Source organism: Manis pentadactyla, chromosome 4 (genome assembly GCF_030020395.1).
Source record: "Manis pentadactyla isolate mManPen7 chromosome 4, mManPen7.hap1, whole genome shotgun sequence".
NCBI lineage: Eukaryota > Metazoa > Chordata > Mammalia > Pholidota > Manidae > Manis > Manis pentadactyla.
Window position 1 is genome coordinate 53,376,646 of NC_080022.1, and position 288,358 is coordinate 53,665,003.

Below are 288,358 nucleotides of genomic sequence, written 5' to 3' on the forward strand. Positions count from 1 at the left end.
AGATTCTTTATGTGTCTTTCATGAGAGATGTTTTCACTAATTTCACTGAGGGAAGACCTGTAATATCCATGTTGTGAAGTTGTGTATGAAATTCAGCTGTACTATGAATAAATATGAATCATGAGAAAAACAGTTTAAAAAGCCACAAAGAAGCACATATTGGTGACCGTCATTGATAAATTCCTGAACTTTATTCTGTGTAATTGTGTTACTAATAAATCCTAATAAATTTCAATTTTTAAAATAAAAAAAAAAAACGGCTGTCATCCAAACGGAGGCTCCCATGGAAGGAACGAAACTTAGGCATTGTGGGCCTTTTCACAAAAACTCTGGGTATTATTATTTGTATGGATGAAGAAACTGAGGTTAAGAGAAGTTAAGTTTACAGAGAAAACACGTAATAAGTATAGTCCTTGGGATCCAAACCCAGGTTTTCTGATCCCAAGATCTATGCTCTTAGCTACTGGACTATACGGCTGTATGCTTACACATATGCACATATGGAGATACATATAGATATATAACTATAGATATAGATCAGGGAATATATAGCCATATGTACATGTCTTTGCGTATGTGCGTGTGTGCATAATAGCTACACAATATATATAACTATATATAAAAATATATATTGTATATTATAGCTATGTATTCTTGAGATATGTATTATGGGACTCATGGTTCTCAGGACTCTACATCCTTTTAGTTTCAACTACCAGTTATGTTTTTTTTCTCTTAGTACTTATTTCCTGCCTAAGATTTCTGAGAATGAAAATTTGCTTGTCCTAGATAATCTTTTTGCCATTCCTTAGGTGCTACTGACTGGCTACCTTCACATCACATGCCTACCCTGGTCCAGTCAGTTGCCCCTCTGGAAAACAATCAACTAGTGCTAAGCAGGGGTTGATGGTGGGAAAATTTCACTTACATGGAATGGGGACATCAAGGATTAGTAGTTTATCAGGCAACAAACTTGTGGGTCTATTGCATACAAGTGTAAACATTCTCTCTGACACCAGACTCGTAGCTCAGAGCTTGCCACTTAGTGTTTAAAGACCCAGGTTTGCATTCTTGCACCACCATCTGAAAATTACCTTTATATGACTTTATTTCTCTGAGACTTTTCCTCATTGGCCATGTCCTGTGGCCGTTCCTGGATGTTGAGAGCCTATTGGATGAAGGCCCTGGGCTCAGTGCTAGTGCTCCAAGATGAATGAACTGTCATCCTGGGGAGTTTGTTTGCAGTATAACAGTGATTCATAAGACTCACTGGGGAGAGTGGAGTTGTCTATAAATTGCATATTCCAGGACCCAGCCCACCTCTAGAGGTTCTGCTTTAGTAAATGTGGGGTAGAGCCCAGAATTTGCTGTTTATTAAGAGTACCCTAAGGCTACATACAGGTTGTTGTTGAACCTAATGAGAAAACAAGACTTTTGAATGAATGACCACAGTGCTGCATGTTAAATGCTGGAGAACACTAAGTGATGAGAGAAGAACCAAGAGCTTTGGAGCAGGAAAGAAGGAACAGTAACTTCTGTGGTGTGAAAGAAGGCTTCACAGGGGTGTCATCTCAGCTTAATAGGAGCTTGCCAAGTGGAGAGATGGGGAAGGCTTTCAAGATTTCAAACAGCAAAAGTGTTTTCTGGAGGTGGTGAGGCATTTGGGGGCCAGAGTGGCTTCACTCAGCCTACATGGGCAGATAGACCAGAGCACAAAGAGCCTTGTTAAGTTTATTTCTCTGCGATGGGGCATCAGAAATGTGTAGGTTACTGAGAGACAAATTCAGGTCTGACTTCTAGAAAGATGACTTTGATGGGGGTAAAACAGACTAGTTGGAGACCTGAGATGGGACTTGGTCATAATGCAGGTGAGCTGTGATGAGGAGCTGAAGTCAGTCAATGGGATACAGGAAAGCAGGGGGCATATACTAGAGATACAGAGTGCGAGTGGACGTAGAGTGCAAGGTACCTAGCTTGGAGAGTGGGTGACATCCACCCAGATTTGTAATCAGGTACAGATTTAAGTGGAGAATGAGAGAAAGCAATACTGAGTTTTAGTTCACGTATATCTAGTACAGAAGCCAGCAAACAGTTGGAAAAAAGGAAATACAGCTCAAAAGGGAGACAGCTTTGTTGAGAAGTTTGCAAAACTCTGATGTCTTAGTGATCATTGAAATACTGTTCAACAGAAGGCATGAGTGTTCTCAAAAAGAACCTTGGAAGTGAAAAGAGGGCACATAGGATTGGAATCCTGAGAAACAGTACCCCAACAAATGCCAATGTACAAAGGATGGGCAAACAATAATAAGCCATTTTGAAGGAGTTTCAGAAGGATAGCTTAGAGGTGTGCAGCAACTTTGATAACAGTTACCTTGAAGAATACAAAAAGTTAATAATCTTATCTGCCACTATTATTTTTTTTTCTCTTCCACTCACCATATAGACTAATATGCTTTGTCTCACTGATTAACTATCATGCATGATGGCATAACAATAAAAAAACAGAAGTTAGGGTTATCTTTCTACCAAATGTCAATTCAACCCTGGGGACAAAAGATAACATGTAGAACTGTAAAAATCCTATTACTAATTCAAGATTTATTTTCACAGCACCTACTTTGTGCTTGGTAATAAGCTAAGTGTGGATGATGGAGAGGTGGGTGGACTTACCTTAGTCCCAGTATGAGGGAGTTAATGCAAAACAAACACTGCAGATCCTAAGCTGTGGTGCTGCGTGTCTCCACTGAGACAGGCTGCAGAGTGTCACATAGTGAAAACATGCACAGGAGACAACACCAGTTGGGAAACTGAGAATAGATAAAATCACAAAGAGGTAAAAATGGCCAGGGAAAGCTTATAGGTGAGTTTTTAATACAATATAGTCAAGAAGTAATAGGTTTTGCTATAAAGGGGAAAGAGCACTAAATCCAGGGTCTAGTCCTGCTACCACCTCTGCTAGGCAGCCCTTCATCCTTGGAGGCATGGCTCTGTTCTCTAGGACCCCACAAGCAGCAACCTCACAATACTTGGAAGGAAGAATGGCAGCCTCACCATATCTCCTCCCCCACTGCAACCATCATCCTGTTCCAGGTGCTTCCAACAGGTGATTTCTCTTGAGTGCCTGAGCCAGGAGGCAGGAGCAAATAAGACGGTTAACCTTGCCTCCTCATGCTTCAGAGAACAGATGTGGGGCCGACTCCAGTTCACGAATTTTGTGGGCTTGTTTTTTGTTTGTTTTTGCTTTTGATGGGATCAGAGGTTTCACCTCCAAAGAGAGACAGAAAGAACTGTGTCGGATTTAAAAGCAAGAGCCTTGGAGTCAGACTTATGCTTAAATTCTGGATCTGCCTCTTAACCCCCGAGTGACCTCCAGCCATTTATTCTACCTCTCTAAGCCTGTCTTTGTTACCTAAAAATTTGGGATAAAGACACATACCTCATAGGGATGTGGTGGGGATTAAAGGATAATGTATACAAACCCCGGAGCACCGTGCAGGGCACACAGTAGCTGGTTAAAAAAGAAATCTCTTGATCCAGCGAGTGCTAGCTATTGTTGCTAGTAACATGGAAGAAAAATCAGTGGCCGTATAAACGGCCGCTCTCTCCCTCCCAAATCTCTGCCAGGCAGAAAGCCAGCGTCCTAGAACTTAAAGGGACTTTCGGTGGGTGGAACGTTCATCGAGTGGGATCCCGGAGTCCCTCGCGTTGGCGGAGGCGGTGAGAGCCGGGGTGCGTCGCTGTCCCCGGCAGCGCGAAGGTCCAAGTGACCCCACCCCGGCAGGGCTGGCACCCCAGCAGAGAGCCCGCTCTCCTGCCCCCGGCGCCTCGGGGGGCCGGCTCTGAGGCGGGAGCGAGGGGAAGGGAGGAGGGGAGGCTGGGGGACTTTCCCCGCCTCTCTCCTCGTTCCATAAATCACCGCAGCCGCGGCGGCGGCCGAGCCGGGAAGTGCGCGGAGCCGGAGCGCAGTGTGGTGGCACCAGACACCTCCCTTTCCCCACCGCTGGCGTGCTTGCTTTCACATTTTTTTTTAAGCCTCCCTCTCTCCCTCCTCGCTCGGGCGGCTGCCCCAGCCTCGCAGCCGGGTGGCCGCTCCTCCCCGTGGGTGCCGCCGCCCGCCCGCGCCGCCTCCGCCTCGCAGCGCTGGGACTCTAGGGAAGCGAAAGCTCGGCCGCGCGCGGCTCCGACTGTCAGTGCCGCGGCCCGCGCCCCCCGGTGCGGCGCCTCCGCCCTCCGAGACGCCCGCCGCGCCGCGGGGGCCGCGCCGGCGCCGGGGTCCCGGGGACCGTTCGGGTGGCCGCTTCCTCTCCCGCCCGCCGCCGGAGCCCGGCGATGGTGGCCGCCAGCGCTCCCGCGCTGTAGCGGGCGCCCCCTAAGTTTGGGAGCCGCCGCCGCCGCGGCGCGGACAGGCGTCTGCAGAAGGGCAAGAAAGTTTTGCGGGGTGCGCCGAGCCGGCCCTGGGCGCACCTCCCGCGGCTCCCTCCCCGCTACCCGGCGCCTGGAGCCCGTCGGCGGGGAGTGGGGGGCGGCAGCATGGCCCGCGAGCCGGAGGACGAGGAGACGGCTGGGGCGGCCGCCCTGGCCCGCGGCTACTGGGGCTCGCCGGCCCGGGCCGGGGCGCGGCGGCCGCCCCTCTGGCTGCTCTGCCTGGTGGCGTGCTGGCTGCTGGGTGATGTGGCTGACGCCGACTTCTCCATCCTGGAAGAGGCGCAAGTGCTGGCGAGCCAGATGAGGAGGCTGGCAGCCGAGGAGCTGGGGGTCGTCACCATGCAGGTAAGTGGCCCCCCTTGCGCCCCCTAACTTGCCGGGCACCCTTTCTTTTCTGCACAGAGCCCCGTCCCATTTCCCAGTACGGGTTCCCTCGACCATGCACAGACCTCTTTGGCATGTACAGCGCCTCCTTTTCCCCCGGGCGGACACCTTTGTCCTTTGCACAGACCCTCACCCCGCACCCCCGTCCCCCGATAACACACCAGTTCCTCTTCCATGCACTCAGGTACCGCTCTCTTTCTCCTCTGCAGAAACCCCTGCCCTTTGCACGGAACCCACTCTCCCCTCGACCCCCACTCAGAGCTCCTTTATCTCGGCAAGGATTCTCCAGTTCCCTCTCATCTCCTTTCTTAAATTGCACGAATTACCTTCGAGTCTTGTTTTCAGCCCGCCACCCCTGCAAACTCCCCTTCCCTCTTTGTGTACCCATCCCGGGACCTACGGCGCCGCCTGGTCCGCATGATTTTTTGAGGCCCCCCTACCCCCTTGACCACCTCCTGGTGTTCCCCAGACCCAGGAGCGTGGATGGGATTGGAGAGGGACGGCACCACGGCGCGCACAGCTGCTCCAGGGCCACCCGGGGCCCGGCGTAGTGTCCTCGGAGTGGATTCTGCGTTCCCTTTCCCCGCCCGGTGCATTGGGGGAGGGGTGGCCTCGTAGATTCCTAGTAGATTCCCGACTCTTGTCCTGTGCCGAGGACTTGATTGTTGCATCTGCTGTTGGCTGTTGTCGTTCTGCGAGCTGCCCACTGCATGATTTTTGTTTTGTATATGCCTTTGGTGGGAGGAAAAAGGGAACACAGTGAATAAGGTTCCATTTTTCCAGATTATTACCAGGTCGGCCCTCCCCAGTGGAGGAAGGTGGCTTACAGAAAAGATTGCCCGCCGCTGATAAGGAACCCTGAAGATGTTACTAATGACCAATAGTAGTGAACATTTCTAAACAGCAACCTCCTGGAGAGTCTACCCATCGTTATTTTAATCTAGTTGGCCGAAAAGGCCCATTCAATTAGGAGAGATTGAGGTGACATTTCGAGTCTGAATCCTTTACTATAACATTCTTCTGTAAAATGACCTCATTCTTTTATGCATTCTAACAACAATACTGGTGATGAATGTGGTCTTCGAAAGAGTGAAGTTTCTAGGAATGTGCTCTTGGAATAGGATTCTGACTTCAATTCTACTTAGGACCACCTTCCATCTCCCACCGGGAGAGTGTTTTGAATCACTTCAGGATTCAGGTTTCTGACGTGTTTTTTTTTTAAACCTTACTCCCTACCCCCTTCGCTTTGCCTCCCAGTCACCTCCTAGGATGATGATAATTTTACTAAAGCTATTTGCGCAGACCTTTTCCTCTGTAGTGAAAAATTAGACTTTTTTTTTTTCAAAGAGTGAGGTGAGGTTGAAGAAAGGGTAGTTTGCCTGAAAGGTAATTCTATATTTGCAGACACCCCGCCCTGAAGTGCAATAGAGTCGGATTTTCTTCATTTGCATAATAATAGACAAGCTTTTAAATACGTCATGTAACTGTCCTTTTCTGTGCAAGATCTTTCAGGTTCAGATTCAGTTATAATTTTTTCCATATGCATTTTCTGATTTCTAATGATTGCTGACAGAGTTCTTAGGAATGAAGTGACTTAGAGGAAAAGGAACTAAAATGTTAGGAAAAGACTAAATTTTTTGTCCATTGATGAGTGTTTCAATTTAGAGCACAAACAATTGTATTTTTACGTAGAGATAACTTTTTTAATAAAGGAAACTATGTTTTAACATGTTGCAGTTTGGGGCTGTGCTTGTAAGATTAGTAGGTATTTGTCACTTTCACCCCATCACTAGGGCCGGCAAGGGATCTTACGGTTTTTTTTCCCCCTTCCCATATAAGCTAAGGACTTGCTTTTCCTAAGATGCTGACAGCAGGTTTACTATTTCTCACCCGATCCTTGACAAAAGGTGAAATTGGATCCCAACACATTGTCATTCAGGTAGAGATCCAAAGCAAATGTTTTAAAAGACTTCCCTGTTGAAAAGGAGACACTTCAGGAAAAAAAAAGCTCTGATCGGTGGGGGGTTTGTGCCCAAATGGCCCTTTATCTCCTCCCAACTGGCCTCTAACACCTTTGCAACCTCATTGTGGAAACTGGCCTCCTGGGGACAGGGTTTTGTCTGGCAAAATGTGAAGTGGCTTCTCTCCTTTTTTGAAAGGAGAAGCACATACTGTATTCAAATTCCTCTTCATGAGCTGTACATTGATCTGCCACTTGGCTCCATCTGGAGAAATTGGGGATAGTCTCTTTTTTAGTTATGTTAGACCGTCAGTCTTCTTAGGACGGGGAGATACTTGCAAAATCTAAGACAGGTTAGATTCTTTGGGCCCATAGAACGAAGATTTCAAGCATCACATTTCCTCTGTAAACCTTTGGGATTTGTACAGTGGGTCTGAAATTATGTGGGTTTAGTTACCTAAAGTGCAGATTATATAGTCCTCCCTTGTGGAATGTTGGATTTTATAGTTGTAGAGCTAACCTGCTGTTCAGAGGTAGGCAGCCTCATGTGGACATTAAGGTGAGCAAGGTCAGATGTCCATACGCAGACCTGAGGGGGTTGGGGGAGAGGTTATGTCTCGTTACAGGAAAATAGTGTCGGACTTCAGTTAAGGGATTGACTCCTTTTATTTGACCTTGGCATTCTGAGCACAGTGCAAACCTTTCAGGACATCTTATTTGACTGGAAACTTTCTGTACATCAGTTTATATGTAAAAAGCCTATTTTCAGACTTTTAAATTGCATCTGCTGCTGCTGAAATTCTCCAAAGATAATTTTTAATTTTGAGAAATTGCGAAGTAGCCCTCCAATGAGGTCTGTTGCAGAATTTCAAGTGGCAGCCCATACTGCTCACAGGAGTTTGCAATGGGTAATTTTATTAAAACAAAAACCAGGACTTCTTTCAGCACTGTATTTTCCTGTTGCATAGTTTTTGTACTTGGTGATAGATAGTTTGAAAAGCAGTTTATCTTAAAGATTTTCTTGGAAAGGTTTTCTCATGGAGGCTGCCTACTTGTGTTTTTTGTTCCTTTTTAGTAATGGAAAATTAAAAAAAAAAACTTTAAATGATTTGCACCAACTAATTTTGCAGTGTCCTGGGAAAGCTGTCACTGAATACTGCCCCCCTGGCAGCAGACATCATACATCATGGGGAAAAGTCAAAAACCTAATCATTGTCTCCTCAGGGGTCTGGTGGAGGGAAGCCATCAGTGTTGAAATCTGGGAGCAGAGAGTGGCTGTGTCCAGGGAGACTTGTTTATGCTTATTCATTCATGCAACAAGTATTTAATCAAGCAGCATTGCAGAGTGGAAAGAACTCCACACTGGGTATTTGAAGGCCTGGGCTCCTGGTCTGCCACTTACAAGGGTGATCTTTATCTGCAAAATTGGGGATAATGATTCTTCCTGGAGATCTGCTCTGTGCACTTAATGAAAATAGTGTGTGAAGGCACCTGTTAATGTGAGGCTGGGGCCAGGAAATGTTGATGGATGTGGTTGTTCATAAATGCAGAAGTACTAATTGAAAGCTCACTGCACAGAGAATGTTTTGCTAGGTCTTTAGGGGATTTCCAAGGAGGTCTTCCAGTATAGCCTCTTAAGGAGTTCATAATCTGGAGGAGGAGGTAAGATTGCACAGGTAAAACAGTTAAGTTACAATGCCTGCTTGTTAGAAGGCCTTTCTGGCTCTGGGAGTCATTTCACCAGGCACTTAGAAGGCCCATTTAACATTATATGACAATATGGGCTTCCTAACAGCAAGGGCTTGGCACACAGCCAGTGTGCCCTCCTTGATGCCAGCTGTAACACAGCTCTGCTGGGCTGGGCATAGTCACTGTGAACTTGGCAGACACACCAGCAGGTTGGTCAGATAGCTGCTGTGTGGGGCCTGCAAGGGGACCTGTCCTTCCCATAGGGGCAAAAGAAATAACCAGAAGTACAAACTATAGCTTCAACTCAGATTGAAGGAAGTGCAGCAGCCAGGACAAAGATGACTTCAGAAACTGAACAGGGCTCAAATGGGGGTGAGATGTTGGCTGTGAATATAGAGCAGTGTTGTAAATAGTGGCTGCATCTGAAAGTAAAGGGGATGCCTCTTTGTATGCACAAGAACAGCACTGTAAGTTCATTGTTGATTCCTGCATACAATAAGCAAACTTTTGATGGGGCTTCTACTCTACAAGGAGCCTTGGATTAGACTTGGGGATATGATGGGGATAAAGCCTGGTCTGTGTCCTTAAGCTCTCAACTGATGATGGAGACAGATCAGAGTATTATGATAGATAGGGGTTAGTGAGAGGCAGAGAAGTGTTAGAATACGGCAGTTTGGCCCAATGGTAGTGCAAGGAACAGGGCATTACAGGGAATACAGGAGGGCTGCCTGAGCCCATCTGGTGAGGTCACATAAGTCAGCCAGTCGTCTCTCCACCTTTTCAGTCAACTGTCCACACACATAGGCCAGTTCTGAAAGCAGTAGCCTCAAACGTGAGGGGTCACCAAATCGTAGTTCATCAGACATTTCTAATTCCCTTTGGTGGCACAGGACAAAGGAGTTGATTTATCTTAAATACCTGGATAGGGGGGTGGCTGTGAGTCTTGTACCTCTTCATGTGGCCCCATGTCTTATTTCTTTGGCCATCGTCGGATCTTCTGTGGTTATTGGACATAAACATCTTGGTGGTTCTAGAACTGCCTGCAAATTTGCAGTTATGATTAGGCAAGGTTTGTATTTTCCCCTAAGTCATTTCCATTATACCAGAAAAGTGTGTTTTAGGATGATTTGAATGTGCTCTTAGGCAATACAGAATGTTTTAGGGAGGAAAATAACTATTTGCAAACAATGTGGTTTGATTCTATGCCCTGTGTACCATATCAACTCTGCTGCCTTGCTCTCTTCTGAAATGGAATATTTGGAGTAGAAAAAAAATTGACCATTGATGAGGACGCTGAGATGGACTTGATAAAATGATCCCAGGGAAGAGCATGTTGAATGACTTCTGATGGACTACCCTGTTGTGCTTAGTAAACTTCCTCTACTTCCTCTCCACAAATACCTGTCTTAGCTGGCCTTGTCGCCTATGTTTATGTTTTTCCTGCCAACCATACTTGAGTCTGGAGGAGTATGGGGGAGGGGAAGGAGATGATGTCACACTTTATAACTTGGTGCTATTTCTGGATGCTGCTTGAGGAGTTCCTTCCTTGAGCTTAAGTGGATGAACAGACAGGAACCTTGCAGAACTCTGGGATTTTAGTATTATGTGCTGTGGGATTTATTTTGGATCTGCTTGGACCTGGTGTAAAAATGCACTGAAATTCAAAATACAGGGGAACAACAGGGACAACAGTTTTGACTCAGCTAGTTGTAACTTCACTCATGTTATTGCTCTGAACTTTAGTGATGTCTTCATGCTTCGTTTGGTTAATGGAGGGAAATATATTTTAAAAGGTAAGTGTCTAGCACAAGGTCTAACATAGGAGCAGTCTGTAAATGGACATAAATACGGAACAGTCTGTTTAGTGCCAGGGCACAAAAACCTGAAAGGCAACAAACATGTAGCTCCGGAGCCTGAATGAAACCAAAGTCTAATCTTTAGAATCTGTGGATTTCAATGTGGTCTGTTCTCTGTCCCAGTGATTACCAGAGTGTGGTGACCAGACCTCAGGGATGTGGTGCAAAATCATCCTTTGGGGTTTGCAAAGAAAATATTAGACTTGCTATTCATAATTAACTCACTTACTTTCTTACAAAGATTTGAAAAAATACCCAGAAGTAAAAAGAATAAGGGAAGCATGTCTATGCCCCTGTTCCCCAACTTGAACAGTGATCAACTTTGCCAAGTAAACAAGGCTGGTTTCATTTCTGCCTCTGCATCCACCTGCTCTTTGCTTTCCCCCAGGTTATTTTGGAGCAAATTCCATGTATCACACAACTTCATCTGATTTTTATTGCATACTTATTTAATGTCTATATTTTAAATGTCTTATACTATATTTGTACACTAGTATTTAGGATTTGCAGCCCACAAATAAATACAACTATTTGAAGGATATTTACTTGCGGTTTATTGTGGTGTGCCTGAGCAAAACCATCACTGTGTCACCGAGAGTCTTAGAAATAGCTAGTATCTTTTGCCCAGCAACCTCCCCACCCTTCTAGATATAATGCCCAAGCTTCTTTTGGGAAGTTCCTCTGAGACTCTTATTTTCCTTCCTTACACATGCCATCTGGCCCTCATTTTCATGCCTGGCTTTCCCCATGAGGCTCTGAGGTTCCTTGTTTTCTTAGTGGCTGGCTTACAGTCTATGCATATGCATTTGACTGATGCAGCAGAGACCATGCCTCCTTATTCATGTCTTCCCATCCAGAGGAGGCAGGACCGAAAGGCACAAAGCAAGATAAGCTGTAAGCAGGAGGGAGAGGAGGGCTAAGGAGGAAAAGCTGGACTGACTTATATACATATTTGTCTTTGGAGGCTAGGGAGGGCAGGAGAAGTATAGCACATCCCAGTGCTTTCCTCTGAGAGCTCATCTTACCAGGGAGGCTAAACCAGTTTGTATGGGTGAAGGCAGTATAGAAAGAAAGGCTAAATAAAATATGGGATCTAGATCACACCCGGGGTTGCTAAATCTAACAAGGGGTCATTTGTATCAAATGAGTGAGGTTGGCAGGTGTGGGCCAATAGGGAATGGTGTGGACTATTGTAAACTAGAGGTGCATGCCAGGGCTGGAGGGAGTAGGTGCTGCTCAGCTCCTTCAATTGTTACCCATCGACAATGTGGGTTTGGTTTTGCCATGTGACTATGTTTTTTGGGATATCTCGTTTTTAGATGAAATGTCTTGATTCTTAAAATGTTGGCAGCTAATTCACATTAAAAGAAAAACACTCTGTGGGCCAAACCAAACATGTCTGCAGGCTTGATCAAGCCAAAGGCCACCAATTTGCAGTGTCTGGATTAGAATTATTCAGTGAACTCCAGGAGGTAAAGTCAGTGCTTGTGTGTAAAGGTTATGGTGAAGCAGTTTCCAGGTCATATAAAGGAAAACTTTCTGATGGAAGAGTTCTAAATTGGATTGCCTTGGGAGACGAGCTCCCTGTCATCATAATTACTTAAACAGATACTGAATGTTTATTTGGTGCCAGGTACTAGGTTAGGTCTGAGATATCAGTCAATTAATTTCCTATGCAGTAGATGTTATGAGAGGAGGTTTCAGATGTTTGGAGAAAGTATGTCAGGGATGTTAACCTGTTTGGGGGTGGAGATGGATTCTGGAAGGCCTGGAAAGATTGGAATGAATAGGAGTTGGTTAGTCGACGAGTGGAGTTTCCAGAAGGCTCCTTTGTGATGGTACCTTTGGGGAATGGAAAGATGGCATTAAGGTTTGGAGTTGAGAGAGAGGGAAGAAAGGCTGCAGGAAGAGGCTAGAGAAGTAGACAGAGGTCAGGTTGTGGGGTCCTTGGATATGACTTGTTATATGGCAGGTAGGAGATCACCCAAGTCACAGTGGCTTGAACAAGAAAGGAACTACCTACTTTAGAAGACTGAACAATCGGGCAGATCTTTGGGCAGGGCTAGATTAGGATACAAACCATGTGGCTGGGACCCTGTTACTTGCTCTTTGCATGCCTACTTTCTGAAATAGGCTCAACCTTTTATTTCAACATGGCTGGTAGTAGCTTACCAGTGTTTGAGTTGGGAACTAGCTCCCTGTGTGTGAGTCTCTTGTGTTTGGAGATGTGCCCTGGGGGAAAGGAACTAGAATCTGGAGAATCTGAGTTGCTGAAGTGACTTAAGATTCAGACACCACAGCAGCCACCTGTTGCCAGGTCCTCCCCACAGCTGGGTTCTGCTGACCCAAGTCCAGTCAGGAAGGGCCTACTTAGTGGTCTCCTTGCTTCTGGCCTGCAGACAGGCTGGCTAGCTTCCCCCTGTGGTCTGTGGTCTGCCCTGAGAGGTGTACAAATCCAGGCCCAGCAGACCTGCCCTTGGCATGCCTTTTCTCCCTGACCTCTCAGATCCACCAGTCTCTGGGTGCCATGAGAATTGGGGGGGACCAGAGAGAGTCAAAGCTACCTCCCTTGCGTTACAGATGAGAAACTGAGGACCAGTAGGGAAGTGGCTCTCTGGAGATCACAGCATTAGCAGACTTAGAATTCAGGTCTTGGTTTTACGACTGAGAACTTAAAACTGATGGTCTAATTGATAGCTGACCGGGTTTTCTTTTCTTTTTAAATGTTATTTAAATACCTAGAAGTCAGTGTGCCACTTGAAGAGATACAAAAATTCTGAGACTTACTACACCGTCATTGTATATTTTTTTAAAAGAGCAAATTTATTTGGTTAATAGCTATTTATAATAGTGAAGCTGTATCAGCAAAGTAATTTTTTATTTAAAAGGTAAAGCGTAAAAGAAAAGAAAACCTAGGGGGAAGAGCACTTTGAGTTATTTGTGTTTGTTTATATAAAAGGAAGGAAATTCCACCTGTAATTTTCAGGCAAAGTTCTATTTTAGAATTGAATTTCAGGACATGCATGTTGTTTCCCCAGTCATTAGGAGTATAAAGTTTGTTCTTTTCCCCCCTCCCGCTTCTTTGGCTAAAACTGCAATAGTATTATTACTTTGGAGAGGCTGTTTAATTTGATAACAACAAAATAAACATCATTTGATGCCTCTTTACCTTGACTTCTTTGTTTTGAGTTCAAAAGAAGTTTTCTTCTACTTCAGACTTATAGTCCAATGATTTCTGAGTTAATTACAGTTAGAAACGTTCCAGTAGCTATATGCCAGTGTGTGCTGACTGAGAAGTAGGTAATACAGTCCATGTTTCCCTGGAAATAGTGTACTTTTTTGGTAATTGGTGAGTAAAAGTCAGTGGGTAAATTCTTATCTGTTACTTGATAATATCTTGGTTCTATTCCAACCATAACAGTTATTTTAAAGACTCAGTCAAAGCCCAAGATGACAATACTTTTTTTCTTGATTCTGCTTGGATATGTCTTTAAAAATTTTTATTTTTGCATGGAGCATTTTAAAAATATACTTCGAGGCCCTGGTGGAAGGGCAGTGAAAATCAGCAAGCCAGTGAGAATGAATCTGAATTTTTAATTAGGCTTTGAGTTGCATCTTCAAAGTGTGGAGACATCGTTAGTGATATAAGTCCTGTTGCATTAGCAGAGACTGACATTTTACTTCAGATGGGGAGAGTGCAGCTGTCCTGTGCAGATAAAAGTTGCCAAGTGCAGAATAGCAAGGTGGATTGGTAGATAATCAGCTGCCCTACATTACTGCAGTGTGGATGAAGCCTGCCAGTCATGGGCAGGAAGGAGGAATTATTAGTGGGAGAAAATCCAAGTGTGTCATAAAGCAATTTAGAGTCACTTCAGCTGTGGCAGAGCTGATAAGGAGTATGTTAAGGAAACGAGACAAACTGAGTGTAATATATGATGGCCAACTTTCTTTTTAAAAAATTAATTCAAAAGAGGAATGGCTAGAAATGAATGATCCATGAATACACTGAAGTAGGGATTCATCAGTCTGCCCCGACTCCATGTGTAAAATAATTAACCAGCTTAAAATAGTCTCTGTGTTTCCATATCTCTTGAAAATAAAGTGAATTCTATCGAGGGAAAAAAAAAATCACAGGGAAAACATAAATCCTTGACAATAATGGTGTGTGTGACCAGGAAAAGACAGGGGAAGAAGAAATGTTGAAGTTTATCACCTCTCAGTTACAATTGTTACAATCTTTACAGATAGTTTGAGGATATTTTTAGGGCCTTAATGGTGGAAAAGGTGTGTACTTAAGTACTCTCAAAGGTTTTTCTGTCTTCTCATTTGTCTCCAGGAAGTAAGAGGTATAGAAAAACCTTTTGGGTTTCTCGTCCATCCTGAATCATCTGCTAATCAAATGAAACTTCATAGGATATTTTTGTCCGCTTGTATTGCTCTGTGTGCCCCTGCCAGGATACTGGCCTCCTTTGCCCTAATTCCATCCACTTCTGTTGACTGGCTTTCTGCAAGGCCGGTGCCTCTCCTGGCAGTCTGGAGACAGGAGGTGCTGATGGGGGCTGGGGTCCTGTGCTGCCTGGAAAGTGTCCTGTGAATGAGAGCTGCCCCTGGCTACAGGAGGGCCCATTTTTGGCTTGACTGCTTGCCCTGTTTTGTTCCTAAGGGACTGTCCCTGGGTTGTTCCTGCCCTGCTCAGTTTTGGAGAAAGCCTACAGAACTGAGGCTTTTGGAAATCTTGGCTGTTGGATCCACAGTTGATTCACTGACCCCCCTGTGAGACCCTCTGTAGTCTTGGTGGGGACTAGATTCTGTGCGGATTGTGAACCTATCACATTTGTTGTAGGTTGAGCTCCCTGGAGATGGTGTAAATTTAAGATTGCATCAAAGAGGCCTGGAAAATTTTTTTCCATACAAGTATACTCAGATAATAATTGTGGGCAAGAACTGCAAATACTAAAGCTTTTTTTAATAGGTCATAGTTATTAGAGTGTGAGCTTCCACAAGAAAATACCTGGATTTATTCATCTGTGTAGTCCTGGTTCAGTGAGCTCTGCGTCTGGAACATGGTGAGACCTCGAATGTCTGGACTTTAGAACTGAGTCGCCTTCAACAGTAGACTTTGTAACTTCATAATATTCATCACTACAAATTTAGGTTTTACTAGTGATTCGTGTGTCAATTTCATTACCTTAGACTTGGTGAAGTGTTCTTGAGGCTTAATTTGCTACCAAAGATATAAAAATGTTTCAGATGAATGAACTACTGGCAGAATATCCAGCACATTAAGACTAAGTATTTGTTGGTTCTGATTTTTAATTTCTTCAAGTTAGAGAAAGTTGTGGTGTGTATATTGAGGACATTGAGGAATATAAAAAATACAAAAAATTGTGTGTACTTGCAAATTATGTACTTAAAGCTACTTTATCCTGGAGGATAGAAGTCAATGGTTAATTTGTTTAACAAATATTTATTGAGCACACATACTGTACACCAGGTATTATGCTTGGATTTGGGTTTATGATTAAAAAAAGACATGAGCCCTACTCTCAAAGAGTGTTCCATCTAGGAGGGGAAATAGACGTTCAAGAAATCATAAATACAAATTGTAAACCTTGAGTAGTATTTTGAAGAAACAAGGGCTATAAATGTATAAACATTCCTACTCTAAGCACATACAAATCTTTGAACCTATGTTTCTTATCTCTAGGGATAGGATCTGTGTCATATGTTCAGTATATGTTAAACTTTGTAACCTGCCAATCCATTTTCTAAAGAGGCTATGTCATTCTGTGTGTCCCCTGGCAGTGTATGAGAGTCCTGGTTGCTCTGTATCCTCACCAGAGCTTGATTGGATTGGTCATTTGAATGTTAACCACTGTAAAATGTGTGAAGTAGTATCTCATTGCGGTTTTAATGACTAGTTCCCTAATGAGTAATGAGTGTGAAGCATTTAATGTACCTATTGTGATTAGTATATCTTTTTTGGTGAAATGTCAAAACCTTTGCCCATTTTTAAATTGGGTTATGTCCTTATTGTTAGTTCTTAGGAAACAGTGTAAAATTTCTGTAGATTTGTACAATGACCACCATCATCCAACTTTATAACATTTTCATTACTTTCAAGGGTTCCTGTGTGCCTCTTTATTGTTGAGTTTGGAGAGGTATGTAGGCTTTTTAAAAATTCAGATGTACTTTTTATTTTCCATATTTTTGCCAAATTCTATACTTTTTTTTTAAGTGACACTGTTCTCAGAAGAAATTTGCTTTCATTATTAAAGAATGATGTCCAGGATTAAAAAGATGAAAGTGTAATCCAGGATACATAAAAATCTTTTAAAAAGAGGTGTGGATTTTGCAGTTCATATTTTCAGCTAAAAACAAAGCATCGTTTAAGAGTTTTGGTTCATGTGGCCTGTGTAAATTCTTAGGTTTGGTTAACTTGTCAATCTGTTAGTAACTATTTATTGAACTGTTCTGCCCTAGCATTGCTCTCAGTGTGGGGGTCTAGTGATGAATGGAAAAAGTCCCTAAGTCCCTGCCTTTAGGGGCTTATATTCTAGAAGAGGGAGATAGATATTTAAATAGGCAAAAATTAAATAAAGATAACTTTGAATCCTTATCAGTTCTGTGAAGAAGATTAAGTACAACAATAAGTGTTCAAAAGAGGCCTCTTGGAGGAGCTGATATGTGAGCTGAGGCATGACTTGTATGGGGGGCCGCCTGGGAGGACCTGGGGGAAGGAGTAGGAAGTGCACAGGGTCTGAGGCTGGGAGAATGAGCTTCGTGTGTCTGGGGAGCTAAAAAGAGGCACTGAAGGTGGGGGGTTGGGGTGGGGGTGGGAGGTGGAGGAGGTTGGGGGGTGGGGGAAGAGGGTGGGATCACTGTGGAGAACAAAGAGTTTGGATCTTACTCTGGCTGTAGGGGAGGATGTTAGGCAGGGAGTGACGTGGTTGACATTTTTTTAGAAATGCCTCTGGCTCTGGGGGTTATGCTGGTTATATATGGGACGAAGTTGGGGATGGCAGAAGTGGAGGCAGCGACCCAGTTAATAATGAAGGTATTTATTCTTCATGGAAAGGTGTTGCCAAATTTAAATACAATGGAATTGTATTATTTAATGATGAACGTCAACAAAGGCACACTCTGGCCAAGGCTATGATTTGAAAAGAAATAGGACAGCTGCAGCTGTGATAGGATAAAGATTCAAGAAAGTAAGAGATTTCAACATAGAAAATACAAGCAACATTGGTCACCTCCAATGTTTTTACAGTATTTACATATATTCTCTGCCATGTGATTGCTCTTATCAAAGCCTGTCAAGATCTTAGTTTACCAGCTATGTAATTTTTGATAAGTCCTTTTTTCTTCATAGCCTCAGTTTTTTCACTTAATAAATAGAAAAATAATATATGCCTCAACCCTGGGTTGCTGTAAAGGTGGTGATGTATGCATGTCATAGACTCCAACTCCTCATTATCCTCATCACCATTGTATTGGATTCTGGTAGGGTGTTTTGAATTGAAGTAATAACCCATTCCAAGAAACTGCCTTAAAAGATAGAGTTCATTGGCTTGACTAACTGAAAGATTTACAGATAGGGTGAGCTTCAGGCACAGTTTGATCAGAGCCCTGGCTCCATTTTTCCCCCCCCTTTTACTCAGACTGGCTTTTACTTGTATAAAATGAGTGCAGTGATCCTAGGCCTTTCAGGAACATGCCACATACCAGAAGAAGACACCTTCCTCTTCCACTCATTTGAAGGGTGCCCTGGGCTCACCCTGATTGGACATTTCTGTGGTTAGCAGAATGCAAGAGGATGGGATTACATTAGTTTCTACCAATGAGGACCTATTTCTAGAGCTGGGTGTGGGGCTGATTCTACCAGCATTTTATGACTGCTACATGATCTGGTGATTTGGATCACAGAGAAGTAACACAAATGTTCACTACAGTTATCTGTCATCATCCTAATGGCAGTAGAATATGGGAATGATTTTGGTAATTTTGGCTAGGTCTTAGTTATGGACTCCCCATTCCCCTCTTTTAAAAATTTTAAGTGTTTAAGGAGCACCTCCATGAAACAGAGGAAGTACTTGGTGGGTTCATGCCAGCATGATAATCTGGGACTGCTTAATCATTTTGTTAGAAGAATCAAATCAGCTAGTTTAGAAGGCAATTCTAATACTTTATATGTTAGAAAATAATTTTCACTTTGTGTGAGGTGGTTGTTTAGGAATTACAATGCTGGTGGGGTTTACATTTTATAAACCTTATTATTGATACATCTTAATAATGTAATATTTTATAGACAGAATCATGTTTCTAAGCATCTGGTATCAGACACTTTATGTGTTTTGCACATTTCAGTTTTTTGACCAGTCTCTGTTTCTGTTTGCCCTGCCCTACTTTCTTGTTTGGCTGTGTCTGTTCCATGATGACATTTTAAAAAGTCATGAAGAAAATTGCCCTTTTAGAATGAATGTGTTAAATAACCTGAATTTAGTTCATTTAGTTGTTGAAACTGATTATTTATGTTCATTTGAAAATATATTCAAATTTTATTGGATTTTAATAAATGATTATTCAGAGATTTATAGTTGCAAGAATATTTACCACCAATTTTGGACAAAGTTACCAAGGATTCATTGTTGAGGGAGTCTCATTATGACATAAAATTATCATGGTGGGGGAAGTATGAAGTATCCTTTTTTAGTTTACCCTCCAAAAATTTGTCTTCTATTTGATCTCATCAAAGAGTTACGGGACTTGAATGTAACCCAGTGAATTTCATGTTAAATTTTCATTTAGCACATTTATAAATTATGAAGTAAAGGTATGCGGTACCATTTCCCAAAATACCTGACATTGAATCAGAAGATGGAAAGCCTGCTAATGTAGCTGCCATTGTTCCTCCATCCATTCTTTCCCAGCACTTTAAATGTGCATACAGTCTACCAAGCAGTATACCTTACTCTGTAATTTTAGGTATCTTCCATTCATTAGAACTTGATTTTTATACATTGATTCTCTTGGTTATGAGACTAAGATCAAAATTCTGTAGACATTGGACTATTTCTTCTTAGTTTTATCATCACATTAGAATTCTATAAATGCTTTTTCTCACAAAACACTTACATCACTATATAACACCTTTAAAACTTTAGAAATGTTCTTATATATTAATAATCTAATGGGGAAAATTAAACGATGAAATAAGTAACCCTTCATTTCACATATATTTAATGTTTACTACCAGCAGGCATTCTTGTAGATGCTGAGGATAGTCAACAAAGCACAATCCTGCTTTCCTGGAGCCGCAGTCCTTCTAGGGGGAGATTAGTTGGCAGGCTGGGAACAGCAAGGGGACAAGGGTCAGCTCAGGGAAATCATGTGAATGTAATGGTCAAGACTTCTGCTTGATGGATGTGAATGGGTCACGTGGCCGGGGGGTGGGCGGGGATTGTCTGAGGGATTAACTCTTTTCAGGCTAGTCTGTATTTCTTATGTCATTTTCGGAAGACTCACTAGTGGCCTGTGAACAATTACTATGTTTTACTTTTCCTCTGTGTGTTTCCTGTAAATCCTTAACTTGGATTTTTTATTTCTTTTTTCTAACTGAGCTGCCTGAGACTTACTCCATTCTCCAAACTCTTAGGACTGTCCTGTCAGGAAACCTACCTTCTTAGAGGTTTTTGTGGATGTACTTTTAACTAAAAGCTATTTTTTAAGTGCTGCAGAGGCCATCCCTGGAGGTGTCAAGAGACATGAAGGCCTGGCGGCTGTCCTGAGTTCACAAGTGGCCTGGTTTCCAAGGCTCATTTCGAAGTCTGTTGTTTGCAACAACATTCACCCAGATGGGTTATAAAAGCAGACCCAGTTCCCAGGCCAACTCACAAAAGCCTGTGTAGAGAAACTGGGATCCAACCTTTTCCCCTGTCCTCCTGAGCCTTGAGTTCCTCACTGTAAATATTGGGAGTACATTCATCATTGTTGTAGGGTTCCAAAGAAGGGATGCAAGAATATCTGGCATAAGGCCTGGTACCAGAGGTCTCAGAATGCTAGCCTTTCTTTCTGAAGGGAGATGTTGCTCTGTCTTCATAATGTAATGCTGCAGCCCCCTGCTCTAGGTTTTGAGCAGCAGTGAGCGCCCTGCATGTGTGTATGTTGGGGGTGGGGGGAGAGGGATGAAAAATGAATATAATGCATCTCCTATGTTCTCAAGAGCAGGGAAAAAGGAAGTGCTATAATACTATTAGCTACTATTTATTGGGCACTTACTATGCACTACATACTCTGTTAAGCACATGTTGAATGTGAGCTATTATTTTTAACCCAGACATAGCCCAGCGGATCAAGCTTGTTGGCCAAGATGTCTGTTCCTAACAACTTTGGCCAAAGCGGGAAGTCTTTCAGGAACAAATGGCTCTATCTCAGCTCCTGACACTTTTTTCTTTTTTCCAATTTAGCCCCGTGTGTAGATAAAGTATAACTATTTGGGTACATTTTTATCTGTCACCAAGCAGTTCCAGCACAAAAGGAAGATGCATTTCAAATTCCCAAAGGGCAGAACAGCGTTCTCTCTGGTACTGCAGGTCTGAATGGGCCCCGTTTCCTCTTGAAATGTCTCCCTGTGATGTTGTAACTTAAAAGATGGAGGGACGTTTGATCCAAGCCCAGGATTTGTTGGCTACAGGGTTTTTGTTGGCTACGGGGTTTTTGTTAATAGAAAACACTCATGCACCTCTAGGGGGAGGAAATTAAAGCACATACTTCTTCCTCTTTGACCTTTGAACCCTTGCCATTCACATCAAACACTCGCTGGAAGAGAAGGCTAAATTAATAATCTGTGATAGCTCCCTCTCTAACAAGCCTCACTTTAAACTTGGCATTTTCTCCTCAAGCTGATGAACTCCCATCTCAGAAGATGTGTGTGCCCTTCAGACATCAGAGGAGAGGGAATGCGCTTTGTGGGAGGGGCCGTGCTTTGCTAACAGTTGCTCTCTGTTCAGCGAGGTTCAGAAATATTTTGCCTTTCAAGAACAATTACAGAGTAGCTGTGCAAGGGCTGAGTGACGTGGCTACCGAGCCTCAATTTCCTTTTCTGTAAAATGGGGAGTACTTGCTACCTCAAAGGACTGGGGAAGACCAAATGAAAACTTGTATATGAAAGTGCTTTGTATCCAGCTTTTCAGTGATAGTCTCTTATTCTCAAGGGGAAGTTGGAGCGTAGTGGTGGGAGTAATAGGGGCAGAACAACATTTTCTCTTGGAAAATGCAGGACTAAAGCGCCTGTCCTTTAATTCCCAATAAATCTTCAACCCTATGGGGTCCTCATGTAAAAATTAGAACATGAAATCTAGACTAACTGTACTTAGGTTTATTTACATGAAGTTATTTATCTTACAGTCTGTATGCACCAGTATGAGACGATTGTAGTATTAATAATGCCTAAATTTGTTCTGCTTTAGGGCTTGGGCGGGAGATGCTTTCACGTAAATGTTCCAAACCCTAAGTGTTCAGTTCACAAATGCCAAGGTCCTTTATATAGTAGTCCAGAGCAATGGGAAATGAGATACTATTTTTTGAGGACGGCACCCTTTTTTAAAAATTATAATAAAAATTAACAGTAAGACACTAGCTGTGTTGTGTTGAAATCATATATTCAATTTCCCTGAAAGATGTTTGAATTCTTTCTTGAGTAAAAATGGTTTGAAACTCTGTAAGTCTCAAATATTTATCCATGAGTATAAAAAATAGGGGCTTTTTTTTTTGAAGAAGAAGAAGTTTGGAATTAAAAAAAGAGGAAAAACTTTTCATCTGGGTAGCATTACTCATTTGGGAGAAAGAGGAAGATTGAAGATACTCTATAGTAGTAGTTAGAAAGAGCCTGTATTGGGGGGAAGTTTTATCCTTAGTGAAAGGACCCTGGAATTTTTCATTGCTGGAGGAATAAAGGCATTTTTATGACTTGAGAAAAATATAGGGAAGAATAGCCTTTATTCTGATGGTGTGGAGTTGGGTTTTCACATTGTTTTCTTAGAACAGGCCTCTTTATCCATGTGTCTATCTAATGCCTTTAGACAACACCCAGTAGATCCTGACTCCAGGTCTCCCCAGGCTCATCTCACGGGAATGAGTTTTACTGCTCATGACAACCCTTCCTGGAGGTACCTTCCCCTGTTGTGAAGTCCTCCATCGTAAGTCATGCAGGAACAATAAGCTACCTTTTACGGAGTACACAGCCCAGCAGTACCGTGCTGGCACTTCACTTGCCTATCTTTAGAGTTAATATAAACTTGAAAGACAGCACTGCCTCTGGAACTTGCTGGTGTACTGTGCAGGAATTTGTCTTCTGGAACAGACGCTATCATCAGGACCACTTTTTTGTTAGCCTAGTTTAATACTGGCGAGGCATGGAAGGCACTGTGGTGTGAAGAGAACACTGGGTTGATCCTTGGGGACTCAGCTCTGGCGTTGCTTTCTCTAGAGAGCTGTTCTCTTACACCCATATTTGGGTTAAGTACTGCTCTTCCTTGACTCCTTAGGACTCTGTACTTGCCCTTCTGAGCTACTTACTGGTAGAATCTGCTTTCCCTGTATCTTCAATACCTTGCGTCCTCATAATCTCCATAAAGAAGTGCTCATGATGAGAGCAGGCATGTGGCAAGTGCAGGTTTATGAATGAATGAGTTTGGAGGCAAAGACCTGGGATTCTACCTTAATCTCTCTGGGTCTCTTTCCTCACCTCTGACATGGTGATAAATAATCCTTACTTCACAGAGCTGTTCACATCATATGAGATGTCTCCAAAATCCCCTGGTGAATTATAAAACAATTGACATATCTTAGTAAGAGAGTTCAGAAATACTTTTTGAGTGAAAGATTTCCAGTTGTATCTTTCATATGTCTAGGTAAGTAAAAGAACATTCTATTTATTACTATGGGTGGATTTGTTTTTTGCATAACTGCTTCATTCTCCAGGAAGAAGTAATCATGAAGAAATAATGAGGTGAAAAACGTAATCATTCATTAAGCCAGTGATGGGCCATGAGTGGTTTAATAACTTTAATATTGGCTACCTCAGTTATAGTGTTATATATATTCTGAGAAAAATGTATCATATGTTTTACTGGAAAATTACATATTACATTTTTCATTTCCTACTTACAAAGATTTGAGGAGCAGTTTGAAAAGTGCATGCTCCTGTTCAGGGAATTGTTCTCCCTGCCTTCTTATAACATGTATAAGGAGGAATTTTCTGAATGTGTTATGGCCCATGGCTGGGCAATATGGGAATGCAAGTGTAGGAAAGGAATTGTGGGATGCCAACTAGCTCAATTACCTGGAGTTGCTGTAGCCTTATTGGACAGTTTTGTCTACACCTTCTTTCCCACCCCTCCCATTACCAAGGAAAGGGGAGACCCCCTGCCACTAATTTTAAGTCTTCCCTCCTCCCTGTAACACATACCTTTTCTTTTCCCTGCAGTGGTTTTAAATGCATTTTTGTGGGGGCTTATTTGGGGAGCCCATGGTCCTCATAATCTCCTCAAAGAAGTGTATGCACATTAAGGGAACGAATTTAATAGACACGGCTGCCTCTGTGAAAAAATGCTTTGTGGAAGAGATCCTTTGTGTATTTCTCCATCTCAGCAGTTCCTGGGGCGCTTCCCAAGTCTCCCTGACACTAAATGGTTGACCTGGGAAGGATCTGCTTCAGAATAATGAGAGGGAGAGAGCCAGGAGGCTGAGCATTGGAATGCTGAGACTCTTGGTCTTGGCACTCCAGAGCTGAGCATCTTAACGTTATTCTCTTCCTCTTACCCACAGCTGGGGACTTTGCATTTTCAATTAGGGCCCTCTACCCTGAGCTCTAGTGAAAGTGGATCACTTTAAGCCTGCAACAATGGTGGCTTCTTATCCTCTTAGTTAATGCTTTAGATAACTTTTCTTTTAGACTAGGTAGGGGTTTGTAAAGTGGTACTGTGGCTCTGGCTTTGCCTGGTAAGACACATGGAATTTTCTCATCTTTTACAATTACCTTTTTTCCCTTAATTTTTTCCCCGTTTCTCTTAATTTCAAGGGAATTTTCACATTCATATTTGTGGACATGGCATGCTGTATTAGTGACATATTATGAGCAGTTGTCACAGGGAGGATTTACTTATATAAAGGATAGCAATTCTTGAGTTCCCAAACACCATCATCCCAAAGCCATATTAGACAAAGGATTTACACTTTCTTTTTCTTTAAATTTATTTCGTAGGCTCAAATCTAGAATTTAACCAAGTGGAAGCTGCTTTTGTTCACTACCTGTTACCTACCAGTAAAACCACAAGGATTATGCCTGATGTGGTTCCTTAAATTGGTAGGAAAAGAAAAAAAGACTTCTAAGTACATTTTATTGGCAAATAGGACTTACACTGGTTTATGTTTTCTGGGCACCTTTTATGTCCCTGGCATTATACTAACGGTTAGTGTTGTATTTCTAAAGCAGGCAGATAGCTGACTTCAGAAAGAGTAAATGACTTGTCCAAGAATTACAAGTTACAAGTGGAAGAGGTTGGATTCAAGTCCATGTCTGCTTTTCTGCCTGAGACTTAGGTTAATTACATTAATTGATCCAGAATTTAATAAGCCCCTTAAATATTTGCTGTCTGTATAAATCTTGTTTCTTTGTGTAGGGGACTCCAGGGAATTATGGGAGTGGGTTATAGGAGAAGTTGGTGTTACTGTGGCTCAGCCCATAGGAAGTATTGAACAGATCCAGTGGTTGAAGACCCATTTGTTTAGTTCCTCTCTTTGTCCCAAGTGCATGTATGCCCCAACCCTCCCCACCCCCTGCTTAGAATAGAACATACCTAGGAGTCATTTGAGGACTGGAAATGGATGCAAATATTAAGTGTTATTGCCGTCATCATTAGGAAGAAAAAAGAGAATAGAAAAAAAAACCCCGAGAATAGAATGCCAAATTTTAGTCTCAGGTACATATATATATAGCATACGGAGTCACATATTATACAGCATCTATCCTATATTCTGTGTTAGGAAAAGCTCTGCTATATAATCTTGTTTCTTTCTTTCTTGGCCTTCTCTGTTAAAACAGATAGTCTCTGCTGTCATTGTTCAGTCTCTTCCTGTACTTGAGAGGCTGTCCTCCACTATCTCCCAGGTTGATCTACCAAACAAAAGGGTGGGTTCCCAATGTACTTGATTTATCTGGATTGAAGTTGGTGGGAGGACTTTGTCTCTCAACTGTTGATTGGGAGAGAGATGGAAAGATACATAAGGACAGAAAGAAAGGCAATAAAGTTTCCTTTTTATTCAACTCAAGTCTAAGAGAATCTTTTTTTTTTTTTTTTTTTTTACCCATTTTGAACCTGAATTGCTTTGAGTTTTCAAAGGGCCCCTAGCACAGAAGTCCTCACATTTCTTCATTTCAGCCTACTTACCCCTCCAAACCCCACCACTTCTTCTCCTACAGGTTTATTGCTGGGTCTCTCCCTTCTGCATTTCTTCAAAGGTTTGTCTTCCACAAGAAAATAGAATGAAAGTTGGAATACCTAAGCAAATTATGAAAAAAAAAACATGCATGGACTTCTCTCCCTCTTTGTTGGCTGAGACCTTTGGTAGCTCTATTTTAGTTTTACTGTAGTACATTTGACTAGCTTTGAGTGTACTGCCAAAAGCAAGAGGGCACTTAATACTTTTGCATTTTATAATGATTTGTTTGCCAACCTGGCTTATGTCCCAGGCAGTGCATCCTAGAACTTGGATGGTTTGAAAGTGACTTGATGTTTGGGGCCTGTTTGAACTACTTTAGACCTATCCTTTGAAACATGTAGAGTATTTCACTCCTGCTAATAGGCTCAAGAGTCTATAAATGACGTTAGGATTTTGCACAATGGCCTCACCTTATTCTTATTGAAAATATGTTGATTGATTTTTTTTTAGCCTATCATTAAATTTGGCCAGCTTGGATTATCTAAGAGATGATGTGCTAGGGAGTCAAGAGAAATCTAGCAATCATTGAGATAGGAAACCATACTGTACATCTGTGGGGTCCCTTGAGTTAATTGCTTATCCTCTTTGTGTGGTATTTCCTCTTATAATCTACTAGATAACCTGCGTGCCAGGTTTAGTTTTCTAGGATTTTGTGCTAACTTGAATTTTCCTGGTCTTTTGTAGCCCAAAGCATCACATTTAGGTGCTTCTTGTATTTGAAAATTACAGCTTGCAAAATTCACTGACTGTGAGTGAAAATGGAGGGGGACATAGTGTAATCCTTGTTCTAACAATCTTAGTGAGGATGGTGCACTGGAAATGAGAACAAGCTGTTAGGTGAAGTGAGTCAGTCTCTTCCAGCTGAACCGAAGTGGGAAAGCTCTATGTCTGGGTCAATGAAGTCACATGGAATGGAGTATGTTCCTCTATAGGACATTGTACGTGGAAACCCAGTTTCCTCCAAACCTAAATTTTCCTTAGAAGTTGCCTCAAAAAAAAAAAAAAAAAGGTGAAAAGAGCCTTGCCTAAGCAGTTCCTGTCCTTAAGGTTTCCATGGAGAGAGCATTTTCAAGATTAAAGGATTTAGCTGTCATTTTTTAACCTGAGGGGTCTTAACATTTTTATTTTAAAGTAGGGTAGCAATTTAGTCTTTTTGTTTTTTTCTTTGAAATCATGTGTTTGATTGTTTTTTGGAGGGGGGCAAGTTTACTTTTCTCCCCAAATGCTGAAATCAAGGAATAACCAGTCCCTTGGCTACTTATTAGTTAGAAAGATAACTAGAAAAATCTGATTTTCTAGTGCCTCTATCCTCAATAGGAAGGCAGAGCTTTTTCCTTTCTGTCACCTAGTAATGCTGCAGAGCTTTGACCAGCAGTGATCCTTTGATCATCCATTGATTCAGCTAATATTTTTTTAGCCCCTACTAAGTGCTTCCATAGTGTCTAGGGAGGCCCTAGAGTAGACATAGAAAAGCACATAGGCTGGGTGAACTCTAAGAATCCTTCCTAGTTTTGAAATTTCACTTCCATAATTATACCCAAGAATGCCTGGCAAGGAGAATAGGGAAGGAGACACTTAGCCAGGAAGAGATTTCAAAGTCTGGCGAAATTAATCTGATGGTTGTGAGAACCAAAACTATTTGGAGTCTTGTAGCTCGGGGGAAAAATACCTGGGAAAGAGCCTGGAAGGGGAGCAGGCATTACACACACCCTGACTTAGTCTCCTGCTCATCTGAGAACCCCTCTGCTCCTAGTAAGTGAGTTAGCTGCTGGGGAGAAAATAATCAATAGGATGCACAGGGAGAGTAAAAAACAGCAGGGGGGATTTACCAGGGCTGAGGGTGGATGTAGACTAGATCTGAAACCCTTTTGCAGGCCTTCAAGCATTCTTTTCTCCAGAAAAACCGTCCCTGGTTCTTCTAAGCCTGGGGGAATATGTGCCTAAATAAGACAATTGTACACCCTCAAGGAGCTAATCAACAATCAAACCAGTGGTTAGGCACAGCAGAGACAGGGCTACTGGAGAGAAAGCATAGTGACTCAAAACAGCATCTAGACATTGACTTCTGCAACTTTTAAAACAGTTTGAGATATAATTGACATATAGCACTGTGTAAGTTTAAGGTAGAAAATGTCATGATCTGACTTAACATATACTGTGAGATGGTTACCGTAATATGTTTAGTCAGTGTCCATGATCTCATGTAGATACAAAAAGAAAAAAGGAAATATGTTTTCCTTGTGATGAGAACTCTTAGAATTTACTTTCTTAACAATTTACCTGTCGTCATATTGTGCATCACACCCCTAGTTCTTATTTGTCTTATAACTGGAAGTTTGTACCTTTTGACCACTTCCTCCAGTTCCCCCTCCCAAACTAGTGCAGCTTTTAAACCCTATATGCACAGGACCAAATACAGTGCCTGGCACAGTTTTGTGGTTCTGTACATGGTAGCTATTCATTTCTCCTCTTTATTGTCTCACCATTTGAAACCGAAATACTCTCTGTTTCACAAAACATTGTTTAATTTGTATTTGATTATATTTTTATAGTAATACTCTATATTGTTATTCTCTTCCTGAGGTTTCAAAAGTTACATAATTTACTTTTGCATGGGAAGGTGACTTTGAGGTTAATTTCCTCATTTTGAAAGGAATCTGAAGCTTGGAGAAATGTGGCTTCTTGCCCATGTTTGCTCAGGTAATTGGGGGTGGTCCCTAGGTTAAAACCCAGTGTCCTAACTTTCCATCCATTGGTGTAACACATTATGCTACCTCTTAGCATTTGAAATATAAAACAAGATGGATTCCCAAGCCTCAACTTCTTGGTTCTTGAGTATTGCCTGCAGAGTTCATTCTTGATTTCTAACACTTTTTTGATTCTCTGATCCCTTGTCTCCCCGTCAGGACTGAGGGGCAGCTCAGTTGTGTACTGTGTCATGTTCTTGAGTGAGGCATTGACTTCCATGCTTGCCTGATTTAAGAAAGTGCAACAGTGGTTTATGTTAATATACATTGATCATTTCTGTCTTGTCACCACCTACTCCTCCTTTTTAAGGAGGAATACTTCAAAAAGTATGAGTTATTTCCGTCTTGTTTTACCCAGCCTTCATAGACTTATTAAATAGACCTGCCTTTCCAATTAGTTTGGGGTACACATTCCTAGAAGTGTAGCTCAGGACTGGATGCCATCCTGATCCAGTGACTCCAGCATTTTGTATTAGCCATCTCCAGGTGTCTGCATATTTCTTCAAATCATGACAAGCCTCTGGACAGTGCCTGGCAAATACAGTGCTGTATTTGCACTTCTCTGTGCTGCACTGTTCTCCCCGTGATCCCCCACACCATGTGTACTAAACATAATACCCCTAAATTCCTTCTTCCTCCCTCCCCACCCACACTCCCACACTGCTCCCTTTTGGTAACCACTAGTTCATTCTTGGAGTCTCTGAGTCTGCTGCCATTTTGTTCCTTCAGTTTTGCTTCATTGTTATACTTCACCAGCTGCCATTTCAACAACTATTGGTGAGTTTTCCCAGACTGGGCAATGTTTATGATGTCAAAAGACTTAACCAATTCCTTATTATAGACAGATTTTTATCAATTTTCTTGACTGTTGCCTTGAAGGCACGTACAGCTTCTATAAAGTACATTTTAACCTGAATGATGCTCTTCTTTAGTTACTTGCCATCATGTCCTAAGCAATTGGTGAGAACAACAGCAACAACAAAAAAAGACAGAAATTCAGTGGCAAACAGAAAGCACAGAGGAATATGGCGTGCATGCTGTAGCGCATGCAGCTCTAGAGAGCCCAGCAAGCTCTTCCTGAGAGTTTGCAGTGTGGTTGTATTAGTCAGGGGAGGATAACATGCAGAGGTTCTTTTTTTTTTCTCGCCTACAATCTATCTTTATTGTCTTAAATGCTGTTTTTTTTTTTTTAATTACAGCTTTATGATTGCTTAGTCAGCCTGCCTTACAGATGAGATTTACTGAGATAATCATAGAATTGCCCCCTGCTTCTTTTATTTTATTTTTCACTTTTTTTATTAAGGTATGATTGATATACACTCTTAGGAAGGTTTCACATGAAAAAACAATGTGGTTACTACATTTACCCATATTATCAAGTCTCTACCCATACATATCCCAATGCAGTCACTGTCCATCAGTGCAGCAAGATTCCACAGATACACTATGTGCCTTCTCTGTGCTGCACTGTTCTCCCCGTGATCCCCCACACCATGTGTACTAAACATAATACCCCTAAATTCCTTCTTCCTCCCTCCCCACCCACACTCCTCCCACACTGCTCCCTTTTGGTAACCACTAGTTCATTCTTGGAGTCTCTGAGTCTGCTGCCATTTTGTTCCTTCAGTTTTGCTTCATTGTTATACTCCACAAATGAGGGAAATCATTTGGCATTTGTCTTTCTCCACCTGGCTTATTTCACTGAGCATAATGTCCTCCAGCTCCATCCATGTTGTTGCAAGTGGTAGGATTTGTTTCTTTCTTATGGCTGAATAGTATTCCATTGTGCATATGTACCACATCTTCTTTATCCATTCATCTACTGATGGACACTTAGGTTGCTTCCGTATCTTGGCTATTGTAAAAAGTGCTGCGATAAACATAGGGGTGCATATGTCTTTTTGAATCTGAGAAGTTGTGTTCTTTGGGTAAATTCCAAGGAGTGGGATTCCAGGGTCAAATGGTATTTCTATTTTTAGCTTTTTTTGAGGAACCTCCATATTGCTTTCCACAATGGTTGGACTAGCTTTCATTCCCACCAGCAGTGTAGGAGGGTTCCCCTTTCTCCGCAAGCTCGCCAGCATTTGTTGTTCTTAGTCTTTTTGATCATGCAGGGGTTCTTAACCTGAGCTCCATAGAATTCAAGGAGTCCAGGAACTTGAAGGAAAAAAAAATTACAATGTAAACCTCTAATGGAAATTTCACATTTCTTTTCTTTACAACGTAGACAACCAATCCTAACAGTATTAGCAGTAACTAGGACTTTGTCACCTAAACAAATGAAAGATTACTCCATATTGTAGGTATCACAAATAACTGATCCTTACTATCTTGAAATATAGTAGTTGTTCTGACACACTGCTGGATCTTGTTGATTAATGTATTAATAAAGAAGCACACATTACCCTATCAAAACTTTAAAGAAAAATTTTAGAATTGGTGTTCTTTACAACCTTTACAGAAATTTTATGCATTTAAACACATGATCCTGGGAAGAGGTTCACACACATCACTCTACTGTCACTGGGCTCTGTGACCCAAAAATAAGAATCCCTGGCTGACGATAGGCTGTAGCTGTGAACAAACCCCTTCATCTCAGTGCACACGTATTTTGTGTCTGTTTTCTAGGGGTTGATGTGGTTTTCCTCTATCTTGACACTTTGGTACTTCAACCTATGATTTCCAGTTTGCCTCAGCAGGGCAAGACAGGCACAGAGAACTCCCCTTCACTCTTGTGGGCTTTGGCTGAGTGGTGACACAGTTACTTTTTTATTTTTAAAACACATACCAGTCATCTTTTTTGGGCTTTAATTCCCAATTAGGATATGGAAGGATTCAGCAATGATGTTCTTCAAGGAGAGGTGCTAAGGGAAAAAAGGTCATGGTCTGGAACCCAGAGTAACCTTCTCCATTTGTTTCCTCCTAGTGGTACTTAAATGAGCATTCACATTTGAGTTCCTTGTAAGAAAGGTACAGTTAAAACATGTAAGCTGTCATTCCCTTTGAAGCCCCAGAGCTGTTCTCCTTCTTTGGGTACTTGTGATACCACCAAAAGTCATGGCTTTGAAATGCTCCAGCAGTGCCTCTGGGGATGAAGTCAGGCAGCAGTATCCAGCTTGCCCCTTCGGTTTCTTCTCCTTCACTGGAATGACAGATGCCCTGTTGAAGTCCTGGGAGACTATCTGCTCTCACAAGTCAGTTGGGATCACAACCCGTCAGCCATACTTGGTCACATGATCCCACCTAATTGCAGAGTAGCTGGGGTGTGTGGGAAAGCATTTGGGATGTCCAGGAAATGGCATATGTGTCCATTTCTCAATGGTATGCTTTTCATTGGCCAAAAGTGTTAAAGCATTGTATCTTTAACACTGAAGGTATCTAATGAATATCTGTGTTTCAAAAAGTACCCTTGACTGGGCATACAAATAAACCAAACAAAACCCATAAGTGAAATTTCATAAAATCTGGTATTCTTACTTATTCCTATGTAGATAGAGTTTACTAGAATTCTATAATTGAGCTGCTTATAAATTTAGATTCTCTATTTCCTTCTTCTCCATTTTAATAAATAAGGTAGAAAGGGCAGTGAGTTATCATTGCATTTTCTAGGGGAAAGAAATTAAAAAGAATGAGTTATGACCAGAATACAAAAATGGTCTGTCTTGATACACAGACTGTATTTCTTTGTCTCTCTTATAGTTCACAACCCCTTGCACCAGCTCCATCTTTATTGTATGTGTTGTTTCTCTTGGGATAAAACCAACTTCACTCATGATGACCAGAGGCCTTCAAGTCTGGTTGGTAGCTATATTCTTAGATTTATTTTTGTCTAGGTTCACTCTTTCTTTGAACTGAATTGTGCCTTTTTGTGTTGATGCATTCAGCAGTTAATTCCATATTTTAACTTGTTTTTCTACAAGAAAATACTATCTGAATAGCTTCTAGAAATTACTTCTCTACTTCTGGCAAAAATTAACCTCTGGTGAAAATACTACTTCTGGTGTTTTGTGCACATAAATACCAAAGCACAGTAAGTATAACATCAATAAACACTCTGAAAGATTGCACACCAGTACCTTTCCTCCTAAATTAGGAACTTTCTTGCTGAAGGGTGTAGAGGTTGGATATTCTTCTTTACTTAAAGGCTGACCAAAAAAAAAAGAAATAATAGAAGTGATTTGCAGTTAGAAATCATCATCTCCACCTTATTTTTGATAAAATGAAGCCATTCTCTTAGGGATGTAAGTGAAGATTTTGAGAGAGGAACTAAAGCAGCATGTGAGGTATAACTGGGAAAGAAATGGTGAACAAGCTTGGCCTAGATGCCTCTTTGCTGGCACTGACAAACAAGTGACTTAATGACAGATAGAAGGTCTAGAATTCAGGGGTCACTGCTAAATGCTGTCTTTTATTTTCTTTCACATTCTTTTCTATAGAATTGTCCAAATTGGCAAGTTGGATATAAGTCATGTAAGCCTTAGATTACTTTAATAATAATTAAAGTTAATTTGTGTTTAGATGATTTCTCAGTTTTTCTTTTTTTTAATTCTAACGAAAAGAAGCAGCACAGATACTTCTTCATTTTGAATGAGAAGCTATAACCTAAAACGGGACAGAAAGCATTGCAAGTAGGTGCTTTTCCCACAATGGAGCTGTGAACTTACCCTGTAATGTATACTTCATAGCTGTCTTATCTGAGCAAATCCTCCTGAGCCCTGAAATTGATTTGTTGTATTGCTTCCACGTTTTTTGCCAACAGTTACTTAGACAGAGCTGAAACATATTAAATACAGGTTGAGTTCCCCATTGTCCCGTCTGGCACTCTGTTTCCATCCACAGTGTACATTGGTGTGCATTAGATCACTAAGGGGCTCAATATTACTGAATTCCAGCCAGGACTTCATTTCCTAAACATATGTGCCTGCCTGGTATTGCTTGTAGGCCTTAAGCTCTCCTTTTTCCTCGTGTGTCTGTGTGTGTGTGTGTGTGCGTGTGTGCTTTTGTTTGCAGAGAATAGGTACAGCAAGAAATCTTTTTAGAATATATTGCCTTATGTTGGAGGAATTTTATGTTAAAGAGAATACCAGCTCTGCCTAGTTAATGTCAAAATTGGGGTGAAGTAGAATAAGTGAGGAGAGATGAAAATTTGTTGGAAGTGGAAGAGAAAGAACAGTTAACAACAGTGAAGACCACTTAACTTGTAGTTAGTTTTCCCAAACCCAAGGGATAGACTTAAAACTGACCATTGAATTAGGGAAACTTAACTCAATCAAATGCTTTTCCCTTCCCATTTTAGGGACACTGATCTCCCTGTATTCCTTGGTGTTGGTGGGAACCCTTGGTCAAAAAAGATAATTACCTTTTTATTTAGTTGGATGCTCTTCAGAACGCAACAGCAAGTATTCATTAATTTCCATCTGATAGAGCTGAACTTTTTTTTTTGTGGCTAAACAATTGAAACAGGAAATGACCCAAGATACAGTTTCCATGACACCCTGTCATTTGGATCCAGTTTTCCCGAAGATGAAAGACCAAACCCGGCTTTTGATAGCGAGTAACTAATTGGACTGGCTGATAGTGGGAGTTTTTTAATGTGAAAAATAAAGGAGAAAAAACTGGAACAGCTGTGTTTTGGTACAGTTGTCTAATCCCCAGATAAAACACTCCAAGGACATTGAAATGAATAGTGCCTTTGGTTAAAGGGGAAAATCTAAAATCTATCAAAGCACTGGTTTACTTTAGAGAAAATAGAGAATATATTCATGTGGAAAAGCAAAAAACAAAACAACAAATTTTACTGGAACCAAGATCCTAAATGATGCCTCTTAGGAATCATGCAAAGTATGATTTCATATTTTTAAGGTGTTCTCATGCAGTCCTGCATGTGAAAAAAGAGTACCTACTGGAATACCTTTTAAGCCCACATTTTCTAAATATGCATTTGTGTAAGCAGAGTGTATAAACAAGAGCTGATGTGTTTTGCTGGGAGGATCAAAAATACAACTTCTGTTAAACAAATTGAGACATTCAGTTAGAAATGTTTTTATTGACCAGTATCCCCTACACTACACACATGAATCTAGGCTTCACTTAACATGCTGCTGTCGAAGAACTTCTCTGGAGAATTACATGTGAATAAGCTCTAGGGGGTTGTTAGATTAAAAGGTAAAATTTCCTGTATTCTCTTGGGAAGATCCTTGTTGGGAGATTTAGGCTTTAATTCCTGGCCTTGCCAGCCATCCCCCAGTGACTTGAACCTCTCTGGGACTCCTTTTCTCTTGTAAATGGGATTGGAGGTAGTCCTTACAGCACTGTTTCTCTGTGTCTCTGAAATACAGGCCAACTCCTATGTAGAGGTAACAGTGATGAGCGTGGTAGAAATGCATATAAAAACATTAAAATAGAAAACATATATTTTATTTAAAAGAAGCTGCATCTTATCACAGGCAACTGACGGTATACATTAGAACTGTTCCCTTACATTTGATTCTTGAGGAACTCGATCTTGGAGTTAATGAATTTTCTAGTAATTCTCAGCCTCTTGTCTGGGTGTTTCAGAATTCCATCTCTGTCATTTTTATAGCTGTTGGATTTTCCATTGGGGCTTAATTCTTTTCTTTTGTGTATAGGTACCTCTCCTTGATTTCATTTGCTTTCCCTAGGTAGAAGGATAAAACCAGATGTTAACACTGAAATCCTATAATTAGGAGGGAGGGTGTGGTAGTGGATAGACTATTTGGGCATAAGGAAGGGCAAATTACCTACTGTAATTTTCCTCCTTTGCAAATTGTACCCCTCTTTGGCCTCTTTCCATGAGGTCCCCTCTCACATTTCTAATCCTAGCCACCTAGCACAGTGCCTGTCCCATGGAAGACACCCATTCAGTATTTGAATGGATTATAAAGACAAAGTGAGATAATATAAACCCGAAGCACACAGTACCTGTTGAATAAGTAGCAGCTTTTACTTATGTTTCATTCCCACGACTTGATATTTTGAGGCTATTGGTCTCAGAAAACAACTGTTGAGACCAAGACTGCTAAATTTTTTCAGAAAAAAAATTTTTTTTGTTCACCCACAAGAGCGTTTTTCTGATTGCAGATCACATTTTTTCTAGACCTACGTCTTGGTGCAAAACTAGAGCTAACTTTTTATTTCAACACCACTCAGTTTTAAGTGCTGGGTGCCCATGCAAGGACTGCCTTTTGACTTCTCAGGATTATCATCCCCGGTGCAGGGGGCAGGGACAAAGTATTTCCGGACCATCAGCCAGGGGTGAGCCCGTGGGCAGCACCTATTCATCGGAATAGTCACGAGCACTATTGCTAGGGCGGCGGCAGCGCTTTTTGAAACACCGTTCTGACACCGTTTCCCAAATCGTAATATCCTCTCCCCGAGAACAGGACTCTGTCTCCTTTTCTCGTGGGTTAGTGGTAAAGTGCAATTCGAGAAATAAAAGCTGTCGTACTGTTGCCCATCTCCCAGCCATGAATATTCGGCAGAATCAGGAGAGGAAGGGAGTCCCCTCCTCTCGCACTCTTGGTGGCGGTCCCAGAACTCTGGCAGTCCCGGACGCTGACAGCCGGGGAAGGCTCGGTTAACTCAGAAGGCTAACCAGGTGCAGACGACCCGGGTCAGCCATGAGTGAACCACCCCCTCTCCCTCGACCTCTTCTTAACTGCGTCTTCAGACTCAGCCCGCAGCCCGCCCATTTAACACCGCCCCGCCCCACCGAGTCGGCCTGCTCGGACCTCGCCCCGCCCCTTCTCACCGCGGCCCCGCCCCACCTCTGAGTCCGCCTGCTCGGGCCCCGCCCCGCCCCTCCTCACCGCGCTCCGCCCGCAGCCCCGCCCCGCCTCGCCCCGCCCCTCCTCTGAGTCGGCCTTCTCAGGCCGCGCCCCGTCTCCGTGGGCCGTGGGTGATGGGTCACCCGCCTCCACCCCGCCGCCCCCTTTTTTCCGATGAGGCTTCCCGGTGTGCAGCCCGGAATCCCCACTCGGCGCTTGGGCTCTTTTTTCTCTGCCTTAGGCGTTGTGCAGCTGCTTGATTGGGTTTCCCCAGACTCCCAGCGCCCCTGCCCCTCTCCCTGGATGCCCTTTGTCTTCCGCTCCGAGACCTCGCCAGCCCCTTCTGAGGGTCCCGAACTTTGCCCAGCCAACCCCTGGGCTGCTCCTCAGGAAGGCGGTGACCTCCCTGCCACCTTCAGTCCCTTCCCGCTTTGGGCTGCGTTTTATTTTCTCAACCAAGGTTATTGAAGTGGTATCAAAAAAGCCGCTTTTAAAGTTCGCGGGGGCGGGTGGCGGGTGGTGGAGGCAAGGATTTTCCAAGCAAAACAGTGAATTGAGGCACTGCCAGGTAATTGCGGCCCTTCACTGGTGTCATTTCATTCGCTCCTTTTGAGTGCCAGGTGGCAGTGATTCCATGGGGACAAGCGAGGCCATGAATCCAGGTGGCAGTGATTCTCTGGCTACAAACAGCCAAGAAGAAATCAATGGTTGGCTTCACCTGTCTGAAATAAACTTCAGCCCTCCACTCATTCATTTAACACTTAATAAGCACTTAACGCTGTGCTTGGCTGTGCTTGGCATTGTACTGGGATCTAGGAATTTAAAAAAGGTACAAAGACCAAAGCTACTCGTTGATGCTGGCAAATAATGTAACTATCATTTATTGAGCACTTACTAAGTGCTGAATACTCTTACCTGCATTATCTTCTGTAATTCTCACTAGTTGCTGTCTGGTGGGTATGACTCACCCTCTATGGCTTATGAATGGAAGAGCCAGCATTTGCACCCAGGTGCTTTACAGCAGTACACAAACAAGACTAATGAAGTGGTGCAATGTATTGAGTGCTTATGATGTGTTGGGCAGGGTTCTAAACAGTTTATGTGTATTAATTAATCTTCGCAACCACCAATAAAGTGTAAGTACTATTATTATTTTAAGACAGAGGATATGTTGAGGCAAAAATTAAATTACACAGGGCCACGGTACTAAGCACAGAGCCTGAGGTCAAAGCCAGGCAGGGTTTAATTGGGTATATGGGAGGAAGTGGTTTTTCTACTTGGAGGGGTGTTATGTGTCAAAAAATTTTAGAAGAAGGTGACCCTTAGGCTGAGTGTCTGGTGTATTTTATGTTACATTATTTTTTCCCTGCACAGTACATGCTGTGCTTGCTTGTAGAAGAAGGTCAAAAGGTACCCAGAAAATGCTTTTAAATGGAGAAAAAGCTATATATAGTATTTTGGCTTGAATTTTTCCGGATAAGTACTTCAAATTGCCTGCTCTTTGTGGGAGAAGGTCCCCCTATGAACTATTCTACTATTAATTGTTGGAGCAATTAAGAAAGTGATAGTTTCAAATTGGTTGAAAGTCATTGGTAGTGTAAAGAAAAGGAAAGTTCCTATGGTCAGGATTCTCACCTGACCCTGGTCCACTTGCTCACTACACACGTGTGGGCCATATGTTATTATTGGCTCTATATAAAGACTTCACCCAGTACTCTGGGCTGCAGGAGAGCAGAGGCTGGAGTGGTGGCAGAAGCCGAGGACAGAGACTGAGACCAGACAGCTGTGGGGCTGGAGAGGCCCAGAGGCAGAAACCTGCTTGCTGCATGCGGACTTGCTCTGAGGCAGATGGGATTCTAGCGCTTGACCTGCCACCATGGGAATGAAGTTGGGTATAAACCCTTTCACCCCAAGAATGTTCCGTTGTCATTTTTTGGTTTCACCAATTCAAGAGTGAACTTGCCCGGGATGAAAACCACTGGTAAGACAGACAGGAACTGAATTTGCTTTTCAGTTCTTTTTATGACCATTGTTACACAAAATAGGGTTACTAATAACTCTACCATCTCTTGTGAGCCGTGAGTACTTTGAGGTCCCAGGCAGGAAGGTGTTAGAAAGTTTTACTTGTTGGAAGCTCACTCATGCATCCTGTTTTGAAGGTTGCTCCTGATGTGCAAGGATGGGACACAAACAGACTTTTAAGGTCAGAGCCTTCTCTAAATTTCTCCAGCCAGAAGCAGTTCCCTTCACCCTACTCTTTGTGCTTCTATTACACCGCTTGTCAGAGTCTTCCTTACAGTTAAGTTGTATCCTGTCCACCATCCCCACCAGAGGATGTCTCCTCGGGCCAGTCACTGCCCTACTCATTTTTGCTTTGAGGATTATGTGAATTAGCACGTCCCGATTGAATCTAACTAATGGGCTGCCTGATTAACGTGGAGATGAAAGGCGATTATTTTAGTTTTTTGTTGCTCTCCTTTTACTCTCTGGGGTGGAAAAAGAACATCTCCATAGGCATTGAAAGCAGAGGCTCGAAGGCCTCTAGGGAAGAGGTGGGATAGGGGGCTGGGGACCTAGAGTAGGAATCTATTGGCAGCGCAAGAGATAGGGAATGTGGAAACTCAGGTTGAATTAGGAAGATGAGCCAGAAATAAGACCAGAATGAGCTTTCAGGAGCTAGGAGTGAGACTGGAACTTGAGCTCCATGGGGAATAGCAGAGAGAAAATAAATTCTTTTTGATATGTCAAAAAATGTGATACTGAGGAAAAGCACACTTTTAAGAGTCAGATGACTTGAGTTCTTACCCTAGTATATGCCTGGCTGAGTCATTCTGATTTCTTTACAATGAGAAAATTCTGTATCCCATCTCCCCTTCCTAACGCATTTTTGTAGGAATTACATAAGAATGCCTTAGCATTCTCGTATTAAGTATAAAGCACAATGCAGTGCTGCTGTGGAGGTGGGCAAGAGAGAGCCTTCTGTAGAAGAAAGAGCACTGGATCTAGACTCAGAGGAGTTAAGAGAGTGTGGTCTTTCTCAGATCAGCAAATTCATCTCTCCATGCCTCATTTGTGAAATGAGGATGATCATGCCTACCTTCTGTGTAATGGAGTGCCAGGCAAAGAACATATTTGAGTTGGGACTATCCTAGAAAACTTGTTTCAGTGATTGATATTAAACTAATTCTTTTATCCTTGAAAAAGGCCCTGGGCTCCCAGCCGCTTGCCTTTCCTTTCTTGTCCCACACCACCTCCTCTCTCCCGTCCTCTTCTTCCTCTTCCTCATCCTCTCTGTTCTTCTCCCTCCATGATTGGCTGCTCCTCCCCCATCTTTGCTTGCCTAGATGACAAGCACAAAGGAAAAATATTTTTTTTTTCTTATAAGTCTTTTGTTGCTAATTATAAGAGAGGAAGCAGTGGGGCATCCGAGACTACTCTGTGACTTACACAGGACTAAAGTAATGACGTTCATATCCTGTTTCTGTGTTACTTCATTTTGAACTTTATTATAGGTGGAAAATGCTCTCTGTTTTTATTCCTGAGGGTTGGGGCACATCACTTCTTTGAACTGTCATTAGCAAAGGCCTTTTATCTTTTTTCACCGTGGCACCTTTCATGCTTTGGAGTTTTTATTTTTAAGAGATTTCCAGACTAGTAATACTAAGTTCACTTGGCCTTGGCTATGTCCAGGAGGGACTGAGTGCAAAGCAAATCCCAAGTCATATTAAGGAATTGTTGAAAGAACATCATTTTTAATCCTTTCTTTGACATCAACCATTTACTATTAAAAAAGTAGACTTCAGTTAACTAAAGATGAACAGCTTTAGTTCATTTATCTTTCTAGGCTTAAAAAAATGGGTTGGAAGGAAAAGGGTCTTAGGGTAAAACACTGAAGTTATTCAGTTATTTTGCAAGGCTTTATTTTTCTTTGGCCATGAAATCGGCCCTAGGGCGCTTTTTAAAGTAGAGAGGTTATTATGTTAAATCTCTAAGGATAAAAGAAAAACACAACAGTAGTATGTATAAATGTAAAGTTAAAACTATTAGGTGGATTTTATGAAAACATCTTTTTTTCAAAGCCTAATTTAATATTTTAACCTAATTTAATATTTAACACCTATTTTAATATTAGTGACATTTGCATCCTTTCTCAGTTTATTAATAATAGAAAAGAATTGAAGTTATAGAGGAGACAATGATTCTCAAAGACTCTTGGATGTATTTTTTTTGTTATCATTAATACACAATTACATGAGCAACACTGTGATTACTAGATTCCCCCATTATCCAGTTCCCACCACATACCCCATTAGTCACTGACCATCAGCGTAGTAAGATGCTATAGAGTCACTACTTGTCTTCTCTGAGCTATACTGCCTTCCCCATGGCCCTCCCGCGCACCCGCTACATTATGTGTGCTAATCGTAATGCCCCTTATTCCCCTTCTCCCTCCCTTTCCAACCCCCACTACCACTCCAGTCCCTTTCCCTTTGGTAACTGTTAGTCCATTCATGGGTTCTGTGAGTCTACTGCTGTTTTGTTTCTTCAGTTTTTCTTTGTTCTTACACTCCACAGATGAGTGAAATCATTTGGTACTTGTCTTTCTCCACCTGGCTTATTTCACTGAGCATAATACCCCCCTCTAGCTTCATCCATGTTGTTGCAAATGGTAGGATTTGTTTTCTTCTCATGGATGAATAATATTCTATTGTGTTTATGTACCACATCTTCTCTATCCATTCATCTACTGATGGACACTTAGGTTGCTTCCATATCTTGGCTATTGTAAATAATGCTGCGATTAACATAGGGGTGCATGTGTCTTTTTCAAACTGGGCTCCTGCATTCTTATGAGGGTAAATTCCTATGAGTGGAATTCCTGGGTCAAATGGTATTTCTATTTTGAGTTTTTTGAGGAACCTTCATACTGCTTTCCACAATGGTTGAACTAGTTTACATTCCCACCAGCAGTGTAAGAGGGTTCCCCTTTCTCCACATCCTCGCCAGCATTTGTTATTCCTATTCTTTTCTATGTTGGCCATCTTAACTGATGTGAGGTGAGATCTCATTGTGGTTTTAGTTTGCATTTCCCTGATAATTAGCAATGTGGAGCATCTTTTCATGTGCCTGTTGGCCATCCGAATTTCTTCTTTGGAGAACTGTCTGTTCATATCCTCCACCCATTTTTTAATAGGGTTATTTGCTTTTTTGGGTCTTGAGGCATATGAGTTCTTTATATATTTTTGATGTTAACCCCTTGTCAGATATGTCATTTACAAATATATTCTCCCATACTGTAGGATGCCTTCTTGTTCTGCTGATAGTGTCCTTTGCTGTACAGAAGCTTTTTAGCATGATGTAGTCCCATTTGTTCATTTCTGATTTTGTTTCCCTTGCCAACTCTTGGATGTATTTTATCATGCACAACTACTGTTAAGATTTTTAAGTTCAGGATTAGGAAGAAATTATAGGTTTCATAAAATTACATTTTTTTGAAATGGGTTGCTAAAAAACTGACAACCCCAATAGTATGTGCTCCACATACACACACAGTCATGTTTATGGCAGAGTAATGAAGAGTAACGTTCATTAAAAATAAATATTTAGGGTTCCTCAAAAAACTAAAAAGAGAAAAACCATTTAGCCTAGGAATTCCACTCCTAGGAATTTACCCAAAGAAAACAAGGTCACACATTCAAAAAGACATATGCACCCCTATGTTTATCGCAACACTATTTATAATAGCCAAGATATGGAAGCAGCCTAAGTGTCCATCAGTAGAAGGATAAAGAAGAGGTGGTACATATATACAGTGGAATATTATTCAGCCATAAGAAGAAAACAAATCCTACCATTTGCAACAACATGGATGGAGCTAAAGGGTATTATTATGTTCAGTGAAATAAGCCAGGCAGAAAAATTCAAGTACCAAATGATTTCACTCATTTGGGGAGTATAACAATGAAGCAAAACTGAAGAAACAAAACAACAGTAGACTCACAAACTTCAAGAAGGGACTAGCTTTTACCAAAGGAAAAGGGGTGAGGAGAGTGGGTGGGAAGGGAGGGAGAAGGGGATTAAGAGGCATTATGATTAGCACACATAATGTAGGAGGTCACAGGGAAGGCAGTGCAGCACAGAGAAGATAAGTAGTGACTCTATAGCATCTTAGTATGATGATGGTCAGTGACTGCAGTGGGGTGGAGGGGGGGACTTGATAATGTGGGTGAATGTAATAACTACAGTGTTGCTCATGTGAAACCTTTATAAGATTGTATATCAATGATACCTTAATAAAAAAAGTTTTGATGATAGCTCTTGTAGGTAGAGCCAGAGATGGAGAAGAGTAAATTAAACTTTAAAGCAGTAAAAATTAAAACAAAAATTCATATTTAGGGTGACTTAGGGTGCTTCTGAAAGCTGCTTTTTAAATACATTTTTACTGAGAATCAAGAACCAGGAGCCTTGGATGGATTCTCAGTGCTGGTTCTTGACCAGCTGCATGAACCTGAGCAAGTCAGTAGTTTCTCTTGTCATAGAGGAGTGGGGAGGTACAGTAGAATCACTCCCACCGGGCTGTGATGAAGATTCAGTGAATCTTCAGAGATTTATTGCTGTTTTGGCTATCCTGCATCTTAGGCATCCTTTGTGAGGATGGACAGATGATCTATCTCTCTGTTCCATAACCCCTATGGACATTGTTACCTATGCTAGGCAACCAGACTCCTGCTTAGAACTTTAAACATTCAAACAACAATAGGCAAGGGACAGTTAACAACTTTAAGATTATGGAGAAGAGATTCCATTGACAGAACAGCCATGTGTCCACAATGGACTTCTAGCAAACCTATGTTGGTGACTTGATCTCTTGGAAAATGTTCTCAGCTATATAACCGTGACAGCTTTCTCTTTCTTGTATTTCTAATATCTTTCTAACAAAATAATTTCCTGATTAAGTTAATTTGTGTCTTGACATGCTGTATTTCTGGTAGTGGTCCTCATCCAGCCCTGCACAGTTTTTAAACTCTAAAATCCAGAAATTGACAGGTTAACCCACCGGGTCTAAGATTCATGTAAATTCAGATAATGCCAAGCACCCTTGTAAGTCTCCTCGCAGGATTGTTCTATGGTATCAGTGAGATATTCCATGTTAAAGTGCTGTGTAATCGTGAAAGTTCAGTGCATTCATAATTGGATTCTGATGAGAGGGACATCTATGGGATTAATGTGGCTGTAGGTACCCTTGGGAATTAGAATATCAGAGAAGGACACAGAATTTGGTAATGATTCTGGCCTTTCAGTGAACAGTCCATAGTGAGCCAGAAAATGCAGCACATTTTCCTTTTGCATATAACTATGTGACTGGTAAAATGCATAGATATTTTGGGACTGTACTTACATTTAGTGTACCTTAGATCTCTACAGGCACTTCAGGATACTAAAGCAGATAGAGTATGACAGTGTAGTGGGTAGGGTTGAGAAAACATTGCCAATGAAGAAGACTAATATTTACTGAGTTTCTACAGAGTAGACACTGTACTTTAATCTGTTTTTTTCTCATCTGATGTTAATTTCCTTTATTACATAGTTGAAATCCTCATTGAAAGGAAGCCTAGTAACTTGCTCGGTATCGATTAGCTGTTATATGGAAGATTGAACATTCATATCCAGGGATTTCATATTTCAAAGCCCAGGCACATTCCATTGCTATTTATGCCAGGATCAAGGTCAAATAAAGAGGAAAGTGGAAGAGAGAAAAACCAGAGAAGAGAATAGAGGTTACCTAGGAAAGCAAACAACGATTAGGTTCCAGAGATAGATTATTGAGAAACCAATGGACAAGGAATCATAAAATTGTAAGATTGGAATGGACCTTAAAGGAATAAAGCTTATCACCTTTTCTGGCCGATCACCTCTCCATCAAAGTGGTCACCCAGTTTCTTCTGGCAGCAATGATGGGGAGCACATTCCTTCATTAGATGGTCTGTCCCATCTGTGGACAGCTCTGGCCATTATAAAATGATTCCTATGTACGCTACAGTTTCCTTAGGCTCCAAGTTTACCTGCCTACCTGTAATAACGTCTTAGTAATCAAAACAATAATTTACACTTTGAATTGATAAAGCTAGGCAGCAAGGTGGTTATTAACCATGGTTTTGGTTTGAATCCCAGCTCCTCTGTTTACTAGCTGTGACCTGGGACAAGTCCCAATACCCTCTCCAAGCTCCGGTTTCCTCATTCATAAATGAGGCCACCTTGTAATGTTATGAGGATCAAATGAGAGAAAGAATTTGGCATTGTCACTGGCACACAGGTTTTGTATAAGGTTTTCTTTTATAAGGTTACTGACTTGTGATTGTTTTCCCTAACTCTCTGAGGTAGAAATTATTACTCCCATTTCCCAGGTGTTGGAAATTGAGGGAGCTGCCTGAGAGTCACAGAAAAAGCAAGTGGAAGCTCTGAGGTTCAAGGACAAATGATTCAACTTTTGCTCTTTCCATGTTAACACTTCAACTTCCACTGCTCCCCTTCTCTGAATGGAGAGACGCCATTGCAGGCCAACTGGAGTAACTGAGACCAAATAGAACAGCCTGCCGAGGGGATGATCTTTGGCTAAATGCAGCGCTTCCACACTTCAAATTACTCTGTTTTCCTCTTTTGTATCTCCTAAAAGACGTATTTCCTTTTGAAACTGTTATTTCAGTCATTTGCATTCTCTACTCATCAGCACATGGATTAGATATAATTTCATGTTTTGAATAGCTTGTATAAAAAGTCTCTTCAGAGTAGAACTTTGTTTTTAACATGAAATTATGGTTTTCTTTTTCTTCTTTTTTCCCCACCAAGTGTCTCCCAGACTCATCATAATTAGGCCACACTGTATATTTTACAAAAGATGAGATACACTTTGTTACTAAAGGTTAATCTCTGGCCTGCGAACATTTTTATACAAGTTCATGCCAAACAAACACCAGATTGCATCCTTAATATGTTTGGTTTTCTATCGTCAGTTGCTGTTATCAGATTCCGAGAGTCTGGCACCTGAGTTCAGCTCTGGCTCCTACTGCAAGCTGATTTACTTTGAGTAAGCCACTTGACTTATATCCTGAGATTCTAGCTGCAAATATGTTGTAATATTTCTTACCAGGGTCATTCTAAGGCAGGTTTTCTCAACCTTGACACTAACGACATGGGGTGGTGGTGTGGGTGGTTGTGGTGGTGGGAGAGGGGTTCTGTCCTGTGCAGTTTAGGGTATGTAACATCTCTGGCCTCTACCCATTCCATGCCAGCAGCTCTTGTGATAACCAAGAACGTCTAATGTCGGGGTGAGAGGGGATGGGGGGGTATGGCTGGGGAGTAAGAGGGTGGTAAAGGAGTGGTAGGGTGGTGGGAGAGGAGAGGGGTAAAGTCATAGCACAGTGAGAAACATTGTTCTAAGGTAGAAAAAATACTGTTCCTGTGTAAAAACCTGTTGCAAGCTGAAGAGCTGTAAGATAACTACTAGACGTTTTACTGACTGTCTACTTAAGTAAAGCACTGTGCTAAGTGCTGTGGAGAAAAACCACATGAAATTGCTGTCCCTGCTTCTGGGCAGCTAGGCTTGGGGGAGATGATGCAAGGTAGAATTTTATAATTCTGCAAGGTTCATTTAATACACTACCTTTTTTTTTTTTGCCAAAGGCAAAATGGCATTTGGCATTGAGTTAAACCCCAAAGGTAACAGTAGAGATGGAAGGGACTCTAAGAAGGAACCAGTGCTTCGTTTCTAGTCTTTTGATAGGCCACCAGTCAGAAAACAAAAGTGAGTGATTTTGGCCTTAAATGCACATGACAAACTGAAGATTGTAGGACCCACCTAAAGGAAATGGTTGTTATTCAGTGGAAGCCAGTTGTTGGCAACAGGAATGTTAGTCTGGTCTTGTGAGATCTTCCAGTTTTGCAAATGACATTGAAAATCCAGATTTTTGTAAAATTTTAAATTTCCTGAATTTTAAACATTGGCTCAATTTAAAGTGACAGTGACATTGTGGTGGTTCAGTTAGGTCGCCATTTTGCAACTTCTGTTCCAGGTCATCTTTTGGGGTTGTAGGGTGCTTAAAATAATACTATTGGAGGTAAAGTTAAACTGGTTTGTTCTTTCTTACTGTATACTATTCATATTCACCTATGTTTTACTTTCTCCACTTGAGCTTTATCAAGATAGAGTTTAGATCTAAAGTTTTGACCTAGCTTAAATAAAATAACATTTTTAGAAAACGTGAACATCCTTAAGAATTCTCCAGGGTTCTCAGCTAAAAGTGAAACCTGGAATGGTTGCCAGTAAATGCCTTTTGTAGCCTTGGAAATTCAAAGTGATTTATCACTTGGTGGTAATAACTGGAGGCCTCTATATGCAGGAAAGAAGTTAAAGGTAAAGAGGCCAAAAATAACAAGTATAACCATATGGCTTTTTTCAAGAGGTGGCCATATGGCTATCTAGCTAAAAAGGACTCTTGCCAGCTTGACTGAGTTTTCTTTTTTGTAGCTTTAATTAAAGTTTGTTAACTATAACACTGTAAAGAAGGCATTCTTCCGTTTATTCCTAGGTTTTGGAAAACTGAACTGTGGGGTGTGGAAAGAATATATTCATCATAGACAGTAGAGTTAGATTCATACTTGACCATATAAGATTCTTGGTATTTACCTCAGCAGCAAAGCTATACGATAACCACAATTTATATTCTTTTAAGGCTTCAGAGATAGTTGAGCTTTTTATGATGATAATCCAACTTCCATGTCTGACAGTCTGGTTCACTGCACCATCTCATTCTTGAGGATGAACCACCAAATACTGTATCAGATGCCTGGAAGAAATCAAGATATATACTAGTTCACACAATTCCTGTTTGTATAGTAAAGCAAATGGTATAATTTGGCTTGATTTATTCTTATAGAATCTTTACTTCTTCTTAGTAATTATAATTAAATATTCTATAGTTAGAAAAGTATTGGATGATTTGGAAGGAAAATGCATGCACATGCACACACAAATAACACAGCACAGCATAGAAGGGTAAAAATAAGGTCTCTAGGTTAATTTTGATAGTATGAATTCTTAGATTCTTTCTTTTTCTAACAAATCCTGAACTCGCATTAATACAAACTTTAACAATTTCTACTCACCTTAATTGAACAGGGTACTTCTAAAATGTAAATTCTTTGGCATATACTTTGGAAAACAGCATTAGGGAGCTGTGGAAGTTACAGACTTTCAGGTTGTAATGAAAACATATAGGAAATAATATATACCCTACCACTTGGCGAGAGAGACTGAATTTAAATTACACTAAAAATCTCCTCAAACCAGATGCATTTCCAGGCTGATTGGTTTGACATTTGTCTAGGACCTTTGGAATATAAGCTCATGCAATTAAAAACGAAAATGAGTTTCTATCTTGCAAGTTCAAAATATCTCAAAGCATTTTTCTCCCTTCTTAAATCATTTTGACTATTAGTATTTGTGGTGATATGGCTTCCTCATATGAAAAATGCTATTATGCAACAGCTGTAGTTGTGTTGCCTGAATGCATGCCAATTCTGTTCAGATGGAGCTGCAGGGACTGCTTGTTAGCTCCCTAGCTGCCTGGGAGAGAGGGTAATGTAAAATTAATGCATGAAGAAAGGCCTGTTATCTGACACTATTTGGAGATGCAGGTGGTCTGAAGTAGTGTACAGAAATTAAACTAATATGGTAGTCTTTCTATGTTTATGGAAAAGTAGCTGGATTCATTGTTCCAGCTCTTGGTTTTAATTTTAAAAATTAAGGAGGGCATTGATTTCATCTTTTCTCTTGCCTTGCCCTACTTCATGAACTTAAAACATGTATAAAGCTTGAAATTTTAAGATCCATGTTTTTGGAATATAAGGCGTGTTTCATAGCATTGGAGAGGAAGTGGTGGAAGAGATTTTTAATAGGGTTCTCACAAACAAGCTACAGGTATCTGAGAAAATAATTGTTTATTCAAGTAATCTTGATAAGCAGCATGTAAACTAGACTGACGCTGAACATTTTAGATTAATTCTAAGCTAACAGGGATCTTTCTTTCAGAATACCATCCCAATTCTTAGTATACCTATCTTTTTCATATTCTCTTTTTCCCCTGGGTGATTCTACCATCAGTTATCAGTATCTGTCCGTTCTCATTTTAGCCAAAGCAGCTCATTTTAGCATTAAGTGTCCCATGATGTCCGGTACCTAACTCTGTGGTGTCATTTCTTGTGCTTCTAAAGTAGCTAGTTTGCTGATCTGCCCCATTTCTGGACTAGGAACCTTACCTGTAAAATAGACCATCTCACTATGTGTGTTAAATACCCAGTAGGGTGCCTGGCACACACTTCGTAGCTTAATAAATGTTCATTTATGACTCAACAGAAGTTTCTTATCAGTGAGGGTGTCAACATCAGAAAGAAGAAAGGACCAAATAAAAAGCCAGATTTTTATTTGTACTTTCATGAACATTATCTCATTTGATCCTGAAAACAGTCTTGCACAACAGGCCTTGTTATTTCCACTTCATAGGTTATTACCCCCATATCAATCTCAGAGCTGAGTGGGAGACGGCATCTGGATTTAACCCAGGTTTTCATTGTCTGGTTCTTGTTCTTACCACTATCCCACAGGAGGACATTCTCTAATACATTTCTAAGGAAACTTTTTCCTGAAGACTTTTCTCTTTGAATTTGGTGGAACAATTCTTTTTCCATATTTCAAACCCTTCCCCCTAGTAAACACTGGTGGAGTTCCACCAAAAACAAAACCACAAGAACAAGGCAAGCAGAGCTGGACTGGGAAATACACATGGGAGTAAAACCAAAGACCTGGGTGTTCATTCTGGTTTCTGTGCTTACCGGCAGGGTGACCTTGGGCAAGTCATTTAAGCCTCAGTTTCGTCGTATCTAAGTTGGGAATACTCTGACTAGCTATCTCAGAGGCTTGTGGAATCACAGGAGGTAATGCATGTAAAGCACTTACTGTATGTCTGAGACATAATAAATGCTTGATAAATGGTACCTGCTGTTTTTAGCACATTAGGTACATTTTGCTCATTCATTTAGCAAATGTTGAGTGCATAGTATGTGCTAGGCATTCATGAGTCCTTCTAATTCATCAGTTATCAAAACAAAATCCCTTTCTACTTGGAATTTACATTTCAATTGCATTCCAGCAGGGAAGAGCTAGACAATAGACATAATATTGGGAAATTATATTGTGTATTGGAGAGTGGCTAGTGCTATTAAAAAAGAAGTCAAGGAGAGCAAGGAGCATCAAGAGAGTGTGTGTAGGGGGGACTGGGTGTCCTTTAAGATTGCCATTGAGTTGAGTGTTCGCTGTGGGCCTCATCGAGAAAGTGATGTTTGAGCCAAGAGTTGAAGGAGAAGGGAGTTGAGCCAAGAGTTGAAGATGGTGAGGGAGTTTGCTGTGTGGATTTCTGGGAAGAACAGAGGCTTAAAGTGGGGGTGCGCAGCAAGGAGGCCAGGGTAGCAGGAGGCCAGAAAGAGAGATCACTGGGGCCTTAGAGGCCATAGTGAGAGTAATGGAGAACGATTGGGGGCTTGAGCAGAAGAGTGATACAATAGTCACTGTCTGCTTCTCATCAGGAGGAGGGACCTGGACAGCATAGCTCTTTACTCCTCTTTCTCCTATTTGCTTAACCTTTTACACTTTAAGTGCGTGCAGAGAAGTGTAATCTGCCACCTGGGCAGCTGCCCTGCCTGCTCCATGTCACTGATTGAACTTGGCCGTCCTGGTCCTGTGGCTTTAAGGGCTGTATTCCTTGAGGAACAAAGGAAATGGTTAGATCTTAAGAGGGAAGGAAAGAAGGGTCCTGTGGTATCACAGCTTGTGATCCTCTTTGAACGTGACTTCGTGTCTTCCAGGCTTTCCGTATGGACCTGGAAACCTCTGCAGAGGATCCTGGTGGGTTTCGTGTTTTTTAAATGTTTGTATCTCCTTACAGTGAGGAAGGTCCATTATGGGGTAAGAGGAAGAGCTTAAGTGTAGTAATTTGTCAGCGCATGACCTATGCTTAACTTCTTTCCTCCAAGATAACAGCAGCAGACATACGCTCAGCACCACAGGGATGGAAAGAAAATGTTTCTGTGCTGTGTCTCCATGAGAATTAATGACTCTTAAACCCAGCTTTCAGCATCCAGAGAGTCTTCCGTGGTTTCATTTCTGACCTGCTATTCTGAACCAAATTAATTTGAAATCTTTTTTTTTAATTCCCACATAGCAGTACAGTGATGTTAGGGAATGATAGATGGGGTAGAAGCAGGCCATGGTGCAAAAATGTAACACAAGATCACATGAGTGGAGTCGGAGGACCTAGGTTCCATGCCTGGCTCTCTCAAGATAGCTGTGTGACCATCACATCTTTGAGCCCAAGTTTCCTCATCGCCGAGATGTGTTAACTCATACATGCCTTTTCTGCCCCATGGCATAGTAATAAAATTAGGCATACAAATGTCACCAACTTAGTAGTATTTTACCCCACATGTTGGGAACCACTTTTCGGGTGAAGTTATTGTGTGGGAACAGAAAGAGGGTGGATGATTCTCATATAACCTTTGAAAGAGAACATCAGCATTTCAAGCGCGGACATTGCTCACTGCCTCATTCTCTGGGGAGTTGAGGTTTTGGGCTTTCTTTCAAGTTATTTACAACCTCATGCACTCTAACACCCCATAGATAAGGGCCTTGACTAGAGCTTTCAGCCTGTGCCTTCCAGCCCACACCATAATAAGACTTGTCCTCTATCTAGTGGTCCTACCAATAACTTTTTGCCCCTCACAATTCCCCCCAGCCCCCATTATATTAATTATTTGAGGTAAGTTTGGAGATAGGCATCACTTAATTGAGTTAAAGCTTGACAATTGAGTTACAATGCATTAGCAGGAAGAGTTTTTTTAATCTTATTAACCCCTTGTTACCCATTTGATAATAGACTTAATGGAAGAATATGCCCCAAAGTCACAAAGTGACAGTAATAGCTTCTTGGGACCAATTGATAAACTTTTTGCCTTCAGCAATGGAATGTGGGAAAATTCCAGATGCTAAATAATCTGCGGCCAGCAGGTTAAGGCACTGGAGCCTCTTGTTTGAGGCACAGCCAGGAATTGCTGCAAGAGATAGTCACATCAGATACCCTAAGGAGGTCTGATTGCAGAACTGGAAACTTGTGGAACACCTTAGAAAAATTATTCATCTGCTCCAGGCCTCTGTATCCTTATCTCTAAACTGAAAGGATTGAGGAGCTCAGTAATGGGAAGGTCATTATTATTTCTAATACTTTAAAAATACCTACCAAACTATTTGTTAAGTCTGAATTAACCTGTTTTTTTCTTCTAGCAGGAAGTTATCTGTGACTGCTCATTAACTGTCAATCAGATGTTCTGAGCAGCTTGTGTTAACCATAGTTAATAATACTAAGTTGGTATCATTTCCAGAGCAAATGGGAAAACTTGGCATTTTAGTATTTAGGATGAGCAAATTTTGACCTTTTTTTGGTATTGCAAACAGTTCTCAATGATTGCCATCTGTTGTAAACTGACCTATGCTGGTATGGTTAAGCACAACTCCTAGGGGACTTTGTGGGGGTGGATTTTGATAGCACCAAATTACTTGAGGTGAGTGAGGTTTAACTACTATCCCACAACCTTGCCACCTTTTTATAACTAAAGCAAGTGTGAGACATGATTCTTCTACGCATACAGACATTGATTCACAGCCACACATCAGCCAGCAGGCACAAAACAGTTCACTCAAAATTACCACTCTGAATGCTTGATAAAGTCCTAGCTCTCTTCTTTCAGTTGCTCTGATCACCGCTTTGCCTGAAAACTGTACTCCTGATGTGACAGCATCCAGAGGAGCGTTCTGTTATCCTCAATAACTGGCATCAAGCAGCTGGCAGTCTTCCAACTGTGGCTGGACTTGGGGTCATTTAGGGAACAAGCTTATCAAGGCTATGCTCTTGTTCATGCAGGGGTGGGGGTATCTTGAAAATATTTGGCCAGTTATTATAACTTGAATATGTTTTTAGTTTCACCAGTGAGAGCCTATTTCTGACATTTGTAATGCCTGTTTATAAGCCACTCGTTTCACACACACACACACACACACACACACACACACACACACACAAATCTACCTCTGGCATCCACTTTGTTAATTGGCAAAGGGTCTGTTGTTGATTCATGGATAACAGTAACATTGCAGTGCCTCTTTTTGGAGTTTGGGCTTCATGATGAGAACACGAGCTGCCTACCCCTGGAGAAGGCCTCCCTGAATATAATGTCAAGCACATTTGAGTTGGGAGTTTAACCTAATTAGCTCACACATGATATCACATTGCCTGTACTGAATTGTTGCTTAGTTAATTAGGCATCTTACCACTGCCTTTGGAACCCCATGGTGGAGACCACTTTTCTACCATGTTACTAATGGCACTAAGTAGGAGTTAGAAATGATTTGTCAGTATTTCTTTGTTCAAAAAGTACCACTTAAACTTGCACATATTCAGAACAATTTCTTGTCACTGGATGCAAAATCGTATTCGTTATCATTAATTACCTACTGTGTGGCAGTACTTTATGTACTTTGCCTTCCTTTACTTACCCTCGCATCTCACCTGTGAAGTAGAGATTCAGCTCCATTTCATAGACGGAAAATTAATGCTAAGGAAGAGATGCCCTGGAACCCTTATCTAAACGTAGGTCTGTCTCTGTAGCTAGGGCTGTCCTAGAGCCTCTGTGTTAGTTTCTTAAGGCTGTGTGACAAATTACCAGCAACTCTGTGGCTTAAAACAACCCCAGTTTTGTATACTGCAGTTTCTTCAGGGCAGAACTCTGGGAATGGCATGGCTGGCTTCTCTGTTCAGAGTCTCACTGGACTGGGATCAAGGTGTGTTGGCTGGGGCTGTAATTATCATGTGGGTCTGACAGTCATCTCCCAAGAGAACTGGTTGTCCACAGAATTGATTTCCATGTGACTGTAGACCACGGTCCCCTTTTTCCCTCAAGCTGTTGGCCATGGACCACTCTCAGTTACTACGGGCTGCTCAGTACTTTGCTGTGAGACCTCTGTATGCAGCCCAAATGTGGGTGTCGACTCCTAGGCCAGCTGGTGTGTCTTTGCGATTCCCTTTCTGGCACTAGCCAGAGAGAAACTCTCTGCTAGTAAAGGAATCATGTGATTAATTTAGGTCTGCTGGCTGATGTCCCTTTTTGAATGTCAACTGTACTATATAACATAACCTAATGATGGGAGTTTAAAACAAAATTTCAATCCCAGAGATGATGCAGGATGTGTAAAAACGGGGGCTGGAAATCTTGGGACCATTTTACATTTATGCCTACCAAGACCTTAGATATTTTTATCTGGGAGGAACAGAGGAGAGAAAGTGCTGGAGCTTCACTCAAGGTTAGTGCCAGAGTGGGAGGTCCTAAGCCATGGAGGATGGAGGGGGCCACCACCCTGACATTGCAGGTGCCTGGACATGAGGACCCAAAGGTAGTAAATTTTTTGTGCTTTACTGTTTTGCCTAGAGCTGACCCTAAAAACCACAATATAGTAACAGACATAAAACTATGGGCTAGATAAGAACCAGAGAAGCCCTAGCTGGAGAAGAGGTCTTGGTTTCCTAGTTATATGAGGTAGGTTTTATTTTGTTGCACAAAGTTAATACTACAGTTAGTAGGGTACCAGCCTAGGCGTGACTGGTGCTGTAAGAGCAGTGGATGGTAGCTTTGTGTTTTTAGTGCTCACACGGTGCTTCTAACACCATCTTTCACAGTAGATGTTACTGAATTGAGGACTGATGGAATATGTATGACTGCTTCTTCTCTATTTAGCATGTGCTCTTCTTTAGAAACCTACTACCTTTTTTATTAACAACCTCTTAGAATGACAGTGTCTTTCAGTTCCATAGCACCTGACAATTTACAAAGTGCTTTTAAGAAACCACTTTTTTCTGATTTTATTATTGAGATACAAGATACAGTCAAGTGCATGAATCTTAAATGTACAGCTAGATGAAATCTTAAATGTGTATATCCTCATGTAACCCACTCACCTAGGTCAGGATAACAGATTTCCAAAGCCCCTGAAGGCTCCCTTGTGCTTCTTCCCAGGTAATTCCTCATTGCAGAGGTACCACTACTCACAGAAAGGAGATAGAGATGATGATCTTGTGACTTACAATCAGTGCAGCCAAGAGAACCCAGATTTCTAATTCCTAGTTGTGTCATCTTGCTTCCAGAAGATCCTGTACCCTTAGACCAGAGACCTTTCTAGTAGACCTTTTTGGTTTTTTTACTTTTTTTAAATTTTGGTATCATTAATATACAATTACATGAGCAACATTGTGGTTACTAGATTCCCCCCATCATCAAGTCCCCACCACATACCCCATTACAGTCACTGTCCATCAGCATAGTAAGATGCTATGGAGTCACTACTTGTCTTCTCTGTGCTATGCTGCCTTCCCCTTGACCCCCCCACATTATGTGTGCTAATCGTAATGTCCCTTATTCCCTTTATCCCTCCCTTCTCACCCATCCTCCCCAGTCCCTTTCCTTTCCCTTTGGCAATTGTTAGTCCATTCTTGGGTTCTGTGAGTCTGCTGCTGTTTTGTTCGTTCAGTTTTTGCTTTGTTCTTATACTCCACAGATGAGTGAAATCATTTGGTACATGTCTTTCTCCACCTGGCTTATTTCACTGAGCATAATATCCTCCAGCTCCATCCATGTTGTTGCAAATGGTAGGATTTGTTTTCTTACGGCTGAATAATATTCCATTGTGTATATGTACTACATCTTCTTTATCCATTCATCTTCTAGTAGACCATTTTTGAAGGCAGCACCGGGTCCAAGACTTCCAGAAGATCCTGTGCAAGACTCTGAAGTATCTGTCAGTGCTTCTTTATCACAATTCATTTTTGTCCCCAAGTCAAGCAAATCAAATACATCGAATGCTTATTGACTACCTCATCGTATTTGTCACTTTTAACAGAGATTTGACTCCAGTAAGGGAAGCATTCTCTACTCCCCTGCAGAGTATTTTCATTATATTTGATGGTACAGTATGTGAGAATACAGTGTCTTGTGTCCAGACACTTGTTTCTTTCAGAGGTAGTGCATGACAAGTTTTGATGTTGCCCTTTGGCTGTCTCCTTAGAACTCACTGATACCTCTAAGAGCCATCTGCACGTCCCTTGTTCTTCTTTGTGGGGAAGTGATGTGTGCCCAACTGCAGCCAGGGAAGACCAGTTAAAACGACAGAATCAAGGACTGAAGGCCAGTAGCGCAGGATCTTCTTTTAAAAACAGATCGGTGGATTTTATTAATTTTGTTTAAGTTTTATTAAGATGTAATTCACATACCACATAATTTAACCACTTAAAGTGTACAATTCATAATTTAACCACTTCAAGTGTACAATTCAATGGTTTGTTTTTAGTATATTGACAACCATCATCACAGTCAATTGTAGAGCTTTCCCATCACCACAAAAATAAACTCTACCATTTAACTATCACCTTCTTAGCCTCCCTGCAACCTCCTCTGCCTGCTCTCTTCTAGCCCTATGCAACCAGTAATCTACTTTCTGTCTCTAGATTTCCCTATTCTGAACATCTCAAATAAATAGAATCCTGTGTGGTCTTTTGTGACTGCGTTTTTCTACTTAGCCTAATATTTCCAAGATTTATCCAGGTTGTGGCATGTATCAGTACTTAGTTCCTTTTATGATTGAATTACCATGTTGTTGTATAGATGTACCACATTTTGTTTATTCGTTCTTCAGTTGTTGGGTATTTGGGTTGTTCCACCTTAGGCCTACTCTGGGTAATGCTGCTGTAAGGATTTGTGTACAAGATTTTGGGTGGACATATGTATTCCTTTCTCTTAGGTTTATACTTATGAGTGGACTCGCTGGGTCATATGGTAACTCTGTTTAATCACTTGAAAAACTGCCTGTTTTCCACAGTGGCTGCAACATTTTATATTCTGGCCAGCAGTGTATGAAGGTTCTGATTTCTTCATCTCACCAACAGCTTCTGATTATCTGGCCCTTTGTGGCTACTATCCTAGTAAATGTGAAGTGTTATCTCATTGTGATTTTTGATTTGCATTTCCGTGATGACTAATGATGTTAAACATCGTTTCATGAGCTTATTGGCCATTTGTATGTCTTCCCTGGAGAAATGTCTATTCAAATTTTTTTGCCTATCTTAAAATTATTTCTTTTATTGAACTGTAAGAATCCTTTATATATTCTAGATACAAGGCCCTTACCACCTAATACAATTTGCAGATATTTTTCTCCCATTCTGTTGTCTGTCTTTTAACTTTTTGATGGTGTCCTTCAAAGCACACAAGTTTTTAATTTTGATGAGGTCCAATATATCTATTTTTTTCTTTTTTTCTTATGCCTTTAGTGTCATATGTAGGAATCTTCTGCTAAACTCAAAGTCATGAACTCTATTTTCTTCTAAAGGTTTTATAGTTTTAGCTCTTAGATTTAGGTTTTTTATCCACTTTTTAGTTTTTGTGTTGGGTTTGAGATATGGGTCTAACTTCATTCTTTTTCATGTGAATGTTTGATTGTCTTAGCCCCATTTCTTGAAAAGACCCATTTCATCATTGAATGATCTTGGCACCCTTTTCTAAAATCAGTTGGCCATAGATGTATGGACTGGTGGAGGTTCTTGAAACTTCTGTTGTGTAAGATGTTATCTTTGGGAGAAGGTGAGTGAATGGCACATGGGAACTCTTGTACTGTATTTGCCATTTGTAAGTCTGGAATTTTTTCAAAATAAAACTTTAAAAAAATGTCCTTGGGCATAGGCAAAAATCAAGAGGTTTGAACTCATTTAATAGTTCCTCCGAATTATGAAAATACCAGTGAGGAGAATGACTTCCTGTATTTTATTCTGGTGTGGCCTCCTTTCCAAGTGAAAGAACGTGCATATTGGCTGCAAAAGAAAGAGAGAACCCTTAGTAAAGTTTGGAGTGATCTGAGTTTAAGAAACTAGACCATGCTATGCCCTAAGAGCGGGTACAGTTTTAAAACAAAAGCATAAATTACTGTCATGTCCTGCCCTTCATTGCTGCTCCTGTTCTTCCCAGTGGAGTATCTGTAGAGTATAGCATTTGAATTTGAATCTGACCTGATAACTGATGATATTCAAGAATTATTATTATTGTGATAACTGTATTATGATTTTTTTAAACAAAAAGTCTTAGTTTTATACAAACTTGGATGATATAGGGTGTTTTTAATTTGCTTCAGAAGTAACTTAAGTTGGAGAAAGTGGGCATATGGATGAATAAGTTTGACTGAGTTGGTAACAGTTGAAGCTAGGTAATGGGTATGTGGAGATTTGATATCCTATTTTTTCACCTTTTATAAGTTTCCCATAATAAAAAATATACTGGGGGGGAGTTTGTTTTTTAATACAGCAGTGGAGGCATTTGAGAGGCATTTCCATTTGGAATTTTGTTTACATAGAAGTGAGTTTTCTGAGTTTAGATACTCTGCTTACTTACACTGGTATGTAGGAGCACTTAGGAGCAATTACTGGAGTACACACTTTTCAGAGGCAAACCTTAGTGCCCAGAGGCCTTCTGGAAGCATCTGAGGTCTGCAGGAGCCTTAATAGGAGTCATCTGCTGTTTACAGTGCCCGTCTTGCTCTGGATGTTAGAGATGCTCATCTGCAATGCATTGTGTTTCAAACTCAAGTTTATTTTTCTGAAGTTTTTAAAATCCATGATTCTGTACATCTTTGCACTTTTTAAAGTGGAAATTTAAATATAAAATGTACATTTATATGTATATTTAGATCTGATAACTAGAAAAAGTCAGAAATACGCTATAGAGAATTTGGCCGCTTGGGGTTTAACTATGTTCTTTTCCAGTCATTGGTCCCACTATTTGTAAAAGAGACTTTCACAAGCTTTATTATTCTCTAATGGCTAGGAACCTCAGTAAATATATTACATGAGTATTAATCCAAAAACAAGATTCTTGCATAGAATTGTTACAGCCTGGTATTCACATGACTAAAGCTTTCAGAAAAACGTTGAATTGAAAAATCTGTACAAAAAAGGACACCATCTGGAAATTATTCTTTGCTTTATTCTTGGTCTTGCTAGTATAATGAAACACGAGCATTCCAACTTTTCATAATTGTTGAACTTTGTGATGTAAATCGTGCCAGGCTTTGAAAAAGCTTGTAAAGGTTTTGCTGACTTTTTGTTTTAGTTTTTACATACTTTGAATGAAACTATCTGTGCTGTTTTAGCTGAAAGGAGGAGCAGCTTTGAGCAATAGCTCAAATATATGAGGAATAGCTCTATTACACTATTTTGAGTAATAATAATATGAGAATGAATATTGACTGCTGTGCGAATAATTTGCATGTAGGAAGACTTCACCTTTTCCAGAAGTGAGCTAGTTGTACCATTTGTCATTATCTGACCCCATAGCTGCTTTAATGCAACATGTTTAAGATACGTTGAGTTTTTACATTGGGTTTTTAACCCTTGACTGCATAATGTTGCCCACATTATCAGCCTGTTTCCTAGCTCTTGGGTGGGAGATTGGAATAATATACTCCTTACCACCTAACTGTGTAAAAAGTACTTTCAAATACACTATGTTCGCCTACTTACCTAACTGAACTTGTTAGAATAATCATAGCCAGTAGTTAAGTCCCAAAACCCAAAGAGGAGTTCTAGAAAAGGATGGTTCCACAGATGACTTTCTGTATTGTAAGAACAGATGAGTGGCAGAATTAGGGGGGAAGTAACCCTCGAAATATTTTTAACCATGTTTTTAAGTTAAAAAGAAAACGTGGTCAGTGCAGGAAAACCTCTGGAATCAAAGGCACTGATGGTGGTGGTGCTACTGATGGTGATGATTACAGCTTTATTAATTGTGCTTATACCTGGCTTCTTACTGCTTTCTGTGTATTGATTTTTGTTGTTTTGTTAATACAGCACCAGCCCGAGTTTGCAGTGTCAGTGAGCGGGCAGTCAGGGTTTGAACTTGATGTGACTGACGAGCCTTAACTATTGTTCCATATTGTCTATACCCAGGTAACCTGTAATTCCACCACCAGGGAACAGTCTCAGCAAATGTCTGCCCATTCAATTCTCTTGGTAATAACAAATACTGTCATATTATAAAATAATAATATCATTTTGTATTCTGCTTTGTAATTTTTCTGAAATTCCTATAAATACAGACAAGAAAAGTATGGTATTAGGCCTCCTGTCAAGAATGATATTGAGAAATTAGTATTCATGCTCAGAGACAGAGGAAATAAGAATATGATCCTCCAAGAGTTAAAATGACAAAATAGTGAAGAATCTCCCCATGATTAATATATAGTTGAAGAATGTCAACTAGATATTTTATCTAAGATTTGAAAACTATTAACCAATCCGAATATTCTTTTCCTCCTCTTTAAGATGAGTGGGTTGAATTAGATGCTCTGAAAAATCCTGTCCAGTTTTGACATGCTGGTGCTCGGTGCAGCTTGCTTACTTCCTTATCCTGGCTTCTTTTCCACCACATTGTATTACTGATGACCGAATACAGTAGCGCCAAGTAGCTTAAGCCTTTAGAATTATTGCTGTTCTTTAGTTTCAGATGTAGGTCAGACATGAAGGTGGCTGGCTGGCATTTCAGTATTTCCCTAAATGTAAAGGTCATCTCCACCTAACTGATCCCACATGTGTAGTGCTTTAACTGATTTGCTCTTTCTCTGGACACTCTGGGTTTTCATTAGGTAAGGATGGCACTGCATTCTTCAGCCTGCATGTGAAGTCACTTGGAGAGACCTGTATCCAAAAGGGAAGTGGAGAAAGAGGAACCCCTCCAAGTTGACCACTGACCATTGCTAATTTTCTTGCTGTCCCAGAAAATCGTGGGTGAGCATGTGGACTCTCTCACCCAAGTTTTGTGTAGTTATGAAAATCTTAGGAATGTAAGCAACCCATTTTTTTCTTTTTTCTTTTTTTTTTTTGCTGAATATGTGCTTGTTTTTACAATTATTATTGCATTTAAATAAGCAGATGGTCTAGGAATGGGAAAGACTTGAATCTGTATTAAGTGCTGCTGTTAGGGCCCATATAAAACTGTGCCCTAGCATTGCTTTATTCGATTTATGAACTGAGCAACTCCCTGGAATTGAGGTCGGAAATTTGAACTCAACTCATTTTGCGGAAGCCACAACCTTTTAGACCTGCATGTGTTGGTTGGTAAAACGGTTGTAATTGCAACGGTGTCCACCCCTCATACTGTGAATTGCTGTCTTTATGTTTAAGACTCTCTACATGGTACCAATTCCTGAGCATACTTAAGGTATGGGGGGCATTCTCAGCTATGGGCGGTTTCTCCCCTCAGCTGCCCCTTTCTTTTTCATTCATCTTTCAGTGGTGAAAAAACTGAGAAATGATTCATGTCTACCCATGTCTCTGGGAGGGACTTTGAAGACCTCAAGTGGCTTTGTATTTTTTTAAGTGGTTTGAGAAGGAGACAAACAAACGTACTTAATAACAATAACAACGTTATTCCCAGAAGACAAAAAGTTCCAGCGTGCTACGACTTGTTTTGGAATTTGTAAAATCCTGAGAGGGCTGACTGCTCCGTAACAGGGTTTCTTTTTGACTCTAAAGAAACTGGAGGTGGGAGGATGGGGGACGGCATTAAGGAAAGAGGCAATTAAGTTAAAGTTTCAGAATTGATAAAATGATGCAATTTCCCATTCCTGCTAATAGAAAGCGCTCCAGATTTATTTATTTATTTTCCATGTAAGTCAGAAAGCTGTTCTTTTCCTCATAGGGATCTGGAGCCCTGCTGCTTGAGAGCAGCACCCGCTCTTGAGTGGACCATGTCTGACATCCCCCTTCCTTCCCCGACAACTACTGGTCTGGGCTTACATCGTTAGATGGTAGAATGTAGGCCTCCAATGTTGTCAACAATTCTTTCACAGAACCTCCAGGGAAAGGACAACCACTTAGCCAGAGGGTCAAGAGTGGATCAATCAGTGGAACTTTTAGGTACTCCGTAAACCTTTGGTGGTATAGGAAGCAATTTGAGGTCAGTGGATCCTGCCTGATTTTTCTTCTTGGATAGAAAGGAAGAGCAACATAGGGCAGAGATGGCTTTGTTTTTCAAGGACATTTTTGGCCAAATTGATCGGAACAATAACATGCTTCTTACTAAATGGCATAAAATGCGGGAGTGCAAGAGAATAGAGCAATGTGGGGAGAGAGGCCGATTTCCTTGCATCCAAGGAATGGAGTAACTGTCTCCCTGCCTACCTTTCCTTCTCCACAGAAACTTGTGGATCAGAGATACCCAAAGGTTGGAATCCTTGAGTGCAGCCCATGGGACCTCTAGACAGCACTCCTGCTGGATTTCTAAAGTGTGCTATTCACTTTTCATTACTGAAATGTTGTGATGCCAGTAGATTCTTCTGGACTCTAAGCCATCACAGCAATTCTGTAGTCCCTTCTTCTGACCCTATCTATGTGAGAGAGTAGTCCTTCCGTCAAGAAGACTTATGATCATGTTTCATGCAGTAACAGCTTGAGCACACTTGCACGTCACGCTGCTGTGACACGGAATTTGCCAAATGTTTAAGGTTTTCAGGAACTGAATCTTAACCTCCTGTGGTCCATCTCATGGATTCTCTGGGTTTTGGAGATACTCTATTCTTCCTTTTTAAAATGCCTCTTTCTTCTCCTCATCATGGTTTAAAATCAGTTTCCTTTCTCTGTACTCAAAAGTAAAGCAGATTATACTGTCACTTATAATATTGGAATGAGTATACTTATAAAGAGACTACTTTTTGTAGCAGGGGTCAGCAAGTCCTGATTACCACATGGTTTGTGACTTGACAATACTAATACCTTACAAAAATCAAAATGGGTTTTCTAAGCCCCTTTCTTAATTAGGGTCCAACTGTGAGCCATGTTCCTCAGTTGTCATTTTGTACTGTTAATTGGCCCAGTGCTGTGGAATCTCACTGTCTCTGCTCCTGCTCATGCTGACTTATCACATCCATTCTGTATGTTAATGTATGTTGCAGGATGCAGAATGAATTCTGGAAAGGAGAGGGGAATGAGTTTCTGAAAGATTATCTCCATTTATAATGTGAGCTATACTGCTTTGGAATTCTACAATATTTAATAAGCCTGGTATTTGAAATCAAATATCTTATGTGGTCTAATTATGTAGGTAGATATTATTATCTCAGTGTCCTAATGTGAGTTAAATTTGAAGACCTTTTTTTCTTTTCTGTTTCTGAAGGGAGGTCCAGCTAATTTACTGCAAACGAAATAAGAAGTATTTTGGAGGAATAGGTTGACATTTAGCATTCTGGTTTGAAATTCCTCTGGCTGTTAAATATTTAATGTGCTGCAAAGCATCCTTAAAAATTAAATATGAATGAGTTTTAGAAAACCTTGCAATGGTATAAAAAAAAAATTGAGATTCCCCCCCCACCCCCTTCAAGTGTGTCTGCCTAGGGATCTTAATTATATTTAATGAAGATGACATTATTTATTTGATCAGCATGGGGATATCCTAAATAATGAAGTTAAAATAAATAGGATCCTTCTGAATAATATCATAAGAGAGATTTAGTTTAAATAAATTACTGGTTTTTGTCTCTGGAGGTTAATCACTCTATCCCCTTTTAATTTTTTGTTTCAAGTTTACAGTAGTCAAATGACCAGAGAAAACTCCTTTGTTGAGGAAAAAAAATTTCCTAGGTTTATTGCTTTACTAAAGCTAATGCTTTACTTTTGTAGACCCACGAGATTTAGAGCACTATAAATACTGTTGTGGGATCTCTGAAAAGAAGCATTATTATTATTATTACTATTATTTAAGAATAACTTTGATACTGGTATTTGCAATCACATATAATATTTTTTGCTTTTTAAAAAACCTGTGAAAATCAATGGTATCCCCCTAATTTAGTGGCATGAGAATGAAATAGGAGAGGGTTGGACTTGTTTTACAATGCTGACATCTGACATTAAAAATCATAACAATATTTTCTTACCATACTTTCCTACCTTTCATTGGGTTATATTCTATTCTAGCTGCATGATGTCCCAGATATTCACTTTGAACTGAGAAAATGGGATTTGAATTCATGAGTCTTTAGTCTTGGTGCTTGCTTTTGTAAAAGCATTTAAGTTACGTATGTTTCCAAAAAGTGTTTTTAATTAAATTACACGACTTTTTCTTGAGAAACCTCTTTTTATAAAGGAAATGGCTTAATGTCTGTACCCTGTCTGAAAAAGATGGAGTAACTTACAGAAAAAATTGTGCTCAAAATTTTTTCTGTCTTTGCCATGTTTGGGGAGAATATTGCTGCTCTCTTTCCAGTTTCTTTTCATTTTGACTAGGTGAAACTAACACACTAAAAAATGGAACTGATTTGCTGGTCCTGTAATTACCTAGCATTCAAACTTTTTTGGCATTTTTAATTCATCTCTCAATATCCCACAATCAAGTAATGGCTGAGAGCTCAAAATGGCCCCTTGTTACTCATTTTCCTTCTCTCAATTCTAGAACCATCACCTTATTCTAGTCCTCCATCTCTCTCTCTCTCTCTCTCTCTCTCTTTCGTTTATTATAATATCAGCAACAAAGGTTCTAATTTTTTGAATATGTACCATTGCTGGCCTACTGTATTACTGAGATAAATGAATTTTCTTATCAACACTAACAATAGTTCTATGAAGTAGGAATTTGGGGGTAGAGAGGAGACTTAAGTGTTAGGTATGTGCCCTGGGCTACTCAGTTGGTAATTGGTAGAGCTGGGATTTGAATCCACAACAGTCTTTGACCCTAGTATTCGTACTCAACATATGTTATGTTTTAATTTGATAATAATGGGTCTTATTTCTCTATTTTTTACTGCCAAGTTATTCTACTTCAGGTCTATATCAGATCAATTCATTCCCCTGCTCCTATTACATTACTTCAAAGCCTTCTTATTAATTTCAAGTCTTCAGCAGCATTGCATCTAGGTCCTCTATGATTGTGCTGAAATCTGTTTCATCCTTGTTGTTTATGATGTTAAGGATTGCCTGGCCCAAATAAAAACAAAATGGAAAATAGGATGCCTTTGAGAGTAACGCTGATATGACTGTACAGTAAGAATTGTTTGCTGTATCCTGAAGTACAGTGCCTACCAATAAGAGTCAGGTGTCCTTTGTGGTCCAGGATCTGATAGCACAGAATTCTTCCTTTCAAATTTAAAATTATGTTCAGCATTTTGCCTTGTAGTTTAATTGGAAGAACACTGGGTGCCTCAGTGCTGAGTCTGGCAGCGGAACAATTTAGCATTACTGGGGGCTATTTGACTTTTCCCAATCACCATAATGAATCTCAGCGTTCCTTCCTAGAGGCTTAAGATAGCAACTTTAAAATTATAGGCAAAAACTTTAGCTTCAAGAAATGACACCTGAGATGAAAATCAAGAAATTCCTATGTATACATCTGGGGGGAAAATGATAATTAGAGAGAGACCAAGTTTAAAAATAGTGAAGATAGAATGGGAGACATACCTTTAGCCTTATGAATCTGGTCAAGGTAGAGAGTGTGGTATGGGTTTTTTTCCACCATTATTAATGGGTTGACTCTTCCCTTGAGCAGATAATTGGAAAGAAGAGCTCAGATATGTGTCGACAGCCCATCCTCTTTTTTTTAGGAAGGAAGAATGAAGTAAAAACAAATACTTTTTCCCTAAGCTTCCTTCTCCAGCAGGTTTTTTTTTTTTTAAGTCAGAAGAAACCTTATTGGCAATTAATTGTATATCACATTCAACTATTTCTATAATGCAGAGCAAGTCTGCTCATTGCATGGAATACTTCTCCTCTGGCTTCACTCCTTAAACTTGGAATTAATGCATTGTGGACAAAGTAAAAAGCACATTTACTTAATGCCTGCCCCAAATCCCTTTAAAAGGAAACACTCCAGAGATCTGAAAATCAGACAGCTACAGGGAATGCAGTTCACCCCAGTAGAATTCTAATGCAATTCTATTGACTGTCAGCAAAATGTTCACCTGCCTGCATTTTCATAGTGTTCATGGATTTTTCTAATTCATTAGGGTTGAAGAGATTGAGAAGGTAGGAATCCAGGCTGAGCATGGTTATACATGGACTGACGTGATTGGGTATACTGCTCTCTGTGGCCAGGAAATCTTCTATGTCATGGTTTTGGTTAATGCCAGACTCTTATACTGTTACCTAATTACTGACAGCTTCTATGGGACATATTAGAAGGTAGTAGTACACCATATAGTCAACAATGGCATGACTACTATGTGCTGGGAATTCAAAGATGAGTAAGAATCAGTCTTTGTCTTCTAGCAACTCTCAAGATATGAGAGGTGGGGGGATGTACATATATAAACAAATACTTGCAATGCATTTTTGTTAAGTATTAGAATAGTGGGACTCCCCCTTTACATCATTCAGGAAAGACTTTCTTTCCAAGGAGGTTAAAATGAAGGGAGCCTTAATGATGAACTTATCAGGAAAATTGGACAAAGTGCACTCTAGGCAGGGGAAGCAGCCTCTTTGCATGATTCCTTGTGTTACAAATTCTCAGTGGGGGATGTTTCTCTCATGGTATATGTGCAACTCCTGCCCCTTTTATGAATTCACTAATTAAGTGGTACTGGGGACAATGTGGGAACAAAGTCCCTGTGTTCATGTAGCATACATACCAATATGGGGCGACAGACGGCAAGGAGTGAAATGGAGGACAGGTCAGATGTGGCAAGAGCTTAACATTTTGTATTAAGATGGTATTTGAGCAGAACTCCAGAGGCTGGAAAGGAGCAAGTCCATCCAGAGGCAATGTGTTTCAGAAAGAGAGAACAGGATGTGCAAAGGCCCTGTGGCTGGAAAGTGCTCAGCAGCTTTGAGTAGCACCCTGGATGCCAGTGTTTCTAGAACAAATTGAGATGGGGCAGGGAGAGAAGTCAAGGGCATGCATAAAGTAGACAGGGGTTTGGGAACCAGGGCAAGGACTTGGGCTTTTCCTCTGAACTAGTTGGGAAGCCATTGTCAATTTGGCCTGGAAATGACAAGAGACTTAGCCTTAGAGTTCAACACATCTGATGTCAAATCTTGCTCTGCTGCTTACTAGCTCTGATTCCTTATCTATAAAAGGAGGCTCATTATTCTTACTTCAAAATGTTATGTAATGAGGAGGAGTGAAGGAGAAGCAGAAGTGGTACTAACAGCAGACGATAACAGTAAGATGGTTTGTTTCTATTCATCAGGACCTTTTGCAGAGTTGAATGCGACAGGGTGAGGGCAGTTAGCTGAGTACACGAGGTCAGCATTCTCAACAGAGCTCCAGAATGAGGCCTTGCGGACACTGGGCCATGGTTGAGGAATAAATGCACTTAGATAGCCAGGGTTCAACTATGTGTATTAACAGCATCAGAGCCTTTCAGAAATGGAACTGTCCAGTTTTTGAAGTTTTGAAGTTGTGTTAATAAATGAAGAAATGTCAGAGTTACCAGCACTGTTATATTTTCCATGTCTCTAACAAACTCAAATCTAAAAATGTAGTATAATTGTGCCATCTTTGAACCAATTTCAGCATTTATTTTTAAAGCACTAATTTAGAGAACATTGTATATACATGGTATGTTCTATTAATGAATACATTAATAGAACAAATTGAGATGGGGCAGGGAGAGAAGTCAAGGGCATGATATGATAAATACCTTTTTTTTGTATGATAAATACCTTTTTTTTCCCTCCATTCTGGCATTTTATCTCTGTCATTGTGTATAAAGTCTCATTAGGGTAGAAGATCAAAAGTGTAAGTTTGGGCTTCTTGATGAGTTTGTATCCTAGGCCAAGAAAAACTGCACATCAGGCTTTAATAATCCCTGCTGAGAGCTGGGACTGAGGCTCCAGGTATCTCGTGTTGTATTTGTTTGGGATGCTGCTGCCTCGTGCTGACCACTACCTGTGACTTCTGCAGCATCTGCTTCTAGCTCCTTCCTCTGCTGGGCACTGTGAACTCTTTAAGGACAGGACTGGCTTAGCAGCAAATCCTGCAGAGCCTAGCTCAGAGCTGGTGCATCGTCTGTGCCCGATAGCAGGAAACAGAGCTGGGCCACAACTGGAAGGGGAGCATTTCCAGAACATTCACCTAGAGCAGGCTAAAGCTCGGACAAAGGAAGCTCACTAGCAGCTCCAGCAGCAAGAGAACTCGGTCCCAGTTTCGAGCTCTAGGAAGCCTAGAGTTATGGGGAGAGCAGCCCCTCCCCTCTGTGGATTGGAAGTGTGACTTGGGAGGAAGGTGTTTGGTCATGGTGAGTCCAAGTTTCCCCATTTGTGCACAGGGACCCTAATACATACCTTTCAGGGTGGTGGTCAGGCAAATCAAAGTTTCTGCTCATTTTGGCTTTTCTTCCTCCTGTCCTCAAGAAGCCCTGCCAAAAGCACATTTCTTCTCTAATCCTGGACTTGGTGACTGCAGGGGGAGAACCACTGTTAGTGCCTAAAGGTTTGGAAAATGTCCCCCTTTTTTCCCTGTGAGTGGTCAGCAGAGTGGGTGTTCTCTCTTCCCCTTTCTCCTCGTTGTCTTCCTTTTTTTCTTTTTTTAAGACGTTTTTTAAAAAGCAGGATTATACTTAGAAGTATACTCAAGAAATTTGGATCTATACAGAAATTCAGTATAGGGAGACTATTACTGACATTTCAGGGAGATTTGCAGCAATGTTTTGGTTTGAAAGTTTCCCTGGCATAGGGCTTTTCCAAGGTGATAGTAGGCTGTCTCCACCAGTACTACCTTGGTGATTCTTGCACATAGTGGCCTCCCCAGGCCTGTGGACTCATACTGATGGAGGTGGGGGCCCAGGGATCTGCATTTCATAACAAGCAAACCAGGCTTTGTTTTGTACCTCTTAAGTTTGATAACCAAAACTCTAGTGATGGAAACCCGATATATGTATCTTCTTGAGCACCTACCTACTTGTGCTCCCTGTCCTGTTCCTCTCATAGATTGTAAATAAGCCCTCATACCTATGACCGTAAGATAGATACTATTTATTCCCGATGTAGTTTTTATTCCATAAAGCCATCCTTTTAAAGTGTATAATTCGGTGGTTTTAGTATATTTCCAGACTTGTGCAACCATCAGTACAGTCTAGTTTTAGAACTAGAACTGGTTCTAGTCTACCGCCCCAGAAAGTCTCTGCCCAAAGGGAGATATTATTACCCACACTCCTCTGCAGATGAGCAGGAGTTGTTTTTGCCCTCTGTGAGGTCACTTAGTAGTTTTTTATAAACTTAGTTGTTTATAAACAAATAGTTGCAATACAGTGTGTGAAAGTAAATGTTCACTTCTGGGGGCTTAATCGCTTTGCCTCTCTTTAGGTAGCCTGGGGAGGTGTCTCAGAGAGCCCAGGGACTCTGTCGGAGGTAGAGCGATCATTGCATTTCCGTGGCCCAGTGTCCTCAAGGCCTCATTCTGTAGCTCTGTTGAGAACTCTGACCTTGCGTACTCAGCTAGCCACCCTCACTCTGTCACATTCATCTCTACAAAAGGTCCTGATAAATAAAAACAAATTATCTTACTGTTATCATCTACTGCTAGTACTGCTTCTGCTTCTCCTACACTCCTTCTCATCATTACATAACGTGTTTCAGGGATGGGAAAATGGAGGCTCTGGACAAGCCTTTAACCCCACAGTAGTAAGTAGTGGAGCCGAGAGCCAGAGTTCTGACATCCTTGCTTCCGGAGCCCACGCTCTTTCCACTATACCACGCTCCCTTCCAGGAACTCAGGCCAAATTAAATATTTACTTGGTGGGGATAATAATTTGATGTTCTGGTTTTCTCCTTGCTCAGTAGTTTTAGATAATGTATTTTCCCTTCCTGTTCCAACTGGCATTTTGGGGAAAATAAATGGGGCCTAGTTTTTAGTTCCATATGCAGGGCAGTCAGGTATTTTTTTTAATTACATGAGAAATCAGCATGTTAAAATTGTAATAGTGGGAGACTGAAAGCTAGGAGAAGGCAGTGTTTGATCCTGCCTCTGGTTGGTGACCTATCCGAACCTTCTTTGAGACATGGTTTCCTCTTCTGTTAAATGATCAAGTTGTACCATCTCTTTTTATTCACTGAACAATTATTGGACATGTATCTGTGATTATGCTGGATGTTGGATATACAGAGAAAATAATAATTTAATACCCAGCTCTGCTTAATGGGTAAAAACAGTATGTCAGACACTGACCTAGCTTGTTATTCCACTTAATTCTAACAGGAAACCTTGTAGGTAGTGATTATCATTCTATTCTATCTCTATGGGGCTGGAATTGTGTCAGGCCCAGAAGATTTAAATAATTTGTGCTGGTCATGCAGCTGAGATAGTGACATCTGGATGGTGCCAAAACTGGATCTTAGACACCATACTCCTCTCTGGGTGAATAGGAGTTGTTTTTGCCCTCCGTGAGCTCAAAATTTTGATGCTTATACTAACGTAATTATGTTTATACTAATTTTTATGTTTATACTAATATACTATTGTGATATAATAAGTTATAAGAAAATATATATTCGGTCATTCATATGACCGAATATATATTTCCCAGGTATATTTGGTCTTCACAGTTCCTAAAAATACTGCAGTCTTAAATGTGAAACAGGTGTTTTGCCATGTTAATGAGAGACTTTTGGTCCCCCACCCAAGGGCAGGGCTGGAGGCTGAACCAGCCAGTGGCCAGTAATTTAGTCAGTCATGACTATGCAATGACGCCCTCACAGAAGCCTCTGAGAAGAGCTCTTTGGTCTCTATCTCTCTGCTCTGCCTGCTCTGCGCTGTCGGATCCTGTTTCTTGGTCAGAGTGAACTTCTGTGCTGGGGGAACCAGAAGGGCTCCACGTGCCAGTCAGCCGTGCCCCAAGCTCCACAATGATAGGAGCTCCTTTATTTGGGACCTTGCCCTGTGTCTCTCCATCTGGCTGTTAACTTGTACCCTTTATGGTATCCCTTATTAAACTGGTAAATTTGTGCCTTCCTGAGTTCTGTGAGCCACTCTAGCAAATTAATTGAATCTAAGAGGGAGGTCATGGGAACGTCCAGTCTGTAGCCAGTAGGTTAGAAGCACAGGGAACTGCCTGGGGCTTGCCACCGGTGTCTGGAGTGGGCGGTGGAGGGCAGTCTTGTAGGATGGAGGCCTTAACCTAGGAATCTGGTGCTGTCTCCAGGCAGATAGCGTCAGAATTGAGTTGAGTTCTCAGACACCCTGCTGGTGTTCAAGAATTGCTTGGTGTTAGTATGTGTGGGAAGACCTCCTCCCACCTACTTACACACACTAGAATCGGGTCCAGGAACCTGAATGGAGTTACACTACTATTACTGCTGGGTATAATATTCTTATTGTTATACAGATATGTAGGTAAAATGCATTTGGTGTTGGATGAGTGGGAATCACAACTGTTCTAATGTTTATAAACAAATACTTGCAATACAATGTGAAAGTAAATATTAGTGACAGCATTTAACCTCTATAGGTAGCCTGGGAAGGTGTCTCAGATGAGCCTATGGATTCTCTTGGAGGTTGGCAGAAGGTGGCATTTGCCCCTCGTATGTGGCCCTGGTGGGCTTAGTATGTGCAGTTTGGATTTTCAGGATCGCTTACCTCCCACAGTGCTCGTGCTGCCCTGTGCAGTGGAAGGAACCATACTGGTTAAGGGGTACTAGATGGGGAGAGACCAGCACCTCTGTGACGTGTTTTCCAACCTTAATTTACTCCTTTGGCCTCCTTGCCATCTGTGACCAGAACCTTGGGCTCAAGAAAACTGCAGATTTGGGGTATGTTCTGCCAGGTGTCCCACTCTAGGTACTATCAGTAATCAAGGGGGAAAGTCACTTTCTCAAGGACCGAACTACCTGTGGGTTTCTAAAGAAACATGAAGAAGCCTACATGTTGAGACTGGGAGCCAAGCTTGTAAAGGTACTGGGAGCTAATGGGAAAGCCATTTCCTGAAAATACAGAGTTTTAGTCTTGTCACTTTGGAAGACTTCAGAAAAACTGATTTGGAAGTGTTCCTGGCTTTTTATTCCAGGGAATAGTTGGTCTTTTTGAAGGATTTTTTTAAAATCTAGTGCTTTGAGCTCTTAATGTGAGCAAAGAATAAATGCTGTACATGCATTGAACCTCACAGAAACCCTATTGAGGCAGCTATTATTATCACCTCCATTTTACAAATTAGAAAATGGGGGCAAATCTAAACATCTCCACATCTACCAAGTTGGTAACAGAGGATTTTTGTTTTTAACTCCCTTTTCACATTTCTATTTCTTTACCTCTAAAACCGGAAGAAAATTTCTAATCAGCATGTATTCATTAAAATTGTTTTGTGAATCTGAGCCTAGAGAGCCAGCATTCATCAAGATGTTAGTGAGTAATTGTTGTTGAGAATCATGGCATGTTGTGGTGGAGCCATTACAGGTCAGAGTTGTTACCATGGTATTCAATATGCGTGACAGGCACTGTGGCTGGAGAGCCTGAAAAACGATACAGTCAGGAGGACCTGGGAGACATTTATATAATCATATTAGCATCACATTTATTCCATAAAGCCTAACTGCTTTGATTCATGTCTTAAATGTGCACATTTAAACTCGCCATTCTCCGGATTGTTTTTTTTCTTTCCATTGAAGTATTCATCTTAAAAAAAATTCCATCAATACTTAGCCACTCCTTCTGTAGCAAGTTTCAGAGATGTATTTACAGATTTTATTGTAACAATTGAAGTCATATTTCATCAGTAAATATAATTGCCTTGAAACATCGATCTGTAAGGCAGAAAGACCTAGCATTAGTAGCTTCTCAAAAAGGTCTAGCAGTTGTTAGCTCAATAAAATTCTAGCACAATAGTAGAATGGAAATTTTAGGATTACTGAGTTTTATATAATCTTCCCCAGTTTTCCATTTTATAGATGAGGGAAACTAGGCCTAGGGAGGCCGGATGACTTCACCAAGCCCCAGAGCTAGTTTATACAGAGCTGCGGTTTGCCATGATTGGTTAGTTAGGTTTTGTGATGTTTTGATTTATAGTTCCTGTACTTAATGATTGTACTAAAAGAGCATCTCTTTAAATAAAAGACTATGGCATAATTTCATTTATAAAAATTCTATTTGGATAAGGTACAAATGAATATAACATGTGAAAAAACATCCAAAACAGCCTCCCAGTAGCATATTTTGAAATGTCAAAAGTTAGTCTTCATCTCAGAATTGCAACATTGTAACTGTGATTTAAACCCCAACAGTTGTTTTTCATTCAGTTATTTTTGAAATTTTTTTTGAACAAGTATTCCTCAGTCTCATTCTGTAAAATTGCTTTGTGCAAGGGCTATAAGGATTGCAAAATTAAATAAAACAGTCCTCAGAGGATTTTATAATTTTACAGAGATAAGACACATGGGAAACTTCAATCCAGGGTCTTTCAAGTGCCAGTGCTAGATCCAGTTCTTTTGGCCTTGGAGTTGTCGCAGACCCTTGGGATTGTAACTGGTTTTTAAACAGACTAAATTTTTCCCTTTGTGAGAAGGCTTAGGAACAGTTTAGAAAAGTGGGTGCATGGTTCCAAGCATGTGGAATATAAACATTCTTAAATCACCTATTTCATCATGTCACTCCCTAGCGAAAATCCTTTTAACAGCTCTTTATTTCTCAGCAAACATGCATTTATTCATTTACTCATTCAAAAAATATTTACTAAGTGCCTAACATATGCATAAAATCCAACTCCTCTTCCTGGCTTGAAAAACCTCCACAGTCTAGTCAGTCATTTCTATTCCATTTAGTGCAGTTTTATTTCCAAAATCTCCCCATGTGAAACTGACTTTATGTCATAATTATTGACTTGAGGGGCTCTCTTAAGAATGTGAACTTCTCCAGGAAAGAAGCAATGTCGTTATCTTTGAACACACCCCATTTCCAAATATACAGGTCAGTGCTTAGTAAGTCCTTCATAAGAGTTTTCTTGAGGTCAAGCGACCTAGAATCTAGGACGTAGGGTCCACATGGGCAAGGATTTTGTCTGTTCTGCTCATTCTTATATGCCTAGCATGTAGCACAGTGCCTGGCCCAAAGCACTTAGTACTTTGTGTTTAGTACTACTTCCAGACCCTCTCTGTGAGTGCTCTGAAGTGCTGTCACCCAAGTTCTGGAGTCCAAGTCCCATCTGTTTAGAGTCCCTACCCCAACCCCCTGACAACACCTTGGGCCTGTGCCAAACATTCTGAGTTTATACTGAGTCTGTATTGCTTTGTTCACTATTACTTATAAGGTTTTGTTTTTAATTTCTTCTCCCAACTAGAGCCTGAGCTCCTTAAGAATGTGGGGCCATAGTTTACATGATTTCTGACTCCTTGAGAAAGGACATGGTTGACTGAGTTACTAATTAAATATTGTTGCGTAGGTCTGGAAGGTTAAGTATTTCAGGGATTCCAGTCCTTTTGTCCTGAATAGATGGATTCCCAAAGCCCTGAGCATGTGTATGGGTTTGCGCACACCTCCTGAATATTAAAAGCTTGTATACTTGAAGTCCTCCCCCACCGCACTGCCATGCCCCACTCCCAAGAATAAATGCACAGCCAATAGTCCCCCCAACACTCTTTTTCTTTCCAGGTGAAACAAAATGTCTTACTGGAGCTCCAGGGGGTGGGGGGTGGGGAATTAAGAGAGTGGAAATTTGGAACCATGTGTAGAGCATTTGGGCCACTCAGCTTTCATTTCTGAAAGGTCGCCACATGCATTGTCATGAGTATTACTTATAGTCAAGTTACATTGGCTAAAGGCTGAATCTTTCCAACATGTTGAACTGATCTACATGCTTTTTTCCCTCTTGCCCCCTTTGAAAGTCAAAACAACAACAAAAATCCAATAATCCTCCATAAGCTTTATTGCATTTAAGGAAGTGTTTCTGTCCTCTTTTGCCTTTGTTCTCTGGGTTCATATTTACTTCCCTACTTGCCTGTTTTTGAATGCTACAACAGGAAATCAAGTGATCAAGATTTAGAAACCTTGCTTGCTAAGATTGCTTTAGATTTTCCCTGCTAAATCAGACTGCAGGCCGTTCCTTTTTCCCTGTAATTTCCTTTGAGGGAATAGAGTGGTCCAAAACAGGCTGTCCTTTGTAAAAGTGACACTCGTCACCGACTTGTGACTCTCCCACTTGCCTTCTTGCTATTCAGAGCTCATTTTGGTTTGAAGGGTGTTAAGTTAAATGCTATTAGTTTAAGGAATTAATAATTTGAGTTCTTTTGCGAACTTGAAGTATCCCAGTGACTGTGTATGTATACTTACAGCCTAAAGAGGACAGGGAAGAAAAGACAGGAGGGACAGGGGAGACATTTGTGATGGATTGTTGAGAGAAGGGGAACATTTTTTATCTTAAAAAGAAAGGGTAGTTTTCTCCTTTTTTTGCTAGCTGGTTGAATAACCTACCAAGGTAATCTGAATAAGTTAATGCCTGGTTTACCAGAAACACAAATGCTTACCTAATGCTCACTAGGTACAATGCACTGAGCTAAGGAACCACAGCATGGACTAGTCATCAAAGAATTTACAACAAAGTTAGAACCTAAAAATCCAAAACTGGAAGAAAGTAAAGTACGATGTAAGTAGTAGTTGGTTTTTACTGAGTAGTCGGATACTAGATTTCTTTTTGTCTCTTCTTTCTTTCCATATTTTCAAATGTTCTACATATTTTTAAAACTTAAAGTGAACATATTTTTTAATTGTAGCATAGGCCATCTTTGCTGAAGTTTAGAGGAGGGAGAGATTACCGTTGGTGGGCGATTGTTAAAATGAGGTGGATTTAAGCTGGTAAATATCTGCCCAGGTATTTGTCTTCTCCCGGTAGCTCCAACTGCCGTAGAATAACACTCATTAAGAGAATATTCCTAACAGATGAACCACAATAGAGTAGAGTAATACTGGAACAACCATCAAGACTGTCTGAATAACTATCATAATTTTTTAGGGCTCTGTATATAAATTCACCTTCACATTTATGAAGTTAAGTGAGTTAATATATGTAAAGTACCTCTTGCCAGATAGATAATACACACCATACAAGCAACAGCTATGATCATTTTTTAAATAATGTAACAACCTTAAAACAAAATAAGGAAGTCTGTTGGGCCAGGACTTGTGTACCCCCAAGTACCATTTATACAAGGTCATCTATTGTGTAATGACTAGTTTTGCTTGAAATTCCCTCCAGGCCTCTTCCTCTGTCATGCTTTCCAGTACCTCAGCATTTCCCTTTGTCATGACACTGGAATAGCTCTGTTACTGGAATTCACTGTGCTTTTCAAGATCTAATTTTTATAGTGAGGATCAAGCATAAGTACCTGCATTTATTTTTTCCTCTGGAATCTCTCAAGGTGGTGATCTAGTGAAAATGATTCTTTGTGTTGTTGTAACTCCGAGTGCCTTTTTTTTAGGGTGACAATTCTTTGAAAAATCTTTGTCATTATCCATTACAAAGGAAATACATGCTGCATTTTGAGATGGGGGGCTGGGGAGAAAAGAAAATATGTTCTGGATTCATTATTTACAGGCAAGCCATACTACTATTTTGGTCACTTACTAGATTTTACATAAGTTTCCTCAATTTAGGTGGTGTTTACATAGAGGATGATTGTGGATAAAATTAAAGTTCCTGTGGCCAAGATTCTCACCTGGCCCGGATTGGCTAGCTCACTACACAGGTGTGGGCAATACGTCATTATTGACTCTATAAAGAGCTCTGCTCAGTGCTCTGGGCAACACGGTGGCATGGCTGCAAGGCTGCAGGAGAGCAGAGCAGAGGACAGAGGCCCAGAGGAAGGCTGTGGGGGCAGAGAGGCCCATAGGCAGAGACTGACTTGCTGCTTGCAGACTCGCTCTAAGTGGAAGGAATTTTAGTGTTTGACCTGCCACGGTGGAAATAAAATTGGGTGTAACCCTTTTATCCCAAGAACGTTCTACTGTCATTTCTTTGGTCACACTGAATCCACAGTGAACTTGCCCAGGGCTGAGACCCATTGGCAAGACAACAATACATAAACTTTGGAGTAAGGCAAATTTTGCATCCAGACTTGGCCACTTACTAATGGTCAAATTTGGGCAAGTTAAAACTTTCAGAATCTCAGTTTCCTGTAAAATGAGGACATCCTAACTACTATGAAGGGTTGTGAATATTTAATGAGATAATGTGTTATAAAGCACCTGATTCCAATCTCAACCCTTGATAATATATATGATAATGTTATTATGTATAGCCTATACCTCACACATACAGCTAGAATAATATTTGCATATTTAAATGCAGCTTTTAAAATATGAGCAATAACAAAATCATTGTAAGCATACTTTGAATAGCTGCACAATATATTTTTAATTGAATGAAGAGTAATTGAATCAGTCCCTGATTGTTGAACATTGAGGTTATTGTTGAATTTTCTTTTTAGTGGTAACATTTTCAGTACTCTTGGTAAACTATATTCTTGTGTCATCTGTTTTCAGAATGAACAAGTTCAGAGATTTCTAAAAATGACTGAGATTTATAGCACCAGATTTGTGACCTCAGAATGCATAATGATGAACTTCAGAGAATGCCATTTTTCTGGACCATCTTTTATGTTTAAGTGTGAGGTTAAATAATCTTATAAAAATCAGATGATGTCTAATCTGGGCAGGAGAGATCCCTTAAGACCTAGTAAAAGATTATTCATGGGTTACACTTAGGGGAGAAGAGAGTCATGCGTATGTTTTCTTTTCTGAAACACTTTTATTAAGCTGCCACTTATTCCCTGTCTAGTGATTGTAGGAGTTTGTTTTAATGACAGTACTTTCTTTCTTGATGGTTAATGTTGGTCAACTTCTTGAGATAAAAGTGGTGATCTATATTTTCCTCCCCATTGGCCACAATTCCTAGAATCATAGGAAGAGATCCAGAAGGGAATGAAGCTATTAGTGAACTGTCAGCCAAATTGGCTTGCACTGGAGACCTGTAAACATCAAGAGAATAAGCTTTTGAATAAAAATTCAGTCCTGCATTTTCTTAGCAAAGATCAGGGAAGGAGACCAACAGAATCTCATTAGGCTTGTAGAGGTATTTATTTCTTCACTGTGGTATTGTGCTGTACCATTCATTTAAATATCTAGTTAAAATTTGGCAGAGCTGTCAGAAGAGTGAAGGTGGGGCCAGCTGTCTGGACTGACCATTTTATTAAACACTCATGTAATTGTTCCTGTTCCAGCAAAGTGGAATTCTCTTGCCATCTGTTAAGCAGGCTCAAGTTAAATAGATTTGGGAGGGAAGGAGCCGGAGGGTAGGGGGTGGGTTAGCAGAGTGGGGGTGAGGACAGGGAAGGTGCAGCCCTTAGGAGGTGGGGGAAAGCAGGCCACTCTCCCCACATACACACTCATGTGCACTAGCACACACACCCACAGCACCATGTCTTTTCTCCTTCTCTTGCGGTGGAGGTAGGGAAATCTGTATTCAATTGTTAATGACTCTTTAATTTCTAACTTTGAGTTGAACCTCCTCTTGTAGGAGGCGAAGGGCAGTGCTTAGTGAATAAAAGAATAGAATATGCAGAGAGGAGATTGATTAAATTGTATTATGTAAATTTAGAGCATCCTGGTTTGATGAAACTCAGATAAAGACACCTTTTTCCTTGCTGAAAATTCAGGTTAGTACAGTCCCATTGGATGGGAAACTGAAGAACTAAATAACATTACGTACTGAGAGTGTGGGGGAGCAATTAATATACAGCCTCAGGGAAGGCTCAAGAGACCTTATCTGCGAATTGTTATGGGATTCTTCAGGCGGTACAGTCCCAATTTCATCTGGATTACAGATTGGGCTGTAGATGTTTCCTTAAGTATTTATAATAGCCCATTTAAGATTTTTGTCCTTTTTTAAAATGCATAGTTTAAAAAATATCCAAAAATATTTGAATAGGGTCTATTTTAAAGACTGCCTGGAATGTATGTTTAAAGTAAATTTATCAACGTATAGCATATACACAGGAAGAGTGTAGTCGTAAGTGTAAACTTGATGAATTCTCACTAAAGTGAACACATCCCTTAGCCAGCACCCAGATCAAAAAATAGAACATTTCAGCATCCCAGAAGCAGCCTTCCTGCTGTGTTCTGTTCACTCTCCCTCAAAGGGTAACCACAATCCTGATTCTGAAAGATGAGTTTTGCCTGTTTTTGAATTTGATATAAATGGAATTATATACTTTGTGTTCTAGTGCCTTCTTTCACTTACTGTTACATTTCTGAGAGTCATCATGTTTATGCATGTTGCCATTTGTATGTTCATTCCCATCTCGGAATATTCCATTGTGTGAAAACACCATTTATTTGTCTAGTCTATTGCTGATAGGCATTTGGATATTTTCCAGGTTGGGGCTATTATGAGTAGTGCTGGTATGAACATTCTTATGCTTTTCTTTGGGTAAACATATAAACACATTTTTGCTCAGTATATAGCAAGGAATGGAGCTGCTGGGTCACGGGATATACATATAATTAACTTCAGAAGATGCTGTAGTTTTCCAAAGTGTATATTGAAAGAAAGGTCAGTTTTGTCTTTAGATCAGAGTCCTCACTGCTCATGAGCATAAGAATAAGGCATCTTGTTTTCCTTTGATTATGGAAATCAACTAAACTAATAGGGTTCAGTGAAATACTTCTACTTAAAATGTTTTAAAACTCCACCCATTTTAATGACCTTTTCACTGTACAGTAAAGCATATATTTTTACTTTTAGCATCTGGTGAAAATGAGAAGGAGCAACAGGCAAGGGTGGATAGTGTCTTTGCCGTACTTCCAGGGATATGCACACGAGGAGAGGCACTTTGGATGCCCTCCAGGTTGTGCTCAGAGGAAGAGTTCACATTTCCAGAATTCCTTTGGTCCGCCAGGGAATTGGGATAAGAGAAAATGACAACTTGGAAATAGAATGCAGAATGCCCACCCCACCCACCCATACGCTAACCCTGTTGCTGTGAGTAAATCATCCAGGAAGACCAAATGATCTGACCTCTTGGGATTGCTCATCATTTTCATGTTTTAGGAAAACTTTCCATTTCCATTTTTCAAGTCGTCTAACAACTGAGAAACTCTTTACCCTGAGGTCACCAAAATGGCAACTAGGTATATCATTTGGAATTCCTGGCTCTCAAAACGTGCCCCCCCCCAAAAAAACCCACAAACCCTGTATTCTGTTTCTTTCACAGTTTCATGTATCAATAGAAAGTAATAAAAAATAAAAACTTTTGTATAGGATTCTTACTCCTGACATTGGTCACGTATGCAGGTGCCAGCACATTATATCTTGCTTAAAATAAAATGGGTAGAAAAAGCCCAAATCCTCACTTTCTTCTATAGGTAGGTATTAGAGTTTCTCAATTATCCTAAACAAAAATGTGATGTGAGTAAATTTAATAGCTTTGTTAAAAGCAATGCCTGTTTTTAACTCAAGACCTGGGTTCAGATCTCAGCACTTCAATTTCTTACCTGTGATACATTTTCTAACTTTTGTGCCAATAGGTTTTATTATGTAAAATTGGTTTCAGATCACTGCCCTGCCTACCACATAGGGGTGTTGTGGGATCAGATGTGATCATTTATGTGAAATTGTAAAATATAAAAGTACTGAGCCTGAAGCTTTTGAGAGTTGGGCCTAGCAGGCCTTGAGTTTTAAGAAAGACAATTACCACCCACTGACCTAGAGTGTAGTGGAAACAAACTTGAGATCTTGTACACAAACATAAGCCTGAATTTTTAACCTTGCACTGGACATGGCTGGCTGAACTGTTTAGTCATGAGTTACTTATCTAGGTTCTATGGGGCTCTCACTAACACCCCTCTCCTGAGGGGAAGGAGAGAGGCAAAAAGTTACTCGCTTTGGTGATTGTTAGAAGGTCGTGTAAAATAGATGGTCTATAGAATCACTAACTGCTCATCTAAACCTTTACTGCTTTTTAAGATTTCTTTGACCACTCACATTTTTTAGGTGTAGAGAGTATAGAAATGCTTACAAACCATAAAGGTCTCCATAAAAAGTATTAGCAATCATTATTAATAATTGTTAAAATAATAAATGAGTAAAACAGGGACCAAAATACAGCCTCCTCTCCTAGAAAAAAACATAGGCAAAAATCTCTTGGACATAAACATGAGCAACTTCTTCACGAACATATCTCCCCAGGCAAGGGAAACAAAAGCAAAAATGAACAAGTGGGACTATATCAAGCTGAAAAGCTTCTGTACAGCAAAGGACACCATCAATAGAACAAAAAGGCATCCTACAGTATGGGAGAATATATTCATAAATGACAGATCCGATAAAGGGTTGACATTCCAAAATATATAAAGAGCTCACACACCTCAACAAACAAAAAGCAAATAATCTAATTTAAAAATGGGCAGAGGAGCTGAACAAACAGTTAATCCAAAGAAGAAATTCAGATGGCCAACAGACACATGAAAAGATGCTCCACATCGCTAGTCATCAGAGAAATGAAAATTAAAACCACAGTGAGATATTACCTCACACCAGTAAGAATCGCCACCACCCAGAAGACAAACAACAACAAATGTTGGCGAGGTTGTGGAGAAAGGGGAACCCTCCTACCCTGCTGGTGGGAATGTAAATTAGTTCAACCATTGTGGAAAGCAGTATGGAGGTTCCTCAAAAAGCTCAACATAGACATACCGTTTGACCTAGGAATTCCACTCCTAGGAATTTACCCTAAGAATGCAGCAGCCCAGTTTGAAAAAGACAGATGCACCCCTATGTTTATCACAGCACTATTTACAGTAGCCAAGAAATGGAAGCAACCTAAATGTCCATCAGTAGATGAATGGATAAAGAAGATGTAGTACATATACACAATGGAATATTATTCAGCCATAAGAAGAGAACAAATCCTACCATTTGCAACAACATGGGTGGAGCTAGAGGGTATTATGCTTAGTGAAATAAGCCAGGCGGAGAAAGACAAGTACCAAATGATTTCACTCCTATGTGGAGTATAAGAATAAAGAAAAACTGAAGGAACAAAACAGTGGCAGAATCACAGAACCCAAGAATGGACTAAGGGAAAGGGACTAGGGAGGATGGTTGGGAAAGGAGGGATAAGGGTGGGGAAAAAGAACGGGGGTATTACGATCAGCATGTATAATTAGCGTGTGGGGGGGAGCATGGGGAGGGCTGTGCAACACAGTGAAGACAAGTAGTGATTCTACAGCATCTTACTATGCTGATGGACAATGACTGTAATGGGGTGGTGCAGGGGGACTTGGTGAAGGGGGGAGCCTAGTGAACACAATGTTCTTCATGTAATTGTAGATTAATGATAACAAAATTAAAAATAATAATTAAGAAAGAAAGAAAGAAAGAATATGGTCTGGGAGTATAGGTGGCAGTGACATTGGCCCAGACTCTAAAAGTGTTACAATGTAGTGAATTGAGTTGGTCAACAGAAAACTGGAAATTTACAGTTTGTGAGAATGGAGGTCTACAGATTTGTAATCCCTTTTCCAAAACAAGATCTGTTTTCAGGATTCAGAATACTGATGTCCCTTGATAACCCCCAGTGAGATCTGGAGCAGATCCTTGTAATCTGATGCATTAAAACATCTGCATCAAAACTAATGAATATTCACAATACGTGGTTATAAGACTATAAATACATATCAATTCAAGTTTGGATTTACTGTAAAAGAAGTTCAGGTCGTATCATCTTTTGCTAACAAACATATTAAGCAAAAACTTGATTTTCAGAGCCTTTTGAATTTCAGAATGACACAAAGGGAATTGTTGATCTGAGTTATGTTTGGGTGTTAGTACCTAAGAAGAGTGTTTCTTGTATGTGGCAAGCAACCATTCTTATGAGCCAATAGAGTTAGGAACACCAGACTGAGCCACACTGCCTGGGTTCAGATTCCAACCTTGCCAAGTGACTTTGGATAAGTTATTTAACTTCCCAGGGTCTTAGTTTTTCATCTTTGGAGCTGCAGTAGTTTTCTTATGAAGATTAAGTAAGATGCACATGGGGTACAGTATATGTGTGTCTCATAAGGCACTCAATAAATTATGCTTCAGTTTCCTTATCTGTATAATGGGGTCAATAATAATGCCTGTCACAAAGGTGTCTTATGAAACTAAGTGAAGAGATGTACTTAAATGAGTAAAAGATGCTTAGAATAATGTCTGCCCCTTGTAAGCCTTTAATAAATAGTAGCCAACATCATTTTCACCATGTTCTGTAACTTTCCTATCAGCAGTCATTTTTAGGAAAGAGAAAATAAACACCTGTTGAATTAATGAATGGCACGTTGGAAAATTATGGCAATTCATAATTAGTTTTCCAGACTATAATTCATCTCATCCCATCTCATTCCTTCCCAGGTTTGCATGCTTCTATCGCCTCTCCCTTCCCCCCTGCCTCTTCTCCCAGCCCCAGCACCTTGATCTTCCTTCATTTGCACAGCACTTGATGAACTGGCACTTGTCTTCCATAGCACAGCTATGCAGGTGTGTTAGGCCATCTGGGAAGCTGTCCCAGATGCTGACAAATCCTTGGCAATAGGATAGAAAGGAAAAAGGGACATTCCTAGGTCTGACTTCTTACTCCTCTGGAGAGTTCCAGTGGTATCTTTATAAAGTTTTAGGATAAATGATGAGGTCACTGCTCTTTGTTTGCACCTCTAACAGATGCATATCTTGGATTCTTACATTTTCCTTTAGTTTATTACATGTTAATCTCTTACGATTGCTAGTAATGGTAGGGTTTGGTAAAGCATAAGTCTGCAGAAATGTTTTAAATGTAGGCAATATGGGGAGGAGCGGGTACTAACTGGGCAGAGACCGGTAGAATAATGTGTGTGCCTGTGTACCCCAGTTTTGGACTAATGTCTTGGCATGGCTGTCGTAGTTCCAGGCATGTAAGAACTGGATCTTCTCTTAAGGCCACACATATTTGGCAAGCCCTATTATGTTACTATCCTGAGGGGTGCTTGGGTAATGAAGGTGATAGATAATATTGGGTAGGTACTGGTTAGACAGGGACATGAGAGACTATGGAAAGAATCTTCTTTAAAGAGCTTTATTACATTAGATCGTAGTGTCTGTAAACAATTACAGCATTCAGGGAGTGCAGGATTTAAATGAGAAACACAACTTTGTCAAATTATACCAGTCGGATAAAATGGCATGGGCTCCGGAACTCTGTAATTAAATGTATTTTTGAAAATGAAAAATACAGTGTAACATCTGGTTTATTTCACTGCAGAAGTGCCTGGGTATTGCTTATATAAGTGTGATTGAATTTGGCTGATAGTTGGATTTCTCTGTGTAAAGTAACTGTATTTTAATTAAATTCTTTCTGCTTGATTCTGTTGCGTTGTAAACAAATTATTCACACAAACACACTCATAGAGAAAATGGCTGTCTTATTTAAAAAGTCTAATGTTTATTCATTTTCTTTGTGTTGCAGCGGATATTCAACTCCTTTGTTTACACTGAGAAAATCTCAAATGGAGAAAGTGAAGTACAGCAGGTAAGAGGTTATTTGGTACTTGACAGTCTCTTTGTCTTGCTTTTGGATGTGGTTTCATTACTTTTTCCCAGCAAACTCCATGTGAGGTTTCCTGTTCTTCTCTGTATATGATTTCATATGCATTTTAATCATAATGGTGACAACTTCACATGAGTTCTTAGAGGCAGTTGAAATAATGGTTATATGGGTAGTTTTTTGCTATTTGTGCTGTACTTGGGAAATAATTCAATTCCTTTTTCTTTTGAAAATTCCTAAACTATTCAAATTTTAAAATACTAGAAATTGTTTCATCTGATACAGGATAAAGGAGTCAGGTCAAATTCTGGTTTTCCTACTTCCTCCATGAACCCTGGTAATGGCACAGTTTGGTCTTATTGAGCTACAGTTTCTCAGCTTTAAGTAAGGAGAATGTAATACCTTTCTTATATAATTGTGAAAATTAAATAATGTCAAATTAACTTAGAATAAGTGAATCCTTTATGTGGAAGGTTCTGGCATAGAAGCGGCCAAATGAATATTGGCTTCTTCTTTCATTTTTTTCCCCTCCTCTTGTATTCTCCCTTTGCTTCTTTCCTCCCATCTTTTCCCCACACACTGTGGGGTCAAAAAGCTCTGAGGCCAGATTCTGTTTACTTTATTTGTAGCTGGTTTCAAATAGATTGCTTCCTGAATTAAAACATAGTGTTGGTGAACTTGGTTATAAATAATTGATCTGTGCTTGAAAAGAAGGGTGGTAAAGAGGATTCTGGGTTTTAATTTCAGCTAATCCACCAACTTCATTACGCTGTGTGACCATCACCTGGTAATTTGAAGCTAAGTTGGAAACTTAAGTAAAAAACAGGACCAAGCGAAAAAGCAGAGTGTAGCAGAGTGCTTTCACACAATGAAAGATAACTATAGTAAAACACACACCTTAAAGTCTCTCTGAGTTTATTTTTTATTTTTATGCTACTCAAGGAAAATAGCTTGACTTGATCTGAACTTCAGAGGTGCTGTACAAGAGGAAAAACCTTGGCAAGTGCCATTAGAGTGAAGTCATTTATAGAGCAGATATTTATAATAAATTACTGTGGTTTAATCTTGAAGTTTAGCATTTCCTGTTTTTTTTTTAATTGGTTTCTGCAGGTTAAATTTAGAGGATATGAGTAGTTATATATGTATGCTTTTTCTTAGCTTTAGATATTTTTTAAAACTAATGACCTGAATTATGAATATGATGTGGTTTGCTATATCAAGTCTTCATAATTCCTGTCTTATTTTTATTTCTGCAACCAGGAAAGTGCTTTTAGGGTCATGAAATTTAAAGTGTTTTTTAGGGGAGGGAAGATTCCTAGCCAAAGCGTATTTGAGGAAACTTTCTGGGAGACCAAAGGCCATTTGATAACATTTTAAAGAAACTGATCCAGGGATATTGGTTTTGTTGCTTTCCTTGAAGTAACAGATACAAATTGTTCTTCAGCTTTTTTCAAACCTAAAAGTTGTTTTTTTTCTGCAACTGGTGTCATTGCTTTATTTATCTCTCTGGGAACGAGTTTGGAAGCCTTTCATAATAATTTTTTTAGATTATAGCAGCTGATTGAGCACATAAGAAACACTGGTGCTAGGCAATTTCAGTCTCTTATCATTATCACGATTGACTTTTCCAAATAACCTTGAGCGAAAAATATTATCCTTATTCCAGAGGAGGAAACTGAAGCTGCAAGAGGTAAAGTAAGTTACCGATAACCTCATGATTATTAAGAGAGCTAGTTTTCAAAATTAGTTTCACGCAATGTTACACTATCTCTATTTTTGCTTTAACAGTTTATTTGAAAGTTTTGTATTTTCATCCAAAACAGGCCTCCCTGCTAAACTCTGAATAACTTATCTGAATAATTCAGATGAAGGAGAATTAACACGGAGTAAGTTGTCTCCTCTCTCTGATTGTCAAGAAGTTCTCTTTTAAGTTGACCCAGGATATACTTTTAACTTTGCTGCAGTCTCTCCAGTCCGCCCTCTGGAGGAACCCTGAACAAAATCATCTGCCTCGTTTACATCTAGTACTTGGAGATTATTATCATGCCATTATCATTTTGCCTAAATTTTAAAATACCTTGTCCCAAATAATTTCTTCTTTTGTGACATGATTTCCAGACCCTTTCAATATTCTGGTCCTAACAGTAACAACAACAATAAAAGCTTAGTTTTGAATATTTACTCAATACTTTGCTATCACTTCACTATTACAACACTTTGGTGGGTTGAATTGACAGGAGACATCCTCATTTTATAGTGAGGAAACAGACTCCTGATATCTTCTTATCTGATTAATAACTCAGGACCCTGTCAACACCCAGTATGAAATCTTTAGGGAACTGCTTAGCTCTTAGGTCTCAAATTCTATAAAACAGTATCTAACGAGTTTATTTTACTCTGATTACTCATGAGGTTGAAATGAATATGGTTTACATGTTATGGTACATTTTTGTCTCTTTGTGTTCTGTTAAATGTCTGCTAATATCTCTATCCATTTTTAAAATTAGGTTGCCTGTGTATTTTAGAAGTTTAAAACATCTATACATGTTCTAGACTAGCTCTGTCCAAGAGAACTTTCTGTGATGCTGGGGCTGTTCCAGTGGTATAATGCTAACCCAGCAGCCACTAGTTGCATGTGGCCACTGAGCGCCTGAAATGTAGTTAGAGCTACTGAGTAATTAAATTAATTTTAACTTGAATCAAAATAGCCACACATGGCCAGTGGTTATCTTCCAGGATTCCTGTGCAAATTTATGTTTCATAAATATGTTTTCCTAATTTATGGCTTTTCTTTCCCTTTCTTTATATCCTTTAAATAACTGAAGTTTTCATTATCAGAGCCCATTTTTTAAAAATCCATCTTTTCCTTTTTGATTTGTGTCCTTTTGTGTCTTACTAAGGATATTCTTTTCTATACCAAAGACGAAAAGCTGTTTCCTAGATGTCTTCTAAGACGTTTGCCTTTCTCACTTAAGACTTTTATTTACCTGGAATTGATTTTAGGGTTGGATGTGAAGCAGGTATCCAGTTTCTTCTCTTTTTTCCCTCAGGTATTTCCAAGTGTTCTAACACTACCTTTCTAACAGTTTGTCTTTTCTTTCTACTTCAGTATGTTTTCATGATAAGTCAAGTTTCTATGTGTGTTTGAGTTTGATTTGGTTCTCTTGGTGTACTTATCTACCACTGTGGCCATTCATTTTAGACCCTTTGCTCTTATATATAAATTTTAGGATCAACTTGCTCAACTCTGAAAGAAAACCCTATTGGGATTTTAACTGGCAGGATAATGAATCTATAGATCAGTTGAAGAGACTACCAACATGGTATATCTCTCCATTTACTTACAGTGTCTTTTAATATAGCTTTATAGTTTTGTTCACAAAAGACTTGAATATCCATAGATGTGGGATTTACATCTAGATTTTTTGTTTACATTATAAATATTATAAATAGTATTTTTAAAAATTATATTTTTCTAATGTTGCAATTGAATTCTATGTATTTTATATCTAGTAACCTTTCTTAAGCTATTGTATTAGTTCTAATAATTTGCCTGTATATTCCTTTGGGTTTTCTATGTAGATAATCATATATGCAAATAAGATTTTTGATTCTCTCTTTGTAAGTCTTATAATTCTTATACCTTTCATTTCTTTTCTGTATCTTGCTATAACTGGCCTCCAGAAAAGTATTGCAAAACTATGGTACTAGTGGTCCTCTATGATATGCATTATTTTTGTTTAGTTTTAGATTAATTATTAAGAAATATGTTTTTAAATATCCAAACATCTGTAGAGTCTTTTTAGTTATCTAGCTGTCCACTCTGTACTCCCCATTACACTGAGAGTAGAGCTCTCTGGGTTACACTTTCTGTGTACTGTCTCCTATCAGATTGTTCATCTTGACCAAGCCTTGAGGTTTATCTCTATCCCTGCTGCCCTGTGCTATTCTTGAAGTGAAAGCTCATGGTCTATGTATTGTGCCCACATCCACAGGGTGAAGGCAGGGTTTGGCACTAGTTTATTTCCCAGATTTCTTGCTCTCACCCTATTTGAGGGGTCAGTGTCTCTAACAGTGATTGTGTTTTTCATTTAGGATGCTGGTCTCTTAAGAATTTTAAGAACAATTATGACTGTTTATAAGATTTGTTTGATAATCCAAAAATAGATTAGTTATTAAAAAACTAAAAAAAAAAAGATTATTGACCTATGTGCTCTTAATGTTAGCTCACAATTTCTACTCGAAAAGGAATCAGTTCTTTATGCATGCTTTTGTATATTTTCTATCTGGAATCCTGACTTGAGTTTTCTATCCATCATTTCTTCTTTGGGATAATGAAAACTAGAGGCCCATGGAATCTTACCCTCCCTCTTTCTAATCAGATCTTATTGGGAGTTGGATCTGACTTGTACATACTATATAACGTGACCGTAAATCTTGTGTGTTGTTAATATCTTCTGGTTAAGGGAACAAAGTAATTAAACCTAAAAAACATTTTGTGATTCTTGACTCTTACCATATACCTCTGTATGGCATAGCCTTTTTTCTTTTTTTTTGCCTTTTCTCTTTATTTCTTTTTAATTAACCTTCAGAGTGTGGCTCTAAATTGTCTAGCAGTGTGTTTTAAATCCTTAATTAGTTTAGTTTATATAGTTTTATTGCCAAGAAACTGGCAATAGCCTCGGGAAAATAAAAATCCCATGCACACATTCTTGGGTAGAACACTTCACATAGACTCCATTTTTGAATACTTTGAGAAATGAGGTTGTGTGAGCACATAAGGGCATTGTATGCAATTGAATCCGCATCAAGAAAAATAAATTTTTGATCAAGTGCTCCAGAAGACAGGAAAACATAGTCCACAGAACACTGAGCAGTGAGAAGAAACAAAAGGAGAAAGAGCTAGATGAGGCACTTGATAGGATCACTAAAGAAATCAGAACCACCTTGCACGTGTTGCTTTAAGAGTTTGCTCTTTTTCCTCAAATGCTCTAGTAATAATTTTTGTTGATTTATCAGTGAAATGGCAATTGCATTTTAATAATTAATGCAGTATTTCAACAACTGTTGATGACAGCAGCTGATTTTAGAAGCCTTCAGAATGGTGAGTGTGGTAAGAGAAGTACTTATAGAGATAGGAAAGGTGCTTGACCTCGGCCAAGGGCATTCCTCCAGCAGTTTTGCTCTCTTCCGTGATACCAGTTTTTACCTCTTCAGGATCATATCCATCAGCATGTAAGCATGCTATTTTACCATCTTAAACACAAAAAAACCCTTGCTCTACTTTCTTCTCCAACTGCTATCCCATTTCTTTCTTTCCCTTTGAGGCACAAACCCTGAGACGTGTCTATACTTGCTGGATCCAGCATTCCCATCCTCTCTCAAATCTTCTCTGGCCCTACCACTTCCACAGAACTGCTCTCTTCGTGGTCACCAGTGACCTCCAGGGTCTTCATTGTATTTAATTAAATTAGTACTAAATAGTTTACCCCTTCCATCTTCTTGATAAACCTTCCTGACTTGGGCCTGTGGGGCCCCACACTTGGCTCCTTGTTGTCGGCAAGTTTTGGGCTTAGGGTCTTCGCACTGGTGCTGTTCAGTCGTGCATCCCGGTGGGCCCTGGCCCCCTTCCTGTCTTTCCTCAAATGTCACCTCTTTTGAGGCTTCATTGTTTGGCATGTAACACATTTAAGATTGTTGGGTTTACCTGATTAGTCGTTAATTGTGACATTTGAAATGTTGTTCTTTATCTTTGGTTATAATGCTCTTTCCTTGAAGTCTATTTTACCTTATATTGATACAGCATTTCCACCCTTCCTGTGCTTAACTGTTTGCATGATGTCTCTTTTCACAAGCACTTACTTTTATGTCTTGTTCTCAGTGTGTCTCTTACAGATAGAATGTAGTTGATCTCTTCTTTTATAATTTCTGTCTTTTAGTGATGAGTGGTTAGTTAAATTTAGTTTGATTGTTGGATTTGGGTCAGCTATTTATATTATTTTATTTCCATTTGCCCCTCTTTGTTTTAGTTCCCCCTTCCTCACCTTCTTTTGGATTTTTGAATATTTGAGTTTCATGTTGATCTATGTTAGCTGTGTTTCTTGAAATATATTGGTGAGAAGATTGGTAGTCCCAGTCTGTTATTTAATCCTTTTCGGGAAGGCCTAGAAGGAAAGGTTTATAAACTTCAGAAGGGGAAAATTACCGAAAGAGAATGATCACAGAAATCCTGGAGGGGACTAGTGGGTGCTTTAAATAGAAGCCATGCTGTTTGGGAAATGAGAGCCTGGACATGGGATTTATATTGGCTTTATGTTTGTATTACTTCAGTACTTCTACTACCAGAAACTCTCCACTGTAGGAAAGTTTGGCTAGTTGTTGAACTGTGCACTGGACCACAGGGGAAAATGGGACAATTGTTAGACAAGAAGAAGGGCTTTGGAAGAGCTGAGCAATTGGGAATCTTGTTTTTGAATTCTGGTTACCTATGCCTGTTACTATGCAGGCATTTGGTAAATATTTGTTGAAAAAAAAGCCAGAGATAACTCGTGTGCCTCAATATTTGTATTTCCAGAATCTGGGATTTGTTTTGGGATTGCCTGCCAAGTGTAAGCTAGTGTGGCATTAGCCTGAAGGTTCTCATTTTGTTTACAGTTACCCAGTGAAGTATGTTCAAGGCTCAGACTTGTCCAGACCAGAGGAATCCTGGAAGTGGTGTAGAAGGAATCCATTTTTTCTTTGCCCCCAACCTTTTCCCCTTCTGTCTGCAGAAGATTTGCCTAGGCTGAGTCCTGGTTTAGTTCATCCCCTTACCCAAATCTGCATGTGGTTCTGTGTTTATTGTAAATACTCATTAAATGTTTGTTGAATGCGTGAACAAAAGCTATTAAATCTATAGGAAGGCAAAAGGAAGGTTGAAAGGTATTGAAACCACCCAGATGGGAGTTTCTAAGGAATCAGCCAAGGACCAGAGCAAACAGATGGCTGTTCTCTCAACCCAGAGCCCCAGCGAGTTTAGCCTTTTGCAAGGTTAGTGTTTAGGTTTCCTTGATTGGAAATCAATCTAGCTCGGTTTCAGCTCTTTCTGTTCATGGTCTGACTCTCTACAAGAGAACTAAAATTTTTATCTTAGAAACCCTCTTCCTGGGCTATCAATCAAATCATTGGATACCTTGTTAATAAGATGGAATGGTAGTCTGCCACTGTGGAAAGATAGCTTAAGAGAGGTTGTGATAGTTGTAATATTTATGTGATTCTTTATCTATTAGTGTTTCCATGTATATTTTCTCATTTTATTTGCTTAATGACACTGTAAAAAGTACAGGTATTGTTATTCCATTTGCCATATGAAAAAACTGTAATCTCAGAGGGCTCATTATAAGTGGTTCAAGGCCCCATAGAGGTGGTAAAGTAGCAGACACAGAATTTTTAATCCTAGTTTTGTGCTTTCTTTGTTTAAATTGTATTGGCTATGATAATCAGCATTATTTATTACATATATATTATTAAGCACTGTCCTTAAGTCTTTTCTTATATAGACACATGGCTTTTTACCTTACATTCTTTCCGTCTTAGCTCAGTGTGTTACCTGTCAGTGAGGCCCTCCTTGACCACCCACTGATAAATTTTATTAATTGCACCCCTCTTTACTTCTTACTCCCATCTCTGCTTTAATTATCTCCTTATAATTTATTGCCTAGTATTTAAAGATGCATTTTTTTTCATTGTCTATCTTTCCTAATAGGATGTAAGTTCTATGAGAGCAGAGATTTTTTTTCTATTTCATTCCTTGTTATGCCCTCAGTACTGGGAAAAAGTATCTCCATATAGGATATGGTAGGTACTCAGTAAATATTTGCTGTATGAATTAATAATCCTCAAAAACAGGTCTACGAGGTTTACTGACAAGGAAAGTTATGCACAAAGAAATATCTTGTCCAAGGTCACCCAACTGAGAAGTTAGACAACCAGATTTTTTTTTTTTTATTGGGACACAGAATATAATATTGCATTGGATTCAGATATACAATGTAGTGATTTGATAATTATACACATTACTTAATGCTCGTCATGGTAACCCTCTGTTACTATATACCAAGATATTACAATATTGCTAATTATATTCTCTATGCTGTACTTCGATTCCCGTGACTCATTATTTGATAATTTGAGGTTTGTACCTCTCGATCCCCTTCACCTATTTTACCCATCCCCCACCCCTCACCCCTGTGGTAACCTGCAGTCCATTAAACAACCTGATTTTTGAAAGCAAATGAATTTAGATCCAGTGCTCCACTATGTACATTCAAAGTGTTGTTTCCAGAGCTTTGGGACAGGGTACTGCAGAGGCTATTAAAGAACATAGGGGTCAGGTTCTGTCCTTTTTCTCTCTGTTGCCTCCTTCAGCAATTCTCCTGACTTGGTTGATACATTGGAGGTTTCCTTTTTTAATGGTCTATTGTTTTCAAAAAGGAAAGATTGACAAACCATTACACTACAGCACACTGCTGTCCAAAAAATCATGCAAGGCTGAATTTGAATTTGATTTAAAAGAATTGAAAAATATTGTTGTTAGGGGATACTCCTTAAACTTTGGAAGGGGTAAGAAAGTATTAAAAGAGTGTTTTTGCAGCAGAGGAAAAAAACTGTGGTATTTCTTACCTCCTCTAAAAATAAAAATGTGAGAGAACCTAAACTCCTGAGTTTAGAGGCCATGTCAGAATAGTTCATGCTGTAGCGCTTGGTAGACATTGTGGGTACATAAGAGTATGATTTCTGGGAGGGGAAGATTCTGAACATACCTCTGATAAGTGGTAGGCAGTTGATGAATTTGGCAAACATTTGTTGAGGACTTACTATGTACTTGGCATTGTAGGAAGAGAAACAAAGAGCTTATCCCGGGGACATAATTAAATCACAAGAGACATGTGTTCATATGTTTGGTATATCTTGCTAATCTCATACAGGTGATGCTCCAAAGGACAGAAATACCTTCTTTGGAAAATAGTCTTGATTGTATTTATGAGAGGCAGAGTGGTGTTCTAAATGGATTATGGAGCCCAGCTCGTATGTGAGAACTTTCAGTTATGTTCAAATGATGTATTTTTTTTTCTAGAATTCTAAAAATGGGGGCAGATGCAAGATTAGTATGTACCTGGATTATGTTGCACTTTGCAAAAGGTTGTTTGACATGATAGCCTGTGTTCATTTAGCAAATATTGCCTCTTGTGAGTTATCTCATTAAATTTTTACCACAACTATGTGATAGAAATACAATTCCTCTCCTTGGTTTAGAGTTGAGGAAATTGAGACTTAGAGACATTAAGTAATTTCCCCAAGTCATTCTTGAATTAGGTAATATGACTAGAATTTTAATCAATGTGCTCTAAGGTTGCTTTTCATACTTTTTCCACTGCTGATTTTTCTATATGTTTTCATCTTTTAAAAGGAAAGTGGTTTATCCTCTCTTGAGAGTATTACACACCGACCAAAGTAAGATAAGTAACATGTCCAAATATTTTAAGTACTATGATGGAAAGTTAGCTGCTAAATGAAGAGAAGATTGGGTTTGAATGCTCAGTTGACAGGTGTAAAACAATGAGTGGAGTGGTGCCTCCTGTACTGTTAGCAACAAGCCTTTTAACTCTAATAAATCACGAGGATATAACTTGAGCCTTATGAGGAAGAGCATTATATTACTAATGGATCCTGCAAGCAACCTAAACAAGATATAAAAGTAAATGAGGTCCTTGATGACTCTTTTGTCTTTTTCACAATTCATCATTATCCCATTATTAACACCATGGTAAGACAGTGGGTTATAATTTGTGGCATTGTGGAATTTCTCTTGGGTTACTGTATTTTTTGTTGTGTTGTTGCTCTTTTTGTAAATAAGTGCTCCCTAAATAAGAATGTCTAGCTAATGGATTGAGTGAAAAACTGCAGCTGTTGGACTAGTATGTAGGATTAAAGTTAGACAGAGTGAGCTGCCTTTCTGTCACACACAAGTAGAAACTGATAACTCTTTGGAATTCTCACTGTAGAACAGTGGTTGGTAAAGCTTTTTGTTAGTGCTTTTTCCATGAAGAGTGTAGCTACCTTACCTACCTCTCAGAACTCCCAGGTTCTCTCCCAAGATAAAACTTTGACAATAATCTGGGATACTTGGAGAATTGCTCAGCCAGCTTCTTGGTGAAAAAGCAGGGTGGACCAGGAGACAGAGAGCAGCCTGACAGCTACCTATTGTGCAATTTAATGAAAAGCAATTTGTAATTTGAAGTATTTATCTTCTTTGTATTTGAAGTAAAATACGTATGGAGTATGTGTTCTGTATGCTTGTATATATTTGGAATTTAAAATATGTATGCATGCGTGAAAAGTTTAATTCCTATACTAAATACAGACCAGCTGACTTCAAGGGTATGTATTGTACATTAGACAATGTATGTGCCTGGTATTGAGATAAACTGAGATAATCCTGCTTAAACACACACACACACACACACACACACACACACACCCTCCCTCCTGTATATTCACATATTTTATATAATGTGCTCCCCTTGAACACAAAAATGCAGTATATACCTGTGGTTTACATATATGTACTCTATGCTCATATTTATAGTATTTCTAACACAGTATTCATTTGTAGATTTGTATATGCACCTGAAACCAATAATAGAAAATGGCAATCTCTATCTCCCACCACTACCACACACTAAAGCTTGAATTTAAGGTTACAGGTTTTTTGTGTTGTTGTTTTGGCAAAAACCCAGAATAGTCTATATCCTTGTTCCCTTATTTCCTGCACTGTGTATTCCCACTGTTTGTAAGGTAACAAACAAAGGGGCTGGTACAGTTTCTCCATCAGCAAAGGCGAGGTTGCAGGCAGGCACAGCTGGAGAGAATCGGTTGCAACCAAGGAAAGGGGTGGGTGGTACCTTTGGGGCAGAGCAGGAAAAAACTTGTAAGCTCCCACCGTGATGTGCATCTCTCCCTGTTCCAGCTGGAACATCAGCTTTTCACATGACTCTGCAATCCATATGTGTGCAAATGCCTTCTTTCAGTGAAACAGACCCTTGAAAAATATGGGCTTGGGCTTTTTACGCAAATGCTCAAAACTTAATTTAACTAGAAGGGCATATGTAGACTCTAAGTCCTTATTCTAAAAGCTACAAAGACTTCATCATGAGAAATGAATAACCCACTAAAAATGGAAACAAGCCAGCCCATTAGGCTCACATTTCCAATATCCTGAAGTTGGATAGTACTCAGAAGTGCTGGTAAGATGGTAGCAGTCAAGATTTCTCCAATCTACCCTCCTCCCTCTGCAATTCCATCCTCCACTGAAAACTGCTGCTCCTACTAGAAAATAAAACAACTTCAAATCATCTGCACTGGCAGAATACCTAAACCAAACTCAAAGTGTATTCTAAAACCTGGTGAGAAATTTAAGAGCATCCCTTGGTGCAGTAAGAAACACCTGTAGTAATGATATAAAGGGACTAATTGCTGCTAATACCAAGAACTCTTAAATTGGTTAAATGCTTTGAGAATCAGGACCCATGAAACAACACATGGCATGATAACATTGGGATCTTACCTAAAACTACAACTTTATTTTAATGTTAAGAGAATGGACAGGTAGGAATCATGTTGAAATAGCTGGTCATGGGCATCGTCACTGGTTATTTAAGCAGTCTGTAGTTCTTTTAGGTGCTTCAGAGTACATGCTGGTTCTTCTGCAAAGTCCTTGAGAAGTGCCACTGTCACACCCACTGATGCTGATGTCAGGCACCACCCTCTAGGGGAGCAAGTTAGTAAATCCTGTGGAAACAAACAGCTGATGGAGAGCAGACAAGCCCCAATTCTTCTGTTGGCAATCCTCCCTGTCATCAGATAGAGGATGAGAAGACCTTCCTAAATCCAACTGTGAGTTAGAGAATGATATCAGTGCAGCTTGGCAATGGAACACACAGACCAGTTCAGAGAAGGATATAATAAAATTATTGTGGTTTGAGGCAAATATCCGCATTCCTCTGCTTTGGAACCCACATGGGAAACATGACTTTTTATTGCTTCTAGCAAGTCTCAATAGCAATGCATTTCCCACTAGCACCCAATATTTGCACCTCATCTGAGTGGTCTGTGTGAGTGTTGCTGTTTCCTAATTATAAAAAAAGAAAAACAAAAATTGTATGCCTCTGTCTTAGAGCTGAGAGCTCTCTTGTCTGCAGGTGTAGAGGCCCCTAGATGTCAAAGGGTGCTTTACCACTGCCCAAGTATCTTGAAATGAAATCCAAGAAGTGCCATTTCTCTATCTAGTGAGGTAAGCTTCACTTTTTGAAGGCACGACCGAGAGAGAGAATGCGCCTGCCTCCTAAAGATTATCACGCCATATTCAAGACTCAGGTGCTTATGATATTCAAGGCCAGCCTTCAACAGCTAAAGAAATCAAATGTGTATAAGATGTTTTCTCTTGTATTGATCTTTCCCCTCAGTTTTAAAAGGGATCTGTGTTGTGGGAATTTTTTACTCCAAATAATACACTACGCATTGGACTCTGTCTTGGGCCAACTTACCTTTCATAATGGGGCCTACTGTCATACATACTGTAAGTGAGCTCTGCTGTCATTGAAGAACTGTGTGTCAATCAAGTCTTAAAATGACATGTTATATTCCATTAGAAAGGTAAGTCGAATTAACATTAATAAAGGGGAAATGGAAAGATTTTTTGTTTTCTATTTCACTGTGTCTCAAGATTGTTTTCCCAAGAACTAGATTTAATAAAAGTCCTTGGCCAGGTTGAGGATAAGGAAGTGTTTAGTAGTAGCAGATTTTTGTTGCCCAGCCAGTGTCATCTTTCCACTTCATTGCTGAGCTAATTGACACTTGCTGGCAAGTGTTTGATTGATATGCTCTTTCAAAGGGCCCCTGAAGAATCTTAAAATGCTCTGGTCAGTTAGCCTCTAAGTGGAGGCTAGGTCAGATTTCATCCTTCATTTTTACAGAAAACATTTCCCGAGTCCCAGCAGCACGAGATGAGATATTATTTGCATTGGGTGTGGGTTAAATAGACTGGGCTTGGGTGAAATTTCAGGTTCCCAGAGCTTTCCAACCGGTCCCTACTTCCTCCAGTGGCCCTGATACTTGGAATACTTTGTTATCCTTGGAGTTTGTAAGTTAGGAGCAGACATTTGTACTCGTTTACATGGTAAGAGTAAAGGGACTGGGTTTTCTTTCCTTTTTCACAGCCTTTCATAGGTCAGTACAGAATTTCTAGGTTCACAAACCCATGGTATTTTCCCCCCTTTCTTTCTTGAATACACTATGCAAGCTCATCTCTGAATTCTCTGTTGGAGATTATTCTGTGTGCTGTGGCCCCTGCTCCTCCCACCCTCCACAGCTCTTAGTCTCTTAATTCTTTATAAGGTCAAGACTAAATGGAACCTCTCTCTCTTTCCTGTGAAGGAACTGGCGGTAAACTTCCAAGGTCTGAGCACTTGCTTATTTTGGTTCAAAAGAACCTCACCTCAGGGGCTCCTGTTACAGAGTGAAGTGAGGAGCAGTGGGTTGAAGCCTGCCATTCCCATTGTTTCTTTTGTTCTGATCTGGCTGTTGAGGGTGGAGTAGGGTGAAAAACAGGGCAAGAGCCCATCGAGCCCTTGAGTTGATGACCTTGGCTTTCAGGAGGCCTGGTGTGTGTTTCCAGGACTCTCCTGAAATACCTAACACGAACTGCTGCCCAAGGCAAAGCCCATTATATCCGTTAAAGCAAACTTGCATTCTACTTAAAGAAAGAAGCCGCCCCTCTCTTCCTTTTCCCAGAGCTCAGCCTCCTCCTGTGCTCGGGCATGTCAGCACTTGCCTTCTGTTTTTCCATCGCACTCCTCCCCAGTTCAGCCACAGGGGCCCCACCTCTCACAGGATCAGGGTATGTGACCCTGGAGCCCAGACAGCCTTGCACATAAATCTTCCCGGTCCACCTGCAGTTCATCTGTCAGCGGCTGCCCCGCTTCTCTGCTGGATGTGCTATTCCCACACATCCCTCAGACAACCCTGAAACCCCTGTGGGCCATTGGAAATTCTGATTTGCCCTATTCCATCTCTAGGTCTTCATCTATCTTGTCCTGTATCATTGCCTACCATGCCCAGGCTCTGCTCTACAGAGCCATTTCATGAAGCCGGAACTAGTAGTGGATGGGCAGCCATGTCACAACTATGGCAGCTGCCACCTTTTCTAAAATGGTGTTCTTTTTTTCTTTTTTCTTTTTTTTTTTTAGCAAGACTTACCCCAGAACAGCTACCCCGGAGGGAAGTCAAGATAGGAAACCAGAAAGGCCCAGAGTTTGAGTGGCTTGAACCCAGTATCAGTGATATTTATAGGTTATCTGTCCTTTTCTAGAACTGAAAATGGATTTTTCCAATATGGCAAATAGTGGTATATTGTAGGAGGGTAGATGAATACAGTAAAGAATCCTTTTAAGTCTCTTCTAGATGCTAGGTACTACATTAAATAAAAGTGCATATACAGTAGTTCAAGAGCATGGATTTGATCTAATTATTCTACTCATTAGCTAAGTGACCTTGGGCAAGTTAATCTGTCAGAACCATCTATAAAAAAGGCATATAGCAATTACCAGGAGTTTTTGTGAGGATTAAAAGGCATCATGTAAAGTCATGTAAATTTTCAAAGTGCCCAACGCATAGTAAGTGATCGATACTAATTACTATGTTACTGGTTTGCTGGGGAAAATGAAATCCTTAAATAGGAAAGATGAACAATACAAAGCAGGATATGAGTGCACAGATGGTAGGTCCTACACAATTGTGGAAAAGAAGGGTCTGAGAAGGCTTCAAAAAGACAAAATTGGCCTGAGACTAGAAGAATGAGTAGAACTTAGATAATTTTATCTGGAGGAGGTCACATTTTTCTGGAATTTGGGGGAGCTTTTATAGAGAAAGCAAGTGATGAGAAGAACTGGGCTCCTTTGCCTTCTACACTTACTCAGCGTGAGCCCAGGCTCACCCCTGAGCCTTGATTTTCTGCTTATAAACAGGGAATACCTGCTCTGCCTAGCTCCCAGGGTTGTTGGAAAGCACACATAAGATGAGTCATGTAAAAATGCTTTGAAAATGATAAAATGTGGCAGAAGAATAAGTCATCATTAGATCTTTGAGTTTAGAGTGGACCCCAGAAGAATCCTGAGCAGCCTGAGACAGTGGTAAGTAACCTATACAACATGGTACTCTAGAAGAGGAACCGGCAGCCTAAGTAAAGCAGCCCGGCATTACCACATCCACCCTGACGCCTCTCCAGTTGCCGAGAATATGTCTTTAGAGATTCTCCATTCAGAGTACCCTGAACAATAATTGATGCCGGGGTTCTTGTTTGCAGAGCCGAAGAATGAGCTTCACAAACAGTCAAGGTAGGAGGGCAAGGTACAGGCTTTTATTTAGAGATACAGTAAAAGGACAGAGCTCCCGGCTCACACCAGGAGGGGACAAGAGAGTCCGTAGTGGTGCGTTGTCTAGGGGGTTTTATAGGAAGTTGAGGATTTTTCGAGAACATGAAAAACTTAGGGGTGTGGACTTGTTAAGTGGTCCCTTAATATTAAAAATTGACTTAACTGTAAGGAATTTCCTGCCTTGATTTCTCTCTGGGACACCTGCACCTTGGTCTGGGAGCTTATCAAAAGGCTGCCTGCCCAGCCCCCAAGGTGGGCTGAGGTATTGTCTACTTGCTAAAGAATCTTGCCTCTTGAACTTCCTGGGTGTTAAAATGCAATCTTATCTTTAAGATGGAATTCTTCCTGCCTTTAACCATGCCCTCCACAGCTGGGTCTGCATGCTAAGTTAGTTGCTCAGTTTGCAAAATCACCTTGTCAGATCTGAAGGAGGAAAGACAGCACGTAGGCCTGGGCCTTTTAGTATGCTAAAGTGAATCTTACACATGGTTACAAATGATTAGCATAACAAAACATGTGCTACTCTTCTTTATCTGGGGAACGTTAACTAATTTCACTGAAGAATGATTCTAGAGCTCAATGTCTAACATAGAGTTTTAGCAGGGGGGGGTTCCTTGCATGTAGTTACATTGCTCTGAATGCAAATATCCTGCCCTGCCCCCTCCGGAGGCCCTCACCCTACTCTGACTACATCCGTGGTCCCTGTCTCATAACAACTACAATAAGAGTAACTGTTGTTACTCTTGTTGTCATTGCTGTTTACTAACCATTTACATGGCACTTGCAATATGTTACATGCTCTGCTATATACTTTACAAACCATATCCCTCTTAGTTCTCAAATAACAACATGAAGCAGCTATTATTATTCCCAGTTTAGAGGTAATTAAGTTGAGGCTTAGAGAAAAAAATTTGCCTGGTTCCATTTAGCTAGTAGATGGCAGAGCTGGATTTAATTTATTTGACTTCAAAGCTTAAGTAAGCCCTTTGTGCCAATTTGCTCTTATTCTAAGGAAAAATCCCCCCGTCCCCAACCCTGTGCCAGGTTTCCTATTTCCATAGGATGAGTTAAATGAATAAAATGGTTAATATTCAGGTAGTTCACTCTCCCTTTACTTACAGCTGGGCTGTATTATTGTAAAATTTAGACCCCACGTATTTCCCCATTACCACCACATGCACTTCCTAGACCAGAACTGGATAGAATAAGAATAATCCCTTGTACTTACCCTGGGCTTTGCAGTCATTGTTTCATTTGAACATCCCAGTAAGCCCTGGAAGGGGTATTATTCCTACTTCACTCACAAGGAAACCAGGGCTAAGGGAAGTCCAGTACCTTGCCCAAATTCCCAGCTACTAATTGGGAGAGCTATCTGGAATATTAGAACTATTAATAATAAAAATAAGAACAAGGGCAGAGTATTTCTTATATCCTCTATATTGTGTGAAACATGAAACAATAAGAATGTTTTCTACTTGAACTTTGGAATGCAATGCGGTGATGTTCAGAGATGTTCAATATTAGTGCTTGCATATACTTAAAATTATTTCTGTGTCATATACATATAAATAACCAAGTCCTAAAAGTTGCTGGAAAACGAAAGGTTTATTCTTGAGTAATAGGTTGGAAATGAAGGAAAAGGAGATCCACTATTAAATTCTTATCACAACACAAAGGTTTTTGAATGTCAAATGTTAAACTTTTCTACATTCAATAGGAACTTTGCTCTGAATCTTCAGACCCCTAGGGTACCTTTCCTGTCTGTGCCTGTCAGCTTCATTGTTATGTATTTTAAATAAAGCTTTTCCTAACATTCAAAACCCCTTGCGGAGTTTTAGGAAGAGAGACATAAATAAAGTGTGTATTATGTCTTTGCATTTTTGTTTTCTTTTACCTTTTTCTGACTGTGTGCCCACCGCACCCCCAATTTCAGAAGAATAAAAGCTAAGGTAAAAAGAGCTTTTAAAAAGGAGACTCTGGGGAAGTATGCAAATGACAGAAATGTCTATGGGAAAATTAAGGGAAGTGAAATTCAGCAAGAAAGAAATTCATTGATGTTGTGATGAAACGTTGTCACTGGAGATGATGACAAATTAGAATCCGTTCCCATGGGGACCGGCGCGCTACCTACTGATCATTTGACCCATGGCTGGATGTAGGCTAGCCGAAGAATTGACCCAAAAGATGACAAGATGGTTTTAGTCCCGTTGTCTCATCAGCATTCAGAAACCCCTTAGGGATGAAGGGGAGAGGATAAAGAAGGATAAAAGATGAAAGCTGAGCTGTGGAGAGAAAAATGTTTTTAATTACACTGAGGAGGATTGTGGGTCCACCTGTAGCTTTTTGTTGAGGATGTCCTTTGTTTTCCCCTGTCTGCAGGGATCATGGTGGGATACAGACCCAGAATTTGTCTGGCCTCTTGGAAGGTTCTGTGTTGGTAGCCAGACCTTTTCAGTTTAAGGGATACATTCAGGACTTAATCTCTCTGTGGGCTATCATTACTCTACTAGATTCTGTTATGCTTGCTGAGCAAACGGGATGTGGTTGGCATGCTAAGAGATTGCTTTTGGACAGTGGAAAAAAATGAGTTGAGGTTTCCGGAGTGAGTCACTATCACATTCCTTGTCATAGGGCACAGGAAGGTCATCTCAGGCAGTGGGGTTGAGGGAGGCCAAAGCATCCCCTGGGAGTCAAGAGACCCTTTAGCTCATAGGCCTCAGATTCTTCACCTGTAAAATTGGAATTACAGTTTCATCTTACTACCCTATGATGACATTATTGGTGAAAATCGAGAGTAAAATCTTGAATTCTAAAGTTTACTTCCTTGAGGAAGGGACAGTACATCCACTCTGTTCCCCTTCCAGGTTATAAACAAACAAACAGACACCCTGGAGTAATTAGAACAGTTTGAGTTAGTTTGATATAACTTGTACCACAGTAGTCAGGTAATAATAAGTGGGCATTGTTTTTGGAGAACACATTATTTCAAATTTGGCCCTGTCCCTTTTGTACATTGGTAGCAGAATTAATAATTCTAAACTTCCTCAAAGTTTTGTTTTTTCATGGGAATTATGAAGAATTCTAAATATTTTTAAAAATCTGATTCTTACCACAAAGTAATGAGACTGTGTATGGCTTATGGTATTCTGCCAAGAATCGCACAGCATTTGTTAAAGTGGGTTTGAAAAGAAGTGGGGGCAAAGGGGTTGGTCTCTGTGTATGACCAAGAGAAGCAGTATCACCTCAAGGTTGAAGCTTAGGATCTGAAGCCAATACTACCGGGTTAGGATTCCAGCTGGACTACTTACCTGCTTTGTTACCTTGAACAAGTTATTTAACCTTCAGTAGTTAGTACTTACTAGCCAGTTTTTTTTTTTTGAAGGCAAGATGGGGTGTCACAACATGAGTTTCTGAGTGAGAGGGGTTAACCCAAGTGAAAGGAGCTGGTGTGTGAGACCTTTTGTTAATTGTCATTGTGTCTGGGCTCTGCATGTGAAGTGCTGCCTCCACTGATAAAAATGCAACTTGAGGCCCACCCTCACCAGAGAGAGGGACTTCTGACAGGCTCCCTTCCATCAGCAACCCCCACCCACGCACCACAGGCACATGTGCACGTACACACACAGACACACACACCTTCCTCCAAAGAACATCACAGTAACAGTAACTCCCACCTGCACATACCCACACACCACGTGCCACACACACTCATGCACACGCACCCACAGACCTCCAAGGAACATCACAGTAACATGGCCGCCCAGTGAGGGGTGCTCTGCCCCTGCCCTAAGCCTCAGCCGGTTGTGTTAACAGGAGTTCCATTCTTCAGATTGTGTGATTTGTTATAATTTTTTACTTCAAGCCACCATCGCAGCTTCTTTGGTTTGTCTGGAGCACCATACCTGAGCAGGTGAATATATAGACTTTATAGACAAGGCAGTTCTGAGTTTGAGTGAGTTCTTTCACTTATTTTGTGGCTTTGGGCCACACAATAACTTCACTGATAGAAGATGACAAAACCTACACTGTAGGATCCTTGTGCCTAGTGCATGGTAGTTACCACCGTACAGAAGCTATTAGAATTTTCTGAAGAACCCTGAAATCTCTTTGCAATGGGTTTATAACCCCCACAGGCTACAGTCTTGATCACTCTGATGATTTAGATGCAGGGCCTGGATCAGAGCAGCTTTGTTTAGCTGAGCTTCAGTGTTTTCATCTTAGGATGAAGTTCAACCTATCCTGGGCATCCCAGTTACTTGCTGGTGCATAGAAATCCACCCCAAATTTAGTGGCATAAACAACTATTTCTTTATGCTTGTAAATTCTATGGCTGAGGAACCTGAGCCAGGCACAGCAAGTATGGCTTATTTCTGCTCCAGGATGTCTGGGGCTGCATCACGGGAGACTGGGGGTTGGGGATTGGAATTATCCTGGGGCTTCCTGACTCATACTTGGAACCTAGGCTGGGATGACTTAAAGACTTGCTCAGCTGGAGCTGCCAGCCAAGCACGTAACTGTGGCCTCTCCATGTATCTTAGGTTCCCTATAGCGTGGTACTGAAAACATTCCGAGAGAGAGGCTGAAGCTGCATAGCCCTTTATGACCTAGCCTTCCAAGTTACATAGCATCCCTTACTCTATACTCTACCAGTAGAAGCCATCATGAGCCTGCCTAGATTCAAGAAGTGGGAGAAGAGGGAACATAGACCCCACTTCTCAATGGGAAGAAGTTTTAAAGAAGCAAGTATCTATAAAAACGACTGAGATTATGGCCCTGTCTTGGGATGTGTTAGGGGCTACTGGCTTCTACCTATAGCAAAGGAGGCCATACAGTCTCCATTGTACTTATTTCACTCTGCCATTGTATAATGAAAGCAGCCTTTAACATTTGGCTATTTCAATAAAACTTTATTTATGTACACTGAAATTTGAATTTCATAGCTTTTAGGTATCATAAAATGCCCTTCTAAAAAAGACATTTAAAAATGTAGGAGTCATTCTTCACTCATATAGAAACAGGCAGTGAGCCAGATTAGAATATCACAATTCTCTAGGTCTGACTTTAAGTAGAAAAACTTAGAAGAAACATTTGGGTATTTCTCAGATGTTTGTGTGTGTGTTTGTATGTGTGTGAAAGAGAGATGGAAACGATCACAAATTCATTTCTAAGATGAAAATGGAATTTGCACAGATACTGTTTGGAATTACAGTCCTTTCAACTACAACTGATCCTTATCCTGTTACAGAACATTTGTTCCCAAGGGCAGTGAAGGACTACACTATTGATTCTTGTAGGAGGAAAAATAATGATATTTATTTTATTTCAGAACCTAAGAAAAAAAGGTAGAACTTGCTCCTAATGGAGTTTCCAGAAATACATACTGTATATTTTTTTAAATAAGTATTCACTGTTATGTAGAGGTTTTGATCCTTAGACCAAAAGATATAGTTGATGACTCTGGAATGTTTTCAGTACCATGCTGTAGGGAACCCAAGACACATTTTTGAACTTTATTAATTCATTAAACATTTTTGGTCTGCTTACCATGCCAGGCCGTGTGCTAAAGATACAGAGATGAGCAGAAACCTACATAGTACCTTACAGAGCATACTATCTAGTAGGATGACCAGATGTTAAACAGATACCATCATTAAAGTGTAATGTGTGTTACGAGGTGGAATGCAGGGCGGTGCTATGGTTTTTAAACTGGACCTGTTAGTCTCTCTTGTCCTCAACTGCCCATTGAATGTGAGAGTCTGGGGAAAAAGGATTGTAACATTAGTGCAAACTGCTGTTTAAAAAACATGTAGCATATCTCCTGATAATGAGCAAATAGTCCTCTTTCTAAGTTTGGGCTACATTTTAAAGAATCATGGGCATATATGATGGCCTCTTTCCCATTATTTTGGGAATGGAAAAACAACCAAATAGAAATTTACAAATACTGAAATTTGTTATTTTTTTTCTTCAAAGTACCATTTTGATGGGTGGAGAACTAACCAAGAAGAACAATTTGGGATCTATTGATTAAATTACAAACTGGAATAATTATCTTTGACTTTTCTCTACATTAGGTTTTCTCAATGGGATGCTCTTAGCATTTTAGGCGCTATAACTCTTGGTTAGGGGGAGCTGTCCTGTGTACTGTCGGATGTTCAGGAGCACACGGCCTTTTACCTACGAGATGTCAGGGGCACTCTCCATCAAGCTGTAACAACCAAGATTGTCTCCAGACTTTGCCAAATGTCCCCTGGGATTCAAAATCACTGGTGGTCTAAATTAAGATAGGAAATTAAGCTGTGTCTGTACATTTTATTGCAAAGACCTCAATGAGAAAAAATGTAAGACTAGCTCAGGGAGTAGACTTGCTGGTGAACTTGTTAATTTTTGAAACACACAATTCCTCCTTTGAAAATGCTAAAATGAATGTGGACAACCTATTATCAAATTAAACATACTCATTTTCTTCTGTTGCATCTGGAAATTTTTCCAGACTTAATCATTTGTGCAATATTTAGCAAGGCCGAGAACTTCAATTATTTAAGAGCCCTGTAAAGCTCCCAAATACCACTGGAACAAAATCAAATTTTAAAATCTGCTTGAAAATAACCAACGAAGATATTCTGGTTTGGCTCCATGTTCTCAGCCTATAAACTTCTGGGTTGTGTGAGATGCATGACCCGAAGGAGATGATTAGTTCTCCTCTAGTGTGCTGATAATGAATACTCTACAGAACCAATTTGCTATAATTCTATCAGTCATCTCATTTGGGTAACAATTTGTTTAAGAGGAAGAAAAACAACATTGTTTTCCTCGGAGATCTGTAATTAAGCTGTGATATTTGATCAGAACCATGGAGGAAAAAGCAGTATGCCTCTCAATTTGCTTTTGTTATTCGCACAGGAAAGTATGATGAAATGTTCTGTTCACAGCAGTTACAAAAGACATTTGTCCATCTTAAAGGTGTAACAGACCAAACACAAGTATATTTCTAACACTGTACTTTGTTTTATGTGGATGCATGCTTTGCCAAACTCCAGGGATTTGCCATTCATGTAGAAGGCCGTGAATGGTGCTCCTGGAGTTGTGTAGCAGAAGATACTGAATGTCATTTCCCTTCCTTCATGTGGTTCACCCACCCTCCCCCAAAAGCTGTGTGAATTCACAACCATGAATAATGGGTTTTTTTCTTCCAATCCCTAATGTTGCTCTGTAACTCCTAATGCCCACTGCTAAGCTGACAGTAATATTAGCAGATTTTGTTTAATCCAGCAAGGCATTTATGGATTGGTATTGCTCTGTTTGAATATGAACACAGGACAAGTTCTTAATGTATCATCATCTTTTATAAGATAGGAGATGTTATTGTCTGAGTATCCTTCTGGGCATTTTGCAGTTTCTGTTTCAGTATACTCATTGGGCTAAGACTTGGGTGTGTGAAGTTTCATACATGCAGCTGTGACACAAATGAATTCGCTTATTAGAAAAAATACAGTGGATTATTGTCTTGGGCTTTTGATTTATTTTGCTTACTGTTGTCCCACAGCTAGCCAAAAAAATCCGAGAGAAGTTCAACCGTTACTTGGATGTGGTCAACCGGAACAAGCAAGTTGTAGAAGCATCTTATACAGCTCACCTGACCTCCCCCCTAACTGCAATTCAGGACTGCTGTACTATCCCACCTTCCATGATGGAGTAAGACTTTAAAATTTTTTCTTGTCTAAATCACAAATTGAATTTGTTATCCATTCATATTCAAAATATCTATATTTGTTTCTTGCAAAGTATATAGTTTTCTTACCTTAAATAAGCCCTTTATCTTTGCATAGACAAGTAATTTTTAAAGAAATGTGACTCAGTATTCTCTATCCAGGAAATTCGTGGACTTTCCCTGCCTACCTTCTTGTCATGCTGGAATTCAGGTTCACAAGTACCGAATATTGTTTAAGTACAGAGATGCGTAAGTCTAGAAAATTGCAAACATTTTTTCATGGGTCAGCTAATGGGCCATGACAAAGAAGTTTCCTGGTAATTTGCCTAAGTTAAGAGACTGTTTTTTGTCTTTGATAAAGTAGCAAAAATTCCCACTTCATACTTTAGTGTAGATATTTATTTTTAAAACTACCAAGGTAAATGTGGCTTCTTGGAACAGAATTAGTATTTGTATGGCTGGGGATATTTTTATTTATTGGCCTAGTGATATTTATATGGAGGGATGTGGGGTCATGTGATGCTAGAAATTGTAGTGGAAAGAATACTTATCTAGAGATATAAAAATCTGAGTTTTGACTTGGTCTCTAATTAGCTGTGTGACCTTAAGTTACTTTAATGTTTATTTTTATGCCCGGTTTTCTATCTGTGATAATAATCTTTATTTTACAAATTTTCTAGGGCTATTTAGAATGATTAAAAGATGTTAACATACTTTAAAAATTATGAGTGTGTTACCATGATTAGTATGCATTTCTCCTTTTTGCACAATAAATGCTCTTAAAGCTGTGCAAAGGATGGCTCTACAAAGTTTTGGGTGGTTAAATGATGCTTTGCTTCCACAAGCAAGTTTTTACTTACTATAGTTTCTTGGTGGGCTACAAAGGTAGTAGGGACTCCTCAAGTCATTTTTTATTTCTCCATCTGTGTGACGCCAAGGTGAGCCTTTCTCTCTGGTTTACCCTATCTGTGGCCTAAGGAAGCTCATGCTAGTTGTTTACTAAACTAAATGGAAAGTGTATATAATTTGGAATGAGACTGGATAAGAATCCTACCGCCAGCTCTCAGCACTCCAGTGGTGTTGGGTAAGTGATGTCTTTGAACCACCCAGTCTTCTCCAGAATGGGAACAGTAACGAATACTTCACAGGTGTTATGAACATTCAGTGAAATAAAATTTGAAAATAGTTTGTAAACTAATGTTCTGGACAAATAAAAGCCATTATGTTTGTCTACTTCAATATCATAGCAAACATTTCATTTCTTCATTGGATTTAATAGGTTCTTAGGTTTAATCAAAGATGTTCTTTTTTATAGTTTGAGCATCAATAACAATGTTTTTGACAACTTGTCTCTACATAAAAATAAAATGAGGATCCAGTGGATTTTGAACTAAAGAAAAACTGCTTTTCAGGACAGAGAGAAAAGATTGTAAAGTAAGAGAGAAATCTTAGAGCTAGAATTATGCTTAAAACAGTGGTTGTAAACCAGGGGTGATCTTCCCTAACGCCAGGACATTTGGCAATGTCTGGAAACATTTTCAGTGTCACAGCTGGAAGTTGGAAAAAGTTGCCACTGACATCTAGCAAGCAGAGGCCCAGGGACGCCTCTACACCTCCTATAAAGCACAGGACAGCCCCCCAAACAAAGAATTGTCTGTCTCAAAATGTCTGTAGTGCAGAGGCTGAAAAACCCTGCTTTAAAAGTTGGGAGATTTTTATAAATTCCAAGGTGGAACTACTGCTCTGGATGAAACAAAAAGGTTGACTTGACTGGCATCTCCTTGTAAATCTACCCATATGTCTCCTTGCTATTACTTGCGTACCTCATGAATTTCTGTTAATGTCCCAAAAAGTAACTCAACAACTTGCCTCTCTCCATAACTTCCTATTACGTCTTTTTTCCCCTCTCCTCATTTCCCTTTGGTCCTGGAGGAATTCGTTGCTCCCTCATCTGTGTTGTCATAGGAAGTTCCATACGCCTCTATTATAGTGTAGAACTTAGTATCTCACACATGGTTCTTGTTAGGTCTGCCTTCCCTGCTGTCCTGGGTAGCGATTACAACCTCATCTATTTTTACCCCAGCACCTGGCAATTGTACTCAATTACTATTGGTTGGACTCTGAATTGATTTGACTATGGAGATGAGTAAGGGGTTGTTTACTCTCAAGAAACTTAAAAATTACTGGGTGTGACAAACCCTGAGCATAATTAATAGGGCAAAATGGGACCCAGCAGAGAAATACTGTGGTTCTTTAAAGCAGAGAAATGTACCCCAGTGGATGGCATCATAAAAAATTCTGTGAACTTCAATGTATGTATTTTATTTTATCTGGCCATTTGGAGGAATATCATAAGAAAATAAATGTTTATAAATATAAACTTCTAAAGAAAGTTATTGCAGTGCTGTTTAATAGGGAATATTGTAAATAGCATAAATTACTCATTATAGGGATTGCTACTAATTAGTTAAGTAATTAGTAAATTAGGGAAATTATATCACATCCATAAAAGTGAGATGCTAAGATGCAGCCAAGCTGCAGAGGACTATTTTCTGGCTCATGAAAATGGCCATACATTCATGTATACATACACACATCAGAAGTTGGTGAGGACTTAAATCAGAAGGTTTTGGGGTGAAGACAGTGATTTCCATTTTGAATATGCTGAGATAAGGGTTGAGTTCTGAGATGCAACCCACCCAGATATTTGGCAAAACCCAGTGGTCTACCTTATGATAAATACAAGGAAACATAAATATAATTTCTGTCTCCCCGGAATTTCTCAGTCCAATTTAACTTGCAAGCACCTCCATTGCACTCCTGGAAGGATGCAGGCCTCGTAAGTGGATTCGTAGGCGGGGCTGTCCTCCTCCAGAGACTGGACTTCGGTACTGAATGTTAAATGAGGACTCTGCAGAGCTGGGAACTGCCATGTGGGGAGAATCTTGTAAAACAGGGCAATTCTGATGTTAAAGCTGAGCAATCGGGAGATGAACAGATGAGCAGCAAATAGGTGGCCTATTAAGATACCTGGTAAGACTGCATCAAGCAACAGCAAGTGACAACTAATACTCTCTTAGACTGAGTCTTCTTGGTTGTGATTGAACTCATCTACAAGGGAAAAAATGTGTAATTTTTGGAGTTAACCCTGAGCTGATGTTTTTCTAGCCGTTGGTTGAACATGAACACTTTAGACAATTACAAGACACCCACCTTTTTAATAAATATTCGAAGACAGAAAGAGTTAATAGTAATTTATTGGGATGACCCAGGTAGGAGTCCTAAGCTGCCTTTGTTACCTCATAAAACACTTTTATCTGCATTTTCCAACTGTTGTGGTATCCTGCTCAACACACTTTTAGGGCTCTTTTTTCTATATTCTGATCTGTCCAAAAGTGTCTACATTTTGCATTTCAGCGATCTTATGTTGGAGTTAAATGCCATAAGGAAGAACTCCAGGTCTTGGGAAGCAATTTAAGGTCATGACTAAAAATAGTTTATTTCAATGCCAGGCAGATTTGGTTTGAATCATACCTCTTTCACTCATAAGTTGACCTTAGAAAGTCACTTAATTCTGAGCCTCTATTTCCTTATCAGTGAGGTGGGAATAATGGTAGTACCAACCTCATAAGGTCATTTTAGGGAGATGTTTTTAGGTCATGGCCTTTTTATTTGGCAATTAGGGATTTTCAGTGTCATCCTGTATATCAAGAGATAATGTTTTTTTCTCTTATGGCAATAAAATAGTTCCTTTAAAATATATACATATACCTAAATTTAAAAAGTGAGTTAACTTAAATGAAAATATCAAGTGAATGTGACCAGACTTTTGAAGATGATATATATATGGTATGGCTGAAGATTATGAAAAATGGACTCAAGATTGTTGCTAAAGTTCTTCCAGATTGTAAGATTTTACAGTCCATAAAGCAAGCTGTGTATGCCCGTGAACTATATATGTCCACGTGCACACATGTATTAATACTGCCATTAAAATAAATATAAGCAGTTGGACTTGAGATAAGGAATCTGCGGTCTTAGATCTGGATCTTATCCATTCCTAAATATCCGAGCCATGTAAACATTTTTTAGAACCCAGCCCTGACCCAATGGCATTCCAGCTGTTTGTTACTGACATTTTAAGAGGCTCTGAGCCTGTTGACCTTGCTTCTTCTCCAGATGTATCACAGGTGAGTTAGAACCAGGACAATATGTTTATAACTAATTTTCACTTCTTGTTTTAGGCCTAGAATTTCATTTTTGCTGATTTCTATAATCCCTATTTTTTTTTTCTATTAAGGCTTGATAATGCATATTTAAAAAAAATAAAATGCCCAGTTTTAAAGAGAGAGGGGCGTTAAAGTGTTCTGTTACAGAGTATTCTTTAGAAAACACCCTGAAGGTTGTACTATCATGACAACAGAACCTGAAAAGCAACAGAAAATTGATTTTCTCCGTTGATTTTGATACTCCCCTTCTCTGACTAGTCAACTCTTATTACTTAGGAACCCTAGAAGTTAATTATTTTGGACAAGACCCTGCATAGTGATTAGGTACTCTGTCAATGTTTATTGAAAGAATGGTCTGGAGAATTAGTCTCTAATACGAAAAATAAGAGATGGCTTAATCTAAGACAAACTCATTTTCAGTGGTATCACTTAAAGTAACATAATTTTGAGCATGAGTCCCTTTGCTCATGTACTTTAATGAACAGCTCTCTTTGTGCTGTGCTGGGTTACATGGTAAGAGTGTGTGAGAGCCCAGGCTCCCCCACCAGGAGCGCACAGACACACAAACGCATAATTACGTTCAAGGACTATATCTGGCCTACACATGTTTATCTGGGCCTCACAAAATGTTTTAAAGATTTTAAACTTCGTGTTTTTAAATTGGTTGCTGACATTTAAACTTTGGGAAATTCATATTTGAAATACCAAATTTCTGTCTTCTCTAAAATCAGAAGATCTGGCGAAAGTGGGTCCACATTCTCACAGGGCAACAGTCAGCTTTCCAAGTCTGCTTCCCAGAAGAGCATCTCCCCTTTGACGACAGGCCATGCATTTTCCTGTTCTCCACAGTTCCCACTGACCCCTACCGATTACACTCTACCCATTCCCCTGACTTCCATTGCCTGCTGGGCCCACATTAGCATGTGAGTTTGTAACTCCTGATCTAAAAAGACTATATAATGTGAATAAATTTACTTAAAATATCTTATCCATGTACATTCCCTGATAAGTAAACTTCAACATGCATTCTCATTCTGTCAAGTTTAAGGAATATAGCTCCTTTGTGCACATACTTAGAATATGTATGCCTGAAACCTGGCTTCCACAGAGATGGGTCTGCCGTGTGCATCTGAAGATGATATTTAGTCAATAGGACCTGCTAACACTTGGCCTTTAAATAAACCAATCAGTAACTTGATCTTCCACATCTCTTAATCCATTCCTCTCCTAACTTCTGTAGGTGCTCCTGCCTAGTGGCATTCTTATTTTTATTTTTGATGTGTTTATTGAAGAAGGGAGCAAAGAAGAGGGTAAACTAGGGAGGAAATACCAAGAGGATGAACTTAGATTTTTATTCTTTTTTTTGCATCTCCCAGTGGGCTTAAGTGCTGTAATCCTCACTCAGGTAATGAATGCTTCTTCATGACTAACCAAGGTGGGTGTTGGCATTAAGACATCCAGACCAGGTTTGAGATAAGCAAAGCGAATCTCTGATGGAGCTAGAATAAGTAAGCAACTTGTTCCAAAGCTCTCAGAAGGCAGCCACCTAGAAATAGGAGGCTTCAGCTCTGTCAAGAATTCTCTCATATCCATCAGGGGAGAAATAAAAACTTCACTGATCCCCCAAAATGAAGAAACTCTAGAAACTGTTGTCAAATTAGATTCCTGCTATTTTACAAGAGCTCTTTGAGTTGGGGGCATCCCCAAGATTAGGCAGACAGAATTCATCTCATTTACTGAGAACCCAAAGGTAATGCATCCCTGGCTGGTGCCCACTAGAACTGTATGATTTCAGGAGTCAAGTCTTATCACAACACCTGTTGGGGTTATTGTGCTCCAGACAAAGTGACTAGCATGATTTCTGATGAAAAAACACAGACTCATGATTTCAAGTCTCATGAATAACCACTGTTATAATGCTCTATTAGTCAGGATTTTCCAGAGAAACAGAGCAGATGTGTGTGAGAGAGTGAGGAAGATTAATTTTAAGGTGTTGGTTCACGTGATTGTGGAGATGCAAGCATCAAATCTGCAGGGCAGCTGAGGGAGCTGGAGGCCCCCAAGAGCTGCAGCTCCTGTATGCTGGCAGAATTCTTCCTTGCACTTCAGAGTCAATTTTGTTCTATTAAGACCTTCAACTAATAGGATGAGGCCCACCCACAAGTCTGCTGACTTAAATGATGATTTCATCCCAAAAATTCCTTCATAGAAACATCCAAAATAGTGTCTGACCAAACTGACATATAAAATTAACCATCACACCCTCTTAGAGAACCTACCATTGAGTTACATTTTTGTTAACCTTAAGATTCAGACTGGAGGATGCCAGACTCTTCACTCCTCAAACTTTCTATTTTTACTGTGTTCTGCTAGACTGCTTCGCTTTTAAAAAAGTTAATGCTCATGTTAATGAGCTACCTGGAAAGGAGTGTAACCTTCTAAGTGAGTCTTTTTCCATTAAATTGGTTGGCTGGTGGTATGATTTAGATGACATACAAATTTCTGTGTTAGCATTTTAAGTTCTTCAAGTATTACTGGCATCATAGGAGCCAGAACAGAGTTACTTAATAGTTGTTTTTAATTTCGATGATTAACATGCTGACCCATATGTTCAGATTCCTGCACTAGGCTCCTTAGGATTCTTTAGGGACCTAAGCATTTCAGGTTAGGGTTTGTGTCTGCTTTTTTTTCCATTTTAACTGAACTCAAACATAAGCTCTCTTTCATTTTAAAAGGAGGCAAGCCTTCTTTTTACCTTTTAATTTTTTAAATCAGCTCAGTCTGTACCATGGTGGAAAAAAAATACCTAAAGCAGTGAAGACAGTTTTCCTTTCCATTTAAATTGAATTGTGATTCAGATTACCTCATAGTAATAGAGCGCTCAGACTGCATGGGCCTCTGCTCTGCCACTTGGCTGTGTGGTCTTGAGAAGTTCACTTAGTTCACTTAACCTCTTTACTTCGTAGTGTTCTCAGCTATAAATGAGTGGTCTGAACTGTATTCCAGAGACCCAGCTCTCAAGATTCATTAATTTCCTTCAACCTTCTTTGAAGGTTTGTTTTTAACTGGAACCATTTTTCATCATGGGCTACTTCCCATGGAGCAAATTTGTAAGTTCTTGATTTCAGGAAGGAATTTGTTTTCTTCTTTTTGAGAGCTCCTTGGGGGGGAAAAAAGATGATATTATGTAACAAGGCCTACAGAAACTAAATCATTCATTCATTTAGGAAAAAAAACATTCATGGGATGGCTTATGGAAGAGGCATTTTGGTTGAGCAATGAAATAGGAAAAGGATTTAAACATAAGGATATTAAGGAAGAGCTTTCTGGAGAGAGAGGTCAGTACGAAGAAAATACCGCAACTGGAAATGACCAGAAGCGCTGAAGTGTTGGCTGTGTCTGGAGCAAGTGATGGAAGAGGCAACTGAGAAGTTGGATTAATATTAGATCCGGGAGATCCTCAGATGCTAGACTCAAATTGAAGAAGAATTGAACTTTATCCAGGAGACTTTAAGTTCTATAAATGAAGTAAAAGACAAGTCTTCTCTTGTTGATGTCTCTTCATTACTGTATGGCACATAAATATTGGTTGCTTGAATGAAAGAAAGATTTTTGAGAAAGGGAATGAAATGATGATCACCTTGAAAGGGGTTTTATTTGTCAAGCAGGTAACAACTAGAAGACCTAATCTGATTTCATTTACATAAGTAAGGCACTAGAGGGGCCCTGAACTTGACACCCATTATCTTGGGTGGTAAAAGAGGGGAGGAATCAGGCGTGACTGAGATTGATTCTGGGTAACTGAGAGTGGTCGATACCAGATTTTGTGTGCTTTCTCATCTCTCTTAATTACACTTGAGTTCAGGGACCCTGTCAGATTGAACACCTTGCATGAACAGGTTCTCAATAAATATTGCTGAAGGAGTTAGTGTGTGGTAGCAAACCTGATTTGTCTTTAGTGATTGAGTACTGGTAGTGATTATGATATCAGAATCATTGAGCTACTTCACCTATAGGTAGAAATTCAAGTACTTTCATGCCCATTCATACTAGTTGATGTTTTTTATCTGAGTATAATTCCATTGTTATAAGCTCTGACTGAAAACTTAAGTTGATGTTGACTTAGATGTCTCAGTTATAAGTTAGATTTACTCAATAATAGTAATAATGGATATGAATAATTATTATATTAACAATTGATTGTATGCAGGGTGTTTCCAAATACCTGTGTATATAACATTTTCGACTCATCTGTATCATGTTCAAGACAGTTGATGTGCAAGACATTGTAGTAGATACTGATAAACAAAGATGAATAAAACAGTCTGTACCTTTAGGAGCCCACAGGACATATGTCGAGTAAGCTAAGCAGACTGACTTCAAGTGCCATGAAAAATACAGATGCCTTTAGAAGAAACAGATGATGAGCAGAGGCCTCTGAGCCCTCAGGCTTGGTAGAGAAATAGTAATTGAGGCCTTGAAGAGTGGAACTCTTGCAAATACCTGTAGGCAAAGGATGCTTCAGACCAGAAAACAGCAAGCATCACAGAGCACTGATTGTGGTGAGGAAGATATAGCTGGAGCAACAGATAAGGGATATACTGGGGTGGGCTCAAAATCCTTGGTTGATTGGACAAATTTCTCTCTGCAGGTTTTAAAGGGAAGAAAGGCTATATGGTTAGATCTGAAATTTGGGCAAATTTATTAGTTGGCACGTGAAGATAAATTGTAGTGGAGAGGCAAGTTGCTTGTCAAGTTGTGGCATCCTAATACTCCAGGAAAAAACAAGGAAGGTGACATCTCAAGGAAGGATTGTAGGGAAAGCAAAGGATGTCCAGGGTGGGTGGATTATATAAAATGTAACCCATATACAGGGAGTATAGAATATAGAGAATTTGCTAACTAGATTTTATTGGAGATCTGCATGGGGAGGAAGATTTTAAAGGATGTTCTAAAGTTTAAATTGAACATCTCACAGCATAGGAATCAATAAAGTAAAAAGTGAAAATAGGAGCGAAAGAATTTTAAGAGGAAGATGAGTCCAGTGTGAACATGCTGATTTTGATTTTAAGTTGCTCATGGATCCTTCTTGGGTGGGAGGCGTTTGGCTAGCAGTTGAAATTAGCCTGTAGCATCATGTCATTTTCATTCCCACAAATATTTCACCCTCACAACTATGTTATACGCATGGCAGTTCAGGAGAGAGGGCAAGGTTGAGATGTACAGTTTTTGTTGTGCACAACTGAGATTTGTATATGGTTCTAATCATAACAGCTGACCCACACGTGGGCAACTCCTATTTTTTCCAGCCTTATTCTAAGGTAGCACATATGAAAAAATAATATAGTATTTTTAGTCTTACATACGTTTTCTTACTATTGCTGTTTTTATGAAAAATAAAACATTGTGACTTAGCCAGGTGCTTTTGCACTTATGACTCTTGCTGTCTTGTTCTTTCCATGTCACAAGGTCAAATAATGTGACAAGCTTGGTCCTTGACAGCTGAGTTGAATTTTATTGCAGGTCCTGTTCTTTCCCCTGCAAGATGTGGTTGGTGTTTTTGCCCTCAAAATGTGCTTATATGGCAAAGCTTAACCTTTCAAGTCATTCTCCTTGCCTTCTCAAACTTTTATCTCTAGTCCCTTTAAAACTGACTATTACCTGCAGGCAGGCAAAATGTTACAGATTCAGTCTTTATGGATATTGTTACCAGAAGGACTAGAGTTCAGCTCAAAATTCAACAAAGATTTAAAGAATGCTTTACATTTCAGGAGGCCTGCTCGTGCTCAGTTGTATTATTTAACTTACGTAAAAGAGTTACATATGTTTATACTTCAGTACAAAACTTTCTTAGGCTTTTACTCCTATAAACGTTATTTTACTTGGATTTTTCATATGATCCTCACAACAATTATGGGGTAGATACTGCCCCCCTCCACCTCCCCTCTCCCTTCCCCACCCCCCACCCCACATTCTGCCAGTGAGGAAGTTGTCTCAGAGAGTTTGTCAGGGCTCAGGGGAGCACGGTCTGCCACCTAGGTTACCTGATTCCAAATCCTTTTTTTTTAAATAATAAAATATTTTCACCAGTGGTAAATTGGAGTGGCTTATCTGCCAGTTGAAAGATATACTATGTCTTCCTTTTTAGAATTTCATTTAGTTCTATCGTATGACCCTCTAAAGTTACTAAATTGGCTGAATATAAAGCTCCCATAGTCTGGTTCGTTTTTCAGTCTCAAAGCCATGTTCCTGCAGTAATTTGTGTCATTTCCATGTGTGTGTGTGTGTGTGTGTGTGTGTGTGTGTGTGTGTGTGTCTCCAGGTAGATATGTATATCTTTAGGACTATTGATGAGCACCGAAACCCCCACCCCTCCCAGAAGAAAGCACCTGTATTTGGATCTGCCAACAATCCTGCTTTCTGGTCTTCCCCTTGTGTGACCTTTGTTTACTGAAGGAAAGAAGGCAGACCTGCTCCTCTGCTTAGAATACTGCATTTCACCTGTGGCTTTTTATGGATTTTAGGGATAGTTGGCCCTGTGATTTCCTTTCCTCCCTTCCCCTCCCCTCTCCTCCCTTCTTCTCTTTTCTTCCCTCCTTTCTTCCATCCTTTCTTCTCTCCCTTCTTTCCTTTTTAAAAATCTGGTCCCTAAAAGAAACTAGATAGTAGACCATGCCTGCTTTAAGAAATAGACCTTATTGTAGCAAAGGACCAGAAACACCCATCCCTTGAGCTTTTTATGTGCAAAATGTAAAAGTGTTTTTGAAGAAGACCAAGATTTTAAAAAAACCTTCTGTTTATAATCTCTTTTGGGGGACTTGACTAGTCTGGCATCATGTACCTATCTGTCTTCACACTCATAACTTTATTAACTTTTTAATATTGTGTCAGTAAGTATTAACGGGCACTTTAGCTATAAGTATGCCACATCATGTTTCATGTTTCTCTCTCAGAACAGGGAAATTTGGACAGTCCTCTTGCCTCTCCAGCACGTATGTGCATGAGAGATTGAACTCATTCATTTCCAAGGTCATCTGCTAACTGAGGTTTGCAGTGCTTCTCTTTGATGTCTTTGTCCTACCGCTCACAGTTTTCTGCTATTTGCTAACTACTCAATGTACAGAAATTCACAATCCCTGATCTCTAGTCCTGGGAAGCCTCAGCCTCTTAAGTTTTCTGCATTTATTCATGCAGCGGACATTTGCTAAACTTCTACTCTTCACAGGTAGACTCTGGACCAGGCCCTGGGGATAAACATAGAAAAGAATCTCTCTCTTTGTATCTTCCTAAGAAGGGAAGAAAATACATAAATACAAAACTGTAAGAGTGTGAAATCCTTATTAGAAGCCAAGTGGCAGGATGGACAAGGGCTAGGGAACAGCACAAATGGAGCCTGTGGATCTCACCAGGCCTCTGCCCTCCTGCTTGTGTTCTCTTTCTATTTCCAGACACTCTTCTTTCTCTCCTTCTTGCGCCCCTGCCACAACCTGGTGATGAGGAAGATAAGGATAGTGTTAATGTTTAATGTGGTTGTGGATCCACTTTCAGTTCCCCTCGATGTCACATGTGCAATTTTCCAAGCTTGTGTGAGAAAGTGGATTAAATGGATAACACCACCACTTTGCATCTAGACGTGAGGCACGAGATCATACCAGGGCTTCCTCTCCATGAGATATGGTGGGGAAATGGTGAGAAAGAACTATGGCTGACATGCATGATACTTAGACTTTAATGGAGAGGGAGAAGTTTCATTGCTCTGAAAGCCTTACCTTCCAAGAGCATTTAAAACAAGCCCTTGTTTCCACTCTGGCTGAGTTGCTGAAGCTTGAAGGTTTAATCCCTATTACTGATAAGAACAAAAAGAATGTGACTTATCTCTCCAATCTCTGCAGAGATGGAAGGAAAAACCATTTCTCTGAACATGATTACACGTTATTTGACAGCTTTTCAGTTTGCCCATTAATTTAGGTGTTTGAATAAGTAAACTTGGTTGGGGGGGTTCGAGTATCATTTACTTTATAAATGTGATAGTTCCTTTTTGAAGTGATCCCGCTCTTACCCCTTTCCTCCACCATCCAAACAGAGTTTAAATATTTGCCAGTGCAGATGTTTGATTTTTATCTGAGCTCTTTCTTTGTTTAACTTTATCCTCATGGGTGGTTAAGTGGAAGATAAGGGGGTTCTTGTTTAATTCTTTGCAACTGGCGTTGCTCAAATATTTGGAGAGCAGACACTTCCCAGAAAGAGTGAGTGGGGAGCCTGGTTGAATGGAGGTGAAGTGGAACATCTCCCTGTCCTAGGGTAGTAAACCAGACACCATTAGGCTGTTGCTGGGGCCAGGGGTCTTGTAGGCATGGGTGGTTCTCAGTGTCCAGACCTTCTTTTAAAGGCTCTGCAGCTACTGGTTAAGGGATGTTGCCTTCTTTGCATCCTAGAAAAATATGTGCTCTTCCAAAACAGAGCTTGGTAGCTCAGTGGCACTGGCAGGAGGGACCTTTCATGCGGTGTCCTCTTTTGGAAGCCTTACAGCATTCGTGGCATGCCAGCTTCTGCTCTGAAACCAGATTTTGCTTCCAGAAGAAAGAGTAATTTTTTCTATTTAACCTTTTGCGCCTGTCTCAGCTATTCAGCAGTGATTAGAAATGAGCAAACAAGTAAAAATAGCCCCTACCCCTTTAGCTGTCATCATATTGCCTTTGTTTATGGACTCAACTATCAGTTTAAGCCTTGCTCTTCTGAGAGATCTGCAGGGATTTTCTTTTTAAATTATTACCTTAAAAAATGTGTCCATGAACAAGTCAGCATTTCACCACTGCCCTTGGAACACACGCTGTGGGTGTGATTTTTGTGGGCTCTGTGACAAATTGGGCAGGCTTTGCTGGAAATGTTGAGGAAAACCCAGGGTTCTGAGTGATTTGCCTGGCAAATCACCTTCCATAGGAAATTTAAACAAAGACCGAGAAAGAGATTCAGGAAGTAAACCCCAACTGGCATATGTGTCTCTCTCCTTCATATCTTCTTCTTTCTAAACTGGGACTCCACTAAAAAGTTGATTTACACTGTGAATCGAGACTGAATGAAATCCAATTGGAACTCACTTGAATGCTGTTTTGATGTAAGATTCAAAGCTTCTGCAAATTTATTTTATCTTCTACATTTGCTGATCTCCTGCTTGTAAATCCTGTTGAAGGAGAATAAAAATGACTGCAGCCTGATGGGAATTAAATGTCTGAAGTTCAAAGCAGTTTGCACATCAGAGCAAACGTCAATCAAGTGAACATCTTGCAAGCCAGGCAGGGAGTGAATTTCTCCATGGGGAAGAGATCAAAGTGGGAGTCACAGTTCTGTTTTCTCCCTCGGGATGCAGTTTCGATCAGTTGTTCATGAAAGTAAATCCAGAAGGAAGTTTTTTTTTTTTAACTTAAGGGGGTAGGAAAGATGGAGTTATTTCCCTTGAAACTGAATTTCAGGCACTGGTTTTATCTTCTGAAGATAAGTATAGAAAGCCGTCATAATCCAATATCTCCTTTTTTTTAGAGTGACAGTCTGTTGGAGATTTAGGTAGGATTGTTTTCTTACTGTTATTATCTTTATATCTGTGCTTTTAAAAAGTAAATTGAATTGCCTGTTCATTTTATAGGAAAATCTAATATTGCATCAGATCTTGACCTTTCTATAAACCTGGAATTATATAAATGTGACTGGCAGCTAATATACTTCTCAATGAAAAATCTTTTAAGTAACCTCTACGAGTAACTGACATGTTTTTATAAAATATCAGAAGCATGAACTTTACATTTCTCACAGTCTTCAAATCAGGGTGAATAGCACATTTCTTTTTATAAATGATTTTTCTAAAAGGCACATGTGCATAAAATGTGTTCCTATCTTAGGCAAGACAACCATGCTTCTGGGGCCAGGAGGTACCTTATGTGACAAGGATGGCTCAGCAAATTTTGCTTCTGTGTTTGGAGTCTGGAAGAGAAGCAGGTGTTAGTGTGGGCGAGTGGAGGGTAGAGAGGTAATCAGAGGGGTTTTGCTCTTGTAATTACTTCTCCTAGTGGGCTCACTAGCTCGGGACACATTGTTCTCCTGTGTCTCTTCAGCTCTGTTGACACCTGCTTGCTCACCTGACTGGCATGTCAGTGGCGTAGGCAATGATAAAAGCAGAGTGAGGTTTATTTCTAGGCATTTCATGTTCACTCCATGGCTGAGGTTCAGCATATGTGAGAGAACTCAAGACAGTTGAGTTCTCTTGTGAGACCATCACCACTTAAAGAAAAACAGCTAGCAAACAAGAAGCAGGAAGAAGGGGAGTGGTCGTCGTATCTCTGAATTCTTTAAATATTGGAATGTGGGGGCTTGATAGGAGTAAATTAACTTAAAACCACCAGCATTCACTACTTGCTGATTACCCAGGGAGCAAGACTTAAATCAAATTCTTAAATGAGCTAATGATGTTTTATCCCTTCCTAGTAAACTTTCAGGACTCAGATGTGCTTGAGCTAACAAGGTGGTGATAGGTCAAATTGCCCTATGGCTGAGGTTCTCCTGCAAGGTGGCCATTTAATTCTAAAACATCAGGATTGTTCTGTGGATTCCTTCAGAAAAATAAGTTTTCAGGTATTTTACATTTTATTTGGGGGTCAAGTTTGACTTGTGGAAGGCTGTGTATTTGCACACCAGCTGAAGCATCCCTGAGAGGTTTTGGTATTTTGCCTTGCCCACATTTACAATAGAATTTAAGTAGTGGCCATTGTCCATTAAGTTATTCAACATCCTGTATTCATTATCCCGTGTGAGAATTTTTCAGAATTTCATGCAATTTCCTCTTTCTTGGTCTTTTTATATTTCTATTTTATTATCTTTGTTGTATATAAGCCATTTGTCCAAGGTCCTCAGATTAGCAGAATGTCAGGATCTTTCTCCCTGAGGAGAAAGTTGTAGAAGAAAAACGAGAAAGCTGGTATGAGCCAACACGAAGTCTGCTGTATCTCTTTTCCTTGCAAAGAATGTGCATGTTTGCTCTTCAGTCCATCTGGAGCTTCTGGCTGCCCCCTGGTTCCCTGAAACCTCTCTGATTTCATTGGTGAATGAGAAGGGAGCTGGAGGCTTTTCTAGAATGAAATAATAAAAAGTAACCCCCAAAATGCCAGTAGTGAACATTTTTAAATCTAAGTTCCTACAGTTAATAGAAAACACCTGTCTTACTATCTTCTTCCTCTGTGTCCTCATCTTTTTCCATAGCGTTCTTTCTGCGTAGCTGTCCACTGTGAAGCCTTATGTTCAGCGGCTGTCATTTTCCATTAAGTAAAAAGCAAAGGCTTCCCCTAAGCCCTCCAGTATTTCAAAGCAATCCTTCCTTTGAGAGAAATGAATTCTGATTCAGCTGTTCTAGGCAATGTTAACGATGATTAATTTGTTGATTTATTGAGCTACAGTGTAATGTACCCATTATGAATGAGAGCTCAAATATATGCTCACCACATCCTGGTTCTGCTGCTTCCCAGCTGTGAACCCTTGGGCTTCTTAATTTAACATTTCTATGCCTCAGTTTCCTGGTCTCCAAATGGAGATAATAATAGTATTTCCCTCTGGGTTTGTGAAGATCAGATGAGTTAATCCATGTAAAGCACTTGGAATATATTTGAGATAAAATAAGCACTTAGTAGCTATTAGTTATTATTATCACAGATACTTTCAATATTAGTTATTATTATTTATTAAATCTTGCTGTGTACCAGGCTCTTAAGAGCCATTTTCTAATTCTTAACACAACCTTGTGAAACAGGCATTTTGGTTTTTTTTAATTGATATATAGTTGATACACAACATTATATTGGTTTCAGATGTACAGCAGAGTGATTTGACAATTATATACATTACTAAATGCTCCCCAGGATAAGTGTAGTTACCATCTGTCACCATACAAAGCTATTATAGTATTATTGACTATATTCCCTATGCTGTACTTCCATCCTTGTGACTAATTTATAATTTGAAGTTTGTACCTCTTTATCCCCTTCCCCTGTTTTACTCATCCCCACCAACCGCCTCCTCTATAGTAACTTCCAGGACATTCAGTTCCTTCTGATGTAACCTACATGAGAAAAAAGGACACTTAGAAAATGTAAGCTATGTGCCAGAGTTATACAACTATAAGCAGTTTAAACACAAACTCCAATCTAGGTCTGCATGTCTCTCAAGCCCACGCTCCTGACCCTGTCAGCCATGCTGTGCCAGCGTGGCCATGCCTTGTTCATAACAGATGTTTAATGAATGTGATTGAGTAAAATAGCCAGAGCTTTCCACTGTTGTAGCTCTCTGCCCTTCATCATTAGTTAATCACCAATAAGAATTTATGAAGTAATACATTCATAGCAATGTGCTAGACCTGAGAGAGAAATATAAATCCTCAAGTAACTTAAAGACCCAAATGAGGGGAATAAGATTTCTCAAATAAGTGAAAGATTTTAGAGAGACTTCAAGTGCTGCATGGTAGGGTTTAGACAATAAGGCTTCTATAACAAAATCTCTTGGCATCTCATCCTTCAATGTATTTGGTATAGGGGGCAAGATTAGTAAGACCATTTGCTCATTATTTATAATAAATACTGTTGTAAAGTTTTTGTTGATTAATATTTTGTTGATATAAACTATCTAAAACCAGTCGGTCTATACCTAATGGATGTCAACTATGATGATACTTTGTTAAGCCCAATTACAAAACAATATAAAAAAATAGGAAAAGAGACTCAAGCACAGAATTAAAATGAAGAATGGCACTAGTCAGTCTGGAGGAGGAAGGGCTCACCACAGGTTAGAACTGACAGGAAAATTTCAGGAAAGAAGGTAAGAAAAGCTGTGCTTTGTAGAATGGGTACCATGGACACTGGACAGCACACAGTTGGGATCCAGCAACTGAGGGATGGTTTGAACTATAGGTTGGGAGATAGAGGGAAGAGAAGGTTGGGTAGATTATTGATGGACAAGTACTATGTTATGAAACCTTTTTATGACTCACAAATGTTTGCTGAGCACCTACTCTTGTTAATGAGTAACTTCCATTTTTATTGTTATAAAAATGTTTCCTTTAATGCTGTTAGAAGTGATGTTCTCAGTACAGAAGGGGAAACAATCTATAAAAATCGGCCCCCTGGTGCCCAGGAGAAAGCTTTCGTTTCACAAAGGCCCAGGGAAAACCAGTATGCTCAGCGCTGGCTTCAGCCTTCTCTCAGGTCCTGGCTGTGGAGGCCCCATCCAGGGGAACGGGCTGTCTCTAGGCTCACACTTCTCCCAGAAGAAGTTGTCAGGAGCTCTCTTGAGTTGTTTCTTTTAGCAAGTTCCTTCTGATGTCACCTACATTAGCAGTGTGGTGTGTATGCTTATTCATGGATAGGGATCTTGGAAGTAGGATCAGGTCTCTCTTAGATCCCTGACTTGCTGTGTGATTGTTGGTGTCACTTTTCTCAACTGTGAAATGGGTTGGTCTAAAAGGAGTTTGTAATTTCTATAGAAAAATCCAGATGTGAGTTACAGGCTTACCTAAGAATTATTCTGCTGTTTTGATCCAAATTGGAAGCCACTCTCTCCTTGGCCTCTTTGAGGCATGCTGGCACGTACCTGTGTTTACACTGAAAGCCATTCTGCTACTTTATCTCTAAAGGGATCTACATGGCAGGATTGGAGAGCTCTTATCCCTGGAGAGCCTATCAAAGTTAGATTCCTGCGCCTCATCCCAGACTTAGTAAATGAGACTCTTTCTGAGTGAATCCCAAGAATCTGCATTCCAACATGCATCCCAGGAGATTCTGATATGGCCAGACTTTCACTAATTAGGAATCATTCATCTGAGTCATGGTCCTCACTTGCTGGGACTTCTGGTGTCTTCTAGGGAGCCCAGACAGGGCAAGGCCCTGGCGCCATGGAAGTTCATAGAAGGCCAGTTAGTATGAGCACCTGCTTCTGACAAGAACAATGCTGAGCAATATATAAACACAGTGGTGAACAAAACCAGCAAGACATGGTACCTGCTCTCAGGAGGATCTCGACTATTCATGTAGCCATAAAACTCCATCCATGCAGAAAAAACACATAAATGGAGCTATAAAAATAAATTACAGCACATGCTTTGAGAGACGAAGGGGCCACCTGACCTAGACTGGTATGTTGTCCTCAGTTGGGATTGGACTTTCTGAGGAAGTGATGAGTGAATAGAGACCTGAAGGATGACTAGGAAAATCATCAAGAGAATCGTCTAGACTTATACTGTCCAGTATAGGAGCCACTATAAAGCAAATATTTACATTTAGGTTAAACAGACTAGAAAGTTGAGTGTCTCAGATACATTAGGCACATTTTCATTGCTCACTAGCCACCTGTGGTGACCATATTGGGCAGTGCAAAATCCTAATTTTTATCATCTCAGAGGAATCTCTTGGCCTGCTCTGACCTAGGCCAGGGGTGGTGAAGTGAGTCTGGCATACCACCTGTTTCTGAAAATAACGGTGAGTGGAACATGGCCACACTGATCCTTTCATGAGCTCTCTTTGGCTGCTTCTACACTACAGTGGCAAAGTTGAGTAGTTGTGGCAGAAACCATATAGCCCACAAAACCTGAATATTATCTGGTCTTTTACTGAAAAGTTATATGAGGGAATAGATTTAATGTAGCTAGCTAGGGCAGGGAGAACAGGTGAGTTACTGGTATAATGCTGCTCTTGCTTCACAGATGTTCAAATGCTAAAGCGAGAGGGGGCAGTGGGATTATGTTGCTTTGCCAGCAGGCACACAGGCAGCTGCTGATGCATGAAGCTCTTCTTTTCCCTCCATCTGTGGCTGTTGAGGTAGCAAGCTTCTCGTCTAGACAAACTGGAACAAGTCCAAGAAAGCAACCACGTTGGTGAAGCAACTGTGTCTGAAGAGGCACAGTTGACAATGTTGGTATAATTCTCTACTGGGTTAGAGGCTAGAATAAAGGTTGCTTAAAATCTAGTGACCTCCTCCTTTGTGATGATACGTATCAAAACAAAACTGTTTGACTTATGCTTTGGAACATACCCTGTGAAAACCTAACCCCCTTTCTTATACACCCAGTTCAATAGAGTAATAATTATATATTATGAGATGTGATGAAGACATGATCAAAATTCATGTGAATAATGAAGTGGGTCTTGATTTTTAAGAGTGTTTCTCCTTGGTTATAGAGCTTCCCTACTGTGTTAATGGAATTTTATTAAAGGCATTCATCATCTGAAGTACACATGTTAACACAGTTTTTTAAAATGCCTTATTTCATACTGAGTTTATTTGGAGGAGATTCTTAGCAACTTTATGAGTCTTCTCAGTATCTGAAATTTAAGTAAATAATACTGTGAAGTTATGAAGTAAATAAGTTATTTAGAAATTCAGGATTTTTCTTTTTGTTACTTCTGGGTTGAGTTCACTTAAAAATACCCTTAGTGACTATATATAAACAAGTTGATGCATTTTCCTGTTATTTTCTTATGTGTTGTTTGCTCTTGCAAATGTGTCATTGATTATCTAAAAGTTATTGATGAGCTACTAGCCAAACTATTGGCATTGCACTATCACCGGAAATCAAAAATGACCTTGGCCTTATTTATATTACAATCTAAAAGGTGCATGCTATCTGTCATGTACTATGGTAAGAACTTGGGTACAGTATTTATAATCTTGACAGATTTGGAAAATTTAAAAATAAGTTTTATCATCTCTTTTTTATTTTCCAGATAAGAAAACAGGCTAAGGCAAATTTAACAATGTATTCAGAGTCACATTTAATAGTCACAGAGTAGGGATTCAAATCCAGATCTTTCCTACTCCTTTCTGTCTATTTTTGTTCTGGGTTGTTTGTTTTCAGATAGGATAATTAAAAGAATTGTTTTGTAATTGGAATCTGAATTAAAAATTCAGAGCTCAAATCTGAATTTTTAAATACTTAACTGAATTTTGTCAAGTTGCTTTTTTGTATGATTCTATCAATAGTACCCAACTCAGACTCATTGGGGGAAAAGTCAGCTTAAAGCATATGTTTTTTTTTTTGTCTCCTTAGAATTGAATATGATTTCTAAAACCTTCTAAACGAAGATGTTGTTCTTTCCTCCACTGTTACGAAGAGATTTTTTAAAATATTTAAAATCTTCACAATTTCACTGTTTATGAATTGACATATTTGTATGACATGTAGTATGAAGTATTTATTTTTGTTTGTTTTTCTGGATTGAATAACCACCAAATAAACTTTGCTAATTCTCTTGTTTCAGATTTGATGGGAACTTTAATACCAATGTATCTAGAACAATTAGCTGTGATCGACTTTCTACTACAGTTAATAGCCGAGCCTTCAATCCAGGACGAGACTTAAATTCAGGTCGGTAATCTCTTAGTTTTACAAAGGTTATTAGCTATGTTCCACCAAGTTGGATAAATGTGTTGCTTTAGGCTTTTTCCTGTAAGTTTTGAAGTAAAAATACCACATACTTAAAATTGAATATTTCTTTCTGGAGAGTTGATACTCAAAAGAGTGAAGGAAGAAGAAAATTGAGCTGATACGTACTGAGCATTTACTAAACAGTTATATATATGGTGCATGCCACATTCATTGCTAGACTCCTCAATCCGTTTCCTCATTTGTAAGGAGTTTTACATTGGTGAATTTGAGACCCAGTTACCTTTGCATTAGAAAGTGCTGTATTTCATTTTAATTCTCTGTTTATAGTTTTTTTTTTTTTTGAGAGGGCATCTCTCATATTTATTGCTCAAATGGTTGTTAACAACAATAAAATTCTGTATAGGGGACTCAATGCACAATCATTAATCAACCCCAAGCCTAATTCTCAACAGTCTCCAATCTTCTGAAGCATAACGAACAAGTTCTTACATGGTGAACAAGTTCTTACATAGTGAATAAGTTCTTACATGGTGAACAGTGCAAGGGCAGTCATATCACAGAAACTTTCGGTTTTGATCATGCATCATGAACTATAAACAATCAAGTCAGATATGATTATTTGTTTGATTTTTATACTTGATTTATATGTGAATCCCACATTTCTCCCTTATTATTATTATTATTTTTTTAATAAAATGCTGAAGTGGTAGGTAGATGCAAGATAAAGGTAGAAAACATAAATTTAGTGCTATAAGAGGGCAAAGGTAGATGATCAGGTCTGTGTGTTTATAGTTTTTAATTGGGGGTTTTTAGGAAGAATGATGAGAGAGCTCTTCTACTAATCAACAGTGCCGTGATGCTACATTTTGAGGCTGCACTTTCTTCCTGGTCTTGTTGGAACTCAGTCATATACAGTAATAACAACCACCTGAGTACCTGTATATATAGTTACATATAGTTCTAAAGTGACATAGGGTCTCTGCTTTCTGGCCCTGGAGTTTCAGTCTGTATTTCTCACCCTATTTGTCTTGTTCTGTACATTTTGATTGGTGGGCCTCAGAACCTAAAGTCTTCCCCTTTTAAGAGCTGGAAGTGTCATTAGAAATCACCTACCAGCCTCAATACTCAGATTTTTACCAAGGAATAACCTGAGGCTCAGAAGGGACCTAGGATTTCCCTTGCTGCTGGAGAGATGAAGAATCTAACCCTTAAACCTGAATTCCAAATCCCTTGCAGACAGATAAAACCCAAGAGAGAAGCCAGAGGACCAGAATATTTACTTTTAGATCCCCATGTAGTTTCAGTCCAGGGAAAGAATTGTAGTCTTTGGGAATTATATACACAAACCAGGTAATCTATTAAGTCTACAAGGAAAGAACTGTAAGCTTTATGTTGCTGAAGGCTAGTAAAACTGTAGCTGCTAGCTAAATGGTCCAACCTATATCTGGCAGGCACATACTGTCTATATCAATATATAATGGACTCAGTCTTTTTTTTTTTTATTAGACAGAGAACCTGGAGGCCTTCTGGAGCAGGTGGGGCTCACCACTAGAAAGGAAGCTCAACAAAAGTATTTTTCATAGAAACTGGAGAGAGTAGAGAAGGCATGTAATGGTCAGAGAAAATGAATTATGGAATATTCCATAGCTGACACAGTTCACAGAGCTGGAATTTAAGTCTTCTGGTTCCCAAATTTGGTACTTACCCTCTTGCCCTCAAATATAACATAAGACACATTGCTGGGTCTGAAGGTTTGAGGTTGAAAGAACAGTCTTTGAATAGGATCAGGTTTAAATGTGTCCCAGAAATACACAGTGTAATCCAATATTTTGTGTAGTTAAAATTTTTATAATACATCTTAACTTGTGGGCTATTAAATAAAAATAGTGCATTACTCCTTTATACAGTTGACCCTTAAACAACACAGGTTTGAACTGTGTTGATCTGCATATATGTGGATTTTTTTTCAACAAGTCTATTATAAGAATTTTGAAGATTTGCAATAATTTGAAAAATATTTATTTTCTCTAGTTTACTTTATTGTAAGAACACAGTACATAGTAATGTGTTAATTAACTGTCTGTGTATCAGGAAGTCTTGTGGTCAACAGTAGGCAACTAGTAGTTAAGTTTTAGGTGAGTCAAAATTTATATGTGGATTTTCAGCTGCATGACCCTTGCTTTGTTCAAGGGTCAAATGTATATATTAGATCTAGAATGACTCACACATAAATGTTAATAGTTATCTTGTAATGATGCAACAGTGAGGTATTTTTACTTACTAATTTTCTTAATTTTAAACTAAGTATACAGTGCTTTTATAATCAGGGGAAACTTGAAACAAGAAGGAAGTATAGAGTACTTTCCAGTGTCTTTCCATTCCTTTCTAGTAGACAGTACATTTCTTCACACATCTCTGATAGTGGGTCCTCAGTCTGGTGTTGAGTTTCTAGGTGAAGCTCTGTTACCGTCCTGGCAGTGTGACTGGGACGATGGAAAGTGTAGGCTGGGGCAGGCTGAGGAGGTGCGTGCTCACTTGGCAGCCAGAGCAGTACTCTGCTGCCAGGATCACTCTTCGCAGTGGGCAAGACCCGAGTTCCCACTGCCGCAGCCAGGGCTGCATATCCTTCATTGCCTTGTTGTACACCTGTTCCTTGTTTCTAACAGTGAGTGTATTGTTGAGATCTCTCTGCATCATTAAGAGTTTTTATGATTGTGTCTTTTTCTCTTTGTGAATACAGAAGCCATTCTGCCAGGCAATGGCCTCCTACCTCCTAACTGGGATGAATAAGTACAATAAGAATTCACCCAACAAATATCTATTAAGCACCTTCTATGTGGTAAACACCCTCCTTTAGACTAGGTCAGCTGTAAACAAAAGACTTATATTCTGGGAACTGGGGTCATAGATCCTAAGCAAATGGATATGTAAATAGACGTGTCAGTTGATGAATGTTATGGAGGAAAAGTAACATGGGGATGAGACCTAGGGAACTTTTGGCTGGGAGTGGCATGGGGTGGGAGGGAGGAGTCATATTATTTTATTAAAGGGCCTACCCGTGAGATCTCTGTAAGTAGGGTTATAAACCATAAAGATAGCTGGAGGAAGTGTGCCCCAGGCAAAAGCTTTGAGTTGGGAAAATGGGGTGCTCAGGAAGAGCAAGGAGCACCTGTCACTGTGGGTCAGTGAACAGGATGGAGAGTAGAAGATGATTAGGCTAGAGAGGTGACTGGGGGCCAGATCGCCACAGGCCCCACTCTGCCAGTTGCTATAAGGACTTTAGCTTTTGCTCGAACTGAGACAGAAGGCCATGGCGGTGGGAGGAGGGAAGGGTTTACACAGAGCAGACATGATTTGACTGATGTTAGAAGGTTTACCAGCTGCTGTGGCAAGAATAGACTATAGCAAGGCAAAGACGGAAGCAAGGTTATTCCAAAATCGAGGAGCAGATGATGCTGACGGCTTTGATAGCGCAGTACGGTGGAGGTGCAAGTTTGAAGGTAGAAGCAATAGGATTCACTGGCTAACTGGGTGGGGTTGGGGGATGGGTGTGAGAGCGAGAGGCATGTCAGGAAGGACGCACAAGATATTTAGCCCTATCAATGAGGACGGCATTGTCATTTACTGTGATGGGGAACACTGGAGGATGAGCAGGGGATCATCATTTTGGTTTTAGAAAAGTTAAGTTTGAGAAATGTCTCATAGGCAGTTGGATATACAAAGTCTGGGAAATGGGCCCAACTGGAAATATAAATCTGAAATTCCTCAAGTACAAGTAATGCTTACATGAGACTCAATAAGATCACATAGCAAGTGGCTGAAGGTGAAAAAGAGAAGAAGTCCAGGGACTGAGTCTTGGGGACACTTTACCTCTTGGAGGTCGCTGAAATGAAAAGGAAGAGGAAAGAGGACGGGAATCTGAGAAGGAAGTTAACCTAGGAGAACCAAGAGAGCCATCGGTCTCCCTGAAGCCAAGTAAAGAAAATGTTTCAAGAGGGAAGGAGACATCAGCTGTTAGGTAATAAGCCCAGTAAAATGATGGCTAAGAAAATGGACCATTAGATTTAGCAAAATAGAGGTCATGGATGAACTTGACAAGGGTTGTTTGGTGCAAGAGTAAAAGAAGAGAGAGTCTGTTCTAGTCTGTCTGAGCTCTTAAGAATGGAGAAGAATTGGTGCAAATAAGTACATAAACTCCTGAGGTTTGCTGGAAGTTGACGTGGAGTTATGTGCCCAAGGAAACGATCTGGCCGAGGAAAGCTAATTACATAGGAGAGAGAGATGATTGCTAGCGCCTTTTCCTTGATTAGGCAAAAGATGGTGGTGTTTGAAGTAGAGGATCTAGAAGCACAGAGCATTCATTCTTTTTTTTTTTTTGGTATTATTAATATACAGTTACATGAACAACATTGTGGTTACTAGATTCCCCCCATTATCAAGTCCCCACCACACACCCCATTACAGTCACTGTCCATCAGCATAGTAAGATGCTATAGAATAACTACTTGTCTTTTCTATGCTATACTGCCTTCCCCGTGCCACACCCCCTACATTATGTGTGCTAATCATAAAGCCCCTTTTTCCCCTTATCCTTCCCTTCCCATCCATCCTCCCCAGTCCCTTTCCCTTTGGTAACTGTTAGTCTATTCTTGGGTTCTGTGAGTCTGCTGCTGTTTTGTTCCTTCAGTTTTTTCTTTGTTCTTACACTCCACAGATGAGTGAAATCATTTGGTACTTGTCTTTCTCCACCTGGCTTATTTCACTGAGCATAATACCCTCTAGTTCTATCCATGCTGTTGCAAATGGTAGGATTTGTTTTCTTCTTATGGCTGAATAATATTCCACTGTGTATATGTACCACATCTTCTTTATCCATTCATCTACTGATGGGCACTTAGGTTGCTTCCATTTCTTGTCTATTGTAAATAGTGCTGCGATAAACATAGGGGTGCATCTGTCTTTTTCAAACTGGGCTGCTGCACTCTTCGGGTAAATTCCTAGGAGTGGAATTCCTGGGTCAAATGGTATTTCTATTTTTAGTTTTTTGAGGAACCTCCATACTGCTTTCCACAAAGGTTGAACTAATTTACATTCCCACCAGCAGTGTAGGAGGGTTCCCCTTTCTCCACATCCTCGCCAACATCTGTTGTTGTTTGTCTTTTGGATGGTGGCCATCCTAACTGGTGCAAGGTGATATTTCATTGTGGTTTTAATTTGCATTTCTCTGATGACTGGTGATGTGGAGCATCTTTTCACATGCCTGTTGGCCATAGAGCATTCATTCCATAGGAAGGAATGAAGAGTAAGTGTAAAGATGCCCATAATGATCCATGAGGTGTCAGGAACATAGGAACATTCCCTGCTTAATTATTTTTTCTCTGAGAAATAGGAAGCAAGATTATCAGCTGAGGGTGAGGCTTGGGAAAAGAGGCATTGAAGACTCATTAGTTATACTGAAGTTATCTTATATGACTGAGGTTTCCCAGTAGAACTCAGCTACACAAATAATCAGGGTTCCTGACAAAATCTGTTATAGTACAGTATTTCTTTGTGAAGGGAGAAGAGAATGAAAAATCAGGAGGCAGGGAGGAAGAAGGTGGTGAGGGCAGAGGTATATCAAGATTTTTTGAATTTTGCTGTTACTTAGAGCACGTCTCAAATATAAGGGACTACCTAACAGGAGTTGTTCTCAGCACAGTTGATGTAAATAGATTTACAAGCAGTTTTTGGCAGTGTTCAGGTATGTGAGAACTGACTTGCTGTACTTGAAGTTTTGTGACATTCCACCGGGCAGTGGCTGTATCCCAAAGTCCACATTCCTGAGCAGTCATTTGTAATATGAGAGGAATGGTGGATGGTGAAGGGCAACCTCAGAGCTCCTTTACCTCCTCTCCAGCTCATGCCCCTTTTCAGAGCAGAATTAATGTACTTGGTAAGCTATCGCATGTCTGATATTTACATCTGTAAGATGTCCAGCTGTAGGCTCTTTCAGACTGTATATAATCCATCAATGGGTCCCTAATTGATAACACAGTTTCAGATTGCCTTTCAGACTAGCTGGAAACAGACTCACATAAATTGTAAACTATTCTTAGCTTCATCTATCCAAAACTAGGTCATATGTTCTTCCATGCAACACACATGTGTATTCTTTTTCGTAAAACTACCCCTGCCAGATCTCTACTTTCTAAATTGACTCCTTGTCCCTGATTCCATTCAAATAACTTATGTTTGACAGTGCATGGGTTATATTATGGTGCTGGTAATGCTTTGCTCAAGTTCTTGCCTGCTTTTATCCCTAGTTTCTCATTATCTCTCCTCTCTCTCTTTTTTTTCCCCCCCAAACTCCTGCTGAGCTATTTTCTTGTCCATAGCCTGATCCCTCAAGAGAGTTTATTTGAAGAGTCCAAGGAAAGTTGCCTCTTGCTGTCTTGAGTTATGCAATTGAGGTGAGAGTAGAGTGGGAGGGAGTCTTTCTTGCCAAAAATAAAAATATCTGGACTTTATTGTGTTTGATTTAAAGAGCATTAGAAGTTACAAACTTCGATCTGGGTAGCGTTGCAGTCTTCACTGAGAAATGGGATTCATAGGGGGTGTAAAGGGTGTTTATGTCACGTTTCAGCAGTAAATGCTGCAGGAGGTACAGCGAGTGGGCATTGGACGCTGTAGACTGCTGCTAACTTCAGTAACTTCATCGCTGCTTCTGTGAATGCTAAAGACTGGCTATGTCCTGTAGGTTTTTCTGTTTTCTTTAAAATACCATATCTTAAATATTATATTTATTTTATAATATAAATATTTTTAAATTACCTCTTAAATGTGCTAACACCAATGCAGTGAAAAGCTACATTTTACCTAAAAACCTAAACTAAAATAATAAAAATCAACGAAACTAAGAATTTCTAGTTTGTTTTTATGCCTAATTACCCCAACTTCATGATTGCATTAGTGTCATAAAAGATGTGGTAGTTCTTTATATAGATATATCCTCTAAAGACTGTTCAGTCTCTTAGAAATCTAGACTCTTGAGTTTATGTCATTCAGTTTACATTTATATATTTGTGTGAATATACAAATACACAAGATTATATAAACAGAGGGCCCTTTTCTTTACCTGGATTCCTCTTCAAGCTCTATTCCTATACTGTGAGCTCCTTCAAACTCTACTCTTACATTTTTTCACAATAACCCTGTTACACCATTTTCAGAAGATTTTATTAGCCATGTATATTCTCATATAAATATACTCTCTGATACATATGATCATTATGTATACAGCCTACTTTGTTTTTTTTCTTAGTGGATGTATCCTGAATATTCTTTCATGTATATGTAGATAACACTTCTAAGTCATTGCAGTAGTGATTCTATAACATTGTTGAATTAACCAGTCTATTCTTGTCTGTTTTTCCCTACAGCCTTGCTCCCTTGGACAAGGGTATCAAGTGACCCTTCTATATTAGCAGTTGACATGTAAACTTTTTTTTTTTTTAAACCCTGTCACCCTTTGTTTTTTGTGTTTTGTGTTTTTTTATTATTCTACTCTTACATTCATTTGGGTTTTTTGTTTTTTACTTTGTTTTTATTTTGGTATCATTAATATACAATTACATGAGCAACATTGTGGTTACTAGATCCCTCCTATTATCAAGTCCCCACCACATACCCCTTACAGTCACTGTCCATCAGCATAGTAAGATGCTATAGAGTCACTACTTATCTTCTCTGTGCTATACTGCCTTCCCTGTGCACCCCCCTACATTATGTGTGCTAATCGTAATGCCCCATTTTCCCTCTTATCCCTCCCTTCCCACCCATCCTCCCCAGTCCCTTTCCCTTTGGTAACTGTTAGTCCATTCTTGGGTTACCCTTTGGTTTTATAAAATTATCCTGTGTCGTTTGTCCTACCACTTCTTTGCTCAGTCCTTCTCCTTTGTCTTCTTGAGCTCCTTTTTCTTAAAGGTGTGACATGTCCTCTCACTACCACTTTCCTCACCTCACTGAATGGTATCTCTCTGCATGTCCTCAGGTTAGCCAATGGCTTCATCTCTTACCAGAGACTGTGGAATTCCAAACCTCTCTGTCTTCAACCTGGCCTATTTTTTAGTTTATTGAGCAATCAACTTCAGGACACACATTTCTCTATGATTATTCTGTAACTACCTCAAAAATTATACAGGCAGAACAGAGAAGACAAGTAGTGACTCTGTGGCATCTTACTACACTGATGGACAGTGACTGCAGTGGGGACTTGATAATATGGATGAATGTAGTAACCACATTGTTTTTCATGTGAAACCTTCATAAGAGTGTATATCAATGATACCTTAATAAAAAAAATTATACAGGCAAACAAACAAAACAAACTTTCCTCTAAACTTGCTCCCCAGTCTGGGTTCACTGCTTTCCACCCAGTACTTCTCCAGGTTTTAGTTTTTACTTCACTCGAGTCAGTAACCAAAAGAGAAGGTGAGTTAATGAATGTTTTTCAAGTATTTACTAAATACAAGACACTTCACCTAGCATTCACCCATGTGCTCCTCTTCTGCTTGTCAGACCAACTTATGACATTGGTCTCATTATCCTCTTTTCATGGAAGAGGAACTTGACTCAGATTCTGCAGTTCAGAGATGGGTCTTAAACATCCATTATCTGCTCCACTGAAGTATCCTTTGCCATACACTTAAATCTTCATGGTCTTTCTAGAAGACTAATTAATGTCAAAACCTCCCAGAAGGCTTTCCTGCTTTTGGTCTCTTTCTCAATATATCTTACACACTGTTACTGTGAAAACACCTGCTGTGGAACTCCATTGCTCAAAAGCTCTGCGAGCTCCCCTTTACCTCTAAGGTAAAGATGGAGGCCTTTCACCTTCATGCCTGCTCCTCCTGTTCCATGAGCCCTCTGCCGCTCCATCCTCAGGGAGTCACTTTCATTTCTTCATATCACCAGTCCCACCACTCCTCCATACTTCTGCTACGTTACTGTTTCATCCTGCAGTACAATGCTGCCCTCTCTGGCTTGTAATATATTGCTCATTCCTCAGGGCCCAACTTCTCTGTCACCTTCCCTGACACTTCAGGATATGAATTCCTTGTCTGTTGTAGCAGTTGGGTTTACCAGGGGGCAGACTCTGAGATGAAGATTGGCAGCTTGTGGGGAAAGAGAAGGAAGCAGGATTGAGCAGTGGGAGAAGACGGGCTGAGATAGTCTCAGTGGGTCCCCTGCCAGCCCCAGGGGAGCTGAGAAAAGGTGGCCCTTCCAGTTGTCTTGGCCCAGCTATAACTCTTTATTATTTTACTCTGTGATACATTCTTCATACTGAATTTCAGTTTTTTATGTTAGACAGCTATTTGACCTTTTGCTCCTTTTAATTTATTTTCATATGTCAAGTGCCCAATCGAGTATCTTGCCTGTAACAGATACACAGTAAATATTCATTGAATGAATGAATGGAACTGGGATGGTCTTTGTGCTTTTGTTTCCTCATTTTTATAATAGAGTAACCAAGGCCTTTGAAGGACCTTAGTGAAGAAAAGAATGTACTTGTGATTTGCTGTAAGGGAACACTGCTTTCCTTAACTGGGTGGCTAATCAGCATATATAAATATCCCAGGTATATAGAGTGACACAGACTCTGCAGATGAATGGTATCATTCTGCATTGGCATGAAACTAACTTTAGTGAGTCAAAACAGTGTACATAAGAAAATCAATCCATTATTTCTTGGTGCCTCATAAACCATTTTATATTTTTATCTTATTCTTACCATGGATACCCAGGACAAGTGGCCACTCCATTTTATAGATGAGAAGCAGGCCCAGAAATGTTAACTGATCCACCTAAAGGCAAACTACAAAATGTTGGTATTGAGATGACTAAGCATTATGTGTCGTGACTCCTAGTCCAGTGGGTTCTGTACAACAGACTGCTGAAGACAGAGTCTGCGTCCCGTCATTCTGCCTACTGACACGGCAGATTCTTTGTCTACAACCAAACCTATGATCTTTTCTCTTCCCACCCACATGTCCACCTCTCCCCATGTTCCATGCGTCTACTAACAGCAGCTTCCTTTTCCTCCTTACTGAAGCTTGAGACCCTGAATCAACCCTGACTCCTTCACACTCACTCACTCATAAAGAGCTTCTGTTGGGTGATATCTGAGTGGTAGTTATTATGATAGATACCAAGATAACTGAGACAGAGTTCCTACTCTCAGAGAGCTCACAACCCAGCTGTTTACATGTCTGTGTTGCAGGGAGTGGGGAAGAGGAGACAAGTCAGCAGACGAATGCAGTTACAGTACAGTGCTGAGGGCTCTAAAGATAAAGGTAGACCTGGGGCACTTGACTCAGATTGTGAGGTTAAACTCAGTCTTAAAAGACAATAGGAATTTTCCAGGTGGTGTGCTTGTGGCAAGCAGGTTTGCTATTTTAGAATCTAAAAAGTGCAGCCAACACAATCAGGATCCCCATGTAAGAGGGAGTAACAGAAAATGAAGCTTGTGCTCAGCCAGATTTTAATGGGCCTTGTATGTCATCAGTCTGAGGAGTCTGGGTTTGGTTTGGGTTTGGGTTTTGTTCCGATTCGTTTTTTAGCTTGAGGTCAGCCAACTGACAGACTTTAAGCAGGGCAGGCAAGAGAGCTTTGTGGAACATGATGGGAGTGCAGTTAGCCTGGAAGAAGGAGAAAACAGGGGTCAACTATTTCAGGTCATCCCAAAGTGGGAGGGGGTGGTGGCTAAGAGAAACAGCTGGATGAGGGATGCATGGGATGGCGAGAAGTAGGGATCCTTGACTGAGCAAAGGAGAAAGGCCACCACTAACCTAGGGAGAGGTAGGCTATGGAAAGGGTTTCCTTGTTATTGCTGCTGCTAATAGTTATTTTAAGTTAAGGAAACTTGAAAATGTGTGTATCATGAAGGCAGAGAGTATAGGAAGAAAGTGAAGCTAAGGAAACAAACAGGACAATGGAGTTAAATATGTTGGTCCAGATGTCCCAAGCCTGGATGATCATCCCAGTCACCTGGAATGCTGTCAAAAAAAAAACAAAAAACCTATTTTTTGGCCCCCCAGCCCAGACCTAATGAATCAGAAAGTTGGTTTGGTAAAGCTTGGGAATCTATCTATAGGTCTCGAAAGCTGATTGTGATGATCAGCCAGGTGTGAGAACTCTCTCTCTCTTATGTTAATTTTCTCTTACTCCTTTCATGAGTGTTTGGAAATCACCTGGACATTTGGGTCCTCTGGTAGTTGCCTAGTAAGGAAAAGGGTAGAGCGGTAGATGCTACACTGATTTTGGATTGCCTCAGAAGTTTATTCTGGATTCTGTGAGCCCATAACCAGGCTGTCTCAACTGCATCAATGACAGAATGGACTGGTTATTTTTGCATTATATAAATAGCCTAGAATGGACATGAAGAGCTGTGAACTTGGAGCAGAATCAGAGATTCAAGGGTATCTTCTCCTTAGTATTAGACTAAAGTAAATACATTGAGATAGCTGGGTCAACTGCTGTTAATCTGACTTTGGCCTTGGGCTTCAGCACGATCAGTATGCTGGGAGAATCACTGGGCTACATGCCTGGATCCCACTCAGGGCTTCAGTCACTCTTCCCTTCCTCCACCAGAACATCCTTAGCTATAGAATGGGAATAACAGTATGTCTTCAGTAAACTTTGCATTCTGGCTCTTGCTAACTATATTATATGCTTTGAAAAATTAACCTCTATATGCCTTGGTTTCCTGAATAATAAAAACTTATCTCATAGTGTGGCTGTAAAAGTTAACTGTGATAATATGTATAAAAGATTTAGAAAAGGGCCTGCTACACGGTCTGACACTCAATAAGCTTACCACTGTGGGGGCCTGTGAAATATGGCCCCTCAAGAATACATGGTAAAACAATACTCAGGGTGTGAGCAAGGAGTAGGAATTGGAAAGGTGTGATGAAGTATGATGCCAGAAATTTTGTGTGGAGTCCTCAGAATGTTAATTTATTTTATTCCCTTCTGAAATGATTGCTGTTGCACAGAATATTACTGAAAAGTGCTGTGTAATTTCTGGTCTGTTGGGGAAGTACATGTGTGTTTGTGTGTCTGCCAACTCTGTGTATGTAGGACAGCTCTTATTATTTTACATTTGGCAAGCTGTGTGAGCAAACAGCTTGCGTGTTTTGCTGAGTGGTGTTGGGCTGGCCATCAGAAAGGCCATCATTCCTTGGGGTGGGAGGCAACAAGCTTTCTATTACAGAGGAATTTCTTTGTGTCACTACATCTGGTAGATAATATTGTTAAGAAAAAGAAGTCATAGGCCAACTACAAGTGGTTTTGGTGGCTTAAGCATTAAGTAGGCAAAGAGTTTGGGCACATAGTTGGTTTTATTTTGACTGGCGAGGCCAGTGATACAAGAACCAGTCAGATATAGATGGTAAAAGTGGAAGGAAAATATTTGGGGGCCACGGGATATGCGGCCCATATGTTAGAATTATGCGTGTTTAGTAAACTGTGTGCAGGCAAATCTTAAAACTGAAGAAATGGGAAGTAAAGAAGGCCTGAAAAGGCAAAAGGCACAGTTTTTAGCTGCTTTTCTGACAACAGTTTGTGTGTTATGGTTGAAGAAAAATAAGCCAATGGGTGTTGAAAAATTGTTTACTTTGCTTAGAATTAGCATAGGAACTCTGACAAAGAGTCAGCTTGCTGAAGGCCTCCACAGAGGGGGACCGAGCTTGCCTTTAAAGAGCACGAGCCATCACGGGTGCTCCTCATTCTTTCAAAACCAATATGAAGTTTTCTCCATCATTCCTATCTAAACATTTCTTGGTACTATGGACATTTCATTTGGTCTTGGGTCACTGTTAACAGTCTGATAGTGCTGACCTACACTGTCTAAGTCAATAGGAAGGTGTGACGTTTGTTTCTCTCTCTTCTACTAAACTCGATAAAGACCAGTTAGAAGTTTGCTCTTTCTCTCTAGTTATGAATCCATGTACCTCTTTCCCATTGGCCTTCATCCTTTACCCTCTTCCAACTTTTCTCTTTTGTTTCTAAAAGATCTTTGGGATACCTTGTCCAAATTCATCACTTTATAGACAAGGAAATCATAAGATCTCACTGGGACAGAGATGCAGAGCCTTGGCCAAAGCCGTCATTCATTGGTTCATTCAGCAAATACTAATTGAGAGCCTCCTAAAATCCAGGTGTGTGCCAAGCTCTGGAACAGTGATGAATAAAAGTGGTTTGGTTCCTGCTTGTGGAGCTTACATGAGAGACACAAAACAAATAATCACAGAAATAAATACACTGAACATTACCAATATTTGCTATGAAGGAAAATACCAAATTCTATGAGGGAGGGTAATGATTGAGGGTGGTCAAGGAAGGTCTGCCTGAGAAGGCAAAGTGTTACGCTGGGCCTAAACCTCACCTTGTACAAAGAGGTTGGCACATCTGCAAAACTTCAAGCAGCAGCTCTTGACAGGCCCAGTAATGAGCTGCAGAGGGAAGAGATGAGAGCAGAAAGGGACCAGGTGGTAGAGGGCCTTACGGAGTTTGGATTTAATGCTAGGTGTACTACAGTGAGAAGCCTTTAATGAGTTTTAAGCAAAGCCATGGTGGGATTTGATTTCCATTTTCAAAAGATGCCTTTGGATGTTGCATAGAAGAAGGGCAAAGAGCTTACCAGTCTTACAGATGGGACTTACACCTGCAGCTTCTATGTCCAGTCCATTATCATTTGTCAGGGTTTTCCTTCTAGTTCCTAAGGGCCAACCCAAATTAAATAGAAAGTGCAAAGCAGCATTGGACCTGTGTCCAGATGGCTTTCTTATGCTTGTTCAAAGTGGCAGGAAAGAAAAAGACACCAAGGGCTCATTATCTCTAACCTGGTGAACACCTACAAAAGATCTGTCAGCAATGTGGTTTCACAATCAAAAACTCCTATTATCTAAAATATGCTATTTACTGTTTGATGTCACTCAGAGTCGTGAGTGCTGTAATTATAGTCTGCCTTCTAAGCTGTAGCTTGTCTGTGCTGTATTCCAGGTAGCCAGCCTATGGGGTCAGTGGTGAACTCCATAACATTGGACTACCCGTTGGCACGTGCCTGTTTTAGCACTTTGGCAGTTTGTTTTTATCTCACCAGATTAAATGTTCTCTTTAGCCTTAATTCTTATGTCAATTATGAAATCATTCCTTTTTGTCAAGTAAGTTTCCTTAGTTGTATTTATTTACATTGTATATTTACAAACTAATTCAACCAATTATTTTGATTAACACCGACATGCTTATGTATTTATTCTGCCTCTCAAGAAATATGCAGTGTGCTTTTTATCTTTTAGTTGCTAATTCATTCAGCAAGTATTTATTGACAAGTAGAAATGCTGTAGTGTTCTGGAAAGAGCAAGGGCCCTGGAGACAGACACACCTAGATCAAATAATAACTTTGCCCTTGTAGATTTAAGCAAGTTAGTTGTGCATCTGCAAAATGGGTATAATAACAAATTCAGAGTAATTATGAAAAGCGGCACACTATATATAAAACTGGATTATATAGTGCTCAATAAATTTTCAACTATTTTATCAATGACCTTTATTGAGTATAGTTGATGTCGGATAAACTTCACGTGTTTACCATGTACAACTGGTACATTTTGGCATATATAGTTCCATGAAATCATCAGAAGAGCAGGCTTCTTATCTTCTCATGTACCTGTTTCTGTACTGGTCATATTGGCAGTGGTGTTGGGAGAAGGGAGTGTTCATCATTTTAACATGTATTTAGAATTATTGCTGTATTTTGATTTAGTCACAATATTCATTTTTAACTGGGTTTGGTATTGGAGAAAAGTAAGATTTTAACAAAAGTCTCCAGAACTGTAGAGAAATAGTCATCTTGTGTGGGTTTTCCCAGCCTGTATACCACAGATACCAACCCTGCCGTTCTCAACAAAGTGTGCCTTGATGTGAAAAGAACTGGCTGTCTCTGCTCAGGGGGTACAGAGATGACTCAGATGTAGATCTCGCCCTCAAGGATCTCAGAATCTAGGGATGGGGAGCAAAAAGTTACCTCCAACAGCAAAATTCTAACTGGAAGGTGGAAAGGGGTAAAATGCTGAGGATTTCAGAGGGTGGAATAACTTCCACCTTGGGAATAAGTTTTGGTGAGGAACAAACCATTTATGGCACATTCACATGTATCTGTCTGAGGTAGGTGTGCTCAGCAGTTAAGACAGATATAGGCCCTGCTCGTGGATAGCTTTAAGCCTAACACTGTGCATCATGGGCCAACGGGCTGGATATCTGCCCAGTTCTTCTGGATGGCATCCAACATTTCTGAGGAAAGAGTGAGTGTGCAAGACCCCAGTCCAAGTTACCAGTGGCCAGAACACCTAACTGACTCATAGGAGTCGGGGGAGCCCCCTCTGGGTTGCCTGCATTCATCCCACATCTAGGTCAGAGAGGGGCCTACCAGGGGCACACACCACAATGATAGATTGCTTCTGGGCCCTGGGGTCCTCATTACCTTCATATCCATCATCTTCTGCTAGTACCAAATAGTGGATGAAATTTAATCAGATGCCAGAGGAGTTCTCAGCAGGAAGTCTTGAGGACCCTTGTCTGACACTTATGCTCTAATGCTGGAATGATTGTAAGGCATCAGAATGATCTTCTGTGGTGAGATTAAATGCATCATGCACTGTATGAATTCTGATTTATTTTTAAACATTCTTGTTCTCATTGGATCCCCTTTTAATAGTCTCACTGTAGCCTGTTTATTGTTACAGATGTTACTTTTAAATGAGGTCACTTAGCTTTCCTTTATTTCCAAAGGCAGTGTTTGCCTCTCTACTGCCAGGTTGGCAGGACTGCCTGGCAAATAGTGCTGCATGAGATCAAGGTTAAGGCTCCACGCCCCCAGGAGGCAAGGCAGAGAAAAAGCCTCTTCCATGTTTACACAAATTCACATCAGCCATAGGCCTCAGAAGAGAGTGTGGTTGCCTTGATAATGTCGCTTGGCTGAGTGGAGGCAGGAGGCAGTGTGGTCCCACACTGCTTGACTCCCTTCTCGTCCATGGTGAAACCTCAAGCAGGTACAAAAACCTCTCTTGAGCCTGTTTCCTAATCTGTAACGTAGAGCTGTTAATTTTTTACTCCTAGAATTTAAAAAAATATTTTTAAATTAAGGTACATGCAATAAAATGAACAAACCTTAGTGTACAGCTTGATGAATTTTGACATGTCTATACATTCTTGTAACCACCACCCTGATCAAGAAACCAACTTTCTCAATAATTTTTTTTCCCTTCACTTACTTCACCCATCCCTCCAACCCCTCTGCTATGGTAACCACAGTCTGTTCTTCTGTTTATTAGTCTGTTTCAGTTTTATTTGCTTGTTTTGTTTTTAAGATTCCACATGTAAGTGAAATTAAGGTATTCATATTTCTTTGACTTATTTCATTAGCACAAGACAGTCTGTGTCCACCCATTTTGTTGCAAATGGCAAGATTTCATTCTTTAAGCTGAGTAATATTCCATTGCACATATGTGCCACATCTTTTCTAATCCATTCATCTATTGATAGACATTTAGATTGTTTCCGTATACAGGATCTTATAAATAATGCTGTGATAAACATAGGAGTGCATATGTCTTTTCACATTAGTGATTATTTTCTTTAGGTAAATTCCAAGAAGTGAAATTGCTGAGTCATATGATATTTCTATTTCTGGTTTTTTTGAGAAACCTCCATACTGTTCCCCATGGTGACTGCACCAATTTGAAATCCCACCAGCAGTGTATGAGGATTCACTTTATTGCACATCCTCACCAATACTTTGCTCTTTCCTACCTTGTCACGTTATTAGCCATTCTGACTGGTGTGAAGTGATACCTCATTATAACTTTGATTTGTAGTTCCCTGATGATTTAGTGATGTTAGCATCTTTTCATGTGTCTGTTGGCCATCTCTATGTCTTCTTTGTAATAATGTCTATTCAGGTCCCAGGTCCACTGCCCAGTTTTTAATCAGATTTTGGGGGGGGACTTTTTTGTTGGTTTTGTTGTTGTTTTGTTTTGTTTTGTTCTGTTTTTGGTGTTGAGTTGTATGAGTTCCTTATGTAGTTTGGATATGAACCCTTTATCAGATATATCATTTGCAAATGCATTCTCCTATACAATAAGTTGCTTTTTTGTTTTTCGGTGGTTTCCTTTGGTGTATAGAAGCTTTTTAGTTTCATGTAGTCTCACTTGTTTATTTTTGGTTTTGTTTCCCTTGGCTAGAAAGACATACCCAGAAGAAAATTACTAATGCTGATGTTCAAGAGCTTACTGCCTATGTTTTCTTCTAGGAGTTTTATAGTTTCAGGTCTTTAATCCATTTTGAATTTATTTTTGTGTATGGTATAAGACAGTGATCCAGTTTCATTGTTTTGCACATTGCTGTCCAGTTTTCTCAGTACCATTTATTGAAGAGACTGTTTTGACCCATGGCATATTTTTGCCTCCTTTGTCATATATTAATTGACCATATAGGCATGGGTTTATTTCTGGGCTCTCCATTCCATTTCATTGGTCAAAGTATTTTAATTACTGTAGCTTTTAATATAGTTTGAAATAAGGGCTCATGATACCCCCAGCTTTGTTCTTCTTACTTAAGATGGCTTGAGTTATTCGGGTTTTTTTGTGGTTCCCTACAAATTTTAGTATTGCTCTAGTTCATTGAAAAATACTGGTGGTATTCTGATAGGGATTACATTGAATCTGTAGATTGCTTTGGGAAGTCTAGCCATTTTTTTTATTAAGGTGTTATTGATATACAATCTTATAAGGTTTCCTATGAGCAACATTGTGGTTACTATCAAGTCCCCCCAACATACCCCATTACAGTCACTGTCCATAAGCATGCTAAGATGCTATAGAGTAACTATTTGTCTTCTCTGTGCTATACTGCCTTCCCTGTGCCCCCCAACATAATGTTTGCTGATCATAGTACCCCTTAATCCTCTTCTCTATCCCTCCCCACCATCTTTCCCTTCGGTAACCGCTAGTCACTTCATAGAGTCTGTGAGTCTGCTGCTGTTCTGTTCCTTCAGTTTTGCTTTGTTGTTATATTCCACAAATGAGTGAAATCATTTGGTACTTGTCTTTCTCCCCCTGACTTACTTCACTGAGCATAATACCCTCTAGCTCTATCCATGTTGTTGCAAATGGTAGGATTTGTTTTCTTATGGCCAAATAATATTCCATTGTGTATATGTACCACCTCCTTATCCATTCATCTACTGATGGACACTTAGGTTTCTTCCATATCTTAGCTATTGTAAAATAGTGCTGTGATAAACATAGGAGTGCATGTGTCTTTTTGTATCTGGTTTTCCTCAGGTAAATTCCTAGGAGTAGAATCCCTGGGTCAAATGGAATTTCTTTTTTAGTTTTTTGAGGAACCTCCATATTGCTTTCCACAATGGTTGAACTAGTTTACATTCCCACCAGCAGTGTAGGAGGGTTCCCCTTTCTCCATGTCCTCACCAGCATTTGTTGTTTCTAGTCTTTTCTATGTTGGCCATCCTAACTGATGTGAGGTGATATATCATTGTGGTTTCAATTTGCATTTCCCTGATGATTAGTGTTGTGGAGCATCTTTCCATGTGCCTGTTGGCCATCTGAATTTCTTCTTTGGAGAAGTGTATGTTCAGATCCTCTGCCCATTTTTTAATAGGGTTATTTGCTTTTTGGGTGTTGAGGTATCTGAGTTCTTTATATGTTTTGGATGTTAAACCCTTGTTGGATATGTCATTTACAAATATGTTCTCCCGTACTGTAGGATGCCTTTTTTCTGCTGATGGTGTCCTTTGCTCTATAGAAGCTTTTTCACTTGATGTAGTTCCATTTGTTCATTTTTTCTTTTGTTTCCCTTGCCCAAGGAGATATGTTCAGGAAAAAGTTGCTCATGTTTATTTTCAAAGATGTTCTCCTATGTTTTTTCTAAGAATTTTATGGTTTTATGACTTACATTCAGATCTTTGATCCATATCGAGTTTACTTTTGTGTATGGAGTTAGATAATAATCCACTTTCATTCTCTTACATGTAGCTGTCCAGTTTTGCCAACACCAGTTGTTGAAGAGGCTGTCATTTCCCCATTGTATATCCATGGCTCCTTTATCATATATTAATTGATTATGTGTGCTTAGGTTTATATCTGAGCTCTTTATTCTGTTCCACTGGTCTGTGGGTCTGTTCTTGTGCCAGTACCAAATTGTCTTGATTACTGTGGCTTTGTAGTAAAGCTTGAAGTTGGGGAGCATAATCCCCCAGCTTTATTCTTCCTTCTCAGGATTGCTTTGGCTGTTCAGGGTCTTTTAAGGTTCCACATGAATTTTAGAACTATTTGCTCTAGTTCATCGAAGAATGCTGTTGGTATTTTGATAGGAATTGCACTGAATCTGTAGATTGCTTTAGGCAGGATGCCCATTTTGACAATATTAATTCTTCCTATCCAAGAGCACAGGATGTATTTCCATTTTTTGGTGCCTTCTTTAATTTCTCTCATGAGTGGCTTATAGTTTTCATAGTATAGGTCTTTCACCCCCTTGGTTAGGTTTATTCCTAGGTATTTTATTCTTTTTGATGCAATTGTGAATGGAATTGTTTTCCTGATTTCTCTTTCTGCTAGTTCATTGTTAGTATATAGGAATGCAACAGATTTCTGTGTATTAATTTGTATCCTGCAACTTTGCTGAATTCAGTTATTAGTTCTAGTAGTTTGGGAATGGATTCTTTTGGGTATTTTATGCACAATATCATGTCATCTGCAAACAGAGACAGTTTAACTTCTTGCTTGACAATCTGGATACCTTTTATTTATTTATGTTGTTTGTTTGCTGTGGCTACGACCTCCAGTACTATGTTGAATAAAAGTGGGGAGAGTGGGCATCCTTGTCTTGTTCCCGATCTTAAAGGAAAAGCTTCCAGCTTCTCGCTGTTAAGTATGATGTTGGCTGTGGGTTTTTCATATCTGGCCTTTAATACGTTGAGGTACTTGCCTTCTATACGCATTTTGTTGAGAGTTTTTATCATGAATGGATGTTGAATTTTGCTGAATGACTTTTCAGCATCTATTGAGATGATCATGTGACTTTTGTCTTTCTTTTTTGCTGATATGGTGTATGATGTTGATGCATTTTTGAATATTGTACCATCCTTGCATCCCTGGAATAAATACCACTTGATCATGATGGATAATCTTTTTTATGTATTTTTGAATTTGGTTTGTTGATAGTTTGTTGAGTATTTTTGCTTCTATGTTCATCAGGGATATTGGTCTGTAATTTCCTTCTTTGTGTGTGCGGTGTCTTTGTCCGGTTTTGGTATTAGAGTGATGCTGGCTTCACAGAATGAGTTTGGAAGTCTTCCCTCCTCTTCTACTTTTTGGAAAACTTTAAGGAGGGTGGGTATTAGGTCTTCTCTAAATGTTTGATAAAATTCAGTGATGAAGCCATCTGGTCTGGAGGTTTTGTTCTTAGATAGTTTTTTGATTACCAATTCAATTTCATTGCTGCTAATTGGTCTGTTCAGATTCTCTGTTTCTTCCTGGGTCAGTCTTGGAAGGTTGTATTTTTCTAGAAAGTTTTCCATTTCTCCTAGATTATCCATTTTGTTACCATATAATTTTTCATAGTATTCTGTAATAATTCTTTGTATTATTTCTGTGGTGTCCGTAGTGATTTTTCTTTTCCTATTTCTGATTCTATTTGTTGTGTACACTCTATTTCTTGATAAGTCTGGCTAAGGGTTTATCTATTTTGTTTATTTTCTCAAAGAACCATCTCCTGGTTTCATTAATCTTTCTACTGTTTTATCTTCTCAATTTTGTTTATTTATTCTCTAATCTTAACAATGTCCCTCCTTCTACTGACTTTGGCCTCATTTGTTCTTCTTTTTCTAGTTTCATTAATTTTGAGTTTAGACTGTTCATTTGGGATTGTTCTTCTTTCTTGAGATAAGCCTGTATTGCTATGTACTTTCCTCTTAGAACTGCCCTCTCTGGGTCCCACAGAAGTTGGAGTGTTGAGCTGCTGTTTTCACTCATCTCCACATATTGCTTGATCTCTTTTTATGTAGTCTTTGATCCATTGATGATTTAGGAGCATGTTGTCAAACCTCCATGTGTTTGTGGAAAATTTTATTTTACTTTTGTTTTCTTTGCACAATTTATTTATTTCTCAGACATTTGTGGTCTGAGAAGCTAATTGGTACAATTTCAATCCTTCTGAATTTACTGAGGCTCTTTTTGTGGCCTACTATGTGATCTATTCTGGAAAATGTTCCATGTGCACTTGAGAAGAATGTGTATCCTCCTGCTTTTGGGTGGAGCGTTCTGTAGAAGTCTGTTAGGTCCATCTGTTCTAATGTGTTGCTCAGTGCCTCTGTCTCCTTACTTATTTTCTGTCTTGTTGGTCTGTCCTTTGGAGTGAGTGGTATGCTGATGTCTCTTAAAATGAGTACATTGCATTTTATTTCCTCCTTTAATTCTGTTAATACTTGGTTCATATATTTGGGTGCATAAATATTTATTATGGTTATATCTTCTTGTTGGACTTACCCCTTTATCATTATGTAATGTCCTTCTTTGTCTCTTGTTACTTCCTTTGTTTTGAAGTCTATTTTATCTGATACAAGTACTGCTACTCCTGCTTTTTCTCCCTATTATTTGCATGAAATATATTTTTCATCCCTTTTGGTCTGTGTATGTTTTGGGGTTTGAAGTGAGTCTCTTTTACATAGCATATAGATGGCTCTTGCTTTTTTATCCATTCTCTAACTTTGTCTTTTGATTGGTACTTTCAGTCCATTTACATTTAGGGTGATTATCAATAGATATGTACTTATTGCCATTGCAAGCTTTAGATTCATGGTTTCCAAAGGTTCAAGGGCAGCTTCTTTACTATCTAACAGTCTAACTTAACTTACTTATTATGCTATTACAAACACAATCTAAAGGTTCTTTTCTTCCCTCCCTTCTTTTTCTTCATCTTCCACTCTTTATATGTTAGGTGTCATATTCTGTACTCTTTGTGTATCCCTTGACTGAATTTTTATGTAGCTGATTTAATTTTGTATTTGCTTAGTAATTAACTGGTCTACTTCCTTTACTGTGGTTTTATTTTCTCTGGTGACAGCTATTTAGCTGTAGGAGCACTTCCATCTAGAGAAATCCCTTTAAAATACACTGCAGAGATAGTTTGTGGGAGGTAAATTCTCTCAGCTTTTGCTTATCTGGAAATTGTTTAATCCCTCCTTCAAATTTAAATGATAATCTTGCCAGGTAGAGTGTTCTTCGTTTGAGGCCCTTCTGTTTCATTGCATTGAATACATCATGCCACTCCCTTCTGGCCTGTAAGGTTTCTGCTGAGAAGTCTCATGATAGCCTGATGGGTTTTCCTTTGTATGTGATCTTTTTTCTCTCTTTGGATGCTTTTAATACTCTGTCCTTGTTTTTGATCTTTGCCATTTTAATTATTATATGTCTTGGTGTTGTCCTCCTTGGGTCCCTTGTGTTGGGAGATCTGTGCACTTCCATGGCCTGAGAGACTGTTTCCTTACCCAGATTGGGGAAGTTTACAATAATTATTTTCTTAAAGACACTTTCTATCCCTTGTTCTCTCTCTTCTTCTTCTGGTACCCCTATAATGCAAATATTGTTCCATTTAAATTGGTTGCAGAGTTGTTTTATTATTCTTTCATTTCTGGAGATCCTTTTTTCTCTTTCAGCCTTAGCTTCTGTGTATTCCTGTTCGCTAATTTCTAAGCTATTTACCATCTCCTCTTCTAGTCTGCTTTTAAATCCCTCCATTGTATGTTTCATTTCAGATACTGTATTTTTCAAAGTTTCTGTCTCTTTCTTGAAGTCATCCCTGAGATCTTGAATATTTTTCTGTAGCTCCATAAGCATGTTTATGATTTTTATTGTGAAATCTTTATCAAGAAGATTGGTGATTTCAGTTTCACTGAGACCTCTTTCTGGCATTTGAGGGAATTGGGGTTGAACAAAGTTCTTTTGCCTTTCATATTCCTACTGAATAATATGGAATAATAACTTTGTGTAGGCAGCGCCCTCTAGTGCCCAGAAGCTCTACTTTCTGGAGCTGCCTAGCACCCGGAGTAATGGTGGGTGTTGCAGGTGGGTTGCTCTGGTGCCTGCTGGGAGAAAAGAGCTCTTTCCTGCTTCCTGGCTGCAATTCCTGCCTCCACTACCAGAGCCAGTGGGCCGAGCACACAGGGAGTAGCTTCTGTGTTACACCCTGTAGCTGTGGTAGGTGGGGCTGCCCTCCAGCTGGCCTGTCATGATGGAAGGGGCAGTAAGTTTGTGAGCTGCTACCAGCTGGGAAGAAGGAGGGGCAGGCTGCATACTGCAGTCAGGGGCCTCAGGGCTGCATTGCCAGCCAGGGGGATGGAGCATGTGAAGCTCCTGAAAGTTCCCAACCTGCTGGGCTGAGCGTGCCAGGACAATTTTATCCACCTGTCCTTTCTCCCAAGCATCAAGCTCTGTGTAACCCTTGCCCCTTTAGCAGCTCTCTTACAGATGGGAAGTCTTTCAAAGCACCTGCCCTTCTTTTGTCCCAGAGCAGCTGGTCGTGGGTACTTGTTTTCCACAACTGGCTGCAATATCAGTCTCTCTGAGTATTCCACCTGTCATTGCTTTCCGACCCCTCTAATCTTCAGAGCACCATGTAATGTGGGTTTGTGCTCCCTAAGTAGATCTCTAGGGGTGGGTTTTTAGCAGTCCTGGGCTTCTACTCCCTTCCCACTCAATTTTTCTTCCTCTCACCTGTGAGCTGGGGTGGGGCGAGGACCTGGGTCTGGCCAGATCATGGCTTTGCTACTTTACCCTTTTCCATGAGGTCTTCTCTTTTCCCCAGATGTAAGCTGTCCTTCTGATCACTCTCAGGATTTGCTGTATTTGCTGTATTTTCATGTTATATGTGGTTTGGGGAGGATATTTCTGCCTCACTTCTTATACAGCCATCTTTATCCCAAGTATGTCTGTTTTAACATTATTAATTATTCCCCTCCATGAGCACAGAATAGATTTCCATTTATTTGTGTTATCTTCAGTTTCTTTCATCAGTGTCTTATAATTTTTAGTAGTACAGATCTTTCACCTCCTTGTTAATTATATTCCTAGGTATTTTATTCTTTCTCCTGCTATTGTAAATGGGATTATTTTCTTAATTTCTCTTTCTGGTAGTTCATCATTTGTAAATAGAGATGCAACAGATTTCTGTATATTGATTTTGTACTGTGACTTTACTGAGTTATTTAGTTCTAATAGTTTTTTGGTAGAGTCTTTAGGGATTTTTATTTATAGTATCATGTCATCTGCAAATAGTGACAGTTTAACTTCTTCTTTACCAATTTAGATAGTTTTTTTATTCTTTTTCTTGTCTGTATGCTGTGGCTAGGACTTCCAGTACTATGTTGAATAAATGTGGTGAGAGTGGGCATCCTTGTCTTGTTCCTGATCTTAGAGGAAAAGCTTGTGGCTTTTTACCATTGAGTATGATGTTAGCTGTGGGTTTGTCATATATGGCCTTTATTATGTGGAGGTATGTTCCCTCTATACAATTTTGTTGAGAGTTTTTATCATGAGTGGATGTTGAATTTTATCAAGTGCTTTTACAGCATCTATTAGAATGGCCATATGGTTTATTTTTAGCCTTCCTTTTGTTAATGTGGTGTATCACACTGATTGATTTGTGGATATTAAACCATCCTTGCACTCCTGGAATAAATCCCACTTGAATGATCCTTTTAATGTATATTTAAATTTGGTTTGGTAATTTTTGTTGATCATTTTTGCATCTATGTTCATTAAGGATATTGATCTGTAGTATTCTTTTTTTGTATAATGCCTTTGTCTCAGTTTGGTATCAAAATGTTACTGGTTTCATAGAATGAATTTGGAAGCTTTCCTTCCTCTTTGATTTTTTAGAATAGTTTGAGAAAGATACATGTACATTCTTTAAATGTTTAGTAGAATTCTTCTGTAAAGCTGTCTGCTCGAGGACTTGTGTTTATTTATAGTTTTTAAAATTATTATTACTGCTTCAATATCATTACTAGTAATCCATCTGTTCAGATTTTCTATTTCTTCTTGGTTCAGTCTTTAGAGATTGCATGTTTCTAGGAATGCATCCATTTCTTCCAGATTGTCAAATTAGTTGGCATGTAATTTTTCATAAAAATCTCTTATAACTGTATTTCTGTGGTGTCAATTGTAACTTCTTTTTCATTTCTGATTTTGAGTCCTTTCTGTTTCTTGAAACATTTCTTAGTTTCCTTGATCCTTTGTATTGCTTTTAAATCTCTTTCATTTAGTTATCTCTGATCTGTATTATATCCTTCCTTCTACTAACTTTGGGCTTTGTTCTTTTTTCTAGTTTCTTTACATGTAGGATTAAATTGTTTGAGATTCTTCTTGTTTCTTGAGATAGACCTATAATGCTATAAACATCCCTCTTAAAACTGCTCTTGCTGCATCTCAAAGATTTTGTATTGTGTTTCTATTTTCATTATTCTCCAAGTACATTTTTATTTCCTCTTTAATTTCTTTGATGGCCCTTTGGTTGTTTAGCAGCATGCTCTTTAGATTCCACATGTTTGTGTGTTTTTCCAGTTTTCTTTTCCTGTAATTAATCTCCAGTTTCCTACTGTTGTGGTCACAAAAGGTGCTTAGTGTGATTTCAGTCTTCCTAAATTTATTAAGACTTGTTTTGTGGCCCAACATGTTATCTACCCTAGAGAATGTTTCATGTGCACTTAAAAAGAACAAGTATTCTACTGTTCTGCGATGTAATGTTCTGTATACTTCTGTTAGGTCCATTTGGTCTAATGTGTCATTTAAAACCACTGTTTACTTACTGATTTTTGTGAGGACAAAATGTGCTACAGCTGCTTGGTGTTTGTTGGGTGGAGTAGTTGCTGAAGGCATGAAGCACCAAACATGATTTAAGTCTTCCCTGTGTAGTACATTTTACACAGTGTGCCTGGGGGACCCACAGTAAAGTTGAAGAACTTAAGTTTACTAAATCCAGCTTGGCACTGATGTTTGTAAATAAACTGATATTGGCATGCACCCACACATGCATTTGTGGATATCTGTGGCTACCACAAAGACAGAATTGAATAGTTACAACAGAGGCCATATTGTCTATAGAGCCAGAATCACTTACTTTGTGGCTCTTTACAGAAGTTTGCCAGCTTCTGAACCAGGCTAAAGGATGGCCTCATGGCATTCAGAACTTTATATATACATTTGTCAAGTGTATCCCATGTTTTTTGCTTTTTACCTTTACTCAGACTCCCCCTTCCATTGAATTGCTTTTTGCTCCACTTCTCTCTATATACTTCTTCTGACATATTGGTTATTACAGTAGGGCTTGCTTTTTGCCCATCTTTGTATATCTTGCAGCATGTAAAGCAGAACCTTACATACATTAAGTGTATAACACATCATTTGGTTGGCATGGAACAGAGCGAAAAGGCACCAGCGAAGGGAAAGAACTCCATAGAAGAGAGTGAAAAAGACGTGGAGGTTTGGGGACAGGATTGCACACAATAATATGGCTGTCACTCCAACTGCAGGTTTATGGGTGGGATGCAGTATACATAGAAAGGGAGGCAATACCACATGATGTAAAGGAGCCAGGACACTCAGGCTTGAGTTCCAACTCAGCCATTGACTGTTGAGGCTTTAGACAAATCACTTAAGCTCTCTAAGTATATTTTCTCAACTGCAAAGTATGCAATAATTATATATACCACCCTCATTCTAGGGTTGTTTTATGGATTAAATAAGATAACATAAAGGAAAAAATCTATCCTAGCGCTGGCACTCTGAAATTCTTCCATAAGCAATTACTGAATGGTAATGGCTCTGGCCTTTCAAGTACTATCTGTGATATTTCTCTTAACATGGAATGAACAAGGTCAAGGTTACAGCTCTAGCCTTTCTGGAGACTAGCCCTATTAATGTTCCTGTTTTCCACCATTAAAGAATGTACCACAAGCCAGCAAGTATATTGTGGTCCAACAGGGACCAGCCCAGGGAGGGGAGGGACTAGTGCAAATGAATCATTCATGCTAGAAAAGTAATGCAGGACATATAGTGTCACTGTACAATGTAAAGAATAATACCTTCACTTAACTGAAACATTACATTTTAAGTTCATGGGGTATCTTTAAGGGACAGAAAGAAAATGTGTAGTAGAAAATTTACAGCCTTATATCTAGTGGGATTTCTTTATACTACAAGCGTTTTATGTAAAACAGATGCCTGAGGAGCAGTGCCTGCATGCACCTGTGAATTCAGTGGTTATATTTCATTTTTACCACTCCTCCAGTTCTTGCAGACAACCTGAAATCCAACCCTGGAATTAAGTGGCAATACTTCAGTTCAGAAGAAGGAATATTCACTGTTTTCCCAGCACACAAGTTCCGGTGTAAGGGCAGTTATGAGCATCGTAGTAGGTACGTTAACTTGCTTGCTAAAGTTTTAATTACAGTTCAAGAGTGATCTGTATGAAATGTAGACTCCTCATTCACATGCATGGCTCTGCCCCCAAGCTGTGGTTTCTGAAACTTATTCTGAAATGATTTCACCAATGAAATATGTGGATGTAGAAATGCTAGAGAAAGGTTAATGAGAAAGCCCAGTGCTTTTCTATAACAAGCCAAATAAAATAGGATATTTACTAAAGAAATTGTAAGCACCCAAACTGTTTTGAGCTTCAGGCATCTTTGGTGAGACATAAATGATAAAAACTTCTCTAAAGGGCAGCCTTAGAACATATAGACTTTATAACATATCTCAGAGTAGTTTGTGATTCTCAGCTTTCCTTTCTATGTTAATGTGCTTGGCCATCCTGGTAAAATGCACATGCAGATCTCAGCTACTAGAAGTTTTAAGGTTGTCCAGAACACATTGGATTAAAGATTTTAATATCCTGTTTTTCTCATGGAAATGACTGGAGATTGTACTGCTTAGCCAGAAGGGCAGCAATGGTTTGATAATTTGTATGACAAGACTCATCAATTTACAGAACCCCTTAGGCAAAGATACTTTCCTTTTGAATCCCCACAGTTTCTCATTTGCATTGTCAGATGTTTGATGCCAGAACTTCTGCAGCTAGTGCAAGATGCCCACTTTTCATGCCATTTTTTGGAGTCTAAATTAACTGTCAGTTTCACTTCTCAACACCTTTACTTTAAATTGTACCTAAAATTTTCCCTAAGGAAAAACTGGTTCTGTGCTTTCCATAGAAAGAAATTTGTGTCATTTATTTGGTGTCTTCCATTCCTTCCCTAGACATCCAGGTGAAGACTTGAGTGTCTTGGAAACTGGACCAGAAGCCATGACCTTGGGTTCTAGTCAGGCTCATCTCTCAGGAGAGGCCAAAGACCCCATGAACCACCTAGATCTCATTGACTTGTAAGAAGATAAATTAGAGGGCATGCTGCTTTTATTATGAGGGATAATCCAAAAGGAAAAGCAAAACCTTGTCACAAATCAAAACTCCCCTACTCTTAGAAGGTTTCATGCACCTCCACCATAAATATGCATCACACCAGTCCTGCAGCCTCACTTCCCTTGGCTAAGTTATCCAGTCTTTTCCTTATAGATTGCTATTCCCATCTCTTTAATTGTCCTGCTTTCCTCTGAAGCCTTTGCAAGTTCTCTACATCCTTTGAAGTGTGGAGTGGGTTTTCAGAGCACAGGAGAAAGGAACTGGTGAATTCCAATCTTGCCATGTGGACCACCTCCCAGACTGCACGTTAAATGTTACTATTTATGTATTCCACAAAAGCAGGGTTTCTTTAACTTACTGGTGACAATGTGAATACATATTCTGCTTTTTTATTTATGTACGTTCAGCTGGAAAGGCGATACATCATTTGTAGAAAAAAATCACTCACCTAGCTTGGAGAACCCAAAAAGTTCAAAATTTGACATGGTTGTCAGAGTAGTCAGATTTCCTTCTTTTTTGCTTTCCCTCTCCTGGCATCTTTTTATCCCATTTCCTTCAGGCTCAATGGTATTGACTAGCAAGAATACAGTGGTACTTTAGGATTAATGTAGGATTTTCGGCTTGAGAACAATTAGTGTAAACTTGGCCAGGCTTTGGATTTTTTTTTTGGTATATTGCCTGTATTTCTTAATTTGTGTCCAGGCTTTTGGGACTCTACTGGCATCTAACATTTCACAGGAAAACCTAGTGTTTTAGGGTATCAATAAAGGAAAGAATTCTCTTGAGGCTGATTTGCTTCCTTAAGCTTCTCCTAATTTGTTCCAGCTTTAAAACTGTGAATAGAGACCTCATTAAACCTCTTCTCACAAACCTTCCTGTACTGCACATTAGCAGAGGCTGCTTTGATGGGAGGCATTTCTCCTCTGGAGCTCCCCCACCCCCCCACCCCCTTTTCTTAGTGTTGGCAAACAAAACCCTGGCAAGAAGAGTGGCTATCACAGGCTTGGGCAAATTTGATGGCATGGTTTTAAATGCTAAGATAAGGGGCCTTTTAGTGGCTGACCTGTGTGAATTGCTTCAGTACAGAAGGGAAAGGGCCCTTTTACCAGCAGCCTTTGTCTGGGGAGAGAAAAACCAAACCTGCTATTCAAAAGCCACTCAGCATGCTCACAGACGATAGGCTGCCTCAGTTTGAGCAAAGTGCCACTCTAAGTCTGCAAAGGAGGGCCCAGCACTGGCAGGTGGACATTTTCTCCCTTTTGTGCTGTCTCTGCAGCCCAAGAGACCCCCAGTTCTGTTTCCTATAGCAGAACATTAGGTAACAGTGAGTAGCCTCAGCACACACAGCTGAGAGGACTGACTATCAAGTGCTGGAAAAGCCAGCCGCCCAGAGGATTTGCTTCAGACTGTCTCCCCATTGCTTTAATCTTTAGAAGACCTAAGTTACCAGTCCCTGTCCAGTGGCCACACATTGTTGTCTTGAGATTGTGTTTTCAATGCACCCATATAGTTTCTCTTTCCTCGCTGCTCTCACCATCCTTGTGCATCCCTGGGAAAATACATAGGTCCTGACATGTCTGCAATCTGTAGTGTTCACAGCTGTGCTAGGTTGAGACTTTTCATCCAAACCAGGACTGACCCCAGAGAGCTTCTCCCCTTTGTAGGCCTATCTACGTCTCTACAGTCCGGCCACAGTCAAAGCACATTGTAGTGATCCTGGACCATGGGGCTTCTGTCACGGACACCCAGCTTCAGATTGCCAAGGATGCTGCCCAGGTCATCCTCAGCGCCATTGATGAACACGATAAGGTGACTATTACCCCAGTGACCCCCATGGCATTGGGTCTTCCTTGAATGCCTTTAAAATTTATTTTATGTTACATGAGATACATTTTTTAATCCATCTTTAAAATGACTTCGGGGAAAGGGAGTAGTTTAGTTTTTATTTTAGTATTTGAGGAAGCAGCTCCCAACTGTGGTTCCAATCTCTTTTAAAACCACCCCCACCAAGTCAAGTCTTGTACTTCCTTTATGGCTCCTGTTAAGACTTCCAATTAGCTGTGACTTTCACGCTTCAGGTTATGCCAGGGAGGAAAAGGGCAAGGACTTGGACACTGGTGGATAGTTGGACTTATCTTAAGATTGATGCTAAGGGAGAAGGGATGGTTTCTAGAGATTAATCTCTAGGACACCTCAGAGACAGGTGTGCTTACAGTTTATGATAATCTATTGCCTGTGAACATTTTCTGCTTCATCATTTTTGACTTTCCTAAGGTTTTACTCACTAATCTACTTGCTTAAAACGCATACCCAATGCCTTCACCCTCACCCCTACCTCCACCTGGAAAACCAGGTTGATGAGTACTTGCTAAGATTTTTCTCTGCATGAAATACTTATTTAAAATGTTACATATGAAGACCATACTGCTGACTTCATCTTGGAACAAACACCAAACTCTAGAGTGCCCCCCCACACACACACACTTACCAATCCTTAACTAATCTTTTTCAAATTTTGTACATTTTTTGCCTCCAGGCATTTATTGTTAAACTCTGAGAAACCGTTCTATAGGCCTTCTTACTCCTTGGACTCTTCTGGAATATAAAATAACCTTTACAAACTTTCTCTTTCTCTCCTTCAGATCTCTGTACTGACTGTGGCAGACACCGTCAGGACTTGCTCGCTCGACCAGTGTTACAAGACATTCCTGTCTCCAGCCACCAGTGAGACAAAAAGGAAAATGTCCACCTTCGTTAGCAGCGTCAAGTCTTTGGACAGTCCTACCCAGCATGCACTAGGGTTTCAGAAGGCATTTCAGCTGATTCGAAGCACAAACAATAACACAAAGTTCCAAGCAAGTAAGTGCACTCTCAGGATTTATGAACTGAGAGGTAAAGAATGGCAGTAGGAATATACTGTAGGGATTTTTTTTTTTTAAGTTGACTTGGGATAAAATTTGTATGTGTTGTCATAGTGGTCATCTGATACTAGGATCTTCCTAGATTTCCTCATCTTTTCCAACCAAGGCATTCCTTCTTCACTCCCAGAGCCTCTTCTTCCTGCCCCTTTATTAAGAACATAGCCCTGTTTATTTCCCAGGGGAATATCCACATCCTTTTTAATGCTAATTGTCAGCCTCTTCCCCTCATTGATTTAGGGAGGATGTCTGAAGGCTGCCTGTGCATGGGTACACGTAAGCGGGCATCAGGAATTCTTGCCTTGATCCTTCCCTCTTCGAACCAGCTGTCATTTAAATGAGCACAGGCCTTCAAATGTACAAAGGCACTCTAATTTAATTTTCATGTATTAAAGGAAATCTGGAATTAGGATGTGTGCTAAAGGAAAGAATATTTGAAGTGAGACACGTGCTTTGAAACTACTGAAAGGAATCTATGTCATTTTCTCTTTTGTGTTCAAAAATCTATTTGTAGGGTTTTTTTTAATGCATGTATCTATCCTGTTTAGGTGAATTTAAAGAATATATTCTCAAGTTCCTCAGTGTATCTGCATGAAGATGAAGAGAGCATTGATAAATGCAAAGCATAGTACCTGACACATAGTGGACACATGAAAGATGGAAGCTACTGTAATTATTATAACTAATGATAGTAGATGATGTATTATTAGTTTTCTGTTTCTGAATAACAAATTGCCACAAACCTAAGAGCAGCTTGAAATAATATAAGCTCGTCTCATAGTTTCTGTGGGTCAGGAATCTGTGTGCAGCTTAACCAGGTTCTCTGTTTAGGATTGCACAAGCCAGGTGTGTGGTCTCTGAGATTTGGAGTCCTCTTGCAAGCCATCACTTGTTAGTAGAATTCATCTCCTTGCAAGTAAACTACTCCTTGCAACTATTTCCATCCATTTGCATCTTCAGGGCCAGCAGGAGAGCATTCCTTCTTCAAGGCTCTGACTTCAGAGAAGGCTTGGACCCTCTTTTAAAGCACTCATCTGATCCAGTCAGACCCAAATCGCTCTGATTTGAGCAGACTGCTCTCCCTTCTGATTAACTTACTAGAGACTGCTGAGTCCCTGCATCTTTGCTTTATATGTAACACAATCACAGGAGTGATACCCCATCACCTTTGCTGGAGGCTGTTGGTTAGAAGCAAATCTTTGCTCACAACCACACTCAAGAGTAGGGGATTATGCAAGAAGGTGGGCCATGAGGGTCATCTTAAAATTTTGCCTACCAGACTTGCAGACCAACATTACAGGATGGCTGAGTGTAAACTTGCCAGGGATTCAGTGAGGCCAGTGCACAAGACTGGCCTCTCAGGTATTGAAGACAGACTGGCTAGTCGGTCAGTGCCATTTAGCAGCTCATGCCTGTCTGCCCATCAGCATTCCTCACCACTAGTGCTCTTTATACTTGATTCTTCAGTCATCAATCTATCTTTAGAGTTTAAGTCCAGTTTTGACTGAGAAATGTTAGACTGGCAGTGGCCAGGCTATGAATGTGAGTCAAGTGAATCTGAGCTATGGTAATGAAGGTTATTTGGAGAACATAGTAAGCTAGAGAACACAGGCTCCATCAGCAAGGCAGCTGCCCTTCTGTTCAGCCTCTGGTTGCTGGCCTAGTTTTGTCAGGTCTTCTGTTTGAAGAGAAGCCAGAAATCTGGATTTTTATGTGAAACCCCTTGATTTTCAAATGAAGTTTGTTCCAGCTTTAAAACTGAATAGAGACCTCACTAAACTTCTTCTTGCAAACTTCCCTGCACTGCACATTAGCAGAAGGCTGCTTTGATGGGAAGCCTTTTTTTGTTTGTTTTTCTTAATGTTGGCAAATAAAAACACAGCAGGAAGCCTCAGTAAATTCAAAAAGATTGAAATACTACCAACCAACTTCTCAGACCACAAAGGTATAAAACTAGAAATAAATTGTACAAAGAAAGCAAAAAGGCTCACAAACACATGGAGGCTTAACAACATGCTCCTAAATAATCAATGGATCAATGACCAAATTAAAATAGAGATCAAGCAACATATGGAGACAAATGACAAAAACAGCACAAAGCCCCAACTTCTGTGGGATGCAGAGAAAGCAGTTCTAAGAGGAAAGTATATAGCGATCCAGGCCTATTTAAAGAAGGAAGAACAATCCCAAATGAATAGTCTAAAGTCACAATTATTGAAATTGGAAAAAGAAGAACAAATGAGGCCTAAAGTCAGCAGAAGGAGGGACATAATAAAGATAAGAGAAGAAATAAATAAAATTGAGAAGAATAAAACAAGAGAAAAAATCAATGAAACCAGGAGCTGGTTCTTTGAGAAAATAAACAAAATAGATAAACCGCTAGCCAGACTTATTAAGAGAAAAAGAGAATCAACACACATCAACAGAATCAGAAACGAGAGAGTAAACATCACGACAGACCTCACAGAAATACAAAGAATCATTATAGAATACTATGAGAAGCTATATGCTAACAATCTGGAAAACCTAGAAGAAATGGACAACTTCCTAGAAAAATACAACCTTCCAAGATTGACCAAGGAAGAAACAGAATATCTAAACAGACCGATTACCAGCAATGAAATTGAAGCGGTAAACAAAAACTACCCAAGAGCAAAACCCCTGGTCCAGATAGATTTACTGCGGAAATTTATCGGACATACAGAGAAGACATAATACCCATTCTCCTTAAAGTTTTCCAAAAATAGAAGAGGAGGGAATACTTCCAGACTCATTCTATGAAGCCAGCATCACCCTAATACCAAAACCAGGCATAGACCCCACCAAAAAAGAAAATTACAGACCAATATCCCTGATGAACATAGATGCAAAAATACCCAACAAAATATTAGCAAACCGAATTCAAAAATACATCAAGAAGATCATACACCATGACCAAGTGGGATTCATCCCAGGGATGCAAGGATGGTACAACATTTGAAAATCCATCAACATCATCCACCACATCAACAAAAAGAAGGACAAAAATCACATGATCATAGACGCTGAAAAAGCATTCAACAAAATTCAACATCCATTCTTGATAAAAACTCTCAACAAAATGGGTATAGAGGGAAAGTACCTCAACATAATAAAGGCCTCAACATTATAAAGGCTATATATGATAAACCCACAGCCAACATCATACTGAACAGCAAGAAGCTGAAAGCTTTTCCTCTGAGATCGGGAACAAGACAGGGATGCCCACTATCCCCACTGTTATTCAACATAGTACTGGAGGTCCTAGCCACAGCAATCAGACAAAACAAAGACATAGAAGGAATCCAGATTGGTAAAGAAGTCAAACTGTCACTATTTGCAGATGACATGATATTGTACATAAAAAACCCTAAAGACTCCACTCCAAAACTACTAGAACTAGTATTGGAATTCAGCAAAGTTGCAGGATACAAAATTAATAAACAGAAATCTGTTGCTTTCCTATACACCAACAATGAACTAATAGAAAGAGAAATCAGGAAAACAATTCCATTCACAATAGCATCAAAAAGAATAAAATACCTAGGAATAAACCTAACCAAGGAGGTGAAAGACCTATACCCTGAAAACTACATGACACTCTTAAGAGAAAATAAAGAGGACACTAACAAATGGAAACTCATCCCATGCTCTTGGCTAGGAAGAATTAATATTGTCAAAATGGCCATCCTGCCTTAAGCAATCTACAGATTCAATGCAATCCCTGTTAAATTACCAACAGCATTCTTCAATGAACTGGAACAAATAGTTCAAAAATTCATATGGAACCACCAAAGACCCTGAATAGCCAAAGCAATCCTGAGAAGGAAAAATAAAGTGAGGGGGATCTCGCTCCCCAACTTCAAGCTCTACTACAAAGACACAGTAATCGGACAATTTGGTACTGGCACAAGAACAGAGCCACAGACCAGTGGAACAGAATAGAGACTCCAGACATTAACCCAAACATATATGGTCAATTAATATATGATTAAGGAGCCATGGACATACAATGGGGAAATGAACGCCTCTTCAACAGTTGGTGTTGGCAAAACTGGACAGCTACATGTAAGAGAATGAAACTGGATCATTGTCTAGCCCCATACACAAAAGTAAATTCGAAATGGATCAAAGACCTGCATGTAAGTCATGAAACCATAACACTCTTGGAAAAACACATAGGCAAAAATCTCTTGGACATAAACATGAGCGACTTCTTCATGGACATATCTCCCCGGGCAAGGGAAACAAAAGCAAAAATGAACAAGTGGGACTATATCAAGCTGAAAAGCTTCTGTACAGCAGAGGACACCATCAAAAGAACAAAAAGGCATCCTACAGTATGGGAGAATATATTCATAAATGACAGATCCCATAAACAGTTAACATCCAAAATATATAAAGAGCTCACACACCTCAACAAACAAAAAGCAAATAATCAATTAAAAAATGGTCAAAGGAGCTGAACAGACAGTTCTTCAAAGAAGCAATTCAGATGGCCACAGGCACATGAAAAGATGCTCCACATCGCTAGTCATCAGAGAAATGCAAATTAAAACCACAATGAGATATCACCTCATACCAGTAAGGATCGCCACCATCCAAAAGACAAACAACAGCAAATGTTGGCAAGGTTGTGGAGAAAGGGGAACCCTTCTACACTGCTGGTGGGAATGTAAATTAGTTCAACCATTGTGGAAAGCAGTATGGAGGTTCCTCAGAAAGCTCAAAATAGAAATACCATTTGACCCAGGAATTCCATTTCTAGAAATTTACCCTAAGAATGCAGCAGCCCAGTTTGAAAAAGACATATGCACCCCTATGTTTATCACAGTGCTACTTACAATAGCCAAGAAATGGAAGCAACCTAAATGTCCATCAGTAGATGAATGGATAAAGAAGATGTGGTACATATACACAATGGAATATTATTCAGCCATCAGAAGAAAACAATCCATTTTGCAACAACATGGATGGAGCTAGAGGGTATTATGCTCAGTGAAATAAGCCAGGCGGAGAAAGACAAGTACCAAATTATTTTACTCATCTGTGGAGTATAAGAAAAAAGAAAAAACTGAAGTAACAAAACAGTAGCAGAATCACAGAACCCAAGAATGGACTAACAGTTACCAAAGGGAAAGGGACTGGGGTGGATGGGTGGGAAGGGAAGGATGGTGGGGGAGGAGGGGGAAGAAAGGGGGCATTACGATTAGCATGTGTAATGTGGTAGGAGGCATGGGGAGGGCTGTGCAACATGAAGACAGGTAGTGATTCTACAGCATCTTACTATGCTGATGGACAGTGACTGTAATGGGGTATGTGGGGGGGACTTGGTGAAGGGGGGAGTCTAGTAAACATAATGTTCCTCATGTAATTGTAGATTAATGATACCAAAAAAAAAAAAACACAGCAGGAAGAGTAACCATCACAGACTTGATGGCACTGTTTTTCAAATGCTTAGAGGAGTGTTTTTAGGCCAAGTAAGATGGTTCTAAGGTTTAGCTCATAGGCTTCCACTTTACCCAAGAAAGAACCCAAATTAGATTACATAAAGAGACATGTCAGGAATTAACATTGTCCTGTTTATTAAGGAAAGGTTCAAAGTGCTCCTAAGCAATATAACATTGTGGTTAAGCATGAGGGTTTTGGATTTCAACCAGTGTGGGTTCAAATTCCTACCATGAGATTTTTCTAAACTTGTAAACTTGTATAAGTTACTGATTTCTCCAGGCACTGTTTCCTCATCTGCAAATGGGGGGGTGATAATAAGATCCAGGATTCCATCAAAAATATTAAATAAACATTAGCTGTGGTTATTATGATAATTTGGTTTCCTTCAAGACTCTTAGCCTCAGCTACGCTCGAGAAGATACCCCAGACATCCGAAGTTGACCCCAAGTCCAGAGATGGCCAAGGACCACTAATCAGTCTTGGCTACCCTACGGTGCGGGGTCTGTGTGCTCCTCTTAAAAGCATCCACTCTACTTCATTACTTCTGTTCCCTCCACAATTATTTAACATCTACTGTGCAACCATTTTAAGGCCATGGGGTGGGGTTATTCTATTGAGTAAGACTTGTCCTGCAGGATTGTGGTAAGGATTAGTCTGTGCATGGAACCAAAGTGTCTACCCCAAATTAGTAGCCATGTGAACAGAAACTCTATGTCTTAAGTCATGGCTGTATACTAATTTGCTTTGCACTAATACAATATCTAAAACTTTTATCCAGTTCTGTTTCTTTTTCAGTCCCATGGTAGATCTATAACATACCATTGACACATTTGGGTTGTTTGTTCTAGTTGGTTTGGGGCGATTAGTTGGTGGGTCATCTTATAGCTGAAGCAATAGGATGATCAGGAGTGGGGATCTAATGGCATGAGCAGAGCCCAAATTTGAATTGCTCTTCCCCTTTTGATATTGACCCCAGAAACACAGGTGTCTTAACACAGGGAACTTGTTAAATGGAGAGTCTATTGCATTTTCTTCCAGTTGTATGCTATGTCCTTGCACTTAGAGGTATGTCTTTATATGCTGTGCCCCCAGTCCCTATGATTACTCATCACCAGTATTACCAATCACAAGGCTTAGGGTTCCTCCAAGTGACTAGAGAGGGAATATCCTACTCAGTAAAACAAAATGAACCAGACCAAATTTGGCAGGTCTGATATCTGAAAATAAAAAACCAACTCAGTTTTGTTTGAGCACAGGATGGAGTCAGGTGCTGGGCAGAGACAGTGAGGATGCTTACAGAGTGTTACACAGGACTGAAAAAGAAACAGAGCTGGATAAAAGTTTTAGATACTGTATTAGTGCAAAGCAAATTAGTATAAAGCCATGACTTAAGACATAGGGCTTCTGTTCACATGGCTACTAATTTGGGGTAGACACTTTGGTTCCATGTACAGACCAATCCTTACCACAATCCTACAGAACAAGGCTTACTCAATAGACTAACACCACCCCATGGCCTTAAAATAGGCCAGGTGCACAGTAGATGCTAAATAATTGTGGAGGGAGCAGAAGTAATGAAGTAGAGTGGATGCTTTTAAGAGGAGCACACAGACCCCTAACTTAATGTTGGGTTGGAAAGAAGTGTACGTGGATGCTAAAGGAGGCTGCAGGCCTTCTGGCTTTCCATACATGGGCCTGTGCCCTAAAACCAACTCTCAGGGACAACATATTTTATCCAGAAGCATAAAGCCAAGCAAGGAAACTCAAAAGGGTTCTCTTTTTGGTCAGTCTTACAGGTTTCCAGGAATGGATCACATGTGGCACCAGGCAGTGGTTTGTCACATATTTCACATCAGCCTCATGGCCTGTCTGTATTTCCCCCAATAGGGAGTCAAGTAGTTTTTTTTTTATAGCTTAAGTGAAGCTTATGTAAGATGTTTAGGGTCCTAACGAAATAACTTACATGATTGTATTCACAATATTGGAAAAATACTGACCTGTAGTTTAATACAGGGATATTTCTAAGTTTACGGATTTTTGTTTTTGCATCTGCATTCATTTCCTAATTTCTGAAGAATGAATAGTGCAATTTAAATTTGCAATTAATATTTATTAGAGAATTATTCAAGCATCAAAATTGGCTTTAAGACTTGCTTGTGTAGTAAGTCGTAGTAGGAAATAAGATGTTAAGAAATCTGCCTAAAATTATGTAGACACAACTTTCAAGTAGTGGAGCTGGGATTTCAACACAGGCAACCTGGCTCCTATGGACATGTTTTGACTGCTTTTCTACACTGAAGAGTTTTAAAAACAAAACGGTTTCTGTAGTTACTTAATGTAGGTACACGTAACCTTGCATGGCCCAGGAGTCCTTGGAAGAGCCACCATTTAGAAGCCTAGTTCCCCTAAAAATGTGTTCCTTAGTGAAGTCACTGAGGAAAGGACAAATTGGGTTCTGAATCCCCCATTTCAGAAGGCAAGAGAGATTTCCATTTGGGATGGCTAAATTACCACAACTGTGGTACCTATAGGAAATCACCTTCTTTTATCTGGGGAATTTATCAGGAACATCTCTTCACCTGACACTGGATAAATGAGGCCTCATTGCCCACAAAGGGCAGGATGGAAGAGAAGCAGAGGCAGGGAGATGAAAGCCCCAGCATCAAATGGGAAGGAGCAAAGCAGTGGGCCAGGCAGGTCCCTGAGGCAGGAAAGTCTGGGGGAAATGAGAGAGACTGAACTGCTGTCTTCAGCCAGAATCCAATATAACATTCAATTTGTATGTTTTTGTTTAGATACAGACATGGTCATAATTTACCTGTCAGCTGGCCTTACATCAAAGGACTCTTCAGAAGAAGATAAAAAGGCAACTCTCCGTGTCATCAATGAGGAAAATAGCTTTCTAAACAACTCTGTAATGATTCTCACCTATGCCCTCATGAACGGTGGGTAGCGTTTCGAGATTTTTCTTTCAGATGAAAGTTCTCTCTAAGTGCATGTTGCTTTCAAAAAAAATAAAAAAGAAACATAATGGTGTGCTTTGATGAAGGGAATAGGAAGAGAGGCAACTAAGCAGCTTCGTCCCCAAGCCAATTTTTCTCTACCTAACGTTATTCAGTGCATGCGCTAGGGTGGCCCGTTCTCTTCATCTCTCTCTAGCCAACTGCTCATTTCTAAAACTTCTCTGGTTATGGGGTCTTGCAGAGGATTCTGTACGGCTCCCATTTTTTTTCGGTTCTGCTTCATGTTCTTGGATTTTGATACCGTGTGGAGGTTTTTTTTACTTATCTCATTGATTTAAGCTGCAGGAAGCCAACGTACTGACCTACATTCTCCTGTATAACCAAGACTGTGAATATCATATTTCCCTGCAGAATCCTCTTGAAGAATCCCCACTTGAAACCTCTTCTGCTACTTACTCCAGCTCAGCTTCCTTAGCTATATACTGGAGATGAGACAAGGATATGAAAGCTCCAGCATTAAATGGGAAGGAGCAGGACAGGTGGGCTGGCAGGTCCTCGAGGAGGGAAAGTCTAAGGGAAACTGAATGACCATTGTGGATGCTCTGAAATGCCATGGCAGATAAGAATTATCTACAACAGGATTGTACAGTCAGCCCTCCTGTACAGTGAACACTCAGCACGGTCCCTGGCACTTGCTAGGTACTCCTTAAGGTTGATTTTGTTGCTGTTAAATCAGACACTATGTGAAAGGGTTTAATAATCGGCAAATCTGAGGAAATAGTCATTGTTTTCCCTTCTGCTCTGTAACCGTCCTCCAGTCCAACCACAGCCCAATATTCTAGCCTCTCTGCTATGTCTTGTCTCCCCACCTGGTAACACATTGCTCTTCTCCCAAAGCTGCTGCTTTAGGTCCCTTGCCCTCAGTGTTCGGGCGGCCATGTTTTCTTGTTTTTAAGAGGCCCTGTCCTGACCCAGCAGCCCTTCCTGCCTCTGGTCTTTTATTTCTGCTATCCACTTCCAGATTTCCATGTAAAACCATATGGCTTTAGGGACAATGGTTCTCATATTTTAATGTACTAAGGAATATTTGGAGGTTATTTTTTAAATGTAGATTCCCAGGTAATACCCTCAGATTTTCATTCAGACCCTCTTGGGTGGTACCTAGGAAGCTGTGTTTGGACCAGCATGACTCTTTTTCAGATGTTTTGTAAACTACCCATGGAAGAAAACAGGGTGTGATGTCTAGAGATTCTAACTTTCCAGTCTCCAGTTATCAGCCATGTGGCTTAGAGCAAGTTACTCTCTCTCTTTAGGCTGTAGTCTCATCTATAAAATGAAAATAATGAAATCTATATAGGGTTGCCATGATTAATAAACAAGGTAGGATGGGCTTAAAGTTCCTAACTCGGTACCTGTTAAATAACACATCCTCAAAACCAGTTGAAGGAGTGAGTGACTGAAAGATCATGTGATTTCCTGTCTCAGTGTCTCCCAGAGGTAGAGTTGCTTCTCTCCCACTCTGGTTTAGGACCAGCTCTCTCTTCTCTGTTCTGCATCCTGCTGTGTGTCGAGCTTGCTTCTGTTAAGCATGTCACCCAGTACATGGAAGTGATATGCTCTCCTCTCTTCCCTCCACTTTCCATTTCTCAGATATGAACCACGCCTTAGTTTTGCCTTGTATTCTGAGCTCTGAGCACAGGGCTGAGCACAGCCCAGGCAGGCAGAGATGGCCTACTTTCACCTGGGACATAGGCCATTCAGTGTTATCTCTGGGGGCCAGTTGCTTTTTTTTTTTTTTTACCTATGGCCTATCTGCTTTCCCTTATGAGAGAAAGGAAGCAGAGAAGGAAGATAAAACTTACTGAGCCTGCAGTGTACCACATCATGCTCTAAAGTTTTAGAGCTGTATTATACAAAAGCCCTGTCTTCAAGAAGCTTATAAGCCAGTGAGAAAGGCAGACAGACACAGCAGATGAATTAATGCAGTAGTACAGGAGTAAAGAAACAAAAGGAAGTGATCACTTCTTTCCATTAGATTAGAAGGTTGGCTCAGGGAAATACTGAGTAGAGAAGCTTCTGTGTACCACGTGTCTCTTCACTGGTCCTAAATCTTCCCACCACTACCTCCCACATCTGCTGTGCTCCTGATGCTCCATTCCCTAACTCCTCTGTTTATTTCCCTCCAACCACCCTTACCTCTTCTCTTTCTCCCTCTGTTCTAGCCAGACACACATCCTCACTGCCAGTGTTCCCTCCCTCCAAACGCCATCCTGAGCATTGTTCACTAGGGTTGATGCATTCCTTTATCCTGTCAGCCTTCAGATAGGGACACAGAGCCACTGGGAGAATTTTAGTATAACGAATTTATTTTCAGGGTGTCCACAATTGTGGGGGAAACTGGAAAAGGAAGTATCCAAAAAGAGGAGTTGACAAGTCTAAGCTCAGTACCCAGCTGGGTGAGGGTTAAAAGGTCGGAGCTCGCAGGGATGTCTGGAAGCTAGGAACATTGAAGACTGCCTGGGAGCTCTGGTATAGAGGTCCACTGGAGGCTGTGGCTCTCGGTGGCTGCGCCCCCTGTGAGTTCCCAGTGACACATCTGGAGCGGGCCTGGGGTTGCCCTTGGTGAGCAAGCCAGCAGCTGGGAAAGAGAACTGAGTGCAGATCACAGAAGAGTGGACAAACTGGAACGTTCTGGCCCCTCTCTATCTCTCACCACCTTCACTTCACCTCTCAAATCTCATAACACTTCACTTCTGGCCGCCTTACACACGAAAGCACACAGGAGAGGGGATGCTGGGAAGTGTATTACTGAGACCGTGTTGATGATGGGAGCTTCTGCATCCCGACGGGTATGCCCCCCTGCTGACCCCTGCTGCCATCCCGCCATAACATTTCATGATAGAGTCATATCCCCAGTCTTTAATAACCATCCATCCCACAGTATTCTTCTTTGCCTCATAGATGCTCGTAATTATTTCTTTTCTTTTACATTTTGAGAGAGCCAAGCAGTGTGTGACAAAAACAGGAAATGTATTTATCGCCTTGAGTTGTCTCCTTTTATCATTCACTTCTGTGAGCGTGTCAAGGGTGTAAGGTCAGAGGTCAGTCATGCTGTGGTGTCTTTTATTCTATAGTGTACCACTCGCCCTCCCCTGTATCTCAACTCTGTATCAAGCAAAGGGAACAATAACCTGATTGGGACTTCCCTTTAGCATTGCATGAGTGGAGTAAAAATCCAGGTTATTTAAATACAATGCATTAAGAAAGAAATTTTACCCATTAGATCCTGCCATGACTTTAGAAATAGACTTCCGAGGCTCAAAGTGTATATGTTCCCTATTTAGAAATGATAAAGTCACATAGGATAGGTGAACCATGAACTCTTCAGATTTTTTAAATGACTAAATAGTTCAAGAACATGAGGCAAAGCCTTTTTGAAACTCATTGGTAGAACCTCAGTAATAATTGAAATCATTTGAATTTGTTTACAATGGTGTCCATATGGGATCAGTTACTAAGCCTTTTGACTGTGTTCCAACAATAGCAAACCAAAATTTTTAAAAAGGCTTATTAAATTATTTTTGTGCTATAAATTACAGATGTTGTAGAACAATACATCCCAGTATGCCTAAATCTTACAAAGTTTTTTAAATCCTCTAAACATAAAAAATATACATTAAATAAATCAAATCCAGTATTATCCTAACAATATCAAGCATGAAAACATTTGTAATTAAAATGAGCTTAAAGGACACTGGGTTTGGAGGCATCAGTAAATCAGTCCATAATTCTTGCATTTAGTTGCATGAGACTTTGACAAGTGTTTAATAGACAAAGAAGTAAGAAATGAAATGGTAAACTTCCATCCTTTAAAACTCTTACAACTTCATCTATTAATGCAGGCTTGATAGTCATCACTTTTGCTTTAAATATTAAATGTATAAAAGTAACTTAAATTTTGTAATTAAACTTTTAGGGGGGAATATGTCCTTGCTAAATGGAATGCCTTTATTTACTCATGTGTTTTTCATCATTGCTTTTTGAAGAATACTTTACCCTCTTGACTGTGTGAGGAAATATCACGCCCCAGGCTTTGTTCCTCAGCAAGAACTTGTATCTGAGTCCTGAGTCTAGCTTGTCTCTGCAAAGACCCCTTTGGCATCACAAGACCTCATTCAAGCCCTTATCAGATCTAAATGGCAAGGTTGTTGTATGGGTATGTACCGTTTTGCTTTACATTGTCTTCCATCGACTTTCCATTTCAGATGGGGTGACCGGTTTGAAAGAGCTGGCTTTCCTGAGAGATCTGGCTGAACAGAACTCAGGGAAGTATGGCATGTTGGACCGGACAGCCTTGCCTGTCATTAAGGGCAGCATGATGGTGCTGAACCAGCTGAGTAACCTGGAGACCACAGTGGGCAGGTTCTATACCAACCTTCCCAACCGGATGATTGACGAAGCTGTCTTTAGCCTCCCCTTCTCTGATGAGATGGGAGATGGTAAGTTTGGAAAAAGCTTCCTACTAAAGTAAGGGGAAAAGAAGTGGACGTGAGTCCACCAATATAGTAACTTCTAAATGTTCACTACTTGCATACGAGCATTAGAGGATCTGGGCAGGCAAGGGAGTAGACACATCCCTTTCTCTGGTCAGAGGGTTGTGTAGCTGTCTACCGTCAGTCAGCTAGCACTGTATTCTAGAGCAGAAATGCCCAGCCCTACTTCTTCCTCGTTGCCCTGGCTTCAGTCAATGTAATAGGTATATCTACTGGGGAGGCTTTGTGAGTAATCCAGAAGTTAATGAATTGGAACTGAAGAGTCGCTTTGCAAAACAGGTGATAAAGCTCAGAAATGCCTAGAATTCAGCTTCAAAGGCAAAGCAACATGGCATCGTTAAAATATAGGCTTGGCATCAGAGAGAATTTCAAATCCCTCTCTACCACTTAAGTTTTAATAACCTATTTAATCTCATTAATTCCCATTTGGTTATCTGTTAAAAATGTAACCTCATCTTTCATATAGTAATCTTTCAGGTTATTATGATTATAAACTTTATTAGTGCCTGACATACCTCTCTATAATGACTGCTCTTGTTTTATTATGTATTTTAACTTTTGTTGCTATTATTACTACTTTCATCATGATCCCGATGTTACAAGTTACCTATAATATGATGGTGGGTAAAGTGTTAAGCCTTCACATGATTAAATTTCTTGGTCTGTAAAATGGGAAAAATAAAGTTTCCTCAAGCCAGTTGTGAAAATTAAATGCACTAATATGCATATGCTCTGTATATGTAAAATAATGCCTGGCCAACAGTGTGTGCTCAATAGAAGTGCAGCCTTTGTCTTTCTCTCCTCATATTCCTGCTTATCTTTTTTCCCACCTCTTGCCCTCTCTTCTTCCTGGACAGTGAAGATTGAAGAGGCAGCAAATTACTAGCCAGCCAGCCATTATCACCATGAGATCTTATTTTTATATTCATTAACTGGGAAGGCTCACAAATACAGAAATTCAGAGAACACCCGTGTGTGAAAAGTAACAAGCCTACAGAGAATATATGTTCCAGAAATTAGGTTCACATGTTCTTTCTATAAGGTAGAAATATGGTAGCTACTGCTACAGCTCAATTTTTCTTTATCTTTTCTATTTCTGGCAGGGCACATAGATGTGTATAGAATAGAAACTCCCACCCTTAAATAACATTATTTCCTTTTATAAATGTCAAGTCTTAACTACAGGTGACCTTTTATGCATATAACCAGCATTACCAAGTGTCAGCCAAGTGTTGTATCAGGCAATGATGGGTAAGGCACACATCCCACCCTCAACAAGAATTTAAGTCAGATAAGAGAAAGACAGATCAATGAATCATGTTAATACCATGTGAGAAGAACAAAGACAGATGTAGACACCTGAGTCCAGTACAAGCACGGAGGATTATGCAGTCAAATTCTGTTACCATTAGTGGTATCAGGTAGAGTAAGAACCCTTTCTAAAAACTTACCCCTACGACCCCCAGAGAGCTACCCTCCAAATGCTTTAAATCAAATTATATGCAAATCTTTGGTTCCCCATTGGCTGATGCTTTCCAAAGTTTAGTCCTCAGGGCCTGTTTTGTAAATTCTGTGTAGTGCCTTTCAATGATTGGTGTACTAGTCTGTTCCTTTCCCTACTAGAGTGTGTCTTTTCATCTTTGTATTTTCAGCCCTTAGAATTAATGGATGTCACCTCCTCTAATTCTGTGACATGGGAGCACTGAGCCTAGAGAAACCTATGTTTACATGGCTCTAATTCAAAACCTGTGCAGATTATAATATCAGTTACTGGACATACTTATTTAAACAAGCAGATCTATGTGTTTCAGGTTAAAGTAGGAGGGTGTTTGGGGATTTCATTAAGTGTAGCAAGAGATTAGCATACTTTATTGGCCACAGTGGGATGAAGAATCTTTTGTCTGAGTTGATAATTGAAAAGACTTTTTTCAGGCTTGTTCTCAGCATATCCAGAAGAGAATAGAAATTTAAATGAGCATGTGGTCTCTAGTATTTCTGTTGTACTTTACTGCTCTATGAAAATGGCTTTAATCTTAGATGAAACCCCAGGGAAATGTGGCATGCAGATTAGGACCTGTCTCTATGCCAACCGCACTGTACTGCTCCTGTTACATATATAACCCTGTACCCAGGGATACCAGGGGAGAAACTCCTCCAAAATGCACTTTTAAAACCCTCTCAAATGCCCATTTTTTAAAAATGTTTTAAAACAGTGTTCTAAATGTTCACTGCTTAAGTAATGCTTTTGAAATTATAATAAGTTGACACCCATTGCGTAACTTTGTTTTATTGAGATATAATTACTATTGCATTAGTTTTAGGTATCTAGCATAATGATTTGATAGATGTATATATTGTGAAATCATTTCCACAATAGGCCTAGCTAACATCCATCACCTCACAGTTACAATTTTTTTTCTTTGGGCAAGAACTTTTAAGACGTACTCCCTTATAACTTTCGAATCAGCAATACAGTATTAACTTGGTCACCATGCTGTACATTACATTCCCAGGACTTACCTTATAATTGGGCATAACTTTTCACAGTTTTTCAGTATTATATCCTCTTCCTCCTACCAGGTGTTGTATTTAATTGACCTTTGCAATCACCCAGCAACTCAATAATACCTTGAGTGGTACATGTGATTCTCTGTCTAAGCCCATTCTCTGCTCAAGTCTTCAAGAGTCCCCACCCTTTCCTGGATGTTTACAGAAGAGTGGCTTTCTGCTATGCTGCTGAGTCATGAATGTGCTGTTAAAGTGCAAGAAAACACAAGAACAAAATGGAGAAAAACAGTCCATCTTTTTGTGTTTTGAGCTTAGAGCCATAGGATTGTAGAACTGTTAGGGGTCCTAGAGACCATTTTGTCTCAGCTCTCCATCCATTACACCAAGAGACTCATTCAGAGACGTGGCACAAACTTACCGCAATTCAGCAGTAAAAGTAGGAGGCGCGCCCAGATGGGCTGGTGCTCAGGCCCACGCAGTGGCACACTCTTCATGCCCTCTCCTTCTGTACGTTTTCCTCCTCTTTGCTTTTCCCTCTCCCTAATTATCCTGTTATGTTTGTAAGGCCTGTGAGCTAAGAAAGGTATCTATAGTTTTAAAGCCTTGTTTGAAAGAAAGAAAAAAGTATATGTAACAGAGACTGTATGACACACAAAGCCTAAAATACATGGGGCCCTTTACATAAAAGGGTGTGAACTCCTGGCTCAAGGGACTAGAAATACATTCCTCTGTAAACAGTGTCTCCATTAGCTGCTCAGTGTTCTAAGCAGTCAGGTAAGATTCTGAACCTTTCTAGTTTCTGCTCCTCACCTTCCTGTTTTTTGATCGGCTATATTCATGAAATATAGCACCTTATAAATATTGCTGTATCCATAATTTCATCATCTAACAACCCCCAGAAATGAGTAAAATGGTTACTACTGTGCCCTTTATGCAGATGTGGGAACCAAGGCTCAGAGAAGTCTGGTCACATGTATAATACGTAAGGAGCACAGCTGGAAGAGAGCGCAGATTGTTAGATTCCCTGTCCAGCAGTCTTTCAAATTCAGCTGTATCTTCCCCACTTCCCAAAACAGAATGGTATATGAAGTGCTGCTAATGTTTTGCACTGATTTGGAATGCCATGTCCTTTTAGGTGAAAAAATAGTGGGAAGTGTACCGATTGCCTCTGTTCAAATTACCCGAGATACCTGAACCCCCAAAAGACTCTCTTTCTCTCACCTTTTAACTCTTTGCTGTCTGTAAAGGCAGTGGTTGGTTACTGGAAACTCTTCTTAGCAAAACTGAGGTGGCTGATACTGGCCTTCGTGATTCACTAGAGAGAGCACAGCTCCAGTCTTTATCTGGCACCTTCTCTGCTATCCTTTGGATTTCTTTGTTTTTAACCCACAGGTTTGATAATGACTGTGAGTAAACCGTGCTATTTTGGAAACCTACTTCTGGGAATTGTAGGTGTAGATGTGAACCTGGCTTACATCCTTGAAGACGTGACGTATTACCAAGACTCTTTGGCTTCCTATACTTTTCTCATAGATGATAAAGGTAATCTGCTAAAAATTAGTCATAGGAAAGAATGATTTCTTTAGCAACCAGAAGAAAATAACCTGTAGATATTCTGATACTAACAAATAAATAGGAAAATGATAGTATTTATAGAAAAACAGTGTAACTAGGGCTGCTCCTGTGTGGTGACACCACAAAGAGGGCAGAATGACTGTCAGAATTATGCATTTGTTCCTGTGTTGTGTTGAGGGGTAGGTAACAGTTATTTGTGACATCAGGAAATTAAGCTTGAGGATTGAGTGACACATAGAATGTGATTCTTTGGATCTTGTTTTTGGTCTATATTGTTGTCTTTAGGTTTACTGGCATTAAGGTTTATGTGATACACTAGAACATTTTAGAAAATGAAAACCAAATGACCAGTACCTCCGAAATATTCTTGGTTAGACAGATGTTCAATAATTTAAGACATCTCTCTACACTTCAAGAGTTTTATGCAAGAACACATAAAACAAGTTCCTTTTTTATTGCACTGGTGAGTTACATACTGAGGAGAACTGGGCAGCCATCCCAGAGTGTCCCACGTTGCAAACCTATGATAGGCAGTTTTATCAGAATCAGTACTTCCTGATGTTTCCCATAGCATGTGTTTTTGTTTTCTTATTTCAGGGTATACACTTATGCATCCATCTCTTACCAGGCCATATTTACTATCAGAACCCCCCCTTCATACTGACATCATTCATTATGAAAACATTCCCAAATTTGAGTTGGTTCGGCAAAATATCCTAAGGTAAGAAAAAGGTGAGGGTCATAGTATTTGGTTTTTCTCTGAGAATGGGGCCAGCTGAGGGCACATATGAGGTGTTTTGTAAGATTAAAAAAGTATATAAATTATTATAATGCTATTAAAAGTATAATCAGTGATTTTTCTTTTCCATAATAGTAGCCAAAATTTTGTTTACTTCACATAACAGGTAACATCTCTTAAAACTATTGTTGGGGAGAAGCGTCTTAGGAATCAAATTCTGTGTTCACATTGCCTTTTAATTGTAAAATCAGATTATGTGTTATTTCATTTAAAAAAAATACTCCAGTTATATACCAAATTGAAAAATGTTGGCAAGAGAAAAGGTTAAGTTGAGGACCAGCTCTATAGCATGCCAAAAAAACAGCTTGGCAAAGTGGTATCCATTCCAAGTTGACAGCCCAATCATATACAACATTTTCTCTTGAAATAAAGAAGAGATTGGATTTTTTCCAACCGTGATACATTATTTTGGCAGATGGTAACCTATAGAGAAATGGGTCTTTGTGCTCATTGGTTGTAAATTAATGACTGAGTGATTTGAAATGAGTTAGTCTCTGGAAAGAATTAGAATTTGGGGGGCAGGGTAAAGAGTGAGGAATCTTTTTAGTGCAGAGCTGATATGCTTTTCAGAAAACTGAAAATCTCCCATTATTTCTTTCAAAAGTGATGAACTTCACTGCTTTTCAACATCGGTGGGGGGGGGCATTGACTCATAGCCTCTTCCCTGCCTTTAATCAAGTGCTTAATTTTATCTTGTGCCTGAAGTATTCATTCTGTTTGCCAACACAGCCTCCCTCTGGGCAGCCAGATTATCACAGTCCCTGTGAACTCATCCCTGTCCTGGCACATAAACAAGCTGAGAGAAACGGGAAAGGAGGCGTACAATGTGAGCTACGCCTGGAAGATGGTGAGTGAGAGAACGCTACGCTGCCTGAGGAGCATGGGGAGCAGCCTCTTCTGAGGGAGTGCTAGGGAACCTAGGCCTGCTGATGTTGTTACCCGTTTTAAAGTGATTGGAAAAATAAGAGAATCTACAGATATCTCACCATTTTCTTCTTCATTGTTTGTAAACCCAATCATTGTTCATGGTGAATAAAGCAAACCATATAAAAGGATATGAAGGTAGAACATAAACTATGCCCTTCCTTCCCCCCTGCCTTTGATCTCCCATTCCCCAGAAGTAACCACTCTAGTCAATTTCCAGAAAGATTTTCTTTCCACACAGGCGCATGTGTGTGTGCACCTTTCATGGCTATCTAGTGTTGCATTATATAGACAGACTCCAAAATTTTTTAATCTATTAGTACACATTAGGTTATGTCCAGTTAGTTTTATTCAATCATTTTGAACTCAGATTGTGGAAGTAGAGAGTTGAAAAGGAGATATGAAAGCATGAATGCCCTGTGCTGACATTCTTCAAGGAAAAGAAACTTTCAGATTAGAATTTGGATTATTCATCTTTGCCACAAGCAGACTGACAGTGTAGCCATAACTTGCGGCACCTGTTTTCTTTTACTAACCTCATTCAGATAGTATAGACCTCAGAAAATCATAAAGAAACAGATTCTAACACACAGTGTCCACATTACTTAGGTTTCTGTCATTTACTCCCTCTTCCCAACCTAGAATAACAGTGCTGTGGTGGGGCCCTTTATGCTGTTATTTACCAAACCAAGAGGGGACTTTCATTTTTATTACCCTATTTTAATCACTAGGTTTAAAATGCAGTCCTACTTGAGATTCCCTTCCCTGGCCATACCCACGTTGAACCTGTTGATGCCAAATAGATCTATTTATTCATCCCTTGAAGAACTATTTGTTGAACATGCACTGTGAGCTAAAGATAAAGAATGATACATGCTCTGTCCTCATAGAGCATCCAGCCCAGGGTGGATGCAGACAGACAACTCAATACAGTGTCTGTGTCTGGGATAGGAATTGGAAGCAGGCAACATTGCCTTTAGACATAATTCTCTTCTTGTTTGGTTCTTAAAGCATCTTTATGTCAGTGTTTACTTCAACAGTGGAAATGAAAGCAAACAAAATCATGAACAGAACCTTTTGAGAAATTTACAATTACAAGCCTAATTCTACTGGTATTTTATTGTTTGGTAAGGCAGATTTGAGGAAGGTCAGTGCCTGTTCAGAAATTATCTGTGTCAGCTCATTTTTGGGAGTTTTTTTTTTTTTGAGAATGATTATACCTTCTGCCCTTATTTTAATCATTATACAATTTTTAAATGAAGGTGAGTTGCTTAATTTTCATATCAAAAGGGGTAAGCCACACACCAGAATATGGAATTGAAAAATACTTTTATACTTGAAATTGGAGATTGTTTACCTCCAGTATATCCTGGAGCAACTCAGGATAATTGAAAGTATCTCAGTTATATCCTGAGAAAATATGTACCTTAATATTTGTTGACTATAAAAGAGAAAGAATGAAACAGGCATTTTTAAAACCTTTTCTGAACAGTACATAAACTCAATGTTAACATTTTAGAAAGAAGTATTATCTTCTTTTGATAGCTTTTCTTCAGTGATGCTGGTAAATTCTGGCCACTCTACTTAGCCGAAGAGATACAGTCACATAGTAACTTCGGGCAGAGGTGTTAGCTCTCTCAGAGTTCTGAAATTGTCAAGAACATCACTATTAAGTGAAAAATTAAAGAGGTAATAAATGATGAGATTGAAGTTTAAAAGGCCTGCTTGGTTACCCAGCCATAAGAGCAAACATATTTTAAGCTCTTTTTAGTTACTTTGAGGGAAAGGGAAGAGGTACTCATCTTGTTCTCAGGAATAAAATGAATTCTTCTACTAAACGTAATCCAAAGAGATTTAGCTTATGTGTTGAGAATTATTGGTTAAACTGCCTAGCATCTATAGATATAACAGATATTGTGGATTATTACACCAAATTAATTTAAATATAGCATAAGAAATTATGTTAGCATTAAGAGATTTGTGCTCTGTTCACCTGTGTGACCCAAATGCATCTCAGAATTCGAGGGGGCTGTATGCTGAAGGCTGAATTAGTGACTGCGAAAAGCTGTTACAACAGATGTGGCTCACTTCAAAACATGAATCCCATCGGAAATCAGTGAAAAACGCCACTCCCCAAGCATGGAGAGCCCTTCTAGATCCATTAGAGTTCCTTAATAGAGAGACTGTTTTTCATCTAAGAACACAACAGAAAGACCTGTATTGAAATCTGTTTTCCTTTCCAGCTAAGAATTATTTTGCTTTTAGTTACTGAGTGTGACTTTTTATTTTTTTCTTATAGAATAGACCCAAATATAAAATTATATGCTGGTCATTCTGGTAAAGTTTTTGTCTTTTGGTTCCTTGGAACACAAACCGCAGGAAACAAAGGAAAGCTGTGTGTGATGGGAAAAGGGGAAATAGTAAAAGCTACCACAGAACACCCTGTGTCTTTATAATTTGGTGGGTGGAGGAAGAAGGTAAAAATTTGCTAATCTAACGGAATATCCTTGGCAGCCAATCTTGAAAACAAATACAGGAAGAAGCAGATTTCTCCTGGGTTTAAAAAGATTCTGCAACCAATCCTCATAAACCCTAAATTACTCTTAACTCATATCTGCCCAGTTCAAAGAGTCTCCTTGATCATCTCCTTTGAGCTCCTTTGGCCTGACTTAGCTGGTATCACTCTTTCCATTTATTTATAAATAATCATTTAAATAGATCCCCTCTGTCTCCTAATACAGTGAATTTACACAGAGTTTGGCTTTCTCAGATTTTTAAGTCAAGGAGCTAGAACTAAGTGGCTCAGCTGGGCTTTTGATTCTTTGATGGACATTTTTCCCACCAAATTTCATTCAAGTATCCATTTCTAGGAGCAAAGTGAGTTTGAAAGTATCCCTGTTTCTGCATGTGAGCTTGACAAACAAGGCTTAGCTGTAGCACAACTGCCTACCCTGGTCTGAAGTGACAAGTCGGGCAGGTTTTTCAAGGGAGCCATAGGATCTGTACTTTTCATGAGTCTGACGTCTTGGTCATGGCCAACGAGGAAAAGACAAAATGTTAGGAGTATAATGAGTAAACCAGATTCTGTATGGGCTGTGTATATAGATTCACAATTGTCTTTTAAAACAGTTTCCCAGGACACTCATTGCAAAACCAACTACAGATGGCCCCTGACTTACAATGGTTCTACTTAAGATATCGCAACTTTACAATGGTGCGAAAGCAGATGTATTCGTAGAAACCATACTAAAAATTGTGAATGTTGATCTTTTTCCACACTAGTGATACGTGGACAATACTCTCTGATGGTGCTGAGCAGCATACAGCTGCAGCTTCCTGTCAGCCACGCAGTCACAGGAGCAAACCAGGGCCACACCTACAACCATTCTGCACCCAAACAGCCACTCTGTTTTCCACCTTCAGTACAGTGTGCAATAAATTTTGTAAGATAGTCAACACTTAACTGTGAAGGCTTTGTGTTAGATTTTTCCCAACTGTGGGCTAATATAAGTGTTCTGAGCATGGTAAGGCAGGCTAGGCTAAGCTATGATATTCAGTAGGTTAGGTGTATTAAGTGCATTTTCAATCTTAGAATATTTTCAACTTTGAGGGGTTTATCAGGCTGCAACCACATTATAAGTCAAAGAAGATCTATAGTCAAATGGATCCCAAACTCAAACAGAAATAAGGGTCGTGTTCTAACACCATGTTCCAGCTTGTATCCCTTAGCTTAAATAAGCAAAAGAGGGCTAGTGTAGCTGTTGCAAAAGGACTGTTTTTCTAATCCCTTCATTAGCACCATGATCTTCCATTATATATATATTAATTTCCCTTGATCAGAAAGGAAAATAGAAAATGTAATCTTCTGCCAGAGACATTTTTCATCACCCCATTTTCATCGAATACTTGTTTATGTGGATAGAAACTGGAGATAGCAGAAAACAACATAGAAAAGTCACTGTGTCCAGGAACCTTCATTTTCTGTCCTGCAAATTCCTTATTGACTTTTCCAGGTACAAGATACTTCCTTTATTCTCTGTATTGTGGTGATACAACCGGAAATACCTGTCAAACAACTGAAGAACCTCAACACTGTCCCCAGCAGCAAGCTGCTGTACCACCGGCTGGACCTCCTGGGCCAGCCTAGTGCTTGCCTCCACTTCAAGCAGCTGGCCACTCTAGGTAAACCCTTGCATTCCTCAGCTTCCTTCGTGGGCTTACTCGCAGCAGCTGATCATAAATACCAGTTTGGATTTTTTTTTTTTTAATGGTGAATGCCTACAGGCCAGTTTGGAGATCTAAATATGAGAACAGTTCAAGTAGCCTTGCCTCGGCTGGGGTTCTCCAGCGGACCGTGAGGCGAGGGTTTGTGTGCTGGTGATAGGATGGGCTCTCAGAAGAAACCAGCAAGGATGCAAGGGAAACCAGGGAAGGAGGAGAAAGCAAGCCGGAATTTGATTGTAGATGAAGTTCCAGCCTCAGCCCAATCCTGTAGGGGTATTTTACAGTGTAAATGACACCATAAGAGTTTGCCCAGATGCAGGACAGTGAGGTAGGCTTACATATTCCTTAGTCACTTTCAGCTTTCTGCTAGTGGTGGGCAAAGAGGTTTAGTAGCCCAGAAACAGTCCATCAAAGAGAGTTGCAGGTATGGCCCATCACAGGCAAGCACACAGATATAAGGATCGGGATTACAGGGTAGGAGGTGGGGAAATGGTGGGAGTGGTCCCAGGGTATCATACCTGTATATCTAGATACCATATCTGTGTCTGCAACAGGTCCCAGTCTTCCGAAGAGCTTAAGAAAAAGCTGGTTAATTCAAAGGAAGAAAAAGAGAATGTGTATTTGTTATGTACCAGGTATTTTACATTCATCATCTGAGTTGGCCTATTATAGATGAAGCTTTTTGGGTTATCAGAAATCCATGATCTTCCCAAGGTGACATAGAAAGTAGCATGGCTGAGATTTGACTTGTGTCCCTCGTGTGCCATGGAGCCTGCCTCTCATTGTATGCTGCCTTGTGCTAGGCGTCCACCATGTATGTTGTCCATACACCACGGTATTCCCACAGTCCTGTAAAACAGTATTCTCTTTTTTCCCATTGAAACATACTTAGGTGAATAGCTAAGAGTCATTAGACACCTGAACGGAGGGACACAGGTTGGGAGAGAATTCAAAGGTCGAAGTCACCAGTCTCTCACTTCCAAATGAGAGCACTTGTGTTTGGGTTCCTCTTTGAAATTCCATCCTAGGGTTTCTACCCGGATATGAGATTAGGAGATCAGGCCACACTAAGTAGTCTCTTCTGTGACACATTGCAGCAGTGTAGGCAACTTGAAGACGTCAATCCAAGAAGGTTGGATTTTACATGTATTTGTTTAAATGTCGATGTTTGGAGTTTTGTCTTTTGGTTTATGCAAAAGAATATGTACACCCTTTAAATCATATTTCTAAGAAATGCTTACTGAAAGCCTAGAAGTACAGAATTATCTTAACTGTTGTGTGGGCAAACTAAACACCACTGCTGGTGAAAATGAGGTTGGTGTTTTGAAATTTGAGACTGTGAAGTGCAGCAGCATTTCTGCATGAGAAAAAAGCTCATGCCTAGACTTTTCATTTCTTTTTGGGTAATCCCTCAGAGCTACACTGTCCAGTAGGGTAGCCACTAGCCACTTATGGCTGGCTATTGAGTACTTGAAATGTGGTTAGTCTAAATTGAGGTTTACTGTAAGTGTAAAATATTTCATTTTTTGTATTGATTACATGTTAAAGTGATAATGTTTGGGATATGTTGGATTCCACAAAATATACTAGTAAAGTTAATTTATCCTGTTTTTACTTTCCTTAATGTGACTACTGGAAAATTTTATATTACATTTGGGGTTTGTGTTATATTTCTTTTTATTTATTTATTTATTTATTTTTAAACTTTGGTATCATTAATATACAATTACATGAGCAACACTGGTTACTAGACTCCCCCATTATCAAGTCCCCACCACATACCCCATTACAGTCACTGTCCATTAGCATAGTAAGATGCTGTAGAGTCACTACTTGTTGCATTGTTATTTCAGTTGGACAGTTCTGCATAATAGATATGCTCAGCAAATGCAGAGTTTATCATCTCAGATACTTTACATAGGCCTCCTGGACCAATCCTAGGTCACACAGACAGACCCTAGGCCAGTATCTGTCACTCTTTCCACCATACCACCCACCTTCACCTTGGCAGTAGAACCTCCCCGGAACAACGTAGAGGGGTCATTGAGGGCAGTTAAGTATCAGTTCATAATGAAAGTGAAGCAAGGTGATAAAAACATCACGTATGTTACAACTTGCTCAACATCACACAACCAGGAAATGGTAGAACCCAGATTCAGCTCATCTGGCTCCATGTCATATGCTGCCTTCTCAGTCATAATAAGTGTAAGATATTGTATGTGGACCTAAGATTTTTAACATTGGTCACTTTAGGTGCTTGTATTTATTTGCGCATACATCTCTTCTAGCTCACTTATGATTATAAGCTCCCTGAAGAGAGACCATGTGTCTTTTTCTCTTTTTTTTAGCTCCTCCCAGTGTTGAGTTGTTTGCTTTTTAGGAGAGACTTTAAGCCACCACAGCTGGCAGAGCCTTAGCAATGCACTTGTTTAGCCTGAGATGAAGTTTCTGTTCTCAGGCTGCTCTGTTTGCTTCTCTTTCAGAAAGTCCAACTGTCATGCTGTCTGCTGGCAGCTTTTCCTCCCCCTACGAGCACCTCAGCCAGCCGGAGACAAAGCGCATGGTGGAACACTACACAGCCTATCTCAGTGACAACACCCGCCTCATTGCTAACCCAGGGCTCAAAGTGAGTGCTGGCCTGGGGCCCGTGCTGGTGTACCCCTCCACAGGCCCGCGGGGGGTCAGTGACTGCACCTTTGAAGTGGGAAGCCAGCTTTGGATCTGTGCCTCTCAGCTGGAGAGCCAGAGAGGCAGAGTGTGTGGCCCAGGGGAGGATGGACCTTCTGACGGAGTAAGAAGCCCTGTGGGAAGAGATGAAGAATCTCTTCCAGGCCTTATGTGCACTAGGGGCTTTCTAGGTAGGGGAGTATGATTTAGAGATGAGTAAAACTTTCCCAGCCCCATTTTTCCCGGGGGAATGAAGTAAAGTGCTCCTACTGTCTACTGAGATAAATATGAAGTTGGAGGAGCAGAGATTTAGCTCTGTGTGTGTATGTGTGTGTGGAATGCTTCACTACAAGATTTTTTTCCTCTTAAATGCAGAAAATCTAGCTAGGATGAACAGTTGAGTAAATCACACATTTACTGACTATATTTCAGCAAGCTTTTGTTTCCACCAAGTTTGGCTGTGTCCATCTGCTGCTGAAAGATTTTTAAGAAGCAATCGGGCTTGGCTTCTCTGCAAGAAAGCTTTGGGAAGCTCTGCCAGCAGTCCACTCTCTTTTCATGTGAGTCTTAAAGGTTCCCTGCTATGTCTCCCTTTGTTTCCCAGTTCTCTGTCAGAAATGAAGTAATGGCTACCAGCCACGTCACAGATGAATGGATGACACAAATGGAAATGAGTAGCCTGAACACTTACATTGTTCGCCGTTACATAGCAACGCCCAATGGTGTCCTCAGAATTTATCCTGGTTCTCTCATGGACAAAGCATTTGATCCCACTAGGAGACAATGGTGAGTTTTTAGGGGCTTCCATTATCAAAGGTTCCCCCCAAATCCTGGAGAGACATGATAAGTACATACAATAAAGCAACATCAGGCAGTCACATTAAAGGAGGTACTTTCATGGCAGTGGAAACATGTTGTTAAATAGTTTTTTTTTTAATGTAGTATTAACAACAGCTTGGTGGATTTCCTCTGCCTACAGTGTTTTCATCTCTTCATTGAAATTTTGAAGCTAAAATGCTTTATGCTAGGCCGTGCTAATTCCTAGTGGTTTCTTTGCTTCCTACCTTGTGTACAGCATGTCCGTAGTGGGTATCCTTACTGTAACGCTGCACATGATTATGGCATCAAATTACAGCTTGGGTATGACCTTGAGAAATGAGCACATATAAAATCAAAACATTTTTTTTACTTCTGAGCTTTATTTTTACTCCAGTTTTCAAAAACAAATACTAGTCAGGTGGTTAGCAAGGTTGGGGACTAGGGCATAAAAACAGAATGTCTCGTCTTGTGCTGCTTGGTAACCGAATCCCTTGAGTTGGCTGTTATTTTTCCTGCCCATTCCTCCAGCCATGCCAATCCAGGGCACACTTCTATATACCAAATCATATTTGTTTCTACTTCATTAATTTTATTTTAGCCTCTAAACATCTATACTATAGATCCTCAAAGCTCAGATATATACTGAGTTCAGTGTGTCTTAAAAAGGGAATTTCAGATGATCTTGACCTCTTGTGTTGATGCTACAGTCAAACATAAAAGATGAGAATCCTTTTGAATTCTAAAGCAACAGGCACAATTTATCATAAATATTTTTTTAAGTTACAAGCTCACTTTTCTTTGAAATTTACAGAGTTGTTCATACCCTAAAATAACACCACTTTCTTTGGTCCCCATCAGGTATCTCCATGCAGTAGCTAACCCAGGTCTGATTTCTTTGACTGGCCCTTACTTGGACGTTGGAGGAGCTGGCTATGTAGTAACCATCAGTCATACAATTCATTCATCCAGGTAATACTTTAATTAATTTTTGATCATTTCTTAAACACATCAAAGATGTTTTGGAAATTTGAATAAAAGAGCAGGCACCAAGGATTAGTGACCAAAGCATACCCTTTGATGTAAGGCAAGCTGAAGCTTGAATATTTTCTCTAGCTGTGTCATCTTAGATACACTGGGCTTCCTCCCGACTTCTATAAAATACAGATAATACCTGCCTCACAAGTATCATGTGATTATGAGGTCATGAAAAGCTCTTAGCCTTGTTTTTGAGGGCCATGATTATGCTTAGGAATTGAAAAAAAGAAAAGAATGAGATTTGATTCCGTAGAGCAGTTTGTATAACTGCCAGTCTTAAACCAATTGAAAAAATATCAATAAGAGCCTCACAATTACCATTGCCAGAGAGTGTTTTCCCAAGAAAAGGACCATTTTTAGTGAAGAAAAAAAAAGGATCAAGACATCAAATTTATTACTTCCTATATTTCAATCTGACTCTTTAGAATTATATTGTTGTTTTTGCTTTGTCCTTGCATGTCTCTTGAAATACATAAAGGCATTTTGAAAATTGATTTTTTCCAAAAATGCTATGAGATGTCAGTATCACTAAAATTATGTTTAGGGTGCTTTACGTTACAGGCTTTTAAGGTTTCCATGTTTAAGGTACAAATGCCAGTGGAATGTTGGGTGGAGAGACAAGTCAAACACGTTTTATTCCCTTCATTATACAAATAGCTGTTTTTCCCTAGCAACCACGGAAGACAATGTTTTGATTGGTATGATGCCTTAAACTTAATGGCAGACATATTCTCTTGCTTAACTTTGTGCTTTTCACTGGTGCTCATTATATATCAAGTGATTGACATTCAGTAGAATTCTTCTACTGCAAGTTCATTGGCAGTCAGAGCTGCATGGTATTTCAGTATCATGACCTTGCATCTCCATGGAATCAGGGCCCTGGACCAGCCAAATATTGATTGGTTTGCAAGGCATGGTATCTGTTTGGCTCTGTTATGTATAAACAATAAGCACTCATTTAGAACAGATCTTTCCGATGTTTTCATTAACAGGCCATCTGTGAGGCATACACCTACTAACTGTCTGGGTGGTGAGACTTGTCATCTCTCCCATATATTCTGTTCAGTTGAGAAAAACAAAAGTGGTTTCTTTAAGGGAACAGCAGCCACCTTTGTCTTTGATGACAGTGACATAGGTAGAACTGGGCTCTTAAGGATGTTGGCGGGAAGCAGGTTGGCGGGAAGAGAATGGCTGCTGTGCATGTCTTAGTCTTTAGTGTTTCATCAGGAGTCTCCCACCTGCTACTCATCAAGTGCCATTAGCTTTTTCTTCAGTACAGTGTTCTTCTTGTTGGGAGAGGAAGGGATTGCCACTGGGAACTATAGATTTTCTTTCTCATATATATAACATATACATGTTTTTGTTAGAATTCAGATGGGTGGAAGAATTTTTGTTTAGTTTCTTTATAAATATTTATGGTGTCAGTCCAAAGGAAGCATGGTAGAAATATGATGGACTTTCAAGGTAAAACAATAACAAAAACAAAACAAAACCTGGGTTTGATTCCTTTATTTGGTTACTTTTTATAGTGTTTAATCTATGCAAGTTTAGTCCTTTGAGTTTAACAAGAGTGAAAAAATGGCCCTTTAAATCCTGGTTCTATCCACCACTTAGTCAGTGAGAGTGTTTTCCAGGAATAAGTATCCATTCTTGCCTTGCTCAATATAGAGTCCCACGGACTTGAACATTTGAACATTCTCCTTAACTGAGCATGCTTTTATTATATAAGCCGTGTATTTTTCATTTGACATAGTTTAGGATGTAAGTCAACTACCACTTCTGGTTCTCAGTGAAAACAACTATAGCGTTACTGGGTGTGTTGGCACATGGGCTTTGCAGAGGTCCTTTTTTCAAATGATTACCAGTGAGTTTGACCTCATGTGCCAAATTGGGAACCCAGCCTCTTCCTAAGATGTGATGCCACTCAGAAAAAGTAGATTTGCGATTTACTGCTGGTGTGACTATCAAGTGTTTTACCTTTGTTTCCTCACTTATGAAAGAGAGATATCAGGGCCTATCTCAAATGATTATTTAGGGATTACATTAAACAATCAATGTGAAACTCTTAGAACAGTGTCTGGCACATGGTAAGGGCTCAGCTAATGTTACATACTTTTTTTATTATTATGTTCTATGACCTCTCTGAGCTTCAGAGGCAAAATGGGTAATAATGCCCAAGTTTTGCACTGATATAATGAGAATAAGAGATGATGCATGTAAAATGCTTAGCACCCTTCTTGACCATGTTGAGTCTCGAATAAATGGCAGTTATTTTTATTATCATGCTGTTCATGCTTTAAATTCCTGCCATTTTCATTGGTCTGAAAAGAGAATTTAAGCTAGTGCTCAGCTTGTCATGAAGCACTCTCATTCACCCTTGGCTTTCAGAAGTGGTTTGGCTGATAGCTTGGGGAGAAGCTCTTGTAACTCAGTGCTCACTTATCAGCTACTCATGGTAACTGTTCTGTGATTCTTCTGTAAACATTGTTAGTGGCCTAAGAATCTAGGTGTGTGCTCTTTGGAGAATGGTAATGCTAGTAGAGATGATGAAGGACACTCAATGATTCAGCTTGGTCCATTGTACTTAGAAATGTGGGCTTGGTTTGATTTTTCTGTGGCTTCTTTATGAGTTGCTACAGTAACAATGTACATTTTTGAAAAGCAGGGAAAAATATGAATGCTATACTTACCTTGGTAATGTGTATGCTTTTACTTCAGTATGTTGATCATATTGGAGCAGATGGCTGTCAACCAAGCGGAAGTTTAGAAACAAAATTAACTTGTCCCAAAAAACCTGAGTTGTATTTTAAACTGAGGAGATTGTAGTTTTGTAGAAAGAGCCAGATTTGGAAACTGGTGTCTATACCATAAATAAAAGGTGATCAATCTTGTTTATCTTTTAACCATTCTAAGCCTAATTTTTCATTTATAAAATGGGGATTATAATTCCTTCCTGATGTCTTCAGAGGAAATTAAATAGATTGGATAAAATTGCTTGGAAACTCTTGAGTGCCATGCAGCTCTAAGGAGGCAGTGTAATCTACACGTGAGGAGTATGTGCTTTGGAGCTGAAGACAGTTTAAATTCCTGTTTCCACTAGTCATTCCCTGTGTGACTGGACAAATACCTAACATTCCCAAGCTTCAGATTTCTGGAATTGATAATGCCTCATAATATTTCTATGAGAAACAATCAAAATGATGTATTCAAATGCCTACAAGAGTGCCTATAAATTTTTGAACATACAGTAAATGGAGGCCATTACTATTTTCATAATGATTGATGTTAGACTCACCATGCTTTCCTGGTCAAGCAAGAGACCAAAGGTCAAGCAGCTTCCTTTAGCTGATACTTGAGCAAAACACTATTTGCTACAAAGCTAAATCCCATGTAAGGTAACTGAGTCTTGGGTTTCTTCCTTAGTAGAATTTTAGTTCCCTTGGTAACAGTTGAGGCTCTTATCAATCAGTAGCCTCAGAGAGGATCCCACCACATGCTCTGCCTGCCCATCCCATGCCAGATGCAGTTTTGACAGCAAAGCTCTGACAGAAATGTCATTATGGGTCATGGTCCCATTTCCTAGTGTTTTTTTCTTGGTGGGGCTGGGGCTGGGGTGATAAAAATTAGTATGAGTATTGACAGCATCTAGAAGGATACAGTTGTCTCCATGGCAAAGCTAATTTCACTTCCAAGTTTTGATTTTCCAAAAGAGGATTTTACCCTGGGAAGTTTCTTCAAAGCTTTCCAATTACTATTTTTAAAGTTTTTGTCAATAACAGCATCATTTTTCTTTTGATATTTTCTTTGTAAAGAAATCAGGTGGGCAACTGGTGGTGATGATGGGCTTTCAGATTGGGCAAACCCTGCAAATTCCCAGCCACAGACACGCAGCACAGAAGTTCACTGGCCAGTAACCCAGGCCCTTCCGGCTGCCCATGAATAGAGATTAAAAAGAACCTAGGTCCCAAGTGAAAGTACATGCTTCTGATATACTTAACCATTTCTCTGAAAGAATGATAAGTTCACTATCTGACCAGATCTGAGTTTTAAGCCCTGTTTAATTTTCTTTGGAGTAATTTATCCTTATTGGGTGTTTTTGATGTTAGGCACCTTGCTAAGCGCTGTAAACACACCACCTTGTTTAATTCTAGTAACAGCCTTATGATGTAGATACTACTATTACCCCATTTTCAGATAAGAAAATTGAGGCTTAGAAAAAATGGTTAAGTAGCATCCCAGGAGCCACATAGATAGAAACAAACAGGGCCTGGATTTGACCCCAGAGCTACTTGACTCACTGAAATGTCAAGTGGGTGCCGTGTTGCACTGCCCGACTTCATCTACATTGCTGCTCCCCTTTGAGAGTATCTTTTTAGAATAGAGAAAGAACTGGCCTGTGAACCAGGAGAGTCTAGTTCTAGAATATGAGCTGTGTTTTTGAGTAGAGCCAACCTTAGTATTATAGAGAGAGAAAAAAAATGAAGATCCTAACTAGACATTGTTTTTACTCAGTTTTGTGTGACCATATACTAATCAGTTAACCTTTATGAGATCTCAGTTTCCTTATCTATAAAATGAAGAAAGGAATTAATGGGATCACTCAGGTTCCTTGTCTGAAGATTCCTGGTTGGAAGAAACTGTAGGACTTACGCATCCAACTTCCCACTTAATGCCGATTTCCTTCACCCCCATGTTCTTGCCAAGAAACAGTCCAGCCATGGTCTGAACATCTATATAGTCAGGACTAGCCATATTGCACAGTTGCCCATGCTTTGGGCTGGTCTTATATAGAAAGTTCTATCTTTAGTCTTAAATTTTTCTCTCATCAAATCTCCATGTTATGCTAAATCAGTCATTTAGTTGATTGTTTTTTTACAGGGGTGAAAAGTGTGGAGGAACAGGAGGCATAGATTGCTGATACCATACAATGTCCTTATGATTGAAAGTAGCTTTTCCCTTTAAATAAGACATGCCTCTTGTTCTCACTGATCTTTCTCACATGAAGTACACAGCTGTCTTCTGGGCATACTGTGGCTGTGATGGGCATTGACTTCACACTGCGATACTTCTACAAGGTTCTCATGGACTTATTACCAGTGTGTAACCAGGATGGTGGAAACAAAATAAGGTAAGCCCTTCAGGGACACAATTCCTATCTAGCTGCAAAATGTAAAGAAAACTATGTCAGCTATCTAGTTAAATGGTCAGGGCCAGATACTAGTCCTTGGCCTGGGTGTTCTGTTAAGAAGGTTTTTGTTCATGCTATTTATGATTTAGACAAACAGGCTTGGCTCATAACAAGGAAAGTAACTGTGGCATGGAATTCTGCAAAAGCTCTTGTTTCTCTAGGAGTTGGTAATTAGAGGTTTCTTGTGTCTTGGGTGCTAGAAGAACCAGAGAGTACTCTTCGATAGTACTTTTGATGCTAACTTAGTTATTTAACCAAAGCCTTTGAGAGATTTTCAGATGTTTAGACTGTTCTGTTATACATTTTCCCAGAAGGAGACACAGAGAACTAAAAGTCTTTGCTGCCTGAATCTCACAAGAACATGTCTAATCAAAGCAAGGGCATTCCCTTGATTTAATGCAGGCCACTTTTTAAAATAACTTTCTTATTTCAATCTCAAGGCTCATACTTCATATCATTGCTAAGTTTTGCTTTGTCCCTTACTGGGGAAATGCAAGATTCACAGCAAACTGTTACAACAGACACAGAGTAAAATAGAGCAGCATGTATTCTTGGTTAGAGTGACTCTAGCTTTACTTCATATTTGCTTTAATTTTGATATTTACTTGTTATTTAGTGTTTCTAATATATTTTTATATGTCCCTGATGTACTTTAGTTTTATTTATGATCAAGAGAAGAAACTATGGCTTACTTAAAGTTTGCGCCTATGAATACTTAAGGCCACTTCCTTCAGAGTCTCTCTCATCTGGAAAAGGAATAAACTTCCCGCTTAGACATTCTTGCAGAAGATCTTTGAGTCCATCTTACGTGGGCTGGGTGGGCATGTTCTATGTGAACTATGTAGGTGACCTCAGTCAGGTGTAATTTTCAACTGAAACTAGATGCTAGGTGACCTACCACCTCAAGAATAATGATCTGTCTACCTGCCTGCCAGCCTTCATTCTTTTCAACAAATATTTATTGAGAATTTGGGGTCATTGCAATTTATTTCAGGACTTGCGAGATAAATCTTCTCTGAAAACATAGAACAACAGCTTAGAAGACTAACAATGTCAATTGTTTTGGTTCAGGTGCTTCATCATGGAGGACAGGGGTTATCTGGTGGCACATCCAACCCTCATTGACCCCAAAGGACATGCCCCTGTGGAACAACAGCATATTACCCACAAGGTATTTGTTGTAGAGCTGATAACTCTCTAGTAGAAGCTGATAGTTCCCTGCCTGCAGCTCCTTAATCACATGGCATATGTCTTCTGTTCTGCTTGGCCTTGTTAGGAGCCCCTGGTAGCAAATGATATCCTGAACCACCCCAACTTCGTAAAGAAAAACCTGTGCAACAGCTTCAGTGACAGAACAGTCCAGAGGTTTTATAAATTCAACACTAGTCTTGTGGTAAGTTGGTTCCCTGACACTCTTATATCTCATCCCACTAATATGAAATTGAATAATGACTAATGTCTGAATATCACTCCTGGCTGTTTCGTTGCCTTAAAATTAGGAAATGATAGGGCAGGCTAGGACCTTAGTCCAGCTCCTGACTTTCACAGTTGTGGAGTATAAAGCCCAGAGTGGAGACTTGATTGTTTTAAGGTCTCACACTTGGTATATGGTTTTGATTTTTGTTTATTTTAAGACTTACCAATCTAAGCCCTTTGAATGTCTGCTAAAGTCTGTTCCCACACTTTTATATAAATATATGTGGCACCATGTGTTCCTCTTCCTGTCTTCTAGAGATCACTTGGCCTCCTTAAATTTCTAAGGCCAAGTTAGGTCAGTTCTTTGTCATCCACCCAGGCAGATGAGAGCTCTCACGTAAATCATCCAAAAGTTATTTTTTGTAGCTTAGAATACTTTGTATGATTTAAGGTGCTGCAAACTTACCTGGATATGGTTAAAGATCTTCAGAATATTTTTATGAATCTGTAAATAATCCCAGCTGGGTGAGAACTAAAATGGGTAAGACAGAACTGACATTCAGAAAGTTATTCATAAGAAGTAACCTTTTTATTAGAATAGGTATTTATATCATTAAGTATATAATTAAAACTCAATTTTAAAGATGTGTTGGGTTAGCTGAAAATCCTAAACTTAGTCTCAAAAAAAGTCATTGCAAAAACAACTGCCTGGGGGAATAGAAGAGTTTCAAAATGAATATATTAATAGAATAGCTTGTTCAAAGCACAGGAAGTCATTATTATGCTGTTTAAACTTTATACCAGTATGAGGTCTTTAAAGGGGCATTGACAAAACTCAAATGCAATCAGGAGGCTGCCAGGTAGGGTTGTCATATGAAGGGCTGACTTTGTGATACTTGGTGTATCTTCCACCAGTTGTACAATGACTTCCTGAGTCTTCAACAGACAAAGCCAAGTACACCAGCAGAAATTTTTCAGACACACAAATTTTAGTGGAATACGATTTAGCATAACTTCTTAATGACCCTAGTTATTCCAAAATGGAATTGGAGCATTCCTGGATATTGGAGCTAACACATGATATGCCTATATTACTGTTTATGTTCTAGAGGTGGGTATCTTCCAGGAAGTGGAAAATTCGTCCAGACCTTTAAAAATCCATTCAGTGCCATCATTCTCAGAGCTAGGCTTATCCTCACTGTGGGGATGGCGGGTATGGAAACAAGCTTGAGATTAAATAATTGGCCTACATATGACACATAGGCAGAAAAAATGGCCATATTCAACTTTACAATTTTGCTTTTGAATCTTTGATTTCCTAATATGGTAGACAAATTTGGCATTTCAAGAACCTGGCTATAACATTTTCTCTTTATAGAATGAGGAAAAGGATGCTTGTTTTAGTTGGAGCGTTAAATATTCTAGAAGCAGGAAACTGGCCTGTTAAAATGTCTTTGGTTTTTAAATAATTTTATTCTACTAGAAGAAAAGAGATCTGTTATCCAAGGATGGGGAAATGCATGTTTTCTGGTTGATTAGGTTTGCCTCTGAATAAATTTTCAGCCATTCCTTACCCGAAAGTTGTCTGATTGCTTCTTACAGTTATTTTCACTTTATGAAAAATTGTGTATTTTCAAAAGAAAGATTACAAGAGCATTATCTGTATAAATACAGATAAGAGAATAAATAATAATACCAAACTGTTAAATAAGAATTATCTGTGATGGTTTTATGAAAAATTATTTTCCAAGTTTTTAGCAGTAACGGTATACTACTTCTGAAATCAGAAATAAAGTTTTAGTGTAAGCCATTTCCAGCCAAATGGCTCAAATGTTGTTTTCCCCTAGGTAGTGCTGAATTTTCGCATTGTTGTCTGTCACCTTTGCCCCCTCTGTTGTCTGCAGGGGGATTTAACGAACCTTGTGCACGGCAGCCACTGTTCTAAGTACAGACTGGCAAGGATCCCAGGAACCAACGCCTTTGTTGGCATCGTCAATGAGACGTGTGACTCTCTTGCCTTCTGTGCATGTAGCATGGTGGATCGGCTGTGTCTCAACTGCCACCGGTAAAAATGCAGTGGGTTGTATTCTTGTTTATCTGACTGTTGAATGTCTTAACTGATGCTGGCCATCTTGAGGTGGTATCTGCAAAATAAACTGAAAGTACTGGGGTGTCCTGAAACAGAGGGAAATCCTGGTTACGGAAGCACAGAGCTATGTTGTTTGCAGCATCCTTGTCCAAAGAGCCAAAGAGTAAAGGATTGAGGCCCACTGGTGTTTAAGCCTTTGGTCATAACTTGTTTTTTCCTGTCCATTTCACCTAGCTCAAGGTCTCTTTATTTTGCTTCTCCTGGTATGTGTATGATATATAGTTGTTATTGACCCTCCACATAGTAATTTTCTTTGCTTTTCAGAATGGAACAAAATGAATGCGAATGTCCCTGTGAGTGCCCTCTAGAGGTCAATGAGTGTACTGGCAACCTCACCAATGCTGAGAACCGGTAAAAAATATATACACTTTCTATAAATACACAGTCTTGTTTATAGATTTGTTTGGGGTTGGGATAGAAGAAAATGATTAATTCTAATGACATAACTATTTAGTGAGCCAGATTTCAAGCATCAAAGTGGCTTAAAGTGAAGTCCACTTTCAGGTTTAAATGTAAGTGCTTTTAAAGTGTTAAGAGCGTATGGGCTACACACAAAAACATATGAGACTGTTACAAGCATAAATGAAGTGGCCGCCATATGTCAGGTACTTTAGGCACATTCACTCTGTATTCAAATTAATCCTGTGATAAATATATAGGTATATTTTAAACACACACATGCTCACACATAGTATAGCATTATTACTGACAAATTTTAAGACCACAGTTAAATAAAATGTGCTAAGTCTCTTCTCTAGAACTTCAATGAAACAATCTTGTGTGTACACATATACTAGTACATGTTTGTTTAGGCACAGAAAAAATATCTAAAAAGACCCTCAGTAAACTCTGAAAAATAAGATTTAAGATGGTGAGTGGGCGGGGGGGAGGGTCGGTGCCTGTGTAACATTCACTTTTGATTATATACATTCCTGTTTTGTTGAGTATTTATGATTTCCTAACTTCTTGAATATTGTTTCTACTGTACATCAAGATGAACACATTGAAGCTCAGAAACCTAAGGTTCATATAGCTAAGTGGTAAAGCCAAGATTCAAACCCAAATCTGATACTGTGAGAGGCCAAAGGCGTGATGAGTTTGGAATGTGGGTGCTATTGGTCCTAACCCCCAGGCTTGCTCCTGCATAGAAATCCAAGCTGCGAGGTCCACCAGGAGCCAGTGACGTACACAGCTATCGACCCTGGCCTGCAAGATGCTCTTCACCAGTGTGTCAACAGCAGGTGCAGTCAGAGGACGGAAAGTGGGTAAGCAGTGCCCAGTGCTTATTATATGTCAACGTGATAGCAGTGGAAGCAGAACCTAGAATAGTGACCAGCAGCCTCACTGAGCTTTTCCAGATGATACTTACCATGGTCTTTTAAAAAGATGGACCAATTTTTCAGATCCAAAACTGATTTCCATAAACCTTTTATCCACCAGGTTTCATGTTGTCTGGTTTCTACTTGTTAGCTATTTGGCATTTGTACCAAGTTGGTAACCTTCTCTGTGGATGGGAAAGTTATTCTTGAAATAAAAGGAATGGGAGGGAACATGGCATGAAAAAGTACTCATCGGTTCCAGAAACAAAACCCGGTCTATGGATGAAACATTAAAGCCCATCAGTTCCTTCCTAGGATGAATATATGCTTTGTGGCAGTTTTGAGAACTAAAAATTGCATGTCCCCTGCTATCTTCCCCTCCCTCCAAGGGTATCTGGGACTAGACATCATGGGAGTAGTGGCTGAGGTAGGCTAAAGGGTGGGAGTGGGGGAGATTTGTTTATTGTAGTCCAAGTTACCGTTTTATTAAATAGAGTTAGTGGGTAGAAGGGGAAGCCAGTTCTACTTACAGTATACATTTTAGAAAGGAGTGGTAGGGAATCAGATTAATTTGAGTCATTACATAACCCAAAGTCAATTAAGATGGAATACAACTGCATATATTTTCTTAGTCATAATGCACTCAGCATATTAAAAGGTTTAAGAAATTGACAGTAAGGAAAGCTGTTTGACTTAACCAATTTTTCCCAGACTTATTTGACCATTTTTCTACTTCTTTCTTTTTAAATGATCATACACTTGGGGATAGTAGGCCAGAGCCTTACAAAGCTTGGGGTCATTTGGTCTTTTAAGATGATTTTGAATAATCCTGCACTAATCCATGATATGTAAGTTTCATGATTTGATTCACAGAGAGCAGTTTTATTTCTGTCATTTCCAAGTGGTTGAGGGACATAAAACAGCCCTCCCTTGGCAGACTATTGCTATTCTTCTTTTATAAGGAAAGGAAACTAAAGCTTAAGGAGTTACAGTACCAGTAAGTTATGCACTCTTCAGAGCTGTCTGTGCTAAGTCCACATGCTCTCCCTTACCTAGCACTGCTCTCTGGAACACTTAGCATTGTCTTTCTGGCAGGGACTGTTTTGGTGTGCTGGATTGTGAATGGTGCATGGTGGACAGCGATGGAAAGACTCACCTGGACAAATCCTACTGTGCACCCCAGAAAGAATGCTTCGGGGGGATTGTGGGAGCCAAAAGTCCTTATGTTGATGACATGGGAGCAATAGGTATGTTTGTTGGGAACCCAGACTATATTGACTCCTGAATACATATTTTCCTGCCTGTATACTAGGACAAAAATCTTTAAATGATCCTCTGCCCTACATCCTTGATTCCTTTGCCAGTAGTTTTTAGTTATAAAACCAAGACAGATAATTACTTTCAAAGCTGGCTAGATATTCTGTGCAGAGTGAGCAGCCATTTTTACTGCCAAATTTTGCAAGCCTGGAATTCATTCCCATAAAGCTTGTTGTGAAAAATACTGGGCCTGATTTCCATGTGGCTGAACTGTGGAGTTTGTTTCAATACGAGTCCCAACTGTCAGAAGTGGAGGGTAGGTGCTGGATGGAGTGCTCACTACACATGGATTTCCTGCTGCAACCTTCCCTCACAACTTTTGCAAGGCAGAAGCCGTGTGGCTAGAAATCAGTATTTTAGGGCCTTGGAGGTCAACAGAAACCAGAGCTTTCCACTGTAGTCAGGGCAGCATAGGGTGGGCGACAGGAACACTGTAGGGAGAAACTCCTCTGGGATCAGACCCCAAAACCTCAAAAACACTACCTGCACACTGCCTCAAGAATCTCAATGTCCCTCTGGAGTTAGCACAAGCTCCTCTTAAAGCTTAGCTAGCAAGTGTGTCCGATCTTTAAACCTTTAGTTCATGTCTTGGTTTTTAACGTCTCCCCACATTAGCCTGTCTGTAGAGCAAGAAAAACTCCTGTGTGAGGAAGAGCTCTGAGCTCACACGTCACCACCGAAGCAGGTTAGGACCCTCGCTCTTAAGAAGTTGCTTCACATGCCCACCTACAGTTTCCTGTCTGAAAAGTGCTGCAGTAGTGTTTTAAAGGGAACCCATAAGCTTTGAAATCTGATCCTTTTTAGAGGTCATGTGACTGACCCACTGAAACAAATGGCAACAGGTGCAGTAAATATGTGCTAAGAGGCCCGACTGACTTCCTTCCCAGAGTGCCCCACCCCAGGGATTAGGCTCTGGGCACCGCCTGCTGAAGTGATTCTCGTCTCCTCACTTGTGTCATCAGCCCTTGCTCTACTGAGCAACCAGAATTTAGTTTGAGAACCAGGCATTAGGGAAGCCATTACTCCCACATGCCAGCAGGTCATCTGTGAGGAACTCACAGCTTGAAGCAGGTGTTCTTCCTTACCTTCACCGAACTCCTCCCCATCTCACCCAGCCCTACCTCCTAATCTGGGAAAGCTTTTTATTTCAATGAAGGTGACGAGGTGGTTGCCCTGAACATGATTAAGAGCGCGCCGGTGGGCCCCGTGGCTGGGGGCATCATGGGGTGCGCCATGGTCCTGGTCCTTGCCGTGTACGCCTACCGCCACCGGATCCACCGCCGGAGCCACCAGCACATGTCTCCTCTGGCCGCCCAAGGTGAGCTCGAAATGAATCCCAGAGGGCCTCCAGGAGAAGCAGCCTCCTGGGGTTGTTGCAGGGACGGAGGGACATTGGCCAATTGTGTGAGCCGCTAAGCCATCAAAGAACAGCAGTCCACCCTCGGCTTCTGCGGGGCAGATTCAGGTGTCCCCAAAGCCTGCTAGCCCAGGGCTCGTTCTTGAGTGTGTAAACCCCGCAAGCACCATTTTGATACCCCAGAAAGTCCCTCAATTCTCTCTCCTTACATAGCTTTAGCTGGTGGCAGCCTGCCACTGGAATAAGGCCATCAGGGGAGCTGGGATGCATGTGGGAAATGTTCACTAAGATTGGATGGTGCTGTTCCAAAAAGCCAAGCAGACCAAAGACACCCCAGGTCACTGTTGACAAGAACATGACTCTGTCCTGTAGCAGCTGTTACCATATAGTGTGAACAAACTCATGTTCAAAGGAATAATCACATCTCTTGAAACAGGGCAAGTAATCAAAGTCAGGTACAAATTGATTAATCTGTAATCATACCTTCATACCAAGAGTTAAATGGGAACTTGGGCTCATTTGTAAGGGACAAAATCATTAATGGCCATCCCCACCCTCACTAAAAGCCCCCAGTTAACCTGCCCTTCATGGAGATAAGGCTCACTCATTCTTGGACTTGGTCGGGAGCCACTCAGGTCACCCTCGCAGCAATAATGACAGGCTGACGTTTGGAGTATTTCGCTATGGCCCAGTCCTAACGGGGGATCATGGGATAATGTCACCTGATTCAGTAACAGAGCTAATCACAAAACTCCCCTTGGTAAGATTTGGTTATACAGACGATGCCTGTCATCTAGTGTTACCTTATGCCTGGCCCTTTATAGGATTTGGTAATACCATTTTATCAGCACAGTCAGCCATGGTTTTAGACCCTTTCCTTCCGTTTCAGGTACTTTAGTAGAAGATTAAAGATCTGTTAGCCTATCAACTTATTTTCTCTTCTTTCTTCAGAAATCAATTTCAGGTGCCTCTCTTGATTATGCCTTTCTTGTTCTCCCTCTTCTGATTCCTGCTTCCTCCTTAATAAATAAATAAATAAATAAATAAATGGGGCATCCATTCTTTTCCAAGGTAGGACTCATTCTCGATGGAATGCTGTCACCAGCCATCAAGCAGAGCACTCTGCAGGGTATTAAAGTGGGTGGTTTTGTTTGATTAAATAGTCATGTTTCTCTTTTTTTAATGATGGGTAGAAATGTCAGTGCGTATGTCCAACCTGGAGAATGACAGAGATGAAAGGGATGACGACAGCCACGAAGACAGAGGCATCAGTGAGTATCAGGCTGCCTCGTTGCAGAATGTGTCAGCAGGAGGCTAATCCAGGATGAATATGCTTCCTTATATCTTTTTGACTTGTATTAAAATTTAAGAAGCTTTGACATGACAGCTTTGACATCCCCCTGCCCCCACATTTTCCTTAGGAATAAGTGTAGGTGTTTGCTTTGTTTTGGAAAATCTCAAAGGATTTCATGATGTTCTTTTTGCATGCTGTGGCCTAAAACACCCTACTCTTCCCTTTCTTTCTGCTCTTCACTACTTTCCAGCACAATATTGTAGAAAGGGAATCATCAGGTATGCATTGTTTTAGTCCCTTAAGCAATGTATACATCTCAGGGATATAAAGAACATTCCTTTGTCAAGGATCCGTCCAGTGTTGAGATACCTTGGCCTTCAGCTATGTAGAGCATATCTTCCTCATTCATGTTGAAGACATGTAATTAAAGACCCCTCACTGCTCCCAGTTCTAAAACCAGCTCTCTAATCCTCAGAATCTTTAAAAAATTACTTACTCTAGCTCTCCAAATATTAACTTCCCCACCATGTGAATGAGCCTGCTCAATGCAGATGTACTTAATACACTAAGGATATTGGCATAGGAATGACTAACCATCCTTGCCTTCCCGCAGTCAGCAATACTCGATTTATAGCTGCAGTCATCGAACGACACGCACACAGTCCAGAAAGGCGGCGGCGCTACTGGGGTCGATCGGGAACAGAAAGTGATCACGGTAAGGTTTAGCTTCCTGCATGTGAGGACCATAGGTCCCTGGTGCCCTCCTGTGGGCCAGTGCTCACCCCCATCCTTCTTTCTCTTTCCTGTTCTCTGCTGTGGTAAATTATTTTGACAGTTTTCCAAAAAGACACCTTCCAACGTGACACCTTTAGAAGATCTCAAGGGTAGTTCTGCTTATGTCTCTGCACTCCCAGCATGAGATGACCCTGGGCACACAGATGCTTCCTAGGTTTTCTCCACAAATAAGGATTCAGACTATCTACATGGGCCCTGCTTACCACCCTACTTGACTCTCAGTGAACTGGCATCATCACAGATCCCACTACCCAACGTTGTTAGCTGGCAAACAGCAGCACCCTGGAGGGTGCTCAGCCGTGTACTCAGCCAGTACTCCATGCTAGCACGCCCGGCCCCCATCCCCAGCCTTGCCTCAGGGAAGGCTTCACCAGAGACGACTTTTGCACTGGGCTTTGAAGGATGACTAAAAAAAAGTTAGGAGCGAGGGGACTAGTGTGTACAGTCATGGAGTTGTATGAAGCTGCTCAGGAAGGGTCGGACTGAACTGGGAAGAGGCATCGAGTGCTACATGAGCTACGAATTATGAAGTCTGGATGCTGTACCAAAGGCCTGGTCACCACACAGCTTCTCACCTTCGCAGTGTCCATATGGCTTATTGTCACAGTGAGCAGCAGATGTCTCTTGTCTAGGCACCCCTGCCACCAGACCACAAAAACATAACAAGAGTGTAGAACCTTTCCTATAACTATAAAGTCTTTTTATTTTACATATAGCCTTAATTTTCCAGAAGTCTTTTATTTCCCAGAATTGGATTTTTTTAATGCATATATATTTTATGTATGCCTTTTGACTCTGCTTTCTCCACATCTACCCTGAAAGAAAAAGCGTGTCTTTGAACAATGTGTTCCCACATCCAGGCTAAAAAAACGCAGGAGTGATTTTTTGTCAAAGCAACCAATGTCATCTTTTACACGAAGGCCACATAGTCAAACTCCCTTTGGAAAACAGGAGAAGCTAAAACTCCCACTTATGAATGGATATTCTTAATTTGAGCTTTGAATCATTGCACCAACTGAATAGAAACTTCGGGTTTCTATGGAGAGTCAAAGCAGAACTTAAATTTTTCAGTTTCTCTGACTTTCTGCCTTTTTCCCTAAAAACCTTTGAACCTGCATAAATTCATTCTGCCAGGCAGTTCTGTGTCTCTTCTCCTTTGAATTATGAAACAGGTTTGAGGCTACTGAAGTTCAGCAGAAATAATTTCTTATTCAGCAGAAATACCGAATCTCCTCTCCCTCTCTCCCTCTCCCTCTCCCTCATTCTCCCCGATAGAAATTGCTTCAGTACAAAACTGGAATTCTGAGTGACGTTTACGATGTCCCATTAGCTCTCCCATTGTCTTAGTGAAATAGCATATGAAGCAAGAGCTTAGATGAAAAGAACAGTGCAGTGTCGCATCTGAAAGCCAAGGAATCTAGCTAAGGGCTTGCTTTCTTTTATTTTTCACAATAAGTGGATCTGTTATCCCCAAGGAATGAAAAATAGTTTCTCATGCAGACAGAATGCAACACCAAAAGAAGTAGAAGACATTGACATTCCACCTGATTCCAGATGCACCACAAAATGGCTTGCATTTACCTGCATGTTGTCATATCCCTAACCTGTATGGTGGGTCACAGAAAGTGGTGGCATCGAGTTAATGTCACTGTGATGCTTAGAGAATAAGCCAAAGGTACACATTAAAACAAATCTAACCTAATTGTTTTGTCAGCAGGACTCTTGCTTATTTGTGTTTTCTCCTATATGGGGACTATCGGGGGTCTGCTAATTGCTGGGGACAGTGCAGGGAGCTGGGGAAGAGGAAGCCTCATTTCTGCAAGGCAATGTTGTGTTAGAAGAGCTTATATGATAGGGTCAAGCAGAGCTCACTGGAATCCCACCTCTCCCCCTCTTTACAAATTGTAAGACTTCAGTGAAGCTATTTTGGACCTCAGTTTCCTCATAATTAAAACAGGATTAGAAATTCCTGCCTGGTCAAGTTGTTGTGAGGAATGGATGAAATAACATGTGGCAGGCACGAGTTCAGGGTCGACCTCCTCACCTCCATACCCTCTCTGCCCTCAGGAATTCACAATCTTGCAGGAAACTGTAAGTGAATGCATGTAGTCATAAAACTGATAAAAAGCTGAATATAACAGCTTCTTTAAAGAAGCAAAACAAAGAGGAAGATGGGGAGATAGTTCACTTTTATCAGCAGGTAAATCATGGAAGACCCCAGCAGGGAGGTGGCATTGGTGCTGGCCCTTGGACTGGTAGCAGCCATGGTTCTTTTTTAGCTGGTGAGCATATTTTCATATGAATCCTTGGGTCGAATATACAAAAGGGAACTCAGAAGGATAAAATATATAAATATATATGTACTGAAGAGAATAGACTTACGTGGTGTATGATTCCAAGTTGTGATAGTCCTAGAATTAAAACTGCATGTTACCAGTCCAAGGTGGGAGACTTTAGGCTGCATTTTTATTTAGATATATTTCATGTGGCCAACAGAGTTTTGTATTTCAAAGGCATCTAATTTTTTTTGTATCATTAATATACAATTACATGAGCAACATTGTGGTTACTAGATTCCCCCCATTATCAAGTCCCCACCACATACCCTATTACAGTCACTGTCCGTCAGCGTAGTAAGGCATCTAATTTTAATTTTGTATCTTTAAAGGAAACTACTCAAAATAAGAGTCATTTTTTAAAAGTAGAATCATTTTTGTCAATATTCTAAAACCACTTAGAATGATTGGTTTTTTTAGCACTCGGCTATTTACTGTTACACTCACAAGCAGTAGTTTAAAACAGTTATTACCTATCCATGTTTTTAATTATGTGTCCACTTTTCCCATGATTTATCTTGAAAATACCATGTTCTACCTAATCATCAACTGGCTTATTTTAAAGTTAAAATTACAAATATATATTTGTTCTTTGTGAATCTGTATGTTGGTTACCATCTCTTTAGCAATTTATGCAAATGTATATCAATCAAAATTGTTTCTTTATATAAAAGGAAATTTCCCCCTAGTGAATCAACTTCCAGAAGACTTAAAAGGTGAGTGCTGAACCTTGAAAAGCTGGTCAAACATGACACAGTGCAGCACGAAACCATTTTCTAGAGGTGCAGATGTTCTCCTGCAGCTACTCTCTGTGACCACAAGGTGGTGAGTCCCCAGAGAAACTTAACATCCCCTACTATCAAGGGAGGCGTCTTAGGAACCGTCATCTAAGTATATAAGCAGAATACCAAAGAGCAAAAGCCTAATATTGGCTCTTCTGTTCTTACTAGACAGCTGTCCTCCTTCCCAAAGTCCGTTTCTTGCTTGAGATCATCTTTGCAGAGATTTTACTGTATACACATTTGGACAGAAAAGGAATTGTTCCTTTGAAAGTGTTTATGAATATACTTTGTGTTTGAGGTAATGCATCATCCTCCATGAGTCAGACTGAGTCTGTTGTACTCATCACTGTTCCCAGCACTCAACAGAATTGCCTAGCCCTGAGTAAATAGTCATTAATTTAAGTGAGAGCATGTGTTTGGCTTTCTCCTGCTTCACCACAACTTGCTGCTCACTCCCTCCAGATTTTTATTAGTTATTGAGATTAGAGGAAACCTAAATTGTAGAGGGTTGAGCAGTAGTATCACTCTCAGGAAATTAGGCAGAATGGCCCCAGAGCAAGAGGCTCACTTTGGAAGGGCCTTTGTTGGGGCTCTCATCAGGAAGCTGTAGCAGAAGAGATGGGGCAGGGGGGTGGGGGGTGCTGAGTTGCCTTGGTGACAGCTGAATCATCACCACCACCCTGGGCTGTGACTAGCCGGGTTCGAGCATCCCTGGACTCAAAGTCAGAACCCCTGGGAAGGGCCCAGTATATACTACAACATCTTCATTATTTGATAAGACTTGGGAAGTACACACCAGACAAAACTACAGACAACTAAGACAAAAAAAATTTCATCAATGCCATTGCTTTGGGAATAGAGTGTGTGATCTTTTTTAATTAAATGCCTTCTTTGTGTGAGACATCATATTGAATATTAGGAGTATGAAGACAAAGTAATTCCTTGTTCTTTAAGACAGAGTTTGCTAATGAACAAGACAGCCCTATATTTTATTATAATATGATAAAGTCTAAGCTGAAGATGTGTACAGAATGCCATTTAAATTCAACCATGTGGGTTGGTAGGACTAGGAGGTAGGGGTTGGTTGGGGGAAGAAAAGACTTCCATGTTGAAGAAGAAACACAACAGCAAGGTGAAGGAAGGTTGGGGGATGAGCTAGGTAGAAGACCACTATGAATTCTACATTATAAATATGAACATTTACCAGTTACTGTGGGTACTTATAAATCAGAGATGGAAACCATCAAGGAGGTGTTTGGAGGCAAGACGAAGACAGCCTAACACTAAAGCTTGGCCAAAAGTACTCAACACACTGAGATTTTGCTAAAACCTTTTCTACTTTAGTCCCCTACCTGTAAAGCATAAGGTGGGTTAAGCATTCATAGCATCTTTTAACAGATTTTTGAGCCTAGTGTCCAGTCTTACATTGCAGCCTTAGCACTGCCAAAGCTGAGAAACTCATTCTGGCTCTTAATCTCAGGTAGAGGCACCACTATTTCCCCAGCCTCTGGACCTAGAAACATCAGCCTCATCCAAGGATGTCAATTTCTGGGCATCTTCACCAAACAAGTCCCTTTGGTCCCCAAATCAGCCTGCTCTGCTCTTGAACAAAGTCACTTGAAGCCAGCTGCTTGCTCCACTGAAACACTGCTGCAGTCCCATCTCCTCAGGCCAGTGCTCCAGCCTCCCATCCTGTGAGCCTCTGATCCCTGCCTTCTTCTGTCCAGCCTCCTCATTACCACAAGACGTCATTTTAAAGCACACGTTATGTCATTGCCACTCACTCCCTTCCTTTCCTGTTACTAAATCCAAACTCAGCTTTGACAGGCCTTGATCTGAGCCTGTCTATACGGCCTCCTCTCCCATACTCCCTGCCCCTCAACACATGCACCCCAAGCCTCTCATCATGCCCCCCGTCCACTAGAGCCTTTCAGGCTGTTGTGTCTGCATAGCTTAGCTCCCTCCCTGTAGTCCCTTCCCACCTTTTCTTTGCCTAAGGAGTCCCTTCCCTCCCATGAGGGCCACCTGAAGGCCGTCTCCTCAAGCGTCCTAAGCCGAGTCAGTCATCTTTGCTGTTCCTTTTTGTAGGCCTCTGTTTTAGCCTCTGTATTTCCACTTCTTGACTGTGGGTGTCTAAGGAGTTGGGGCCTCTGCTGATCTGCTAGCCTGTCACTGGCACCAGGAAGGCACCCTGGTGGACACATCCACAACGGAAATCTCTCTGCCCAACACACGTGCATTTCTGGCTAGACATTTCCACATATATGACCCACAGACTGTCAAAATCAAAAATACTCATTTTCTTCCCTGAGGCTCAGGATCTCTGAGTCTCCCTCTCTCATGATCCTGCCTCAAAGCCACAGTCCCCTCTAACCATGCTTCACCCTGCACTTCTAATTGCTAACCAGCTTCCACTCTTTTCACCCCTGAGATATCTTTTAAGTCTGTCCAATCCCATACCCTAGTTTTAATTCTTCATCTTTCATCTTGGCTCTTGCAAAAACCTCCTAACTTGCCCCCACCCCTGCCCCCAGGCCTTTTTATTCATCTTCCAAAGTGCTACCAGAACTCTTGTTTAAAAACACAGAAATAGTCCTGCCATTTTTTTTCTGTCTGCTTAAAATCTTGTATTTTGTCTCCATTTTCTAAGCTTTGACATAGCCTTTATGATCTGACTTTAGCTCACCTTCCCTATTCTCCAGCTCCCTGCTAGCTTTCTAGCCATATGGCGCAGGACTGGCCTTAGGTTCCACACCTCTGTGTTGTGCTCCTTTGTCCTCTTGATCATATCCACTTACCAGACTTCTATTCCATTTAAGCCTAAGTAAAATGTGAGTTCTTCTGTGAACCTTTTCTATTCCTCCAGCCAGAAGTGGTTATTCCCTGTTCTGGATTTCAGTTATACCTCAGTCGAGTCACTTACCACTATCTGCATTAGCTTCATGGATATGTGTCTCATACTTGGTTGTAAAATCCTTAAGGAAGAGAGACATCTCTGATTCATGTTTCATAGTCACCCCTCCAGCCCCATAATGGTCTTCAGTAAAGACTAAGTGCACTGACCTATGCTTGTCCTTGTTTCATTTCTCAAGCACTAGTTTTTGGGTTCCTTGTTCAGGAACAGGTTTTCATCTCAGTGTCTCCTGCAATGCCCAGCATAGTGTTGTGTACTAGTAGGTGCCCAATAAATGTTAATAAGTTGGACTGACTGAAATGATTCTGTTGTATTGAGAAAAAATGTATTGAGAAATTTTTCATTGAGGACAGAGAAGTGCCTTTTCTCATTTCTGCACAGACATACATTTTAAACCACAGGCTACTCCTGCATGGCTGTGTGCAAGCACATCAGATTTGCAGCCACAAACGTGACTCACACTACCCCAGGTGAGAGCTGATTGATGCTAACTGCGGATGCAGCCGCAATATTAATGAGCCGTCACTTCTCAAAATTGTTAAAGGGTATTTTTGCAATATTTAAAAACATGCCAGAGTTCTTGGAATGGAATCCTTTGATCAGCAAGGGCATTTTCTTTTGAAACATGTAGTACTTAGAATACCAAAGGAAATTAATCTTTAAATACAGTGAGCCAACTTACACACAGAATAGTTGATGCCTTTGCTAGTTGCTGTGGGTGTGTGGAGGTGGCGTTCCATTAGGTATTGGAACTTTGGCCAAGCTCATTAACCTCTCTTATCATCCTTACCCTCACCTGTAAAGTGGGTATTAAAATACAAGCCTCTGTGGTGTGCAGGAATTACATGACACTCATGTGTGTCATGAAGCAGGTATGCAGAGAATGATGGCAGTTGTTTTTGTTCAGTGTCATTACATTCAGTCCTTTGAAGCACAGCTTTCCCCGCCAGCCCCAACTGATCTGCGTCCTACTAGGATCTTTTTCCTGAAGCTGCCCCTTTTTTAAGATAAAATATAGTCTAATCTTATATCAGGGGAAAAATGTAGGAGGGTAGTTCCCAAATGTCAGTGGTGGTTATTTATGGGTCAGATGGAATGTAAGGTGGTTTTAGTTTTAGTTTTGTTGATTTGGGAGAAAGGCCGTTGTATATTTTTTTCTTACCTCTATTTTCTCAGTTGTCTAAAATGATTTATTTACTGTGTAGTCGTTTTAAGAAGAAAAGCAGTTACTAACAGATCTCTTTAAAAAGAAGTCACTTCAACGTCTGCTGAGCCTGCAAACATTTGCACCCATGTAGCACAAAGATAGGAGCCCTCCCAGTGCCCTGGAAATCTTAAGTGCCATCTCCTCCCTGCGTCTGGAAGCTCTGCTTATTTGTTTGTTCGTTTTCTAGGTTACAGTACCATGAGCCCACAGGAAGATAGCGAAAATCCTCCAGGCAACAATGACCCCTTGTCCGCAGGGGTGGATGTGGGCAACCATGATGAGGACTTAGACCTGGACACCCCACCTCAGACTGCTGCTCTCCTAAGCCACAAGTTTCACCACTACCGCTTACACCACCCCACGCTTCATCACAGCCACCACCTACAGGCGGCTGTGACAGTACACACTGTCGATGCGGAATGCTAACAGTCTCCTCACCTCCATCAGAAGACGGGATCTAGGAGACGCAGAATGTTCTGGAGGGAAGAAGAGCCAGCGTAAAATCCACAGCAAGAGACCCCCTGTACTTGTGCTTTGTCCAGAATGCTTTAACTCATTTCCTGCCTGGTAACATGTTTCAGAACCAAAGGAACAACAACAAAATCATATTTGTGAAAGTGGGTGGCTGGTTCTGAAACGGAGGAGAAATAAGCCTGATTTATGAACCTGCCATAATACTAATGGAATGGAACAGAAGGCAAACCTCCAAACAGAGAAACGAAACCTATAAATGAAACATTGGGAATCGTTAAGCTGAGCCAGAGGAATGTTCCAAGAAGCCAGAAGCGTTGGGCCCTCCTTAACTGGAAGAGAGAAAAATGGGCTCGCCCGGAGCCTGGGAATGTGGCACATCCAGATAGAAATGTGTGCTTTGAAGATTTCACTTGGTTTCTTAGCGGTACCTGGATACCACAATTGCTGTATGGGACTCATGTTAAGCTCTAAGTGATGCATCTCAAAATTTCTAAGTAAAGGATTATTTTTCTACTATTTATTGAACTTTCAAACATTCTCAAACTTTGGGAGAAAGGAAAGGACACACATGAGAGGTGCTCAGCGATTACCTCAAGCTGTTTGTGTGTCATGAAGTGGTTCTTTGACTAAGGACTTCTATTTCTTATTTAACTGATGTCATCCCACTGCCCCACTCCACAAAATAGGAAAGTGAGGAAATCTTTCTGACTTGTTTACATACATTTTCTTTAGAACATCATTTCATGGAGACAGTCTTTATTTGTAGTGCAGTATTCTTTCTCTGTGTTGGACAGAGATGGGCAGGGCAGAGGAATCAAGTGTTTTAAAGAAGGTTTATGTTTCTTTATAACTCATTTCCACTCCCCATACAATGCTTTTCTTAGGTTTCTACAAAACCTAATATTACAACCCTCGTCTTTCAGCTAAGGGAGGGTTAGATTACTTCTTGTTTCAGAGACTATAAATTTATTAATGTCCCATTTTAATTCTGAGAATGCTGGATACATAAAAGAAGAACTTTGCAAAATTCAAAATATTGATTCTTAAAGATTTTTTTTTTGAAATCATAGTTCAGAGCTGCTGCCAGTTATCTAAGAAGTTATCCACCAGGCTGCTTTGTGATGTATACAGAGCTTATTCAAATCTGGCTAATATAACATGGGGCATTGTAATTTTAAAGTAGTGTTCTAATTACAGTGATGTATTTTAGATTCACATTTTGTGATTCAGATATGTTATAAAGACATTCTTGCACCGTGTGTGGTAAATCTCCATTTATATGTAGTTGGAAAAAATTCACTGAATAATGTTTTAATGATAGGGTATTACGATATAATGTAAAAAAGAAAAATTGGTTCTTCAGCAGTACAGGAAGTAAACTATATGCGTGCTACCAGGAAACCCCTTCATATTGTGTATAAAATTTCAGTCTAGTGAAATAAACTGTATGAACAGTTTCAGTTTCAGTGGTTATGGTGATTTGTTCACGTGCCACTTCTTGTGCCTCAAGGCAAATTACATTCACTTTGTAACCCAGCAGTTACCAAATTGTAAAGGAGGCCTCCCTTCAGTGCTACAGTAATGCTACGGTAATGCTACCATCAACTTCAGGGGCTTCCTGACCACCTTGAACATGCAGAACAATCTAAGATTATAATGGGATAAAGTGAAAGGCAAATATTTTTAAATGTGTGGAACACAGGTTCCCCCTTCCTGAGCACCTGAATTGGTATCAACAATAAATAAATGGTTATCCTCTACCTGCTAGAGAGAATGGGTGACTTTCCTGTCTTCCCAGATAATTAAACGTCTTTGCAGGATACTGAGTTTCTTCCTAAACCTGAAAGCCTTTGTGTTTGGACACTGGCTCCCTGGTGGGGAAGAATGTGATGTTTTCAAGAGAAGAATCACAAAACTTAGTTTCAGAATAAAATATGTTACAGCATACTCAAATATAATAACACAAATGCATTTTGTGTCTTTTGTGATTAGTATATTCCCTATCCTGAACTTTAGGGGGAAAACTGAATGCTTGTACTTGAATAAGAAAACATAGCTGTGTTTTACAGTTCAGCAAAATAAGGCATACAGGTTTGTGAAGTTTTGGTGGAAGTTTAGATCTTCTAAGTCACCTTTTGTCTCCTTACCCAAGCATTGCATCTATTTAAACATGTGTTTGTATTCTTGTTATTTAAAAGGAAAAAGATGTTTTGGGAAACTTGTCATGGTGGCCATGTTGGTATACCACTTGCCACTCAGATACCATTGCTGGCTAAACATGAGTTTTCCCTGAAGTCCTGGAGGGAGGTCCTATCAATGCCTTGTTATTCAGTAAGGTCTCAAGGCCTCTATCCAACATTACCTATCAGTGTTGACAAGTGTCAAGAGCGAAGGGTGTTCCAAGCTACTTTATATAGCTAAAAAAGGAAATTTCCTATTTGTAGCCCAAACAAAGCAGGTCTCAGAGCCATACGAGTTCTCATGGTATACATTCATCTGATTTTCAGATCACGTTTATTTTAGAAATTTTGGAAAATGTAGTTTTTCTTCCTCTGCTTCTTGATTTAATTTGAATGCTCAACTAAACCTCACTAATACTTTCATTTGAAAAACTTTGTCAGATTTACTCAAATAGGTTTATTTTGCATGCCAGAGTGACTGGTGGAATAAAGTCCTGGAAGATCACTTAAGCTCATTTCCCTGTGGCAATGTGCTGCTCTAGGGATTGCATCTTTAAAGAATGTATATCTGGTAGAATAATCAAATCAGAACAAACTAACCTGGTGTCTCATCTCTGTCTTTTTTGGTCAGTTTCTAACAGAGGAGTGGTGATTTTCCTGGCTGAAATACAATGCCATATTTAGAATTTTTTCTGATTTTTCAGTAAAGAATCTTAAGTTGAAAATCATATTTCTCTGGCTATTATAACAGTATAAGATGGTCTGTTTAGTAGCTAAGGGGTGTGTGTGCATCACTATATAGCTATATATACACATCTGGTGGGGGTTTTTTAGATTTTCCCTAGCTTCCATCATCAGTCCTAAACTTCTCATTAGGGGCTCTTCATCCTTTAATTCATTGTTTCTTAAAAATTCATAATTTCCCCCCTCCTAAGGAGAGAATTTTGATTTAGTTTAAATTCACACCACTTAAATGCTAGGGGATAGATTCTGTTGGATAGGATGGAGCTTTGGAGGGCTGCAAATCCTTGTAATATCTGATTTCTTTTCTTGCCCCAGAAATCACTTCTCACCCCTTTGTGGCTGCTGAAAAGTGAACATTTACCCTAGAGTTCTGTCCTCGGCCCCTTTTCAGTACTTGCCTGGGACAGTAGAGGACGGGCTTGAAAGCAAGGGGGTCTGGAGGCTAAAACAAAGTCTCTGCTCCCAGGCTCAGAACTACCCCGGACTTCATCTCCCTCTCATTTCATATCCAGTGAACCACCAGGTCCGAAGTCTTAGCGCACACAATGTCACTCACATCTGTCCATTCCTTTCCTTCTGTCCTGGTTTGTAAGCTAGTCTGTATACCTGCACTGAATCTGGCCTCTAAACTGGAACTGGTTCCTAGATGTTCTTGTACAATTCTTCATTCAGTAAACCTTAATCCTAGGGTTGGGTTTATTAATCCTATGAAAGTCATCATGAACATCCTATATATTTGATCAAAGATCAGACCCAAGGCAACCAGCATAAGGCATTCCGCCTGATGACAGTCAGGGAGAACGTGTGACCTACCCGGGTCTAACCTGACCGAGAGCACTTTGGTGGCAGGGAGAGTCTCTGCCGTTCTCCCAGGAATGTGAAGTCCGCGGTGACGTCCAGGCCGCCGGCAGCCTTGCGGGGGTGCTCACGTGGGCCGAGCGCTAGAGGGAATGAAGGACGTGGCTTCAGGAACTGCTGACCCAGCCAGCCCTGAACACACCCTACCTCTGGATTTCCATTAGGGAGAGAATAAAAGGTCCTTATTTGCATGAGACCATTGGAGTTGGCTTTATAATACCTGCATCTGAACATAGCCAATATAGGCATTAAACATGCAAACACAAACATGTAAATAACAATTTCAATTAGGGCTATTTGCTGGAAAGAAAATAGGGTGAGAGATGAAACATCCCATAGGGGAGTGTGGGCAGGGGAGGAATATTTAGAATAGACGCTCATGGAAAGCCTCTGAGAGGGTGATGTCAAGCAGATGCCGAAGGATGAGAGCCAGACAGCAGGGCAGGGCGACAGTGGGTAGGCTGCCGTTTCTGGCAGAGGGAATAGAACATGCAGTGGGCCTGAGGTAAGAACGAGCACCATGTCTAGAGCACCAACCAGCAAAGGAAAAGTTGAATGTAATGAGAATGAAGAGATAGGAAGATGGGTCCCATAGGCTTTGGAAGAAAAGCGTGAAGCCAGTGAGATCTTTCAAGAAAGGAGAGGATGAGGCTATCTAGTATGAATTTTTAAAAGATCATTTTGAGTTGAAAATAGATCATTGGCATAGTAAAAGGACGTTCAGACAGCATTAGATCCAGAAGTGTATGTAAATGCAGGATGGTGGCGGGGACGATGGAGGGACGCAGAACGGTGGAAAATACATTTTAAGAGCAGAAACATCAGAGCTGGATTTTGGAAAGTGGTGAGAGAAGGGTTCCATTCTCGCGCAGTTAGATCAGTGGTGCATCACCTGTGCTGGGGAGACTGGAACAGGAACAGTTCTGGGAGGAGAGTAAGCCATCAAGTCCATGTTTGCTGTAAGGTGGCTTGAGATAAGTTCATCCTGCACACCGCAGCCCAGCAACTACTGACAACTGACACACTGAGCATTTGCTCAGAAACAGACACCATAGTAAGGTCTTTGCTTAGGGTAACTCATTTGACATGATTTAGCTCTGATCAGTGGATACCGTTAAAAGCTTTCAGTGTTAGCTCTTTACCTGCCTCATGGTAGTGGAATGCTGCATGGTTCTTGTTCTGCTTAAATTCAGAACCTCCCCTGGCTACCCTTCTTATACGCTGCTGTGTTCCAGCCAACTGGTCTGCAGACCTAACCCCTGTGACTTGCCTGAGGTGATATATAACTTTGTTCATGCTTACAGGGGTTTTTTTTCCCCCAGTTTTGTTGATGTAGCATTGGCATATAAAACAGTAAGATATTTAAAGTATATGCCATTGTGATTTGATACATGTATTCACTGTAAAAGTATTTCCTTTTACTTAATATATTCATCACCTCTCTTCATTTATTATTTTTAGTGGGAACATTTAAGTTCTACTCCCCTCTCTTAGCAAATTTCAGTTTTACAATACAGTGTTAATCGACTCTGTCACCATGTATTTACACCAGATCTTCAGACCTTATTTCTCTTACAGCTGAAAGTTTGTGGCCTTTTACTAGCGCCCATTTCCCCTACCTCCCCTCCAGCCCTTGGTATCCACTTTTCTACTCTTTTTTTCTGAATTTGACTTTTTTTTTCTTTTCTGTCTTTTTTTTTTTTTTTTAAGATTCCACATGTGATGCCATGCAGTGTTTGTCTTTTCTGGCTTATTTTACTTAGCATAATGTCCTCACAATCCATTTATGTTGTTGCAAATGGTAGGACTTCCTTCTCTCTCATGGCTGAGTTGTTCAGGCTTTTTGATCTGCTTGTATGTTCTCTTCTACTCCTAAGAGGAACAGCTGGCCCTCTCACCTCAGCAAATCTCAATTCAAATACAACTCCTGTGACCAGGTACCTTAACGCCACCCACTCCCTTGCCTGATAAAAAGTGGGCTCTGGTCTTTAAAATCTTCTGAAGCTCTTCTACATGAGCTTCTAGTTCACCTTGGTGTGAATGTTAGCTGCATTTTTCCATGAACTTTTTTATAGCCTCAACTGGACTTGAGTTTCCTAAGGACAAGGACTATTTCTTAATCACTCTTTGTAGTGTTCACGGCACCATACTCTGCACTTTGCAGGGCCTTTAGTGTTTATTGAAAAGATTATAGAGTGTCAACTGCAGCCATAAATAGTTACAACATGTAATAATTTACTTAGTTTTTAGAGTAGTTGAAACAAATTGATTTCTCCAAAATATTTGCTTAGTACGTCAGGTTTTTTAAACTGAGATATAGTTGATATAATGTATTGGTTTCAGGTGCACAACCTAATGATTTGGTACTTGGATATATTGCAAATGATCACACTAAGTCCAGTTCACATCATCACCATATATATATAGTCACAAATTATCTTTTCTCATGATGAAATCTTTCAAGATCCATTCTCCTAGCTACCTACAAATATGCAATACAGAATTATTAACTGTAGTCACCTTGCTTTATATTACACCTCCATGACTTATTTTATAACTATAAATTTGTACATTTTGGTCCCCTTCACCCATTTTGCCCATTCCCCACCCCATTCACCCCCCGACCTCAGGCAACCATCAGGCTGTGCTCTGTATCCATGGACTCAGGTTTTTTGTTTTTGTTTTTTGAATGCAATTGTTTTTTATTGTACTAACAATTAGTACAATGTTACATGTCTGAGACTTATTTAAAGCTATCTCTGATACAAAAATCCTCAATAACTTCCCAAAACATATGGTTTCAGTATATAGGCCTTCAAAATGATACCCTACATTTTATTAATTACAAAATATACACACATCTAAATGTAAAAATAATTCCTGTTGGCTAATTTAAATGTATAGCAACTTATCCAATATAGTTTTAAATAGCATTTCCTTTGAAGAAGGAGCTTACATATGGAAGGTTGTCAAATCCCATTTCTCATAAGGCTTCTTATGTTTCTTTCACACTATTCCCATTCTATTTCTGGGTACTGCTTGATTAAAGTGTTTTATGTAACAATATATCCACCAGGATTACTGCCTTAGTTCTTACTTTGGCCTAGTGCTTTTGGAAAAAAAAATTACATAACAAGACGCTTGGCTCCCCTCCAAAATTATGTTCTTGACTTTCAGGGCTCCTTGGAATCCTTTATCCAGACCCAGTTTACTCTCTAGTACATTCTCCTCACACTCTGTTCTAAAACTTCCCCACGTTCCCCAGCCCTGTACCCTGCCCTACTGTAGCCACTCCACAGCTGCCATACATTCTACCCTCACTTTTGGGAGAAGTCCCATAGCCTTTAAGCCTTTCACATCAAAATTGCTCTCTGACATCAGCCTCTCTCTGTTCGCAGAGGAAGGAACGTCCCTACTCCTTCCCAGAACCAACCCATAACTTTGATCTGGTTGCATGGAAAGGCCTCTCCTCAGTTCCACCTCCCCCCTCAGGGGCTCCTTTCCTTTAAGCCTGATGCACACCCCATTACCCTCTAGCCTACAAATACAAACCTTCCCCAGCCTTGCTCTCCCGCAGATGACCTGGTAGCTGTTCCTCTGTGATTCTAAGCAGGTACTGGGAAATTGTGGTGTTGACTCACAATCTCCCAGGCCTCCTGGGCCTCCCTGTGGCATGTCCTCCCCAGATGGCTTGTCCTTTGCTGTGACTGCAGCTAGAGGCCATAGAAGCCCTCCTCCCAAGGCAGCATCTGAACCTCTGTGCTGCCTCTCTTTTCCCTAATATACTGATCCCCTGTCCAGTTGCATGTGTGATTCTCTACACAGATGTTTCCCAGACAATCCGGGCGCCAGAGAGCTCATGGTCCCTACCTACTCTGAGTTGTTCTCATTCTCCCCTGGACCACTGCAGTAGCTTCCCCATGTTCTCCCATCATCATTCCTGTCCCCTCCTGTTCATTCTCTACATGGCAGGCTGAGCAATCTTATTTTTATTGTGGTAAATGTCACATACCAAAAAATTAACCATTTTAAAGGATAGAACTCAATGGTGTTTAATACACTCAAAATTTATCTCCATCTAGTTAAGCAGTCACTCCCCACTTCCCTTTTCCCCTCCACACTAGAAACCACCAATCTACTTTCTGAACATTTCACACAAATACAATATGTAACCTTTTGCATCTGGCTTCTTTCACTTAGTATAATGTTTTTGAGGTACATTTATATTGTAGCACATATCAGTACTTGATTCCTTTTTGTAGCTGAATAATATTCCATTGTGTGGATATACCACATTTTTTTATCCGTTCATCATTTGATGAACATTTAAGTTGTTTCCCCCTTTTGGTAATTATATATAGTGCTGTTCTGAGCATTTGTGTACAGTATTTGTTTGACTACCAATTTTTAATTCCTTTGGGTATATTCCTAGGAGTTGAACTGCTTGGTCATGTGGTAATTCTGTCTAACATTTTGAAGAACTTTCAGACTGTTTTCTAGAGTGGCTGCACTGTTTTACATTCCCACTAGCAATGAACAAAAGTTCCAGTTTCTCTACTTCCTTGCCAGCACTTATTTTCCTTTTTTTTTTTAAAGTCTAGTCATCCTAGTAGGTGTCAAGTAATATTGTGGCAAAGAATCTTTTTAAATGTAAAATTAAAACCTGTTACTTGCTTAACATGCTTTAATGTTTTGGCAGTGCCTCACCCTATTCTGCCCTCAGGATAAAGTCAATCCCATTTTACCCTGAGTCTCTTCATTCCTTCTGTCTTTTTAATTTCTTGAGTAAGCCTTGCTCTGGCCCACCTCAGGGCCTTTGCCTGTGCTCTCACTCTTCCTGGAATACTTCCTCCCAAGCCCACCCCTCCCAGCCTCATCCCTCAGCTGGATAACTATGCTCCTTCCTTCAGATCTCAGCTCAGTGCCATTTCCTCACTGACTCCCCACAAAGCGTTAGCTGCCACTGTTACATTCCTTTGTTGGAAGAAAAATTATTTAAACCCAAAACTGACTATAAGTCCTCCTGCCTGCTAACAGGAAGAGTAGCCTAATACTTAACAAGAAAATCTACCTTTATCCTGGGCCCTTCCACTTACAAAGGGGAAAAAGACAAACTGAAGCCAGTTTTTCTGAGTTGCAAAACAATAAGACTCTGTATTGTGTGAAATTGATCTGCATAAGAGACTGGGGTAAGTGAGGCTTCTGAAGGGCCTTGGAAAGCAAGAAGCTGGTCAGTGTGGGGAGTCCAAGCAGAAAGAAGACACCAAGTGTGGAGGCTCTGGTATCCACGGGAAAGGTGACCAGTGAGTCATGTTAGGCACCAGTGGCAAAAAGACTATAGGAGTATTGGGTTTCATTTTGTCTGGCTGTCATGTGTATACTGCCATCTCCCCAAAGCAAAGCTTCACTGAAGCTTCGTGAACACAAGCCTTGAGTGGGTGACTTCATCAGAAATCAGTGAGAATGAAACAAGTTCCGATGGGCCAGGAAAGAGCAGAGAGAAGAGGACAGTTGTGGGAGGCAGAGACAAGTGAACCAGCTGAGTGAACTCAGAGCCAGAGGAGACAAAAGCCCTAAGGAATTCACAGAATTCTTGGGAAGGTCGTGGATGTCTTACAGGACATGGGATAAAGCATCCAAGCCACTTTTATTTAGATATCCAAGTACAAATCATCAGGGAGATGCGAATCAAAACCACAGTGAGATACCACCTCACACCAGTTAGAGTGGTCACTATCCAAAAGACAAGAAATAACAAGTGCTTGTGAGGATGCAGAGAAAAGGGAACCCTTGGGCACTGTTAGTGGGAATGTAAAGTGGTGCAGCCACTATGGAAAGCAGTATGCAGGTTCCTGAAAAAATTAAAAATAGAAATACCATACGACCCAGTAATCCCACTTCTAGGAACTTACCCATAGAAAACAAATCTCTGATTTGAAAATATGTATGTACCCTTATGTTTATTGCCACATTATTTTCAATAGCTAAGGTGTGGAAGCAATCTAAGTGTCCATCAATAGATGAAGAAAATGTGATATATATGCACAGTGGAATATTATTCAGCCACAAAAAGGAAAGAAGTCCTGCCATGTGCAACAACATGGATGGACTTAGAGGGTATTTTGCTAAGTGAAATAAGCCAGGCAGAGAAAGATAAATGCCATATAATTTCACTTACATGTGGAATCTAAAAACAAACCAAAATGAACAAAACAGAAATAGACTCACAGACACTGAGAAATAATGGTGGTTACCCTGGGAGAGGGTTTGGGTGGGTGGATTAGGAGGGTGAGGGGGATAAAGAAGCACAGAATCTCAATCATAATATAAATTAGTCATGGGGATGAAAGTGCAGCATAGAAAATATAGTCAATAGTTCTATAACATCTTTCTATGTTGACATAGTAACTGCACTAGTTGCAGTCATCATTTAATAATTTAGATAACTGTTGAATCACTATGTTGTATACTTGAAACCTATACAATATTGTATATCAACTATACTTCAATAAAAAACATATTGTTAATCTTTGAGTGCAGTTTGACCTCAGCTGACATCTGGATATGTCACAGCATACTTTACAAGGTCTCCTTCTTGTTTCTCATGACTCTGAAGTTATTTGTCTTATGTCTGCCTCCCCACCAGGCTAAGCTCTGCACAGCCAGGAGATCTGTCTTACTTCGTGTGCAGCCTGCTGCTTATCTCAAGAAGGCACATAAAGACACTTGCTGACTGAATAAGCTTTTTTTCTGACCAGACCTTATAGTGGATTTAAGAAAGAACAACTGATAATAAAATGGGATGATATCACATTTTTTATTTAGCCCACCTTGAACTGGAAATAGAGTGACAGACACAGTTGAAAAATTCAAGATGCCTCATGTGATAGGAGGAAGTTAATGTGCTAAAAGATTGGAAGAGATTGGAATTGCCTTATCAAAATGTCCCATAAGTACATCAAAACCAACCTGTCAACTCTAAAAACATCAAAAGGAAATAAAACCCTGTGCTTATGACCTTGGAGTAAAGAAGACTTTCTTAAACAGGGCCTGCAAAAGCAAAAGTAACAACTCAAAGACTGGTGTAATTTGAAGATTCTGTACTACAAAAATAACCCCCAAAAACTTAACTGCAAAAATAGAACAAAGGCTTAGCACTGGCAATAATAATATACATTAAAACTAACATATTAATAACAATTAATGACCCAACAAAACTGTTATGCAAAGGGGAAATTGCTCAGTAGAAAAATCAACTCAGGAATTCCTTTTCAGTGAAAAGAAAACACAAATAGCCAGTAATCATATGAAGAAGTATTCAGCTTTCCAGAATTAATGAAATACAAATTTGAATGAAGTAAGATTTTTTTCACCCAGAGATGGGCAAAAATTTCAGAGTTTTATAATTCTCTAAGCATTAATGGGAGCATGTAACTTGGTAAAGATACTTTGGCAAGTCCTGAAATTTAAATGCACACATTCTCTGATTCAGAAATTTCACTTCTCCACATCTATCCTATAGAAACACTCATACGTGTGCCCAAGAAAACTTGGTACACATGTTTGCTGAAGCATTTCTTGGAAATAATTGGAAACCATCTCAGTAATGAACAAATAAGATGTGGAATATCTATATTATGAAATACTATGCAGCAGTTTTAAAAATAAAGTGGATCTCTGCACTAACATGGTTGTAATCTGTAAGACATACTGTTGAGTAAAAAAGGCAAGGTGCAGAGAGATATAATGTGATACCTGCTGTTAAAAAAGAAGACAGTAGTGCAATATTTCTAAAGGGATATAAACATGTATGTGTGTGTATAGGGGAAAAGGATTAAAAGGATCGGCACCAACAGATCTCAGTCATTACCTCCAGGTGGAAGGAGAATGGGCGGCAGTGGCTGAAGGATATTAGACTTCTTATCTATAATGTTGTAAATTTTTGCAAGACAAAATGTACCATACACTTTGTATTATTAAAATAATTTAAAACTAAATGCATGACAGACAGTACTCAGAATTTAGGAAAAATGAACTATTCATACACACGTTACAGATGAATCTCAAAGATGGTAGGCTAAGCAAAAGATGCCAGACACAAAGAGTGCATTCTGAGTAAATAGAAGTGAAGAAGTTCTAGAACAGGCAAAACTAATCCATAGTGAAAAAAAAAAAATCTGTGGTTCCTTCTGAGGGTTGGGGAGACTGACTGGCAAAGGGCAGCAGAGTGATAGAGAGATGTGGGTGGTGTGGATGAATCCAGCTATTAAAATTGGACAACTGTGATCTCTGCATTTCAATGTGTGTAAAACTGACCTCCAAATGAAATTAACAAAACTAACTGGTTAGCTTTGTGTCTATCATGATGAATGTTTAAATTTTTCATTTTTCCCCAAATGAATCAATTCTTCCTGAAACCCACTCATTCCCTATTTCCCATCTGTGGCAGCCTCTTGTTGAGGACATCACCAAAGCTCAACTCGACTCCAAGGATGGCCAAGCAGCTGTGGTCACACACAGGAGCATGGTTTGAGGAGAGGAGTGTGTTGCTTTGTTAAATGTGGGTGGTGGGCAGGTTTTTCTTGGTGGAGAAAGAGCATTGTGAGTGCTGCATGGCCAGCTCTATGAAAGGGATGGAGGCGAGGAATTGTGAGTCATTGAGTGTGTTAACTGATCAGCATATGTTTCGTGTTCAGGAGTCAGTTTACAGAGACGGGAAGCAGAATAGATGACTAGGAAAGGGATACCATTTGAGCCTTTAATAATGGAAAAGTTGGAAAGGGCAAAGAAACAAAGCAAGTGAGCAAGTGCTCTTGAGGGGAAAAGATGCAGCCTTAGAGCAGCTGGGCTCCGTCAGCCTTTTTACATTCAGTCTCTTCAGATCTCATAGGAAGGGGAGGCGCCCGTGGGATTTCAGCAATGATGGGGCCCATGCCAGGGGGACAGGGCGGGGAGGGTGAAGCCTCCTCCCAAACTGACGACTGGTATTCCTCCCCAGGGATGCGAAACTTCAACTGATTGAATGATAAGACTTAAGACACTTGGGAGTTGTTATGAGGATTAAAGGAACAGTGGCATTAGGAAAAATTCCTGTCATTAAAGAGCAGTCAAAAATGTTATCTAGAAGTAGTAGCAGCAGTCACAGCGGTAATAGTAAAGAAGCAAACTGAAATTCAGACTGTTTTGGCTTTTTGCAAACATTTCATAGTTAATTTAATTTTGAGAACTCCAACCTATCTCAGCTGGAAGAAAAAGCAAAGAGAATAGAACGTCTTTACAACTTGGTCCAGATTGATAAGGGACGTGGTCATTTCCTCCTTTGGGTGAGAGATGGAGGGTGTGGACAGCCTGGATGCTCAGCCAGCCTGACATGAGGGAGACTGGGCGACCAGTGGAACAGCATGGAGGCAGGGAGACTGAGGCCAAAGCACCTTTGCCCCAGAGCTATCCAAGTTTTAGGTCACCCTTAACTGTGGGTTCTTGTCTCATCTCACTGTCTCATAAATCTCACCCATTAATGACTGACTGGCTGATCCTCAGTGCTAAAGGACTGGGTCCAAATCTATGTGAGTATTTCTAAATAAAATTTTTGTTATGATAAGATAACATTTGCAATTCAGTGGCATTCAGTACATTGATAACGTTGTGCAACCATCACCACTATTTCCAAAACTTTTAATCACTCTAATACATAGGTACTTTTTTACCTCCCCTGACTTGTGAAATGATAATTCCATAATTAAATATTAGAGCTAGAGGACCTTGAGACTATCTCCAATCACCTCATTGTACAGATCAGGAAAGTGATACTCATAAAAATTTTATTCAAGGCTGCAAAGCTAGATGATGGCAGAGCTGGAACTCAAATTCACAGTTCTTGATTCTTAGTCAGGAGCTCAGTCCCCAGGGAATTGTTTCCATCATACATTCTATATTTATTCAGCTTCAACTATTTCTAGCTACCCAGATTAATTAGTCTAATGCAGAAGTCATAATGTCAAATGCCTACCAGAGCTTACATACTCAATACAGACATTCAATACACACTTATTGAATAAGTGAATTAATAAATCAGACAACATGAAGAAATTACTAAATCCCCCATCTAAACTTTAATATTATTGCCATGTAGATGTCCTGTTTTTAAAAGAAAAACCAACATTTTTTATTTGTGAAATGTCTTAATATTAAACATTACATGGGTGGGAAAAAAAAACATGTTTGGAAGTCATAGTCATTATTCAGAATTTTGTTCCTCCAGAAATCCAGGAGTGCTGTTGTAAGAATCACCATAGAGATATAAGTCCCCAGTAGCGTGTAATAGACATTGGATAGATGCTTATTGTGTAAGTGAATAAATACATCATAGATTCACTCCATCACATTTCCTCCACAGGCTAGAACACCAGGGGTATTTAAGAAAAGCCTGCAGAAAAGATTCCTGTGTTTAGAGGGAAGTTAGGAAACTGACCAATCAAGTCACTTATTTCCATATTCATTCATTGATCATATACTGTGTACCAGGCACTGTGTTGGATGTACAAAGAACAGGAATACCTAGCCCTTGCCGTCCAGGAACTTAAAAGCTCATGTAAACAATTATAACATAATGTCATAACTGTTACCAGAAAGATGGTGCCCAGTGTTAAGTGTAATGCAAGGGCACAGGTGGGGATTATGAAGAGGCTTGGGAAAGGGGCAAGTGCTGGGAAAAATGAAGAATAGTTTGCTAGTGACAGACTGCAAATGGACAATGAAAAAGAAGAGGGGGGGTGGGTAGATGGGGATTATCACTCCACAATTCCACATTCCTGTTGTCAGTATTAGGAATACTGCCCATAAGCTTAACTGTTCAAGTAACCTTTTACTCTACTTCCCTGAGACCATAGATATCCCTAATGCCATATGTTTTTGTACCCTTTTTAATGATTAAAAGTAATAACTAAAGAAATACATCAAGATTTATTGACAAGGATCATGTTATCATATAGGATATGGTCCATATAATCTCCAAGGATCTCCAAGATCCATTAATATTAATTATCAACGAGATAATTATCATATTATCTCATTTTTAATAGTAAAAAATCAGAAGTGATAAACTCAGAGAATTGATTAAAGAAGTTATTATGCAGTGGAATACCTTGCAGTCACTTAAAATTTTTTTTAAAGAATATATAAATTACATAGGAAAATGTACAAAATGTAATATTAGGTTTTGAAAATAATACAAATTTAAAAATAGAGATTAGTTTGCATAAACAAAAGAATTAAATATACTAAATGTTAACAGGTATTTTTAATGTTGCAATTACAGATATTTATACTTTTTCTCTATATTTCTATATTTTACAAATTTTAACAATGACTGTTTCCTGGTTAAAAAAGAAAAATTGGTTCACAGTGTTATTTGGACATGTATTGGGTTTTTCATCCTGCCAGACAACTTGTCTAAAGTGTCATCAGACTCCTCTTCTAAATCCATGAGCTCATGGAGGCGACTTGAATGGCCCAAGACTGTACAAAATAACCCTGTCCTCTTGGCTACAGTCAGTTGGTCCATAATGGGCATCTAAACCAAGCTAGGCCAATCAGATTACATTTCCTGAAAATTTGAGGATTAAATGATTCCCAAATCAAGTGTCCTTTTGAATGGAAGAGATAAACTTGAGAGCTAGAGACCATTTTTTCTGCTTTGTGGACTAAGGTGTAGAGAAAAGTAGTCCTCTGAGAGGAAAAGAATGTTGCCGAAGTGCAGAGAAAAAGGGAAGGGAGAGACAGCAACCACGTGTTGCCAGGTTCCTGTGGCAGAGGTGATTCCACTTGCCATCCTTCCTGAGGGCCTCGCTACTCCCTTCAATTCTGTGAGATATCCATATGCCTTATAAGAAATTTCCCTTTTCTGTTTAATCTGAGTAGAGCTGGCTCTTGTTTCTTGAAACCAAGAGGTCTTTCTAATGCGAATATCTTTGGGAGCATAAGGGGAGAAGGCACGCTCACTGAGAGAGCCTCTGAATGGTCCTGCTCTGTGAGGGCAAGGACCTGCATCTCTCAACTCAGGCTGCCATCGCCCAGCCCAAGGTTTGGCACACGGCTGGTGCTTGACAGACACATGCTTACTGACTGCTGACAGCTTGAAAGAATGAATGAAGTGCTGCTATGTCTTTACTCATATTTGCTCTACACTCCTATCTAATAATTAGTAAAAAGAGATTGGGGTAGTAAAAAAGGACATTTCTGAGCTCCCCTCCCTTCACTCCTCTAGGAAAAGTACTCATATGTGGCCTGGGAAATATCATATTTTATTTAATTCTGTAATTTCATTGGTGCTCAAATTAACTTGTAATTAAAGGTTAGGCATAGCTGAAAAACCTCTCCTTAATTGCTTAGGGGCAAAAAGCTTCCTTTGGAAAATGCAGAAAGTTTCTCATCAGAGGAAAAGAATGTACACTGACAAATAAATGGAATCAAATGGCACTTCCTACAATTTATTATTCCTTTGTCAGACATGCAGGAGCAGACACAGTGTTCAATTTGCTGCCAGGTTATTCTCTATTTTAAATGTTACGGTGAGTTAGAGGGAGAAAGTACAGAATCATATGAATTGAATTTTTTCTCCCAAGGTAATAGGACACAATGCATGGTATATAAATAGGGTAACTTGTAAAATTTTGAGTTTTTGAAATGATGAAACCAGGTCAAATTCCTAATGTTTCTGACAACCCCAAAATCTTACTTAGAAATAGGAGCATATGTTTTCAAAGTTGAGAAGCCACTTGCATTAACAGCATTACTGAATGTTAACAGTGTGAAGTCTTTAAAAGTTGTGTGACTTACTAAATTTAAATAGGTTTAAAAGGCTCTGGAAACTGTGTAATGTACTACCCTCAAATCGCAATGTCAAACTGTTAATTGATTGATTCAACTGCTATTAAAATTCTACCACATCTAAAGTTTATACAATTATGTAACCTAGAAGAGAAAAGTTGGTAGGGTCAATGGCAAGAAAAAGAAAACTGTGAATCACAGTCATCAAAATATTTTAAATGTATCAGCTTTGACTCTTCAGGAAATAGACTTGTAATTTTCACTCAAACATAGTTTTATAAGAGGAGGGTTAATACTTGTGTTAACTTCCTCTCTAGACTCATGAAGATGCTCACTGAGCCTTCACCACATGCAGGCACTGTGCTGAGCACAGGGGATCCAGTGATGCATGTAAAGGACAAGCTCTGCTCTCATATGGACAACCTGATAGATGACCTTCAAGTTAGGATCTGAAAGATGAGTAGCGGCCATGTGAACAAAGAAACGGAAGGTGTTCCAGGCAAGGGAAGAGTACATTAGAAGGCCTGAATGCAGCAGAAAGCTTTGTGAATTATAGTTGTAAATATGTACCTTTTCTAATCATATTTTTTATTTTCTCTATGTTATTATGCTCTGACATCTTGGAGCTTGGAGACCCAAGAAGGCACTGCCCCTCTCAGGCTTAGCTAATTCCCAGAGCTCACAAACATGCATTTGATATGCAAACTAGCCAATCCTGAGTCCATACCCCCACCCATCTCCTCTTAGGTGGCTCCTCCAGTCCTGGATGTTAATCCCCTGCCATAAATCACCTCAGGGCCAGGTACTATAGAGATTAGCCTTATAGCCCAGAGTCCACTGAAATTATTCACACTAGCTAAACCTAAATCGGCTCACCCTGCCTTTCCTTGCCTTTCCAACAGAAACCATAATAAAGGCTCATGTCCAAGTCTTCCCCACATCCCTTCTGCCTCCTGACTGACCCTGACGTCCTTGCATGGTGTGGCATGTCCCCCTCTCTTGGGAACTGTGAGTAACAGGCTTTTTTTTTTTCTATTGAGATATAATTGACATATAACATTGGATTAGTTTTGTTTACTACCTGATGATTTGATGTATGTACATATTGAGAAATGATCACCACAGTAAGTTAACATCTGTCAAACTGTCTTTGAGTTGGCAGTCGTCTCTTGATGTGTTGGGCCTCACCAAATTGAACACAAGCAAAATACCCAGTACATTTTTAAGCAGTACCAACTCACATTATCATGAAATAATTGTCATGGAATATCAAAACTGAAAAAAATATTATCAGGATAAATACTGACAAGAGAAATATTAGAACATACACTACTAAAAATATTTTGAATGCAAAAGTGAAAAAAGTTACTTATAAAATGTCATACATCAGAGAGTGGCACTTGTTCATTCAATGTATATTGTTGAGCTTGCTGTGTGCCAGGTGCTATGCTGGGTACTTGAATATATTCGCAAACAAAACAAAGATCTCATCTCTGTGGGGCTTATATTCTAGTGAAAAGAGAAAATTTTTGAAAACCATGAGTATATAGATATAAAAACATGGTGAGTGTGGAGGAAAAACAATTTTGCAGAAATGGGTGGTCAGCATGGGCCTCATTGAGGTGAGATTTGATCTAAGACTTGAAGGAGCTGAGGCTCCTTTGGTATCTCAGGGAAGAGCCTTGTAGGCAGAAGGTACAGCCAATGAAAGGTCCTCAGATGGTATCATATGTGGCTGTTACAGCAAGGCTAGAACAGCAGGTCTAAAACAAAGTCCATAAAGGGGAAAAGACTGACAAGGTTAGAGGAGTGGTAAGGACAGAGGGCAGAAGTAGGAGGTGAGGGAAGGGCAGACTGCGGCAGGCCTTGTGCCCCGCTTTAAGGATTTGGGCTTTTACTCTGAGTGACGTGGAGTGCCACTGGAGGACTCTGAGCAGAAGAGTGACATGATCTTAGTTAGGTTTTTAAAGGATAACTCTGGATCCATGTTAAAAATCCACAAAAGGGTACAAGGGTGTCAGAAGGGAGCCCGTTGGGACTACTGTCATAATCAAGACGAGGTGATGGGCACATGTACTGAGATGGAAGCAGTGAAGATGGGGAGAGGTGATGGGTTTGGACATATTTTGAAGGCTGAGTCAAAAGAATTTCTTGACAAATTGCATGTGAAGTATGAAAGGGAAGAGTCAAGGATGATGTCAGATTTTTGGCTGAGCAATTGGAAGGATGGAGTTTCCAGCAGACAAGATGGAAAAGACTGTGGTGAAGAGACAATTGGGTGTTCAAGTCTGGAGAAGGGAGAGAGGTCTATGTTGGTAATAAGAACTTGAGAGTTGCCAGCATATTGATATTTAAAGTCAAAAGACTGGCTGAGAATGATGGGAGGTGGAGACTCCATCAAAGACTCAACCCTAAGGAGAAAGGTCTTCATTTGTGATGAAAAGTAAGGGATCAGTACAAGGAAATACATGGTTACACATATGAAGAGGTTGTATGAAGCCAATAAAAATGTTTTGTGCCTACAGAATATAGAGAAATATGTCTTGGCATGAAAACAAAGCAATATACAAAATCATATATAAATATGACACCATTGTAATATGTGTGTAGATATATATATAGAGATATAGGAGCAGATGTATAGATGAATTCATAAGAAAGAATGGAAAAACATACAAAATCGTTAACAGCAGTTTTCTATAAAACTGTTGCTTAAGTAAAACTACAGGTTACTTCCTCCTATTTTCTAATTTATTATATTTTCCAAATTTCTTGCAGTGAATATACATTATATTTATAACAAGGGAAAAGTTTTTAAAAATCATTTTTTCTCATTTTTAAGAGTAATAAATATGTCACTTTTTCATAGCAACCCTATTTTTTATTAGTTTTTTTTAATACCTACAGGTTAATTTAGTGTGTTTTTAGATAATTTGTTAATAATTCAACAACAGGGGAATTTTTTAGTGCAATAAAACATGTCTTTCTCTGCCCGTGAAATATTGGTGGCAAATCTTGCCCTAGCAAAACTGTGAAATAATCATGCAGAGCTTCTAATCATCCATCCCCTAAAACCTGTTCCCCATGGAGTGTTTCCCCAGATCAGTTGATGGCTGCCCATTCTTCCAGTTCCTCAGTCGGGGCATGCCTTTCTCCCTGTCTTTCTCTCTCATTACAATTCCAATCCATCAGAAAGTTCAGCGGGCTCTATTTTAAGAACATACTCAGACGTGATCACTTCTCATCACTCTCACTGCCCTCTAGTCCTGTCACCATCATTTCTTTTCTGGATGACTTGAGCAAACTGTTCACTGGTCTCCCTGTTTCCTCCCTGATGTCCTGTATTCCCCACCCAGCGGCCTATGAGTATAAAACACGGCTCAGATGATGGTGCTTCTCAGCTTCACACCCTGCGCTCACTCTCCATCACACTCAGAGGGAAAGTCAAAATCCTGACCTGGTCTGTAGGGCCCTAGGCGATCCCGTTCCCTCCCACACACACCCTCTCCCACCCTCAGTTCAGTCTTCGCTGTCATTGGTGGCCAGTTGCTCCTCAGCTCACTCCTACTACCACAGCCATCCTGGCCTTGCTGTTGCTTGGACGTGCACACGCTATCCTTACGTCTTTACTCAAATGTCACCTTCTGCCTGACTTCTTACCTCCCTATATCCTACTCAGTGTTTTTCACCAAATACTTATCATCTTCTAACATAGTAGTATGTCATTTACATTTTTACTACATTATTAATTTGTTTTCTATCTGTCCCTATTGGAATCTAAGCTCCACAAGGGTGGGGATTTTTACTTATGTTCACTAATGTACTCCAAGTGTGCCCAGAACAGTGCCAGCTTGTAGCAAATATTTAAACTTTATGAATATTATGAATAATATGAATTAACCCATTACCTTTAAAAGGCCTAGGGTACCTTTTATACAGGCCCCTTCACAACCCATCGATTACATGCTGACCCCTATTCTTCAGGTACACTAGGAAAGAGATAATAACCCTCAAACAAGTTAAGATTACAGAAACAGCTAAAACTTACTGAGTGCTTACTCTGGGCCAGATACTGTTCTAAAGGCATCACATGTAATAGATCATTTGGTTCTCACAATAACCCAATGGGATGGGTGCTATCACCGTCCTCATTACACAGGAAGAAGCTGAGGCACCTCGAGGTTAGGGATGATGTCCAGCATCCCAGGCCTCTGAGAGACAGCATTAGCATTTGAACCCAAACAACCTAGAACCAGAGTCTGTGGTCTTTATCACTATGGTCTTTGCCTTCCAGAAGTGCATTCGTTCAAGGAATAAAGCCCCTATGTGAGTTTAGATGCTTGATATAGCATGACTAATATTTACCGAAGGTGGAAATGGCCTCCTCTTGGCATCATCCCCAAAATATTAAAAGATTAATCAGAATTTTTTTCATTCATGGAATTTTAGAATACCAAGTTAGTAAGGATTTATTTCAGTATTTTAAGATTTGTTTGCTTTTTCTCATTGGCACAGGAAAAACTAGTTTTTAAGACTTTCATTATTCACATATTTCCTTCAATAAGTTACTTTTTAAATCAAATTTTTGCTTTAGTTTAATAATTTTTGCATTAATAGAAAATGGTTTTCAAGAGAAAACTGATATTTTTGTTAACAATAATACTAAATCGAATATATATCCTATAATAGCTAATTGAATATTCATGCCTTAGAAGTAGTTCTTGACTATGAGAAAAATGTGGTACAATGTGCCCAGCAAAACTTCCTTCTACAAAATGGAAACTGGTCTTCCCAGTACTGTTTGGATATTTTTATTGCTACACTCATGGGGGAATTTATATAGTTTTTTCCTTCTGTGTTCATCTTTCACAATGATTAAAAATTTAAATAAGCTTGCCAGAGGCCTGTTTGGCAGCTGTTGTGCCTATTAAATAGAGTGCATCTTTAGAGAGTTCCATTCACTGCTAAGTGCAAAGAATTTTAAAGCAAACTAACCTAACCTCCTGGGGAGTGAAAAGGTTACACATGATTCAAGACACAAAGGATTCATTGTGAATAGATATTAGTGTAATAGGCAAGAACTTCAACTCTATTATAACTTGTGGTTCAAACTTCTTTAGCTGTGAGAATTCAACTAAGATAGCAGTTATGTGCATAACCTTTGTGCTGCTCCGAATTCTGTACTCACCATGGGCTGGTTTAAAGTGAAAAACTCCATTGTATCAATACTTGGTCCATGTGAAATATCCAGATGTCATAGAGCTAGCTTTTTACTTGATGCTTTTGATGACATGTAAGTAAGATTATATGACCTCCTTGTAATCTGTTTTCATATTTATCAGAGAAATAAGAAATGGTATTTCTTCTTCACAGGGGCACTAAAAATATATATAGGAATTGTCTAAATAGTGCTCCTATATTAGAGCTCCTCAGATATAAAAGTAAAATAGAATTACTACTAAGAAAAATTAATGTCTATTTTCATATATAGCTACTGTTTCCACTAATATTTAAGGTGCTATGTAAGGAAGGTATTCATTCTTAAAATAGTGCTGGACTGGCTAGGTAAGACTCATCCAGAGAGCTTTTAAATTGCAGAGTCCTCAGGCCCACTCTCAAATATTCTGATTCCTAGGCTAGGCTAAGGGTAGGAATCTGGATTTCTAAAAGTATGTCCAGCTGATTCTGATATAGAATTATGTGTGAGAGACAGTGTAAAAAGACATTCCTGGAGTCGTATTAGAGACTTCCAGTCCCTAACCACAGCTAAAAGGTAAGCAACCCGAGAAGGATTGTCTGACCTCTCCTTATATCTGCTTCATTGCCCAGCACATAAAGATTTGTTGAGCTTACTTGGATTGAATTGCTTTGACATGTGAAGCTGTGCTTGGAAGTAAACACATGGTCACCAGAAAGCTTCATCCCCTCTGCAAATGAATTGCCCTTTGGCACAAAGTGTCCTGTTAGGTAGGTGAGTCAGATATTCCCCAGCCTAATCATCCTTTTGGGAAAGAGCCTGTACTTGAAAATCAGACAGATCTGGGTATAAGCATTGACTCTGTCCTAGACCTTAATGCACATTATGTATTCTATCATCCTATGTGTTCATCTGTTAAATGGGTATGATACTAATCATCTAAGGTGATCATAAGGATTAAGTGAGGAAAATGTATGTTAGACGCTTGCAATATGGAAGGTGCTAAGTAAATGTAAATTGCTTATACTAATCTCCCTTTTCTTCTTTGTGGAACTGAAAATCATGGTTCTATGATGAGAATAGCAAGAGACCAGATTCTGAACCATGGATACCTCACCAAAGCAAAAGCCACCCTGCCTCTGGATTGCTGTAGGAATTATAATCCAAATGAAACACTACCATTATTACTATAGTTATGCTACATTAACCCTAGATTTCAATAATAGTTCCAAGCAATATTTAACTATTAGCTTCCTAGGGCTGCCATAACAAATTATCAAAAACTTGATACATTGAAACAACAGAAATTTATTCTCTCATAGTTTTGGATGCCAGAAATCTGAAATGAAGGTATTGGCAGGGCCACCCGTCCTCTGAAAGCTCTAGAGGGGTATCCTTCCTTGCCTTTGGGTGAGCTTCCTTGAGAATTTGGTGGCTCCTGGTGGCTCCCTGGTTTCTGGTGGCATAGCTCTAGTCTCTGCTTCTGTCTTCCCCTGCCCTTCCTCTATGTGTCTCTGTGTCCTTTACTCTTCCAAAAAGGTCACCATTCATCAGATTTAGGGCTCATCTGAAATCCAGGATGATTTCATTCCCAGGTCTTTAACGAGGACCTCAAAGACTAAATTTCCAAATAAGGTCACATTCTGAGGTTCAGGGTGGCTGTAAGTTTAGGAGGAACACTGTTCAGACTACTACACTAACCATTTCTGATATAGATTGTGAAATATTCCCCACACCAGTTCTTTCTTCCTTAATAATGTAAACCTCAAATTTTAGTTAGATACAGGGCTGTCCAGAATAATGGCTTCATTTCATAGTCTTGCAGCTGAGAGTATGATCATATGACTAAATTCTGGCCAGTAAGATGCAGTCAGAAGTGAGGTATAAAATTCAATGGAAGGAACGTTCTCTTCTCCCCTCCTCCTCCTTATTGCTTCCTGGAATGTAGACATAGTGATTTGACTTGAGCAGCTATTTTGAACTATTACGTGGAAAACACATATTGAGGATAAGAGCCTGGGTCCCTGACAACTTCATGAAACTGTTCTACCCTGGAACATCCCTTACTGAACTTTTGTGCAACAGAGGAATAAGTTTCTGCCTTGCATAAGTCAATGTTATTAGGGATTTTTCTTCTACAGATTAGATGGACCTAATCCTAATAAGTACACCATCTGTCTTCTCATGTTTGATGGATTTGAGGTTCAAACCTCAGAATAAAAATTAGAATTATATTTAGAATTTTAATAAAAATTTTGATGATTCCAAATATTCAGCCCTCCCCTTCAGGGTTTTATTGTCATTGTAAGTACATTAATTTACTCAATAATTGAGTGAAACTTATTATATTATGGTTACTGATTTTGTTTGCTTCATAATTTCCTTCTTATGAGATAAACCAAATAAGATCATTTTCCTGCTATGCCTGTAGCATTCTATTTGGCTGGGCCTTGGCATTCCCAAAATCCGGTAGTATCATTCACAGTGTAGTCTTCTCAGGGCACCACTGCCATGGGAATAGTGCCCCCAGAGGTGTGCAGTATGGAGGTCCTGCTGCTAGGCTCCATGGACTATGAGGAAATAAAAAAAGTAGAAGACAGTTCCCCTTATTTGAGGAATAATAATGATCTTAGAAACTGAACAGTGTTTAGTTTTTAAACTGTATGTCAGTGTTGTATTCCTGGAAATAATTGCTCAGGGCTCAATCACAGACAACAGAACTCAGTCAAGAAAGTTTAAGAACAAAGGGATGACTTGCTGGATCATCAGGATGGTTAGGCAATGTGCTGCAGTAACCAAGCAGCCCTCAAATTTTTATAAAACAGCAAAGGTTTATTTCTCATTCACTCTACAGGACCATCATGGGTTGATTGGGTATTCCATTCTGTGGCATCCTCATTCCAAGCAATGGAGCAACCAGTTTCTGGAGCATGGCTATTAGCCATGGTAGGGAAAGGTGCTTATTGTTCTCATTTCATCAGCTCTCACAAGGCACATAGCTAAACCAGCAACAAGAAGGCGGGGCAGAGCAGTTGTACCATACACCCAGAAAGCAGAAAACCTGAAACGTATGTGGTAGGCAGCATTAATGACTTCCTTGATTACCCAGTCATTGGAAGGACTGTAGAGGGAGAGCTCACTTGAACTACAAAAGACTCTTAGAACAACTCTGCAGAATCGACCTATCAAAGGTGCTGCTGCCTCTGACAGGACTGGGAAGCTGCAGCCCTAACAGCTGCATCTGGGAACACAGGGCCTCAGCCACACTGCTTTTGTAAAACTCTTCCTTAGGCTTTCAAGGCATACTGTGAACCTCCAAATACCTTCCGAATACCCTCGAAGTTAAGGACCAGATACTAGAGCCTCAGTTACCACCCCTGTAAAAAAGCCAAATGCCTCCAAGAGACAAGTGGCAGACACATGCTTTTCATCTCACAATGGCTACTTCATCTTCCAATTTTTATGCAGCTGTATGTACTTGGAGGAAACAAGGTTATATATGGCAAATGAGCTGTAAGGAAGTCTGAAACACTGAGTTTTTCTGCCTCAATTGCTCAGTAAGGTACTCTACAAGGGGGTTGAAATGGAGTTGAGAGAAATATTTATGTTATCTGCTGCATGTACAGTAAGTCATTTACTCTTTCATACACTCCTCCACCCATGGTTTCATTTGTTCTTTCATCTAACACTGATTGAATTCCTACTATTTGTAGACACAGTTCTAGATGTTTACGATGGAGGGAATTAAAAGGGCATGTCCAGGGCTGAGATGAAAATAATGGCCCAGTTTTTAATTATGATCTATGAACATTTCTAAATCAAACATAGCACTCCACATAACTAAATTTGGAAACAAGTTTGAAATGGAGCTGTGGAAACACATCTTTTTACATATACCACAGGAAGTTGGTTTTTAAAATAATTATCCCAAATTAAATAATGCATAATGTGTAGAAATCAAAAGCTTTACACATCCAGAAGGGAGAGATGGTTGTTGCTGAAGCAAAGTACTTGAGTGGGAGTTACAAGACAAAAAGCACTTAGCAGATTAGTTCCTTACAAAGGTTAACTGGTACCTTTAGGGGTTTTCCTATTACAAGCAGGGAAATAAATAAAAATTTACTTTAATGAGCTGTATAAACAGCAGCAGGGGAGCAAGTTAAGACTAAGTCATCACCAAAGGAATAAAAGCCTGACTTGAGAATGCACGTTTCTAGAGCCCTGTGACTGTACCTAGAAAAGCTGCAGCCGCCCAAGCACTATTAGTGTTCCACCAGGGACAGTGTTCAGTTCCTCCCATCCCCGCCCCACCACCCGCACAGTGAGCGGCATCCTGCTGCCTGTCAGCATCTCTGCCATGGATTTTAATGGCCATTACTTGGTTTTCCTTTGAGGCTGAAAAATTACCAACTTGAAAACCATTCCATCATCCACTTACTCTCATTCTCAGCTAATTCCTTTTTTATAAGCACTTAAATATGATCAAGTCTTTCATTTTAAACAATAAACCTTCCTGTTACGCTCTGGATCCCCCCAGGCACCCCTCTCTTCCCGTCACAGCCACGTCTTGCTGTGTGTCTGCTGTGATGGCTCTCACCCCCTCTGTGCCTCCCTCTCACTTGTTGGCCACTGTTTCTGTGACTCCTACCCAACCTTTCTACTCGAGTTGCCCTGGGTGAGGGCATCACATTTCCCCTCAAACCCAGTGGACACTTTTAGGTTCTTATTTTCCTTAGTCACTCAACAGAGTCAAAGCTGTTGAACACTTCTTTTATGAAACAGACCTTGGCCACCCAGACCATACATTTTCCTGGTTTTCCTCTTGCCTCTTTGATAGTTTGTCCCCAGTCCACTTACAAGTGGGACTTATCCTTATATCGCAAATTTGAGCTGGAAACAAACAACATATACCCTGTATTCAAAAGAGAAGTGTTATAATTTGCTAACAGGGAACAGATCTGAGTCCTATGCCCCTTAACTCACTAAGGGCTGCACTAGAGGAAGGGGAGTTCTTTGAAGAGAGTTGCTTGGCCAACGAGGAAGTGCTGCAGCAGTTTCTTCTCTTCCCACAGAGGAGGCAAGAGGCATGCTACTTCATCTCAACCAAGTGAAGAAGGCAAGAAGTGAACACAAAGACAAATTTAGGGTGAGTGCTTTCCAGAAATGAACACTGGCCTCTTACTCCCACCTGGATGCTTGTTACTCAGCAGAAACTCCTTGTTCTTCCTCCGGGCTTGTACCAGAGCCAAGCACAGGTTTTTTGGAGAGCCTCACATGGGCTTCAAAGAGTTTAAGAGGCTACATGATAAAGACAGGAGCTGGTTGGAAGGCTGTGTCAGCAGAGGGAGTAGGGAGGATGGGGAAAGACAATGGAAGCTGCCTAGGTTGCCAGGGTTTGGAATATTTCTTCCAGGCCACTGGCCCATGTGGGGGTATGGTAGTCATTAGGGCTGTTTAAAAATATTCCAGTTGTTCCCTTAATCTGAGCATGTGGGTTGTACTTCCTCACTCTCCTTCAAGTTTGATTATGTGCCCAGCTTTGGCCCTTGAAACGTGGGCAGAAGAGAGGTGTCATTTCTGAGTAGAAGCTTGAAGGGTTGGCACAGGATTCACCAGGTTATTTTTCACTTGTTGTGATGATCATAGAAGCATGAGTCAAGAGGAAGTCTGTATGAGCCTGGGGGTTCTGAAGGCTATCATAGGCAAAGCCCCTTACTAGCTTACACTGCACATGTAGCATGACAGAGTAAATTTCTATGGAGATTTAGGAACCATCATAGCACGACCTAGCCTATCCTAATACAGGACGGCAGCATGATCTTGCAAGGATCCAACTTAAGAAGTTGGGGGTCAATTACTCCAGTAGGAAAATAGTATGAATATTGAGGGGACTTGTAAGAAGCCAGCTGGATAATAGATTTTCTGAGTAAAGGAAGGGTGCACCGTAGAGGCCCCTAGATATTTAAGGGAAGATGAGGTATGAGAAGTGCCCTTAGAGAGCTCACCAAGCCCCTGACAGGAGGAAGAGCATTTTAACATCTGAGACAGGAAGGGCATTTGACATCCAACTACAAAATAAAACTTGTGTCATGTCTTCTGTTATCCCACCTTCCTATATTACTCTGTAAGGAACCAAGAACCAGAGCAGGAATGGGGGAAATATGGCACAAAAAGAGTGAAAGACCATAGTTTTTCTCCACTCCACGACTGGGAATCTGTCAGGCTAGAGCTGAAGAAAGAAAGAAAGCATGGGCTGGTGAAAGCTTTTAAATGGAGGTTTTCATTTAGATGGATCTGAACATTTTAGCATGCAAAAATAGGACTAGGTGAATACCAAGACTTTAACAAAAATTAGTGGAACATGCTCAAGATTTTCCAGGGTCGAATGGTTTGAAGGCAGTGATGGGAGGAAAATGAAACTTATTTTCTGAGTGTACCCTGCCAAAACCAAAAAAATGCAATAAGCAAGCTCTGATTCCTCAAAAAAAAAATGTGAGTAATCCTTAGGGTCTTATCTTAAGCCCTCTTCTCACATGCTGCTTTCATATATTTTTATGGCGGAAAATTTCTGACACTCTGCTTTTTCCCAAGCCTGTTTTTCAGACACAGGCCACTCTCCTGAGTCACAGAATTGATACTGTTCAGTGGCACTGGAACTTGGATGGCTCATGGGATCCATACCAACTGGACTCTTAATCATTTACTTGGGGCACTCCTAACCCACTCCTCCTCAGTGTTCCATTTCCTATTTCATTGCCCAGCATGGAAAGCTTGACTCTCTCCCCCATGGGGCTCCTAATGTCCAATCAATTACCAAGTCCTGTCTGCTCTGCCTTCTAAATTTGTCTCAAATCTGTTCATTTCTCTCCATCCCCCCGTGACTACATTACTCTGAATCATTTTCATCTTTCATGTAAAGAACCACACTGGTCTCCATCTGGATTCTCTGCTTCTGGTCTCACTGAATTCTAATCTATTCTTTTCATTGCAGCTACAAGTGATCCTTATAAACCAAGTCATTCATTCAATGGATGTGCATCACATGCCCACTGTGGGCTGGGACCTGTACTAAGCTCTGCCAATAGGAGCAGAGCACAAAACAATCAGAGTCCTTGCCCTTACAGAGTTTGCATTTTAGTGGGAAAAAGGTAAGTATTAAACAAGATTATTTATAACAGTAGTCAAAAAAGGATTTTAAAAGCTGTAATTATGTGGATAAGTATACTTGGAAATTTTCTGTATATTATGTGTGTATTACATTAAGAAAAATACAATGCATTAATTTAGTGGGTTTAGGAGAATATGTTGGGGCCAACAAGGAAAGACACAGACAAGATAAATAGACTATAAATTGTTTACATTTTTGCACACAATAGAGATAAACTGAGACTGGAACTTGACAAGGTGGAACAGGAGGTGGTGCTAATGCTCAGATGTGTAGGGACCATTCCCAGTTGCCTCTGTTCAAGGTCTCATATCACCCACCGTATATTAATGATTTCATAGTGAGAACAGCCACATTCAAATGAAGTAAACAATAAGAGTGGAGTTATCTTCAGAACTTCCTGGGGGTTGAAGATCTGTTGTATCTCCCACAGATTTAATCTTAACTACTGCAAACAGACTAGGTGTTTTAAAATCTACTGTTTTGCTTAGCACCATCACTTCCCAGAAGGAACCTTAGATGAGAAGACACAAAACTTTACTTTCCTGATGGCTTTTATGAATGAGTGTAGGTTGCGAATTGATATCCTGATAGCTGCTTGCTCTCCCTACTGGTACAAACCCAAGAAGTGTCAAACTTCCCCAAGGAGTGTAAGGAAGATATGAATTTGCATTAGTCATTATACACAAACAGCAGCCAGCAAACAACTTCCAAATTTCAGTGGCTCAGTACATAAAAGGTTATTTGTTATTCACACCAGCACTGCTATTGACTGACAAAGAGGTCTGCTCCACGTAGTCATTCGAGGACCCAGGTATTCGAAGTTCCACCATCTAGAATGTTGTTGGCCACCTTGGCATGGGAAGAGAGACAGTAGAGAACCACAGTCTTCCAACTGCCACAGCCAGGAAGCAGCACCCAACACTTCTACTCACACTTCATTAGCATATACAGCTACATGGCCTAGATTATTTAAAGGGGTTTCAAGAAGCAAAGCCTTTCATATTCTCAGGAAAGAAAAGAGAACTGAATATTGGTGGACATTAGTAATATCTACTACCTAAGTCAATAGTGACTTTGTTCAGAAAACCTTCTCTTGACACTTGCTATTTCCCAGGTAAGATGTTCCTTTGATATGCTTCCATTGTCCCTTTGCAGCCTTTTTCATATCAACTGGTATACATTATTTTACTTCTTGTTTGATTGTTGCCTTATTAGATCTCTGCCTGTTGCCTAAAACACACTTGCCACTCTACTTCACTTCCTACTTCATACTAATCTGATAGGTTTTAACTCAAATTACTTTCAATAGTCATGAGGGAAAAAAGAATGTGAACCTTTAGCATCTATAGTGTTTCTCCTTACAAAATTCTTCAGTAAAGGAACCAGGGATCCTTGGAAGGCACCTGATCTTAGAGGAAGAGAGAGCAAGAAGAACCTGATACAGAAACTAAAGATGTTTTGTAAATGCCAAAAGACATGTTAGAGATTGTCCAGATGGGAAAGAATAGCTACTGGGGAAAAGATGACAAATTTGGCATTAAAAATGATCACAATAATTAGAAGATATTGAGTCTGTTGAAGGAGCTATAGGTCCATGGTGATTTTCAAAAGGTAGAAGTAATTTTAAAAATTGCCGAAAGGTGGAGACTGTTGAGAATTAGGCTTGGGGTTGCTTAATGATTGTGCCTTGAGTCCCCTATACAAAATTTTATTGTTGTTAACAACCATTTGATCAATAAATATGAGAGATGCCCTCTCAAAAAAAAATTGCTGAAAGGTTGGTTTGAGATTAATAATTACTTATTAATTGAATGAATGAATGAATTGTATTTTGATTCAAATAGAAAAATGGTCATTTACATGAAAATGTATACTATCGGAATTGAACAGTTATAACTTGGGGAATATGTTACTAATTGTGTACAAAACAAGAATTTTTTCATCTCTAAGACATAATAAAAAATGGATTTGAGATATAACACAGGGATTATCATATTCAAAGAAGGATTTTCTGACTGTGCTCTTGCTAAACTCTAGAGTTTAACAGGTTATTGACTTTCTCGGGAAGTTTTTCATCCTATCTGCCTTATGTACAATTTTGCCCAAATACAGCAGAGTTGGTTTGCTGAAACTCCTTCAGGCATCTGACTCTCTAAGGTGGTCATTATGAGGCAAGTATAGACATATGTGTACTGTGTTACTCAATTCAGTGGAAACTTGGGTGAGCTTTGTGAATGGATGTTCTGTAAGTGACATTTACAGTTGAATTAAATGCGCATTTGCATCAAAGATATAGGTTTCTGGAAAAACTCTTAACAGGCGGTGTGGAATTAGCACTAATGTACTCTATTAAAGTTTTCTTTGTCATGCCTTATTTTGGAATCTTTTTCTGTGTAACAAATAAGTTCACCAGCTGAAAAGTATATTAGGAAAAAGATCTGTGCTCATGCGAAAAGTATTCTATAATAGTCCAAGTTTAAAGGTTGGGTTTCTCTTACTGGATGAAGAAAAGCAAATTGCTGCCTGTAAATGGACAATTGAGAGGAAAAGCAGAAGGGTAATGGAATATTACAACCAAAAAAGAAATGGAAGAGCTGGCAGGAGAACTGGAGTACAGCAAAATGGAGGAGGTAAAATTAGCTGAAAACAGAGGTAGTTGTACAAATGCTACCTCTTTGAGTGGGCAGCTCAAATGTTAATGATTCTACCAAACTCAGGTTTTAACTAGAGAATCCTGGAAATTTAGTTCCACAATACATTTGGGATGGTATGGGGAGAATTAACTTGAAAACCTCCACCTCAGTTGGCTTGGAGAGGAGGTGGGAATGTAGAATCTGTGAAGGAAAATTTAATGTGACTTTTTTTTTTTTACTGAATGAGACCAGATAATTTATGCATTGATAATGTGAAGCACCTGTTAGCTTGGCTTCAAAAACAGTAACTGTCCAAGGACTGTAATCCATTACTAATCAGTGGTAAAACTGTTGTCAAGACTAAGCTAATTAGATACAGTCTTAAAAGTCTGCTTGAGTGCCAGGTTCCAGTAGAGATTGATAAACAGCATGGAAATGTGCCAGGGGATGAAGACTAAAGGGATGAAATAGGCAGATTATATAAAATAGCAGAAGAACAAAACAGAAGGATGAACATATATCAAAGTTTGTAGGGAGTTCTAAAATCAAAATTCAAAAACTATTTATCCTAGTTTGGGTCCTCCAAGAAGCAAGGCACCTATAGATAGAATGAGATAGGCAAGACATGTCCTAAGGTAAAATGCCTGTGAAGGATAAAGTGGGAGGAAGCAGGAGTAGGGGAGGTGGGCTCTCAGACCACAGCAGAGGTCTGACCCCTGTAAAAAGGGAGAGGAAAGGAAGGAGCCTCTTGTGGAAAGAGCCCCAGGCTTCAGTGCAGCAAGGTCAATGGCAAGTGCCTTAGCAAAAACTGCCCATTGGAAGAGCTTCTACATATGTTTGGCGAGCAGCTCTTCCTGAGGAGAAACTTCAAAGAGGGTAGTGGTGCTAGGTGCTTCAGCTGCCGTCTGACATCTGAATGGCTGGAATGACTGATTTTCAGTGTTTCCCTCCTCTACTCCTTTTTCTAAATTCCCTTCATCCTTAACTATCACCTCATCACCTCTGTCATTCCTGGTGGCTTACCTGGTGGTATGACCTAAACCTACATTCTTGAGGAACCTGATTCCTTGGTAATCATATCTTCTCAGGCCAACATTGCTGCATGTGTCCACTCATAGTTATAATTGGTCAAGGAAGTACTTAGAGGCACCCAAATGGGTCACCATGTGGAAATGCAGTCTTACCTCCTCCTGATGTTCTGAGCCTATTAACCCTGTGAAGATGGTGACTTCTCTTCTTGCCTCCTGGTTACTGGATGCAAGGGTTCTCTGGTCAGATGCTATGTGATATGGAGGTCCATGTCTCTGAATCAAGCATTGTGTAAATTCCCAGATACTGATGCTAACTGAGGCTCTTCAGGTAGACCTAGGCTCTTCATAAACACAGACCTAGAATAGGTATCTATCACTGTGAGGATGAACTGCAGGCGCTTCCAAGACAGAGAGCTCAGTGACCCCAAGTGGCTGTTGGTCTCCTTGAGGAATAGTGCCACATCAGGTCTCATTGTTGGTCTCTGTTGCTGGTAGGTTGGGCATTCTGAGACAGCACTAGTAGAGACTAGTCTTAGTAAGAAGGTGTAGCTCCGGGATGGAGGGGGTTCCCAGCTCCAGGCAAGTTCACTCTAGATTCAATGAGACCGAATAACAACAGAATTTTGGTGGGGATAAAGAGTTTATACCAAGCTTTATTCTCATAATGGCAGGTCGAATGCTAGAACTATGTCTTCGTGCAGCAGGCTACAAGTTAGTAACCAACCTCTATCCCTGCCTCTGCTGTCTTCTGCAGTCTCTGCCCCGAGTACTGTACAGAACTCTTTATATGGTAACACAGGCAATAATGGCTTGTTACCAACACATGTACAAGCATTTGCTTGCACATTAGGCTAAGTATTATATCATTGCACGTGCACAGTGGGCAAGTAGATTAGGATCAGGTGAGGATCCTGGCCGTGGAACTTTCATGTTCCCTGCAGAAGGGATTCATGTTGTGCAGCCCATGTATAGATACCATCTTTAACCCCACAGTCATTCTATTCATGTGCCTATTGTGTCAATTCTGGGATGGCCAATGATGAAGGCTGGCTAACATTGAGTATCAAGTAATTTTGACTAATTATTTCCCCAGTGCCTTTTCCAAGGTAGATGCTGTCTGATGGGCATTAACATGTAATACAAAAATTGTCACATTTCATGTCCACTTCCATATGCGCACCACCACAGGCCTCTTCATCTCTCATCTTCCAGTGGTAGTACTGTATAAGCTGCAGCCTACACTTACTGCAAAGATCTTCTCTGTTCCAGTTTCTACTCACAACTGGCAGCTTTCCATGTCACCAGGTTAATAGGCTGGAATATATTTCCAGTATTGGGTGTAGATTTGGTTGCCTGCAGAACCTAAAGAAGTCTACCAGGTGTTATGCTTCATTGTCTGTAGCAGGATATATAAAATGCAGCAATTTGTCTTCTACTTCAGAGGAGATGTCCAGACCTACCCCTAGTCAATGAACTCTTAAAAAACTTTTCTGAAGTGGCAGGTTCCTGAAGTTGCATATGTTTTATGTCCCACCTTCTGAAACTCATTTGCCTTACTAAGGCAAACAGCATCAAACCAACTCTTGCTTGTCCTGCCAGATCAACATTATGTTGCTAAGGTATTGTATTGATGTGATGATATAAATTCTTTGAACTATATTATTATAGAATATGGAGAATCAACAATAGTCCTGGGACTAAACTATAAATGAATCTTGTTATCCATTGCATTTCAGTATGAACTGTTTCTGATCCTCTCTTCTGATTGGTATAGAAAAGAAATTCAATCAACAAATCGATGTTGACACAGTACATTGTCTACACAGCTGAGGCCCTACTATTTGCTTTACCATGAATATCATTTCTAGCACAGCAATGGCAATGAACCTGGTACTTGGTTGGACTTGTAGAACTATTTAGTCATTCTTCAGGACCCATGTGGTTCCTATATGTCAGACTGGTGAATTAAATGAAGATAGGGTAGGACCCACATGCATCACCCATGCATTCTTTAAGTCTTTAATGGTGGTTGTACTTAATCAGGGTTCTCCAGAGGATGGGCATGTTCTAATAAATAATTTTATTTAAAAAAAATTTTTAAGAGATTTATTTGGCTCATGTGATTGTGGAGGTTTGGCAAGTCCAAGATCTGATGAAGGAGACCAGCAGGCTGGATGATCAGGAAAGAGTTGCAGTTTAAGTCCAAAGGCAGTCTGCTGGCAGATCAGGAAGACCAGATGTTGCAGATGAAGTCTGAAGGCAGTCCACTGGCATGATTCCCTCTTGCTCAGGAGAGGTCAGCTTTTTGTTCTTTTCAGGTTTTAAACTGATTGGATGAAGTGCACCCACATCATAGAGGGCAATCTGCTTTACTTAAGTCCACCAATTTAAAAGGAAATCTCACCCCAAAATACCCACACAGAAATATCCAGAATAATGGTTAGCAAAATATCTAGGCATGATGGCCCAGCCAAGTTGACATACAAAGTTAACCTGCATCACTTTTGGGATGCAGTATTATTTTTGATTCACTATCTTGGTTAAGAAAAGGGCAGTTTCAGAATCTTCTTGGCCTTCCTCAGTATTATCCTACTAGCCAAGGACCTAAGTGAATCAAATGCCATGAATTTTAATCCTAATTTTTCATAAGGGAAGTAAAATCATCACCAACTAGGGTCATGGACCCAGTGGACCCAGACTATGTATATTACTGGGTCCCAAAGCCCTCACTCTAATAGGGGATAGTGATGATACTGAGGTTTCCAGGTATCTACGTCAGCTCTGATAGTATGTCCAAAAGCCCTCAATATGTGTAGTTATTCTCCTTTTTCCAGTGCATAGTCACCTGAGTAAATGGCTGTAGGTCCCTTTGGGGTAGAATGAGGGAAATCATTATGGTTAGTATTTGTCACGGTATTGCAGGGTTCTTCCTTCTTGGAATACAGTCATCTCTCAGTCACTGAGTTCTGGGTCTGAAGATTTTCTCAAAATTGGTGCAGCCATTGTGGAAAACAGTATGAAGGATCCTCAAAAAATTAAAAATAGAGCTGCCATATGATCCAGCAATTCCACTTCTGGGAAGACATCCAAAGGAAACAAAATCACTAACTTGAAAGTTCATAGCAGCATTATGTACAATAGCCAAGACATGGTAATAAATGTCTATCAGCAGATGAATGGATAAAGAAGTTGTGCTGTGTGTATACATACATACATACATATATGGAATATATATGGAATATTACTCTTCCATAAAAAGTGATGAAATCCTTCAATTTGTGACAACATGGGTGGACTTTGAGGGCATTAAGCTAAGTGAAATAAATCAGGCAGAGAAAGACAAATATTGCATGATCTTACTTATATGTGGAATCTAAAAAGAAAAAGACAAACTCATCAAAAAAGAGCTCAGACTATGGTTACCAGAGGCAAAGAGTGGGGGGAGGGGGAATTGGAGGAAGGTGGTGAAAAGGTACAAACTTCCAGTTATAAGATTAATATGTCCTGGGGATGTTATGTACAATGGGGGGATGACTGTAGTTAACACTGCTGTATGGTATACAGGAAAGTGGTTAAGAGAATTAATCCTAAGAGTTCTCATGACAAGGAGAAAAGTTTTTTCCTTTTTTATTTTCTTTATTTTCTTCTAATTGCATCTATATGAGAAGATGGATGTTAGATGAAACTTTTATGGTAACCATTTCACAATCTATATAAATAAAAACATCATGCTGTATGCCATAAACTTACATAGTAATATATGTAATTATTTCTCAATAAAACTGGGGGGAAAAGTAGACCTCTGAAAAAGAGGGATGTCATGTGGTCTCCTCAAGAGATAGGAAAAAAATGTGCCCAAATTATATAGAAAATGATACCATTAATAAATTATGTTAATTATTTTAAAGTTGTCTCAGGTCCAGGAACTGAGCAATGAATTATGAATTATTACTGGGGCAACTACCCATATCCTTTCTTGCCTCTTTCTGATTATAGATGTGAAATGGTACTCTCACTGGTTGCTCTTATATTTGGCCTATAGTGAAATCAAATTCTGCTAACCATTTCTGCAGCTTCCTGTGGGTCATCTTTCCTTGACGGCTGCTCCAGTCCTGCTGGTAGGTAGAGTAATGGAGGCCCTCTGGTTTCTGGCAATTAAGCTTCATTATATGGCTTCTGTTATACTGGTGTGCTGTCCCCCCTGTTAGTATTAATGAGCTCAGATCTGTGACAGCTTTATCTCGGGCCTGCAAGCAATGCCCTCCCTAGGTTTAGTGATGCTGGCACCCCTCTCGCCAGTGCACTGCTGGTAGCCTTGAGGTTGGGACATTCTCCGGGCTTTGCTTTGGGCACAAACCTCTGATGGGCCCCCTGGTCTCAAATTACGAAGCAGTACTGCATACTCCTTTCTGTGGCCTTTGTATTCCTTCCACTACCATCTGCCATGGCAAGGAGGCATTTCTGCTGCAGCATGGGCTATCAGCTTTTCCAGGCTTCTAAGAGCCACCCTACAGGGAATTTGCCTCATTCCCTGAGCTGGGGTTGCTGGGGGTTGGAAGTGGGACGTGAGTGGAGTCCTTGCAATGGTGTCAAATCCTATTTTCCAAGAAAGTGCTTCAAGTCAAACAGGCTCTCACACTGTGACTTTTACTGCTTCATTATTTCTCAGTTTCTTACTATCCCTCTTGCAGGGCATTGATAGAACTTTGAAGTAACTAGCCAACACCAGTGTACTTGTAGGCACTGTTCTCCCCATAGCTTTCAAATGCCTAAATCATCACACTAGCAAAACTGTTCCCCTCTACCAGAATGCATTGCCAGGTCTCCACCAATGAAATCTTCAGCAACTGTGGAGCTACCTTGTGCCAGGGACTATCCATTCCCTATATTCCACTCAGGATGAGGTTCTCCTTGCCAGCCACACATGAGAGAACAGTCCTAAACCTAATTTTACTGCCTCCTTTCTTGGACTGTTTTTTAACTATCTGTGTCAGTTGGGCCCTCTAGTAGCTGACATCAAGCCAATATCAGATGTGCAAAGGATATATTGGAGAAACACATGTGAAGGTTAAAGAGAAGAAGGGGAGCAAGAGTAGGTGGGGAGAGCCTTCAAACAACAAAGCAGGTCTGACACCTGTGAAAGGAGAGGGAGAAGGGTAGAAGATTGGGTAGGAGAGCCCCAGGCTGCAGCCACTCTGACAAAGTCCAGGCCAGGCAACCGAAGAATCCTCATAGATTGCCCGCTAGAGGTATTTTGTGTCAGACAGATGTGGCCAACTATAGTGTAGTTATTGGTTGGGAGCTCCTTGGAGGAGAATGGCCTCAGTGTGAATGATGGAGACCTTGACTTACAGCAGCTCACTGGAGGTTTATGGCCAATTACACTTTATAAACTTCTTGAAGGAAGATCTGAGTGGACATCTCTCCAATCAAGCCTAAATGGCAGAAGCAGGAAGAAGAGAAGCCAAGGCCAGGAGACCAGGTGGGAGATGGGATAGGAGCCTGCCAAAGAGCACTGTAGATGATAAGCAGGGACAGGTGAAATTTTACTTTTATTTGCACGTGTATGGGTTGGGTGAACAGGTTAATGTTAAACAGGCATGAATGAGTTTGTGCAAATATACATGCCACCATGAGAAGTGGGCACTGATAAGGAGGGATTTTTTTAAAATCTATGAGAAGGACTCATAAGAATTAAAAGGCAAAGCTTTACGAAGCCATTTAATGCAGAAGGAAATCATCTTAGACTCCTTAATAAACCCAGAGAACAATCACTCTATTAATGGAATCATCACAAAAAGCATAATTCAGGTTGAGTATCCTCTGTTGTATGGGGTAAATAGAAATGTAGTTCTTAATACAGGTACTTTAAAAAGACTTTCAACAAAATCATGTTTTAAATATCACTTGCTTAAATGGTAAATACTTCCATTCTACACAAAAACTTTAAAATTTAAAAAGATTTTTTTTCCCTGCTAGATAGCTGGGTTATACTTTATTGTTTTTCAGATATTCATGCAGTCTGTTTCATGACTTTTTCTGTAATTTTATAGCTACCATTTTTAAAAACACATATATGATTAGAATGTGAACCAGTTCCTCAGACTTCTATAATTCATGAAGCAGGATGCCAAAAAAATTTAAACTTTAATGGCAAAGTGTAAAATTCTTTTTGTATTATTTCATAGAATTCAAGGTTCAAGGGAAATGTTTGTAGTTTACATGCTTATGACTTTCAAAATATCTTTCATAACCTTAGAAATAAAAATAAATCTGAATTATAGTAAGAGTTTATAGTATTTTAAAGGTATATTTAGATTATAACAAAAGGGAAGACTGCAAATGATATTTTGTGGCTAAATTGAAACTAAGAAAAGTCATTTGTATTAAGTAACATCATTTAGTTGTGGATTCTCATAGCCACTGTGTTTTATGGCATAAAGGTAGGTATGAGGCTATTACTTGCAGTTAAATTTTAAGCAGCAGAAGCATTTATCCCTGTTACCAGCACTACCATCATGTGATTTGTTTTAATCATCACTAATACACCTATTGTAAACTTATATATAAGTAATAATATTCATAATACTACCACTGTTATTACTACGTCAGTACTTTCACATTCCCCTTGGCAGCTGTTCTAAATCTGAATGCAGGAAGAAAAGCAGAGAATTTGGAGACAGACCAGGTTTGAGTTCTAAATTTGCCCCACACTAGCTGCATGGCTCAACTTCATTACATCAGTGTATTCAAATATTTATGCTGCCTGTTCTGTGAATTTTTCTATGATTTTATAGCTACCATTTTTTTTAATTACATTTTTTGATAGAACATGTGCCACTTCCTTCCATAAGTCAGCATGAATTATAATGAATATGTTCATTATACATTATTGCCTGGGAATAATAATGCCCACTCCAGAAGGTGGTTGTAAGATTTAAGTATAGGTAAATCACCTATATGGACTACAAATTTTAATTTCCTTCCCAAATCCCCTATCAGAGGATGATCTTTTTTCAGCTTTACAGAGAAAATTAGAGGGCGTAAAGTTCATCTCACCAATCGCTTCTCACAGGGGTCCCTCTTGTCCCCACCACCCTCTTGAACTTGCTCTCATTCAAAGACACTGGCAGCTTCTAAGCCACCAACTCCAATCACCTCCTTTTCAACCCTCCTTCTATTTGTCCTCCCTTCTGCATTGACAAGTTGACCATTCTCCTTCTTGAAATATTTTGTTTCCTTGGCTTCTCTGAAGCTGCTCTTTCTAGTTCATTTCCAATCTTTGTTTCATCTTTCTTTCTGTTTTGGGGTTTCTCTTATAGCTGGTGTATCAGGGAATACAAAGTCATAGCAGAAAGCAATGAGTGGTGAGTCCATTCAGCCTATGATCCAAGAAGGAAGCCAAAAAAACAACCAAGGTCAATACTGTAAAGACACAGAAGCCAAGGAGGGAATGTGCCAAAAGCTGTAACAGAGGGCTTGAGCCAAGGATCACTAGCTAGAGAGCAACACTTAGGTAACTGGAGGTAAGAATACAGGGAGCAATAGCTAATGTAATACATCTGTGTTTGCCAGCTATCTTTCTCATTGTCACCTGGCTCTCTTGTTATGGGTTGGGCACCTAAGTCGTATGAGCAGTCCTTAACAGGACTACCAAGTAACTTCCACTATTTTTCCATTCTGGCTTTTAAATGTCATTCTCGATGGTTCTATTTCTTGGACTTATCAATTTACACACTCAGCCTGGATGAATCTCATCCAGCCTCATTTTTAACTCCTTAGTTCTCTCACAAGGTTTAGACTCCACTGGATATTTTTATCTATATGTCCTGCAATATTTGAAGTTCAGATGCCCAAATTGAGCCTGGTATCTTTACTTCCTAAACTGTTCCCTCTTTCAACTGCGACATCAATGCCCATCCAGTCTATCATAATAGAAACCACACCACCATTCTTGACTCCTTTGTCTTCGCTGACATCCAATGTCACCAAGACTTAAAAACAATTAATATGTCTTTGTTATTATTATTACTACAACTACTTTTTTATCTAGCCCTTAAAAGGGCTTTTTTCTTTTTTAACATATATAAAGCCCTTTTATGTTATCCCATCGAATCCTCATAATAGCCTTTAATAATAGCCTTATGGGTTATTAGCTCTATTTCAGAGATGAAGAGTCTGAAGTTAGTCATATTTGAATTATTCTCTCATGCTTTAAATAGCTTGCTCCAGTTACACAGAATTGAATTCAGGTATCCAAACCCTGCTTCCTCTGTTACTATATTCAGCTTGCTCTGCTGTGTTTCTCTCAGAAAAGTGCCACAAATCCAGCCCCTCCTCCAGCTACATTTACACAAGCTCACATACCTGGACTCCAAAAGCGGATGGATTTGCCTGGGAATCGTGGCGCTCCTGCCTGCTATCTGCCTTTGAGTCCTCACTGGTAAATAGGAATGTACTAGCTCCATTACAGGTTGATTATAATTATGATAGTGATTATAATTAATTAATTATAATTAAAAATAAAATAATACGGAGAAGAAAGAAACAGGGAATACAAACTTTGGGAAGCTATGTAAAGCCTTTCTACACTTGTTATTGTGTATACTACTCCAGTAGAAGCCCTCCGGTGTTTTCACTTTGTTTCAAAAGATTTCTAACTGGTCTCCCTGACGTAGGACCTGCTAAATTCATTCTCTCTGGTGTCATCAGAATCATTTTTTAAAAAGTTAAATCTGATCGTGTCCTTTCCTTGCCTAAGAGCCTCTGAAACTCCTTTTCTCTAGAGGATTGGCTTGTAGGCCATACTAAAGCATTGACTTAAAATGGAATCAACTTCTTAAAATGGAGTGACATTTGCTACCTTTCTCAGTTATTTCCTGTCACTCTCCCCAAAGAAGCACACACTACATTAACACCAAACTTACTATTTCATGGATATGCCTGTCTCTGATGCTCCTGGGTCTCTTTCTGTTCCCTGTTTCAATCCTTGCCCCTTGTCATCTGGAAAACTCCTACTTGTTCTTCAAGACCCAGCTTGATATCTTCCTCTTCGTCCAAATCAAACACCCCCCTGTGCTATTAAGACTACTTTAGTCATAGTATTTATCATGCCAAATTTGCAATTACTGAATGGCAATTACTTTCCCCAGGGAAAAGGCCATTTCTGAATAAAAATCAATCAAATGTGGTATGTTGTGTAGTATCGGATACATTGTAGGCATTCAGTATCTATCACTAAATGAATAAATAACTAGAAGTCTATCATTCTTTGAGTTTACAGGGCCTTTTCGCATACTTGTTTTCATCATATTATCATAACATATAAGCAAAAGATTGTTTGGATGCAAGAGGCTGTGTTATTACTATTATACTATAAACTGAGACTTATTAAACTTCTCCATTTTCTCTATTACAGACTTCAAAACTACACAAAAATAACACCAGTGTTTTTAAAAATAAAGGCAAAAGTGAGCACATGGATCATGTTTTCAGAACAAGGTAATTATATAGGTCATGATAATTACCTGTGCATATTGGCAAATATGTTGTAGCTTGATAATTATACTTGACATCAGGTTCAAATTAGAATGTTCCCTTCGTTTGCTGCAGAAGCTATTTCAAGTCAGGCTAAAACCTGAAATGAAAGGAACTCTTTGGAATTATAGTAGCATTTCCAAATCTTTGTAGTTGCCATCCATTTATTTTACGTGGCAATGTCAGATTATCAGTTCAGTTAACAAGTTTTTATTATTTCTCTGAATTCCTTGAAAACAGTTGAGCCAAAGTAGTAAAGATAGTTGATTTGAAACCTAGAGCAATGTTTATCAGAATGTGAGCAATGACTCATTAGTGACATATGGAATCAATTTAGTGTATTACCCCAGTGATTTTAAAAAATGGAATAGAATCTAATAAAAAACACTAGAATGTGCTGCGTCAGGTAAGGGTATATTGTTTTGTGAAATCTTTGTTTCAGCTGTATGCATGTGTTTACCTGGGTTGTGATATAAAACATATTTCCCAATATGGCATATATTTCCCACTATGGTATATTTATTTCCTACTGGATTGGGTCAAAAGTTTGAAAGCTACCACCCTACAACACACAGCAATATTGTTCAAGGAATGGGATCAAGTCCAAGTAGCCACTTAGTAAAATTGGTTTAATAACTTGATTACATTGTAATTATGTCCCACTTGGGGCCCAAAACCCCAATTACATCATCATAATCCCAAGAGCACAATCAACACCTGATTCATTCGGCAGACTTAGCTTCAAATAACATTTAATTATTTCCAAAAGTCAAACCCTTCTCTAAGTGATGAATATTCACTACCACAGAAACTATGCAGAAGAATTTGTTGTAGATTCTGAAGTCAATACCAAAAAAGCAGTTTGAAATATATATTCAGCAAAAGCAACATCACTAAAATTAGAGTCAGATCACTGTTTTCCAGGGCTACTCCTAACACTTGTTTGCATGTGTGCCATTTAATTATAATTATTGTATAATTTTCTCCCAATGAGACTGAACCCCTGTCATAGAAACCTTATTTTATTATTTTGATATTCTAGGGACTTTATATTGTCTAGCATATGAGAGACATTCAATAACTGTCAAGAAGATTGTGCTCATTTAGATAAGTACGTATTCTGAAACTTGATGAGTGACTCCAAGTCAAAGCATATACTAACGCTATTTTCATGCTTCTTGCCCACTTTAAAGAATATACTTCTCAAAATCTCTCAGCCTACAGAACAGTTTTGTTGGAATTTAAAATTCATACCTTTTTAAATCAAGGGAATAAAATTTAAAACAAAATAAAGTATTTTGATATCAAACTTTCATAGATGCAAGCAAGGAAATGAGCACTCTGAAAACGATGTTTGTGATAGGGACAACTGAGGGAAGGCAAATAGGATATAATATATATAAAATCTTTGTATTCTTTGATGAAGAAATTTTGCTTCTTGTTCTTTATGGAAAAATTAAGAATCTGCTAATATAGGTACATGGATATTAATCTCAGCACTGTTTACAATAGATTAAAAATACCTAACACTAGGAGATTAATAATGTGAACTATGGTAATTCTTACAGTAGAACAATATGCAGCTATGAAAAGAATGATGTTCAATCATACTGTCATAGAAAGAGGCTCTCTAGGGAGCCTGTAAAAAGCTGGTGACAAAGCTATAAACTGCAGAATATTATTTTTCAAATCTTTTTATGAAGTGAAATTCCCATAATGAGCCATCTTACAGTGAACAATTCAGCAAATATTTAACACATTCAGTTCAGTGGTCAATTGGCACTTTTGTCTAGTTCAAAACATTTTCCTTACCCCAAAAGAAAACTTACTTATATTAAGCAGTTGTTTCCCATTCCTCCTCCCTCAATCTTGGTAATCACCAATCTGTATTGTCTCTTTGGATTTACTTTGAATATTTTTAATAAATAGAATCCTACAATATGACCTTTTGTATCTGGCTTATTAGCATAATATTTTGGAGGTTCAAATGCCTTGTAGCCATACTTTATTTCTTTTATGTCTAAATAATATTTCCTTGTGTGTATATACTAGAATTTGCTCCTCTGCTCACTGGTAGACGGACATTTGGCTTATTTCCACCATTTGGCTGTTGGGAATAATGCAGCTCTGAACATGGATGTACTGCAGAATCATTTAAAATGATACAACTATTTTTTGGGTTTTTTTTTTGAGCATATTTGCATGTTACACACTTAGGATTCACGGTCCTCTCTGCTGACAGTCATTTGAGCTGTGGCCAGTTTTATCTGTACCATCATCTTGACCAAGTATAGTTTCACAGTGTAACTCTCCAAGTTGCAAGTAGTATCCTTCAGCCTTCTGCCATAGCTGCTCTTCCATTTTAGTCTTTGTTTCAGCATCGCTTTATATGATGTTATTTGCAGCCATCCAGGTTTAACATTTTAGGAATTGTACAACAGGGACGGAGGGGACCGGTAAAGGGCTTCTTCTACACAGCTCGGAAAATACGTGGCGACCAGGTTTTTCCAAATATAGAAAATTTCCTCCAGAATATTTCTTTGGACTCCTTAAATTTTATTTTTCATTGTAAATTCAAACTTTTTTTTTTTTGCCAAATACGCACATCTTGAGCACAGCAGAAGGGTTACCGTCCGGAGCCTGCAGGGCACCTCCCGGGGTCTGGGGAGCCTTCAGTCGCGTCTGCAGCCCCCGAACCACCCCAGCGCGGGAACTTCGAGGGTCGCCCGGAGACCGCCACGCCGTCACGTGGGGAGGCCGCACGGGATCAGGCGCCTGGGACTCGGGTCCCCCGGGAGCGGCCGCCGCGGGGCCGCGTCCCCAGAGCCCCACTTCTCAGGCCTTGCAGGGAGGGGGCGCCGCCCGCCGCACAGGTGTCCGCGTGGCGGCTCCGGGGCCGCCGCCGCCGCCGGTGGGCGGGAGGGGTGGGCGCCGCCCGAGCGCGGGGCCGGGGGCCCGAGGGGGCGGCTCTCGCGAGGTGGTTCTCGGGCTCCGCCTCGGCGCTCAGGTTTCCTCCCCGCCCGCCCCCCGGCTGCGGCGCCGCCTCCCCGCTCCCCTCCCCGCGGCTGGGCCCGCTCTGCGGCCTCTGCCCGCCTCGCCCCCGCCCGGGCCTCCTCCCGCTTTCTCTCTCCGCTTCCCCTCGAGCCTCCGGAGGAGCCCGCAACCGCGGGGCGCCGGGAAGATGGCGGCGGCAGCGGGCGGCGGCGGCGAGGGGGGCGCGGGCCGGGGCGGCGCGGCAGGGCCGGGGCCGGGGCCGGGGTCGGGGCAGCGCGCGCCGGGCCCCTCCGCCGAGGCGCGCGAGGACGCCCGGGGCCCCGCGCCCGCCGCGCTGCACCCCGAGGAGGTCGCCGCGCGGCTGCAGCGGATGCGCCGGGAGCTCAGCAATCGCAGGAAAATCCTAGTGAAAAACCTGCCCCAGGACAGCAACTGCCAGGTACGGGGACCGGACTGCGAGGCGACGCGTCCCGGGCGCATCGGGGCAGCGCCCCGGAGAGGAGCTGCCCCCGACGCGGTGGGGCTGCCCGGAGCCGAGGGGCGGTCGAGGGGAGGGGGTGTGGGTGCAGAGTTAGGCGAACGGCCCGAGGGTTTTGCAAAGCCCCCGGGGTTTCTGAGCCTGTGGTCACCGTGCGAGGATGGCAGATTAGGAAACTGAGGCTCCGAGAGGCGGAGCGCTTTGCCCAAGGTCACGGGAATCGGGGGCGGCTGCCTCTAAGCGCGGCCGTTCTTTCCCTCCCCTGTGGCTCGAGGGTGTGTTTGCGGGAAGGAGTCGGGGAGTCGGGGAGTCGCAGGGGAAGGAGACGGAGGTGAGCTGTGGCGCGCAGTTTGGCCGGGGGCCAGGTCTTCGCGAGCATCCTGAGCGGCGGCGGGTCCGGCCTGGGGTCCTCCGGGCTTGAGTGCGCCATGGGGGGCGGGGTCACGGGAGAGCTGGGAGTGAGTTTTCGCTGTTTCTGAAGCACTTGATGAAGTTTGTGTGGTACAACTCTGCCCCTCCGTTTGCTAAGGCGCCGGATACATTACCACCGAGCTTTGGGGAGCCCTGCGGCCACCTTCAGCCATGCCAAGCCCTGGAGGATTTGTTACTCCAGTGACTCTGAGGAGGTTTAAAGGTCGGCTACTTTGTGTCTTTGATCCAGATGAACTGCTGGATTAAGATTAGAGGCTCTGCACGTATTTACCTTTTTTTTTTCTTTGATTGCCAAAGTTACATGCTCATTGTAGGAAAGCTAAAAAATACAGAGAAGAGCAAAAGGGGGAAGTAGGAAGCACTCGTGTTTTTGATACTTAAAAATAACAGTTGTTAACATGGGATATTGTCCTCTTTTCCTGTGTGTATGCAAAATATGCTTTACCAAAAAAAATCATTTTTTTTAATTCAGGGTTTCTTTATTGTCTAGATATTCATTTATTTTTATTTAGGTATTCATTCTAAATTTAGGACTATTTCATATGTCTTGAATTTATGTGTTTTGCATTGATGGGGAGTCTGGGCTGTTCTGGACAGGTGTAGGTAGTTTGGGTAGTCCCCTGAAATAGTATGTGTGGAATTGCAAGTGGGCTAGCTATTGATAATTGCAGAGAAGTTCTCCCATAAGACCCATAATGAGACCAGCACCTCATTACTATGTAATGAGACCTTACACAGTCACTCACAATAAATGTGAGCACATAATCTTGTAAAACATACGCTTGAGGGAACATTTTGTTTCAAAAAGCAATCTAAAAAAACTCCATCATTGTCCACTTCCCATCTGTCAGGTAATGTTTTGTGATGCAACCCCATAAGGATATTTGCAATGGACTAGTTTTGTAGAAGCACTTTTCCCCTACCCAATGCATATGGACAGCCTGGAAGAGGCAGGTGAATTTAAAAAACAAAAAAACAGAAAAAATAGCGTCTCTGTAGATAATCTTGGACAAAAGTCTTGATTTCCTTTGTATAATGTCAACTGTCTTTATCATCACAGTTTCTTACAATAATTCTAAAAATATTTAGAACCAAAATTTTCCAGACAATTGTCTGTTCTTGATTTGCTGTTGGTATCTTTCTCATTTACCTTCTCAGGAGACATGAAAAAAACATTATCAGCAGAGCTAATAAAAGGAACAGTTTTAATTACCTGGTGTTACTGATGGAGAGAGATTTTATGAGAATTACCCATAATGAAAATTTATAATTTGTATTTTTGAGATTCTTTTTTTCTGTTATGAATTTGTTTAGCCAAAAGCTTAGTTTTTCTTTAAGGTAGCAAGCATAAACTTTCAAATAAAATTGGTATAAGATCTGTATGTCTAGATGAGTCTTTTGCTGCCAAGTGAAGTGTCTTGAATTTTTATGTTATTCTTATGCCATGTTTTTTTGAGAGCTGAAGAGTTTCATCTAAAAGCTTTTTTTTAGGACCCAGAGACTAGTTTTTTTTTAGGACCTAGAAGACTAGTTTCTAAACGTGTCCTACCGTTAATTTTTTTCTGTAATGATTTCTACAATGTTTTTAATATTTCTGATACATAGTTTTAAAATATAAACAGATCAATCTTTGATTACAGATAACATTTGTTTGAGTAGTGTTTTATTTTTTCTATCATTTTCCATACTTGCATCTTTGCTAGTTTTTGGATTACGATCATAGCTGGCAGTGGTCTCTGTTACACAAATAAGTAGAATAGACTAATGTATGCTGTTTGAAAAGCAGTTAAAAGACTTTAAAAAATTTAGATTGAAAATTGCTAGTTTTATTTGTTCAATAAGGTTAACATTTACTTCATCTACTTTTTCTCAAGTTATAATATTTTCAAGAGTATATTGTGGAAGGATCTTTTGTATTTTCTTTTATTTCCCTTAACAATTTTAATGTCTCTTGTTAATGGCTGCATTTTACTGGCAACTTAATGAAAGTTTAAGTTTTATTTTGTGCCTTTTAGCAGGTATCATCTGGCTAAACTATGTATTTATTCCTTTTGAAGTGTCAAACAATGGTTTTTAAAAAAATCACTTTTTGTTCAGTTATTATGTAATCAGATATTTTAAATATTCTCATTCTTTTTTTTCTGGAAGAGTCTGTTTATTCCTTCACTTATGCTAGAATATCACATTAAAGACCAAATCCATTCCTAACTAGTTCTCAAACTGTATAATTATGTCTCTAGAAAAGCTATGTTGGTAACTAGAGTGCAGTAATTTTTCTTAACATTTTGAAAACATGGTTAATTCCTTTATTAACTATAGTTTTCATAAATCTTACTCAAATTTTGTTTAATTTTTGGTAAAACACATTTACCATAGCATTTCACTACTTTGTTCTTCCTGTGATTGGAAGGCACACTGAAAGTATTATTAAGTAGAATCTTTTAAAGGTGCATATACCAAACACCTTACAGAAATACTAGCTTTAAAAAAGAATGAACAACTTCACTGCAAGTTTTCAAGAGCAGTCTCATTGAATAGTTACTGTGTGGTTAGTCAGGCGATGTCTGGCCAGCCTCCTATGTGTCCTCAAAACCTTCTTAGCCCTCTGGGGTTTCATAGCTCCAACTTGGGTTCATGTCCTTTTCATCTCTTGAACAAGATTATTACAACTTTTCAGTTTGTCACCTATCTGCAATATTGTCCTTTTATGTTTTAGCCCATTCTGCTATTGCTTACGACTTCCCTGGAGAGAGCTTCCCAAAGGACAAATCTGATATGATCACATCACTCTCCTATTTAAAAAAAAAAAAATTTAGTGCCACATTCCCAACACCACTTATCAAACTTTTCCTCAAATTTTGTCCTTCAACTTGCTTCTTTTCCTCAAACTGTAAGGAATAGTGAGCCTGAATTAGCTTCCTGAAAGAGTGAAATTGCTTTGGAGCTTCATGTTCTGTCTGAAAAATTCATTAACTTTATGTTCTAGTAAAATTGGATTTAATATAAAAACAGTGACTTAAACTTGTTTAACTCCACTCCTGTTTTTTTTTGCCCCATGAACTTGACACTTAATGGAAGATGTGCCATATTTATCCTATGATTTTTCATGCACCTTTTATTGTCATGGAGTACTCAGACCTCATTTTGAAAAGCATGACATGATAGGATGGAAATCTAAAAGATTCTAGGCTTTTTGTGTCTTGGCCTCTGGCTACACTTTCCAGTCTCATTTCTTATGAGTCCTGCATTGGGTGATACGCTAGTTTTATCAAGCTACCTAAATTCCGAAGTACTTCATGCCACTGTGATTTAGATATTTATGGTTCTGTCTTTGAATATTAGTGTTTAGGAATGTAATTATAGTGATTAACTTATGAATAATATTTATAATAATTATAATTATAGTGAACAGTAACAGTGTTGTGAACACTTGTTCTTCTTCAGTATAGCCATTGTGTATGTATGTGTCTGAAAAGTCTTTTGCAACTCTGAATTTAGAATTTTGATTAGTTAAGGTAATAACCTAATTAATAGTGGTTGTTTATATTTTATGGTTAGCCTGATTCTGTTTCAGTAGCATTGTTATTGGGGTTTCAAAATGGAGGAAACAGTGGCATTCATTTCCTGTACTGTTGGAGTTCACTCATTTTTTCTTACATGTTTGTATGTGTACATGGGCTTTGTTTTTGTTTTCATTTTAAAATCAGAAAGAGATTTTATTTTGTAATTAGAAGGAAAATGTGAGTGTTGCAGGGCTTACAGCCAAGGATCAGTAACAGAAGAAACATTCTATTGTTTCACATTGGGTATTATTAACTTCCCTTTCAAAGTACTCTATTATAGTAGTTAATTGAGAAGCTTGATGGTTAATTCACAGAAGCCCATTTGAAAGCATGGTATTATCAACTAAGCACTTTTTAGAATAACAAACCACCAAATGTAGGAAACTCTGGTTAAGTTTCTTTTTGAAAGTTACTTATTGCCATTTTTCTTTCATATGCATCAAAAACCAATAGAATTCTCTTTGTGTTCTTTAACCATGGAATGTAAAAATAAATATATATTATTTTCTTTAGCACTATATTTGGTAATCATTGCCTTTTTAAAAAGTAGTGCTATTATTCACCACTTTTTCCCAAATACTGGGATGTTTTTGCATTTTGAAAGTATTCTTTTCCTTATTGAGAATGCCATCTTGCTTACTTCCAGAAGTTACTTTTCTTGGTATACTTTATACCACTTACAAGTTATGTGTTACATTTTCTTTACTAACATAGTAAGAATTATCAGTTCTACTTTTCTGTGTACTTTATTATTGGATTCCCAGTGTAACAAGGACACTGAAGGCTGCTAAAGAAATATGCTTCTAGATTTCTGGGACACCACTGGCTCGGTAGGTTTCTAGTCTTGGCAGAAATTCTTGAAAGTTTCAGCAATGCTTGTTCTCTCCTCTGAAAACACATTTGAGAAGAGGAGTACTTTGGTTAGCATCACAATGCTGGGTGTTAACAAGCAGTCCAAAGAAGTTTCAGGTGATTTATAGAGCATTTCCTAATTGAGTCAGTTAAGCTTATAAATTATTTTTTGGATATACAACATGTTTTCCCATACAAAGAGGATGGTCGATGGTATATAGTTTTGCCAGTTAGCATTTTAACATCTGTTTAAGCTACAATGCTTCTGAAATGTAAGACTATTCTAAATAGTGCAATAACTACCAGCTTTTTGCAGGAGCAGAGACTTTCCCACTTCAAATCATTGATGGATGCACCTGTGTCTTATGTTAGAGGCTCAAGAAAGAGCTGTATTTAAGAGAATTGCTGTTTAAGTTAACAAGATTCAGAGGATCAAGGACGCATTGAGTGAAATCAGCTCTGATGGAAAGCTGTTGCCACAAAACGGGACTGTCCCGTCCAGCGGGACCTAGTTATTTGTGGGGACGAGGGGGATCCGACCTGAAAGAAAATGGGGGCGAGAGAAGAGCGAAGGCAAGACAGTATTCTGATCAAGCCCTCAAATTTTATTGTAAGACGGGGGTACATATATACTAATGTTCAGGGGCAGAGTGGGCCATAGGATACTTGTAAGCAGGGGATTGGCTGCACAGCAGGGATGGCGCAGCGAGTTATTCTGATTGGCATATGATAATGGGGAAGGAGGGGGAGAAGAGTATCTCTTGGCGCGCGCGGGCTTTCTTGTTGGCGCGCGCGGGCTCGCAGCTAATCTCCAGGAAGTGAAGCAGGAACCTCATGAACTGTGGCCGTCTTGTTGTTTCAGTGGCCATCTTGTTGCCTTTGTGTGGCTCCCAACATCTCCTCCCTTTCTATTTATTTCAGAAAGGTGGGCCTTAATCGAGTGAGGGAATAGAGGCCTGGCTCCTCCAGTAAGGTAACATCTTGCGAATGTCTACCTATATGCTCTCGGTATCTTTTAGGGAGGAGAGGCAGAGCTGAAAGCCAAATTGCTAGCTGATATTAAGGCTTTATGTACATATGGATACCAACCTCTATGCAAACCAGGCATATTCTCAGGGAGGACCAGAGAGGTTCTAGGAAGAACCCTCCCTTGCGGTACTTTGTCTCGCACTCATCTCGATGCCCATACCCTCACAGTTAGGGGTATGCTTGGTTCTGGCCGACCAGCATATGGGCCACATTAATTACGGTGCCAGAATCGATGGTACCAGGGTTGAGGCGCCTGTAAAGTTGAAAACTGGAGGCCGGGAGCATTGGTTGGTTCGGTGTCGGATCTTTCATCACAGGCTGTAAGTCTGTGATAATGAACAGCAACTGCTGGCTTGACGAGCTGGTCAACCTGCTCTCGAATAAAGGCTGTTAGTTTTCTTAAAGCCCAAGGGCCAAAAGACACTAAAAGGAGGAGTCCTGCTAAGGGTCCAAGGATGGTGGGGATCAGAGTTGTGAGCCATGGGGACTTAGTGAACTAGGACTCAAAGGGACTTTGGCTAGCTTCTCGCTCTCTCTTTCTCTGGTCTAGCCTTTCTCTAAGCTTTGACATTGAATCTCTTATTATTCCGGAGTGGTCTGCATAAAAACAGCATTCTTCTCTTAAAGCTGCACACAGTCCTCCATCTTTTAGGAGCAGTAGATCTAGCCCCCGTCTATTCTGCAAGACGACTTCAGAAAGGGAAGTCAGAGATTCTTCAAGTTTGGTAATAGATTGTTCTATGGTTTTTAGATCGTCGTCAATGGCGGTTCTTAGCCCTTCATAGTTTTGGTTCCCCTGGATGATGGCAGCTGTCCCTGTTCCTACTCCTGCTGCAATTCCTACTCCCACTAATGTGGCTAGGGTCAACGAGACTAATTCTCTCTTGTACCTATTTTTAGGGTCGAACTCAGTGACAAATGAGGGATCATCATGATATATAAGTCTCGGCACTAGTTGAACCATAACACAGAAATCATGGGAGGAATTGAAAACAGCGGTGGAAACACACGGTGTTAGTCCAGTGTTACAAGCCCACCATCCTTGACGGGGAGGGACTAGATATCTGTTTTCACCCGAGGTAACTATGGGTATGGTGTTATTACACAGACTCTTATGGGTTGAGGGAATTGTTCCTAAACATGTAGCTTTTCCAGTTACCTCAGTCAGGGTTAACTTTTGTGTGCCCCAGCTACAGGCTTCGTGGCTGGTCGTATTGTTAAAATTGCCTAACAATCCTAGTCCTTCATAGTAAGGAGGTGAAGAGGAAAAGCAAAGCCAACAGGATTTGGTAGTATTTGGGTTGGTGGTATTTAGAACTCGGAAAGCTCCTTCAAGGAGGTTGAGAAGGCGCTGTCCGGTGCTAGGAAGGAAGGTGGGTCGGTTAAGAGTGGAGGCGAAGGAAGGGGTGGCAGCGTCTGCAGGTGGGGCTAGGGTTGGCGCGGGCGGGGCTGGGAGACGCGGCTAGTCTCGCAAGACAGCGTTGGGTCCTACTGGGACAGCTGGAAGAGGCTCTGCTTTAAGCTTGATTGTAAACGAGACTCCATTATCATAGCCACTCTGGTAGAGTCTCAGTCCCCATGTGGCCCCCGTTGTCCAACTAGTACTCCGTTTCCCAGGATTGGTGAATTCGATACGCAACGGGTGACACCATGTATTGCACGTGCCATCGTTGCCCCGATTTGAGTGGGTGTAATTAGCAGTGACTTTAATAAGGTCCCATGAGGAGGAGGGCCGCCAGTAGGTGTCACCTGAGGTCTCACAACTCCAGCTTGCACAGTAAAAATCTGATAATCCTTGACACTTCCAATTAAGGGCCTGGCTACGATGGTAACCAGGGCAGACATAGAAAGTGAGGGTTTTCAACTCTCTCCTCTTGCTGGGTTCTCCGCATCCTCCCCAAGGGGGCGATCCTAGGCTCCCAGGGGAGGAGGGGGGTTTTTGGAAGTCTGTGTGTCCTTCCAAACCCCAATTGGCTGCATCTATTGCTAATGTACACAGGTCGGGGTACAGGTCTGGCCACCAGGAATAGGGGTGTGCTATTTTTGACACACTCCAAACTACGTTCCCTGTCCCACTGATCACCTCCCAGGTCAAGTTGTGAGACTGCTGTGGGCTGGAACATCTGCCTGGGGGAAGGGAGCACAGTACCAGTACAATGGCACACAGTTCGAAGGCGATCATCTTAGGGGCGTTCTGCTGATCTTAAGCCGGAGAGGGTTCTTGGTGGATCGGGCTCTCCACGCGGGATGATCGTCAGTTGTTTCGGTTGGGACAACAGGTTTCACATGAGATGCGTGGATCTACTTCCTGCCTTCTGAAATTAAACAGAAAGGGAAGGCTTCTCAGGGGTTAACATGCCCTGGACTAGAGTTATTGTTTTTGCTTTTATTTGTGTCTAGAAGTTTAATGAGCCTATCTGGGAGCCATCGGGCATTTTGTGCTTTAGCATCATATATACAAGCATGTCCTTTCCCCCATATGAGCACAGGGTCAGGCCCGTGCCATGTGTTGGTCATCGGATCTCTCCACATAGCCTGTGCATAATTATCTGCCGTGGAGGGATGCCAAAGGCGATCAGCAGCGGTTTTACCCGCGGAGTCATAAGTAAGGAAATTAAGAACAAACAGTGCATGATTTAGGAGTGTCTTTGCATTACCTGTTTTCGGATAGAGTACTTCTCCCCCCGACTGAAGTTTGAATAACATGTTTTTAAGGGTTAAGTGGGCTCTTTCAACAATGCCTTGGCCTTGGGGATTATAGGGGATTCCTGTTATGTGCTTAATACTTAACTGCGCACAGAACTGTTTAAAGCTAGAGCTGGTGTATCCAGGCCCATTGTCAGTTTTTAAGATTTTAGGTGGTGGTAGATATGCCAGGCATGAGAGAACATGGGTAATGACATTTTTAGTTGCTTCTCCCGTTTGCAAGGATGCACATAGGAAACCACTACATGTGTCAATAGACACATGGATATATTTTAATTTACCAAAGGGAGGGTAATGAGTGACATCTATTTGCCATATCTCTCTTGGAACTAACCTCCGGGGGTTGATTCTGTTATGAGGCTCTGGGAGGAGAGTTAGACATCCTTGACATTGCCGAACTATTTGGCGGGCTTGTTCTCGGGTGATTGAAAATTTGAGTCTAAGAGTGTGAGCATTGAGATGATGTAGTTCATGAGCCCGTTGGGCTGCAGCCAAGGGTGAGTCTGACGTGACAGAGGCTACTAATTGAGTCGCCAGATCAACTCTGTCATTGCCTTTGGCAAGCGGCCCTGGAAGGCCAGTGTGAGCGCGTATGTGCCCGATGAAAAAAGGGGCATCGCGGTTTAGAATTAATTTTTGCAATTTTGCGAATAGGGGGGAAGCATTTGTAGAAGGACGTATATAAGGCACTGTCTCTAATAGGGGAACAGAGGTTGCTACATAGGCACTGTCAGTGTAAAGGTTAAAGGGGGCATCTATTAAAAGCTCAAAAACTTTGATTATTGCAGTTAGTTCAACAAGTTGTGCAGAAGAGAGGTCTGTCTGTATTCGAGTAACTTGCCCATTAATACTGAAAGCGGCTATACCGGAGGAGGACCCATCAGAGAACACTATCACGGCCCCAGCAATTGGCGTGGTTTTAGTCCTTTTGGGAAAGACAACCGGGGTCTTTTGAAGGAACTGGACTAATCTGTCTGCAGGGTAATGATTATCTATTGTCCCATGGAAGGAGGTGCAGCTAATTGCCCAATCATCATCATGTTGAATAAGCCATTGTAATTGAGATGTATTGTATGGGAGGGTTATAACTTCAGGGTCTCTCCCAAACAGCTTGAGAGCTGCCTCTCGGCCTAAACGTAAAAGGGCAGCAACTAATTGAGGATAGGTAGCTAAGACTCTAGGGGGGGAGGCTGGCAAATGAACCCAAAATAGTGGATGGTTTTGCCAAAGGACTCCTGTAGGGGAGAAGGGGGTAGGGAAAATGAGCAGCCACAAACTTAGATGTGGAGAGAAGTAGCTAATGGTCTGTTCAGAAATAGCCTGCTCTACAATGGTTAATGCCCTTTGTGCTTCTGATGAAAGCGAGCGGGGGGAGGAAGGATCAGGGTCTCCACGTAGGACATCAAACAAGGGCTTTAACTCTCCGGTGGTCAGCTTTAAATAAGGCCTGAGCCAGTTGATGTCTCCTAGCAGACGCTGAAAATCATTAAGAGTGTTTAAGGAGCTTCTCTTTAACTGAATTTTTTGAGTGAGGATTTTATTAGAAAATAATTCAAAGCCTAAAAATAGTTGGGGGGGGTGGACCTGGACTTTTTCTGGGGAAATTTGTAGTCCTCGATCTCGGAGGGCAGTGACTAGCTGTTGACTGGCTGCATAGAGCTGTTGCTGGTCAGGACCGGCAAGAAGAATATCATCCATATAATGGATAATATACAAAGTGGGGAAGAGCAACCTAAAGGGGTCTATAGTCTGGGCTACAAATTTTTGGCAAAGAGTAGGACTGTTGGCCATTCCTTGTGGGAGAACTCTCCACTGAAACCGGGGAGAAGGCCCTACACAATTGGTAATGGGTATACTAAAGGCAAAACGTTTGCAATCATCAGGATGCAAAGGTATGGAGAAAAAGCAATCTTTTAGATCAATTACTAATTTGACATACCCTTTAGGGATGGCTATTGGAGAGGGAATTCCCGGTTGTAATGCGCCCATAGAGACCATAGTCTTATTAACCGCCCTGAGGTCTTGTAGGAGCCTCCACTTGCCTGATTTCTTTTGGATTACAAAGATTGGGGTGTTCCAAGGGGATGTAGAAGGTTCAATATGTCCAGCAGCCAGCTGTTCCTGCACTAACTCTATGGCTGCATTTAATTTTGTAGTGGTAAGGGGCCATTGATCGATCCAGACAGGAACATCACTTTTCCAAGTAATCTTGTCTGCCTGGAGTGCAGGAGGAGCAACGGCCCTTACGAAAAATGTTTTTCAAACCCTAAACCTGAGCGGTCTATCTTAGGCGTGGCCAGTATCGGGTTGGGATCTCCCTGTTTTAGTTTGCCCAACCCCTGACCAGGGAGGTAACCCTGTGAAAGCATCTGCTGTGTTACAACTTCATTAGGGCTACACATGATGACTTTCATTTGAGAAAGGATATCTCTTCCCCAAAGATTTACCGGCAACCCAGGAACTACGAAGGGTTGAATGGATCCGGTATTTCCTTCTTCATCTTCCCAGTTTAATAACTGTGAGCTCTGTAAGGTGTTTCTTGACTGCCCAATTCCTTGTAGATGGGTCAAGGAAGCGTGTAAGGGCCAGCTGGAGGGCCATGAAGCCTGAGATATGACCGTAGAGTCGGCCCCCGAATCTAAAATTCCTTCAAATACTTTTCCTTGGATCTTAAGTTTAAGAGTGGGGCGTTCTTTAGTAATAGCTTGGATCCAATATAAGTCTGAGGAACCTGGGGTAGAGGAGCCTCGCTGCTTATGAATAGCAGGGTGAGATGTACTTAAAGGGAGGGGGAGCGCCTGCGCAAGGCGCTGACCTTTCATAATGCTGACAGGGCACTGGGGGGCACTAGCAAGAATTTTTATTTCTCCAGTATAGTCATTGTCAACTAAGGAAGGGTGGACAATAAGGCCGTTTATTGTGGTGGAAGCTCGCCCTAAAATTAGAAAATAAGTATCTTTGGGAGGTGGGCCATAAATTCCTGTGGAAATAATTGTAATTCCCTCCTCAGGCGTTAATATTGTTGAGGAGGAGGCACAGAGGTCAAGTCCTGCACTCCCGGGTGTGGCCCGATAGAGGGCGGGAGTGCTACAGCTAGGCTGTTCCCCGAGGCCGGCTGAAATGGAATTGGCTGGGGGGCCCGGGGCTGGCCCCTCAGCCCGTTTCCCTGAAAAGGGGGGGTGAAAGGATTTGTGGTACTGTAAAAAGGATTTGTTGGATTGTTACGGCACTCTTTGGCCCAGTGCCGCCCCTTATGGCAGCGAGGGCAAATACCGGGGACTGACCCAACTCTAGGAGGAGGAGCTGTGGTAGGGCATTGGCGAGCGAAATGGCTTGGCTGTCCACATTTAAAGCAGTTACGCATAGGCGGTGCGCCCCTGGGGAAGGAAGGAGGATAAGAAACCGGGGGAGTTTGAACAGCGGCACCTACAGCTAAAAGGGCTTGGACTTTGGATGTAAAAGGATCGACATCTCTACACATTCTCAGCATTTCATCAAGAGTTTTGTCTCGAGTCTTACCGCGGAGGACGGCTCGACATGCCGAGTTGGCGTTTTCATAGGCTAGCTGTTTTACAATCTTATCATTGGCAGCCGCGGAACCAAGGGTCCTTTCGGCGGCCTCTAACAGTCTGCTAACAAATTCGCTATAGTCTTCTTGCGAGCTTTGAGTGATCTTAGTTAGAGGAGTGTTAGCAGTCCCGGAAGCAGGGAGTGATATCCAAGCGCCCAAAGCGGCATCTTTCACTTGAGATAAAAGACCAAGGGGAAGGCGCTGCTGCCTGGTTTCAGAGATATATCTGCCCTGTCCCGTAAGCTTATCAAAAGTCCAGGACGCTGTTGGGGAATGAGGGTCTTTTACATTGGCAGCAGCGATGGTCTGACAACGGTCAGCAAAATCTGCCTTCCAAGTTAAAAACTGACCACGGGTAAGCACAGCCTGGACTATACGCAGCCATTCACCTGGGAGTAAATGTCCTCCTCGAGACAGCGAATCAAGAACAGAAAGGGTAAAAGGGGCATTGGGGCCATAAGCTTTAACGGCCGCGTTCAGCTCTTTTAAGCTTTTGAAATGGATTTTGTGAAATTCTCTAGGGCCATCAGCAGGCTCGGCCGGCTCTGGCTCAGCTTGCTCCTCTCCCTCACTTTCTATTTCCTGAGCAGCAGGGGCGTCTTCGCCGTCGCTTTTAAGATCGCCCTCTTCCGGACTATGTGTTGTGGAGGTGGGGCCAGAGCGGGCGGAGGCTCGGGTAAGAACAGGAAAGAGCAGTTTTTTAGGTTGTTTATTAGGTTTTGTGGCTGTAAGCGGTTTCTTAGAGAGGCCCCTTTGCGAATATAACGCGGGACGAACTGGTTGGGAGACAACTAATTTTTGGAGATGGCAAGTTATTCTTTGTTCTACTATCTGTGCTATTAGGTCTTCAGTGCTGGTAGGGGGGCTAACAGGACCGGGAGCCGGAGGGGGTAGCGGAGGGGCCGACGGGGGCAAAAAGGCCGGGGCGCAAACATTGGGAGGCCGAATAGGGGGAGTGTAAGAGGCTCCTTTCAAAACTGGGGGTGTGTAAGAAGGGAGGTTAAGCGACGGGGCGGCAAGGGGCCAATCTGGGTTGTTATACTTGGCCGCTTCGTCTTCTAGTTCAGCCGCGTCTCCCGGATCTAAAGGCTCGCCATTTTGGCTCTTAGTCACGACTGGAAAAACTTTTTGTGTATCGACAAAGTCCGAATCTCGAGGGAGAGGCGGATAAATGCAACATTTGGGAGGGGTATCATGGAGGGCACCGAGCAAAGATGGTGTCGGGCTAGGGGAGGGGGATTTAGCCGATTTTGGAGCAGGGGGATCACTCGAAAGAGACAATTTTGAGGCCGCCCGAGATAGGGGGCGGAGGCAATATTCTGCTACTGACAAGAGTTGACGTTTATCAGGGTCAGTATTTTCAACAATATCTCTGATAAGACCCCAATAGGAAAATACTGAAACAGGAACAGAGTCAGGGCCGTTTTTGATAAGATAATCATTTAAATCTCTACCTACTTTCTGCCATTTTTTAGGATGAATTTCGGGGCCATTAATGATAAACCACGGACAGACTTCATCAACAAAAATAAAAAACTTTACCAAGTCTTTCTTTTTAACTCGAACTCCTCTCTCCCTAAGTGAACTTTTTAGGTCTCTTATGAAGACCGCTTCTTTACTTAATTTAGTTCCCATTTTCTTGTAAGGCGGCCGGTACTCACCAGGGACGACGACCTCCGTGAGCGGCGAAAGGCGTCTCCTATTGTTTCATCAAGAAGGGGTCTGCGCAGACGATATCTCACTCGGGGGTCCGCCTGTGAAGGATCTGCACCTCTTGCCCCACGTTGGGCGCCACTTGTCCCGTCCAGCGGGACCTAGTTATTTGTGGGGACGAGGGGGATCCGACCTGAAAGAAAATGGGGGCGAGAGAAGAGCGAAGGCAAGACAGTATTCTGATCAAGCCCTCAAATTTTATTGTAAGACGGGGGTACATATATACTAATGTTCAGGGGCAGAGTGGGCCATAGGATACTTGTAAGCAGGGGATTGGCTGCACAGCAGGGATGGCGCAGCGAGTTATTCTGATTGGCATATGATAATGGGGAAGGAGGGGGAGAAGAGTATCTCTTGGCGCGCGCGGGCTTTCTTGTTGGCGCGCGCGGGCTCGCAGCTAATCTCCAGGAAGTGAAGCAGGAACCTCATGAACTGTGGCCGTCTTGTTGTTTCAGTGGCCATCTTGTTGCCTTTGTGTGGCTCCCAACACGGGACCCCTGACTAACCCCCCAAATTTTGTCTTTTGATTCTTCCATTTGCACTTATCTTCCCTACCTTATATAGTCAGTGACCCTTAGGGGCTTCCAGAGACAATTTCTTATCTGTGGGCAAAAGATTTTATGGTTAGCTGTATTTAGCTCAGGCAAATGAAGGACTGTCAAAATGTAAATAGAGAAAACAAAATTATCCATGAATTTAAAGGTTCTATGATACTGTGATTGCTTATCAGAAACTCTGACTCTGTTTATATTTTGTTTGCCTTAAGAGGCAGTTACTTTAAGGGGATAGTGTGCACTGAGAGGGGTGATAAGTGAGAAATGGGAAGGTCAGACCACCTGGAACACTCTCTGTATTATGTATTTTGCCTCAGGATTATCTGCAGAGGATTGTCCTTGGTTGCTGTACTACGTATCTTCCATTTGTCCCTCCAGATCTCCCTCCACCCCTCTCACCTGCTCTGTGCCCTGGTTGCCTTGCTTGTCACGTGGATTGCACTAACAGGGCTCTCTCATTGTCTGAATTTGGTTGCATTTTGCCAGAGCCACCAGTGGGAAATCAAAGGACGGAGGAGAGACAGATTGGCACATTTATTCACACAGCTTCCTCTCTGCCAGGTCACCTGGGGTTGGCTCTTTCCTCTTCCAAAGGTCACAGTTCCAGGGACACTCCCTCAGCTCGGCTCTCTGGGTTGTCATAATCATTCTCCTGGCCTCCTCAAGCCTAGGGCTTGTAGGGAACGGTTGAAACATAAGTTTTCTTTAAGCCTTTATAGATAGGCTCTTTAAAAAAATCTTCCCAATTACTTAGTTTTTAAATGTGCCATCTGTTTTTTGCTGAGCCCCTGATGCCGTTGGCCCACATAATCTCCTTTCTTCTCCCAGATTTTCCTTTGAGAATTCACCCCTTCCTCCCTTATTATTTAGCAACTGTATAGTTGGAGTGGGTTTGATTTTTATCCTCATCTCTAGGGGTTGCATAAACTAACAAACCAGGACTCTTCCTATTGCTATTGCAGTTGGTTAAAGGCTGGGCAATAAGCTGGGCCCAGCCTGTCCGTCTGTGGTAGTCCGTTGGCCATAGTGCTTGTTTCAGCCTTAGAACTTCTGTTTTGCATGTCAAGGTGATTCTCTTTCTTCCCACTAGATATGAGTGCAGGAGACATATCACCCTGCTTGCAGCTAACAGTCTGAGGACGGAGCAGATATCCAAAGGAGGACTGACTTGCACAAAAATAAAAAAGTAGGGAAGCGAGCTGGAGCCCTGCTCAAACTATATCTGGATTCTGTCCATTTCGTTACGCAAGCCACTAAATTCCTTTTATTGTTTCATTATTTGAAGTTGGGTCTTATAGTACCAATAATATCCTAACTCATGTAGAATTTTAATAGAAAACATAAAAATCTCAGTATTGGAAGAGCCCAATAGAAACATATAAGAAATTATATGTAATAAGTTAGTAAGTCCAATTTACAGAGTCCTCACATATAAGTTCCAGCACACTTTTAACAACTTTATACTGCTTTGTAAGGTGTCCAACTCCATCTTCAGACAGCTTTCTTTGTTATAATTGTCCTATTTATATTGAACATATAAAACTTACTTCCCTGAAATTTTTTTTCTTGATCCAGTGTCTCCTCTTTAGTAATATAGAGAATTTATGGGATTCTGTTTTTAAATTTGTAACTTCAGTTCCTTTAAACCACTAGTTTTTAGGACATCAGGCCAAGTTTCCTCCCTGTCTTACTTTGTTTTCCCGGAGTGCCCACCACTACCACTTTGTCATTGTATCTTTAAAATGTGACACCAACAATTGAGTGTGGTTGTCTAGTTGAGATTTCCTAGTAATCCCTCTGTGGAAACAAATTTCTCTTTTCTCTGGTTATCTATAATGTAATAGTAACAACCTTGGTTTATTGGTGCCTGCTATTGCCAGGCACTGTACTGTTGTATTTTGTTTGCATTACATTTGATCCTCATTTCACGGCTTGATCAGACTATGTTCCTACTTTATTGATAGGGAAACAGATGAAAAGTGAATGTCAAGCCATATGCCAAAGGTCATTCAGCTATTTAGTGATAGAGTGCCGAAGAACTGATGTCTGTTTGATTCTTAAACTCCTATCATATCCTACACTTAATTGTAGTTGGAATTCCCCTCCACACAAACCGTATTGTGTTTCAAAAAACAGGGATCATGTAGTATTTACCTTTGTATCACCAGTGTTTAATCTGGAAACTGACATTGTTCCACAGGAAATTGAAACTAGAAGGGGACTATCTGCCTATTTTCTTCTAAAATACTTTACTTCTGTATGTCTGACACATGGCAAACTCTCAAGATTGGTTTGTAAGATGAACAAATTTTGCATTTTAAGACTGTTAGCTATTTTGCCAGTGAAATTACTCTGTTCACTTATAATTATTCAGTCAGTCAACTGTTCATGCGCTAGAGTAAGTAGAAAGCTACAAACCCTCTCTCCAGGAAAGTGCTAATATTCATAGGCACACCAAAATTTGTGGGGAATTTTAAGGGCTTATGGATCTCTTGTCATTTACTCATGATTTCACTAGAAGATAGTAGAACCAGGCTGAGAAGTGCCTTTCCAGACCAAAGTAGCTTTGATCATTTCTTCGGGACTCCACCTGAGTATGGGCCAGTTGAGCAAATCCAAAGGTAGTTCTTGAAAATAACTTTCATCATAAACTGTTGTGTGCCACGTTTATGCATATGTGGGATGATCATCTAGGCAAGAATATTAATCAGGCACCTTAATTTTCTTTCTAAAACAGTCAGCTGTGTCACTTCATGTTTGATGTAAAAGTTCATTGTTCTCTGGTCACCACGTAACTGACACTTTAGGTACTATGCCTGACACAGAGTGGATGCTGAAAATGTTTTTTCTTAAGAGGTTTACAAGGAATTACAGTGTAATATGTCCCCCAGTGTAATAACATACAGTAATATAATTTGTTATTAGTACCTAATAACATTTATTAAAATCAAAGATTGACACAATGTTTCTCTTTAAAACATGGGAAGACTATTGCCCATTGTGTTGTCCAGTGTTTTTCATAGTAAGTGTTTATTGCTAGGAAAAAAGGTACTTTTTAGATTTGTGAGTCCCTAAACTTGTTTTCTAGGCATTTAGCTTAATTTTGGGCTTATGTAGGGGCCAAGGGCAGGCTGCCCCCAAATGTGCCACTTTAGCATGAAGATTATGTCTGAGCTGAAAACAATCAAGGCCCAAAAGGCTCAAACTTTGGCCTTCCCCCAACTACATTAAAAAAATTCAGATCGAGGACCTGCTCCAGGAAGAGAGCTATCACCAGGTATAATTACATTGTAATATGAACTAGGGCCATAGGCAAGAATTTAGCAAAGTCTATTTGTTAAAATTCCTATGTCCGATTGTTTCTGTGTGGTCCAGCAAACTTTTGTTTACCAAACATTTACTCTTTCATGTTGCTGTGAATTGCTTCCCTTTCCTTTTGAAGTCCATTACTCTACTCATTCTCCTTAGTCCAGTATGAAGTATATATCTCATTTTCTCTGATTGTCTTTGCAATCCCATGTCTGTGTGTATGTATATATATGATTAAACTTTGTTTTTTTTTGTTAATCTGGCTCATATCAATTTGATTCTTAGACCAACTAGAAAAACCTTCAATGGTAGAGGAAAATTTTCCTCCCCACATTTATGTTTTACCATCTTAGATTTGTGAACTTACTTCTTTATGCTTGTACATTTTTGGTGAAGCTTTCTGTTAAACCTGTTACCACCTGACTGCCAAAATTGTATTAGAATTACTTGAATCTGAGCATCTCTTATTGCCACCATCTCCTACCCAGCCCCACCCTACCCGCTTTGCTCCAGGTTTTTATATCTTTCCTCAATCCACTGTAGTGATGATCTGCTTTTAGTTCCCAGTTTGTGTTTATTTTCTGGACTTTGGCTCTTCTATTACCCTCAGGTTTAAGTGCTTGTTCTTGATTCCAGATTAGTCTCCATTTCTCTTACTTTATACCTTGAGGGTTTTATGGAGCTTGATCTAGAGTAGAAGTAATGGCAATAAACAAAAACACATTAATCTAGGAAAGGTTAAATTTTGAAATCTCAAATTTACAGAAAAGTTGTTAAGTACAGCTGTGGGGTAAATGGAAGTTTCCCCCAGAATTTCCCGCCTGGCCTTGGCCTGTTTGCATACCAGTGGATGTTTACCATGGCAGAGCCTCGGTCCATCAGGGTAGGGGGGTGGAGGGTGGCAGCCATTTCTCTCCTCCCTTCCATTCCTGGTGTGTAATTGGTCTGGTGCCAGCCAGTCACCAGTGGCCCGCCCATAAAGTTCCTCCTTGGGAGTTGGGGATTGGAGGGATGCATGGCTGTGGGTGACAGGGTGGGGGTTGGGAGGCTGGTTAGCAAACCCCAGTGAGCTGTGAGCAGTAAAAAACCTTTCTCCCAACCTGCCCTTCCTCTTGTCGTCTTTTGGTTTCAGCTGATTCATAGGGAACTTGCCCTAAGCAGGGAACTCCCTTACTCCTGGAGCCACAGCAGTACAAAGAACTTTTTCCCCTGAACTTTGAAAGTGAAAACTGTTAAAAAGTAGAATTCAGCTGAATAAATGTGAAAATCTAACTGGCTTTATTAAGCAATTCATGAACTGGACAACATCCCATCTAACAAGTAGAGACATATGCAAAGGAATCCTAAAAAATGGAAGGTTTTTATAGGGAGAAGGGTGGAGCAAGGAAGTTATTAGCAAAAGAAAAGATTGTTGCAGGCTGGACATCCTTCTGAGGGGAAGGCAAGGGCAGGGCTTTTATCCTGCAGATTACCTCACTAGGGCTGATCAGGAAATTTCAGATTGATTATTAAAAATTTCACAGCCCTGGGATAGGTTGAAACTGTAAATTTTAGTTTGCTGGGTTTGGGGAGTGGTGGCACATGACTCCATTTGGGGCCTGTTTCTTTTTTAACAGTACCAACCTGATGCTTCATCACCTTGAGTGCTTTACTGTGTGTTTCCTGTAAACAGATTTGGACATTCTCCAGCATAACCACATTACTACCATCCAAGTCAAAACAACTGCCATTTAATCCTCAGATGATGTTTACATTTTGCCAGTTGTCCCATTAATGTTTACAGTGAAAGGTTCAGTTCAGAATCATGTATTGTACTTGTGTTTCTTTAGTCCTCTTCTGTCTGGAGTAAATGCTGTCTTTCCTTGACTTATGCATCCTTGACCTTTTTGCAGATTACAGGCCAGCTGCTTTGTCAAATGTCCTTCAAGTTGGGTTTGCCTGATTTTTTTTTTTTTTTGGTATCATTAATCTACAGTTACATGAGGAACATTATGTTTACTAGACTCCCCCCTTCACCAAGTCCTCCCCACAAACCCCATTACAGTCACTCTCCATCAGTGTAGTAAGATGCTATAGAATCACTACTTGTCTTCTCTGTGTTGCACAGCCCTCCCCGTGCCTCCCCCCACATTATGCATGCTAATCTTAATGGCCCCTTTCTTCGCCCCTCATCCCTCCCTTCCCACCAATCCTCCCCAGTCCCTTTCCCTTTGGTAATTGTTAGTCCATTCCTTGGTTCTGTGATTCTGCTGCTGTTTTGTTCCTTCAGTTTTTTCTTTGTTCTTATGCTCCACGTATGAGTGAAATCATTTGGTACTTGTCTTTCTCCACCTGGCTTATTTCACTGAGCATAATAGCCTCTAGATCCAGCCATGTTGTTGCAAATGGCAGGATTTGCCCTTTTCTTTTTGTGGCTGAATAATATTCTGTTGTGTGTAAGTACCACATCTTCTTTATCCATTCATCTATTGATGAACATTTAGGTTACTTCTGTATTGTGGCTATTGTAAATAATGCAGCAATAAACATAGGGGTGCCACATTGCATTTAATCATCTTGTCCCCTTTCCATTGTGTACCAGTTTCTCAGTCTTTCTTTGTTTTCCATGATTTTGACAGTTTTGATATGATATCTTTAGAATGCGCCTCAATTTGAGTTCGTATGATGGTTTTATCATGAGAGGCTAGGGTTAGGGAATTTTGGGAAGAATTCCACTGAGATGAAGTACACATCTGATCACATCATTTCAGGGAATATATGATATCAACATGATTTACCACTGGTGATGTTAATCGTGATCACTTGCTTAAGGTGGTGTCTGCTGCGTCACTCCTCTGTAAAGACAATTTCACATTCACTGTTCTTTGGAAACAAGTAACTGATTAAGTGCACACTTGAAAGAAGGGTCCTATGTCCTTTTCGTATATCCTGGTAATTGAGCATTTCCATTGTTTTTGACACAAAATGATGTTGTAGCTTATTTTGTACATTCTGTGCTCCGGCCCTGGAATGAGCCATTTCATGAAAGTTATGGACTGAATGTTTGTGTTTGCCCAAATTCGTATATAGAAGTCTAACCTCTAGGGTGGCTGTATCTGAAGATGGGGCTCTATGGAAGTAATTAAAGTTAAATGAGGCCATAGAGTAGGGCCCTGATCTGATAGGATTAATCTTGATGGGAAAAGACACCAGAGAGCTTGCTCTCTGCTGTGTCCCTCACCTTACCACCCCCATCATGTGTGCAAGCACTGAAGGAAGGCCATGTGAGGACATAGTGAGAAGGTGGCCATCTAGAAGCAAGGAAGAGAGCCCTCACGAGAAACCAAATCAGCTAAAACTTTTTTCTTGGAATTCTAGCCTCCAGAAATGAAAAGAAGATTGTGTTGTTTAGGCCACCCAGTGTGTGATGTTTTGTTAAGGCAGCCCTCAATGACTATCAAAGTACCTGGGTTTTTTTAGGGGAAAATGCTTTTAAGAAGCCAAGAAGTAGATGTACTCATTGCCATTGAGAGGTCTCTGCTGTTAGGTCCTCTTAGTAGATGGAGCTAGGGAATATATAAATTCATGTGTGTGTGTACATACATATTATACATATTTACCAATCAATCAAAAGTAGTTCACACTGATACATCAAATTGTAATCTAACACCGTTGAGTTCATTTTAGTTTTCTCCATTCCATGGTTGTTACTCCTTTCCCTGAGCGTAAGAATCGTGGTGTTTGTTATCCTAAAGACATTTGCTTATTTGAACAGTTCCCCTTTATATAACCAGTATGTCGTCATCACTGCAGATGGCTGCCTCCTCCCCCGTGCAGATGCCCACCTCATGCACCATTGGCTCTCCTCCTGTGCTGGGATGTTCCTCTGGCTAGGACTCCTCACCTTGCCTGAGTTCTGACACTCTGCTGGGTTTTCCTTCTTTGCAGATTCATCTTCCCTACCTGAGTTCTGAAACCTGAGCTATTAAATATTTCATGTGTAAAGTACATATCAGTGTATGGCAAGTAATATCTATTATTAGTAGTAGTTGTGGTAGGCAGAATTCTAAACATGGCCCCCCAAGATTTTTAATTCATAAGACTGTCAATATGACAAAGTTTCACATGTCTAATTGCTATGTTACATGACAAAGAGCGATTTTTGCTTATGTGAATCCTAAAGACAAAAAGCATGGCCTCATTGTGGTTGAGGCATGAGTTTGAGAGGAGTAATGGTTCAATATAAAGGCTGGCACATTACACAGGACCAGATGATCAAAAGTTTGAAGCCCTGTTACAGAGTTTGGATTTTATTTTAAGGGAAATAAGGATCTATTGAAAGAAATAGAATGATGAAATTAAATTTCTAGCTGTCAAAAGTTAAATTATGTTGTTTTTGTTTTTATCTCTCAAACAAACCTGATCCCTATTCTGAGGTCAATGATGCAGGAAGCTTTAGGAATATGATGGGAATGAATTTTTCATAGATTTTATTTTTGTGTTAGTGATGCTAACAATACAATATAGTTTAGTTCATTGTGTTTGCTGTACAGTCTGTTGATCTGGGTTTGAATCGCAGATCATCACATACTGTCTGTGCAAGTCACTTACCTTTTCAAGGCCTCAGTGTCCTCATCTTTAAAATCTGGGTAATAAACTCCAACCTGGGGTTACGTTTAAATGAGGTAATGTTTATAAAGTTGCTGGGATAAAGTAAGCACTCAGTAAAATATTATTATTATGCTGCTAATGGAAAAGCTGAAAGCTTGTTAATTTTATTTTTTAAGCCAAGTCAGAATAGTCCCCTGTCAAAAAAATTGGTATTCAAATGAACTTTCCCCAGAACAGCTGCACTGAAAGCTGTTAAAAATTTAGCCAAGTTAAAATTGACACCACATTTACTCAGCTAATACCACAAAAGGTATTATATGATAGTCCTGCATTGAGCCAAAAGTATTATTTGATGTGGAACATTCAAATGCGGTGCCAGGCAAGCAATAGCATATATGCATTTGGAACGAGCCTAGGAGAGAAATTTATGGTGGAAATAAGAATTTGGAGATCACTGGCCTGAAAATGAGACTTAAGTAGTTTCAGTGGATGAAGAAAATCATTTGATAAAATTTAACGCTGATTTAAATAAAAGCTCATAATATATAGAAATAGAACATCCTCAAACTTAAAGATTACCTATAAAAACTAAAAGCAAGCATATTCAATGGTAAACTGTTGGAAACTTCCCCCCTGATATTATCAGCAATAGCAGAGTCACTTCCATTCAAGGTTGATCTGGAAATTGGCTAGGATAATAGGGCTAACTCCAACTGACTAAACTCCAAACTGACTAAAAACTGATAAATAAAAGGAAAACTTAAAAATTACTGGGAAAACTTAAAAAGACTTTGACTAAGACAGGATTTCTTAAGGCACAAAAAGCATAATTTTGAAAGGAGAAGATTAATAAACTGGGTTTCATTAAAACGAAAAACTTTTTACCTGAAGAGGTGACATAAATGAAATGACAGACCACATATTAGAGGAAATACATTTGTAATACAGTTCCCAACTGAATCCCAAAGGATTAGTATACAGAATATATTTAAAAAACAACTACAAGTCAACAGAAGAAAAGACAAAAACAATAGAAAAATATGCAATACAGATGACTAAATGTTTTTCAGAAGAGGAAACAAGTGGTAAACATGAAAAGATGCCTGTATCAGTTGTTAGTTGACATTATATTGGTTTCAGGTGTACAACATAGTGATTCGACATTCACATATATGACAAAATGCTCGCTACTGTATGTTTAGTTACCATCTGTTACTTACAAAATTATTACATTATTATTGACTATGATCCCTGTACTGTCAGGTAAATTCCTAGAAGTGGAATTGCTGTGTTGAATGGTATTTCTATTTTTAATTTTTTGAGGAACCTCCATCCTGTTTTCCACAGTGGCTGTACCAGTTTATATTTCCCACCAACAGTGTAGGAGGACTCCCTATTCTCCACATCCTTCCCAACACTTGTTATTCCTTGTCTTTTGGATGGTGTCCATTCTAACTGGTGTGAGGTGACATCTCATTGTGGTTTAATTTTCATTTTCCTGATGATTAGCAATGTGGACCAACTTTTCATATGCCTCTTGTCCATCTGTATTTCTTCTTTGGAGAAGCATCTGCTCAGGTCCTCCACCTATTTCTCAATTGATATATATATATATATTTTTTTTTTTTTTGGTGTTGAGACATATAAGCTCTATATATTTTGGATTTTAACCTCTTATGAAATAAATCATTTACAAATACATTCTCCCATACTGTAGGTTGCCTTTTTGTTCTTCTGAGGTGTCCTTTGCTGTACAGAAGCTTTTTAGTTTGATGTAGTCCCACTTATTTATTTTTTATTTTGTTCCCCTTCCCTGAGGAGATGTGTCCAGGAAAAAATTGTTCATACTTATATTCAATAGATTTTTGCCTGTGTTTCCATCTAAGAGTTTGTTTCATGTCTTATAGGTCCTTGATCCATTTTAAATTTACTTTTGTGTATGGAGTTAGGCAGTAGTCCAGTTTCATTCTCTTACATGTAGCTGTCCAGTTTTCTCAGCACCAGTTTTTGAAAAGGCTGTCTTTTCTCCATTGTATATTCATGGCTCCTTCATCATATGTTAATTGACATGGGTTTATATCTGGGTTCTGTTCCACTGATCTATGGGTATGTTCTTGTGCCGTATTGCTTTGATTACTGTAGCTTTGTAGTATAGCTTGAAGTCAGGGAGGGTAATCCCCCCAGCTTTATTCTTTCTCAAGATTGCTTTGGCTATTCAGGGTCTTTGTGGTTCCATTTGAATTTTAGAACTATCTGTTCTAGTTCATTGAAAACTGCTGCTTGTATTTTGATAGGAATTGTATTGAATATGTAAATTGTTTTGGGCAGGATTGCCGTTTTAACAATATTAATTCTTCCTATCCATGAGTATGGGATAGATTTCCATTTTTTAGTGTCTTCTTTAATTTCTCTTGTAGTTTTCATAGTATAGGTCTTTCACCTCATTAGTTAGGTTTATTCGTAGGTATTGTTATTCTTTTTGATGCCATTGTAAATGGAGTTATTTTTCTGATTTCTCTTTGTGCTAATTTATTGTTACTATATAGGAATGCAAAAGATTTCTGGGTATTTTGTATCCTGCAACTTTTCTGAATTCAGTTATTAATTCTAATAGTTTTTTGGCAGAATGTCTAGGGTTTTCTATGTATAATATCATGTCTCCAAAGTGACAGTTTAAATTCTTCCTTACCAATTTGGATGCCTGTAATTTCTTTATGTTGTCTGATTGCTGTGGCTAGGACCTCCAGTACTATGCTGAGTAAAAGTGGTGAGAGCAGACATTCTTGTCTTGTTCCTGATCTTAGAGGAAAAGCTTTCAGCTTTTCACCATTAAGGATGATGTTAGCTGTGGGCTTATCATATATGGCCTTTATTATGTTGAGATATGTACGCTTTATATCCATTTTGTTGAGAGTTTTTATCATGAATGGATGTTGAATTTTGTCAAATGCTTTTTCAGCATCTACTTAGATGATCATATGGTTTTTATCCTTCTTTATCTTATTGTGGTGTATCACATTGTTTGATTTATGAATGTTGTGCCATCCTCACCACCCTGGGATAAATCTCACATGGTCATGATGGATGATCCTTTTGATGTACTTTTGAATTCAGTTTGCAAATATTTTGTTGAGGATTTTGCACCTATGTTCATCATGGATATTTGTATATAATTTTCTTTTGTCTTTGTCTACTTTTGTTATTAGAGTGATGCTGGCCTCCCTCCTCTTTTACTTTTTGGAATATTTTAAGAGGGATGGGTATTAGCTCTTACATTTTTGGTAGAATTCAGCTGTGAATCCATTTGGACGTGGATTTATGTTTGTTGAAAATTTTTTGATTACCAATTCAATTTCATTGCTGGTAACTGGCTGTTCAGATCTTCTGTTTCTTCCTGGGCCATTCTTGGAAGGTTGTGCTTCTCTAGGAATTTGTCCATTTGCTCTAGGTTGTCCAATTAATTGGCATATAATTTATGTAGAAATATCCAATAATTTTTTGCATTTCTGTGGTATCCATTGTGAGTAGTCCTTTTCATTTCTGATTTTATTTGTATACTCTTTTTGTCTTGATAAGTTGAACTAGAGGTTTGTCTATTTTATCTTCTCAAAGAACCAGTTCTAGTGTCATTGATTTTTTTTTTTTTTTTTTTTACTTTTTTATTCTTCTCTACTCTATTTATTTCTGTTCTTGTCTTTATTTTGTCCATCCTTTTACTAACTTTGGGTTTCATTTATTCTTTCTTTTTTTCTAGTTTCTTTAATTGTAACTTTAGACTGCTTGTTTGGGATTGTTCTTGTTTCTTAAAAACAATCTTGGTTTGCTTTTGTATTGCTGTGTACTTCTTTCTTGGAAGTTCTTTTGTGGTGTCCCATAAATTTTGGACTGTTGTATTTTTGTTTTTGTCTTCATGTATTGCTTGATTTCTGTTTTAATTTGTTCATTTATCCATTGATTATTTAGAAGTATGTTTAGCCTCCATGTATTTATGGGGTTTTTGTTTTCTTCATGTAATTCTAGTTTCAAACCATTGTGGTCTGAAAAGTTGCTTGATGCAATTTCAGTCTTTTTTAATTTAATGAGGCCCTTTTTGTAGCCTAGTGTAATCAATTCTGGAGAATGTTCCATGTACACTTGAGAAAAACATGTATTCTCCTACTTTTGGGTAGGATGTTCTATTTATATATGTTAGCTCAATCTGTCTAATATGTCATTCACCTGTTTCCTTATTTCTGTCTGGATGATCTGTCCATTGTTGTAAGTGGCATGTTAAAGTCCCATATTATCAATGAGTTGCATCCCCCTTTAGTTCTGTTAGAATTTGCTTTACATTATGAGGTACTCGTTTGTTGGATGCATAGGTATTTATGATAAATCCTCACATTGGACTGATCTCTTTATCATTATGTAATTTGTCTCATAACTTTGTTTTGAAGTCTATTTTGTCTAATATAAGTATTGCTGCTCCTTTTTTCTCCGTTTTATTTGTATGAAATATCTTTTTCCATCCCTTCACATTCAGTCTCTATATGTCCTTAGGTGTGAAGTGAGTTCCTTGTAGGCAGCATATAGATGGGTTTTGTTTTTTTATCCATTCTGCCACCTTATGTCTTTTGATTGGTGCATTTAGTCCATTTGTATTTAAGGTATTGATATTTATGTACTTATTGTGATTTTATTAATTGTTTTCTGGTTGTTTTGTGGTTCCTTTCTGTTCCTTTCTCCCTCTCTTACACTTTTCTCTTGTTATTTGATGGTTTTCTTTAGTTTTGTGATTGGGTTTCTCATCTTTAATTTTTTGTGTATCTATTACAGGCTTTAGGTTGGTGGTTACCATAAGGTTCATGGATAGTTTTGTAAGTATATAATAGTCTATATGAAGTTGATGATCACTCTATCTTGAACATAATCTAAAAGTACATCTTTTTTCTTCCTCGTCATCCACTTCATGTGTTAGATCTCATAATCTGCATTTTTTGTGTGTGTGTATCCCTTGACTGATTTTGTGTATAGTTGGTTTTACTACTTTTTTAAAAGTATATATATAAAATGTCATTGATACTGTCTTTATTGAGGATTTTATCTGTTGTTTTAGTGGGCTTTTATAGATTTGCCTCTTCTCTTGGCTCCCCAATCAGTTTTTCCCCTTGAATCCCAAATTTATCAATTTCAAAAAATTTTTAAAACATATTCTGTATTTCATACTTTGTAATTAGCTTTCTTAGGTCAGCATTATGTTTTTGAAATGTATATATATATATATATATATAAATTTATGAAGCTCTAGTTAATCCACTTTGTCATATGAATATAACATTTGTCTATTTATCCTTTTGTTAGCCATGTAGGTTTTACTACTTTTGTTTTAATTTCACACTTGCTTATAAGTAATTGGTTTGCTACCTTTACAGTGGGTTTGTTTAACTGGTGAAAACTACTTAGGCTTAAGAACATTACCATCTACAAAAGTCCCTTTAACATATCCTGTAATGCTGGCCTAGTGATGGTGAATTCCCTCAGGTTTCTTTATCTGGGAAATTTTTATTCTCTAACTCAAATTTGAATGATAGTCTTGCTGGGTAGAAAATTCTTGGTGGAAGGGCCTTCTGTTTCTATACATTAAATATTTCACTCCCTTCTGGCTTGCAACATTTTTGCTGAGAAATCTGATAGCCTGATGGGATTTACCTTATAAGTAATTTTTTTTTCTTTCTGGCTGCTTTCAATAACCTCTCCTAATCCTTAATCTTTGTCTTTTTAATCATTGTATGTCTTAGTATTGTCTTCCTGCGGTTCCTTTTGTTAGGGGCTCTCTGTGCTTCCAGGACCTGAGCGTCTCTTTCCCGATATAGGCCAAGTTTTAAGCAATTGTGTCTTCAAAGAGACTTTCTACTCCTTTGTCTTTCTAGTCTCTTTCTGGTACTACTATGCAAATAGTGTTTTGTTTGGATTGGTCACACAATTCTCTTATCATTCTTTGATTCCTAGAGGTTCTTTTTCCTTTCTGTTCATCAGCTTCATTGTGTTACTAATTTCCATCTCATTGACTGTATCCTTGTAGTAATGTGTTATTGTTTCACTCCATAGTATATTTCATTTCAGTTACTGTAGTCTTCAGCCTTGAGTGGTTCTTTTTTAACTCTTCTATCTCTGTTGAAATTCTCCCTGAGATTGTCAGTACTTTTTATGCAGATCTTGAGCACTCTTATAACTGTTACTTTGAAATATTTATGAAAAAAATTGGTGATCTTCATTTCATTTAGTTTTCTTTCTGGTGTCCTATTCTGTACTTTTGTTTGGAACATGTTCCTGTCCCTCGTTTTGTTTGGGTTTCTGGATTTCTTGGTTTCTACCATTGTGTTAGATAGATCAGCTATGCTTCCTGGTCTAGAGAGTAATGGCCTTGTGAAGAAGTACCATCCTGTTGTGCCCAGAAGCTCAAGACTTTGCTCACCAGTGCCTAGTTCTCCTTTGTGATGGATCCCCAGTTGCTGTTGGTGGGCTATAGGCAGGCAGTGACTGCCTGCCTGCCGTGGTCTATCTCAGTCCATCACGGATGGCAGCTTGCCTCAGCTGGCCCTTAGTGAGTCAAGCAGCAGAGCTTCTGCTGGGGTCGTTGTGGGTTGGGCCACCCTCTGCCTTCTCTGCAGCAATGGTGGCTCTACTGTGCTAAAGTGTGGGTGGGGCAGGTGCATAGCAGTGGCAGGCATGGCTGCTGACGAGATGGAAGGAGCACTCAGGGCTGTCACCCTCAGATGCCTCCCCAGTTGGGCTGAGGGCCAGGAAAACCGGGAAAGCATCCCTCTGCCTGCCAGGAAGCAGTCTCTCTGTGTCTGCCATGCAGCAAAGTCTGATGCTCCTGGGCTAAGCAGGCTGGGTGGGCAGGTGCATAAGGAAGAACATCCAGGCTGAGCTGCCAGCGAGGGGATTGGAGCATTTGGGGTTCCTGCAAGTGCCCAACCAGTTGGGTTGAGTGAGGGCCAGGGAAGTGTCATCTACCTGTCCTTTCACCTCCAGAGAGCATGCCATCAAATTTTCGCCCATCTGGCACCCTTCCAGCTGCTGCTAAATCTTTCAAACTGTAGCCTTTGTTTTGGGTCTCAGCAGGACTGGTGGAGTATGCCTATGTTCCACAAGCGAAAGGAGTCTGTCTTAGCCTCCCAGAGTGTTCCAATGCTCTGTGGTGTCCGGGCCTGTTAATTACCAAAACCCAATGCAGTGTTGACTTGTGTTCCCAGAGCAGATCTCCAGGGCCAGGTGTGCAGAGTTCCTGAGCATTTATTTCCTTCCCACTCTATTCCTCACCCTCCTGCTTGTGGGCTGTGATGGGGGAAGGACTTGGGTCCCATTTGAGTGTGCTTACCACTTTACCCTTCTGTGTGTGGTTTTCTCTTCTTCCCCAGGTCTAGATGGTCTGCTCTGCAGTCTTCAGGTCATTTTCAGGGTTAGTTGCATTTGCTATAGTAGCTTCTTTAGTGTGTGTGTGGGGGGAGGTTTACACTTTGCCTTCCTATTTCACCATCTTTTTTCCTTCTCCAGGTATATCACTTTTTTTGTTTGTTTATGGTTTCCTTAACTGTGCAGAAGCTTTTTAGTTTGTACTTCAGAAAGATTATAATATTTATATTAATGTGTACTTATATACATGTGTGTGTAGAGTGATGAATTGATTGATTCATTCATTCATTGCAGAGGCTGACAAGCCCATAATCTGTAAGGCATACCAGCACGGTAGCAACTCAGGCAGGTATTGGTGCTACAGTGTTCAGGCAGGATTTCTTCTCCAGGAAATCTCAGTTTTTGGTCTTAAGGTGTTCAGCTGATTGGAAGAGGCCCACTCACATCGTCTATGGTGGTCTTTACTTAGAGTAAACTGTAGACATTAACCACATCTACAAAATACCTTCACAGAAACACCTAGATAACTGTTTGATTAAATAACTGGTTACTGTAGCCAAGTTGATACATAAAACTAACCATCACAATGTCAGTCCATTCTTATTAATCAAACGGATGCAAATTAAGATCACAATGAGGTACAGATTTATGGCCACAAAATTGGCAAAACTTAGGTATCTGATAACACCAAGCACTCTAAGGATACAGGTCTGCATGACCCACATACAGTGATGTGAATGTAAATTGGTACACCCATTCCAGTAAACAAGTTGGCAGTTTCACATAAAGATGATAATTATCATCTGTACATCCCAGGGATTTCATGCCTTCAGAAACTTTTGCACATGAACACCAGAAAACACATGAAATTCATAAAATAGTGGTAGTAGTTTTTAAAAGAAATATAAATAGCCAAACAACCTGGAAACAAAACAAATATTCATTGACAGAAAAATGGATACATAAATCTGTAGTCACAGAATGGAATATCACACAGTAGTGCTTAATTGAAGTAGTGATTAAATGAATGAGTCACATGGAGCATGAGTGAATTTTCAAAACATAGTATTTAGTAAAAATATCAAGGCAAATATTACTTAAAATGGCATAATACCATTATCAAAAAGCTTAGAAACAAAACAACATATTGTTTGGGGATACTTACCTAGTGACAAACTCCAGCTATCAGGGAAAGTGGTGAGATGAGTTAGTAAAGGAACAAATATTGAAGGATTATGAATGCCGTCCAGTGACACACACTAGCCAATGCAAACAAACAGAACCTTTTGTTTCATCTCTTCTTGAATTCCAACTGGGATACAGGAGATTTCTGTCTAGCTTTAATAATAAATGGAAGGTTGTTGAAAAAAGATGGTAGAGTAAAAAGGCAAGGCAGAAACCTCCTCCCACACACACACCAAGGAAGCAACTACAACAAATACAAGTAAGCCTGACTGCAGAACAGACCACCTACACCAGGTGAAGAAGAGACCACACAGAGAAGGGTGAAGTGACAGCGCCACAACCAGTTGGGACCCAAGCCCTCCCCCTATTGTAGCCCACAAGCAACAGGGAGAGAAACAGAGTGGTGAGGGAATAAGTGCTCAAAAGCACTGTATACCTGGCCCTGGAAATCTGCTCTGGGAACATAAGACCACATTGCATCAGGCTTTGGTGATTATCAGGGCTGGACACCAGGGAGAGTTGAAGCATTCTGGGAGCTGAGACTTCTGCTGCTTGTGAAAGACAGCACACTCCATAGGTCCCAGTAAGACCCAAATACAGAGGCAACAGCTTGAAAGATTTACCAGCAGTGGGAAGGGTGCCAGAGGGGTGGGATTGGAATGAAGCTCTCTACACAGGAGAAGGTGCAAGCAGATAATGCTTCCCCAGCCCTCCCTCAGCCCAGCTGATTGGGTGCTCATTCCCCTTGCTGACAGCTCAGCCCAGAGGTACTTCCCTGCACCCTGCCTATAAGCTTGATCCACTCAGCCCAGCAGTGGTCAGACTTTGCTGTGTGGAAGGTGGAGGGAGGCTTTGCTGCCTGTCAAGTGGAGGGAGGCTGTCCCAGCTTTCCTGGCTCTTAGCTCAACTGGGGAGGCAGGCAGCTGCAGGAGCCAGTTCAGAACTTTCTCTCCTCATGCTGGCCCAGCCTGAAACAAACCCAGCTGAAGTTCCAGCTGCATGGCTCACAAAGGGCCTCTGCTGACAGCGATCGGCCACTGCTGGCAGACATGCCAAAAGGTGGCACCACCCACAGCCCAGCAGTGGCAACTGAGGCTTCATGACAAAGGGGAACCCAGCACAGGTGAGCAAAGAGTTTAGCTTCTAGGCACCACAGATTGCCTTCTTGATAAAGTCATTACTATATAAACCAGGAAGCATAGCTGATCTCTCAAATGCAAAGGAAGAAATACAGAAACCCAGACAAAATGTGGAGGCAGAGGAATGTATTCCAAACAAAAGAACAGTATGAGATACCAGAAAGAGGGCTAAATGAAACAGAGATCACCATTCTTCTTGATAAAGATTGCAGCGTAACAGTCATTAATGTGCTCACTGATTTGCAGAAAAGTATTGAAGTAATGAGATAGAAATTAGAGAACAGGAAAACAATGAAGCAGAGAAACAGAGAGAAAAAGAGGATGTCAAGAGAGCTGTGTGACAATTCCAAACAAAAACAATATTTACATAATAGGGAAACCAGAAGGAGAAGAGAAAGACAAAAAAGGAGTGGAACGTCTTTAAATAAATAATTGATGAAAACTTCCCCAACCTGGGGAAGGAAATAGACACCCAGGTCCTGGAAGTACAGAGGGCCCCTAACAAAAGGAACTGCAGGAAGACAACACCAAGACATTTGGTAGTTAAAATGGCAAAGATTAAAGATAGAGAGAGAATCTTATAAGCATCAAGAGAAAGGTGGAGAGATATCTACAAAGGAAACTCCATAAGTCTATCAGCAGATTTCTCAGCAGAAACTTCACAGGTCAGAAGGGAGTGACTTGAAATGGTTAATGTATTGAAACAAGAACTTGCAACCAAGAATTCTTTACCCAGCAAGGTTATTCAGCATTGAAGAACAGATTAAAAGTTTTTCACATTATGAAGGTTAAAAGAATTCACCAGCACTAAATTGGCATTACAGAAAATGTTAAAGAGACTTCTGTAGATGGAAATGTTCTTAAACCTAAATATTTTTCACTAATAAAGGTAAACCTACAATAAAGATAGTAGACCAATTATCTACTAAGCAAGTATGAAGTTAAAAAAACAAATGTATGAAAACTAACTATATATATAATTGGTCAAGGGATACATAAAACATATAGATCATGAATGTGTATAAAGTGTTGAGTAGAAGTATGAAAAGTAGTGCTAGATTGTGTTGGAAATAGAACAACTGTCAACTTAGTATAGACTGTTGTATGTTCAGGAAACTATGAATCATCACAAATTTAAAGCCTATAATAGATGCACAAAAAATTTAAAAAGAGAAATCCAAGCATTACACTAAAAGAAACTATCAAATAACAAAAGAGTATAAGAGAGGAAAAAAGGAACAGAGAAGAACTACAAA

General features: G+C 40.2%; 2 protein-coding genes across 6 annotated transcripts in view; both read left to right on the forward strand.

The window, feature by feature from the left end:
* Positions 1 to 4,012: 4,012 nt before the first annotated feature.
* On the forward strand, positions 4,013 to 211,231 carry CACHD1 (cache domain containing 1). Of its 3 annotated transcripts, none has more exons than XM_036911301.2 (27): positions 4,013 to 4,770; positions 83,983 to 84,045; positions 107,077 to 107,225; positions 127,757 to 127,863; positions 155,287 to 155,413; positions 158,076 to 158,220; positions 159,054 to 159,270; positions 167,594 to 167,743; positions 172,027 to 172,260; positions 176,215 to 176,364; positions 176,995 to 177,118; positions 177,926 to 178,043; positions 182,134 to 182,302; positions 184,828 to 184,970; positions 185,616 to 185,797; positions 186,689 to 186,799; positions 191,871 to 191,993; positions 193,125 to 193,224; positions 193,330 to 193,446; positions 195,374 to 195,534; positions 195,883 to 195,969; positions 196,767 to 196,883; positions 198,033 to 198,184; positions 199,411 to 199,572; positions 200,805 to 200,882; positions 201,519 to 201,620; positions 209,127 to 211,231. In XM_036911301.2, the coding sequence occupies exons 1-27, from the start codon at positions 4,531 to 4,533 to the stop codon at positions 209,363 to 209,365; spliced, it is 3,867 nt and encodes a 1,288-aa protein (XP_036767196.2). In that variant the 5' UTR covers positions 4,013 to 4,530; the 3' UTR covers positions 209,366 to 211,231. The 3 variants fall into 3 exon arrangements, with proteins under 3 accessions (XP_036767196.2, XP_036767197.2, XP_036767198.2); XM_036911302.2 differs by lacking the exon at positions 209,127 to 211,231 and adding an exon at positions 201,741 to 203,402; XM_036911303.2 differs by lacking the exons at positions 4,013 to 4,770; positions 83,983 to 84,045 and adding an exon at positions 85,884 to 85,946.
* A 43,372-nt stretch (positions 211,232 to 254,603) lies between these two features.
* The window catches only part of RAVER2 (ribonucleoprotein, PTB binding 2), a 110,063-nt gene continuing 76,308 nt past the window's right edge, over positions 254,604 to 288,358 (forward strand). Inside the window, exon 1 of one of the 3 annotated variants that reach the window (XM_057500285.1) lies at positions 254,604 to 255,022. In XM_057500285.1, coding sequence (XP_057356268.1) covers positions 254,771 to 255,022 — 252 coding nt within the window. In that variant the 5' untranslated portion in view covers positions 254,604 to 254,770. The remainder of the gene's footprint in view (positions 255,023 to 288,358) is intronic. The other 2 variants (XM_036911305.2, XM_036911306.2) reach the window with 2 other exon arrangements.

What these genes read in the sequence shown, in the direction of transcription:
- CACHD1 (XM_036911301.2), top strand. Translation starts at nt 4,531, where the DNA reads ATGGCCCGCGAGCCGGAGGACGAGGAGACGGCTGGGGCGGCCGCCCTG. An exon ending in TGAGCTACGCCTGGAAGATG is followed by an intron (nt 178,044 to 182,133) that starts GTGAGTGAGAGA and finishes TGACTTTTCCAG; the next exon opens with GTACAAGATACTTCCTTTAT. An exon ending in TTGCTAACCCAGGGCTCAAA is followed by an intron (nt 184,971 to 185,615) that starts GTGAGTGCTGGC and finishes TTTGTTTCCCAG; the next exon opens with TTCTCTGTCAGAAATGAAGT.